Source organism: Manacus vitellinus, unplaced genomic scaffold (genome assembly GCF_001715985.3).
Source record: "Manacus vitellinus isolate BGI_N305 unplaced genomic scaffold, ASM171598v3 scaffold_26_pilon, whole genome shotgun sequence".
Classification (NCBI taxonomy): Eukaryota; Metazoa; Chordata; class Aves; order Passeriformes; family Pipridae; genus Manacus; species Manacus vitellinus.
This window is the reverse complement of record NW_021939960.1, coordinates 9,571,084-9,859,441: the sequence shown is the minus strand read 5'-3', so window position 1 is coordinate 9,859,441 and position 288,358 is coordinate 9,571,084. Positions and strand designations below refer to the sequence as shown.

General features: G+C 42.8%; 7 protein-coding genes across 16 annotated transcripts in view; 6 read left to right on the top strand and 1 right to left on the bottom strand.

The window, feature by feature from the left end:
• Positions 1-1,879, top strand: part of SLC2A10 (solute carrier family 2 member 10) — a 6,566-nt gene extending 4,687 nt beyond the window's left edge. The window contains exons 3-5 of the mRNA XM_029960337.1: positions 1-100; positions 679-814; positions 1,465-1,879. The exon at positions 1-100 is cut by the window's left edge and continues 23 nt beyond it. Of these exons, the coding sequence (XP_029816197.1) occupies positions 1-100; positions 679-814; positions 1,465-1,561 (333 nt within the window). The 3' untranslated portion in view covers positions 1,562-1,879. The remainder of the gene's footprint in view (positions 101-678; positions 815-1,464) is intronic.
• Positions 1,880-85,433: 83,554 nt separating this feature from the next.
• On the top strand, positions 85,434-165,814 carry EYA2 (EYA transcriptional coactivator and phosphatase 2). Of its 5 annotated transcripts, XM_029960313.1 has the most exons (17): positions 86,043-86,069; positions 95,562-95,564; positions 120,025-120,143; positions 123,772-123,820; positions 124,443-124,585; positions 127,432-127,548; positions 140,229-140,296; positions 142,272-142,449; positions 142,994-143,121; positions 143,598-143,681; positions 154,983-155,072; positions 159,668-159,726; positions 160,521-160,681; positions 161,645-161,759; positions 162,370-162,491; positions 163,057-163,157; positions 164,955-165,814. In XM_029960313.1, exons 3-17 carry the CDS (start codon positions 120,035-120,037, stop codon positions 165,033-165,035), a joined length of 1,605 nt encoding a protein of 534 aa, XP_029816173.1. In that variant the 5' UTR covers positions 86,043-86,069; positions 95,562-95,564; positions 120,025-120,034; the 3' UTR covers positions 165,036-165,814. The 5 variants fall into 5 exon arrangements, with proteins under 5 accessions (XP_017929336.1, XP_029816173.1, XP_017929335.1 ...); XM_018073847.2 differs by lacking the exons at positions 86,043-86,069; positions 95,562-95,564 and adding an exon at positions 85,434-85,467; XM_018073846.2 differs by lacking the exons at positions 86,043-86,069; positions 95,562-95,564 and adding an exon at positions 86,273-86,326.
• Positions 165,815-167,259: 1,445 nt separating this feature from the next.
• Positions 167,260-215,321, bottom strand: ZMYND8 (zinc finger MYND-type containing 8). 6 transcript variants are annotated; one of them, XR_001920840.3, is made up of 22 exons: positions 214,954-215,321; positions 204,462-204,532; positions 194,936-195,084; positions 190,305-190,523; positions 189,123-189,236; positions 187,737-187,829; positions 187,022-187,109; positions 186,318-186,373; positions 185,745-185,822; positions 184,654-184,769; positions 183,805-184,286; positions 183,318-183,458; positions 180,808-180,960; positions 179,582-180,085; positions 178,488-178,862; positions 176,938-177,128; positions 175,953-176,033; positions 175,352-175,430; positions 173,593-173,832; positions 173,188-173,345; positions 171,712-172,895; positions 167,260-168,639 (listed from the first exon to the last, which is right to left on the bottom strand). XR_001920840.3 is itself a non-coding variant. In XM_018073907.3 (22 exons), the coding sequence occupies exons 1-22, from the start codon at positions 214,965-214,967 to the stop codon at positions 168,538-168,540; spliced, it is 3,594 nt and encodes a 1,197-aa protein (XP_017929396.1). In that variant the 5' UTR covers positions 214,968-215,321; the 3' UTR covers positions 167,260-168,537. The 6 variants fall into 6 exon arrangements, 4 of the variants coding, with proteins under 4 accessions (XP_017929396.1, XP_017929397.1, XP_017929398.1 ...); XM_018073907.3 differs by having other exon boundaries at positions 171,712-171,801; XM_018073908.3 differs by having other exon boundaries at positions 171,712-171,801; positions 190,305-190,448.
• Positions 215,322-236,310: 20,989 nt separating this feature from the next.
• LOC103754304 (protein-glutamine gamma-glutamyltransferase E) lies at positions 236,311-247,398 on the top strand. The gene is made up of 13 exons (XM_008920105.3): positions 236,311-236,373; positions 238,087-238,254; positions 238,567-238,809; positions 239,349-239,467; positions 239,941-240,069; positions 241,008-241,185; positions 241,344-241,479; positions 242,141-242,244; positions 242,701-242,946; positions 243,897-244,202; positions 245,260-245,417; positions 245,630-245,763; positions 247,116-247,398. Exons 1-13 carry the CDS (start codon positions 236,364-236,366, stop codon positions 247,261-247,263), a joined length of 2,079 nt encoding a protein of 692 aa, XP_008918353.1. The 5' UTR covers positions 236,311-236,363; the 3' UTR covers positions 247,264-247,398.
• A 3,836-nt stretch (positions 247,399-251,234) lies between these two features.
• LOC103754303 (protein-glutamine gamma-glutamyltransferase 6) lies at positions 251,235-264,054 on the top strand. Its single transcript, XM_029960425.1, has 13 exons — positions 251,235-251,241; positions 253,166-253,339; positions 253,548-253,787; positions 257,259-257,377; positions 257,646-257,771; positions 257,927-258,107; positions 258,353-258,488; positions 258,884-258,987; positions 259,075-259,317; positions 260,550-260,867; positions 261,904-262,067; positions 262,734-262,858; positions 263,904-264,054. The coding sequence occupies exons 1-13, from the start codon at positions 251,235-251,237 to the stop codon at positions 264,052-264,054; spliced, it is 2,088 nt and encodes a 695-aa protein (XP_029816285.1).
• Positions 264,055-269,119: 5,065 nt separating this feature from the next.
• LOC103754302 (protein-glutamine gamma-glutamyltransferase 6) lies at positions 269,120-278,333 on the top strand. Its single transcript, XM_029960343.1, has 12 exons — positions 269,120-269,312; positions 270,084-270,323; positions 270,816-270,934; positions 271,916-272,044; positions 273,219-273,396; positions 274,220-274,355; positions 274,988-275,091; positions 275,780-276,022; positions 276,262-276,582; positions 277,133-277,290; positions 277,743-277,876; positions 278,180-278,333. Exons 1-12 carry the CDS (start codon positions 269,120-269,122, stop codon positions 278,331-278,333), a joined length of 2,109 nt encoding a protein of 702 aa, XP_029816203.1.
• Positions 278,334-281,790: 3,457 nt separating this feature from the next.
• Positions 281,791-288,358, top strand: part of LOC103754213 (erythrocyte membrane protein band 4.2) — an 8,794-nt gene continuing 2,226 nt past the window's right edge. Inside the window, exons 1-10 of the mRNA XM_008920005.3 lie at positions 281,791-281,902; positions 282,547-282,732; positions 283,391-283,621; positions 284,227-284,345; positions 284,876-284,998; positions 285,381-285,558; positions 285,942-286,080; positions 286,463-286,566; positions 286,870-287,112; positions 287,935-288,255. Coding sequence (XP_008918253.1) covers positions 281,893-281,902; positions 282,547-282,732; positions 283,391-283,621; positions 284,227-284,345; positions 284,876-284,998; positions 285,381-285,558; positions 285,942-286,080; positions 286,463-286,566; positions 286,870-287,112; positions 287,935-288,255 — 1,654 coding nt within the window. The 5' untranslated portion in view covers positions 281,791-281,892. The remainder of the gene's footprint in view (positions 281,903-282,546; positions 282,733-283,390; positions 283,622-284,226; positions 284,346-284,875; positions 284,999-285,380; positions 285,559-285,941; positions 286,081-286,462; positions 286,567-286,869; positions 287,113-287,934; positions 288,256-288,358) is intronic.

The following is a 288,358-nucleotide window of genomic DNA, read 5'->3' as shown; positions in this document are numbered from 1 at the left end:
ATTTACCCTGCTGGGATAAGAGGAAGAGCCTTTGCCTTCTGTAACAGCTTTAACTGGGCTGCTAATTTACTGATCAGCCTCTCCTTCCTGGACCTTATTGGTAAGTAGGCACTCCCCCTCCCTCCACCTCCCACAGCTGGTTAGGAAAGGATGGCCACCATGAGCCATTTGGAGACGAGGTGGCATTTTGAACCGTGGGGACTTAGGGCTGGAGTAGCTGTGACCCTGCTGCCCCTGAGAGCAGGAAAGCCAGGCACCAGCAGCACTGCTCTGAGCCCTCTGTCAGCTGTTTGTAAAAGTCACCCATTGCCCACTGGGCTGCACTAGAGCACCACAGTATCAGCAAACCACGGAGTTTGCAGCTTCTGTGCCGGCAGCTTTACCACATTTCTTTCTAGCAGAGCCCTCAGTTGAGGCACTCGGTGGGCACTGCTGGCCCTGGAGCTCGGCTGCCTTCCCTTCCCTCTGGTGCTGGCAAAGCCTGGCATGAACCAGCCTTTTCCTTTGCTGATTCCCAGTCCAGGCCTTGCAGATAAGCAGTTTCCCAGATCTATTGAAGGCTTCACAAAATAAGATGCCCATCAGGCACCAGTGACCACCTCACAGTAAATAAACCAGTTTCCCTTGTATCCCATGATGTGACTGACCTCCTACCTTCATGCACTCGAATCTCTGCAGATGCCATTGGATTCTCTTGGATGTTTCTTCTCTATGGACTGATGGGAGTGATGTCTGTTATATTCATTTACCTTTTTGTTCCGGAAACAAAAGGACAGTCCCTAGAGGAGATAGACCAGCAGTTCTCCAGGAAAAGGTGTGTGTGCTGTTGTCCCAGAGTGAGTGCTGGCTTTGGGAGCTCCCCATCAGTGTCTCTTGAGGTCTGTGGCACCAGGCAGCTCAGGGCTGTTACAAAGTCTGGTCAGTGCTACTGAGAAAGTAGAACATCTCAAGTTTGTGGCAGGGTTTTGGGACAAGATGTGAGAGCTGCAGTGCTGTTCATCAGCAAGTCACTGCCCTGAGCCTTGTGGCTGAGCTGTGGGAGGGCACTAGTGGCACTTGGGAGGAAATGGGCTAAAAACCAGGGCTCGTGGCTGAGGAGAGGAAAGCAGGACCACAGCATGGGACAAGCAGGTCAGGACTGGGAGGAGACAGGAGGGGATGATAGTCCTCTTGTTTCAACTTAGAATAGTCTTGGACTGATCCTTCTCCTCCGGGGCAGAGACATCTCCTGGTGAGGCCATGGGCTCTTACCTGGTAGTTTTCCAGACAAAACCTGTAATGGGTTAGGGAAGATCAAAAGGTGCTTGTGCCATCCTGGTTGGGATGGAGGCAGGGCAGGCATTGCTGGAGCAGGGAGAGGCCCAGGGGAGGGAGCACAGACCCCTGGGGGGCAGGAGGGGTAACTGCTGTGAGGCCCTGCCTGTCTCTCTGGGCACAGCACTGACCTTCACCATTGCCCTGCAGGGTTTGGGAAGGAAATGTGTTCAAGCAGAGACGTGGACGAGGAGCGAGCTGCACACACGCCCAGTACCAGAGAGTGGAGCACACCAACAGCCCATGAAACCATCAACGTGCCTGCAGCACCGTGTCTGAGCAGCTTTTCCAGGAGAGGAGCAGGCTGGGCCATCAGGACAGTTCTTTTCCATGGCCTTTAACTGGTGACCTCTGCTCACAGACAGTTCTCCCTGCAGTGCCTTAGCTGTGGGGACATGCAGATAGCTGTCCTTTGGATCCTTGGAGGATCGTTGTCCCCCGCAGGGAGCACATCCTTCCTTTGACGTCTTTAATTCTTCCTCATTTGTACCTCCCATCGTTTAAGAGATTAATTTTTTTTTGTACGCAGGGATTAAAACACAGCTTTTGCCGGCGGTGCTCTCCCATCGGCCAGGTTCGTTTGTGTGTTCGTTCGTTCGTTCGAGGTGTGTTTTATGTTCCGGTTCTTGGAAAAGGATCGGCGCTGCACCGCGCCGGACCCGCCGCCAGTGGGTGCCCCGGCACCGCCGCACCGCCCGGACCCCGGGCTGCGGACAGACCCCCGCCACAGCCCCAAAATCTGAGCCCACCACACCCCTCGGACCCCCCCGCACCCTTCGGACACACACACACACCCTCACTGTGCCTCTGGGCCTGATGGAGCCGGAAAAGAAGGATATGGGAATCCACGGTACCCCTGCGGGGCAGGCGGCGGGAGCTGCGCTGGGACAAGGGGAAGGGGAGAGGATGGGGACACTGGGGTTTTGGGAGGGGTGGAGGGGGCCCAGGGACTGGCTGCTGGGGCAGTGAGCGGGGCTGGATGTGCTGGGAGGACACACGAGAGCTCTGGGGTCAGCAAACAGCGCTGGTGACAGTGCCAGGTGTCGGGGGCGACAGTACGGGAAGATGAGACACAGCTCCTGGTAAGGGGGGATCAGTGAACCCGAGGTAGAGGACTGTCACCTCCATCACGGCAGAGCTGGGCTGCTGGCACTGAAACGAGGAAAAGCCATAAAGGAGTGTTCAAATGAAAAGCTGAGGAAAATTCAGTGGGTGTTGAAATTCAGGCTTGCACCCCTGTGAGAGGACGTGGCCAGTATTCATGGGGAGAGCAGCAGGGAAACCAAATGATGCAGCTGCAGTAAATCAGGTGAATTTGGCCATGTATGGTACCAGCAGAATCACAGGAACATTATGAAGCAACCAAGCAAGGGCAAAACCTGGTTGTGCTTCTGTGCCTATACCAGAAGCTTGAAAAATAAGATAATGCCAGGCTTTCCAATTGCCCTGAATAACAACCCCAGTACCAGCACAGATTTCCTGAGATGGGAAATCATGCATCCCAATTTAAAAAATTTCGAGCCAGGACTGTATAACTGACTCCTGATCAGGATAAATATATAAATATACAAATATAAAATGAGATTAGAGAAGTTAGTCAGCTAAGTGATCCACCAGGAAGGAATAAAAACTGGTTTGGGATACAACAAAGGGTCTCCTGGACTAAGCAGTGCTGGAAGCATGAGAAGGGCTGCTGCTCTGGGTTTGGTGGGGAGCAGAGCACAGGACCTGCTTCACAAGGTGTTTGTGGGAGAGCTGTTCTCTGCTGGTGACCACAAAACAACCTTTAATGCTGTAGTGGGAGAGAGCACACCAAATAAATCCAGCCTGGGGCTCTACAGTTTCAAGAAAGGGAACTATGAAAAAATAAGGTGATTAGTCAATAACAACAAACCCAAAAGGAACAGGCAGAAAGCAAGGAGCCTGCAAGCAGTCTGGCGGCGATTAAAAAATGCTCCATTAAAGCCCAAGGAAAACATGTGCCACAACTCAAAAAGAGCTAAGAGGTCCTAAAAAACACCCTGCCTGACTTGCTGCTAAGGTTAAGGAGGTATCACAGGGAGAAGGTCAGTGTTTGAAAACTGAAAAGGTTTCCCACATGAGGAGAAAAGGAAAACCCCATAAAACACAGCAAGTAAAGTGCAGACAGAAAAGAGAGCTAAAAAGGAGCATGAAGATATTGCAAATATCTTACAAATACCTTTTAAAAATGTTTCCTTAAATATGTCAGAAGAATGAAGCTGGCTAGGGAGCCATTGCTCAATACAAAGGTGCAACAGGGTGCCAGGAAGGATAAGGCATGATGAGGCAGCTTGGGCAGGACTGCGTTGGTCTTCACTGCTGCAGGTATTTGGAAGAACCTCACACCCAGCAAGTGAGAGGAACTGAATCAATGTGACTTTACAAGTGGCTACTGTACCAGAGGGCTGGCAGGTTGTTATTGTAGTTCCCACATAAAAGCCAAGCTCTGGAAGGGGACCCTGGGAGCTGCAGGGGTGAGTGTCACCTCTGTCCCTGCTGGGCTGATGGGGTCTGCAGGCAGACAGGCAGCTGGGAAGGAGCCAGCAGGCAAGGATGCTGAAAAGGGAAAGCTTGCCTTGCCAGCATGCTGGGACTCTAGGAATGTATCAAGTGTTCACACAGATAGGAAGAACCCAACAGACAGAACAGATGGATGTTTTCAAAAAGATTTTGGAAAAATTAGTTTAAAACCATTTACATTGCCAAGGGATTGGAGCAATGGTTCTTTCGTGGATTGGAATCTCTTTAAAGATATTCCTGTCTTGCAGGTAGCAGAGTGCAGGGTTTAACAGATAGCTTTTGAGAATGAATGAGATTCAGCAACTGGGTTGCCCCAGAATCTCTGCTGGGTCTGGTTTTATTCGGCACCTTCAGCTGTTGTGTTGGCAAGGGAGCAGACAGCAAAATCTCCAGGTTTGTGGATGACACTGAGCTCTTTTAGGAACTAGAACATTTTGCCACTGACAAAGGGCTCCATAAAACCCTGGCAAAAGGAAAGGTGTGAGCAAAAAGGGCAGCAGGGAAGGATGTGATAGGGAGCACTGCAGGCTGGTGCCAGAGGCCCCTGAGGGCTGGCTGGGGACAGCATGGATGGGAGGAGTGCTCGGCTGGGTGAGCTGGCTCCCTCCATCATCATCATCTAACTGGACAAATGTGTCCCCACTCCAAATTTGGGACCCATTAACATAGCAACAGGCTGTTTCTCTTTTTCTTTCCCCCGAGGCTGAGACCTCATAAGACCAGAGGATACAGAAATGCTTGAGGCAGTGATAAATCTTCTTTAGTGGGCCTTTATTTCCTTTTCTTTCACAATATTTTCTTTAGTTTCCCAGCCAAATTTTTTCTAAGGAAAGATTTCTGACTTCCTTTGAGCCACAGCTCAACATCTGTCCACATTGGGGGCTGAAGTAATACACTGTTAAGGGGTTTTGATGTCAAGCCCAAAACCCCACCAGGGATTTATGCGGCTCTCCCCTTTCCTCCCTCCTCCCCTTCAAACAGCCTTTCATTTGCTCTCACTAATTGTGCTGTCATGCCTTTCTTTTTGCCCCAGTTGTGCAGACAGCCTTTCATGCAGACAGGTTTGGGTGACGGATGCCTGTGCCATGAGCTTCCCGAGCAGGCGGGTTGTGCTCCGAGCGTGCGCATCGTCCGGGCCCCGCTGAAATGATCCAGGCACACATCCAGCCCAGGGAAGGATTAGGCAGTGGCTGCCCTGCCTCCCCCCCTAGTTGCTGCTGGATAATCACTGCTGCTCAGGGGGAAGCCCCACCGGGCCCAGCCCACCCACAGACACCGCTTGCTCCTCGGAGTGGGCAGGAAAAAATTAGCGGAGCATCTCTTGGAAAACGGAAGAGGAGAGTCTTCAGGAGGATTCAGGCTGGGCAGAAGGACTCTGCAAAGCCTGGTGTCCCAGGGGAGGTGGCTGTCAGGGCAGGCTTTTGAAAAGCACCTACAGGCCACCCCCCCCTTACATGTGTTGCTGTACTGTGCTATAATCAAAATCTGAATGATGTGAAAAATAAGTACAAACCTTGGCTTGTTATTGCTGGTCCAGAGTGACTTCAGGAACCAGCTTGTTCACAGGTGATGTAAAGTTTGAGTGGCAGCATGTACCATCCTTGAGCCCTTGATCTCCAGCTGTGGTAACATGATCTAGGTGATAGACTGAACACCGAGGAAGGTGTGAGTCCCTGCTGCAAATATTCCCACAACTCAGCAGAGAAATGTGGGATATGAATCCATATCCTGCTTGTGCATGTGAAGGCAGCAAGCTCAAGGACTGGATCCTGCTTAGTCTCTGCTCGGGGGGGATACAGAGCTGGATGAAAGGAACCAGAATACATGAAATACGATAACTGGAAAAAATACAAACCAGAAGATGGGCTGTTTAATGCACTGCAGATCCAGTAGAACAACCAGAGCCGAACAAAAAACAGTCCTTGTATGGGAACAAAGATACCAGCTCAGCCCAGGGAGAACCTGGAAGGAGATGGGTGTGTTGAGCTGTGTTTTGTTAGTTTGTGTCTCCAGGCACTGCGTGGATCAGACCTGAGCCTAAAATGTGCCAGGTGCTTCCTCCTTTAACTGCATCTCTCCTCTCCAAAGTGCTGCTTCCAGCATGAGCACCTCCAAGCTCCCCAGGTTTGGTACCCCTTGTTCCTCCTACTCTACCTGGACTTCTTCCTACTGCTCCTCCCTCTGGCCCCAGCTCCCCCAGCCCTGTGGTCTAATAACTCAATAAACAGAGGGAAGAAGGAGAGTTGCTGTCACTTTTAATCATAGGAGTAAAGGAGGGACAGAAAGAAGGTCTCCCTCAACCACCTGAGTGCTAAAGGTTTGCAGAATGAGTTGCTCTGACAGGTCACCCACACAGAAAAGCCTGTTGTCTGTATGGAGAAAGATATCTTGGGCTGGGCTGGAGTGAGACCTCAGCACTGAGCAACACAGAGACCACTGCTTGCCCCTTGGACCTACCAGGCCAAATTCAATTTCTCCATAATCAGGAATCACATAATTCCCTTTACTGGGGATTTTTTCCAGTTGTGTCCAGGTATTTTCAGCCACCCTGACCACTGGGAATCATTTTCCCCTTGCCTCAATGACAGGAGCTGCAAAGAACCATTTCCCCTTGTAAAGGTCCTCTGCAAGGGTCTGGGGCAAAGCATCCTGTTCAGGTGCCATGGTGTCACTGTGACAATCCTGGCACCACACCCGTGACAGTGCCTGTGCTCACTGACAGCTCTTGGGGGTAACAACCATCCTTTTGTTCTCGCTCAAACTCACAGCTGAGTGCTGGTGCACGATGTGACCTCCTGCAGCAACACAAATAAAAATGTCAGTACTACAGCTATTAATAGTGTTTCTATTCCTGCTGCCACTACGATGGCTTTTGCTACTATTAATAATAATATTTACATATGCAAAACCACAGATGCAAAACAGATGGTTTGGTTGGGACCTCCGAAAAAACTTGTCTCTGCCACATATATTTATGACAAAGACGGAGGGTTAACCACACAGAGTGCCATATAGAGAACAAATAGATGGGGAAAAAGAATGAAATAATTCCTTCCATATTCCTAACAGAAGCCAAAACTTATCCATTCCCTCTCTCTGCTTCTCTCCTTTCCAGCATTTGAGACTTTTCCAATACCAGGCCAGGGATGGTTTCCATATTTGTTCAGACTTGTCTAGTTTTATTTTCCAGTGCAGCTATTTTTTCAGATGCAGCTTTTCCTGATGGATGGAAAATACAAAAGGAATCGCTCATCTGCTCCCTGCAAGCTTTTTCCTGACCGCTGGGAAGCTCAGGCACTATTCCAGGCCTGGAGTAAACCTTGCCTTGTGGAGAAAACTTGATCCTTGTTTGCTGAGTTCACACGTCTGGGAATAATTTACGCTAAGGGGAAAAGTAAAAGTGAGAAAGACAATTACTATCCCTGAGCCCACCTCATTCCCTCTGCCATGCAGCCCTGCCTGGGAGAACAGCCATGCACGAGGAACAACCACATCTCCACAGCTGGCCAGTGCTGGAAAGCAAGAGAGTGGCAGCTCGTTGTTTTGGCAGTTTCATTCAAACTTTTTTTGCAGAAACAGAAAATAACAGAGTCTGCCAGCATCGTGGCATCCCCTCTGCTTTCAGCAGTGGCTGCTGTAGGGCTCAGGGCCACAGTCAGAGCAGGGACTGGAGGGGCTTGACTTGGGCAGCCAACTTGCTCTTTGCTCCTGGTTTTCCCAACAGGATGAGGAGAAGCAGAAGAACAAGGCTGACACAAGTACCTCTCTTGAATGTATTGATAAGTAGTTTTGAATTGGGATTATGCACAGCCCCAACAACTTCTCTGTGCTTATGCTTTGGTCTCTCATCCATGTATTCAGAGTTGTGTGAACACCAGACTCTCTCCTGCATCCACGGGTGTCATGTTTGTGGTCAATGGGACAAACACACTCAGGGATGCCCTAACATCCCTGAGCTGCCCCAGGCCTGGCTGCTCCTTCCATGAGCAGGAGGAGGAGGAGGAGGAGGAAGGGTGGATATGCTCTGCAACAACACAGCAATGCTTGAACAGAGAAAGCCACCAGAGAGAACAGTAACGAGAACAGCGCGGCGTCCCCGAGCACTAATGGGTAATAAAGTGCCCCACAAACTAAAAAGCCCCCAAGTGCTACTGAGGACTAAGTAGTCCCTGAATACTCACATCTCTCTCAGGTCAAATTCCACTCTTTAAACCAATCCCCATTACGTTTTACACATTGGGCTGTAGAAGGCCTCGGAGGGGCTGTTAGAGTCTATTGTAGAGGAATAAAGCAAGTGTCAAAAAGACTTTTAATGCCCAGTTAAAAATGGCCAAAATACAGTCTGCAGTTACCTGATAAGCTGCAAGGTCTCTACTGGGAGAAGTATTTTGGTTTTTCAATTGTCTCAACCTTTGCACACTTGCAAGAGGCCGGCCTTTGCTCTGAACTAAAGCTTTGTCAAGTATGTTAAAACATTATTAAAAACCTGGCTTTTGTTTCATAAAGACTTTTAATGCTTGTTGGTTTGGCTTTGGCTTTTTCTTTTTAATGTTTATTACCAGTAATTATTGGAGATACCAGATTGCTGCTGCCTCTGAGGGCTTTGCAGCATCAATACTTTTCCCAGCACAGTGGCTGTCCCATCACTGCCATCCCCACTGTGCTGGTGAGGGAACCAAAGTGCTCAGGAGGATTAACATCTCCAGAGATGCATAACAGGGCAGTGCCAGAGCCAGAGGACAACACCTGAGTCCCATGTCCTGGACTCTGCTCCTTGCAAGAGAAAAAATTCGCAGTCCTTAGTGCAAATACCTTCTTTATAGGGAAACTGGGAAGATTGCACCCACCTACTGCTTCAACTAACCTTTTCATTAACAGCTGCCTAATGCCTAAGGACTGTTCCTTGATGACCATGTTGGTACTTTTTATGTAGGTATTTGGACATTGAAAAGTTAGATATTTGAACATCTAGACGTTTTTCCTAAACAGATCTGTAATTCATTCAAATCAGTCTCAGAATGTCAACAGACAAGAGCTGCCAAGCTTCAAGAGGGTGTTTCTCACCACCCTGTGTTGTTCCTCTGCACTGTAAGGGTGGACCAGCCCCATGGTGCTGTTTTACTGCCGTTGCTGCACTTTGGGAAGGGTGTTTGCGTAGTAGCAAGAGAGGCCAACACACAGAATTAGTGACATTTGAAGTTCAGTGCAAGTCTTGACTGTCAGGAATGCGGCATTAAAAACAAGACTTAAAGCTTCCATATTGCAAAACCTATTAACTGCTTTACCGTTTTTGCAGTCGTGCCAGTTCAGTCATACTGGAGCTTTTACCAAGGCATGACAGCTCATTTGTTTAGCTTGGGCCAGGCTTAAAGTTCTGATGAAGCCTAATCTTGTGACCTGTATTTATTTTGGCTAGGGATGCTTTTTGCACAGACGACTTCCTATCCTCCCTAATCTTTCCCGCAGGAAAGGAGCAGGGAGTTAAGAGTCAGGGGAGGAAGGCAAAGCCAACCAGACATGCAGCAAGAGAGAAACAAGCACTGCACATGTTGGTGAAGTGGGCCAGGTTCAGAGACCCTGTCTGTTAAGGGAAGGAATTAAAGGGGGAGTCAGCACCTCTGCTGTCATCATTTGAGATGCGTCAAATCCATCATCGTTTCTCTGGAATTTTACCCATCTGGAAATATGGCTGGCTGCAACTGCAAAAGGTTCATGGCTTAAGGATGGAAATGTCTCTTCTTGGCTCAAACTCGTCAAACCCTCCACTGAAACAGAGAAGAATTTCGTGGGTATAAACCCCCAGCAACCCCATGGGATGTGTCACAGGTTCCTCACGGCTGCCAGTCCCCCACAGAGTGAACTGGCTCTCAGCAAAGCTCCCATGGAAGGAGCTGCTGCCTCCTAAGTGACAGTAGAGGAAGGATGGACCCTGTGTCAGGCAGCCCAGCTGGATGCCAGCAGTTCCATAACTTGAATTCCCTCACTCCTCAGCTCCACTTCTTCTAAAACTAACTCAGAGAAACATGTGTAAATACCTACCTTGGGCAGCATGATTTTACCAACCCTCTAAAATCTGCCTCCTCACACCCCCTACAACCACAGACCACTTGAACATTATGCTTCCATTTACTGCAAATTCTCTGAAAGACAGGGAAGTTGGAATCAGTTCCACTCTTCACTCTCTGCTTTAACATGCAGGACAACACCAAAGTCTGTGGAGAAACCACATAATGGCACCTTCTGGTGCCATTACAGCTTGAGCTACACCAGAGGACACCCAGCCTTCCCCTTTGCCTCACCTCCAGTTACCCTAAACAGTAGCTGTAAGATTAAAGACAGAGAAAAAAGAGAGAGAAAACCCCAGCACACACACTGGTTGTTTTCCAAGAGAAAGCCAGGACCCTGCAGTGGCACCTCCCCAGCTCCGGAGGCACAAGTCACCTGGGACATGGCATTGTTTTTGCACTGGAAGCCAGATGCTCAAAGTACCAAACTGCTTTCTAAAAATGTCTTTTATATCATGTTTTGAAGCAGTGTGGTGAGCACAAACCTGCCTTTCCAACGCAGCAGAGAGACTCTGTGCACTGTGCTGGCACCAGAAGTGTTGGTGACCTTCAAAAAACCCCTGCTTTATATTGGGAAATAGGCCTCTGAAAGCACAGCCATAACAATGGGGCAGAGGGGTTTTTTTTTGGAGGACAAAAGGCCAGTCAGGTTTGGTTTCTGTCTGATATCTTGAGTTTGACCAATTCCCATGAGCTGAAATAAAAAATTTCTGAGTAGCTGGAAATATTCACCAGTTTCATTCCCACGGAAGAAAAAGTACTTAAAAGCATTCTAAGGTTAATGGGAACGTGATGAAAGAGCCATTTCATAGAGCAGCATTCGGAGTATATGCCTCCTTTAAATGCATTTTTCAAGCATTATAGCAGAAAAATTTGGGATAGAGTTCAAATCTCTCTCAATCTTCTGGAAAGCAAGTGGCGAGGAAACAATCTGTTGCACTGCTGCAGAGATGCTCCAGTTCAGGGCTTGAAGGCTGTGCAGTGGGCAAACTGGGAGTCAGTACCCACTGCTGACTGAGTGGGAAGCAGAGCACTCGTGTGCTCTGATAAAAACCCTGGAATCCAGCACAGCCACAAAAGCTGTGGCACAGTGCCTGCAGGGGTTTGTCCCAGAATGGCATCTTTCCAAGGCTGGCTGACACTTTTTGCTTCACAGGGGAAGTGTCATCCTAAAACTTTTGTAATTAAAAGCAGCTGGGGAGTGTGTGAGCATCCTGCACACCTAATTCCCATCTGACCACCAGGCCAAGAACAGGGATTTGGGAACACAGTGGATTTGATCAGTAAAGGGGGACACTTGCCTCCTGGTGCCAAGCAGCGTGTCCCAGAGGTGCATTGCAAACCCAGAGGGGCTTTACAAACCCAGAGGGGCATGGAAGCAGCGTGGGGTGTCCCACAGCAGCCCAGAACACATTAATTGCTAAAGGAGCAACAGCTCATCAGGTGCTTCCCCTGCCTGTGTCTGCAGTAGCTGTGGCCACATGCAAAGGTTGGTGATGCAATTACACACATATCGTGTTGGTTAATTAGTGCCACCATTTAAACAAAAGAGGAACGCTTTCTAACATCATAAATAGTTTAATAATTATTATTATTTAGTTATTATCATATTTTTTGCTGTTTACAAATATTGATATTGTACCAAAGTGGTTGCAAAGGTTTTGGTAAGAGTGTCAAATCCATGAGCAAGGAGAGAGCCTTAAGAGACCACTGGTTTTTAAACTACTTAAGAGCAGCTTAATGTGCATTGAGTTTAGGTGTATAACAACTGCCTGGCAAGGTTATCCTTCAGCAAAACTGTGATCAGTAACAATAAACATTATAAAAGGGCTTCAGCATCAATATACATTTCAAACCCAAGGGATGTGTTTTGTGCAGAACACAAGCATAAGTCTCGCAGCTGATTTGCTGAATCGGGACCTTAAAAAATAGGAGCTATTTTGTGTCACTGCCTAGTGCTTTTATAAGGCACTGAATTTTAAATGCCCTGCCAAAGAGGAGCACTGGTCTCACCACGGAGGTGCCCTTGTCCCCTGTGCTCCAGTGCCACCCTGCCTGCCTGCATCCCAGCGCAGAGGTGAGGGCAAAGCATTTCAAATCGATTGCACGCTCCCACGTTATGGGTGTTAGCAGACAAGCTCCCCATGACCCCTCACCTTTCTGCCATGGGAAAATGCTGGGAGAGTCACTTCCCCCAAGAACAATCAGCAGCAGTTTTACATCACAGGACAACATTCTGTTCAGGACTGTGTTTCAGCACACGAGCTCACTTTGCAGTGCAGTTAAGCAGTTGTGCAAACCTCCGAGCTACAGGCACAGTTCTCAAGATTCATCGGACTGAGGGAATAAGACAGAAGTTTTGCATTTCTATTGACTTAGTTTTAGTGCCACAGAATGCTCTGGGAAGAAGGACGAAAAGAAAGGCTGTGGGGACAGGCTGATCAGCTGAGTTAGTGAGAAGCAACCAGAGCAGAGCAAAGCAAATAGAGCAGCTGCCTGCGGGCAGCGGGGCTGGGGGGCTGTGCTGGCCTTCCTGTTTGTGTTTACAGGACACAGCTCCTGCCATGAGCTGCATTGTGCTGCGGGCAGCAGCAGTTCCAGTGATGGATGGCTTCTGCAGGGACCCTTTGTACCTGCCAACAGGCTGAGCAATAAACAACCCGAGGCTGCACCCCCTTCATTTCCATCACACGTTAAGTGTGTCATTCCCAGGGCTCAGGCCCTGCACAGGAGCCAGCTCGTGGTTGCACAGTGTGTGTGTGCCCAGTCGGGTACACACCACAAACTTCCTGCAGCTCCTTCCTTCTTCGAAGAGAGGTGACATAAAGCCAAAAGGAGAAGGCAATGGGTGTTTTATCAATGACCTATGGATCACTGTTTGCCTGGAGAAAGACAAGCCTCATCTTGCAGCTTAGCAGCATTCCCAGCACGTGCTTGCATTTAGTTAGGAAGCTGTGTTGATGTTCAGGCACTGGGTCACCCCTAAAGGCCACCAGCCACCCCTGGCTCGTGATGCCAACCCTGAGCACCACTGGTGCTGAAAGAGTTTCCAGGAGATGGGCACCACCTTGCAGCTCCACGTGCCTGTGTCTGAGAAAGGGCAGGAAAAGGATTTAGAGTAGCTGAATTCAAGCATTCATTACCAAACTATCTTGATGCAGGAAAGGGAAGAGGCAACACACCCCTGATCCCAGCAGCCGCCTCTGCCTCCCCTCCGTGACCCTTCTGAGCCCCCACTTTGCCCACTCTGACAAGCAGGCTCTCAACAGCAGGTACCCAGCTGCAGCCAGCATGGTTGGCTCTGTGCACCATCTCTAATTTATCACTGACCTTGACCTGCATAACATCCAGCAGGGAGTACCAGGGTGTGTGACCTCAGCCTGGCCCGATCCCTCGGCCGCCCCAGCCCCAGGGCTCCTGCCCAAGGCAGTGGGAGCTCCCTGCACCGAGCAGCTCCAGCCTCAGCCCCCAGCACTCCAGCTTGCCAGCCTGTTCGCAGAGCAGAGCGTGTCATACTTCTAAAGAGTGACAAATTACCAGGAAGGGCCCCCCCGCACCCCGGCCCTGCTATGCACAGCCCAATTCCCCCGTGCTGCATTAACAGCTAATAAAACAATAGAGCTTTTAGTGGTGGACTTCAAAGGGTTCTCAGGCAGATGAATGAATTTCGCATTTCTTCACTTACTGTCAGCACTGAGGGAGAGAAGGGCAGGCTGAGGTCGAAGGCTTCAGCAGGCAGCGGCAAACAAATACAGCCTGGTATTCAGGCTACTGCAGAAAATGGGGTGGGAAATCAGCTAAGCAGTCAGTAACTACCAGGTTTTTCTTCTGCTCAGTTCATCCACTTCAGCTGCCTTATTTTCCTTTTTGTTTTTTCTGTGCTATATGATCAGTACCAAAAAAAAAAACACTTATAAAAATTAAAAAACATTCCATATTTAGACCTAAACCATAGGCTGAGTCAGCAACAGCTCATTGCAGTGTGGAGAATCTTTAGGCAGCCTGGCCCAAACTCAAAAAATGTAATTATTTTCAGCAACACAAACATATTCAGTGAATGTACCTTGAGGTCCCACATCTAATTCACAGCTATGTGTCCACCTAATTTCTGCAAACCATTAGCTCATTGTCATGCGCAGCCACAATGAGCATCTATATGAATTAAACGATGAATTGTGTGACTAAGAGTGGATTAATATTACTTAAAAGGTAATTCCCTTTTAGAGGATGGAAAAGGAAGTAAAAGAAAGCAGGAAAAGTGGAGAGAGTAATATTTATTTCAGCTAGCATAGCTCAGATCTCAGAATCATAGAACGATTTGGGTTGGAAGGGATCTTAAAGCTCAACTCATTCCCACTCCTCTGCTATGGGCAGGGACACCTTCCACTAGCCCAGGTTGCTCCAAACCCTGTCCAAACTGACCTTGGACACTTCCAGGGATGGGGCAGCCACAGCTTCTCTGGGCAACCTGTGCCAGTGCCTCACCACCCTCACAGTAAGGAATTTCTTCCTAATCTCTAATCTAAATCTACCCATTTTAGTTTAAAACCATTTCCCCATGTCCTATCACTATCTGCTTGCATAGAAATCACACCTCCTTGGCCATGTAGATGGACTCTCCAGCAGCTTTCTCCCACATGGGGCAAGGGAAACCAGGAGCTGAGCTCCATAAATTGCACCTACAACAGAGGTACTTTCTGGTGGAGAAGACAGACAAAGCCTCACAGCTCCCACCAGCAAGACTGTGCCAACCAAACCTTCCCCAGGGAGGGAGCCTACAGGGCAGTTGGGAAGGATTAAGGATGGAAGAGATCTTAAATGAAGCATCATTTCATAAAACTGCCACAAGCAACTTGGCTCAGTTTCTTACATTTCTCCCCTATTTTCTGACTGACTTTTTTTAAGTCACGGCCTTTACTCCCACAGAGTGTCTGAGGAAGAAAAAAATTCTGATTGTTTCTGTGCATGGCTTTTTTTTTTTTTTTTAATCCTTATGTAGTACATGATACCCAAAACAACAGGAATAAATTATCCTAGTTTTCAGAGCTGGCATGTTTCAGCCTCTTGAATACCATCCTGTATATTCTCCATAATTTCCAAGTCCAGCCCAAACGGCTCGTTCTGGAAAACGACTTTAAAGGTTGCAATCATTTATGTCGCGTTCGCGTCTGCTGCCAAACTTACAGAGCATTCTGCGTTTGGCTGTGCTACAAAACACGCCTGCAGAGGACACTTTCCAAGCGCTCCCCGTGGCCCTGCAGTGACAGCGTTCGCAGGCAGGGAGCTCCCGGGGAGCTGCTCAAAAGCAGCCGGCTGGAGGGAGGGAGGGAGGGAGGGACACAGCCTCCTGATAACCGAGCTGACAATTTCTAGGTTCTCTAAAACCAGACCCTTCCAAGAATGCCCTTTGTTCAGCGGTTGCTCCATTCAGTCTCTCTCCCTGTTTGCTTGTAATTTATTCCTTCTAAAAGCCTTGCCCTAGGCTAGCAGAAAATTAAAACAAGGAGCCAGATTTTCCCCCCCTTTTTTTTTTTCTCCTCACTTTTGCTCTTTCATCAAGAACAGTGAAAATTTGGCACAGTCGAATATTTTGTTCAGCTCTTTCTTTCAGTCTTTGAAGTCCCCTAATGCCTTGGTAGGAGTTTGGGCTTCCACTCACATCTGCTTTCCATGAAGCCATTAACCGCACTTTATTTGTGCCATATTAGATTTTTCAGGACAGGGACAGAACTAACGAAGCATTTACATTCCTGGGAAAGTGGCATGTACACAACTACCACATTACTCTGATAGAAACAAACTACAACTGACATATTTCAAGTTCCCAAGTGAGGAGCCGTGTCCTGCTTCGGGCAGCAAAGGGTCCCAAGCTGTTGGGTACCTCTTTTCTTTCTAGTGCTTATTTAATAACAAACACCCCCACTGCAATTTCAGTTTACATAATTACCAAGAGATGCCCTAGTACCTGTAGGAAAATGAAGGCCAACGTTCTATAGGAAGGGGAGCTTAGATGAAAGCTTAATGAAAACAAATTGTGGCTGAACAGAAGCTGCATCAGAGACAGTATCAATGACACAGAGCACTGTCAACAAGATAATGGCATCACGCTGCTAACGAACTGCTAAAGCATTTCTTTTACAAGCAGAAGACTAATCCCCTGACAATGCTCCATTCCAACTAAGTTATTGCTATCAGAGCTGGGAGAGGATGTTGACTGAGCCTCTATCAGAGGGATCCTGGTGAACTGTAAGGGATTATTGATTATCCTGCTGGTTTCTATTTTGCATTTCTCTCTTAAATTACCAAACCCCTCCCCTAAGAAATATTTGTCCACTTTTCATAGAGAATGTTATTGTGATAGTTCTATGTCAGAGGTGATAAAGCAGCAACTGAAAAAAACATGCCTTAGAGGAGGCAACATCAAGAGCCCAGCAAGCTCATCCTTTGAGCACAATCTCCAACGGCCTCCTGGACTTAATGAGGAGGAGCTTGTTAAAAAGCCAACTGGAACTTGGAAAGTTCATCAGAGGATTGCCTATCCAAGCTCAGTCACTGAAGCTCACAGAAGAAACATTTTTGGAATCCAGCCTTTTGCCACCCAGGCAAAGCACCAAACCACAACCAAATGACAAAGCATGAAATGTGCTTAGAGTCAATCAGTGGGTGAAAGTCTTCATAATATTGCTTAACATTACTTAGGGCAGGAATGGCCAAATCAAGCTCTTATATGTGGCTTTGAGTAGGCAAATACCAATTTGGTTGTCTAAACAGACATGAAAACCCCACCCCATGTACAGCTATGAACAGCTGCAAGGAAGGTGATGCCACAGCCTCCTACCTCAGTTTTTGGTTCTCAAACTGGGAGAATAAGGTGACCATAACAAAAGATATTTACTACATCCTGTCACAGAGCTGAATCATGGATACAGGGGAGTTATCCTGGGTTTGATGGAAAGCATGGAGAGGGTGCATATGCCCCATCTTTGTAAAATTCCGTTCAGTCTCCCCCACCTCAAGCTGAGCAGTGCCAGTCCCCTCCCTCCTTTCTTCCTAAGTCTCTGTTTCTTCATTTCTTTCCATGGAAAATGTTTCCAAGGGTGGAGGGTATTGAAATAACCAATGAGACAACCACTGCAGATCCCAGACGATGACCAGCCCCTTGTCTCTCCCATCACAAGAGGTGTCACATTCCTGTAGGACACCCTCACTGCTGCCACGTGTTTTCCTGTTGAATTGCAGATCCCTTACAGAAATACTGAGATACAATTCAGGTGTTTAAAGGATCCCAAAGCCTTCCCCAACCAGGGAAGGGGATCAGGTGCCCCAACACTGTTCAGGTCTCCCTGTCCACAGAGACCTGGCTCTTGCTGGGAGGTGCTTGCAATCACTGGAGCAGGGGCTGTGGTGGATGTCAGGAGGCAGAGGCCCAAGAAAGGGATGCTTTTCCCTGCTGCCCTAGTGATTTGAATTATTTCATGATGGCAGAAAACTGGGAGAGGAAAAAAACCACAGCACTACGTTGAAAAAAGCCAAAACAAAACATGATTTTAAAAAGTGCTGTGCCAGGTAAAACTCGTCTGCTTTGTTATTGTGAGAGTTCCCAGTATTGATAATTTCTCCTAGTTACTGGTTTGTAAGTCACTTCTGAGTAGAAAATTCAATTACATGGGCCAAGTCAACAATAATGTTTTTCCTGGCAACGGTTCATTTTGCCAGTGGAAATATTTTTCCCCCTCTACTTTTCTGGATTCAGCTCTGCAAAGTTGCTAAATTCTTCCAGATCTCTGGTCTGATGTGATCATAAATATCCTGATTGTATTCGACTGATTGACAGACTGGGGATGGATTAAGTGGGGATTACAGCCTGGAATGATCAAAATGTGCTTTCATGGTCAGTAACTCTGCAATAAGTCATAGTTCCAATGTACATTAACTATATAATCTAATTAACATGGCTGTTTATGTATTTAATATTATTCTTAAAACTTTTTAATAAAAGAGGTTTTAAGGAGAATTAATGTTGTTTAAAATATAAGAACCTGGTCCTTGAATGTACAGTAGTTTGGGGTTTGCACTGTCATTAAGACGACTAATAAAACTCTCTCTTACTATTAAAATGAGATTTGAGCAGTAAGATGGGCCTAATTCTGCCCTCACTGATAGGTGGGTAAACCGAGGTTTTCTCTGTTTTATTATAAGTTACTTCAAGTGTAGCAATTCAGGGCAGAATTTAGTTCATTAGGATTAAAAGACTACTTTTTAATCAACTGAGACTATTAAATCCATATAGGTACATAACAAAAAGCACTTGAATTACCCAAACTGCTCAGCACTCACAGGTCTCACAGCTGTCATTATTTACTGAGCAGGAGCAGCAGGAATCAGCCTTATGGGGACAAACCTTGGGTGTTTTACTGCCCAGGTTAACACACAACCCCATCCATACCTAATGATATCAAACCAAATGAAACGATTCATCCAGGCAAAACTCCCAACTACAGCAATGTGTTCAGCAGCTGCACTTGTGACTATAAAAAGAGCTGGCTATTTGATTGCAAGGACAAGGAGTTATAGCAGAGATGTTATGCAGTTGTCCATAAAAAATGAAATGTGAAACCACTAAATATTTTGCAGTATTGTGGATTCTCTGCTGTCTCCAATCCACCAGTCTCAAAGTCAGCATCTCAGAGCTGTGAACCATATTGCTCTGGAGCTCTAAGTCTCCTCCAAGACCCTTTTTGAACTTTCAGAAGATTTTTCATGTTCACTTGCCTTTGTGCCTGCTGGAGCTGCAGCTGAGTGTCCCTGTCCCTGCCCTCCCTGGGCTGGGCTCTGTGTGAATGGGGGATCACAAACCGTGATGGACACAGCTGAGGGCTGCAGGCTCTCCTGGAAGAGTTCAGGGAGGTGTTCAAGCTCTATCAGGTACCTCGGGACTCTGCACTTGGTGGCCCAATGAGAGTCCCCAGGAAGTTTATCGTGGTGTGTAAGCAGTGCTGAGCAAGGGTGAGAGGGAGCCCTTCTGCCCTGCTCTCTCTCACACCCACGTTGGTCTCCTCCCTCCACCACGTGGCCAACCCCTCACAGTCTTTTCCTGACCTGAGGCCTTCTCAAATAAAAAGGAGCTGAAAAGTTTCAGCACGTCCAGCTGTTGGCCTCTGATGTCCCTCCCTGCTGCCCTCCTAACTAGAGAATATGCCCCAGGGACTGCTTGTCCTGGTGCATGGAACCAGGAGCAGGATGGACACCACCTGACCCAGACTTTGGACTTGATCTGGAGATCAGAGGAGGGGTCAGCCCCGTGCTCACCCACACTGGGGTCCTGGCACAGATCACAACTCCCCGGGCTGTCCCCAGGGATGGGTGATGGCTCGCCTTGAGACTGACCTCGTGCACGAGTCAATCCATCATCCCTGGGATGAAACCCACTTCGTGGCACTGCCGGTCCCCCAAGCCACACAGAAAGCTCTGCCCAAAGCCCCTTAAATGAAGCAGGGATGTTTCAATTTAAAGGAATTAAAAGCATTTTTAAAACGTGATGGTTCCCATCATAGGGGTCCCTGCGCAGCGCGCTGCCCGACAAGCCCGATTATTCTCCAGCCAGCCAGGGGCTTAGAAAGTATGTCGAGCACTCAAACCATTTTAGGTCCCTCTGCACTGTACATACCCAGAATTCAAGCAGGGTTCACATTCGAGGGCTTATAAAAACTTGAATATGCTCCAATAACTTAAATCACTCAGTGAGGTTTGCAGTGATTTAAAGCCATTGGAACTCTCCGCGTTCGGTGCGCGAGGGCTCCAGCTTGGAAAGGAATCAAGGCATGTTCCAGCATGGCAGCTCCAGGCATATTGAATCAATTTCAGCATGTAAAAATAATTAACAATGATAAAAATACATTAATAATACTGTAATTATAAGGCCAGACCAAAGTTTCAGCCTGAAGAAAAAAAAAAAAGAAAAGAAGGAGAAAAAAAAAAAAAAGGAGAATTTCAGCAAGGTTTGTGAACGGCTTGGACTGGGGGTAATGAGGGATTTCAGTGACAGGAAAATAAATGGAGGCAAATCAAGGGTAAGGAGCAAAGGAAGATCACATTTGTCAGTAGTTTAAAAAGTTAAACTGGCCTGAGCTGCAGGACTTGCTAAATTCTGCCCTGGAGGTGTGCCAGCACAGCACTGCTGGGCCAAGGGATCAGATACAATCCAAGGTCCAAGTTCTTGCAAGCCATCAGGACAAGGATCAAATGCCATATATCATGGAGCTCACTCATAAATCTCTGCTTTCTAGTAGCATAGAGTAGGGAGGCCAAAAGTAGCACCTGTCTGGAGAGGAGGCCACACTGTCTGAGGGATGCTTTTCCTGAACCAGCCCAGTCCCTGCAGGGTGATATCAAGCCCCCAGGGGACAACAGGGCTTTGGCTACTTCTACATGATCTTTCTGGCACCTGGTACATCAGCTTCCAGCCTGGACCAGCACCAGGAAAGGCCTGAGGCTGCAGGAACAAATATTGCCAGAGATATTAATCACCAAATGGTTTTGTCACATCAAACAACTGATTTGCTTCAGTCAGCAGTCCAGGCTTTGATTCTCCCATCCCACTTGTTCTGTACTCAGCCCTCATGCAGGTGCCTCCTTGAGCCTTTCAGTAGTAACCCAGCAGAAAAGGTTTTAAAATAAAGTAGTAGCACAAAGTCTGTGTGTGTGGGGAAAGTACAATATAACATAATTTCCACTGCACATTGTTTATAGAAAAGGGTTGGGCATAGACAGGTAACGTTCCTTTTTGTAGGTAAAAGACATTAATTGTAATGCCCCTGGCAGGAATGTTTTCTCATTGTTCATGTTAAGTTGAGTTTCTGCCCACAGAAGACAGGGACTCTGCTTCCAGAGCCACCAGTAGAAAAATAAAACCTAATCTTATGTCATTATATCCCCAATTCTACTGTGGTTTTGAAATTAACCTTTTGCTTTGGCACGAATTCCCATCTCATTTTCTGTGAAATACAACAGAGCTCGGGACAACTGCAACCAACAGAGATTTCTATGGGAAAAAAAAAAAAAGGCCTGTAAATCCTTTACTATCTTTAATCATGAAAATAATTCAGTTGCTGCAAACCTGATATTCATGGCTGGGGCCCAAGGACCTTGCAATTCACAAAAGCACTGAAGGGATCCATAAAAAGTGGCTGGCCATGAGGAATTTACACTTGTTTTTTAAAGGGAGTAAAAATGTGGCTATAGCAATTTAGAAGAGTTTATGTATTCAGGCCTTAGAGAGGTTTAAATCACTCAGTTAAGAAAGATGCATTGGTGCATTAGTGAGCCTTCAGGCAATGCAAAAGGCCAGAAGAAATTCTATGGCAGAAGCATTTCTGGGCAGAGAGTGCTCTGAGCTTGCTCTGCCCATAAACGGGTTCCCTGACTCACACCCCACATTCAGAACATCCTCCCAACTCCCCCCAGGTCCCTTCCAGCCCCAGAGCCACCAGTCAGGGCCCTTCACAGGGGTTCATATCCCCCCACTCCCCTTGAGTAGCCCCTCACACCATCCACCCTCTCTCAGCACCAGGGAGGTCCCTTGCCCTGCACAGTTTTTTCCCCTGGGATGACCAGGAGCCTTTGGCCAACAGAAACATCCTGGATGGGGAGGCCCAGGGAGAAAAGTGCTTTCAAAGGGCTCAAGATAAGACGTGGTCTTTGGGAGATAATGACAATCCCCAGCCTCACAGCATGCAAGACTAATTGCAAAGCCCATCTCCCTGACCCGGGTTTCCCACTCTAAGCCCTTCGCTTCTCATATTCACTTGCTAATTCTGTTCAAGCATTTTAATCCCACCTACTGCCAGGACAGAAAAATAAGAACTTGCTGTTTGGAAATAAAGCTAGTAAAAATACAGGAATGCAGCGAGGGAAGAGCTGCTGGTGTGCAGGGGCTGTGATCTCTGGGTTTAGAGGGTCTCAGGGCCCCTGACCTGGATGCCCCACGTTGCCCTCGGGTACCTGGGGGAGATGCTGCCCCTCTCTGCAGCATCTGTAGTGTGGGTTCAACACTACAACTGTTCAAGCTGCCTTCCAGTGTCACACAGCTCTTACAATAAATACTCTCAGATGCTGCTCCCTTTGACAAAGATTTCCTGGAAGACTGCAAGAATTCAGGGCACAACATTTCTGCTGCTTGCAGGGGTGGTCACACAACAGTGCTCCCTGATCCTGCAGCTGCATCATAGACACAGACAAGAGGAACTGAGGGGAAATGTCTGAGGCAAAAGCATTGAACCAGGCACAACACAACAGTGACAAAAGCAGCTGGCTCTCAAGTGGCAAGAGCTTCGCAGCTCAAAGGGCCACAATTCCACCTCTGTGTCTCCCAGAGCTGCCACACCAGGAAAATCCCAGTTGGCTTTACTGTCCAGTCACACCCCAGCCTTGGGAGCAAGCGTGTGGAAAGGCACTTCTCTTATTTAGCTTTGGGTGTGCGTTTTATTTGCCTTGCCTTGGTGCCCTCAGGGTGGTTGTTGGCTGTAGTAGATGGTGGGTTTTGTTTTTCTGGCTTGTTGTACCCCTCTTGAGAGAAGTTGTTACAGTTGTAGTTGTATTTTTCCAGCTTTTCCAAGCTTACCAGCTCCCCAGGGTGCTGTTTGCCTGAGTGGTTTGGTACAGTTTTATTTTTACAATAACTATTACACTTTTAAATTTTATTTTTGTATGTTAATTAAATACTTTTTAATCACAATGCAGACGCAGTTGCAGGGGCCAAGAAAAATACATAAACAAGAAGAGAATCCAAACATATATCTGCCCAGCATGGTACAGAAAAACTTTCCAAACCCAAGTTCAGCCTAGCCCAGTCCTGGATCTCTGCATTAAAAGTTTAACAGCACAACTCAGCCACCAGTAGTCTGCTCTTCAGTTCCTTGGGTTACCAAGCAGGAAGGTAAAATGCCCAGAGAGCAGCCACTGGCACATGAAGAAATGTTGAGTAGTAGCACCAACTCCAGTTTGAAAACAGAGAAAAATATCCTAAATTTCTCTTAAATAGTGTTTGTCAGATCCTGCTGAAGAGATGCTGAAATTGTGCAGCAAACGTGGCTTGTTTCTCACCCCTGAAGCTGGGCACCAGTCAGGTGAGCCAGCTCAGTCAGCTGTCCTATACAGTTTATCCTATTCCAGTGTTTGCTCCTGCCAAATCCACAGGGGATCAGCTTGTCCACCCCTGCACATGAAGCAAAGGGGCCACAGACACCTGGAGAGACACGTCTCTGTCTATGGCACGGCCAAAGCCGCCGCTTTAAAGCGCAAAATTCCTGCCCTGCCCGAGAAATAAAACTTGAGATTTAATTTAAAATGAGAGATATTAGAAGGGCGAGCTGCAAGTGATGAGGTGATGGCATTTCTCTGGCTGGGGGCCAGGAGGGTAGGAAAAGAAAACAAGAGAGATGCATTATATCCCACAGACCTTGGCAGCTCAACGTGGTGACACTCACGCAGGGCTCACGGGCGAGGCAATTAATGGCAGGGAAGTGGCACAAGGAGCACTGTGAGAAATTAGAGCTGAGGTTCAAAAGCACAGGAGGGACAAGGCCAATAAAAAAAATCCAGCAGCAGCATGTATGTGAGAAGTCAGTGTAGTAGGTATGCAATGAAAGGGGAGAAGATATTTCTTCTGAGAACCTGCGTGTGATCCTTGCACACCCGCCAGCCCTTTTTTTTTTTTTTTTTAATGTTTGGCTAAGTGGTGATTTCTTTAATGTCTCCATGAATCTTAGTCATGTAAGTGGTGAACACAGTGGTGCTGGGTTAACAGTTGGACTTAGGGACCTCAGACTTAAGGACCTCACTCCAGCCTTAATGAGTCTATGAAAGGCTGGGAATGGCACAGGATGTAACAGCTAAGTATGAGGACCTCTTGTACTCAAAAACAGGTCTTTTACAATACTCTCAAATTTACCTGATGAAAAGCACAGCAATGGAGTTACCTGGACATGTACAAAAGGTAAACAATATTATTTCAGATATATGCATGCCTCTCTATTGCTACCACCACGTCACCTCCGTGGTGAGTGAACCACACTGGGCACAAGCACTGGGTGACTTCTCCTATTTTGGTTGTGCTGGCAGGAGCAGTGGCTCCCTGGGCTGTGCACCTACAGGCCATGCTCAGCCAGAGGCTTTATGAGGCAATTTTACTGCTCTCCATGTCTGTTGTGGGCCCAAGGACCTTCTCCAACCACTTGGAGAACTTCTGGGGCTGGACCACGTTGGAAGGATGTTTTCCTCCTATTAATTATTGTTACCACCAAAACTACATCTGCTCTTTAGCTTGAAAAGCCAATTCTAACCAATGTGTCCAATCTCTCAATTTAAAGCTGGGAAGAAAAATTAAAAGCAGTTTAACTTCACGAAACGTGTTTTGATCAAAATAGATTGTTTCATGGTGTTACAAAGAATATTTGAAAGACAAGGTTTTCTTGGAAATATCTGCTTTTAGTTGTTTCCCACAATAAAGTTTATTCTAACTTTGTGCTTATTTTCATGGTGGTGGGGAAATACAGCTGTGCTGCCCCTTCAGCAGAAGCCCTGCAGTTATGCCTGGCACATGATGAACTTACTGAATCTTCTGTAAATACTTCTTTTATTTATTTATAGCCACTTGATTAGAGCACTTCTGAACAAGCAGTAGCTCTTCCACTCTTATAATTTGTCCAAAAAAGACAACAAAAAGGTTCAGCTGCTTGGCTGCCAAGCAGAAAGGTCAAATTACTGACCTCTATTTTGGGGTATCAGTTACAGCCACCTCAGCACTCCCCTTTGCCTGCTGCAGTTGTCTTCTAAATATAGCTGCTCTTAGTTGCAGGATATTCTCTCCTTGTGTGCAATGACAATACGGTTCATCACTCCCCAAAAAAGCCCATCACAGGATACTGGCAGTATTTATCATTAAAAGTTACAGGCTCTGTGCTATCTTATTTATCAAGTGTTGACAGACTTTGATGCTGCTGGTACAGCCAAGTAAAGACAGAGCTGTTTGAACAGTTTAAGCTTAAAACAGCAAAGCTGGGCCATATAAGTTGCTCCCAATAAAGCTGGGTGAGTCACTCAACAAAATCTCAAGTCATTTTGCACAGAGAAATTAGGTCCGTAGATATATTCTACAGTAAAGATTATTTTACATTTCTTTCAATTGCAGGAGTACAAGCTGACCTGAAATATATGATTCAGACCAGGCAAAGAAATGGAGGACTGGAAAACAAGATCAAGACAAGTCCCCATGGAAGCAACTCACTTCCCCATGAGCCTCCCTTCCCCTCTAACACAGCAGATAGTGGGGACAAAGCCAACCCTAGAGCTGCATTCTGGCTTGGCCTATTTTTAGACACAAATGTGTAATTCATAAGAAAGTCTTGGGGTGTCTATTGGTTTGGGAAAACACAACACAACAGCAGGAGACTGATCCATCTTTCTTCAGGGAAAACCCACTGGTGTTTGCCAGCATCCCACAGCCTGGGGCAACCAGGGACTGAGCAACACATTCCTCCACAGTGGCCTCCCTTTCTCTCCTGCTACAGCAACACAAATATATAAAACTTCTGCTCCCAGAGGATCTTATCTTTGACTAATAACTAGAGGAATCCCTTAGTACCAACAGTTGTCTACAGAGCTCACCCTGTAAGGATAAACAGCAAGTGGTTTCACTGCCTGTCATCTGGGACAGGAAAGTTGGACTTGGAGGACAAAGATAAAAGTCTCTCAAAATATGCAAGGGATAAGTGAGAAAGTTTGGCTTGCACCAGGCATTTTTGACATTCCCACATCTCAAATGTCCACAGCTTAAACACAAACAAAATCAGTGGAGATTTAAAGAATTTTGACCCTATATTCTTCTTGCCTTTCATTTCAAAAAAGAGAAGCCAAAAGCCCCTCATGTACGTTTGCAGGCACAGGCACTCACCCAGCACCCTGGCTCAGGCCATCTTTCCATCCCTTCCAGGGGGATGAATCTCCCTGCTGGAGCCCAGCCAGGCTGTCCAGGGCATGTTGTGCTTGTTTTCATATCTGCAGTCTCAGCAGAGCAGTGAATAAGTGCTGTCAGGAGTGTTGAACAAACACTGTACTTGACTTTTCACTGGGCTCTTGTGGGCTCAGAACAAAAGCCTGGACCTGACCCCACAGAAACTTTGGGGCATGTCAAATCTGGATCCAGATCTGAAGCTTGTGGCTGGACTTCCATCTCTAGGGTTTCAGTTAGAGTTCAGTTCATAAACACTTCTATCAGGGCCTTTTTCTGCCTTACTCCACCATGAATCAGGAGTTGTTGCCATGAAATTAAGTTAGACCTGACCACAAGTGGGAATAGAATAGAATTTACTCATATCACCAGCCATGCCTTTTTGTTTTTTTATTTCTGGGTGTAATAGTCAGGGCCAGTGGCTTATATGTATGTACATGGTGGACACAGCCCTGGGCTAAAGCACAGTGATGCAATGGCAGGAGGAGCTGAAATTAAGTAGGACAAAGACTCAGCACAAACACACAAAGTGTTCAAAAGGGGATGTAAAAATCCATTTGCCTCCTCTGCCAAATGATCAGCACCAGCAGGGGTACAGGTACAAAGCTCCTGAGCTTTGCTTGTCATTCAGAGCAGGCAGGAGTGACACGTTTGAGACCTCACCAGGCAAAGTGCTGCTGTGCCATCAATGAAATAATAAACACTTGAACACAAATTAAGAAAAGCTGCCTATGGGCTTGTAACAGTAGAACTCCAAACCTGCACACCCTGCTCTGAGCTTATTGCTGTAGGAACCACTAAAGTTTTCCTGCTCCCTTCCCACGGAGGGGAGAATCTGAACTGGAAGATGCTCCCCAGTCTGCCACTAAAGCCCCGTGAAATGGTGAGCCCAGAGAGCCCAGGTTTATTTGGCACAGGTTTCAGGAGGTGATGTTATCACCCTTCCTTCTCCTCCTGGTTTTTTGCTGCTGGTGGTCCCATTCCCACATTATTTCCCAGCTCACTGAGGACTCTGTGACAGAGTCTAACAAGGACTTTATTCTTTGCTGATCATTTTCCTGGCATGATACCTTTTTAATGTTAAAATCTGTTAGGTAGACACTTCCTACAGCTAATGTAACACGCTTATGCCTTTCTTCTAGGATCCAATAGCTTCTCTGCATGCTTTAGTGTGACTGTTAATTACCACAAGTGCAGAGTATTATTTTCTATTCACAGAAGGAAAAGAGAAAATGAGCTGATGGTGGGGGGGAGCAACCACATATAAACCATCATTCAGTTTATCAGCCAACTTTTCACTAACCCTTTGCTTATTCAGTCCTTCAGGGGTTAATGAAGTCTCTTAGAAAGCAAAAGGTTTCCATCTGTAATTGGATCCTTTGTATGTGCTTTCCGCTATAGGAATCAACTTAGCATTGACATCCTCGTAAAAATTTCCATTAGATCGAGGACTGAATGCCCACTAAGGCTCTGTGTGGTTTTGCAATTGATTCACTGAATGAAATCTTATCTAAAATCTTTTTATTTTATGCTATTATGGGCACAAGGGAAAATAGTGATGTAAAAATTTTCACTGCCTAGTTAATGCACAGTGCCTCTTGGAAATGGCCTTCAGGTTGGCTAAAAAGATTGCCATTTCTATTTCCCACTATTTTGTTTCATATTACCAGTAATTGAAAAATGTTTCATTTCTTACTAAGTTACATATTGACACTTTGAATTGAATTCAGGGCCTTTATCTTTAATCTTCTCATTAGATCACTTCAGAGAGTGGCTCATTCTGTCGAGGGCAGGAAGGCACAGTTCATCAGCTGCATCTTTTTCAGCAGGAGAGAATTTTCACCAGGCACATGTAAGACTGTTCTTGTGCTTTAAAGATGTAAAAAGCAGTCTGGCCATGAAGAAGCTACGAATCAGACCTTATATTGCCAATTTCCCTGCAGTGGTGGTGCTCTCCAGAGAAAGGTAGGTCAAAATATTGTTCATGAAACTGTCAAATCTTTTACTTCTTTTAAATGCTGCTCAGTCAAGAACAGGAAGAACTGAAGAGGAGGAACATTTTGTCTTTAAGATCTGCAAGTATATATGTATTAGTTACTACGACATCTCTTCCTCTTTATATGCTGTGAAGAATAATCACCCAAACCAAACTCAGAAGTGCTGAACTGAGGAATTATCTAAATACTTTGCAAATACTTTTTATGTTCTCCCAGCCATGCAGATTTAACATTCCCATCCATCTGCTGGAGCCACAAAGAGAACCAAATACTTACAGCAAGTACTTAGGAGTGCACAGAGCCATTAGCTGGGGCAGAAACACGTGTACAACACCTGCACACTCACACCCTGTGCACAGCCACTCAGACACACTAAATGCAAGCACGTGGCTTGTGCATAAATATCTACACTCAGACACAGCACATGGACATGTGGTCTGCATGTGGTTCCTACCCACACAGTCTGTATCTGAAACAGGCTGATTTTCCTTCTCTCTTTACTGGTTTTACCAGGTTTTGCCTGGGAACATCTCGTGTCCCAAGAGTAGCTGAAGCATCCCTTACTCTGAGCTAGAAGACATTTGGGCCACTAGTGAGACCCTCCTGATTTAAGCAAGAGATCCTCACGGTCTGCTCTTGTGCACATCACAAAGTAGACAGGAATAATAGCAACAAAAATATTAATAAAGTTTGCTTTTGCTTTCCTGCCTCTCATTTCAATTGCTTGAGGTCTTTGCAGTGCACAGAAATGAAAATAAAACAGTCCCTTGCCCTAGTGCTGGAGGGAAAGCAATGGAGCACCAGAGCAACCAGGAGCAGTGTAAGGCTGTGCCAGCCTGGAAAAAACTGCACATCCCAGGGTGTGAAACGTGCCCTGTCCCTCGGACTGGAGGCAGTTAATGGAAAGAGAGCAGCCCCAAGCTGTGTTCATGATGTGTGGAGAGCAGCTCCAAGACACATTTGTGATGTCTGGATGATCCCTGCCTGCCCAAGCTTCTCCACAGGAGGAATCTCCACTTTTCATGCTATATGGTTCTCTACACAACACTTAAAGATAATTGGGAAATACCCTAGTAATGCCATGTTGTCAACTATCCAAGCATTTATTTCAAGCTGAGCTGGCTGGAAATGTTCTAAAATTTTTCTCTGAAAAAGCTGATTTCCTAATATTTTTAGATAACCTCAAATTTTTCTTTTTTTTTTAAATATTTTGGATTTCAAAATTAAAGTGTTGACCTTTTACTTGGAGTGTGATGACTGCTCTCCCTTTCCTCTGCATTCCCTCACCTCCTAAGTGCAAAAACATGAGAAAGTAGAACAAGATAGCAGGAAAGGAAGGATGCAAAACCAAACAAAGTCAGAACCAAAACCATAATTTCAAAATAATTTTTCTTGGGTTTATGTATTTTCTACTGAAGATGCCAAAGCCAGTTCCTTTTCACAAAACAATTTTTAGAGTTATATTAATGAAAATAGTCATTTTTCCTAACAACTCACATCTGGCCTGAGTAATCCTGAAGGCACCTGACATTAGATGAGCCATGGGACCGTTGGCTCAGCAGTGATATTTGTCATTAGTCCAGGAAGAAACCTCAAACTGGCAGAATTTTCATTCTCCGCATACGCGAACACACACAGTGTGACCACAGGCTGGAAACTCCCCAAGACAACAAATGAGCTGAATCCCAGATTTCATTTCAAAGCCAACCTCAGAGTTTCCATGGCGAGCTGAGCCCTCCAGCCTTCCATCCAGAAATCAATGAGGTGACATTGGCAGAGAATAAAAATGATGTAGTGACGAAACAGGGCCCTGAAGTGCTTTGCAATGACATTTTAAAAACTGAATACCATGCAAAAAAAAGAATGAAGTCAAATGCCCCTTAATCTCCATAACTCTGTAGTGGCACAGCCTAATTAAACCCTAGGCCTTCTGCCAAGTGAGGGCCACACCCACTGACAAAGGATGCCCTGTGATAGACATTATAAGGTGACCCCCTCCACCCCAACATCTGTGTTACTGCCCTCAGCTCTAATGAATGCACGTGCTGGAAGAATGACGGGATTTCCTACGAGCTCAAATTCACCCCATAAAGCTCAAAGCATTGCTAATGTTTCTGTCTGTCCCGCTCAAATCCCATCTCTGGATCAGACACGCAGAAGAAATGAGCTGGACCCCTCGACTGAAGCTCTGTGCAGTTCCCTTAATATAAATCTAATGCAGAAATAACAGCAATTTATAACTTGGGCAGCCAGAAAGCAGTGAAATGGAGCAAGCAGCCAGTTAATGGCCTCAACAGTGCTTCTGAGACTGAAATGCAATTTCTAGCCCCAGAGGGTGCTTTTGGGAGAGCAATCCCACCTTGCACACATTCCTACTGCACACCATTCCTGCCCCTGGCACACAGACCTGCTGAGGCTCACATTCCGAGCATGAAGCTCTTCCCTTTGGCTGCGGTCTCTTCCTCATCCACCTGAGCAAACCAGGGGCAAGGAGAGGTGCCATAAGGAAGGGGACCACACTGCTAAAATTCCTGTCTGAGGCAGCAGCTTCACTCAGCACCCTCTGTCCCATCACTGGACTTCTGGGGACATGCCTGTCACACACTTGACAGCATTTCCCTGCTATCCCCACCCCTGCCTCTTGTGCAGCTGAAGAGCTCTGCAATATTACACCTCAAAGATCAGTAATATTAATGAAATTATGACTAAAATGGCCATCTCTCTGCTGAGGAACCCCTTGCCCGTAAGGATTAAATGCCCACCTGGTCTTACTGGGCATGATACCAATAGGAGACAGCTCTGCTTGTTTCAGACAGAAGAGGACATATTTGTCCTTCTCTCATGTATTTACCAGTGAACATTTCTATTACTCTGCATTCTCACTTTCAGATCATAAATGCCCCATATTGTGCTAGACACTGTTCAAATACCTTGCAGAGAAACCTTAGAAAGAATAAACAATAATAAAAATGTGTTAAAACACACCCCTGCTTGCAGTAAAGATCCATAGTCACAGACCACCCCAACACAAAGGTCTCACAATCCAGTCTGAGACATTCCCCAGGTCACACAGCAAGTCAAGAATGGACCAGAGAAGATTCTCCTCCTTCAAGTCAGGGAACACCCCCACCCAGCCAGCCCATGTTGCTGAGAGCTGTCAAAAAGTCAGGCTCTCTGCACCTTTTTGAGGAAGGACCAGTCTGCAGCAAGCAAAGATGAGGGCAACAAGACAGCAAAGAGGAAGCAGGAGGGAAAACTGGCTGGAGGGGTCACACATGCAGACAGGACCATCAGTGGGATCATTCACTGATGGACACACCAAATGCATCCTTATCCTATGAATATTTTGCAGTACAGAGATTTTCAAAGCTGTTTTGGAAGCTTGAGCCCCAAGTATATACCTGAGTTTAGCTCAGTTGGTTAGAGCCTGGTGCATTATTATGCCAGGGCTGTGGGTTTGATGCCTGTCTGGGCCATTCACTTAAGAGCTGGAATCATTGGTCCCCGTGGGTCCCTTCCAACTCAGACTATTCTGTGATCTCTTTCAAAGGTTTTCTTTTAAAGCAAACTTCCTCACCTGGTTTGGCAAAATCAATGTGCTTCACAGGGAGGTGCTCCCAGGCTCCTTCTCTCTGCACCTCTTGGGGGATAGAGGGCACTGGGGGGGCTGCAGAGGAAGGAACAGCCCACAGCACCCAGCCAGGTCGTCTTATTGCCAGGAGTGGGGCCCTGGGGCTGAAAAAGTAGGAACCTGTAGCTGGAAAGCAGTAAAGAGCCGACTTCTGTGCTGGCACCTCTTCAGCAAGAAGAGAACACGTACCCACAGGCCACACTGCTCATGATTTACACCGACGTGAGCGAGATCAGAACCAGGCCCCTGTGCTTTGTCATGACAGCAAACACGACAGGGAGCTTGGCCTCTCCTCCTCGGGGGATGTGCCTTCCCCACGCCTCTGTGGGACCAGCACAATAAATAATGCATTCCTGGTAAAGGAGGTCCAAGGGGCTTTCCATAAACAATTCAGGGTTTCTCCTTTAAAAACCTCTGGAATAGTTTCTTAATGCCCGAGCCATGTAAGTCATTAGGTTTCTGTCAGTGTGCTCAATGCATATGTATGTGCCAGAGACCAGAATCCTGGTGGAGTCTGTACTGTAGGACATCTATAAAAGAAAATTGCAGTTAAAGTGTCCAAAACAATGATCTGTGGGTGGTCCTCTGGTTAGCAGATGGGTTTTTAGAGTGCACATATAGCTATTAGTAACAAACACCTCCTTGGTTTTGTCTTGGTAGCCTTGCATGTGAAGAAAAGTTAGTGCACAGAGGATTCATTGCCTACAGATTAGCAGTTCATGTGTCTTTGTTGGACAGGGTGTGCAATCCTATCTAGGCAGGTCTGAGAGCTCTAACAGCATTCTCACTGGAAATGGAGCTGCTTGTAGACATTTATCAGCATAAAATAACAAATAAAATCTGACACATGTGCTCTCACATGGCATAATGTCTTCCATGTGAAGCCAAACCAGGACAGGTAGGGTGAAAAAGGAAGTTAAAACTCCCTCTTCCTTAGATCCATGGAGATCCATGTTCCCAATCTCCCTCTCTGTCCACTCTTGGGGAAGTGGGCACTGGGAAAGAATAGCCCACAGCACCCAGCCAGGTCATCTTATGGCCAGGAGTGGGGCCCTGGGACACTGCTCTGGGGCTGACAAAGGAACCTGTAGCAGGAAAGCAGCAAAGAGTCAACTTCTGTACTGCCCACATTATGTGCCAGCCCTGCTGTTACTGCCCCACGGACACCTTTACACCAGAAAAAAATCACTGAACAGTACAAAGGGTAACAAAGAGTTTGGAGCTGAAGCTCTGCTATTTCCCCTGAGAAAACACTGCTGTGTTATAGCTCTGACCTAGTAGTGGATGGCTTCATAGATCATCTCTGACCAGCTCATAAAGAGCCAGTCGCCCCCAGACCCAGGAGCTGGCTGTGCCATATCACTTTCTGACCATAATTACACATTAAAGAGAATATAATGAAAGATATTTTGCAAAAGCTTAAGAAATGAAGCAGATGACAGGCTTCTGGAGGAACTGGAGCTGCCTGCCTATGAAGGCTCACACCTGCTGGGGAGAGCCAGGAAGGAGGGAGAAGGGTTTAACCCACACGTGCTCCCAGCTACACGGCTGACAAGTGGCCACAGCATCCCCCAAATCCTCTGCACACCGGGGCACAGCCAGGACTTCCCTGTATGTGATGAGAAGATGGGGCAGATACACCAAGCCCAGTTGTTCTGCATTTTCACGTAGAAACATTGCCTTTCACAGGGCTTTAGAAAATTGAACTGAAATTACCAACCAGCCTCTTGAAATTTTCGTTCCTGCCTCTGTAGTTCTTTGAAGAGTAAAAATTACCTGGGTAAAAATTAACTGATTCCAGTGTAGGGTTCACTGTACAGAAAATCAGAGATTACTTTACCTCTTTTGGCTTTAATCGTTAATTAGGCCACAAGGACCATTGTTGGAATGGGACAATTAGGCCAAAAAAGTACTGAAATTATGAATGTTCTGAAACATTCCCTCCAAAGTGAGTTAGTTCATAAGCACTCCAAGGAACATGATGTTTCATCCTGCAGACCATGTCTTAAATTTTCCATCTTGGTCTAAATCCTAGAAGAAGATGTCACCAGTCAGTTCTGAGAAGTGAGGGTGTCATTAGCATGTTGTTTTAATTGTGTTTTAAATATTATATTAAACAATTTTTTGTACATTTCCTAAGAAGAGTCTTCTTTCATGAGGTGTCCCAAGTCTCATGTCAACTTACTGTGGCTCAGATGTGTACGTGAAATCCAATTAGCACATTCCAAACTTCATTTCCACTGAAACACAATCAATTGTAACTTATTTTTGAATCATGCTGCTTTCTCTAATTGTTAGCTCCAGCCTCTGCTGAATAGGTGGTTAAGCAAATTATTCCATCTCACATATGAAAATTGTGCTATTTATGCTGGCAGCTTTCACAGTTACTGATGAGGTTTCTTGAGCTAATGAAATAATAAAAACACAAAACAGATTTACCTTTCTTAATAAGGAAAAAGATAATGAACTAAAATTAAAATTGAAACTCTCACTATACACAGAGTTACTGTAATATCGTTTCTGTTTTAAATTAATGCCCTTGCTTTTTTATTTTATTTTTTACATGCCAGTGACAAAGCTAGTTAAAAATCCACTTCAACCATGGTAATGTAAGGATGCTGTTACTTTATTGCATTTTTTATAATATTATGGCACATGCAGTTTTGGTGACTTTTCTGTGTGATTAGGCATACACGAAGAAAGGGCAGCACTTTGATTAGACTCTCTGCTGGGCTTCATTGGAGGGCAAAAGGGGGAGGTGGAGGAAAGCAGCTTTTGGTCACCTTTGCAACCCTTCTATCCATGCCTGGATGCTGGGCTCCCGCTTTCCTGGTGCAAATCTGCTGGGATTTGTATTGCTGGAGCCCTGCAACACAAGCCAGGTTCCTCACTCACCCACTGCCCTGCTCTGCTTCCCAGGCCGTGCCTGGGATACGGCTCAGGAGGAAGCTTTGGCAAGGAGAAAGCGCAGCTTAAAAACTCCATCTGCTCACCCCGGGGCCAAAGACGGGAGGGAAACTCCGTGTGCTTGTGTCATCTGCCTGGCAAAGCCTTCTTGCTTCCTCTAGTTTGCACACTCGGGGTTTGAAATGGCCTGGCAGTGCTGCTTCACTCCCTCCTTCGTGGCCCCCACGGGGAGGTCAAGGCCTGGCTCTGTGGGACTCCAGCTAAAGCCAGGCTTGGGCTCTGGGTTGAGCCCAGAAGGAGCCCGGTCGCTGTAACAGGAGATACCTCCTGGCACAGCTTCAGAGCTGGGACACTACAAGTATGCAGTCCCTCTGGTTTTGAAATATGTATTTCCAGAGCTGAGCACCATTGGTTCTCCATGCAGAGAGATCTTGGCTGGGAATACAAAATCTGAGAAATCTGGTATGGGGCAACTGTTGGGACACATCGGTGTTCCTGTCAGATGACCCAGACAGCAGGTCTAGGAGATGCTCCATGCATCCATGCCATGTGGTTGGAGCTTTGCAGGGTTAGCAGCTGGATCCTGAAATCAATCATTCCTCAGACTCTTGTCTGGTAGGAGTTTCTTGAAGGACAGGACAAAGAAGAGGAGCACCAGCAGAGCCCAGTGCCAAGGGACCTGGCTGCCCGAGGGCCCCAGTGCTGGCACATCAGGTCATGCCCTTTCTTTATTGTATTAGTGGGTGGCTGCTAAAACCCCTCAGGCTCCCTCTCCCTCACTGAGCTCTCAGCTCACACATCCCTTCCCATGCTGCAGCACCCTGTTTTCTCCTTAGCATAAAACAATTATACACTTCTGTCAATAAATGCCATGCCATGAATTAGCAGCCCTGCTGGCTCTCTGCCCACTACTGCAGGAGGAAATGGCCTCATAAATATTTGTGCAAGACATCAATAAATTTGAAGTGTTGACTTGAGTACTCAGCTTCCCTATCTGAGACCTGGAGCAGAGCTTCCGGAGTTCATGTGTTTCTGCCGCGAGAGGCCAGAGCTGGAGGCCAGCGATACCCCCAGGATGCTGAAACTGGAGATGGAGAGAGAAACCCCATATAAACTCCTTTTGCAAAGTCCCTTCTTGCTACTGATCCTGGTGGAAAAGGTCCTTGCAATTCAGACAGGGGAGGTTTGGAGAGAAGTAAAGGGTTCCATTGCTGCTCCTCACTTTTTCTGATTCTTTCCATTTCCCAATTTTTACTGGTCCTGACCACAAAAACACCATTGTTGTAGGGATTTACATGGCCAGTGAGCTGGGAAACACTCTCCAGTAAAGGTGTTTTAGGCTGTGCACAAGCACCAGGGGAGGATGGGTCACTCTGAGTTTACTTTGGGCTATAAAGCCTCAGGACACAGGAGCCCCCATGCACTTCTGACATCAGTGCAATTTAATCTGGGCTAAAAATACTTTTTTGACCTACTTAGGAAACCACTTTACAAAGCTTAGTAGATATTGGGAGTGAAGTAAAAAAGATATTTATTAATCCACTCACATATTCAGGTTTGCTAAGGCAATTGCTTTATCTCTTCATATTCTATATGTTAAGACACGGTTGCTGAAACACAGACCTGGAGACACTCCCCACCCCACCATGGGTTAGCAGTGGCACAGCCAGACGTCATTCAAGGCACCATTTGCTGGTGACCAGGGTGGCCCATGGGCCAGCCCACTCTCCACAGGGCCCCATGGCTGGGCCAGCAGCTCGTGCTGGTGCCATTCCCAGCAGCAAACAGCCACTTCTCCTGCCAACAGAGCATTCCTCTGTAACAGGGGCCCTGGTTATGCACTGGCTTTGTGCTCATGGATTATTCCCAGGTTGGTGTTTTCCCCAGTCCAACCTGGCATCCCCAGTTTCTGCACTGGAATTTGCCATTTCACTTCAGCCAGGAGCTCAACATCATATTCCCTCTTCCCTGTTGGGGCTTGGCTGCAGATTATTCTTTTTGTGTTCTTTCCAACACAAGAAAGAGAGCTTTTTCCCACCCACAAAAGAGGAAAACCAGGATGAAGGACAAGAATTTCTCTAAGTTTGGGGAAGTCTTTTTGTTATTTTGCAAGAGGACAAGGGCTGGTATGCAGCAATTGGGCTTGCTCCCCAAGTTCTGCTTCATGAAATGAATGTTTTAGAGAAAAGGCAAAGCACTGTTGGTGAACTGAGACTCTGAAAGGGCTGTAGAACTGCTTTTTGGGTAGATGTGTGTACCTCAGCTGGGTTCACAGCCAAGATTTCCCCATCAGCAACCTCATTCTCAGCATCTCCCCGCCTTCATCAGCAAGAGTTCAACCCCACCAGTCAGTCCTTCTGGATTTAAAACGTGGATATTTATGACCCTCATTCAGATAAATGTTACAACAAATTGGACAGCTACACTGAAATTGCAACTCTAATAAAATCAACCTAATACAATGACTGAAATAGTGGCAGACAACTGAGAACTCCCAAAAATCACGTATCTTAAGTCTGCAAACAGGCATCAAGCATCACCAAACTACTCAGAGAAGAGGGTAAGATGGCATTTGTTTTACCATCTACTTTACCATCAGCTAGGTAGTTACCATCTACTGCCTTCCTTACAGTGGTTTTCTTTACCCTGTTAAATATTTTTATTTTGTTTTCCAAAGAAAAGTGGTGTTGCAGAGCAATAACATTCACGTACTGAGGGAGAACTGCTGACTAAGGGGATTTATGCTGGCAACATTGCACACAAATGTTATTTTTCAGAGGGAAAAAAAAAATGTATGCCACACCTCCTTGGCCATGGGAGATCACTCTCTTGACAGGGAACATGTTCAGCCGAGCTGATGGGACAGACTCTCCCCCAGCTGCTCGGAGGGGTTACTGGCACCGCACCTGCAGCAGCTTCCTGGAGTTCACCACTCGGATCCCGGTGCCAGACCACAGAGAAAGGCAGAAAAGGGCAAGAACAGCCAGATATTATGTCTAACTATCGTGACTCACTGGGGCTCCTATTCTCAATTTGCTGTGACCTTTAGAGTGGTGGAGCTGATACTGAGCAAACAATGCAGCTCCCTGCTCGCTGGGAAGCCCCGGCTCCTGCCCTCTGCCTCTCTCCGAGCTGTTTTCCTGGTCCTGCCAGCCCCACACACCACCCAGCCCGGCTGGAGGAGCAGGGATGACACACCAAGTCATTTTGATTTGTGGCACCTCCCCGAGTAAGATGTGCAAAATAAAGACAGATGGTAATGGATAAACTCCAGCAACTGTGGAGCTGCCATCAGCAGGAGCTCCCACACTGTGCAGAGTGCCCTCAAATGAACCTCCCTGTGGCCCTGAGTCCCTGTAACACAGAGATACTGCAGCCCATCTTTTAGTAACAACTTCTGTGCCTTTTACTGTTTTACCATCTTGGTTTGTTTTCTTTTTTTTTTTTTCCCAGCCTCCTGACCTTCCTCTTAAGAGCCACCACTTTCACACAGCTGTTCTGCAGCCATCACTGTCCGAGTTAGTGGTGGTGCCTTGGCCAAGCAGAGAGGCCTCTCACCTTCAGGATCTTTGTGGGAAATCTCCTTGTGAATCCAGGCTTCAAAAAGCCACGGGAGTTGCCATGTTTTAAGTGTGTTCCCATCACGAAGCACTGAGGTGCTGATTCCTCGACATCATTTTCTCCCAGGACTTTTGCAGTGTCACCAAACCGTGCTGAACCTCAGCAGAAGGGTCCCGGTGATAATCCAGGCACCTTTCTGCTATGGGGCAGTTTGGCTTCTCTTTTCATGTTACCTCTGAGCTCGGATGCCTGAGGTCTGCAGCTGACACGTGTGTTATTTCATCCAAAATAAATGCAGGCACAGCAGTGTTTTCTGATGCCTGTTTCCTTAAACATATCAATAGCAATTGACCACTGATGGACTTTTCCAGCAATGACAATAAGAGGCAAAAATAACCAAAGAGCAAAACCCATTCTGGGGTAAAATTTTTATAAGGTATCGCTGTGGTTTTGGATTCCTGTTATTTTCAAAAGTAATTTTTTCCATCATGGATTCAGGTCAGTTTTGAAGAAGAATCCTTCCTTGCTTATATGCCTTTGCAATTGCTCCCTTCGGCTTTCAAAGGTCATTTCAGCCCCAGGTACACAGGAGGGAGAAAACGGGGAGGGTTTCATGTAAATTATAAAATCTGAGCCTTTTATGAAAAAAAAATATGGAAATGAACAATACAACGAGGACAATAACCTTTGTGGGGTTTTAGTGTGATTATTATCAGTGTGGAGGGCATGACAAAGGAAATCCCACACTTTTTTTCAAAGTCCAGCAGAGAACAACGTGGGTCTCCCCAAGTCAGCTCCCCGGCCCACCTGAGGCTCAGTTAAAGCCCCTGGTAGTCTTAATAGCAGATTTCCAAGCCACTCTGGTGAAAGCAAAGAATTTTCTCATATGTGCAAACATACCTGACGATTGGCATAATCCCAACGAACACACATTAGGTCAGTTAAAATATTCCAGTGTATTGACATTAATTCCACAGCTCAGACCCAAGATCATGTTCTCATTTGTCCAAATAACAGAGCATTTAAATATTTAGTTCAAATATAAAGACTTTTGGCTTATGTATAGAGGAGGTGTGTGGGGGGGGAAATCCAGGGGACAAAAGTTTTCCTTGTAGCATGCACAGTGCTGATTTCCAAACCCTGGCAGCCACGGCACGACACAGCCACTGCAAACGTCTGGCCAAGACAAATCTATAAAATTTGCACTGAACCTACACCCCCCCCATGCATGAAAGTCTAATAAGCCCAGGTACTTTCTGCCTCTCCAAACAGTCGAGCTACAGAGGTTTCCCCACGGATTCTAGCAGGGCCAGGGGCATGGAGACTTTATTATGTAACAACCCACATTATTTAGTGAAAATCTGGAATGTGCTTTATTAGTTGGGCCTTTTGTTTGGTCAGGAAATACCTCCAGACAAATGTGATGACACAGGCATTTTTAATTTGCCACTTCACGTTCAGAGCAAATTAGGTGATTTTGCTTGTTATTCCCTCCATGAGAAGCGACAGGCTGCCAGGTTAGCAGTTCCCCTCAGAAGCTCTTGATGACATTACAGACACACAGAGAAAGCACGAGCACATCAGAACGAATTAAGATCACCTCCCTTGCCTATAATCTGAAACACTCCATGTGGTCTCTCTTAGCATCAGTCCCAAATGCCAATGCACTGGAACAGCATGTGCAAGTGGTTGGAGGTAAGGGGAGGAGAGGTCAAATTCTGTGTGCTTCATATGATCAAATTTGTGGTATTAAACCAACAATTACCAGCGAAGTGGTGAGTGAAAAACAAACGTCCTATCTATTACCCAATTTCAAATGCCAGTGTGATGCCCCCAGGACTCTCAGTCCTCAGTTATTTTTTTGACACATTTGGTAACGTGTCAAGTCTTAATACCTGCTCTCAAATGGAGTTGGGTTTTTCCATTTGTGAGCTCGAAATCATTTTCATTTCAGAGCAGACTCAGAAAAAGGCTAGTTAGACTGCTGCTGAAGTATAACTGGGGGATGTGTTCCTCTGTGGATTACACTTCTGCTTAGGACAAATTGGAAAAAACATAGGAGAAATGATGTTAAGTGCAAAATATTTAATCTTGACTGAATATCACTGAAGCAGCTCAGTGCAGACCCAAGGGGAACACTGGTAAAGAAAGCGGAGAGGGGGTGGAGAGCAATCCTAATTTTCTTACAGTGAGGACTAGGAGCTGAAATGTGGCCAGCATAGGAACATGCACTTTTGCTGGACTTCAAGTCAGATAATAAAAGAAAAAATAGAGATTATGTAGAGCTGGGTAATAAAAGAGGCAGCAGTGGTGAGTCTGCACCGGCAGGTTTTTTGGCTGGCGGTTTAATGACCGAGCCTGAAGATCTGCCAAGAGGAGCCGAGCGGGGCTGACGCAGCTCCTGGGGTTTGCTTAAAGAGGGGGAGCAGCAGTGGAGGTCTGCAGGCTGCAGGCTGGCCGTGCTGAGGGGGTGGGAGCCCTGCACGGGACCTGCTGCTCGATGCATTAGCGGTGTGGGACCCCTCAGTCCTCCCCGGGAGCAGCGAGTGCCGGGTGTTTGTGGGGGCTGGAGGACACCGGGCGAGCCCTCCTCGGCTGCACGGAGCTGTTTTATGGCCAGGCAACGAGGGACGGCTGGGATTTTGAGGAATACCAGGTGTGTGTGTCGGAGAAACCGATTTCCACGTCGGGAAAGCCTCCGGCGCTCGGGCCCCGCTGCCTGGCTGGCCGGGTGGGTGGCCTTTGGCCTGTCACCACCATCCCCAGGAGAGCAGGAGAGCTCCCCTGAGCAGGCACCTGAGCCAAATGCCACCTCCTAATGGGGCTCAGAGCTTGTATATGGCACTTTCCCCCCAAACTGCTCCATAGTTAGGCACCTGAAAGGGTCAGTGAAACTCAGGTTTCGACATGTGAGGAATAATCCAGCTGCTCTCTACACATGTATTGGAGAAGTACTTCCACAGACAGTTTTGGGTGCATTTCTGCCCAGTGGCTTTGTATGCTGTTATCACAAACACCTCAGCGGTGACTGGGTAGAGGTGAAATGTTAGTGATTTTTTTTCCTTCAGGTCAAGCGAATTCAGGCTGTGTTTGTAATCACTACATGCAGTTTTCAGGTGCTGGACGGTCACTGACCCTAAGAAGCAAAATGTCATTTCAGAATTCATCCCAATCCCAAAGAGATAATCCCATCATCTCACTAGCAAGGCACGCTTCCTCAAAAGCCACCTCAGCAGATGAGACACAGGCAGTCTGCAGACACTTTCCTTCAGCTCTCAGACGTGCATGGTCTGCAAGTCAGCAAGCACCTGCTCCTCTTCCTTCTGCTAGACAAGGTTAAAATACAGGAAATTCCATTCTTGGATCTTTTTTTCCCAGGCTTCTGATGAATAACCTTAATTTTAAAGCAAGAAGAAGCACCAGATGTATGTTTGGACATACCTGCCCTGCTGTCACCATGCCACCACCAGTGGGAGGTGAGCACTCGCTGCTGACTTTGTCTGCCCTGATGTGTTTTGAGCCCATGTATAATTGCTGAGAAACCCTCTCTACCAAAGAGTCAGAGGAGACTCTTTCTTTGTGTTTCTTTTTGCTCAGAAGGGGCTGAAGCAGCAATCTTGACTTAAAGGCTGACTCTGATTGGAAAATAAACAACTATAAAGTACAATAAATCCCATTGAAGAGTCCAGTCAAAACATCCCAATGAACAGTTAATGCTCCACTAACCAGCTCCAGATGTCACAGCCTTGTCTGGCAGTAATTGGTTGACGGGAGAGTAAGGAACTGTGTAACCTGAAGGAAATCTCTACTTCTTGCACTTGAGATGAGTTGCTAAGGCAGAAAATGGTTGGGATTTGTTGTGTTTCCTAATTTCCAAACTGCAGAGGAGTCACAGGTACACTGTGACAGGACACTGCCCAATTTTAGGGTCCTTTAGGCACCTCACAAGAAGTTTCTCAAGAGCACGGAGCTGCCTTTGAACATCTGATGTTCCTCCGTTCCCAAACTTTTCTGGGTTTATTTGTTTAACCAGAGGACATGCCCTAGCAGATTGCAGCTAAGTTCTTAGATAAAGGTAGTTGCAAGTTCCAGCTGGAAGTGTCTGAAGCACCAAAATAAAATAAAATAAAAAACACAAAAAAAACCCCCCAACAATATACTCCCCCCAAAAAAACCCAAAAACCCACCGAAGAAAGCAGTTACTTTCAATTATAATAAAAACACATAAAATCAGAAGACTGGAGATGAATTCAGAAGCAGAAAATAGATTTTTAAAATAGGATTAGACTGGTGCACCATAATTCCTACAGGCTGGAAATTCCAGAACTGCCTGCATGACTGCATTGACAGGGGACATACAAAGTGGCTAACCAGGATTTTCCAATTTTTTTTTAGGTATATTTGACAGGATCATGTTATATATTCTGTGTAATACTGCAAAGCAACATGTGTGCCTGAAGATGTCTTCTCCCTTTTACTGGAATACTTCCCAGTTCCATGATTGTTCACACATTTACTTACATCATTTAACTTCAAGCAAAGGTGTCTCTTGGCTTCAGAGGCTTCCATGACATCAAGAATTACTACTCATAATTCATTTTTGGGGTTCTAGTCATATTCTGAGCATGTAGAAGGAGGTGCTGTGAAAGACCTTCCTAGAAAGTTACTTAATAAGATTCTGTTAAAAAAAAAATACTGTTCATATTCCTTAGCATTTTAGATTAGTCTGTACAATAATTTTATCTTTAATAAAAAAATTTCATCAAATGACTTACATTAATTTTAATAAACATTTCCCTTAATGTCACTGACACGTTGTTCATATTTTGTAAGACCATTTTAGAACTATGTAAATTTGCATGCCAAAGTCTGATGCTGAGCTTCTGCTCACTTATATATAACTGATTTCTTTAGTGCTTGTAAATAAAAAACAAACCAAAAAAACCCCCAAACCAACAAAAACCAAGCCTACAATCTGTTTCTCAATTGTCAAAACCATTTTTTCAGTGGAGCATCTGTCTGGACACATTCAGCCATATCTTTCACTCCTGATCTGCAAGGGAATAGCACGGGATTTGAAACACAGTAGACGCTTGTGCAAAGCATGAACAATGAAAATTACATCCAGCCTTTAATCCAGGGGATTCTGGGCTGAGCTCAGCCTCCGTGGATATACATATCCATTCTGCATTTAGTTCCACATATTGGAAGACTGGATGTTTCCCTAGAAGAGTCACATGGGAGCAAAAGTGGGATTAAGTGGCTTTCTCTCCATGTTTGGCTATTAGCATTACACATGTAATATGCAGGCACACAAGCAACTGTGCTGCACAATTGTCAGCACTGAAACCCATTTCTTCCAAGACACCAGAAGGTCTCACGTTTCATGTACTGCCTTTATTTTCTTCATGGCCTTGGGAGAGAATGGGTGGAAAAGAAGCAGGAAGTTAATCACACACATTCAGAACTGGAAAAACTTCAGTAAGTCTTCCTCCTTCAAGCCTGAGTGAAGGACTGTCTCCTGCCAACAGGACTCTGGGTGTAAAACTGCTTCCTTCACCAAACCTCTCCTTTTGTGTTTTTAAAACTGCCAGAAGCTGACCTGGCTTTGGCAATGGGGACACAGTGGAGGGTTTCCCTGGATGCTGAACGTGTACCAACATAAATAAAACCACCCCCTTGCTGGTATGAGGCAGCTCCTGTTTGAAACCTCATAGAGACTGAGGACCAAGCAAGGTCCTCCAAGGACCATCTCCTCTACTTGGTCTATAATTTGGCTCCTTGAAGGTCTCAGGCTGGTGCCTCTCACCAGCAGGGGTTGGATCTGTGACCTCAACACCAACAGGAATTTGTTGAAAAGCATAACGTGTGAAAGTACCAGATTCAAGTAGATGGGTATTGAATTGCTCACTGTGGGGGAAGGGAATCAAATTTTCTGGTCAGTTTTATCTCAAAAGTTCCTACAAAGAAACTGTGGGACATTAGGAAGAAAATGCCTGTGGAAGTTAAATTTCTGTTTCCATTAGTTAATTAGATAAAACTGGATAAATTCTGAAAAAGGTTTGTCATGCAAGTGCAGAGAATCAGTGCTCACTGACATCTATCATTGAATGTCTCTGTTTATCACTAACCACTTTAGAGCACTAAAAAACATCTTTAAAAACCAGCCTTCGACTTTGGCAGCAAAGTTGTCTGTTAAAAGAAACTGTTAACATTCAGTTGAGTGGCATTTGGAAGAGAACTGGCAAAGCAAACTCAAGGGTTAATGAAAGTAAATGAGATAATCCTCATTGATCCCCCATAATCCCCGTGGTCTGAGTGCAACTGTCAATCACTGGGAGAGACTTTTTCCTAATCTATCCCTCTGTGAATAGGTCATTCCAAACTGAATATACTTTATACACAGACACATATTCAAACACACACACAGATGCTGAACATATAAGAAAAAAACCTAGCAGAGTAAATTCCAGAATGAAGAGGAAAATAAAGCGTAGCTAAAAATATGGTGCATAAATTTAAAAAATATAAAGTTTCTTTTACTAGTTAAAATATATTCCAGCTGTCTCTTCTTACTAACTCACTGTTTCCCATGTAAGCTGGTAGCAACTAATGAATCTGTAAAATCCCTCCTCCATAAAGGAGGAAAGACCGTTCCCATAAAATTAAAACTTACTGTTTAACAGATTGACCTAAGCAAAATATGGCCTGGAACATAAGAGAAATTATTTCAGTCTTTTTCAGAAACTACTGACATAGAAATGTATGAAATTCAATGATGCCATATCTGAGGTTCAGAGGACATGTTGCAGGAGGAGCAGGGTGTGTGAGAGAAGGGCACAGAGAGCTGTGCCCACGACGTGTCCTGGCTGCCTTCAGGCACTTCTTTGGCCCTTCCCTGGCAGTGCCAACCCCCCAAAGTTTTCTCTTCTTTTGGGAAGCACATCATTGCAGGGCTGTGGTCACATTCCCATGGTGTCTGGACACAGCACAGAGAGAAAGGGCTACTCTTTGTCTGCAGAGCCCGAGCTCATTTTCTCAGGACCAAGGGCCACACTGATTTCAAAGATGGTCTGAGGCACCAGCCTCTTTCCTAAACTCATTTCACTTTGGTCCTCGACTACTTAGGCAGTGCTGTGCTCCTCCTGCACCAGCACAGCCAGGGAGGGATGCACAAGGACAGGCACCAGATGTGGGGAAGGATCTGGCTCAGGAGGCAGTGTGATCTGGGGAGGTGAACACAGCTGTGTTACAGGGGCATCAGCTCTGGAGTCCAGATTTGCCACAAAAGCTCAGTTGCAAATCTATGCTTGATTTTGTGAGAAGTTCATCTTGTTATTTACAGCACTTACAAGTACCTGCTTATTCTGGGAAATTTCCATCTTATGCTTTGCATCTGGAATTCTTGATAGTGTGGACATGGTACTTAGGGACATGGTTTAGTGGTGGACTTGGCAGTGTTAGGTTTATGGTTGGACTCAGTCTTAAGGGTCTTTTCCAACCTAAATGATTCTACCTTTCTATGTTATAGCAGCCACTTACAGAGAAACTCTTTGACATATAGAAGAAAGCCAATCTTTTTACAGAGCATTCAGACCCACCTGTAATAACCTTACTACATGCTGCAGAGGAAAAGGAAATTGTCTGTCAAAGGTTAGGGACAGAAATGTTTCACACTGCCCAAAGGTACCTCCTGATAACACAGTGCAACAGCCATTTTCCCTCCTGTAAACACTCAGAGCAAACTTTGCTGCCTAAGCCACCACCTCTAACCTGAGGCTGAGTTGGAAATAAATGCCCCACTCTCAGGTTTAAAGAAAAACCAGCTTGGTAGCCATTTGGCCTGCAGCCAGGATTAAAGTGTTAACTCCACGTCTGTCAACCTGTCACTTAAACATTTGCCAAACTACTGACCACTTCTATTAGAAGACCATTAAACCAGGATTAAGCTTTTCCAGGGTTAAGCTGATGTAAAAATGCAAGGAATGTCACACCAAGGGCAGCACATTTTATTTGTATTGTAAACAGGGAGAAATTGGAGGATAAAATGTTACATGTTTATTAAATATAGGGATATACCCCTGCTTTGCATTTTTCCTTCCTTTACCTTCCTAAATGGCATCTGCATTTATTGACTACTATCCTACAAATTTTCAAAATATATATGCCATTGAGCAAGTCTGCCTACATTAATATGACAGAATTGACCATTCCCAAAGAGGGAGGAGCACACATTTAATGAGATTCCTCCCCTTCCCCATAGCCCTCCCCTCCATCTCTAGCCTGTTATCTATATGAAATATAATTTGGCTTTCAGGAAGTATCTATGACACTTCCATCTGAAGCAATGCTTCCAGTATTTACAGATATCAAAGAACTGGTCTTAATTTCATCTGATACTTTAAAAAGCCTTTCATTCTAAAATAAATTATTGAAATGTGGTATTGGTAAAATGGGTTGCTCCAGTAATGGATTTACTGTGATGGTGCAATCAATTGCAGAGATTGGATTTCAGGATAGGAACTATTCATCACCCTCCATGTCAAGGCAGGGTTTACCTTCACACTGCGGTCACCCACTGCAGCCTACAGATACCAAGGGCAGAGGAGGATCCACTGGAGGAAAACTCTTGCTGTTGCTTTTTTTTCCCATTGCTGCTGAGGTCAGAGTTTGGAGTTTGGACAGTTACAGCAGCTCCACAGCAGCACGGTGCCAGCCAGGGAGGAGCAGAGGGACTCACCCCTGTGCAAGACCTGCTGTGCTCAAATTCAGCTGCTCTGCCACGACTCAAATCCAGGCTTTGCTGTGTGAGTTTCCCCATTTCTCTGCCTTATTTCAGGATCAGCAGAGCCTTTCAGTAGGGAAAGGCCTTCAGGGGTAGGGACTACAATGGTTTTAACAGGAATGATGGGGAGAGACATGGAACAACTTTTTCCTACACTATGACAGAGCACTCAGCACAGGAGTGATGCTGATGGGGGAAAGAGGAGAGGAGCTTTGACATTAACCCTCCCCCCTGTCCCCCTGCACTGACCCTCCCTCTCGCACCTGAGGTTTTTCACAAGCTGGAAGCCCCCAAAACTGCAGGTACACCTGTTCTGCCATGGCTGGAAAAGTATCTCTTGGTCCTCTGCAGCAAGGGAGGAGGCTGAGAACAGGAGCAGTTTAGTCCTGGAGGTCAACAAAGACGGGATTATTCTCCACTTATTTTTGCTCCATAGAGGCCTCTGTGCTTCTGTTAGCATAAATACATATTCACAGTCTCATTAGTCCCTCTCTCTCCTTGCTGCCAGCCTGGTAACAGTCTCACAGCCCAGAGAGGCTCTGTGAAGCACCACAAAATACCATTAGCCTGTGGTGTCCTGAGCTATCAGTGGCAGGAACAAATGGCACATCTAAGCCTTGTGACACGAAAAAATGAAAGCTATTTTTCCATCCTCATCTCTAATGAATCTCGTTCTTCGTTTCTAGAAAGCAAAGTCAGCTCCATAAATCAAAAAGTCTGCGGATTTGGGGTTTTACATTAACACCTTCATTCATGTTCTGCTGTGACCTCTTGAATTAGGGTGAACTATTCTACTGTGCTGGGAAGTGGCAGCTCCAGAGCCAAATTTAGCACCTAGAAAATTTCCCTTGGCTCCCAGATGCCATAATTTTAAACCTGACTCCCTCCTTGAAGACAAAGTCACATCTACATTTGATTTCAGGTGTTACATACAATAATTCAAGAAGTTAAATGGAGACCAAACAAGTCTCTGACTATGGTGGGGTTTGGAAAATATTATTTGGAGTCTGAATTGCAGCTTTCTTGGCTATGGTCTGTACTCTGTCTACCAACCTCAGCTCTGCATTTAGTCTTTCAGTGACTTTCTCAAGTACTCCAAATGAGGAAGTTTTGCTCAGTTGGAGAATTACCATTAATAAGTACAGCTGGATTGGAATAACTAATGAAGGGTAAAAAACAGGGCTTGTTACAGCTATTTATAATGCCTCTTAAGACAGTTAAAAGTAACTGAAAAGTCTCTAGAGTTTTAAATCTTTCTTCTCATTCCATTCCACTACTTGCACTCTTTATTTTGCTGTTTTTTCAGATGAAATATGAAGATGAAATCTCTAAGAAGTTTGTTTAAAAAACCAAAACTCTGCAACGGCTAAGACAGAGTGAGCCACAGCAAAAAAGCTACTGCTGATGTCCCTGTGATGCCTGCAAAGGAAGGGGTCCTGGAAGGACAAAACAGCAGTAATTTCAGTGATGAATGAAGAATTGCTTTATTAACAACCCAGCACTTCTCACTGCTCAGATAACATGTAAGGACTCCAAGTACACAAAAGAAAAAAAAGATAATCCATTCCCAAGCCTAACCATCATGTTATAATACCCTGTTCCTGCAATTGTTCTGTCTGTCTTAGTTTAGGAATATCAATGGACAGGAAATGAATTTAACCCAGAATACTCTCTCAGTCTCCTTAATCCACTGTAAAAATGGAAAAGGAAAAAAAAAGGGTACAACCACATCCAGGAATAACCTGTGGAAAGCCTATTTAATGACAGCTGGAGTGCAGGACACCATGAAGTTATCAGTGCTATATCAGATATATCACAGCTAAGCAGAATCAAACATTCTCCAAAGAAGCTCACAGAGCCATGGATCCAAGATTATGATCAGGCTCTGCTGTAGTGCCACAAACACATTCCTTGGGATCTCACAGACGGGTACCTGGTTCATCTCTAAGGAGATGAGATCTCGGATCTTCCCTGGATGAGCCAGCAGTGCCTCCTGCTGTACTCCAGGCTGTATTTATTCCCAGCCTCCCGACTCTCAGGTTTCAGTTACCAAAGAAGCTACAGCTGGCACTGTGAGAGCTGCAATGAGTGATGGAAGATGTGTCTAAGGAGCCTCCACACCTCTGGAAACATCAGCCTGTGTCCCAGGAATGCACCCTGCCCAAACCTGCGTGGGGAGCTCTGCAGCCTGAGATACCCCAGAGATGTTTTGCTCTTAAACCAGATTTAATACATTTCTGAATGTGTTTGAGTGTCACAGCACACCAGGACTAATCTGTGGCACCCAGAGGGTTTCAGCCTTCTCAGTCATGCTCCCCTCCTCTTGCTTTCAACATTTCAGCCCCAAACTGCAGGAAGCCCTGCTGCAGCACCTCGACCTTCTGCTGAACAGCCTTTCACTTGTGCTGACCCATGACAAACTATCACAGTTGGGGAATGCTGACTGTGTCATAGCCCTCGTGAATGCCAAGTCTGGCTTAATCCAAAAACATCAGAAAAAGGAACTCGGGGTCAATCTTACTTGAGGAATGTGCAAAACTTCCTGGAGGTCACAGCAAGAGAACAAGCCCAATGTTTCACCTCTGAAGCTGAGAGAGGTTTTAAATCCTTTTGAGTTATCAGCCTGCAAAGCAAGGTAGACTGACAAAATAAAAGAGGGGCTTGTCTCTGCTTTGGGCTGTAACTGGGAGCCTTTCACTGGAGAGGCTTCTTCCTCCCCCTCGGGGTGGTTTTCTGCATATCAGGTAGAAAATCTCTTTGAAAAACAGCAAGTCAAATCTTTCAAAACATCATTATGATAACAAAGAAGAAGAATAAGGTTAAAGACTGCTCTGCTGCCACAGCTTCCACCCAGAAGGTTTCTGAAGGCTTTGCAGAAGCTGTTTATCAAACCTCAGTGCAGGGCAGCTGCCTCTGGGGAGGAGCAACAACAAGAAGCTCCCCCACAAGTTGGTGTAGTCATTCCTCAGTGGAGTTGGAAGAGCTTTGCAGGTGAAATGGCTCCAACTGGAGGCTCTGGGCTGTTCCCAGAGCGCAGGGACAGGCCACAGGCCACCACCCTTCCCTCCCCAGGGCTCTGCTAATCCCAGGATCATGCTCCCAGTAACTGGCGTCTAATTCACATAATGGTTCTGATGAAAAGGATGTCTGTCTGTCTATCTGTCTGTCTGCCTGTCTGTTCCACCCTCCCACCGTTTGAATCAGTCCTGTTTGCTCACTTCCAGACACTGGGGCCATGGAACATCTGCAGAGCAGCCCGAGATGTTGGATTCAAAGATGCCACGTGTGTGAAGTAAACTCTTCTCATTCCCAGGCAAGTCTTAGACAATCATTAATTTTCACAGCACATCTGGGACTCTTCTACATTTCACATTCAGAGAAACTGAGGCAGGAGGTTATTCAGTTTTTAAAGGTCACCAAATGAAACTGTGGGAGTGCCAGATAACTCTTTAATGACCTGTTCCATTACAAAAATCCTTTTCATATTGATTTTCCATTAATATGCTAAGGCTCCAATATGTGAAAGTAAAGAAGGACAGTTACACCTGAAACAGTTTTAATCAGGGAACACGGTTCCTAAACAACCTTCTTCATGCAAGTCCCAGCTCAGTGACAGGGTAGGAGGGGACACTGAACCTGAAAGCTGTGACACCTCCTTTGCCAGGATTGCCTGTGACTGCAGTGCTCCTGCCAGCCTGGCCCCAGAGGCTTGTGCCAAGCCCAGCTTTGCTGCAGTAATCCCATATCAACAGCGTGGCCAGGAAAAATGTAGTCTGCAAGTTGTGATGCCAACATCACTGGAATGCTGAGCCCTGGGAAGGAGTGCCAGGGCAGCTAAAGACCTAACTGGGCTGTGGTGCAAAGCCATGTGAGGATGGCCTCAGCTGAGGGGAAGATGAAAAAAGCAAGGAGCAAATGGTTTTGAGGCAAGAAGGTACCTCTGAACACTGATAGAGTTACTCCAGGCTTATTCTGGGATGAATGAGGGGAAAGTCTTGATCTTGTACATGCACAGTCAAAAGTGATTGTATGAAAACCTGAGGTATTTCTACTCACCTCTTCCCCCCTATAACCATTTCATATCTCTTTCCTTCTTCTTTATCCCAGAGGAAAAGCCTGATCCAACAGTGGACAGGCAATCTACATATTATTTCAACTCTTCTTGAAACTCTATAAAGAAACGCTTTTCCTTAGAAAATTATCTGCTCCCTCTGCAGACCAAAGAGAGCATCATCTTCTGAGCATCTGTGCAAACAAGCCACCTTCTAAATCGTTGGAAATTCACAACTCACATCTCAAGATGCAGCATAGAACTGAGATATTTCAGTTTTTCACAGCTGTTACTGAATTCTTCGAACACAGCAAGTGCTTCATTTGGGCAGTCATGCAAAAATATTAATTTGCATTGTTAAGACACTTTTCTTTAGCTTCATTGACTGTCTGCTTTCCAAAATTGTCCTTGAGGGTAAGTGGGGTTAATCAGAACAGTAATCCTTCTGACACTAATAGGAATGTGAGCATGTGCCATCCTTTGTGAAATGAAATAGTTGATGCTCGCTGTCAGCCAGAGGAAGGAAGATGCACAGCCTCTGTCTGCATCCTTATCACAGACATTTTGTGCACAGCAGCAAGAAATGCTCAAAGTAGAAGTTTCTACAAGGGAAGAGGAAGAGGCTTCTCTACTACACACACTAGGGTCTGTCAAAGAATATTTGCAGAAAAGAAATTTAGAATTCATTTAGGAAGACCTTAAAAAGGAAATATAATGCTAAAGAGCTCCTCAGAGGCTGAGAGGCTGGTCCTGTGTCAGTGACCCAGTACAAACTCTGCAACTTCACAAATTCATTACTCCCACAGCTGATGGAAGGAACGAGCTTGCATCAGGCTGCTGCAAGACAGTTCAGGGGTATGACTTGGAATATGTTTATTGCTGTTAATTTTGTGATTTGCTTTATCTGTTCCACCATCTTTTTGCTTAATGATTTTTCACTTGCTTATCTGTTGAATTTAAGCATCCCAGTTCTATTTCCCAGGACACCAGTCAAAAGGCCTTACCAGAGTAAGTTCCTTAGTTCTGACCAGTAAGGCAGGACCAGGTGTGATTGCAGAACTCCATTTATCCTGCTCAGCAATTACATCTGATGGACTTTCTGTCTGCCACAAGTCTTCTGGAGCCTCCCCATCTCAGCAGAGCAGCAGCTTCTGTGCTAACCTGAAGAAGTTCCACCGGGCAGTCAGGGACTCAGACTTTGCATATCATATTTTCCAATTTTTTTTTTAGATGAAACAGCCCAGGTTTTGGCTTTCTCTGCAGAAACTAGACCTTCCCTGAGTCTTTTTCTTTCATGCATATTCACAGCTCTGTGCCAGGATCTAGTGAGACCCTGAACCAAAGCTGACACAGTCAGTCTCAGACAGAATAATCTCTTCTCACGGGGCACCTAAGTACTTTTTGGGCTGGTTTCCTTTCTCTCAGACAATTATAGCTGATTTTCAAGAGACAAATGTCAGCTTCCTCCTTTGTCTGACAGCCTTTTTTTTTTCTTACCACTGTCATTTCTGAAGAATAATTAAAACGTTGGCATTTCTGGGGGACTTCCCAAATTTCTGACCATGCTCACCACGGGGCTGCATTCCAGCATAAAACCCCAGTCATTTCTTATTTTTCTGTTGCAACTAGTAAACAAGCACCCCAAAAGATCAGCACATATAGGGAGGAGCTGTGGGTAGACTGCTGGCAAATAACTACAGTTAAGTACAATTTTATATTTATGAAGAACTCTCATGAAAAAAGACAGAGCTATTTTTCCTGCTTACTATACACTTAAGAATGACATCTAGCTGAGCATTTTATTACAGTTCTGATAGCCAGAAATATCCTTGGAGGGATACAATTACCTCTTGCAACCCCTATGAAGTGACTGGCAATTAGAAGCAATTAAGATCCCCGTTAGCCTTTCGTAGCTCCCACCCAGCTGCTTGCTTCAACTTCCTGACCATCTTCACTGGTCTCCCTCCCATTTATTTGTGTCTTGAACTGAGGAGCCCAGAACCAGCCTTTCACTCCAGGAGGGGTCACACTGCTGGGAGTCAGGGAGGAATCACCATTTCCTCCAACCTACTGGCTGTGCTTTCATTAAAACAGCCCCCTGTGCCTTCATCACCTCTGCATTCCTTGTTCCTTCCCTCTCCTTGCTTTCCCTGTGAGGAGATAAACAGATTCCTTCAATCAAAGGTAATTTTAATGGGTTGTTTAATTTTGAACTGTGCAAAAATTAGATTAATAAAAGGAGGTGTTATTGATTTTGCAGTAACCACACAGCTTTTGGAAAAAAAAACTTCAGTCTTAATTTAGCCTACTTTGCAGATACACTCTGAGTGCAGGAAAGCCTGAAGGAATTGAAATGGGGCCCAAAATTGAGGGCTTGAGCAAATGTTAGACAGCTGCATGGATCTTTCTGAAGTAAAACAGATACTGAATGTAGCTGCTTGGAAATGAGGATTTTCTGCTTCTGCTATGCTTGTCATCCTGGGAGTTCTTCTTGTTTTATTTATCAGTTTGGATGCACCTGACCTTGTCTGTTCTGTTCTGAAAACCTCCTTGTGCAGAAACAGCAGCTGGGCATCCATCCCACTCGCAGCCCTGAGCAAAGCAACCAAATGACCAAAAAAGTCTGTCATCTGTTTGTTTCGGATATTTTTTAAGCAAAAAGAGGGAGGGAAAGAATTTAGTGAGCTTCACCAACCTTCACCAGGAGAGATGCAGGAGGAAACCCCCTTGGGCTCTCAGTTCACTGCCACTGCTGTCCTGTGGCTCCCTCTGACCTGGCTGCCCTGTCTCCTTCCTCCCAGATGCCCCCTTGATGGAGCAAAAGACTCATCTGGGTAAAATAAACACCTTGTAGAAGGAAGGAAAAAGTCATGTTTTGTACAAATTTCTGTCCTGATGATGAACATGCCAAATGAAACCATATTTACTCTCCAATCATGGGGTGATGTCAAGCACTCAGTCTCTTCTCCCTGCCCCGCTCCCTGCAGTGCCTGTGGGGTGATTTGGGGAGCTCTCCCACTGACAGAGGCCAAACAATGCAGGAACCTGAGAAAGCTGGAGCTGCACATCCCAGTCCTGCCCTGGAGAGCCTTCTTGCTGCTGCCAAATATTCGCCAGAGGACTCAGTGTCCCTTCAACCTGCCTTCAGGGGTTGAGATGGTATCTTCATTTTCTCTTTCATTGTGATCAAAAAAAGAGCCCCTTGTATCCAGATGCCTCTGAGCTGCTGAGGAGTGCTGGCCTGACTCTTCCTTCTGCTCCTGCTCTCCAGGCTGGTGATACCTGTGAGCTACACCCCGAGTGGGTCTGGTCTTGTGCACTGCCTTCCACGTTTCCTGGTGTGGTGACATCAGCAAGGACCTTCCTTTGTCTGACAGACAAAGAGTCGGTGCCCTGGGCTGGTACAGAGGTCAGTCAAAGGCAGAGGCACCTCTGCCCTCTCAGGATGGAGATCTGGCTGCACTCAAGGCCTCTGGCCTCATCAAGATTGAAAATGGAGATAGGACACCCTCTGGTGCTGCCCTGTCCCCTGGAGCAGGGTGGCTGCTGAGTGATGGACCAGGGTCACCCCAGCCCTGGCCCCATCAGAGGTGCTGGGAGCAGAGCCTGGCCTGAGCCACAGCTCCTGCACTCTGCAGGAACCACAGCTGATATTGTCACCAGTGGGGACACCATTGCTGGGGTCAGTTCTTACCCGCCCTGCCACGAGGGCAGGCTTTTACACTGGAGAAAGTGTCCAAAAAATGCATTTAAAGCAGAATAACAGCAGCCCACATCCACTTTACAATAGGAAAATGAAAATGTGAGCACTGAGGAAGCACAGTGAGCACTGAGGATCAGTCCTCTTGTGCACAGTAAACAACTTCCCCACCTCCAGAATCATTTCTTGGCTCCTCTCTCTTTAAATCATGAGTGTCACAGTGGAAAAACCAGAAGGACGCAGTCCCTTAAAGCTCTTTCCTCTTTTTGCCTGTTGTTTAATTAAATTATCCTATAATGAAATCTTTCCCTAATGAGTCAGTGTTTAATAATTTATTTGCCACTGAAGCCCTGCTTGGAGTCTCATCAATTATGTATCACAGCACCAGGCACTTTCAATCTCTCTTTTTTCATTTCTCATTCACTTCATTAAAAGCCCCAGCCTTGCTGCTTCTGGGTTTCAATTCACTTGCTCAGACATAGAGGTCAGTTCACTGATACTTATTTTGCCCAGTGCTCACCAAGAGATGTGTGTGTGCCTGGCATCTGTGGGCATGTCTGTGCACACGTGTGCCAGGGTATGGGCACCTGCCTTTCTGCCCAGGAGCAACAATGTGCATTTATCTCAGATTCACAGAGACCCTCGCAGAGGTGCACATGCATATCTGTTTGGAGGGTTATCAAATCTGTTAGCACTTGTGCAGCTACATCTCTAAGATTAAATTTGTTCACCTGTCTGTGCAGAAATGTATCAATACCAGCATTCCTGCCCAGGTCTGCATGCCAGCACACTCCTCTAACTGAAGGGAATTAGTTTGTCTTATTCCACTACCTTTTTAATTTTTACTCTCCTTGAAAGGATAGCACAGATAACCTGCAGGAATCAGTCAGGAAATATTACACACGAGCAGTAAAGATATGAGTCTGTATCTACTGAAGGGATTGGGAAGGGACTACCAAGCACACATTGCTGCAGTACTGACTGTCACCCAAGGGGTAATTTGGGGAAGGGAACCTGGCTTTCTGCTTAGAATTCCCATCCCATTCACCATCACCTCTCTGCACTAAGCTTTTATATGGACCAAGCTCCTTTAGATACACACAGGTAATTCTGGAGTCAATAATCTCACAGCCTATTTATCATGGATGAATTTTTCTGTGAAGAGTTGTGTAAAATAGACTGCTACAAAAAAATTGGTCCAGGGAAATTTCTGCAAAGAATGGTTGACCTGGGAAGAGTTATTATAAAAAAACTGCCCTTTTCCTCCGGCTTGTTTCTGGGTTTGTTCAGTTACCAGAAAAACATAATTAGTTTAATCTCCATTTTGGGAGTGGAGAGTCACACTCAGTTGTGTTAATTCCTGCAGTATCCCCAGTAATCCTGGAGTGCTGGAAATCTGGAGGTCTGGGGCAGGAGAAGCCCCTGGCCCCACACACCTGAGCTGGGAGCAGAGCTCAGGGACATTGGCAATAGAAGAGCAGATCTGATGTTTAACTGACACTACCTGGAGAGGAAAAGAGTCCTTTGGTTTCTTTTCCTGAGCAAAGCCTTGCTTAAGCCCGTGCCTGAATTTGAGCACACTGAAGCACCACGGATTTATCACAATGTTTTACAGTCTTTGGGTCAGGATCCTCCAACTGCAGTAGGTCTGCTTTTCTGGTTACAAAATGATGCTCTTCACAGCAGCCAGTTTGAAAAGAAGAGCAGAGAAGCTTGTGGTGCTGGCTGCATTACCCCGGAGTCAAATTCTGACTTTGTCACACGTCCCAGCTATTCCGAGAGAGAAACACAGTCCCAGAGCACATGCACGGGGTCACTGCATGTTCCCAGTGAGCAGATTCTGACTGACCAGGAGGAGCCTAGAGCAGAGGCAATCCCTTCTTCTCCTCTGAACAACCAGCACAACCTGGTGCTGCTCCACCTGACCACTGCCCCTGGTAGATCAGGGCTTGTCCTGTCCCTGGGGATGTGGGGTGGGGACAGTGCTGGTCTGTTCTGCTGCTCCCACTTACCAATGTTCCCAAGGATGGGAAAATCACAATCACTCACATGTACATGCATTTGCATTTTGAATACTTAACTAGACAGCTGTACATGGGAAAGATTTTTTGATCAATTTATACCCCGAAGCACAAAATTTGATTTTCCTCTTAATTATCTTATCAAGCATTTCTAGAAGAGCTGTTAGCTGTAACAATCTCATCAGGCCATTCAAAAAATCTACTAAGAGTCTTTCTTTACCTCAAACTGTTTCTTTCAAAGTGAACACTTCCCCACAACCATAGCAAGAGAATCTGTAACAGACACCAATAAAATGCATTTTACTAATTAAATTATTTAAAATTAAAAAAAAAAAAGAAAAAGGATGCAGCCTTCCAAAACAACCCTGTATTGGTGTCACTGGAACCCTGTGTTGCTCATCAGTAAATATTCTGTGTCAATAGGCCATTAAGTATTAATCCCAGTGCTGGCCATTTGAGAACTTTACATCAACACTCTTGTTATTTTACACATTGCTCCTCATCTTATTAAATGACTTGTGCATATGGACAAGGGCACAGGCTCCCAAATGAGCCCACGTCAATAACACACGGGACAGCACCTCTGATAAGGAGGGGAGAGAATCCCAAGAAAATGAATATGTCTGGGGCTATCACCAGTATTTATTTACACTGAGAAGAAAGGGAACCCGCTCTTGAAGAGCTTATTGTATTACCTAAGCTGAACTTCCAACATATGTTCACTCTCAACCACATCCTGGCTTCATTTTTTTTTTTTTTTATCCGTAAAAGCAAATTTGGTGTTAGTGAAAGATGCCAGACTGACAAGCAGAGTTCCCCTCTCGCCGCTCAGGCTGCTGCCCAAATGTGCTCCTCTCCAGGCTCAGCTCCCTGCTGCTACCTGATGCAGACAGATGATTTCCAGGGTGAGAACTGAGCTCGCTGATCCAGCCCTGTAGTGCTACCAAAGAGTATCACCTCCAGAAACGCCTTCTCCAGAATAAGAGAGACAACGAGGGGAGAGTTGAATAGTTTTGATTCTTACCCTTTTCTTCAACAGCACTGTGCAGCTAAAATGCATTAAAAGCAAAAAGAAGGAGCAACAATTTAATGGTGAAAAAAATGGTGCATCAATAAACGGTGTTTTTTTCAAATTATTTCAATATGCTGAGCATTGTTCCTCCCAACAGATTCTCTCCAGGCTCCTAATTTACGATCTCAAATCAAACCCTGACCTGTTGATTTTAACCTGATTCTTCTGTAAGTCACCCCAGAAATATTTTGATTCCCCAACTGGCTTTTCACTTCCTTCCAAGTAACAGTCATGCAAGCCCACAAAGTTACTCCAAGCAATTATTCAACTGGACAAACTAAGAAATACAATATCCTGTATCCAGCTACTAGAGATGTCCCTGCAGTATTCCTCAGGCTGTTACAGAAGGTGACTGACAAAAGTTTTGAAAAGTCCTATTAGTGACATATGTGGTGAGACTGAAGGGGAAAAAATACTCACTCCTTGTTTTCACTCCAGGAGAGAAACAGAAGTGAGGGGAAAGCGAGGAACAGAGATTTGCAGGAGGTGTCAGGAGCGTGTGGCAACGCGGCCGCCAGACGGACACGCACACACGGACAGGGTTGAATAATATCAACGTGGCAATTGCTGCTCTGTGATTGCATGGCTCCAGTTCCTGGCATTCAGTTGGTCAGAATTCAGCAGGAATCGGTGTGTCTTTGACAGAGCGAAATGATGACAGTGCAACAGCTGCGCTCCCCGGCAAACTGTGTAATGATACTCAGGTTTTATGGCTCTCTGGTTTGATTCCCAATAGCAACTATCCTATTATCCGTGGTCCAGACAGGTTAGCACCTGCTAAAAGCAATTTCTCATAAATTAGTCTGTGTCAGCTCGTGAAGGGCTGACACTCAAGCCAAGGGGGTCTGTGCATCCCGCGCGGCGGCGGCTCCGTGGGGGCAGATGGCTGTGCCCCCGTCCCCACACAGCTGTGCACCCCAGCAGGGCCCACCATGGAACAATCGGGGCAGTGTGAGAGCCCTGCCAGGGTGGGCACGGGGACCCACACCTGTGCTGTGCAGATGGTGCTGGTGCTCCTTCCCTTTGGGGGATTGCAGAGGAGGAGCGTCTGAACCCGGCTATCCCAGCGTTCAGGAGAGGGGTCAGGGGGCCTGGCTCACCACGGGACGCAGAGCCCACACCCTGCACAGGGTCCCTGAGCAGCCTAAGGGAACTGTTTGTGTCTGGCACTGGGAAATGGGGCATCTGTCAGGAGTCAGCAGGTCCATGGCTTGACCAATGCATGAAGTGGGTCTCACCCATCCACACCAGACTCACAGAATCACAGAATACGCTGAGTTGGAAGGGACCCACAAGGATCGTCCAGTCCATCTCCTGGCCCTGCACAAGAGCATCCCCAGGACTCACACCCTGTGTCCCAGAGCATCATCCAAACACTCCTGGAGCTCTGGCAGCCTTGGGGCTGTGCCCACTGCCCTGGGGAGCCTGTTCAGTGCCCAACCAGCCTCCGGAGGAAGAACCTTTTCCTGAGATCCAACCTGACCCTCCCCTGACACAGCTCCAGCCATTCCCTGGGTGCTGTCCCTGGTCCCACCAGAGCAGAGCTCAGGACTTGCCCCTCCTCTGCCCCTGCCCAGGCAGTTGGAACTGCAGTGAGGTCTCCCCTCAGTCTCCTCCAACTGAACACACCAAGTGCCTTCAGTGTCCTCACACGGCTTCAAATCAAGGCCCTTCCCCATCTTGTTGTCCTCCTTTGGTTGCTCTCTAAGAGCTTAATATCTTTCTTATATTGCAGCAACAAAAACTGAACATTAGTTGTTATTTCTACACAACTTATTTCCAGGGATATCCTGGGCCCTCCTTTACCAAATACCTGAGGCCAAACTCAGCTCTGAGTTCGTGCTGCTGTGAGGAGTTAAGAGCATAATTTGAATCATTTGGCCATAGAAATGCAGGTCTGCCCCCAGTTCTCCCTGTCCTTTGGCTGCTTCGTGCTCTCTGCACAGACCCACACGTGTCTATTTGTGCCCACTCCATGGGCAGCTCCAGAGGTGACCCACAAGCAACAGCTCTGCAGGTGGAGCTGCCAACGCTGACCTTGGCATGGATGAGCCGTTTGCAGGACGGGTGGAACACACAGATGGAACATCTCCTTGACACAGACAGACCTTATATTTCACAGAGTCCAGTAGGTCACTGTAAGTGCTTTGGATCAATGAGGCATCTCACGAGAGCCCGTGCAGGCCCCTGGGCTGGGATGAAACCTGATCTCGTGGCTCAATGTGTTAGAACAATTTTTCAACTGCATTGAAAACAAGGGGCTGCAGGGCAAGCAGTCGTCTCTCTGGAGGAAACAGTGAGAAAAGGATGAGGTTTACATGAGGCATGCTAAGGATCACCAAACAAAAATGAACATTTATGAACAGAGGGGAAGAAACAAAACCTGAAGCCAGTTGACTGACAGTGGTCAGAGCATGACACACTTACCAGTTATGGCCATCCCACTGACTTGGCATTGTGGAGCAGCACTTCCTGCAGATCCACAATTAGCACATTGCAGACCATGGATCCTTGTTTCTCTGTGTGCTGCTGGGATCCAGTCCTTCCCTTCCCTTGCACAAGGTCCCATCCCAGGCAGTAACTGCTGCAGGAAGCCAGCACAGCCTGCCTGTGGGAGGTACAGGGCTCCTGGGGAGCACTACCCTTCCCCACCTCCCTTATCACACCTGTTTTTACTCATTTTATAACTCTAGACCTCCTTTTCTACTTCTGACAGGTTTTTTACCACCTTTGTTTTCATTTCCAGTGGATTTTTTTCCCATGTTTTCCTCTGTGTTTGTTCTTCCTACACAGTGCTTTTCTCATTTTTCTTTTCCACTCAGTCCTACCATCTCCTCTGCTCTCAAAACCGTACATTTTCCCAGTTCCTTCTTCTTCTTTATTTGTGGACAGCTTTTATTTTTATCACAGGGATTTCTTTAGCTGTTGGACAATGTACTAAACCCAGAGATTTAGGTTTCCATGCAGAGGGATGCTGAGCAGACCTTTCACCCCTCCTTGGGGGCAGTGATAACATGACACACTTCTCAAGCAAAACATGGATGTAAGCAGTTTCAAATTCACATCAGCTAACAAGTAAATGGGACTGGCACACCTTCATCCACAAAAGGGGTAATGACTCTTGAGAAAAACATTAAATATCGTATTTTACCAGTGGCCATGAAGCAGACCTGAATCCCATTTCAGTGGTGTGGGTGTGCACAGGCAGCCACCCCTCCTGCAAAAGAGCATTTCCAACCCACCCAATTCCAAAATTAGCAAGCAAACAGCGTGGATGCTGCAGAGTTAGTCACAGGGACAGGCACACCCATCACCCAGGGCAGCATTTGCCACATCTCTGAACAACAAAAAGTAAGATGGGAAAGGTGGAAAAAGCCAGGAAAGTCAATAGAAGAAAGTCACGGTCAGCAGGAGCACAAAGACCTCAGTTTACAGCACCAGACGGGGGGAAAAAGCCAAAACCCACCAGAGTCAACTTCATCTGTCATAGCCAAGCTGATTGCAATCAATAGACACTTAATGGCCTCTCAGAGTCCCATCTGGGCAATTAGCAATAGCATTAAGCAAGCAAAGACGTATTGTAAGGCTGTTCCTTCAGTGGAAGTGACAGAGAAGAGAAATAGGAAACCAAATTACATCTTTAGAGCCAAACTCTTCTCTCATTAATACTGCATGAAACCTACTGCCACGGGCAAAAACGGGACAAAACTCAAAGTTTTGGTTTCTTCCCGCAGTTTTCTGGCTCTTTTTTTGTTTGTTTGTTTTAAATTCAAAAAATTCAATCTCAGCTTCGAACTGTAATAAAAGCTATCAAAGTCAGGAGGTAAATATGAGTGCCAGTGAAGGAAAGAGTGGCCTTTGGAGTATTTATTTTACCACCAAATAAATCAAAAATAACGATTTTGAATGCCCAGGCTTCACTGAAATCAAGGAGAAGCATTCATGTTTTCACTTTTTCAACCCTAAAATGCAGCAGGCATCCTCCCAGGCCTTCTGGGGATAGAAAACAGCCCTAGAAATAATTGGAAAGAGTGAAGTTTTCCATACATCTTTTATTTTGTTCATGACAAACATTGAAGAACAACTTACTAAACAGGCAGAAGTACTTAATGTGCTTTCAGTTTTATTAAATATGACACTGTTGCCTTATAAACGACAAAAATATATATCTACAAGTCCTATAACTAAATTACTGTCTCCACTGTGATCTCAGGACACTTTTCCTGAGAAATGGAGCAGATCCAATACCCTGCACAAATTTAGTTGATTGTCCTAATTTTTTCTCTTGCAATTCAGCTGACCTGCTATTGTGCAAATTTTGACCTGTGATTTCATAGAAAATAATGGCTGAGGTTGTTGTTGGATTGGGATAAAACTTTCTATTGTAGGTTGTGCTCTTTTAGTGTCTATCAATACAGATCTTCCAAAAATAACAGAGAAAGTAAATTTTGAGTATGGGAAGTTCTTGTATGAGATGTGCTTAATTAATATTGCACAAGCAAAATGGGAATCTCTGCACACACAGCTGGCAAATTGGGTGCACTCTTGCATTAAAAGTAATTACATGTTTTGTGTGCCACCAGTGAACTTATACAGATGATACAAATTATCATACAGGAGTCAAGTCTATAAAAGAAAAAAAATTAATTTTGAAAGCTTTTTATCAGCTCAAGGCTTTAGAGAGCCCATCAGAGTTGGAGTGTTTGGCAAGTTATTAGCACCTTTCTGTGTCCAAGAAGGGTTTTTGCAGCAGATGCTTTTAACTTAGTCTGTGGAATTTTGCAGGCAAAACAGACAAATGACACAAATGTATGTCAATTTGCCAATGAAAAGTCATATCCTGTCTATTCATAAGTTCTGTTGGGCAATTAAAAAGAACTGGTGAAATATGCATTTGCTCTGTGGCATAGCCATGAACTGAAGATAATAATCTCAAAATGACAGAGCAGGAAAACACCACAGCCCTGGGCATGCTGACCCTGTATTATGGTAACTTAGAGCATCACTTACCGGTGTAACAGAAACTCCTCGGAGCTCAGTGTTGATCCTCTAAGAATCAAATTACATTTTAAACCTGCAGTGCTACTATTTTTCTTATCTTTGACCTACTGTAGGAAGCAACTTTAAATCTGTCCTGGGTGGACCTGTTTTCAACAAACTTTTCAACTATTGCACTGGTGGTGAGCCCTGAACTGCAGAAGCAGCAGCTCACTTGTAAATACTCAGTAAATCACTTTATCTGGAATAGCTGCCCGTGAGATAAAGCCTGTGCTTCACTGCAAAATCTTATCTAAGAAAGGGTTCTTTAATAAATGCTGCAGAAGTGACAGACATAACAACTGAGCCACAACCAGATGCCAGCAGTCTGGCCACGGTAGCAATTATATTTGGCAGGGTAGGTCTCTGAAATGCTTCTAGTCATTGAATTTCTTCTCTCAAACCCCTTCCTTTCTTCTGCCATAATGAGTTTTGCAAACATATATAAAAGATGGCACTGAGACAGCTTGTAACATATTGACTGGGTTAACCAGGTCTGCCTAGGAGGATTTTCAGCAGGAAAGTGATACTGAAAGCAATCCTGGATCCTGGCTGCTCGCTCCTAATTGATTTACATAAATGTTTATGTGGCTCTGATTTCATAAACATTACATGCAACGTTAAGGGATTTGTAGGACAGATTTTTACAGCTTTCCATTTGGTCTCCATTTATCAGCTGAGACAGAGATCAGGCAGAAAAAGGCTAGAAGGAGAGGCAGAGGAGGACCAGGAGATCCAGGGTCAGAGGTACTATCCATCACATTAAGTTTATAATTTCTAATGGGCTGTTATTAAATGCTTCTGGGACTCCCCAGTACAACAGAGACATGGACTTACTGGAGTGAGCCCAGCAAAGAGCAAGAAGGATGATCGAGAGACTGGAGCATCTGACATATCAGGAGGAGGTTCATGCTGGGACTGTTCAGCCTGGAGAAGAGGAGCCCCTTGGGGAACCTTATTAATGTGTGCAAACACCTGATGGGAGCAGGATGAGAAGATGGCTCAGTGATATCCAGTGGCAAGAGAGTGGCAAGAAGAGGCAATGGGCACAAAACCAAACGAAAAATACCACTTAAACCTATTTTATGGTTAGAGTGGTCAGGCACTGGACCAGCCTGCCCAGAGAGGTGGAGATACCCAAAACCTGACTAAGCAACCTGCTCTGGTTGACCCTGAGCTGGGGGCTGGATCTCCAGAGACCCCTTCCACCTTCAGCACTTCTGGGCTTCTGCTGTATGGATGGGATCCAAGCAGCAATAAACAGCCACATCATTCTGACTTATCCCATCTGAAAGGTTGGATCTGTAGCAAGATACTGAAAGAAAAAGTGATTCTTGTTACCATTTGATTCTGTAGACTGATTTAGTGGCACACAAAATATGTTATAATTCATCATTTATTACTGCCAAACACAGTGGCAGCACTGTAGATAATTATTTTTTCTCTGAACACGCTCTGGGTGTCTGTATGCAAATGACAATACCCTGCACCTGGGTGTAATTGTCATTATTAATACTGACGTAAATGAAATGTTAATTCTTGCTAATACATCAAACTGTGAAATGCTTTAAGAGCAGAATTGCTATAATAAAAGCAACTGGGTTGTTTCTTTGTAATTTGATGGCCCACAGAAGTGCAGAAACATGTCTTATGGCTTTACAAATCTGTGATAATTTCCTTCAACTTTTCCTTTTATTGCCTTGTCATTAAATTCACATTGAGTTCTTAAAACAAAAATGTTTAAAACAGATGTGGCTGTTAAAGTTACAATATGAATTTTACAACCTTAAGTTTTATGACACTGAAAGAAATTTCAGCCACCAAAGTGACAAGAATGGAACTAGAAGGCAGCTCTAAGGGCAACAGATTTCCATAATTGCCAAAAACTTAAGCTAACATAATGCATACATTATATTCTAATTGTGTAAGTCAGTGTTCAGAAAGAAAATTATTCAAAATCCCATCAGTTATCAAGATTGAATAGCAAAGAAACAAGGCGGGGGGGAAAAAGGGAAAAAAAGAAAATAAGGAAAAAAATGAAAGAAAAAAATTTCTTCGTTCCACTTCTGTCCTTTATCAGTTTTCTCTGTGGATCTAATTTATGGGACCTAATAGTTCATTTTACAGTGATCCACACAGTGTCCTTCAAGCAATCCTAGGGCAAGGATTCATTCTAAAAAAAAAATAATAATTTTCATGATATTTTAGAGAGGAAATTCAACTTCCATTTAATCTGTCTATAAACCCCCTGATATCTGATTTCACCAGAAGTCTCACTGTGGGTAGACAGACAGACAGAAATGTAGACATGGTCTCTTTATGTCTTAAAATAATTCACAACAAGTGTAGGAGTGACCCCTCACAGTATATTATCCCACACAATATGTTTTCTGATCTTTCATGTGAATTGCTCCATGCTAATTCCTCATTTCCTGGATTTAACTCTGCATGCCACAACCCTTCACCAGTGTGTGCATGTTTCCTTTGCTCCCTTTCAAGAAACATCTTCTCGTGTTGAATATTCTTTCATGTTGGCTGTTCTTCTCAGTCAGCTGCAGCAGGATTCCATCAGGATTATCCTGAGTCAGAAAGGTAAAAATTTGACTTCAGCCTTACTTCTTGTTTTCCCTTTCTCTCAATTTTTATGGCCTTTCCAGTTCTGTGGATCTCTAAAGCTTTGATCCTCCCAGCAACTGTATTTTAGTCTTTTCAAAGCAATCCATATCAATGGTCATTTGCTAAAGTCTACGGATTTCAGATAAGGACTGGCTGACTCTCTTTAAAATAAAACATCCATAACTTGAATTTTAAACCTGCCCTCTTTTTGTTGTTTATTAAGTTCTACACACTTCAGCCTTGTAATCAATTTAAGCAGTTTTTAGTGAGGGTTTAAATCTTAAAATTCCAGCCCAGAATGATCTTTAGTGAGACTGTGCCATCTCCCCGTGTGTTGTGAGAGCAACTGTGAAGTTTTCCTGTTGGGTTTCACTGGGATGTGCATTTAAATAAAGACTGGTATAACCTAATTAACCCATGCAATCAAGAAGCTATGAAGATCGGGGTTTTTACTTATATTCTCCCCAAGTTTAATGGCTCAGTGTTGTCCTTTAACTCCTATGAGCAGCGGTGTCCCCACACCACTCTGCTCCCTATTTCTTCTCTCTAACTCTCCTGCAAGTGAGCTCTGCAGGCTTTTCCCTGTTCCCTAACTCCTTGTTCTTGCTTATATTTTGCAAAGGACAGGGCTGAGGCTTTCCAGCCTTGTGCTGGTCCTTGATTTACTGCTTTTCTTTCCGTGCCCTCCACAGTAACTTCCCTGTGCTCATTGTTCCCATAGTATCAAGCACGTCCTACAAGAGGCAGCTCTGTCACTCAGCCACATGATGACGTACACTTTTGGCTTCAGCAGAGAAAAAACGTTTTCCTCTTCCAGTCAGCCCCAGGTCCAGCTCCTCTTCCCCAGCAGCCCCATTACCTCACGGTGTCGGCAGCCCTGCCTCTGATCTCCCCCTTCTCTCGTGACTGATCTCAGCGCTGGCCAGGTAACTTTCCATATTAGCAGCTAATCTCTCTGCTCCCATATGGCTGGGGTCAGTCAGCATTTCCATGACTTATTTGTTTCAATATCCGTAAAAAGTGAGGAAGTCCTTGGCATCAAGGAGCTTTAAATGATGTCAGGGGTCAACTGTGTCTTTGTTCCAGCACCGTAACTGTTCCTCCGTGCCTGCGCTCACCTCCGAGCACTGCCCTGGAGTCAGCTGGAGGCAACACAGGTGTCCTTCCATCTCATTTAATTTACTGCAGACATTATTATATTCTATCTGTAGCAGTTCAGTTAGAAATGATATGGTCCCTTTTCTATCAGCCAAGTTGTAGGAGCCTGAGAAACGTCTGTTAGGAGGGTAAGTCTGGGGCTTACGGGGAAATCTGATAAAATACTGTCTCCTTTCCAGCATCACCATGTCAGCAAGTCTCAAATCTCTCTCAAAATCTGTATCATTCACGCAAGGTCACAAAGGCAAAAGAGGGGAGAATAGATCTTTAAAAATTATTTTTAAAAATTATTTTAAAAAATTATCTTTAAAAAAGACAGGCATCTGAGTGGCCAGAAAGCAGAAGGTCTAATGCTAGGGGACTATGTGTCTCACTTTGACAGCTGTCAGTCCATTTTGCTCAGGCCTATTAAACTTCATCTAGTTAAAATTATTTTCTTAAAATTCCTCACCTGTTACTGTGTAAAATCTGTTGCACCTATATATGCTTTTACAAGTAAAACATATATATCTGCCAGCATCTTGGCTCCTCTGTCATCCAGACATGTTCAGAGTGGGATTGAATATCTCTTTGATTAATGCTAATGCTTGATTAGTGTGCTAATGCTTGATTAGTGTACTAAGGCTCTCATGGATGGTAATAAGCCACCATATAGGAGAAAGCACTCTGTGAAACATTTAGAGACTGGCATGAGAAGATGATCTAATAGCCCTCTAAACATTTTATTTTATTATTTATTGTAGCTAACTTTTGTGCAACTTGCATGCAATAGTACAGTATTAACATTATTTGAAAAGTCAGAAACCTCTCTGATATTAAGACACCCATGTTCATGTATACTGAAGTTTTTACCCAGCTTCCAGACATTTACAATCTGGCTGTTGCATGTAGCTTCAGAAAAAGGTATTTCTTTGCTGAAAGTATCACCACCAGTTCCCATGCACAAATAGTTTGGACATGATATAATAAAGACAGTGCTTCAGCCCAGGCAGCCCCCAGATTTCACAGATGTGCTGTGTGACTGGCTACCACCCAAGCAGAGATTTGCTCCCATCAGAGCAGTGCAAAGAGATCTCACCCAGACAGTCAGGCCAGCTCCTCCCCTGGACTGCAGAGCGAGGAGTCCAAGCTGTGTTTGTCAGCACTGACCTGTGTGTTTTCAGCAGCAGCAAAAATAGATGGGGCATCATCATCCACAAGTGGAACCAGCTGGAGGGTCCCTCGAGAGAGCACTATTTCCTTTTGTGCTTGGGGAAAAAGAAACACACCAAGGAACGACGGGAATAAATTCCACCTGCTGCTTAAGGACATGTTCAAGAGCTAATTAAGGCTTTTCTAGTCACAAGCCAGAAGGAATCAAACAGGAGGAGGAGCTGAGGGTCTGTGTAAGGTTTTCATCACATTAGGAAGCTCAGAGTGCTGCTATTTAGATCCTGACATCCTGACCCACCTGGGTGATGCCTCTGAAGCTTAGAAATCATGTGAAAATAACAATCTGATGCACATTTCACCGAGAAGTTTTTGCCTCCTCCCTTCTTCTTAGCAAGGGCATGACATTTGGTCGTGTGGGAACCAGTGTGGTGCCTGGATCTTTTGCAGTCCCCCGTGTGACTGCACCTCTGCCTGTGTCTGACTGACTCATGCAGTTCAGAAATGCTGGTCTGCAGATACTCATCAGAGGCTCATGGAAGCCAAGGAGCTGTCTTCTCTACTTAGTTGTAAAAAGGGGCTAGTAATAGGATGGACTGTTGCAGCATTGATGTAAAGGTGAAGTAAATTGATTTTGAGAAGCATTCAGATACGATGGTGACACCACTAGGGAAATGTACACAAGCAAATTAACTTCTACATTATGACAGCATTTGAATAATGAATAATTTGAATACAGAACATCTGAGACTGCATATTAAAAGGGGATCTGGAAGTCCTGAATAGCCAGTTTGGCTCTAAAAACACCATCATGGAGTATTTACTCCTTCTCACTTTGATTTCCATATAAAAATATATGTAATATTAAACTACTGCTTAATAAGAGCTATATTACCAAGACCAAAGCCATGGTTTGTGTGTGTGAGTTCTTTCTGCCCTATACCTTTATCATGCATTATTCTGTAGGTTAAATTAGAGTCTCAGCAATATTCATGGTACCCCACTGCCTTAATGGGTTTAAACAGTTCAGTGAACTTGGATTTGTATAAGTTTGCTGATTCTCCATTGGTCCTGGTTCTTTCAGGCTAACTGAAGTGAAAATCAGTAAAAACTTATTTTTGGCACTAGAGGCAGTGGATCTGACTGAAAACAGAATAACAGGAGATCAGCTGAAATGGTTCCATTATTACATGGTCATTTTGAATGTTGAACTTCACTTCAAGCCAAAGAACATGCTAAAGAAAATAAAGCTTGAATATATTGTTCCCACATTTGCAAACCACTAACATAGGAATATTTTTGAGCATCCTAAATATTCGCCATTTTTGGCTATGACTTTATCTCAGTCACCATCTCCAATGCCAAGTTTATTTTTAAAGAGCAGTCTAGTTCCTGCTCCTTCAGGTTTCTGCAGACAGCTGTTTTGTTTTGCTCTTCCCATGCTATGAAAAATCTGTCATTCAGTATTTAATTCTAGCACCTAACTGGCTCTCTTGAGACAACAGAGGAGCCTCCAACAAATATGAACCCATCAAGATTCCCAAGTAGGATAAAAAACCCCAAAGTGAAGGCTAAAGCAAAACAGCAGGTCAGGAAGCTCAAAGGCTTGTAGCATTGATTTCTTTGGCACAAAAAACACTGGCTTAGTCCAGTGTGTCCTCTGATTTAAAAGGAATTATCCTGAGGTAAAAATAAAGGAATGCAGTGGTGAATCAGGCTCATTGTCTAGATTCAGCATAAAGCTGAGATGAAGGAGCTGGGCTGCGTGTGATGCAAGGTGTAAATGAACAACACGCGTGAGCGAGGCCTGATCCGTTCCTTATGGCACATGTGAAACTCATCTCAGGTATTTGTCTGCACAGCTCCTCAGGCCACATAAGACTCTTCTGTTTTCTAATAAAAATATTGAGCTGATGCACCAAGGCCTTGAAAAACCATTGGAGCCAAATGGTACAGTGAGACTCCATCATTTCTCTGCCAAAATTTAGAAGAGGCCACTTTTAACTGGGGAGTGTTTAAGGGTACAAGCTTGTGATTGTCAAAATATACCTGGGAGAGATTTGCTGTCCTTGATTCTACTCCTTTCCTGTGACTGCCCAACAACTGTACTTGATTTATTCACCCCTTCTGAAGGTTTAAGGGCTGCTCCTGCTGCTGCTCCTTCTCTCCTCCTTGCTATCCAAAGCAATAGGTGTTCCCTGTCCTGAATAACCTGCAGAAAGCAGGGCTTTGGCTGCCCAGTTGCAGAGACTGCAGGTGGGAAGAGGCTGTGGGGAGAAACCAGGCTGGGGAAGAGCAGAGCTCACAAAGTCCTTAACACAGCTTTCAACAAATATTGCTCTGCTGTGCTTTATGTCCCCCAGGAAAGTTGTTGGCAGGTGACTCAGGCTGACTCAGGCTGTTTTAAACTCTGCTCTCTTGTGCATCAGGCACCAGCACAAGTAAGAGGTTCATCAGACCTTCTGTGTGCCCTGGAACAGGACAGTCACATCCTCATGGTAACAAGGCTTGTCAGTTAGACTGGCATTTTAGAGAATTGCCACACACATTGGGCATTTTTTAAGGGGACCCATAAGACAGAGACAACCAGAGAAGCACTCACTGGAATATGCAAAGTTTTTGCCCAAACACTGTTGTGTTTGGAGTCCTCTTTAAAGCATCAGCCCCAGTGGTGTGTTTCTAGATAACGAGATGTGGCTTCATTTTAAATATATGAAGTACATTGAAAATCACAGTTATGAGGACAATCTGAACACTTAAAAGCTCAACGAGCACATCACGATTGCTTTAAGCATCAACTGACCTTTCCTCACACCAGTGAGGGAACTTCCCTGTGATGCTGGAGCTGTGGGATTAGCAGCACTGTCAGACTCACAGGGACCATGACCTGGGTGTACCCGAGACTCCCAGAGAGGCAAGTGACACTTCTTGAAGCAGCTTCCTGCCTTTACCTCTTCTGGAGATTTTCATATCTCACTATAATCTGTCTGAATTTTAAACAGAAACTTAGCTGAAAAGGGGCTTCTCACTGTGTTTCACAATACCTGGCACTGACTGCTCCAACAGTGAGCACAAACGCCCTAAGAAAAACACCAGTTCAGCCATAATTTCCTGTCTTTCTGTTTCTGCTTTTCGGGGTTATGCATACCATTACCTAGAGCTTAGCAGTGTTGTGAAAGACACTAAGCAAGTGTAATGACTTGGGGAATTCAGCTCGCTTTAGAGTTTCCAGAAATTTTTCTCCCCCAAGAAGTTTTTCCAGCTATTTTATGGGCGGCAGAAGGAAAAACAGTTTGCCCAGACAGCAGCGGTGGGAGCTATCTTTGGATCCGTGCTGTCAAATGCAGAAGGCATTTGCTGGGCAACCCTCAAAGTGTGCATACCACAAGATTTAATCAAGGAAACTCAAGTTCATGTCCTATTTTGCAAGAGGTATATTCCCCCAAAAGGACTGGGCATACCTCCAGAGAAAACTCATCACTGCCACGGAGCAGAATTGAGATGGCAAATGCTTTAAGGTTGGAAACATCTGTGTGCTGCTCCTGCCCTGCCTGACGACCCCTGGCCCGCAGAGCTGAGACCACAGACTGTGCCCAGGCATTTGCAAACTGTGGGGCACTGGCACTGCTTTCAGCACTGTGTGCCTGGTAGCAGCCCATTCAAAGCCCCTTGGTGGGTCTGCTAAAAAACTCAAGAAGGTCCCTCAGATTTGCCAAAAGTTGCAACAAATATTCTTAGCTTTTTTCTTTCTTTTGTTAGGCAGATAACTTTGACTTGGAAATGTCTGTTTAGCTAGGAGACAGAGTAATTTGGGAAGCCTGTTCTGTTCCACAAATGACATTAGGGTTATACCAGCCCTGCTAGAAAAATTATCAACAACTGAGAGACAGATTCTGTTGTCTTTTCTCACCTAAACTAGTGCTTCTATAAAAATAACCCCATGGAAGCTGACAGTTATTGAATGAGAAAAAGATCAGTATTAAAATAATATTTAAATAGCACAGTAATCCCTCTTTCATGATGCCAAAAATTAATGGCAAGTGTGATGATGATTGAGACCAACAGGGAGCAAAACATGCTTCTTTTTAAAGGGAAAACATCTGCTCTGCTTTGTTTTTTGCCCTGAACACTGTGAAAATAGTTGGTTTTGCCTCAGGAGGTAGAAAAGGTTTCACTCCTCTAGTAATGCCTTCATTTTTCTTCTGACCCCTTGGATCATTTAATTGGGCTCCTTTTAAAGCCAGTCTGTAGGTAAACTGCATGCAAAATTAGCCAGCTGGGTCCCCTGCCAAGAGTGTGTCATTTGGTATCTGTGAGTGCCAGCAGGGTCAGGCATGACACATGGTGCAGTTCTGAAAAGCAAACAACCTTAAGGTCTTGTCCATAAAACAGGGAACACGTTCAGGGCTGTATCGGGCTCTTTCAGCAGTTTCTCATGCATGACCAGAGGTGTGGATTTTATGTGCAACTCATAAAGAAAACTCTCCAATTTGCACGCCACAAGCACTAGCAGGTGATGGCTCAGGGTAGCAGAGGAGGTGAAAAAACTTTGGCAAAGACATTAAACTGTGTCTGCATGTAAAGAATACTCTTTTCCATTGAGTGCAGGCAGCGGTTGCCATGTGAGGCTTAAGGAGCTAAGCAGCAAGTTAAAAATACTGTTGGGAATCACTTCTTCATATCCCAGCAGGACTAGCTCAGCCCCTTTGGGAGGTGAAATTTTAGGAATCTACTTGTAAGTGCATTTTAATTTTAACGAAATGCTCCAGCAGGACCCACCCTTCTCTCTCAGCTCAAAGGTGGTGCTTCCCAGAGCCAGCAGAGAGTTAATGGTGCCCTGGCCATGCGGTTGCTGGCACAAAATCCTGGGTGGATTTTGCAGAAGGGTGTGTGTAAACGAGCTCCAGGCATCTCTGCAGCCAGTTGGAAAGCCCTTGTAGGAACAGCATTACACTGTGCTGGATGTTATCTGTGGTGGCTGGGTCTGCAGCAATGTGACACGCTGAGATTTATCTGGATCTCAGGAACAGAGAAACAGTTTCCTGACCACAGCAGAGCAATCTCATCATTAATACACCATCACTTCCATCAAGTCAGTCTCACCTGAAATATCTGCCTTGCCTTACATTCATTTCTTTCCAAAATCCAGATGAGACTCATGCATGTGATGAAGTGTTACCTGCCTGCACATGGTGAGGAGCCATCAGACACCATCTCTTTCAAGAGGCTCCTGTTTCCATCAGCTGCCTTTGCTCTTCCCCTGGGTCAGTCGTGACTCTGCCACCACAGAGTTATCCTCTCCTTGAGGGTGTATTGCCAAGTCCTCTGTTCTTAAATAAATGCATTTTTTGATGAGAACTTTCCCACTTCATGTAGGCAACAGAACATGGAAAACGCTCATAAAACCAGTGATTTAGATACAGAGTGACATTTATATCCTGATCAGGACAGACCCAAATTCAAGCCCCAGACGTGGATCCCAGCAGTTCTGTATTCATCAGCCTTCACATTGTACCTCCTCACACCAGCTCTGTAAAACACACACCCAATACCCCCATGCTTCCAAAGGGCCACAGGCAAAGGATGAGCAGGGAATCCTTGCAGGATGCCAGTATATCCCAGGGGCCCACACCACACCTTCCCACTGACACTGCTTTACTGTGGACACTTCACAGGCCATGGCTGTTATTTGCTGAGCTTGCAGGTTCAAAACATAAATATCTTCCAGATCTACAAAATCAAGAACTTTCACTTCGTTGTATTTTGGTATTTGAATCTTTCAGAGTCTCACTTCTGAGCTTTTGTCCACAAGTAGCAATGCTACCAGTTCATCTCTGAGCTTGTTTATGTAAAGTACATGGAAATACTGACAAATTCATTGATTCCAGAAGTTGGAGATTTAAGAAAAACACACAGTATTGTGAGACCCTCAACAGTCATAAGACTTGGATGTTTTGAATGATGGAGTTTCCACCACTTCCACTGGAGATTACTCCAAGGCAGGTCTCTGTATACTCATGTTGCTGTTACTCAGCAGTTTTGTATTTTCACTACAAAACCACTCCTTTCATATCATTCTTGACATCCCATACAGAGGAAATCCAAAGTATGGAGGTTTCTCAAGTCTCCATAACACTTTGGAATATGAGATTAATCCGTTCATGTGGTCCACTTAAGGTTATCACATGATTGTCTCCAGGAAATGAAAGAGGTCAGAGTTTTTACACATTTTTAAGCATATACAAAAATAATTATTTAAAAAAACCAAAACCTCTCAAATCTTCTGATTTAACAAAGAAGATATTGTTCAGAAGATAGAAAATAAATTAATTTTCTACTATGACCTCATTAAGATTGGATTTAAGTTCCAACCCAAAAGAATTTTAGAACAACATTAGTCTCCTGCCCTTAAATCTCCATCTATTGAAGCTGTTCTATTTATTAATTTCCCTGCTGGAGAGCATATTTTGACTGGCCTGCGAGCTGAGCAGACAGTCTCTCCCCAAAAGCTCACACACGAGGGCCATTTCCTTATTCATTTCTTCTCAGTAAAAAGGGTGTTTCCAACCATATCATTTTGAATCAAAGCACTCTTGACTCAGACACAATTGTTCACGTTGATGGACAGATGGGGATTTGATCCAGACCCAAGAAAACAAAAAAGCAGAAAGGGCAGTGCCTCTCTTATCTCCAGTGAATGAACAAGATTAGCCATAACCTGTTCTCTTCTCACCATACAACAAATCCAGTGTGTGCTCCCAGCACAGCCACAGATTCACATCTTGTAATTTTTAATACAAGACATATACAGCCTGAGGGAACAAATTACTCTTCTGTATTCAACATGCTTCAGTGCCTTCAGAGGACTGTGCCTGAGAAATACAGTTACTTTGCTTGGCAGGAAAAACCTTTGAAAACAAAGGAGAGGGCTCTCTGCGATGAAAGTCAAGTTCATCCCAAAAGCAACAAAAGAAAGCACTTTGGGAAGTTGGACGGGCTCTGGCAGAAAATTGTCAAGACACGAGTTCACTTTCTAAGTGGCACTGTGCAGCAAATTGGTTTTCTGTGCAATCCCAAAGCATGACTGTCTTAGCAAAAAAAAACAACCAAAACACAAACCCCGCAGTTGGAAGTGGGCAGGGCTCTGTATCCCAGCTCTCCCGTTGGGAACCTGGAGCTGAGCTGACAGAATGTGGGAGCCCTTCTCTTCCCTCATCCCTCTTCTGTTAAAAGTCTGCTGTTCAAAGCTCAGCTCCTCGGGAGGGGCACTATTTTCTCGTGTTAAAGTGCAGGAGGGAGGGGATCCCACATGCTACTGAAATAAAAATACCAATGGGAGATGAAGAGTGTGTGGGTCTCTATAAATAAGCCCGAGTGGGCTCTGCCTGATACCCCTGGCAGCTGTGCCACCCCTGTGTGCACTAAATCAGTGCTGGGCTCCACACCCAGACCAGCGAGACACACACAAGAACCACGAGGAGATTCTAAAAGTTACGAGGTTCGAGAGATCTTGTTTCATTCAGCGTGAGCGGGTCTGAGGTCTGAGCCTATGAAAGCAATGAAAACTTACTGTCTCAAAAAACCAAAATATTAAAAAGAAAAGAAAGAAAGAAAAGAGATTTGTGTGTAATGGCCTGACTTAAGAAACAAAAACCCACAAACAGTAAATGTATTTTTACCAAGCAAGGGGGGGGGCTTTTTTATATTGAATATTTAACCAATCACATGAGATGCTCTATTTGAATTTCCTTTCCCCCAGGCTTTGCCACATGAAGATTTCTACAGGACTGGAAATGTAAAATACAGAAATTGTTTCTATTTCTCTGCCTGCGATACTCCCTGCTAACTGATCTATAGTACTTCTACTTTTTTTGATTAAAAAAAGGACTCTTCATAAGAAACTTTTTCAAGAAAAATCCAATTACAAACACCCCTGCTCTTCTGTTTTCCAGAACTGTTTTCAAATATGATATAATTCTATTTCCATTTTAAATGGTCCAACTGAAAAATATCAAAATATTACTGCTTTATACTGCATCCGTTCAGAACATAATTTCAGGTTTTGGCAGTTGAATATTTTTGTTTTCCACCTCTGCTGGCAGGGCAGGAGGGTTTCCAATTTCTTAACTTTCTCCCTCTCTACAAAAAAACAATAGAGCTTGTAAGAAGCATGAAAAGAGAAAGAAAAATGTAAAAAAACCCTGAAAGAGTGATATTGCTTTGCCTACGGGATGTAAATTGTATTTATTTACCCCCTTTCTCTCTTTAAATCTTGATAAGATTTAATTAGAGTGCCATTTTCAGATACAGTCTTTTTTTATTATTATCATTGAATTGAGATTTTCTTATGCATTTCAGTCCAACATTCAAGTCCAAACCAGAGCCCCGTTTTCTCTTAAAAATGTAACCTCTCTTCCTATGCAGTTCCATGGGTTTGGGAACAATGAAGGTTGTATTTTCCAGTTTACAAGTAATAAAGTGTAACTTCCAGGAAGGAAACCTGGGATAAAGTATCCTGTCATCTCTCTGTAGAGCAGCTAGTATATTCATCTGCAGAATGAAGTATGCAAAAATATAAATAGACATCAAATGTCATTTTTGTAGAGACACAATTGCAGGGTTAATGACAATACCTTTGTCGTTAGTTTGTGGGTGTGCTTCTCTTTCTCTAAGTGCAACATTTTCCAGTCTACTCTGAAAATCTGAATTCACATACAGACAAATTCTATTGAGTGTCTGTCCTGCTAAAAACTGTCATAACAACAAAGAAAAGGCACACACAAAACTTTATATACATGGTGCCTATTAACATAGACTCAAAAAAAAAATCTTTCAAAAATAGTACATACACTCCCTGCAGTGAATTTGATTTTGTCTGGCCTGTAACTAAAGTCCCTTGATACCCCAGTTTTATGAGGGTGTGATGTAGTGGTAAATCAGGGCCATACTGATGATCTAAATCAGAATAACCAGCATGTTTTTCATTTCAGGAGAAAAAAAAAAAAAAAAAAAAAAAAAAAAAGTTTGTGAGAGAAAGTTTGCCAGCTTCAGCACTTCCTGGCCGCCAAGAACATTTACTGAAAATCAATGGGCTGTCCAAAACCTAATGTGAGCAGGAGTTGGAGTGCAGCTGTTCAGAATCTATACCGCTTCCTAGGCAGGGTTTCTAAGCCCTTTCAGTCCTTTAGAATAATAAAAATGATTAATGGTCTCAAACACTGTGAACCAAGTGTTTTGAAGTGTAACCTGCTACTTGTAATGCACTCAGTATTTCTGATCTGCATTGTGCTGGCATACGGCGCCGCTGGAAGTCCGTGTTGAAACGGGCAGTGTTTGGAATGACTGAAGAGAAGCTCACGATGTCTGATGGCAAAGTCATTTTCTCCCAAACCAAGGTATTATTTTTCATCAGTTCACGAAGGCAAAAAAAGGAAGTGACTGGAAACATGTATAAATATCTATTATTTTCTATAAACACGTTCTAAGGGAGCAATTTGGATACCTCACAACACCTTATCAGCAAAACGATCCATCTCATTCAGTGCTCTAAAGGGACATCAACCTGTTGTGTCGAAAGACAGAGTGTTGTGTTTTGTCAAAGGCTGGGCAGCAGAAAGGGGCTCAAAAACTTCATGGAACAGCTTCCTCCATCTGGGCCTTCCATATTCCTACCCCTGCTGGGCACAGCCCCAGCCATGGGCACAACCCTTAGAGCCAGTTTGATCCAGGCCAAGAGGCGGGAGATCCATGTAAATAATAAACCCCAGTGGAGCAGTGAATGGCTGGTGACCAGCAGACACCCAGGACCTGCTGTGCCATCACACAGGTCCCCGTGGGGCACTTTGCTGGGCACCAAACCCATCTCCAGCCACCACCACACACCTGACCTCCAGCTCTGCTCGCCCCGAGGCTGCAGTTGCACAACCACTTTCCTCTGCAGGACTGGGCTCAAGCCCAAGGTGTCAGCTGGTGCCCCGTTTATCCCGGCTTGTTTGCTCATGCCCTGCACCAAACTCAAGCAAACAAATGGATGGATTTGGAACATGGCTATTTCCAGATACTGTCAGCACCCTGAATGTATTAAGAGGCATTAATTGCCTCACCTGGGACCCTCACCCACAGCCCCTGCCCATGGCCCAGGAGCTCTATTTAAGCTCAGCCTCAGAGCACCCAACCCCAACCTGGGCTTGTATTTCCAGCCTTCATCCTGGGTGAACCTTGGTCCTGTGCTGTGGGTGGTTCATCTCTGGTCTTCTCTTTTCCTCCTACTCCCCCCACTTGAGTGGGCTTCTGGGATGGGCCCTGCACCTGGTTCATTTCCCCTCAAGTCTGGGGCTCTCAAGAAGCCTCATGGTCAGCATCCATCACTGCCTGTGCTGGAATCGCACTTGGGTCACCTTCCCGTAGGAATCTATTGGCATTTGCTGCTCCCTGAAAAGCATAAGCTTTAAAGGAAAAGTCATTAGAGGTGGAAAACCACCTACAAACTACAGTGGAACAGGAGGAAGCTTGACCACTAGATTGGCTCCTCAGGATCCTGGCAACCTGCACTTCCCTGTCTTCTCTTGGGCGCAATGGAAGCTTGGAAGAGCATTATAAGGAACACTCAGTTAACATTTACAGAGAGGTAATGTGCCAAGTTCTTTTATGAAACTTCCAATTCTAGATTTACAGGCCTTATATGCAATATTATTTTGGGGGCAGCATATTGTATTCATTAGATATTTAAAATGGTATAAACAAGGCAGTAGAAGTACTCGAATTGCCACAAGCCAGATGGAGATCTTACCATGATACCTCCCACAATTAGGAATAACTTTTTTTTTCGAAAGCCCCAAGTTATTCTGCTCATAGCCTGGCAGAGGAGTGAATCTCCTGGGTCAGCACTGAGCTGTGCCATGTAGGGCAGGGATTTTCTTGTCCCTTCTATCTGCCAAAGAAGGACAGGAAGCGCTGCCTCCAGCCCAAGCACTAATGCAGAGGGGCAGAAGGTGCATGTAGGCTTAAACAAAAACAAAGTAAAAGAATTAGATCATGCAAAGTCACATTTTTGGAGCATAAGGGAACATTTTAGTCTAATTATCTTCTTGAGCACAGAAAGAAAAGGAAACATTTTACCAGAGTCAGTTTTTAAAAGAATTATCCTAGGTAAATTGATCTGCAGAGAATTGCTCCCTAAACTATAAATCATATTGATTTCCTTGCTTTACACTTCTAAAGGGTGACCAATGAGTTATTGGAAGGGTGCACAGAGCCCTCAGCCTCACAGACTGAGGATGTGGCTTATTCCTGCCTGTAATATGGATTTGCAAGATGCAAATGATCTCTGTCATAATAAACACAAAGGGAATTACTGTGTTCTTGACCAAAAAATTGACAATAGACTATTAGACTTCCTAGCACTACCTGACTAGATCTGATTTTCTTGAATTTCACCATATTTGCGTAGGAGTTAGGAAAGAACATTTATTCTTTTAACTTGGGGTGAACCTTTACAGCTTGTAATCCCATGCAATTATTACATGCAGTAAAAGACATAAAAACATCTCCTTTGGTACTTTCCAGTTCTTCAGCATCTAATGTTCTGCCCTTCCATTAGTTTGTAAAACAAATTTAAAAGTCCAACAACTACTAATGATGGGAAGCTGGCAAAGTGCTCTTATGCAACTATTGTGTTCTTGGGTTGTTTTGAAACACTTAACAGCCACGGTCTGGAGCAATTTTTAAAACACTACGTTAAATTCCCTAATTAAAGTTTTGCGGCAGGCAGATCGACTTATCTGAACAGAGCGATTAGTTTGGCAGAATTGACTCATGGTCATTCTACCTGACAGCATTCCCTTTTGTGGGAATGTAACCCTTACTGTGAAAATGTTGTACTAAGCAAACCTTAGTTCCGCTCGTAAATCAGCCCGATGAAAGGTTTGAAAGCCTGTTTCTATGGTGCAGTTAAATTACACTCAAAGTACAACTGAATTTGTCCCTACTTTTCCATCAAGTATAATGTGACTTAAAGAAACCTTCTCTAAAGGTAGGGAAACAGTTTAGAAAGCCAGATGAGAATTCTTGAAAGAAAGTAGATGGAACTTAGGTAAACATTCTCCAAGTTTAAAATAACAGGCTGAAGCATTTGTCTTTGATTATCAATTTTAATGTACATAATAATGAGACTCATTCCCACCAGGACAGGCACACTAAAAAAGAGTTGTGGAGTGCTTGTGTTCAGATTCCTAAAATCAAACTCCTCCTTGCAGTCAAAATACTGCAATGTAAAGCTGGAAGAAGGATGGCTTTTGATTCATGTGTGAATGAACTTCCCAAATATTTGCAATTCTACAGGATAAATTAAATGGAAGATTTCTGGAAGATTAGTCAGGCTCTCTGTACCAGCAGTGCTGCTGCTGCTGCCCCAGCCAAGGCACTTTGATGCTCTTGTATCAAAGCCCAACCGGTGCCTAATTTGGAGCCCACCCAAAATCCAGCTTTTTTTGGCTTGCTACAACATCAACTACCTGGAGACAGATGCAACTTTATATGGGTCAGAAGCAACTTCAGTGATGGCCCTGAATTACATTTTACCCCATGCACACTGCTCCAGTCATAATGAAACACAGCCAAAAGCTGTAATTCATGGGTAGGTTTGCCAGTCTATGGAATTCATAAGTCTTCCCTGAGGAGGAAGCTGATATCTATAAAATGTTTCACCTGAAGTGTAAAAAAAAGAAAGAAAAAAGCCAAGTACCCATGAGAAAATAACTGTACAAATCCCTTCCGTTTTCCTTCACAGCCACATGAGTGGGCCATGTGTCTTCCTTTTGGACCACAAATACATAGTATTTTCAAAGGGAATGTGCTTTTATTAAAAATTAATACAAGTTTTCTTAATCTGACTTACAATGCACATATTGATTAGAACTGAAAACTGGCCATTTCTGCTGTAGTATAAAAAACCCCCACAATCCTGCACCTCCTCTCCAGATGGATCAATGTCTGAATTCTTCTCAGTGATTTTTTTTTTTCATTGCTGGTAATTGAAATAACATCAAACTTTAACTTTAAAATACTGTTCTTACTCAGTGTCAGGTTTTCAAATCTCTCCTGCAGACCATCATTCCTTCCACCAGCAGAGCCATGGCCATTCCCACATCCAGAGCTGGGTTCATGACTGCATGTGCTGAAGTGAGTCAGCAGGACCCATGTATTTGCATTTAATGCTTCATGCAAAGCTAAGAAAGGCAGCACAACACAAGAATTTTGTTCTCCCATTATGTTACTAATAGAGGTCTTGGAAAAAAAAAAAACAACTCTTAAGAAAAAGATCAAAATGGTCACAAAACTTACTTTTCATATTAATGAATGTTTCATTTCAACACTTTTCCATGCAAACTAATTGTCATGCAGCTGTGCTCACAGGTGAAAATTGGTTTATTCCTATTGTCAGAGATGGCTGCAGTAAGAATGGCAAGATCCCAGCCTGCAACAAATCACAGAATGTCTATACATGGCTGTATTATTTGTGAAATTTCATTGTCTTCATAGTACTAAATATTTTTCTGCTACAGCATGAGGAAGCAGGAAGGATGGAGTAGAGGGATCTTTTGTTTCTACAGGAGAAATTCCAAGCAAAATAGTGGGAGGGTATTTAAAAAAAAAAAAAAAAGTAAAAAAAAAAAGTCCAAAATTCTGGGATTTTTTCATTTCAGGCCAGCAGTGGAATTGATTAATGAAGCCCATCTGCAGCGGGTACAAAGGGCCAAATCTTCGGTTCATATTAAATAGCAAGCTTCTACTTCTGAAAACCAGAAGGAGGAAGGGGACTTAAAACCAAAAAACAAACAGGCATATTTGATCATTTAGTGGTGAATAGATCAGGCGCTCCTCAGTTGCAGGGTTTTATTTTTGTGCATTGTGTCAGCGATTGGAAACCATATGTTTTAAGACCAGCTTCAATAGTATCAGTAGCTACAGTCGTCCTCTCGGATTACTTTTTACTGCCTGCCTAATTTTGAGCTTTAATAGCTAACATGCACTTTGTTTATCAGTTACAAATGTTCTGAATGTTGATGAAATGGGCTAAACAACACACATTGGCTTATCACCAGTGCTAAAGGCTGAGATAAAATGTGTTTAATGCCCTGGCTGTGACTTTGTGAAGGAGGAGTTCCCAGAAGTGAGAAGAACCATCTTAAAATTGATGGCTCTGGTTCTGAATGCTGAATGTGGGATGTTAGCACTTGGATCCCGACATGGCTCTTGATATCCCCAGAAGAATCCATCCTACAAGGTGCTGAGCCTTTTGGCACCAAAAGTGCAACCAAGTACAGCACCATTAAGCCCCCTCAGATGGCACAGCCAGTCCTGTAAGTGCTTTACTGCACTGAGGGCAGTCTGGTGGTATTCAAATTAAACACAAGTTTAAAGTCTTTCCAGAATCAGACTCTTACTACCTTGCAGGCCTGAGCACTCATAGACCAAATAGCTCTTTTTTCAGTAATTCTGTTTAGCTGTACAGCAAAGAAATTAAAAGTAGTCTCTAGCTTGTGTTATTTATCCTCTAATTACTTGAGGACAGAGTACCTCTCCTCTGTTTTAAAACACTGCATAAATTAATGATGTTCTAACAATAACAGCAGCAGCAATTCTGGGCATTTACCAGAGAGGAAGCAACCATTAGCCCTGAGAATGAAATTTCACTGCAGTCCACAAAATAATGTGTTAGGAAATGCTATGGTTGCCAACTTTCGCAATTTTGTTGAAAGTCTTCTAAAATGTGAGGGTTGGGGTGTTTTGGGTTTGTTTTTGTTTTTTTTCCCCACAAAGCCTGAGCTCTGGCATCATGTGAAAACATGAAAATGTGAGATTTTCTGTTATAATTTTAGAAGACAAGTAAGTTACTCAGCATTGTGGTTGCAAAGAGAAATTGAAAACATGAACCCAAGGGCCAGAGAACAATTAGTAAGAGCCCAAAATGCATTGCCTTTAAATTCTTACACTTTGTAAAGCGATTTCTGATTCAGGGTGTTCCGATGCTTGGGGTTAACCATATTCAGTACCCTAATAAATCCTCTATGCCCTTTTTGAGAACTTCTCACCTTGGTTTGGGCCAGACGGTGGCATCACATCTCAACTGTCAGGGTGGATGGTGAAGCTCAGTATTGGCTCATTTCTTGTTTTTAAAAGAGAAACCAGTTGTTTGTACTGATGCAGCTCTGTTCATTTTGATGACGAGGTCAACAGCAGAATACTGGTAATACTTCCTTAAGGGAAATACACTTTCCATAGTAGCTAAAATTTGGGGTCTAGCCTCTCACCTCCTCCTCAGAGAGGCTGTGTGGCTGTAGGCTCTCCCACACTATGGGATAAGCTCTCTGGATCCCATGCTCTGGCAGAAGGTTGTTCCCCACGTGCCCTAAGGAAAAGGTGTGGGCTGGCTGCTCAGGACCCCAGGGCTGCCCAAGAGAACCATTAGCTCCTAAATCTGCCCAGGACACTGTCACCCAACCCCGTGATTTGCAGCACTTCCATTTGGTGAACATGTGGACCTTTCTGCACCATTCCCATTTATTCTTTCACTATGGGAATAAGCACAGAGGAACAAGTCAAGCAAACCCCCTTCTAAACCTGCCTTGGTTTTGGACCAAAAAAATTCCACTGCTCTGAGAAATCCCTGGCATTATATGCCTGCTGATGCCCCAGCTTGATGAAATAGAGACTTTTATCAAGCCAACTACTAGGACTTGCTCTTACTCTCTCATCTTGCAGCCTGTACCCCGTGCACCCCAACACATAATCTCACCAGTGAGGCAGAAACCATTTTCTTACCTCACCTTTCTAAATGGCTTTTAAGATCTGCAGGTATTTTGCTGAATACTAACAATGATGAAAATACTTAAAATTCCTAATTGAAAACATATCCTTTACCTTCCTCTTTGCACCCTTTCCCCACTACGCCCTTATCTGCTTTTCTAAATATTGCATACAATGTTTTCAGTAAATAAAAAGGATATTAGCGTAGACAAATAGTGTTTACTTACCAGCTCAAGAAAGGTGTTTCTGGCACCAATTCACAGCTTACTCACAACTCACAAAAATTACTTATACTGAAAGGGACAAGGAGTGTCTTTTTGTGTGCAGGGTGCTGTACAAACAATGAGGTCCTGGTCCCTGCCTGGCTTGCTGTGGCATTACCACAAACAATACTAATTCTTAAATACCTGCCTGACTTTAAGCACTTAAGTAAATAATTGTATTGATTGTTGTAGGACTATTCACATGCATAAAACTAAGCATATATTCAAATATGTTGTGAAATAAGGGTCGGGTGAATTTTGCAAGCAAGGCATTTTTAGATGATTAGTATATATGAACTTACTTGTTAAGACCAGCTTCAAAAGGAGCTAATGTGGTAATCAGGCTTTTGGGCAGGGCAGCTGGGGGGAAAGGAAAAGATTTATTTTCAAGATGGATCTAAGGACTTTCTTGTGCTTCTGAGACTCCTCACCAGAACCACAATTACAGGTGAGAAAGGAAGCAAGGAAGTCCCCCCAACCACTGATTGCTCAGAGTTTAATGTGAGAGCAGTGTAAACTCAGAACTGCAGATAATCCATGGGGAAATCAGGGGGTTAGTACTGAGAACTGATGGGGAATAACAACTGAAAGAGCTTTGGTTTTTCTAGGCTGGCGGGAGGTAGCTCATGCTAGGAAGCCTGCCAGCTCCAAACTGATGCTGGGAGCTTTGTCTCCTTTGGATTGTAGGAACACACTTTGCAGTCAAACTGATCTGAGAGATTTTGATAGTAAAAACAGCTGTCTCGTTGCAATGATGTTTTTGTTCCATTGTCAAAATTTTGAGTTAAATCCATGAGTGGGCTGCAGCTTGTTCAAACCCTGAACTCAACACCCTTTGTGCTCCTTTGGCTTTTCCACTGCGGTTCATGGGATATCTCCTTCCTGAGGAAAGGGCTAGGTGTAATAAAAGGCGTCAGGGCGAGGACTTGCAGGTCTCCTCCGATGCTTCCCCAGTGCTGGAGAGACAGAACTGGAGAGCTGAGCCCTGCCCCAGGCTGGTGAGAAGGGGGAATGAGGAGGAAGAGCAGTGTGTAGAAATGAAACACTCCAATGCTGCCGTGGCCAGGCTGCATCCCCAGCGAGCAGGTATGCCAGGGGGAGTGGGCAGCTGTGTGGTGCCTGAGTGGGGCTGAGGCTGGCAGGGGCAGGGTGAAGCTGTGTGTGTGTTGCACAGCACAAGGGGATGCCTGGAGGGTGCACGTGGTGGGAGGCCCCAGCCCCATCTCCCCAGCATGAGTCATCTGTTGCCCCTCTCTTGGACGTGTGGACAGGCATTTGACACACCTGAAAAAGGCACCCAGCACACGAGGCAGAAGCAGAAGTCCCCCTCAAGGTTCATAAACCAGAGACTGCCTCTGGTTTTGTGCTGACATGGGAGATGGGGCAGCACCTCTTTATGGCCACAAATCCACTCTGTCTCCCCGGGGGAGATCAGTTATAGGCAGGATCACACAGGGGGCTTTCACCCTCCGGGGAGCCAGGAGCTGTGTGATGCTTTGAGTTTGTGTGCAAAGGGGTGGCTTGAGTGAGTGAAACTGCTCCTGCAGCTCTGCAGAACCTATGGCTCTGTGGTACCGTGTAAGAAAAGCAGACGTCAACAAGAGCCCTTCTTTTAAAACCGACACTTAAAAATTGTCACTAGAGATCCGTAACACGACGACCGTAGCGAGAGCGCCTGTTTTCACGGAAGCAGAGCCAAGAGACGAGCTGGTATTCGCATGGCATTCACGGGGCCAACTTTTACACCGCGAATCTCTTTTAAGGACTCGCAGCTCGACGTGCGCCGGTAGCACCGACACACACACACACACACACACACACAGACACCCATCCCCAGACCCGCAGCTCCGGCGAGCGCGCCCAGCGCGTACCTGCCGCCGGTGCGAAACGCTGCCCCCCGGCCACCGCCCGCCCGCGGCGGCTCCGCTCTGCCCCCGGCCCGGGGGCGCGGGCGGCTCCGCCCAACCCCGGGGGGCTGCCGGGTGCCCGGGGAGCCGTGGGAGGCTCCTCCTCCGCGCCGGCCCCGCGCAGCGCTGCGGGGCGCCGGAGCGCGCCGCGGCCCACGCGTGCGGTAGGTGCGGGGCCGGGCCGGTCCCCCCGACGGCGGCAGCGCCGGGGGGGGCGGGAGAGCGGGTGTTCCGGGCAATCAACAGGTCGGGTGAGCCGCGTAAGAACCGCGTGTGCCGCCGGCCCGGCCGTGGCTGCGCTGCCCGCGGGAGGCGCGGCGGCACCGGGGGGTGGGGTGCGGAGGTGGGTGGGTGGGGTGGGCGCAGCGCGGGCGCGGAGCCGCCGCCCCGCTCCGCTCCCTCCGCGGGCACGCGCGCTCGCCTCGCATGCTGCTCACTGCGCTCGCGGCGGGAGCGCGCCCCGGGCAGCGCCGCGGCTCCGGTGAGTGGCCCGGGGGTGTCACCGCGCCCGCGGCGGGACCGGCGGATGCGCTGGCCGCTGCTCCGCGGCTGCTGCTCCGGAGGTGTGAAAACGCCTCCTCCGCGGGTGGCGGGGGGTGCGCGGAGAGCGGCGCGTTCGCCCCCGGAGCCCGTCGGGGGTCGGCGAGGCTCCGGCGCTCCGCGGGCGCGGAGCGGCTCTGGCGGAGCGCGGCGCCGGGGGTGTCCTGCGTGCGGAGTCGCGACCGAGAACTAGCAGAGGTAGTTCATTGCTGCGCCGCGTGCCGTTTGGTTTTTACCTTAAACCCAGCCTCGCTTATTAATTACTTTAAAAGCCGAAGCGTGCGTTTAAGTAGAATGAGTTACTGCGCTTCCCGCGGCTGCTTCTGCGAGGAAAAACTTGTATGTGATTTATGCAGTTTAAGTAAACTTTTTTGAGTGTTAAATTGTGCTTGAGCCCAGCGAATGGCCTCTGAAGGAAATTATTCATGATATACAGCTACTGTTGTGCAGACATTTCAAATAATGAAATATTCTGTTGTGTGAAGTTGTGATTGCTAAAATACATATGGTGAACCAATAAACAGTTTATTGGTCTATATCAGATATTAACAGAAATTTTGTGCAGCACAGTATCAAATTCACATGTCCCTGAGCGCTGTTAAAGGCAGTGGCAGGAATGGTTTATTGTTTAGTCTGTCTTGTGGACTTCATTAATTTACTGAAATTTCTTATCTCTGCAATGCCATCCATAGAAGGGTTACACCTCCCCCCCTCCAGTTTATTGAGAAAGCATGTCTAAATTTCTTTCTGCCTGTCCCCATCTGTGTGTATTAGAGCAATCTGGTCCACAAAAGATGACATATATTTAAACTAGTGGTTCTGTGTCTAAACTAATGCTCCTTAGATACTTTCATACATTTGGTGTTGCAGTGTTTTGCTATTTGTTGCTACATTCAGGATAAATTCTTTATCCTCACCCTTTTTTTACATGAATGAACTGTTTCTATTCCTAAACAAAGCTGTATTTTTATTTCTACTTTGAAATTCAAGGCATTGTAAGGCCTCAAATGCAACACATGCAAGTAGGAAAGACTTGTGGTACAAATACCTTGAAAATAATCAGTGCTCGTAGCTTTGGAGACATTCCAGAAACTTTTTAAGCATATTCTGAAAATTCACTTGAAATGGCACAGCACCTAATAAGTTGATTTAATTATTCTAACTTAAAATTCTTAATTAAAAAAAAATATCCAAATGCACGGTGTAAAATTGAATTGTGAAGTTGAGTCAAATTGTCCCGCGTAATTCTCGTGCCTCTTCTGCTCACCCACCAACAGGACAAAACATTTGGCTAAATAACAAGCAGTGTACGCTTTTGGTTTTAGGCTCATCGATTTGTTTTGCTTTGCTTTGTTTAGCCCACTCCCCTCAGCTCATTTTCTTTTAAAATACTCCATAAAGGCATGGATTCCCACGACTCGCTAATCTTATCACCATTATTTGGCTGAAATGTTTGAAACGGGGCTCCTGTTTCAAATATCTCCCAACCTCGGCAGTCTTGGATTTCATTAGAAAAGCTTCATTAGGGAGAAATAAAAATGTTGCTGATAATTCCCCCTCCAACAATAAGCCCCATTTTGGACTCCACGGTGTGCGCGGGCACGCCCTGAATTACGAGAAGGAATTAAACTCAGGTATTCCCACAAAGAACTTGATCTCAGTATCGCTTAAAGAGTCTCCTGTGTCGCTGTGTTGTTGTGGGTAGCTGGTTGATGTGCTCTTTTTTTTTCCCCCCCCTGAAAACGTAATAATTTAAGTATTAATCCTGCAAAGATCAGTTGCATGTTTAATTTCCAGCCTGCAAGGCATCGTGGTGGCTGTATTTGTGTGTCAGTGTGTGTATGTACACACTGCTGACAAAGAAAACAATTAGAGACGTTGGTAATTTTCTGCTGTCTTCCCAACTGTTATTTATGATGTGCAGTAGTAAAACAGCTATTCTGAAATCAGCTATAATTCTCTTCAGTAAGATTTGTTTCTTCTGTGCCAAATTTTGCAGTAACCAGATGGTCTTGAGGTGTCTTCAGCCGGAGAACAAGCATGAACAGTGCTGAAGACTAATTATTCCTTGCAGTAAATTCCTTCTGCAATAAATTCACAGGTTGTTAGACCTAATCTGTGGAAATGATTGTTAAGATTACTTAGGCAGTGAAAAATGCTTTTATAAATTCGTGAAAACTAGCAGAAGTTCTTAGGATGCTAAGAAAATATTTTTGAGTTAATTTTGCCTTGCCGGGGTAACTTTTATTCGGGACAAACTGTTAAATGAGGTTGCAAATTCAAATCCTTTTTATAAGCCATGGAACGCTGCAGTTTTAATATGAATATTTTAAATATATCATGTAAGTGGAGGGCTCATTTGGTAGATCAAGTGGGGAAATCACATTCTCTGTTTCCAGTGTGTAGTTAGTTACCCTATACATGTGTATTTTTCACAGCAATAGCAATATAAACTTGATTAGTGCATGGTGGAGTCTCCTGGACTAACAATCAAGTTCTTTTCATTAAATTTCACACTGTACTGCATGGGACAGAAAAATAGTTATACCAGGAAGGAACAGAAAATATATTAAGAGTTATAAACAATGGCATATACAAAAGTAAAGCCATTCAGGCTTTAAATACATCTTACTTCTCAGTGGCTTAATTTGGTAAAAAGTACAAGATTTATTTTTCTTTTTTTAATGTATGTGTGCTTGAAAAAAAAAAGATGTAAGTATTCACTTTGATATGAAGAGGGAGAACTTGTCAAATCTCTTTCCTTCCTTTTTTAAGGCCAGAAGGATCATCCTTGTTGGGACTGTTCATTAAGAGATCTCATCACAAAAGAATTGTTCATGGCAGTCAAATTCTTAAAACAATACTCCATCTTTATTTGCAGATCTTAACTCGAGTAATGATGTTTAACAAACACCTTGTTTTAATCAGGTGAGGATAAGCCCCTCAATTAGGATGCAAATAATTGCTCACCTCGATTGGATCATTTGGGGCCTGGAGGTGCTGCCATTTCTTGGTAGTTTTGGTGCTGCCAGAGGTTTGAAGCAGGAGGGAGGAGAAAGTGGGAATGAGGATTTAGGACTCTGCAGTCTTCGTGCAAAATATTTTTTTTTATCATGACGTTCAAAACCTGATCCAGTTCCCTTCTTCATCAAGCTGTTCAGTTGTTCTTGATTTACTGCTGCAAGAGGTGTGAGAGGAAAATTGGATCCAAAATAGTGTTCACTACAGAGCTGGTTCCAGCGAACGTGTCACAGAGCGAATATTTAATTAAAAATAGCCAAACCTCTTTTCACTCAGTCTGTCTGCTTGGGCTTTAATTATGTATTTGAATTATTTCAAAGGTGTGTAAAATGAGATGAGAAAGATTACATGGGCATAATCCTTCCCATTTAAAATTATTTGTCTGCAGCTGCCTAAGTCCTGGCATTAGGGAGTCACATAATAAACATGTTTATTTAACATCAGCGTTATCTGTTAGATTGTACATGGTTCATTAACATGGAGAGAATACTTTTTGTTTAATAGTGTGTGGGAGCTGCCAGAGGTCAGAAGAGGTTGTTTGCCTGAAGTCGAGATGGCATCTTGGCTTTGCTCTCCTCCTGTTTGTCACCTCCGCTGTGCGCGGGAAACGCTTCATTAGTGCCGGGCTGGGGGGTTTTTCCCTCGTGTTTGCGTAGAGGGGCTCTGTGGAAAGCCAGAAGTCTGCTGCAGGGTTGTGGTAAGGTTTATGGGGAGTTTTTAAGGAAGGTTTGTTGTAACTTGCAGAGGGTCGTTTTAGTTGGGGTTCGATTAGAAAAGGCGGCTTGGAAAGGATGGAGCGGGAGGGGAGCGCGGGACACCACGGGGTGCCCGCAAAGAGTGGGGGTGTCGGGGAGAACTGGGGCATGGGAGGGTCTGAGGGCTTGGGAAATGGAGAGCATTTTGTGTGCCAGGGAAATAACGTTTTGTTGGTGTGGCTGGGTCAGAGTTGGCCTCAGAACAGCTGGACCTGGTGGTGATGCTGGGCTGAGATGGGAGAGGTGGCACCTCGTCTGCAGGATCGGGCCCTTCTTCCTCCGTGAGGCTCGTGGGGTGTTCTCATCCTCCTGTTGATTAGAAATGTGCTTGGATATAAAAAAAAACTATATAAAGGACACTGGAAATACAGAAGTAACCACGGTCTCGAGTTTGAAAAGGCTACTTGAAATGTTTTAATATGATTTGTGTATAGGAGCTAATAGCCACGCACTGCACGCAGTATTGAGAGAGATGTACATCTCTATGCACAATTTTAATTTTTATTTCAGATTTCTGAATGTTTCTGACAAGTCACTGAATTTCTCCAGCCTGATTTGGATGGTGGGGGCTCTTTGGTCTTCTTGTGCCTTTGAGGGAGAAGATAATTTGAATTTTTATTAGAAAAAAAAAATAGAAAATTAACTTCTATGGTTTTTATCAAGCAAGGATGTCAGGCAGATAATAACCAAAAGGTGTTGAATAAATGTTGAGCATTACTGTAGAGTTCAAAGTGCTGTGGCAGATACAATGTGAGTGAAATGTACCACAAATGTGCAGTTTTTTAAAAGCATGACAGTAAAAATAGAAAGGCTTAAAAAAAATAAACTGAACTTCTGTGTTGATTATAAGTTGTAGCCGAAGCCATCTGAAGGCCTGGATATTATTTTTAAAAAGCCAGCAAAACAGCTATTTCTAAAAAAATAGTAGGCTCCCTCAGAAGGGGAGAAAGAGAACAAAAAGAAGTGTTATCTTGGAGGAGGGAATGTCTGGTGTAGGGTTTTTTCCTTTGAATTATTTTCAACAAGTACTTACTCTGTTCTGTATTTTTAAGAAATTATGTGACAGCAATTTTGTTTCTTTACCAAGGCAGTGAAAACACCAAGAATCCTTTTTATAATTTGGAAAGAATGTCAAAAGAATGAAGTAGTTAAACCTAAGTGTATTAGATCATACGCCTTAAATGCATAAATAAGCATAGCTGCAATCACAGAAACCAATGTTAAAACCACCAGGAAAACTCACCCACAAACCGTAATGACTTAAAGGGAATGACCTCAGCCATTGTGAAATTTGTGCCTATTTGTTGACTGACATTTATTTGGTAGAGGCAGGGTGCATGTTTCGTTGGGGTGTGGGATTTTGTTGTTTGTAAGACTGCTGGGGTTTTTTTTTCTGTTGTTGCTGCCAGGTTCGAATACAAAGAGCGAAAATAGGATTGAGGCCGGGAGAGCCTGGATATGATTTGGGCGATTTGAAAAGCAGGTGAAGGGTTTGTTATTGATGCACAGAGACCGGTGGAAACGTACTGAAGTTTGTTGTTCAGATGTTAGAAACTTCCCTGATGATAGCCCACTTCTAACCTATTCCCAGCTGGTTCCCTCTTAAGGAAATGAAGGTTTAAAGTATTTGGTTACAAACCTGAGATTTCTTCACGTCCGTGTCTTTGCGTGAGTGCTGCATGAAATGCTGGTGTCATTCATCTCCCCTCTGCTTTTTGGAGAGGAAATTGATGCTCAGTAGAACCTCGACTTGCCTTTGCTGCAGCACCACTTAATAACTCAGGGAAATGGAAGTCTTGAATTATTTCAACAATAATAAGACTTCTTTGGGAATGTTTTTACATAAACCAGCACTACAAACTGCAAGCTTGGCCAGAGCCACGTCTCTCTGCAAACAGGTTTTCTCTCTGCTGCCTGCTCCTGGCTGCGGGCTCCTGCTCTTTTGGGTTGCAAAATTAAAGAAGTTCCAGATTCAATTGCCCTTTCTTAGATGTGCAGAAAGGTTTAAGAAAATGGGTAAGTTCGTGCTGTTGGTTGGACGCCTGACTCGAGGTGCTCGTTGTTGTCCTGCAGAAATTCTCACTTGCCATCCCTGCTTTTGAGAAGGAAAGCAGCCCAGCTAAATAAATAAATAATCCCAAATAAAAAGAGTTATTTAATACTAGTCAGCCCAGGTAGTAACTGGTTAAACCACAGAGAGTTGATGCCTCTCTCTGTGCTGGGAAGGGCAGACTTCAGGGAGAAACTCAACGAGAGCAGGAAAGTTTGGTACTTCCAAACAAAGACGAGGGGACGTGGGGCGAATTTCTTAAACTCAGCAAATGCCTTAAAAACTAGAAATGCCTCTAGCATTACTCAGGCACCCACAAGAAACAGTGAGGGGAAAGTGGGGCAGGCATCTGAATTGTTTTTGTTTTTTAAATAGGTTGGGTAAGCAAAGCAGTCTGGGGGCCCCAGTTATTTACAGCTCTGTCTGTGCACCACGCAGAGAGGCTCATCAGCTGTGTCTGAAAGACAAGTTTGGCATCTATTGCAAATCGTGGCTTTTGATGGCACATTTCATTCGTCTGTTTGCCCTGTGATTGTCCTGCAGCTACTTGGAAATAACTTTGATCAGTTTTGAATATAGATCTGTATCTGTTTTGATTCCCCCTGGTACTGCTCTTCTGTGCTCAGTTACCATCCTTAGAGTTTATTTGTAACTATCTGACAATTCTTTGATTCTAAATCAAGTCAAAATGTATTTACAAAATACTTTCAGTAAATGTTGACAATGTGTACTTCAGTTTTGTAAATGATGTAAATTTATTATTTTTCTCCATTACTGTGGCTGAAACAACACAAAATCTTGTCTAGAATTGAGCAATACTTTTTATTTGAAAAAGATTGTATTTTTCCACCCTTTAACAAACTAAAAAGCACCATTTTTTTTCTGAAACATGACACGTTTTTAAGTAAAACATATGAATGTTCTATTCACTGTATCCAAATTTTCCCTTTTTTTTTTTTTTGTAGGCTGACTTTATTTTTTGGGGGTATATAAAGCCATGGTTTTTGCTAGCTTACATTTATAAGTGCTATGCTAGTGCTACTCCTCTCCACTGAGATAGTTAGGAGTAAGTCAGCCTTTATGCTCTTCTCCTTCCTTGTGTTTAACTATGGGTTCCAGATAATTTCACTCAAATAAGGGTTGGACCTTTATTGAGTGGGAGCAGTTTTAAATCCTCTGTGCTTGTTGCACAAGTGCATTTTTAGTTTTATTGTTTTTTTGGTTTTCTTTATAAGTCACAGTGTGGTTATGTGCTGCCAGTGCCAGTCCAACTGATTTCTTCAGTGCCTGAGCCTTGCAAAATGGGAGTGGGAGTCAACATCTTTCTGTGCTATCCACGCTCAAAGGCCCGTTTGCAACTCGGGCAGAGGTTTTCAGCAGCAGTTAAAAAAGCTGACAAATCCCAATGGTGTGGGAAGGTCCCTGAGAGGGAGGTACTGCAGCCCCTGCAGTGCCAGGGGATGTAAGTCCTGCACTGGAACCCCTTTGCAGTGGTGTGACTTAGTCCTTGGTCTCACATCTCCTCTGACCTCGTACTCCTGGGTGTGTTGGTGGAGTTCAGTGTGCAGCGGGAAAATAAGGCAGGCACCAATTTTCTTTTTATTTATTGAAATAAAATTAGGGGATCGTCACTCTGTTTAGCCTTAGTAGCCTGTTGTGTAAATATCTATTTTAGAGGAATCTTGGTTTTAATGAAATTCATTTATCTCTGAATAAGAGGCAAACTTAGGTCGCTGACCTAAAATACATAATCATTCAGCAATGCTGTAACCACGTGTAACCCTGGCAGTGTAAGATTATCTTCTGTGTGACCACTTGGACAGACCTTTGCTGTCTCTCCTCAAAATGGCTTTGTCCTCTTCAGTGTCTCTTCACCTGAAAACTCCTGAGTTGTGGTTTGCAGGAAGGCATATTCAGCCTGTTATGTGTGATTTCATTTTGTTTGTTTGGCAACCATCCTTCCCGTTCCCTGCAGCAGATGAATATAATTTGGGGAAGAGAAATGGATGGGGAGGGGGACTAAGGAAGCCAGCTGAGTCTTCTGAAAAATATTTGAGATGCAGCAAAACTTCTGGGCTGTATTAGTTTTGAAACACCACTTATGCACCCCTCTGCAAATTAGGGGTGGGGTGTGGAGACAAATGTTTGATTTCTAATTGGAAGTACTAAAGGATGCTGCTGCTAAAAGTCAGATGCACTGATGCTGAAGCCTGATACTCTCCTTTTTAAAGCCCATTGCTTCTCCTTCCCCCGGTCCCCCCTGCCACAGATCAGGATTATTCAATCACAACAGCGGTTTAACCATCTCTGTGGTGGAGCAGGATGGTTGCTTAACGATGCACAGAAGCATCGTGCCCTGGTTTAGGACAGGAAGTGGAAAATGAATATTGTTTTGAACTTGAACTTTGTAAGCAGACAGAAAGTAATTATCGGGGCCGGAACTCCCCTGGGAGAGGCGGGGGAGTGATGCTCTGGGCTTGTCAGAAACACTGCGGGATCTTAAATATCTAGTAGTGTTTAACGTTCTGGTTTTACATTTCTGCTTTTTAATTGATCTTCTGCTCCTCTCTTTCCTTGGCAAACAGAAGAGGAACCAGTTGGATGTAGACTTCATGTGCTGTATTTATTGATAGACAACCTCCCGCTCTCCCTTTGCTGGTGGGGCAGGACTCTTAAATTTCTGTCTTGATCCTGGTGTTACTTTCAGTTGTAAAATGAACCTTTTTGCTGCTGAGTTACTTAATGGACCTATTATAATATGGAAAATTAACTTAATTGATGACTAAGAGCACTTAATGGTATGTGAAGCCAATTAATCAGAAACTGTAAGCCACTTGTGTAGTATTTAGCTTTAAACTATGGAGGTTTATCTGTCTTGTTAAGTAGAAAGCCCCATTGAAATGACACAAAATCTGCATAGATGTGAAGTTAATATTTTGAGTATCGACTTTTTAATCATATATTACTATTAAAATATTACCACTTTGTAGAAAAAAAAATGAAAAAGGTAAATCTCTGCCTCCACTGAATGTTTTGCTGTATTTGAGTGGCCTGTGACTTCAGTGAGCGGCTTAAGTGGTTTTTTTGGTGGTTTTTCTTTTCTCTATTTTGGCTACTACTTTACAAGTTCTTCAAACAAGAATAGTCAGTGCAAGATTTGACCTTTTCTTACAGGCTATCTGTGGTATCTTCTGTAGATTTTTTAAATGCTGTTCCCTATTAAGATAATTAAACAAAGAAGGGAAAATATTTTTTTGTTGACTTCTACCTTTGGTAGGTACATGGGTTTTGTTCTCAAAAAGGAATAATTCCATATTTTAGAAATACCATTTAAAGTGTGAAAGTAAAACTACATTAATTCTCAAAGTAAAATTAAATACGTGCTATTTATGACAAAATGACCCTGACCATGTTCACGAGACTACTTTAATCTTACATTAATACGGTTGTGGGATACCTTATTCGTGATGAAGTTTTAAAGGTAGTAAAATTAAGTCACTTTAAAAGAAAATTATGTGATGATTTATTGTAGCAGAGTAGGTGAAATTCCTCTAGAGATTTTAATATCTTCCACCTGGTATAGAAATGAAAAGAAAATATTCTTTAGCCGGTGACTAATTTGTCACTAATACCCAGGGGTTCCTTCATTACAATGCAAAGATGTCAGTTTTAAGAGAAACGTACAGTGAAAAAACCAAGTGCAACTTCCTGTTGGAGACAGTTACAAAAAAGGAGGAAAATAAAGGGCTGGAAAGCAGCCGGAGCGGTGAGAAGGAAAGCTCTAAAGCTATCAATCAGGGCAAAGTGCTTGGGGAAGGATTTTACCTGCAGGCTTCAGTGGAATTCATTAGGACACGTTGGAGGAGGAAAGTCACTCGATAGGACTCCAGAGGAGGAGCTCTGACACGCAGCAGTGCCCAGGCTGGCGCTCGGTTCTCCTCTGATCTGCACGTACTGCATCCTGCTGATTGCTGGAGGAGGAACTGTGTGTTTTTTGAAAAAAAAAAAAAGTCACACTCAGCTCACTGATGGCTTTTATACTTGATTACAATGTTAAATGGATTGAATCCGAGACTCACAGCTCAGATGAAGAAGCTTCCAGAGGTTCTCTGCGGCTGCTTGCAGCTCCAACCTGCCAGCAGGGATCACGGTGTCTCTGCCACATCAGGGGCTTGAAGAGTCATTTTTCCCAACAGAAAACTATTCCAGTGTCCAGTTGCTTGTGTGGTGTCATCACTTTGCCTTTTGCTGCAGTAACACAAGTTTGACTCTGCCCCTGTCCTTCCAGTACTGCCATTCCCAACAGCTCGGTGTAAGGAGGGGGAGCAGGAGCCATCACAGTGCCAGAGCAGGGTGGAGGAAGGATTTCTGCCTCCCTTAAGAAACAAGTTGCTGACCCTGCAGCAGCAGAGGTCTTGCTTCTTGAGGGCTTTCTGCTTTACTCTTCCCCTAAGTTTAGTACAACCCCAGAAGCTGCTCAGGAAGTGTGTTCTCAGCAGATGTCTGTGGCAGTGGAGATGATTCCGTGTTAGGAGCGCAGTGATGGTGGAGGTTTGGGAGGGAGAAGTCAGTGCTGCACCAAACAAGGTACATGTTTGGAACAACACGCACAACAGCTTTGTGGTGAAGGGGGTTATGTCTCAGGGGAAGCCCTGGTGTGCCCTGCAGACTCCAGGCCGTGCTAACACAGCTCTGGTTCTTGCTGGCGAGTAAGGTTTGATCTCAGCTGTTCTGTGGTTAATTGGAGAAAAGGAAGATTTTTATGTTCTGTCAAAAACAGGTTATTGGAAAGGAAGTTCATGGGGTTTGCTACATTTCTTTCAGCTTACAGGGTGTTCTTCAATCAGAGCTCTGAGGTGAATAAGAAACACTTTTACAGGTGTGGTGGTTTGACCTTGGCTGGATGGAAACAGCCAGGGCAGCGATCTGGAGTGGTTGCACATCCCATCCAGCAGGAACTGCTGCCAGTTTTAGAACCTTGTATGACAGGGAAGGATAGGGAAGGGTGACACAGAAGGTCAGTCAGCCTTGCTTGTCCTGCCTCCCACCTGAGGCAAGAGACCTGAGAGCTAAAATTAGATCCACTTCTTCAAAAGTCTCTGAGTTGATGGAAAAGGTCTGTTTGGGCATCTTGTGGGCACAAGTGATCCTGGATGAAAAAGTGAACTTGTACTTTACTGATGTCTGAAGACTTGATTTTGGTGGAAAATAATCTAATTGCACTTGTATAGTAACGTGTGGCTACATGTGTTGTCTTTTACGTGAATGCCTGAACCAGGGACACATTTTTTGCATGGTCAGGATCTTACATTTCCTAGGTCTGTTTTGTTAAGAGTGTTTTTTTCATTTTAAGCTACCTGTAAATTTGTAACTGCTCTGAAGATGGGAAAGGCTGCTGTAGGGCACCTGTCCTCCTCCCTGTCTCTCCAGAGGCCAAGTCTCTTATAAGTTTGGGGTTTTTTTGCCTGTATGCTATTAATATTCATATATAAAGTGTAGAAACGGGTGAGATGGTCTTGCCATCAAATGCTGATGAACAGCAGTCAGCTCAGGACAGAGCTCTATGTGAGCATTTTTATGCTTAACCTGACAAGGCAAAGTCTTGCCCCAAAATATTGTTTGCTGCTCTACAAAGAAACTGTCAGTCTTTCATTAATCATTCAGTGGTCTTTTAATTACACAGTAAACAAAACCAACCGAGGCTGCTTGCAGGCAGTTCTCTTTTGCTCAACACCTCATGGAGAACTTGGTTTGAAACCCAATCTAGCGAGGTGCTGCCTCCCCCAGCAGACTCCTATTAATGGCCCAGCTGTCCCCTTAATGAAAGGGTTTTGTTGTGCCAACAAGATGCTCTCTGTCTTTCCTCAAGTGGATGCTCTTTGTGTTGGTGCAAACACCATAACCAGAAGAAGTAGCATGGAACCTGCAATCCTGTGGTCTCTGGAACTCGAAATTCTGTGATCATTCTTGGCATGTACCCTTAAAGGTTAGTGCGTGCTGGGGTTTTTTTCAGCGTCACTGAAAATCAAGCCCCGAGTTGTGTCATGGGGGGTTTTTTTGTAGTGTCTGAAATGGCTGATACACCCTTGTGACCTTTGGAAGCACAGTTTGGTTTGTGTTCTGCAAATTAAACGTTAGTAAAGGAGAAATAGCTGGGATGTGACTTGCTGAGGTGTTTTTCACATGGTCCCATGACAGCGCTTTGATGTTGGTGTATTAGTTCTGCAAAAGGGAAGCTGGAGTTTAGTTGCCAAAATTTGACTTCCTTCGCTTGAGGAGAGCTGACAGAGTATAGGTATGCTTTGCCCTGAAGTCTTACCCTAGAAGTTACACAGCAGTTCCCAACACTGTAAATTTGAAGATTTCCAGGCTCACTTAAGTGCTGTCAACCAAGGCTTGTGTTCAGTCTTAAGCATTTTTCACTTCAGTTACGAGAGCCCAAAATAATCAGCTCTTGGAAAGGAAGCTGTGTTATCCTGACCTGAGTTTAAAAGAAATATTTCTCCCAGATTGCAAATGTCCGAAATACGCCGCTCGAATTTGTTCTGCTGAATGTTAACTCACAGTGGTGAAGGTGACTGTGAAGATAATTTCCATGGTTAGTTGTGTGCATGATTCATGTGTGTTTTATTCTCATTTCAATTTCTTGCCAGCCTTATATTTTTGTATTGCTGTGAATCTGTGAGTGTGTATTTCAAGGCAGCACTTGTGGAGTGATGGCCACCAGCTCTCATCTTTCATGAACATGCTTAAGTGCATTTTTGATCTGAGGATTTTGACTCTCCAGATTCTGGCAGATACAGATTATTTTTTTTTTTATACAAGAGTGATATGATCCAGTTGTCCAGAAAAACCATTGCATGGATGAAAGAACCATTTTAGAGCTTTCTCCAGCTCAAAAATGCTTGCAGGTACCCTGTAGCCAACCATTGTGTTCAGTGATCCTAAACATCAGTGAGCAATCTCCTACCAGTTCCTAAATGCTATTTAATTTTCCAGGTATCTAGTAGAGTTTTTTGGCTGGTTTTAGCTGCAGTAGATGACTGCCAAGGTGTAAGCATGACACGAAGTAAACCCCCAAAGTAGTTTGATACCCCTGCCAATGGGAAAGTGCTGTAAATACCTAAGTAGATATCAAAACTTACAGACTCAAAAGTCTGCACAAGAGTGTAGTTTACGGATTAGGTGAGGTGGACATAGTCCTCAAAGCCATGTTAAAATAATCTGTTTGCCAGTTAACATTAAAATAGTAAAAATGGTGCCAACTTCAACTGTCTTGGATTATTTAATTGTAATCCTGTGTTTACAGGGAAGTACAGGTAGCTGTCACCTAAGCAGGGGAGTAATTTGGGCAGACTGTCTTCCTTGGCATAGAACTGCAGTCACTTCCCTGTGAGAAGTGGGACCCTCCTTAAGCAATTGTGTTGATAGATTGTAGGTGTGGTTTCCAGACTGGATTAATCTGACTGAGGGCTGTGTCCTCCTCAGCCTGGCTGCGTGTTCCTGTCTCCTCCTCTGTTCTGGTGCCTTTGGACGTGCTGCAAACTGGATCAACTCCCTGATCCAACTGAGGGGAAAAAAAAAAAAGGCATGTTGGTCAGGCTTGGAACAGATTTGTGTCACTGCAGGAGCTTTGGCTGGGCAGGGGATGGGGCAGGGCTGCATCTTTGCTCAGCAGTAAACTCTCTGCGTGTTTACAATGGTTAGAAGCAGACCAAATCCTGAGATAAATGATGATGCACTTCTGCCATTACCCTTGATAACTTCCAGGCAACAGTTTGGGAAAGAAGTCAGTCTACAAGGTGTAGTTGTTGAGGATTGATCAGCTTAATACTTTAGGCTTAATACATTTTTTTCATGTTCCTCTTTTATTTATGCACTTAATTTATAAAATTTCAACCCTCACCTGGCTTGAACTTCTGACAAAATGTGCCAAGTCCTGTCCTGCTCCCTCACCTGGTTCCCAAGGGCACTTTTAGGTAGATATTTTTGAAATGTGCATCTTAAGCACATTCCAGGGAGGGTTCAGAGCAAGATGTGGAGTTTACTGCTGGTTTCTTTTATAACAGTCAGAGAAGGTAGAGGAGTGTTGTGGTTATGTACTGAATGATAAGAGTTCTTGCCCTAGTTGTAGGAAGGCCAGGATGGATTTCCTCCAGGTGCATATTATGTGTGACATCCTTAGTGTATAATAGTAACACACTGATGCTGATTTAATTCCCATTTGGAACCTTGTCAGAAGTGACTTGCCCAAAATCTAAAACCATGTTAGTAGGACAGTGATGAAAACCAGGAATCTTTAATTTCTGGGTTTCTGAAGTCATTGGTGCATTACCTACTTAAAGACCTCGCTGAAATGAGCTACAGCAATCCCAGTTTTTTGGTTGCAATTTGGAAATTGTATTTTAAAATAGCCTTAACTCTTCCTTTAAGTGGGGTTGCTGAGATCGACTGACGAACTATTTTAATTACTGAATGTAGATTACATATATACAAGAAAAACTTCTCTCTGACAAAAGCATATTATATCTTGGCTCTCACTACTAACCAGCTCAACTTAAATTTCACAGCTTGCTGCCAACAGCTGCCTTACAATGACACAGTACTCATAATAAATGAAATTTCATGAAAAAGAAAAATGAAAACTTTGTTCCAGCTGGATTGTAAAGGCAGTTGGAGCATTTCTATCCTGCATGTAAAGCTGCCATCCACATAAACATTGCAAATTACTTTTTCATTTTTAATAATCAGGATCAGACCTTTTCTTATTATTGAGGCAAACACGAGGTATTAGAACCATACAATTTCATTCGAAGGCCATTAGTTATTGAACCCTGTCCAGGGTAAAGTGTTTGGAGTGTTTTGGGAGAAACTCACCTTCCAGTTCCAGGTTTTCAGGTTTCTGGCAGCCTCGGCTGAAGACCCCAAGAGGAGCAGCCCCGCTCTGGCCCTGCCTGGTGGTGCTCGGAGGGGCTTTAGTGACATCCTTGGCTCTTGGAGCTGTTGCTGTGTGCTGCTGAAAGCCCTGCAGCTGGTGAGTGCCTGCCCTGGCTACCAACGGGAATCTCAGCTGAATTATCACACCCCCTCCCTGCACATGGAAGAGATTAATTCTCACAGCCACAAGCAGAATGAGTGCTTTGTACTTGGTACCATAATGTAAGTTCATGCTGAAATACAGTGCCAGTAACCAAGTCCTTCACCAATAAATTCACAGTTCTAATAACCATGTGTTTTTACAGCATCCTGATCCCAGAGGATCAAAGAAACATTGATTTATTTAGCTTTGGGTCCCATCCCCTGTTGTTCTCGCTCCTTCCCCCTTGCTCCCCATGAGCTCAAAAGAGCCATGGATGAGATGAAACCCAACTGGTGGTGTGCAGTCCACAGCAGGGAGGGACACTTTGCAAAACCACAGAAAAGAACATTTTAGCCAGTAGAAGTGACAGGCACTGTTGAGGGCAGACAGAACAAAACCACCAAAGCCTGCTTTGGCCAGGGGTCAACAACAACCTGTCTAAACTTCTTTAGAGTTCTTTGTTGATGATAAATGGATTAAAAGTTTAAAAATTCGACGCTTAAGAAAATTACCCTGCGTACAACTTCGCTGCTGTATAGGAAAGTTTATTAAAGACAGAACTGATCTTTCCAAAACCTGGTTGAGGATGCAACCAGCAGTGTTAGTTCAAGACACTGAAGTTGAGAAGTGTTGGCATGAGTTCCTGATGGAGGTATGTATTGCCAGCAGCAAAATGTGTGACCTTTAGTTAGGAAAAGGTGAATAATGCTCTCAAGGAGCATCACTACCCCACACCTGAGCTGTACCTCTGTAAAGGCCCCTTGTCCTGGTGCAAGTGTGTGCTCAGACGTTGTGTAACATCTCTCCCTGGGGGCTGTTGGGATTTTTACCTTGAGGGTTTCCAGAGTTGTAGGACTGGTCGATGTTCTTTATCAAAAGGCAAACTCAACACCAGAAGTTTCCCAAAAACTTAACAAAACTCTTCAGCATGCAGTACTGAAATGACTTTGCAAACAGGAGTTTTATTGTTCAGACAGTATTTGGTGCTTGTTGATTGCAGCAGCAGGTAGAGATCCAAAACCAGTGTGAATGTAGATGTCCTAAAGTGCTTCTTGCCTCAGAATATTTGTTTCTCATGAGCAGAGATAAAACAGTGTTGACACAAGGTACAAATTGACATGATTATTTTGTTACGAAATAAACCAAATGTTTGGGGTTTGCCTCTGAATTATAAAGCCTTAGGAAAGCTTAATAATTCCTAGTGGCTGAATTCTATTTTGAAGCCTACAAATCCTGCTTCTGACTTAAAAAAAAATGTTTAAAAAAGAACCTGCAGCTGAGTAGCTGCATCTTTCACTGTTTAAAATGTTTTTCCATCCCATCTCAGACAACTGCCGTGAAGTAGATTGTGTGCAGGCCTGTGGGTCTGTCAGAACTGACAGTTGTTCAGGGAAAAAGAAATTGATACACTGAACAAAAACCCTGTCAGCAATTGGAGGAAATCCTATTCTGGCGTAATTCTTACTTCCAGATATTTCTCTTGCTGGACAATATTGTCACCTTGAGCTGTGCTTTGTTTGCATGTTTATTGCTGCCTGGGCTCTATAAAGTAGAGATTGCAGCCAGTACTTGAAGCAGCATAAATTTTTGTTAGTAGCAAGAGTCAGAAAGTATTTTGGGAAGGGATGGAGAGATGGCATGTTTTTATGTTCAAGACTGTGTTTCTTAGGAAAGAGAAGGTCCAAAAACATTTGCTGCAAAAACATCTCTACTTTGTGTCTTTGTGGAGGAGAATGGCAGAATTATGTACGTAGGTCTGGTTCTAGAGGGAGAGTAATTGTTGAAAGTATTTAAAAATAGGAATTATTGAATATCTAAAACTGTTCCTGACATACAGTACAAACCTTTTTTTGACATTTGATCTATACTGTTCATAGATCTTTTATATACACAGAGGGATTTACTGCTTTGTGATCAAGCTGCTGAAGAAAAACGTTGTCCTTTTACTCACTGGGGAGGACTGTAACAAATTAAAATGGTTTCCCATTAGCCTCCCCTACTTTGCTGAACCACTTAAAATTACTTTGGACTTTGCCCTTGTCCGACCTCCTCACCTTTGCTCCAGCATTTCTGCTTCCAGGAGTGCAGCAGTGTTGGTCCTGGAGCCTTGCTCCTGTGATTGAAGTTCCAGCTCACTCCAGGCTGGAAGCAGAGAACCAAGGCAGAGCCCAGAGTCAAAAGAAATGTTTAGTTTTAAAAGCCTCGTGCTCAGCAGGTGCTCTCTGCCATCACAGACTGAGGGAGTGCCAGGAGCTAATTGCAGCTTGATTGCATGCATATTTTTCAGTAAGATTGTGTGCATGCAAATGAAGATAGGTTGTTTTAGTTTGGGGTGGGTTTTTTTGGATTTTTTTTTTTTTATTGCTCCTGTGAGGTTTCTGTGGAAATAATGGCTTTACCAGGTTGTGGACAGAACTGCAGAGTTGAAACAACCAAACTTGAGGCTTGTCTGAGCACAGAAGTACGTTTGAATAAGTATATGTAAAGTTCCCTCTTTCTCCTGTTTGTTAAATACAACCAGAGTTACACTGATTTACAAAACAAACTGCAGGCTTGAAACTGCTTTTTTTGGTCATATGTACAAGTGTTGTTTTATGACTGATAGTGCCCTTGTGCTAAATGCACACACATTAATCAGTTATGATCAAGTGAAAAGAAAGCCATGACAGGTATTAGGTGGTAGATATGCAGTGTCATTCTCAGTTATGATAGGAATGGAAGGGCTGCATTTCTTACCAAGTTCCCAAATCTTGTTTCCTCCTGCCTGTTGCTTCTCTTTGTGTTCAGGTTCTAAATTTAGGTGTTATACTTCTTGCTGGCTGGGAATAGTAACTTGGAGGTGATGTGAGATTGTCTTAGTGCAGTATCATAATCTGGAGAGCTTTAGGGAAGATGCCACACTTGGAACAGGGCAGAGAAATACATGGCATTGCTGAGGCAGTTCTTTGAGGTATTTCAGTGACGTAAATGTGCTTAAGGAATGAAGAGAGGAATAGTGATAGGACTGAGGCTTTTTACCAATATAAAAATCACTTGTTTACATGTAGAAATCTGACCAGATTGACTCGTTTCTGTGCCAGGAAAGCATTCAGGGCAGGCACAGAATGACCCCAAGTTTGTGGTGTACATTGTGGTTGAAACATCTGACTCTGGAGGCACTGCAAGTGGAAGATCCCTCTGGCTCACCCTGGGCATGCACACCCTGATAGATGGCTTATTAATGCTTACAAATCAATGCTTTATTTTATAGACAATGAAGCTGGATAGAGCTGCAGTTATTTCTCAGCACAACCATACTGGAGACAAGTAAATGCACTAAGGGAGAGAGTTAACTGCACCCTTTGGGAGCACAGCACCATTGTGGGGAGGTGGCAACAGAAAAACAAATGCAAATGGCAGTCAGCAAAGGTATTTTGCAGTAGCCTGCTTTTATTCAGGAAAAGTTCCCAAACTGTCCTATCAATTCCCACTATTCCAGTTTTGAGGTATTTTTGTTAAGCAAGGGCCAACTTGTCAGAACAACAACAAAAAAACCAAACCCATAAGGGTTCTTGGCTGGTCAGAGTGACGACCTCACATCTGAAATATTTTCAGCTCTCTGTGATTATTCCACATAGGTAAAAACAACTGATAGTCTTCATAAATGTGGAGAATAAGCACAGGGAAACACAGGCTGACTGCAAATGTTGCTTGAAGAAGAAAAACATATCCTTTGTGTCATTGATCAAAGTAATGAAATCATACCTGGGGGCAGTTGGCTATCACTGATGTCTTCTGGTCAAGAGGATGCTGGGACTGGGGTAACTGGGGGGTCATTGTGAGTGTCAGGTGCATTGTACAGCATAGGGAGTGTCTGGCAAAGAAATGAGAAAAACTACTGAAGTTTCTGAGACTATATTTGGAATTCCTACTCATGTATTTTGAGCCATTGGGGTGCCAAGGGCAATATTGTGAGCAGTTGAAAAAGGGAAACATGTTCCCTAGTATTGCAGTTGCTGGTGTGCACTTGCATCCTGGGAGGAAAGCAGACCAAGCAGAGTGTTTGCCCAGTGAGGCTTGTCTCTGTTCCAAAGCACACTCTGGGCTTTTTGCATATGAAAGTATGCAAGAATTCATAATCTGACTCTCTGTATTATTTGTGTGTGTACATAACCTGCAGTTCATTACAGAAATCCATGCTGCAGCTCTGCCTCTGCACTGTCTGGGAGTGAGGTGGGGTTGAGAATGGCCTTAGAAATGGCAAGAGGCTTCATACAAAATCACCAGCTTGAAAGAGCTTATCGCTGGTGAGAGAAGGATCTCTGGCATTTCATAAATCATCAGCAGAACTAACATGCTGTTTGGAGATTTGTATCATTAGCAAATTAATCATGTTCAGGAACACTCCCGTAGCAATGTTGGATGAGACACTGGCTGTGCAACACCTCCCTGCCAAATAAACTGCAGGGAGAGGAGCCTGGGGATGGAATGGGGGGTGGAGAGGAGAAGCCAGGCTCAGCTTTCACATTTACCTCAGTGTTGTCCTTGACAGCAGTCTTTAAAAATGCCAGTCTTTAAAAATATTTCAACAAAATGACAGTGAAAAGCATCTTAGCACCTTGCCTTGCTGTTGGCAGAATACGAGGATGGAGTGATTTTTGGTTCTGATACCTGTAGTTTCTGTCCTCATGAAAAGTATCCCCAGAAGTCTTCTTGGCTGCCTCCCAGGTCTGTACCAGCTCTGCTGTCCTCCAGCCCTGGAGTGCACATGGTCATCAGGCTGCTCTGATGCTGGGGAGAGTGGAGATGGAAGGAGGTGCCACAGGAAAACCCCCTTTTGGAATGAAGTTCCCCTGAAGTTCCACCCACCTGTGTACTGCTCTCAAAAACCATAGAGCTTTTCTTGGCACAGACTCGAAGTTTTGGTGTAACTGAGGGTAATTTTGCCAGCCTTTCTAGAATTTCATTTATATGCTCAGTTATTAATAGATTCATGCGGTATTCACCTAACTCTGTTTTTCCCTTGAATTCACTGAACTTCAGATTTGAATTCTAAACCCAATTAGCAGTATTTGCCATGTGCTGCAGTCTCAAATACTTAGAGATGAGTTTCCATACAGCTAATGATGCTGTTTATACTGCTGCTTCTCTGATGTTATCTCCTCTTCCCCTTAAGAAATAAACATATACCAGGAAACAAAAAAGTCTTGGGCTATTAAGTCTTGCCAGTTTTCAGTTGCTGGTTGTTGCCTGTAAATTCAGTTCCATAGCAATGCAAAAGACCAACAGAACCATTGTGTATCTAGCTATTTGGTAAACTTAGTTGTATATAGCCTTTATTTGGCTTTTTCCTTTGCTCTTTTTTATGAACCAAACTGGAATGCTTCCTCTAGGAAGCAAGGTGACTAACTTCAGCATCCTGGAGTCAGGAGGGTATTTTGAGTGTTGCCATACATTGCATTTGTCTAGAGACCACCATTGTTCATTCAGTGTTCTGCTATAAGTCAGATAACTGTAGTTATACCCACGGTATAAATCTACTGTGCTTCCAGACAGCTGTTAGATTAGTTCTCTCAATTCTTCTGCTGTGCCAGTGGAGGCCAGCAAGTTTCAGATTTAAATGCTTTTTAATGCTTTGTACAGCACTGGACACATTTTATGGAGCTGAGTAGGAGATATGCTATATTGTGCTTAATAAACTACTCTTTAAAATATCCATGATTCAGCTGCTTGCATGGAAAAATGTGTGCTTAGCTCTGAGAAAAATCTTAACTCTTACAGCTCTCAGTGTCAGGCTGGTTTGCTTAAAACCAGGACTTTAGCTTAAGGTATATGTATGTGCTTTTCAAAGTATTTTTCCCCACATATTTACTGGCAAAGTGGTGTGTGACAGGACAAGGAAAAAGTTGCCTTTTTCAATGAGATGTTGTTAACCTTTCCCCAGCAGGCCTGCAACTCAAGTTCTTGGGGGCAGTCCACAAGAATTAGAGGGAAACAGGTGGAGTGTAATTCCAGCAGAAACTTATTTTGTTTGTTTATGAATTGTACCGAACCTTTTTGTGGGGTTTGTTTGTTTGTTTTCTTATCCAGTGCACAGAAAGGAACAGACGTTGTGTTTTTCAGTAGTACTCCATAACATTTCAAAAGGCTTTTCTCAGGCCCCTGTCCCAGGAGCTTTTTACTTCTGTGTCACATGTTCTTCTGATTTTGTGTTATCTTCTCACTGATTTTTGTCTTTCCAAGCTTCCACCCTGCTGACACTTGCACATGGACACTGAGGAAGTCGTTCCTAGACCAGTTTTAGAGGTAGAGGTTCTGGCACAGGTGAATTGCAGTTTGGGATCTTTGCACCCATTTACTCTGCAGCATCTGTTGCTGAAAATGCACCCTATTAACCTTCAGGAACTGTGTTAGAAGGGAAGGATGCAGGATTCTAAGATGTTAGATGATCCCCTGTATTCATTTGTGGAGAGAAGCTGAATTAAGCAAGGCTGGTTCTCTTAATTGCGGCGTTTCAATTCCACACTTATTTGCAGCTGAACTGAGTGAATTCAGTTGCTGGGCTCCCAAAGAATCAGAATCCTCCCAGCAGGCACACAGGCAGTCTTTGTGATGACAGGCTGTAAAACCAGCAGCTGTCCAGGGGTTAGCAGATTGGTTATGCTTCATGTGAACATGTGAGAACAGAGGATGCACGACATACCTGCACCTATTGCTCCAGGGGAGGAACACACCAACTGGGGTGAAGTGACTGGGGTAGGAGAGTTACACAGCCACATGTGAATTAAAGGGAGAATTTAACCATGCAGAAGTTGGGTGTTGGAATGAGGAGAGAGATTATGTGGTCTGGGAGGAAGTAGGAATGTGAGACTTGGGCTTCTGTTCTGTGCTGACAACTGCAGGCAGTGCCTGCTCCCTGCACGGGCACAAGAGCAGAGAGAGGTTGGGAAGTAGCAGAAAAAATCAGAAATAAGTTGCTTTCATTGTTTCATGCTGCTTGTGAGTGAACTGGACGGATCTGTACCATCCTGTAGTAGCTGGAGGGATGAAATTATTTTGATTCTTTTGTCTGTAGTAGAAGTTATTCCGTAAAGGTGTCAGAGAAGTGGCGCTGAAGGCGATGAGCTGAAGTTAATCCAATGTCAGGAGGCACATCCACTGTGGAACCAGGCTGTCAGGCTGCTCTTGTGGGCTGTGAAAGGGTGAGGGCCTTTGAAGTCCCACTTGTTCAAGAGAAATTTGCCTTTAAGCCAGGGAAACTGCAGATCAAATCTGAGTTTGAAGTCTAAGGCAGTCACCTTCTTAACGGCACACGTAGGCTGGCGCTCGAACATCCGAGGAGCTGCAGTTGGCTTTTACTTGCAGCTGGATTTCTTAATCTGTGCAGGTGACAAAACTGTTTTCTTAGATTATTGGGAAGAGCTCTAGGTAGCTGCCATTTTCTGTGGCTGCAGGAGATGGTCTGGAGCTGCCTTGCAGCCCTGTGAGTGAACCAGTCGTGTGTGTGCTGGGTTGGATCCCAGCACTCCAGAGTTTCCAGCACCCCCCAATTTTGGGATTGTGCTCAAGTGGTCGCTGCTGACAGGGGGCCTCAGAGGTGATGAGCTGTGCTGCAGAGTAGCTCCTTGGACTGCTGATCCCAAGGGTAAGTGGTATATAATATGATGGGAGGAAACTGCTCTTCAGTGAAGCAAAGTGGGCCTTAAGATGCTGGTTTTGTCACTGAAGCTGTAAACATCCTCTGGAAAAAGATACCGTGGGTTGTGGTCATTAAAAGTCACCCTCTGTTTTCAGATTTGATTTTTTTTTTCTTGTTTTTGAAGAATTTGAAGCCATCAGGGAAAATATTAGGTCATAGTAATCAGATCAAATGTTTTTCAGTTTGATTTTTGGGGGATGGGGAAAAAAGCCAAGTTTTCGCCTTTAAGCCAATTCTTGTTTTTCATTTATTGCTTGGTAAGCTGAAAAAGGAGGCTGTAACTTCTCTATGGCTCCCCACTCAAACACCATGTTGGATATCCCAATAGAAGTGCTCGTTGGTGCTGTTGATGAAAGTTACTACTGAGGGTCAAATAAATCACTTGAAACCTGCTTTTAATGTTCTTACTTGTTTTAGTGCTAACAAAATTGGCAAAAAGCTGTTACAGCACCACACATGCTTCTGACTTTTGTCTGCCTGGTGAAGGTGCTCCCTTATTTGAGAGTTGATGCTCAAAGAATTTTGAAATTTAAGATGGAATATGGAGTTTTTCTGCTAGGGAAAGAGGGTTTTTTTTTCCAAAAATAAAGTAGCAATTGAAAGATGCTGCAATTACATGGCTGTCGAGTTGTCTGCTGTAATAAGCTGGTGGCATCTGTCCAGTTGCAGGCAGATGTCCACATCACAAATCATCAGACCCTTATATAGAGCATAGAAAATCAGCCCACACTCGTTCAGTTCAAGCCGAGAGGGACACAGTGAGGAAAACTTGCATTTCTTTTCTGTTCCATCTGCCTTGAAAAAAAGAAAAACACACATATGCATCTCTTTCCAAGAGCACTGTTCCAGCATCACTGAATAGGAGCAAATGCCCTCCCGGGAAAGCAGAACTGAAAAGTACTGGAAAGAGAAATTTGTTGAGACAGATGTGTTCTTGTGTGGATCAAGTGTTTTTCTTCGAATAATCCAGTGGAACTTGCAGTTGTGCACAGAGATTCTCCTGGCTGACAGGTAGCTGGCTGGGGTTTTTTTTTAGGCTCAGTTGGGTATGATGGATGTGTGAAAGGCACTGTGATGTTGCAGTTTGGTCCCTGATACTGCCATTAATCTGGATGTGCCAAAACTCTTCACCTTTCACATGTGAGTAGGTGCTGGATTAAGTGGTTACCTAATGGGCATCTTTGTTCCAGTAACAAACTCACGGTCTCTTTCAGCACTTCTCCACTCACTGCCCTGTCTGCTGTTTATGGCAGCAGTGGCAAGCACTACCTCTGCCAAATTTATTTTCAAGACCGTGGTGTTTGGTGCCAGCCCTGATCTCTCTTGGTGCCAAACTTGGCTGCAGCAGTGGTAGCTCTACATTGTTGTTCTTGTGCAACAGTTGCATGACATCACGGTGAAAGGAGGAAAGGGGATTTTAAAAATTCCAGTTATTTAAAATGCAATATTCACAGGGGGGAAAAGCAAGATGGAAAACAAAACTCCTGCAGTTCAAATGTCAGTGTCCCTCTGTACTTCGGTGCGTTGTTTGAGGTCTGGTTAATGTCATAAAATGGCACTTTCAGGAAGTGTTTTTCTTTATCAGATCAGACTTTGCAAAGGAAAACAGGGACGTTTGTGTGCATGGCATTGGGTTGCTGCATTTGTCATTGGGTGTTTCCACTTCCATGCAGTGTAGCAGTGGCTGGATGGGAGGATCTCTGCAAAGGTGCTCTGTAACTCTTCTTTGTTTGATAATATCCTCTGGTTATCTCTGCAAAAATCCCTTCCCTCTGGCTCGAAAATAAACCTAACAACTAACAGCTTTGGGAGCTTGGGCCCAAAGTTAACTTTTGCCTGGGTTTAAAGAAAGAGCTTCAGCCTCCTGTCACACCAAAACTCTTGGGAAATCAGACCTTAGCCCACCTGAACATACAAAGCAAATCACACTGTCCCATTTGTTATTCCCATGTTGTTATTTTAGCCTGGCTCTCAAATATCCACAGAAACAAATTATTAATGGAATTAATATCAGGGAAAACACTGTGAGCATTTGCTCTGAGTAAATTCCTTCTCCCCTTGGCTGTTTCCACACTGTTAATTGGTGTGAGTAACAAATTAAAGTGCTGTTTGCTCAAGCATTGCCTTTGGTGATTGTCCTTTTTTCTCCTAACATTCACAAGATATGCAGCTATTAGGTTGTGTTACTTTGCTCACTGTTGTGCTGGAGCTCTTGAAAATGAGAAATCTGCTCCACTTTTGTTTGTGAACCATCATCACCAGCCAGTCTCCTGATTCAGAGAATCCCTTTTGAACCTTCCAGTTATAGATACAGGAACAAAAAAATTGGCAGCTCATTATTCCTCCTGGTGAAATGACCAACTTTGGTGCAGCACTGGTGTCCCACTGCTGCCACAGACGTGCTCAGTCAGCAATTACTTGGCAATCACAGGTTGTGATTTAGTGATGCTTTAATTAAATCCAAAATGAAAAGAAAAGCCCATCTTCCTCCCCCCCGCCCTGAAAACCCTAACCCAGAAATCTGTAGATGATGAGGAACAATTAGGGAAGCCAACTTTGGGGTGGGTGGCTATGTTATGTGTCAGAGATTTTGTTCTCCCTCTTGTAGGAATGGAATACCACAAAGATTTTTTTTTTATTTTTTTTTTAAATGTGAGGAGCTGCGGGAGGGTTGGGATGCTGCTTAAGTTCCAAACTGTGAAGCCAAGTCAAAGCAATACAGGGTTTCCAAAAACATTGTTAAATCATGTTATACTTCCAGTTTCTTAAAAAAGGGTCTTCAGTTTTAGAGAAGCTACAAACTTTGCCATGTTTCCTTCTGGCTCAACGGGCATCAACTGCATTTAGGACAGCGAGGCCAGCATTTATGTTTTCCCTCATCAAGATACTTCATAAATAGATGACACTGAAGATCTAAAACATGAGGAATTCATTGCTTCTGAATCCTTGAGAATGATCTTTCTTGGTTTATTCCTGCAGAGAGATGGGATAATCTTCCCTTCCCTCCCCTCACTGGGGGCAGGGGAAGAAGAAAGTCCCAGTCAGAGATGTTTTCAAGCTTCTACACATACAACAAACATTTCTCTTTGCTGTCCTCTCTGCTCAGAGAAAGTCTGACTTGGGGGGATTTGAGCAGGGAGAGAGTACGTCATTCTCACTCCAGCCTCACCTGTGCTGTTACACCAGACTTTTCCCTCACATCCAAAGTCCTTTTACTAACTTGCATTTCATAGTTCTTTTCCCATAGCTCTTTTTGAATTATTATTCCCCGAGTGCTACTCCTTTACAGGCTGAGAATGGAGGTGCTGACACAGCCCTGCTGTAAAGGGGCAGCCCTGCCTTTCCCAGTGGGTTGCTGGAGCCATTGCAGGACTCTGACAGGTTTAAGGAGTGTATCAAAAGGGTGAAGAAATTCTCATGGTCTGGGAATGGAGAGCTTTTGGACCAAAAATGAGTGAGAGAACGTGCCCTGAAGGACAGCTCTCGTGCCTCACCTCCTTCTTGGCTGTCTCCTGTTCAGCTTGGTCATTATTCATTGGCATGGATATCAATACTGCAGCAGTGGAACAGATTTCACCTAAAGATTTCAGAGCACTTTCCAGCCCCTAAAAAGAGCTCAATTGGCAATTTATACTGCATTTCCCAGATTTACAGAGGCCTTAATGTAGTCCTGAGAAACTAGCCCGATCTGTTACTGACAGAGCTTGGGAGCAAAACTAGAATTGCAATTCTCAGAAGCAGTTTCTGGATGCTCAGTTCTGCTTATGTGGTTGCTTTATGTTACAGCATGTTGATGCAAATGTTTTACAGAATAAGGCCCTGCAAACACACACACCTGTGGTAACTCCTGAGAATGGGGTTTTTGCTGGTAAGACCAGAATTTTCATGTCCAAACACAAATGCTGCTCTTCCCTCACCATGGCACTTGAGGAGGAAGCAGAAAACCGAGTGTGTGTGTGGGGGGGGAAATCCCTAATTTATATTTAAGTGAATTTTTAGCCCTTGTGATTCTGAAGAGAAGGAGTAAAAAGCAGAGTTCTTCAGCATGGAAAGAGGTGCCTAAGGAGTGACAGGTCTCATGAGGTGGACCCTGAAGTCCCTGGTTTGGGAAGCCCCATCTCTGGAGGCAGTTGTTTTGTATTATGGGTCCCAGTTCTGCAGCTGGAGCTGCCAGAGTGGTTTTCTGCAGTCACTTGCAGCCCTGGCACGCCTGGGGGATCTGAATAGGAAGAGGTGTGATGAAATTAAAAAGCTTGTGAATGTCAAGGAGGAATGTGGAAAGTGAAAGAGATTATTTATGTACATTTGTATATATGTATACACATACAATTTTATTTTTCAAATGACTGGAGGCTATAAGCTCATGCTGCTACTTTACCAACTTAGCCCCTTTTGTGTGGTACTTGCTTGTTCACAGTAAGAGAACCGAGTAATTTTATACTTTGGCAAGTAGTAAGATCTTTTGCAAATGTTGTTCTACTTAGCAGACAGGTTCGATAGACCAGCCAAAGGCATTCTGAAAAATTTGTCTTTCTCATTTTGACTTAGAATAAGTGAAATACTATTGTTGAAATGAGCTTTGAAGGACCCAGTGACTCAAAGCAGTGCCATAATGTATTTCTGCTCGGGCTGCCAGGTTGGAAGTCTGTGTTGTGAACCCCAGCACTTGCTCACCCGAATTTTCAAACTGCCTCTCAGACAAATGGTCAAGATATCTCTCATCTTGTTTGTTTTTCTGTGCACTGAATCCCCTTTGCTTTGGGCTGCTCAGCCAGAAAATGCTGATGCTTCCCCTGGTCCTATCTGCCTTCGATCTCTTCCCGAGTTAATCGCAGGAAGTGCAGGGGGATCACAGCCCCCTCTTTCTTCTCTGTATCCTTTGTGTCTCCAGGAAAAGAGCACCTGGAGAAGGCAGTAGTGAAGCCTTTCTAGGAGGAGGAAAAACATTTATTTATATGAAGACAGCCTGCTTTTTTTTTTTTTTTTCTAAAATCAGCAGATATGAGACAGGAAAGAAACAGCATATTTAAAGAAAAATCATTGAAAAGCAGTCTGGAAAAGCAGGTGATGAAGCCTGGTGAAGCAAGCCAATGCTTCTGGAAATTCAGGACTTCCAGGGAAACAAGGCATGCAATTATTTTTGCTGGTTCCAAGCGCTAAAAAAAAATCTTCAGGCTGACTTTCCTTAAAAAAAAAAAAAAAAAAAAAAGAGTGAATTTGGCTCAAAAAATTCATGAGACAGGAATTTTCATCTGTTTTTTACTGTCTGGTCTATGGGTTAAAGCAAGACAGAAAACTTTCAGTGAAAGTAAAAATTTGATCAAAAAGACTGTCTCGTGTAAAAAAAAAAAAAAGACAAAACACAGAAACCATGTGGGGAAGGATTTTAAAGCTGATGGAATACTTTGGGTGTTTTTAAACAATAGCTGTTTCAGAAGCCTGAAAGAAATGGTCTGTTTTGTTATTTTTCTCAGTTATTTTTCTTCAACTCGTTTAGAATTAACACATTTAAAAAGAGATCTCCGATGTGCTTTGTCTCTTGCCTATCTAACACACAACTTTTTTCTCTTGTTCCTTTGCCTGAGATAGTCTGTGCTGGAGCTCTGTACCCCCACCCCAGATGCTGTGCTACAAGTCCTCTTACTTTTGTGTCTGAAACAGGCTGGGCAATGATAAATCCAGACAAGTAGTGCTGCTTTTATTGTCCAATTACATCAGCCAAAGGCAGCTCTCAGGAGCATAAACAGCCCAAGGCACGTTGCCCTGCAGGTCACCTTGAAAGGATATCTTGTCATCGGGGCTGTACTGTCAGTCTTGTACACGAGCACTTATGCCAGCTCAGGTTTAACTTTATGCCTGTTCAGGCCTTTCCTGCACACATCTATCAGATGTACTTGTGGGTGAACTAGGACTCGTTAGAAAAGAGAAAAGAGCACCGTGGTTTTCACCTGCTGAAGCATTTCTGAGTTCTCGAAATGGAAGGAACAAAGAATCTATTATAGATGGAGAGGAAAAACGTCCAAACAGTGTGAGGAGGAATGTACTGACAGAGGAAATGAAAGTACTTTTGAAATGGATGGAGAGAAGAAGCCAAAATCTTCACTATGGGAGATTCCCTATGATTATACCATCTGGAAGGTGGTTGCAAGATAATGGTGTTTTCCTTGCTTATGAATGATTCCTTTTTTTTTTTTTTGTACAGGAGGAAAGCAAAATAGGGAAGATAATTTTGCAACCAATTAGTCCTGGCAAAGCTGCCTAAGCTCCTCCGCTTCTCCTGGAGTTAAAATAGTAGAAGCCTTAATTCCCAGTGAAAATGAATGAGCCATAGCAGGTGCTTTTGAAAATCTTACCCATATGGGAAAAAAAAAATTACAACTGATCTTGTATTTCCTAGGAATGAAGAAACAAACTTTTTGGGATTGGAGTGGGGTTTGCTTGTTTGTTTTCTTTGAATCAGAGGTTGAGAAAGCCATCTTCATGGTTTTTTTGCATGTGATTTGCTTCTGAAATGAAGTGGGGAATCAGACTGTCTTCTCTTTAATGATGAGTACCACTGGAGTCATAAAGTACTGTGTAGTCATCTGCACCATTTTTTGAGGAGATAAAAGTAGTTGATCAAGTAATTAAAACCAGATAAAGCCATGGAAGCAAGACAAAAATGTTACTCTTGCAATTAGGCTGCAATTTCTGTCGCTACTCCTCCCCTTCAAGGCAAAGCTAAAAGCAGAGGACTTGGCTTGTATCACTCCTGCCTAGGGCTCTGTGTTGGCACACACATATGTTTAGGAGGATCTGGTGGTTTGAGCTTGCATTTGGCCTCCAGCCAGACACAAGTAAAAATTCTTGGGAAGATCATTGCGTGGCGTTGTTGCAGGGAGAGTAATTTCTGGATTTACCTCTGCCCTCATGGACAAACTTTTTTTGCAATTTGTCACTCCCTTAAAGTACTTGTATTTCCCACTGTGGGATCTGGCAGGTTTTTCCCAGGGGAAGGGAGGAGTTCTGTCTTCATTTCTTGCCTGCAGGACTCCTAACTCATCAGTTCCTCCACTGATGGCAGATGTAGAGCTCATTCTCTTTTTTTCTCATACCCATGCCAAAGTTTTATTCCCTCCATACTGTCTTTTACTCCTGAATATCCTTTATGATCTGTACCATCCTGTTGCTGAAACGCCCTCCTGCAGAGTCATTATGGGGCAAAAGCTCTGCTCTTCCTTGCTTGTATTCCCTCTGAAATATCTTAATTGCTTGGCTACTGAGTTTACCCTGGTACCACAGACTACCCAGGTGTCTGATTTACTGAAAATGCCCTGGAAGTTCTCCTTTGAACATTTGTTCCACTACATGTACCTCTTGAAGCCAGAATACTGTCTTCTCACCCCAGACCTGGAGTAGGGACAAGTGAAAAGTGCAGACCCCCAGGACCAAGTCAGCTGTGTCCTCAGTGAGGATGGAATGCCTGTGGTCCCCAGATGATGCCTTTAGTGTGTTGTGACTTGCATGTTAATAACAAGTCAGAGGGACTGAGATGATTTAAGTTATGCCTGAGCAGCAGGGCTCCAAGCTTTGGAAGGAGTCTTCTTCCATCTCTTGCTGGTGCCTTCTGGCTTTTCAGCTGTGCTGGGCAGAGCTGTGGTGGGGTTCCATTTGCCCACAACACCATGGTGGTTTCCTGTTTCATCCTTTCAGATACTATCCATGGATGAAAGAGGATACTTTCTCATCCCTGTCAGCACCCAGAGCTCCTTGCAGTCTCCGTCTGCACACTGGGTCCTGCTTCAGCATTGCACTCACACCCATCTTTGAGTTCTTTGCTGCAGAGAGATGGGGATGGCTCAGTAGTTTGATCTTCAGCACACATTTGGGTGTCTTGAGTTGGGGTCTGGAATCACTACCTTGTAAAAGAATTTGTTTAAAAGAATGATTGTAAAAGAATATGTGATTTGCATGTTGCCTCAACACCTCAGTCAAAAATTTGAACACTTAAAATGGGATTCTCAGCTTCATAATGGCTGAAAAATAGTTTTAGTTCTATTTTTTCCTTCCTAAATGTTAGAAAAGTTTCTGGTCTTGGCAGAGGTTTTGTGGGTCAACTTTCAGGGCAAAACATTGGATTTTGAGGAGGGGATTCTAATGGAAAAACTGAGCACCAAATTCACACAAAGTTCTTCTTAATTACAGAAGCCAAAAGCTCTTCCAGATGTCTGTCAGCCCTGCAGGCTAGATGCTGCCATCACTGATTTTAATAAAAGCTCATATTCAGCAAATTTTATTACTGATTTACTGTACATTACTTAAGCCAGAAAATGTTTTTGCTCTAAAAAGCAAACAAAGCTCTGATATTTTCATCAGTTGCACTCCAGCATGTCATTTACTGTGTTAAATACTAGCCCTGTTCCATTATTTGACTGTTTTCTGTGGCTTGCCATCGTTAAAACTGGAATTTCAGAAACTCTTGTCAAGAGTTTCTCATAAGTGAGAAATGCACATGAATAAATCAGTAAATGGTGCGTGCAGAACAGGCAAAGCCACTAAAAACACACATCATGACATGCACAACCAGACAGGCAGTTCTGTGACAAGTTACCTGTTTGTACATGCAACTAATACTTACTCTAAAGAAAAAAAAAACCAAACCAGGAAAATGTTGTAGAACAAATACAGGAAAATGTAATGTGACTTTGTGAATACAAAAGTGAACAGAACAAAAGCAGCAGAAAAATCATCAGTCAGAGAGTGGCTAATGAAATCTCTGAACAATGATGTAATTAAAGTGCATTAATCATTGTAAAAGATCATTTCCCTTTAAACATCTGCTCCTGTTTGCTTGGCAACAGCCTGGGCAGTGTCATGAGTGATGGGGTTTTGGATTATGCTGAAGGGCATGTGTTATCTGAGAAACAATGCAGAACATCCCCAGCTTGGCAGGGGCTGGGACAGCAGTGCTTTTCCTCAGTTCAGGTACAGCATTAAGGTAATAAGGGGAAAGGAAATGGGCTTTGCATACAGTGGAAAGGAGAACCTGGTGTAAAACTGAACCCTGCCTTCTCAGCCAAGGAGACAAAATTTAATTGGGTGCCACTGGATTTGAATAAAGCAATTCCTCTGGGAAAAGAGCCTGCTGCTGTTCAGAGGGTCTTAAGAGCCATAGCTTTGTAGGAGAGACCTTGTTCTGTCCCCCTGAGAAGCACCACTAAAGTCTTCCTGAGCCCTTTGCAGCAGGGTCGTGCCAGCAAGAGAGTGAGATTGGCCATTTCAGGAGAAAAAACTAGGATAGCTTCCTCCAGTGCTGAGTCAAGTGTCTCATAAGCTGTGTTTTATTTGGGGTTAGGAGAGGAGTTTTGGCTCTGTCATTGGACTGTGTCACTCAGGTAGGATTTTTTACACCTGGGGACTGTTTTTTGTGTCCCTGTAAGCGTCTGAGTCCTTGTTGCATTTCCATGCAGTTGGTGGCACGGACACTGGTTGTGGGCACAGTTGGTGGCCCCTGTGAACCTGCATTTTCAGTCTGTCTGTGTCTGAGGTGGGATGGGGGAGTCAGTCAGTTGTGCTCCTCTCACAGGGACACATCTGAGGGTGGAACGCTCTGAGACCCACTGGCAACGAAGATGCAGCTGCAAAGCAACACTGTTTTTTATGCTGGTCTTGTTTTCCTAGGAAATCTGTAACACAGCAGATGGATCACAGGAGTGTTGGGTTCAGAGCACTGTTATTTCCACTGCACTGGTCATTCACTGCTGACTCAAGGTCTCCAAGGCTCAGGAAGCCTTTACCAGCCCCTGGACTTGAGGCTGTGTTGGTCATGAAGGTGGATATGCCCAGGTGGATTTTCAGGGGAGGTGGACAAATGCCAGATGCCACCTGGAGAAAAGACACTGTACATGGTTATGCCTCTTCATACCCACTTTTGGTAGTTCTGCAAATTCACAGAGGGCTCATGCATGTTCTGCCTGGGCACTGTGCCTTCCCAGCTGTTAGGTGGGGAAGTGAAAATGAGCTCAGCTTTGGTCTTTGCTGTTTGGTTACAGGTGAAATACTTCATGTAGCTTTTGCCTGTTCTTAACAATACTTACCCTCCCTCACAGGGACCTGCAGGCTTTGTAAGAGTGATTATGGGGGGAGAGTGCAGATAAAAATTCTGTGGTTTGTTGTTTTCTGTTTCTCAAAACTGGTGAAGCCATAGGAGTGGTGTTTAAACAGAAAATCAAAACAAGCCTCTTGGCTTCTCCCAGAATGCACAGATTAGCGTTGCAGGAGCCCAGCGTCGAGATTTCAGGTTTATGTGCTGTTATCTGTGACTTCACCACGTTTTAGGTGTGCTGGGGGTTGTTATCAGCCTGTTGGTGCCGTGTCACCTGCTGCCTGTTTAGTCCAGCTCCAGAGGGTCCCAGCCTGGGAGCAGGGATGTGCCAGCCTTGGCAGCAGCATGCTCAGTGCTGAGCCAGGTGCCTTGGATCCACTCACCTCCTGATTCCCTTTCTCCCAGCTGCTGCTGCCAGGGCCCTGCTCTGTCCAAGAACACAATTATGCTTTTCCCTGATAGCCCAAATTCCCCCCAGTGTCAAGTGAGTGTCTTTGGAAGCCACTTCTGAAAAGGTGTATAACTGGAGTTAGGGACATCTATTGAAAACACAAATAGACCTGTTGATGTTGTGCAGAGAGTCTGAAATAACGATTTAGTCCTCTTTTCTGGACTGGTTGTGTAATGCAGAGGTTTTAAGCTTCCATTATAGCACACGTAAACAAATATGTTTTTCTTTGGAGACTGAAGATATGTTGTTAATTTGAAATTTTTGAGGTTATTTCTGTGAAAGGGACTGTCCTTGTGTCACTGCCACCTAATGGCCAGGACATTGTGATTGGGTGCCTGGTTTGGGTGTCCCCTGGAAAACTGATCCTGTCACCAGTACTTTTGATTATCTTAAAATGCTGGATAATGCTGTTCACTTCCCTCAGCTTCATTTGCAACCAGTAGAAGTGTTTTCTGGAGCCTCACTGGACACTGGTGTGTACATTCTTGCTTTGATGGCATATGACAAATCAGGAATTTAGTTTTTGTGTGGCAAAATCCAGGAAGAAAGGGAAAGCATTAATCAGATGGGTGTAATCTCCAAGGAAGCAAGTACTGCATTTTAATTCAGCGTTTCCCTTTGATGAAAACTTTAGTGAATGTTATTATGTGGAATTTATATGAAGCCTGGGTTTAGGTAATCAGCTTTAATATTTATACTCTTAGGGAAAAAAAAAAGAATCATTAGTAAGCATGCATAATTAATGAATAAATTGTATTTTTCCTTTGTTTTCCTTCAGGTATAAGGAAATGCTAGATCTAGTGATATCACCCAGTCTGACTGTAAATAGAGAGTGCCCTGACAGACTGAAGCTTAACCTTTCTCACATTTATGCCACGGCTCCAGATGACATAGAAGGTAGGCTGCTCTTCTGCTTAATGTTTACTGGCTATAACATAACATGTATGTATATATATATGTATAACCAAAGGGGACTGGCCACTGCAAGGCCCCTTCTCCTGACAATTAGTTTTACAATATAGTGAGCAACTGAGATTTTTGGGTATTTTTTGTAGACACTCCAGTGGTGGCTGAATCCTTTAGTTCCACAATGGTTTGAATGCAAGTGGAATAGAAGTATTTCACGTGCAGATATGTATCTCTGTGTGGTCAGTGCCTGCATGTACACACGTGCATGCTGTATATGTTTGTTCCACTGGAAAAATCGCAGGTAGAAAACCTATTTTGTGTAGACCTGGTGGTTTGGGTTTTTTTGGACCCAGTGGTATGAACGTGAGCCCTGGGCTTTGGTGTCTGTGCTGGGGGGAGTGTGGGGGCTCCCAGGCCCAGCAATGTATCAGACAGCCAGAAAACATCTTTCCAAAGCAGCTCTGTGCCCCAGTTTGCATCTCTCTGAGATTCTGATTGCTGCCATCTCCAGAAGGTTAGCCCTGCTGGCCCCTGCTCTGGAGTTTCACATTTGGCAGGTACCAGGGACAAATTCTTTCAGTGGCTGAGGCTCTGATGGAAATTTATCTGCTCTCCTCCTCCTCCCCTCCCGCCCCATCACACTGTTCAAGTGAAGGAAACAGAAGAATGTTAAATCTGCTAAAAAAATTATTGGCAAGTGATGCAGCTGAACTAGTTCTTGCTAGTACAATCCCAGCTATTGTTTGCTGCGGTCAGGATCTGTCAGCCTTCCTGTTAGAGGGGAGTTAGGAAAAGGCACTGGCTATTATGTTTTAGTAGTGTGTTTAACCCTTCATTTATAGGCTCTTAGAAGCCCAGGAGATGTTTTGTTTGGGTGTTTGCTGAGGCATTAGGAATCGCCTGATTCAATCAGGACTGCCTATTTGCAAGAGCAGTAGAAGGAATAACAATCTAAAGAAAACATCCTTTTAAATGTACCTGTTTGTAGAAAAGATTAGAGCTAGAAATGATTTTTAAGTACATCATCTTGTAAACATCTTGGTGCAGGAGCTATTTTTTATAATGTGATATAAATGAGAGCCAACATCGCAGTCATACTGTTGGACACCAGTTTGCCAGTGACAGCTCCTGCTGGTGTGTTTCTTATAGAAACATTATGGTTGCTTTGCTGCAGAATGATCCCTTGTGCTACCAAGATTGTGCTCTTTCCCTTGAAAATAACTTCTTGTTAATTTGAAGAGCAGGGAAATACTTGTGTGTTTGTCGATTCTCAGATTGACGGAGCTCTCAGAGCAATAAATGCACACAAATGTGTGCTCTGTGCTACACCTACAGTTTTAAATTTAGCACGTCTAGTCATAGTGCTTACTCACTGAAATGTCCATGTAGCTGTCTGGCCCTCTCTTTTCATGGATGCTTATCATGAGATGTGCAGTTATGTTGTAAAAATTTTTTAAGTTCACATTTTGCCTGTAGGATTAACTTTGCCTTTTCTTGTCAGTGACAGTAACATGTTGCATATTCACACACAGTAAATTCCTACTTGGCATTCTTGGCAAACTTATTTACTCTGTACTTAGTCTTTCAGAAATAATAAAAAAATTGAAACTGTAGTCTTTTTCAAATAGAAAAGAAATTAAGCTTGTGCTCAAACTGTCTGTTCTGCTCTTTGTCAGTGCATTCCGAATTAAAGGAATGAATACTCTAATGTCTGTTTCTTCAGTGCAATCCTGGCAATTTTGGTATATGAAGGACGGAGAGAAATTGTGTAGCTCTTCTTTTCACAATCTAAAAATCTCAATTTTATAAACTGTTTTCTTTCAGGTAAGTCAAAGCAAATTTTTCATAGGGAGTTTGAAGGGGAGTCAGGTAAGCCTAATTTTGGATTTAAAACCTATCTTTTCTACGTGTGTTTAAGTGACTATATGCATTTCTATAACATATCCTTTGTCAGTTTTTTTAAACTAAAGCTCTCTGCCTATTGCTTGGGAAATAGGTTACTGTAACACATTTTATAGGGGGGTGGGTTTTGCTTTTCTACAGTGCTTGAGGGTTTTAAGAACATGAAGGAGGAGTCCTTATAGTTTTGTTTCTGTCAGTGATTAGGGCTATATAGGTTTTATGGTTAATTATATAAATTAAGATTCAAAAACAAAGAATAATGTCCAGTAATTAATGTTTTCAGTTTGAACTCGTGATGATGCATTTTTTATTGAAATTTAGTCTAAAAAAGTATCAGATGAAATGCCAGTGTTTTTAAAAATAGTTTGGTGTAATTTCCATGTTATAATGAAAAATGATCAAGCCATGTAAAATACTGTTAAAAAAGGGTTGCATGGGAGAGAACATTTTCAAAAGGGATTTAAATCAGGAGGAACAAGCATTTCAGACGTGAGCAAGTTGAATCTTTTGGGGCATTGTGTCCGTGTTTATGGTGTAACAGGCTACCCAAACCCACAGCACTATTTGCTTGTACTTAGACTTTATGTGTGCTTGCATATTTCACTAAATAAATTACGGTTTAAGTGTTGAATTCACCAGCTCGCCCACGGCTGAGCAAGTGAAGGTCTGTGGAGCTCTGTGCTGAAGGTACAAATCCATCTGCAGCTCTGGGGTACAAATCCTCCCTGTCAGCACTGCCTGGGAGCAGCGATGTCCAGGCACTGGGGGCACTGCAGGAATCTCCCTTCCCACCCTGTGCACCTGCAGTTGGGAAATCACCCTCTGCAGAGGCTGAATCAGTTGTGCCCAGTGTCACTAGTGATGACTGTGAGAGTGTTTTGGCATTTATAGTGCTGAAATAACAACCAACAGCTCCAGCCGGGAACTGAGAAGCAAGATTTTGGATGGCACTGTGGAGACAAGCTGCATAATACTCAAGGTGGCATTTGGTATGGTGTTCTCAGTACAACTTGCAGGTTTTAATGTAGACTTTTTTTTTTCTTACTTTCAATTAAGTAAACCTGAATTTGTCTCTGGATAAAGCTGGTGGTGCATTTTTCCTCGGTGGTGTTACAGGACACAGTTTGGTCCATTAGAAGGCATCCTGCACATCTAACTTGTGTGATAGGGTTTTCTACTGGGTTTTTTTGGCTGCTGGCAGGTAAATAAGGTAGTATATAGTTAACTCAAAAGATTCAAATCAAGGAGATTTAGAGTGTTGCATTTTTTTAATATTTATTTTGATTTTATATGTTTTAATGAGCATTAAGGAAAGTGAGTCATGGTCTAGGAAAGTACCAAAAAAAGCAAAAGAGCAAAAAGTGCAGTGAGCTTAAATCACTTCAACCATCATAGTAGTTGCTTTTATAGCCTTGAGCACATGAGTCATCCCTCCAAAGCCCAGCCTCATGATTGATATCACTCCCATGAGAAGAAAAAAATGGTAGTTCAATAAATTGGTTTCACCCTTAGTTAGAAACTAAATCTTTATTTGTTGTTAAGTGGAGAATAACTTTCTTACCTACCTCAGTTTGAGGAGATTCACTAAAAACAAAGTCTAATTCTAATTCCTGTATATTCTTCTCGAACCAGCAACGGTAAAAACAATTGTATCAGCTTGACCATGGAACAGAACCTAATGAAAATCTGAGACCCTTTAATTTTTGTTTTCCAGGCAGCAGCAAAGCAGCACCGCAGTGTCCTCTCCATCTGTACACCACAAAGTGAGTGCTCGTGCCAAGTGCTGTCATTTAAAAGCCGTGTTCTGCTGAACAGCCATTTTGTGCAGACTTCTGTCACCTCAAAAAACATCTGCCTTAAGCCCATCCACCTGTTCCCCCGCACGGCTCTGGCACAACGAAGTAACTGCTCCTTAATCTTCTTAGATATGGAGTGAAATAAGGTTTGAGGTACTGTGCACTGCATTTTCGTGCCCCTGGGAACCCAAACCTTATCAGTTTGAATGTTGTTGTGTTTATGAGTGACCACAGAGGGATATGTCGAAATGTCAGAGGCTTCCCCTCACACTCACTTGTTTGGCCCACTCTAAATGAAATGTGAAAAAGCAGTGTTGATTTTACTTTATTTTTTTTTTTAACTTGCATATGTTTTGCACGGTCTTAAAATCCCCATCCTTCTAGGTGGCTTATTTTGATGGCTCATATCAGGAGCCACACACTGAAAAAACCTTTTGCACCAGTCTAGACAATTCCGAGTTCCTAAAATATTCATCGCAATACTTTGAATGTTATTTTATCAAGATGTCTAGAAGCGTTCCACTTGTGCTCTAGAAGATCATGTGCAGTAACTATTGCCTTAGACCTTCTGTTTTCTTGTTCTGAATAGACATTATCCCCATATAGTGACAGTCCCATCTTTCCCAACCATGGCAACGTACGGACAGACTCAGTACAGCACGGGAATCCAGCAGGCTGCTGCATACACTGCCTACCCTCCTCCAGGGCAGCCCTATGGAATACCCTCCTACAGTGAGTACTCCCATGCTGTGTTACCTTTGAGGGATGTGGCCCTCTTGCTGCCAGCAAAATGGATTGGAAGGTTTAAGCTTTGCAGTGGAATGTCATTTGTGGCGCAGCAACGCTCTCTTTTTAGGCTCGGGGGGAAATCTGACTTGTTTAAAAATGTTGGCTTTGCTTTGAACTACCTGTCAGCTCTTCATATCATGGACTGTGTATTTACAAACTAGGTAAAGTTTGGAGCCAGTCAATGGTAGGGTATGAAAAATTCAGGTTCAGTAGGATGTGCCACTTAAGAGTAGTAGCTGGTGAGTGTTCCCAGGACTCACTGCCAAGACAAAGTCTCTTGCAGTAAATATGATATTTATATTAACTACATTTTGCTTTCCTTGATTCTTCCTGAAGTCTCAATGGTACAAGCTACTTTAAGAAAAACTTTCTGTACATTATTACAGAAGGACCAAGACACAGAGCAGAATAGGGCCTGGGTGAAGTGACACAACGTACTTTGGTCTTGGAAGATGGTCTGTGTTTAAGTGGGCAGTTATGAGCTGTAGGTGCAGTAAATGTTTCTAACCCCAGTCAGCTTTGTTCCCTGCTTTTCTGCCCAGCCTTGCCAGCAGCTGTGGGGAGACAGTGCTGGGCAGGAGCAGCTGGGGATTCACACAGGGAACTAATTAAACCAGCACTCCTGGCAGAGGAATGCCTAGTAAACCGAGCATCAGCAGTGTCCTCAAGCTCTTGAGGGAGCTGAGAAGTTCTTTCCATTCCTAAAGACCAGAGAGATGTTGCTCTTGTTTAGGTACAGCTCTATAATAGAAAGCTTTGGGCTCCTTATTACTGGCTGGTCCCCCGAGTGCTGTGTCTTGCACCATTAAAATGACTTCTTAGTTTTGTTTCTTTTGTGCTCTTAAACACCATAGTTTATTTGGCAAATACAGTATGTCTTCCCAACAAGAAGTTCTTACACAGCCATTGACAAGGCTTTTGCTGAAGGGAGGTTCAGTGCAGCAGTCTGGAGGATCAGGGAAGTGGGCATAGCAGAGCTGGAGCTCTACCAGGATGATGAGAGGAATGTTTTAAGACCCTCTCCTGGAGCTACTTGTGTGTTTGCATCAGCTGGCTGATTTCCAAGGCAAACTCTGAACAGTTGTCCTGTTAGAGCAGGTGAAAGTAGAGCCATTTGCTGCTGCCTAGAGGCTTTAGGGTATGCATGTGTCAGGCCCATATGCTGCTTATAAATCCTGTGGATGACCTCTTAGCATCCTTGAGCAGTGGTTTCCCTCCCCCAGCCCCTACACCCTCTCTAAGATACTCAACACAGCCTATGAAAAACTCCACCTGGCTGGCAACCAAGAACAATGAAGCAGTATTGTTTTTAGGCACAAAAATAAAACTGGGCCAGTTTCTAGACAAAACAGAACATTGTGTGGAAATTAATTTGGTGCTAAGTTATTTCGCTGTCTGACAACAATTTTTAGACTTCCAAAAAGGCCCATTGGTTGAAGATTAATTGTACCCGGGGTAGGTTGAATGCTGGCATGTGGAGTGCTGATGGAATTGAAAAGCATGGGATGTGGGGAAAAGTGGCTTCTGTGTGCACACTTTGCTTCCCCAGCAGGGATGCAGCCAGAGGTTTGCACCAGCACGTGTTCCCTCCCTGTCCAAAGAAACGTCCTGCCTTTCACTGTGCAGCATTATCATCTTCTTGCTGTCTTGGACTCAAACTGCATCACAGCTCCTCTCACCTAAGGCTAAAATAAGTGATTTTTATTAGAGAAAACATGATCTGGGAGGAATTATTCCAACCTGAGCAAACACAGCCTTGATGCTTTTAGGAGTCATTTGGCTGGAAAACAGCATGTTTGGGGAAAGGCACCTGAATTCAACTTGTCTTTTGCCAGGTTTGCCTACAAGTGCTAAAAGATGACAGCAGCCTGGGAAGTGTGTAAATTCAAGCCCCAAACATCAACAGGGTCTTTGTTTGGTCCCATCACTTGGGCAGTGTCCAGTGGCCATTTTTTGTTGTGTGCAAATAGACATGCAGAGGAGGGAAGGATCACGCCCACAGGGTTGGTAATAAGATGCACCTTTGAGCTGTTTATTTTAATAATACAGCTGTACAACCTCGGCAGCATCTCAGAATAAAATATCAACCCCTTTCATTACCAGCAAGGGTTTCATCTTGCAATGTTTAATTCAGCTATTGCTGTTCCCCCCTGTAAATTGTCAGTTTAATTGCCTGGGTTTAGAAATTAAAAGATTTTTGTGGCTTCAGGGCTTACCTATTGTTCCTGAACTGTATGTTATATCTAACTGAATAGATGATAACCCTCCTGTCTGACTTGCCAATAAATGTTTTGATACCAAAGCTGAAAATAATAATGCAAGTAAAAAATAACTCTGTAGAGAACAGAAGTCTTGAGGTTATTTCGCTGAAGATCCTGTTGCTTTGTTAATCTTTGCTTGCATCTGATAACTGTTCAGAAAGTTCATGAGTCAGTGAGTTTGTTTAATTATGAAACAAAACTATTTGTTCAGAAATTGTTTTGGAAAACAATATTCTTCACGGTTGTTTACCTGCCTTAGCAGAAGTGCATTCAGATATGGATACAGGATGTAGCTGACTCAATTATTATTTGTGATTTGTTTGTTTGACTGTTATTTAGGAGACCTGTTTGAGTAATGCATGTAATTAAATATACGTGTATTTAAATATAAATATATAAAAGAAAGTGTAGGAAAGAAGAGTTGTGAAAATGTAGCTGGTAAATTGTTAATTACTGAAATTGCTTTTTTACACCTTTATATGACAAACACTCATGTTTTACTCTTGGTTCCCACTGTATACCCCAAAGGCATTAAAACAGAGGACAGCCTGAGCCATTCCCCAGGACAGAGTGGGTTCCTCAGCTATGGATCCAGTTTTGGTGCCCCAGCAGCAGGACAGGCCCCCTACACGTACCAGATGCACGGTGAGTACAGCTCAGGGCCTGGCAGGAGGAGCTGTGGCTGCTCAGAATCTCACACCCCCACACTGGACCAGTTCTGCTGAAATTACTGTGGAAAGCTTTTAGGTGTAGGCAGCCAGCACAGGGATGGAGGTAAGTCTGTGGCAGATCTGTTTTGCTCATCAAGGCATTGATTTCTGGCTGAGGGACTGGATTAACACTAGTTTACCCCAGAAAAATTTCAAGAAGATCAATATAAGCTTTGTCTTTCTGCAGAAATTGCATTTTCTTTCTTTTAATTAGTTCTGTGGCTGCATACCTGGGATTGTTGTGTTAGTGTGAGTTCCTGCATTCTGAGTGGAAGCAAAACAAAAAGGTGGCTTTACACTTCATGCCAACAGTCCTGTCAGTATTGTACTTCTTTCTGCCTTATGCTGACCTGAACAAACTGCTCCGTGGTTAAATTGCTGTATACTCTCTCCACTAATTCTTTTTTAAAAAGCTGATACTTTGATACTAAAAAAACCCGTGAGTGATTCCACTGGAGGAGGGCGAATGCACGAGGATAAACCTCTCCCTTGCCTTTGTCCTCCCCTTTAGGGATTTTCCAAGGGTTGGAAGACCAAAGCGTGGTTGCATGGCTTTCCCAAGTTGTTGTACAAACTGTGGGAAAGGGAAAGAGATCAAGTCTGTCACTTTGCTTTTTGATATTGTTGGGAATTTTGGGCGAAATGCCCTGTTGTGTCATTGCTGTCCCCCTTGCAAAACTGTCTCTGTCAATTCTCTTAATTCTTCTCAATCCTGAAAGTGAAAGGTGGGCACAAACACTTTGGTGGGCACACATCCACTTTGATTTGAAATCTGAGAGTAACTAAAATCCTAAACAGTTACGCCAACTGGGAAACAAGGTAAAATTCATTTTATTCTAGAAATTATTTAAGAAAGCTGAGGACTAAGAGTTGACCCCCTCTGCTGAGACTGCACACGCTGGTTTTGTCAGAGAATGTATCTCTAACACTAAGCTGGTTTGGGGGGCTTGGAGACCTCATGGCACATGCTGGAGACATCTGGGTTGAATGTGGCACAAAAAGAAATCAAAATGGTAGCCTATGGGTTTGGGGTTTTTTGTCACGGTGACTCCTGCAGGTTTCACCTGTCCCACGTGTGCTCTCTCGTAGCTCACTGAGCTGTTTGAGAAGGCAGACTCTTGGCTTTCTTGGCTCTGAAGTCTTTAAGGTGGCCCCTTTGTTCAGTCAAGAGGTTTAGACAAGCAAATTTTGTGCATCAGCACTCGAAAATATTACACTTGAAAACAATAGTGATGCAGCCACGTGTTGTACCAAAACATGCTGAGAATTATGTGTATGAGTGTGACTGTTCCCTAGGGCCATGCTGTGGTATTTGGTGAAATCACTTCTTTTCAGATATTTCTTCCAGAGAGATCATTCAGCCACTTCACTAAGCCTTTAATGCAAAAGAAAACAGAGGAAAACAGTTTCTGCAAGTGGCAGGGGCTCACTCTGAGGCACAGGGAGCAGGAGTAAATGTGTCTCCCTGTAAACAAGTATTTCCACCCTTCTTCTCCTTGCTCCTGAGAGGACCAGTCTGAAGCTCCCTGACCATATGGTTTATTTACCTTGCTGAGTGCTAGTGAAAGGTTTGAGTGAGAAGTCAGGAGCCTTCCTGTGCTGAGTGCTACCGAGGAATGTGGGCTCAGTGCTTTCCCACGCACAGCACTGGGGGTGGGGAGGGGATCACTCCCAGCTCTGCCTGCCAACCAGCTCCAGGACCACTGAGACTTCTGCCAAGTTCACATCAGCCCTTTTGGTCGCCCTGTTGCTGGTGATGGGCTAAACCAGCTGAAAAGGGCAAATTTTTATTGATATACTTGATCTCAGAGCACAGAATATTCTGTGGGAAGGGACCCACCAGGATTCTCAAGTCCAACTCTTGAGCAAATAGCCCGTGCTGGGATTGAACCTGCAACCTTGGCATTATTGGCATGGTTTTATAAAAACAAATTTTAGGGGGCTTTGAGTGAAGCTCTTAAACCCTCACTTCAGGGAGAAAATGTTTATTGCATCGTGAGGAAAGAGAGCTCATGAGGAGGGTGACGTGCAGGGGTCCAGCAGGGATCGGTGTCTCCAGCAGCGCCCGCTGCTCGGTGCAAGGAAAAAACCTTTTCTTAAGCTCTTCTCTGCTAATATTGTAAGGTGGTAATAGCACAAGCACATGAGCGAAATAACTTTGTACTGTTTGCCTCTGTTGAGGAGCAGCTCCCAGAGCAGGGTAGTGAACTCACCTGCAGGTGGGTGCAGGTGGTCGGATCGTGCAGCCCGAGCGATTCCTCCTCACTGTCCCCTCAGACATGAGTGACACAGTCCAGCAGCGAGTAACTACCCACTGTAGGGGTGTTACACCCATCACCAAGGAATAATTGGCCTCTTGGGTGACAAACCTGTGTCTCACAGGGCTCTAGGACAAATGCTGTCCTTCAGGAAGTGCCAGCATAGCTGGTGCTGGTTTGTCTCCTCTCATGTTTGCTTGGCACCAGCCTCCCCTCCCTGCTGGCTGTGCTCAGTCACCTGGTACTTCTAAACCAAATTCTGCTCCCTGGTAAGGGCTGTTGTTTGCATTACAAACACAGGTGATGCAGCTGTAAAGGGGTAGCATTCAGCTTTTCACCTTGAACTCCAGTTGTATCCTGGTTCTTGAGTGAGAACAGGATCCGCTAAAAAGCGAAACAAGGATAGAACATTCTTTTGGTCATTGAGTGGTAAAGCAAAAGAACTATTTTACAGGCAGCCAGAAGGGGAAATCTATTTTCATGCTTCCCTGGCATGAAAATAAATTAAATGTGGAAGAGTTTGTAAGCCAAATAGCTAATGCAGTGTGTCAAACACATATATAAATATAAAAAGATGAGATTGGCAAGTTCTGTAGCTCATAAAAATGACAGGAAACTATATTGCAAAGGTAATGTAGATTAAAATAATGATTTTAATCACCATGTAACAATGGATATAATAGTATATCATCAGACTTTGTGTAACATTCAGACTGAAATCTTGTATTCACTTATTTGCTCTGAAAGAGTGACTTTTTTTTCTCTCCCTTTTTTTTTTTACCAATGTTGTTTCATGTCAGTATTTATTTAAAAAAATATTAAATTATTTGTTTCGTAATGAAGATATTTGAAATATGCATGTGGCCAGTCTGGGGATAGCAGTTTAGAGTGACAAATCTCGAGAGGAGGTAACAGTTTGCATTAGATTCTTGTCCTCAAAGCAGTGAATTTGTAATGCTGGTAAAAAAATGTTGCTTCAAGGTCCGTGCCACTTCTTAATCAGTCCTCATGCAACTGAGTTACAATTGCAGCACCAAATAGCCAAACACCCTGGGCTTGGTATTAGAAGTATATTGTGATTTTTAGCACATGCTTTTCTAAGTATACATTTTCTGACCATTTAGCTGTTCAGTGATTTCCTCAGACTTCTGGTAAAATTATTATTCAGTGATAGAAATTGAACATGAGACACAAAGATTACATTCCAGTTCTGCCCCTAAAAGCTCACTGTCTTAACTGGCAGTTGAGGAGACTGCTTGTTGCTGAGGGGGGGAGAAATCTTTGGAATATAAGAAACTTAGCATTTAGTGAGCTGTGTAAAACACAAAGAGAAAACTGTGCCAGCATATTCACTAACACAGAAACCCAGCAGTTATGCAGGGAGTGCAATGGCAGCTTATGGAGCATTTCCTGTGGTTGCATGAGCATGTGTTACCCCTTTATTGCACATCAGGCCATCTCTTCTCAGCTTGGCATTAATTCCTAGACAATGCCTTGCTCTTCAGTTATTATTGCTCAAATGACAGCTGGTATGAAACTATGAAGTTGCACAACAGTTAAAAATGGCCAAAGACCACTGTGGATACTGTCATTGGGCAGGAAAACATTGGATTGCTTTTTTTGGTTTTTTTTTTTTAATATCCAAATCTATCTACCCACAAAATACTTTTTACATTACAAAGGAAAATTCGGTTATGTAACTGGGATAACTTTCCTTTGCCAAGGAGTTGCAAAGCAGTATTGAGTTTGGTACAGACATAAATTTGGGACCAAAGACCTATGCAGTGAAATTCTTTGCTACTGCTAAGCATTTATTTTCTTTGTAGAATCCTTCTGATCAGCTGTCAAATAAAGCAGCATTTATTTTGTGCAACACTGATTTAAAATGGACTAATTATATATGTTGCTTATGTTTGTGGAATGAATTGGTTATGGATTGTTCTCCTGGCCTGAGACCAAATAAATTCTGTATAATTAATCAATTTAAATTTTTTTTTTATGCTGGAAACATTTTGACCCTTGTTGATACCTGGATAATCTAGACAGACTTTTTTCCAAGAGATGCCTGAATTTCTTGCAATTGTGTGCCAGTTTGTGTGCTACAAATTTAATATGAGGTCATAAATAGCTATTTGGCATAATTAGTTACCTCTGCCTGCATGAACTTTGCAGAGGAAGTGGATGTTTAATTTTAAGCTTGAGTTTTTAAGTACTTGGTGATGAAAACAGTGGTGGAATTTCAATCTGCACCTGAGGAACGTGGATCCCACTTCAGCATACAGACAGTGAATCCATAAGAAGTCCCATAAAATAAGGGAGAGCGAGGGCATGTTCTCAGCAAACTGTCACTCTCACATGCCTTAGATTCATCAAATTAAAACCTCAGTAGAAAACGATAGCCTCTTTCACAAGGTTCTGCTTCCCAGCTGGTTTGCATTAATTGCAGTCTAATACCATGGCAGTAAAGCTGTGCTCCACTCCGTGGTGAGTTCAACAGGGAGAGGCCTCTCTTCAGGAGGGGTCAGACCTCACTTTTTACAGTGTAAATACGAGGTTCCTTTAGCATAACAGCACAGTCTCCCTTTCAAAGGTTTTTAAACACCAGGGGCTGACTGTGCTCCATTTACTTTGTTTTAAAACGAGCTATCTTCCAGGAGAGGGGAGTCAGGGGGAGAGGCAGAGGTGTTGACAGTGATGCACTGGGAGCTGCAGGGGTCTGTGCTACTGCTGCCCACGGGGAAAGCTCTGCTCTGCCCCTTCCCATGGAATGGAAATCAAATATTAACTGGGACAGTCAAAAATAGGAGTCTCCTCTAAGACAGAGCATTTACTTTGGAGGTATCTTGTGTCTGTTTGAGTTTTGTGTGTCTGACTTTCTTCAGGCTTGCAGGAGATGACACTGGGGAGATGGGACCAGGCAGGACAGTCATGAATGAGAGAGGAGAATAAGGTAGAAGAATAAGAATAATAAAGGGACTGGATAAGGAAAATATAGTTTGTGGTGGGGTATGATGAGGGAGTGGGAGCCAAGAGAGAAGAAAGAAGTGATGTTTCCCTAACCTGCTGCTTGACCATCTTGGGAGCCTTTATGCAGGTCAGATAGGATACTCAAAACATGGGTTAATGAGCAGAATCAGCATAAAAAACACTCCAGAGATGTTTGGATGTCACAGAGATTTCTGTTTGTGATTTTGCTTTCATCACTTCTGTAGGATGTAAAAAAATCCAAAAGCATAGGATGGTAACAGCTTGGGAAATTGTGAACTTGGCCTTGATTATTCAGCTTATAGTGCAGTTGGCAAAGAATATGCTAAAATGTTATAGAAGCTTCACTGAATAATTGATTCAGTATACCTAGTGATGTTTTCTTCAAAATATCTAGAAGGCAATAGAAGAGCTGGTGTAAAATTACACATAAAATTCTGTGTCAGGAAACATCATACCTGCATAGTCAAGCACTTGAAAGTTAGGAAACATCAGACTCATGATGCTGTGCAGTATTGGTGCTGCTTTTGTTGTATCTCGTTTCCAAGCTCTGTGTGAGGTAATGCTCTGGTGGAAAAAATAGAATGTAATTATATGATGAGAGACTGGGATGATGTTTGTGGACAAGCACAGTCTGACCCTGCTTCAGTCAGCACAGGCTGTGCAGCTCAGGAGTTTCTGAACTGCTGTGCTGGCACAGGATAACACTTGTATGGGCCTTTTTATATTTAATTTGGATGCCCTTTCTGTTTATGTTGGCAGGGTTTAAATAGTGACACTACTATGACCTCCAGAACGATGGGAATACCTGCACTGTCTGAAGAAGAGTCCATTGACAGTTATTAAAGATAAAAAGAGGAGGATATAAGCTGAACTTAGAAAGGCTGTGACTGGCAGGTTAATTGAAGCTGACAAGGCAATACCAGGGCAAAGATTACTCTACCGTTGTTTTTCTTACACTTTTCTCTGAGCATCCTCTGTTGGCCACTGTCTGGCTCTTCTCCTGGAGGCCTTGAAGTGCTGGAACAGGGTGTAGAGGGGCTGGAAAAGCCTCGAGGGAAATGCCTGGCTCTGGAGTGTTCAGTTGAGACTTACAGGGATCCTAAGTAGCAGGTCAGAGAGTGGAGATGTGCTGCCCAGTTCCCTCTTTTCCACTGGTATTTAGAGGTTTACTCTGCTCAAGAGGAAGAGAATTGCTAAGTATGTAGCTATGCTGACAGGGCATATTTTTATCCCCAGTTGCATGATAGGAGATGTGATAAGACTTGTTTGATTTTAATGCTGAGCTGGGAACTGGAGTCTTGTGGCCACTACTCAGCACTGGAGGTGGCAAATCCAGCTTTTCTTTATCATGTCTTGTTATCCATCAGACAAGGATTGTGTCCAGGATGAAACTGCATCTGGAGGAATCTTTACTCCTTGGTGTCCATGGAGTCACCCAAATAGTTTGCTGATTGTTTTCTCCAACAAGGAGGATTGCACAGAAACAGTCTGTATCCCGTTGTAAGCATGTTGACATTTTGGCCCAGAACATTCCCTTGTGATTTGTTTTTGAAGAGAGTCCAGAGTGATTTCCTTCTGTAGCTGCAGGATCATTTGATAGAAGTGGCTAAAAACACTTTCCCAAAATACAATAAAATCTAACTGCTTTCCCATGCTTCAGATCCTGAGAGTAACTATAAACCATCCCAGCACTTTCAACACCAATGTTGAGCTGGATTGAGCTATACAGGTGACCAGACTCGAAAGGATGGTAAAAGCCAGGCCCTTAAAACTGCTCTGGTCATCACTTATTAAAGCTCTTTGAGGCTCTGTGGGTTGAGCACTCCCAGGAGCAGCAGCAGGGGAAGAGCTTTGACTGAGAAAAACTGTAGCATGAAATGTGTTTTCTGTCACTATTCAGGGTGCCCTCAAACACCTGGTCAGGCCCACAGGCCTGCCTGGGATAGTGGTGGGAGGCAAATGGACATACTTTGAGTGAGTTGTGTATCTCAGAGTATTATCTGCAGGAGGCTTTCATATCCTTCTGGGAGCAATGTCCTATAACAGACACTGCTGATGTCAAGTGCTGTAACGTTGTAGAATCATGCTTTTCATCTAGGTTAATCTAGTGTGCTCTTCCCTGCACTGTCTGAGCCCTTCCAGACAGAAATACAAGACATTTTGGGGAGGGGTTCATTACGTCTAATGGCAAACAGTTGAGCAATATGCTGCAAAGTACATATGGGTTGAGTTTTTCTTCTCTTTTAACAGGTCAGATAGTCTTGAAATACCTCCACAGCTGACAGCCATGCAGCATTTTATGAGTCTTCTTGCCCAGTAAATGCAGGCAGATGTTGTAGGATTTGGAACCTTACAAGGCACTGGAGTATAGCTGGTGGGAGGTAATTTTGATGAGTGCTTAACCTCTCACTAAAAAAGTAGCAGCTTGGAGAAGGCAGTATTTACTGCAGGAAACATTAGCTTGTCAGAGAGCTGAAGCACTGCAAAGAACCCCTCTGAATGACCATGCAAGTCTTCAGCCAGATGTTCTCCCCAGCACAGAGTGGTGCACGCCCTGCAGGGAGGAGCAGGGAGGCCTTTGCATCACTCACAGGCAGAATTGCTTCCTGGAGGAAAGCAGCTCACTGATGTGAGAGTGCACAAGCCATTCTATGCAGGCTTGTAAAATACCATGGAAATCAGCTGACCCCTGCAGGCATTTATTTTATTAGTCCTAAATGACCAAATAATCCTTTGAGAGAACTCTCTGTGGAACCACTGTGCAATTCATCTGCAAGTGAGAGGAAATGCTTGGATATAAGCTCTGTTATTCTGTATTTTGGGGGGGTTAAACCATGACACAACCATATTGAGAAGTGTCCATGGTAGTCACCCTCAGTGTTCCTGGAGTCACAGTTGCTGCTGGCTGCCCAGAGAGCTGGGATAAACACTGAAACTGTCCTCCTGAGTTGAACCTCCTCCTCTGACTGTTGAGTATTTCACTGAGTGCTGGAAGAGCAAACCATCAGTTTTTCTGAAGATAGCAACTTATTCTAATTTGAGCAGTACAGGAGGCTTGGAGAACACACCCCTGATGTCGGGCCCCTCTGACCTGTGAAAGGTAAGGACACAAACCTGATTTTCAGAGATTGCTGTGGCTTTGATCTAAACTCTACCACAGGCCCATCCTGTCTCCATGATCACCACTCCCTAAGACACCACTGTTCCTATATCATGCTGTGTATTTGTAAAGTGAAAGAAAACTTTCCTTTAGCAGTTCCAGAGCTTAGTTCTGAATATACTGAAAATAATCATGAATATTCCCTTCTTTTCTTTGCTCACTCATACCTGGCAAGGAGGGGAAGAAATGCAGTTATTGCAGTGACTGAAAGACAAATATAGTAACTAAGAGAGTGAGGAGCTGGCACGAAAGTTTTTGCAGGAACCCAGGCCAGATCACGCACCATTGAAATGGTCATTGGCCATGGCATAGATTTTTAAAATGCTTGAATTAAAAAGTGAATGAAGGGGAAATAGCAAATGAAATCCATGTGTAGGAGAGCAGGAATATAACATCAGTCAGCTCACAAAGAGTTTCTCTATACATGTTGCCCTTGGACACTCCTGTAGGGAAGGGCCACATTTTCCTTATCAGGGGAAAATCGTGGCACTGAATGTGCCTGGCACAGGCACACCTTTTATGGGGTGCCTTTCCATGCAAATGTGTTTGGGATATACAGACTTTACAGGAACACTTAAAGGACTGTACATCTGAAGGGCTGTTCTACTTTAGAGTCCAGATTGTTTTATTATGAGCTAAATGTTCTTTAAGCTACCTGTGAATGAGGGCATTGTGACATTTAGCAACTGGCTTGATTGAACACAGATGTGAGCCATATTCCATGTGGAGAAGATCCAAAGGGAGAGATCCTAGGCTTGTTTCTGATTTGCAAGGAGGAGTTTGAATGCAATTACTTGACATTGAGTTACCAAGATAGATGGAAACAAATCTCTTGCTCACACATCTGCAGTACTGGAAATGTAAAATTGGTCTGAGTTTGAGATCGTGGGCTGCCTTCAGATGTCAGGCAAACAAAGCTGCTGTATGTGAAAGCTGAAGTCCTGTGGAAATGGGCAGTATCCACCCAGAAATGGGAGGGGGCCAGACATTTCTGTACATTGCTTACCAAGAGGCTTCCTACACAGCACTGCTCTCTGATGTCTTCCAGTCTGTGTCTGAATATTAGAAAAAGTGCTATTCCCTGGGAAAACATTTGGGGGGAAAAAAAGTGGTTGCATGAGGAACAGGGCTGAATTGATAGCATGCAATGTCTGTTGATAATTTTCCAGTTTCTTGAGTGTAAAATTTACTGATGCAAAACTGAAATTGCTCAAGGCAGAGTTCATTTTGTTGTGGAAGTGTTTATTTCTTATCAACAACTTAAAGAAGGAAAACAAACATTTGGGGTCATTTCTGATGCTGAATTCTACAAAACTGCTCACAGAAAATGTCACTAGCAGGCTTCATTCTCTGCTCCTGGAGTGAGAGGGTTTATCTTTGTCTTCATTGCTTGTGGCACTTGTTTGTTCTCCTGGCATTTGAACTGAGGGTGCAACATTGAAAACAGTCTCTCCAGTCTGCCCTGTGAAGTGGAACAGGGACTGAGCTACAGCAGTCCCCAAGATAAAGGTTGATGTTGGAATGAAATATTGCTGAACCTGAATCTTTTAAGAACTTTTTTTTCCCATGCGGATAATTGATTCTATTTATTTTTTTTTTCTCCCAGCTTTGCATCCTTGTTCAGCTGGGAAGAAATTCCAAGTGTTTACTAACTTTGGTTGTTTGGTTGTCTGGAGTGCCCTTATCTGTAATTGTTCTGCTGTAACAACACTGAGCTGCCAAGATACGGTGAGCTTAGCAGCTCTCAAGGTGTACCCTGGGGAGAGGTTTCCATTCTTTGAATGTGGTGCTGTAGGGCAAGAAAAAGAGTTGTGTTTGATCTCAGTTTAGACAAACTATGCTCAAGTGATACTCCTTCAGGATACAATGACAGGAACAGAGAAGAGAAAAAACCTGAGTTGCCAGGCTTGTTGAACTTCAGTTTATAGGAAATACCAGTCTTAAGCACTCTGGCAAAGTATTTAAGTGTACAGGTAAAAAAAAATCAGGAAGTTTAAGTTTCTGTCTCTGTACCACAGTCCTTCCTTGGAAAATCCCCTGGGCTGAGGGAGCCTGTAGGGACACCTGAGCTTGGGTAGCTCAGCTAAAATGACAAAAATATATTTTACAAAACCACAGTGCAAAATCCACCACGCTGGGTCTAGTCACTGTGGGAAGCTGTGGAGCAAGAATCATTCCCCATCCTCTCACCCCTGCATTTCCACCCTCTTCTCCCTGCTCACTCACCTGCCCTGGGTGTGCATGGACACACTCGCTCTGCACAGCTGGTGCAAAGTTCTGATTAAGTTAATTCCAACTGTGCAAATCTCTCCTTTTTCTAATTCTCTCTGATTGTTTGGAAACCAGGAAGCTGCAGTATCATGTGCAGGTAGCACAGCAATAAACATGTTCTCAATCACAATTTACACATAAAGCGTGAGTCCCTCGAGGTAACTCATCCCCCTCTTGACAGCTTTAATAAAGGATGATGGATTGTTTCTAAATGACAGTTTAGGAAAATCAAAAATTCCCCCCTGTATTGTTTTGAGCTCTGGTGTACAAGAGCTGTTTTGTCTTCTGTGGAAGTTGTTTTTGCCTGTAAGCACTGGGGCTCTATTACTCTCCTTCACAGTGGTGAGAAATGCTCAGTTACCACAGGAGTGTATTCATCCTGCTGCATATCCGTGACTTTCTGAAAAGCTGCAGGAGCCAAGCGTGGGTGGGAAGTGGGGAAGTGCCAAGAGCTGGATGTGTTGCTGTCTTCGGGATGCTGCTCTGGGCAGTCTCCTGGTGTGGGCTGTGGGAAGGAGGAGGAATTGGACACTGATCCACCCAGAGCTGCCTCCGAGGCAAGAATACCAGGAGGGGGCATCACCTGAGCCCACCTGTGCTGGCTCAGCTCCCCAGCCAGGATGTGCAGGGGGCTTGGGCAAACCCAGACCTCCAGGTACCTGGCAGTCACCTGCACTCTGCTTTCCTCCACTCCACTCTTTTCTTTTTAAAGACCACATGTGTCAACAAATTAGTTGTGGAGGGCAGAGTCCTCTCTCTCTCTCTCTCTCTCTCTCTCTTTCTCTCTCTCTTTCTCTCTCTCTCTCGTTACTTTTTGGCTTGAGATTTATTTCCCGGTGCATGTGCTTTGTAGCTGCACTTGGCAGAGTGGAGTTTGTTCAGCTGTCCATTCCCCAGCTAATCTGGTGTCCTAAAATAAAAACAAGCAAGTGGATCTTTGGGGAATGGTTGCCCCATGAAGACATGCAGCCCTGCTCAGAGTCATTTACATGGTGAGAAGCCAGAAAAGAAAAAAAACAAAGGCTGAGGGACTCAGCAGGGCTCAGTCTGGTGGGACATTGAGGTGATGGAATGGAGCCCAGACAAGAACCCACTGCAGCCATGAAGCACCAAAGTCTTTCCCATATCATGTGAAATGAGAAATTTTGAAATCACAACCAGCAGAGAGTGGAGTTAAATCAAGGCTAGAACTTGCCATGGGGGCCGGATCCAGGGGATTGGGAAGCTTGCAGCTTGTAGCTCTCCTGCAGCTCTCTTGGTGGGAGGCAAAGAAAGACTATTCCTGGACATCTCATCTGAACCTTTACTTTTCCCCACGTAAAAACTTTGTGGTAATGCATCCTCTAGCTAAGAAGGCCTGGCTGGACATCAGCTGCTTTGTTTGAGACAAAACAAGGTCCATCCTTTCTCTTCCTGATATCCCAGGATGAAGCAACGTGTTTGCTCCCTGCTGTCCCAGAAATCTCAGCAGTATTGTTCTTATGTTTGGAATATCAGCACCGGGGAACAAACGTTTCTTCTGAAAATTCCTGGGAACCTGGTCCATAAGGACAGGTGCCAGGACATACCTGTGCATGAAAGAGCACATGTGAGAGGTTCTGTACATAATCTGAGGGGTTTTCCTACAGGAGATGATGATGATAAAAAATATTGTTCTGTTAGTTATTGGAAAAAGAAGTAACTGAATTTTAAATCTGGGCTCAATCCTTGTGTCCCAGCTTTGTTTCCCAGCCCAATAAGCAATGTTTTATTGTATGTAATGAATGCCTTTCAATCAGCAAACCCCAGAAGAGTCCAAAGTCTTTACAGCCTGAGATTTGTGCCATACTTCTTTCTAGTGATCTGATACTTAGCTTCCTGTTGGAAATTATTTGTATTAATACATGCTGTTGCTTTAATTGCTGCTGTGTTTTATGACTGTGGTATTCTTTCCCTTAGGCACAACAGGGATTTACCAGGGAGCCAATGGCCTGACAAATTCTGCAGGATTCAGTGCTGTGCATCAGGTATGGTTCAGCATCCATTACTGGCAACCTCCACACTTATTTTAAACACCTGGAAAATTTGCAGAGCAGAGAGATTATTCCAGTGCTCAGATACATTTAAGGAAGGTGTTGTTGTGTATTTTGCTGAAAACCATTCTGCTCTGCTCCCGTGGCCTGTCTGTTTGCTGGACCTGTAGATCTCTTGATTAATTGGAAGATGTGTCTCAGTGCACACAGAGTGCAGCCCATGCAGGAGGAGGATGCCCCAGTGGCCTCTGCTGTGCTGCTGTAGCAGTGCCAAGAGTTTCATCATCATTCTGCCATCTTACAACTTCCAGATATGTTGTCCATCCTATCCAGGGAGAACTGTTTCTGCAGTCCTGTCGTCTGCTGTCTTGGCACTGTGCAGTAAATACAACAGTTTGAAAGAGGCTTTGGCAAGTCCTGATGAATATTGAGCCATCTGAGCTGTCTGTGCACTCCCTCCTTTGAGAACACACCTGTCTGTGGCTTCATGCCTCAGATACCTTGATAAATGTGTGGGTATAAATAAACAGCACGCACGTATACACAAGGCAGATGTTTTCCAGTAGCAAATGGCTCTTCTTGTTTGGCCCAAACAAATGAGTCCACTGTCCCAGAAGATGTGTTTTGGTTGGCCAGTAATTTCAGTTCCTTGTTTGTAAGGTGATTGTTGACTTGTATTTTCAATGGCAACAGTGGGCAATTTCTTTATTGCTTCAGTTTGGCTAAAAACATCAGTATTTGCTGATAAGAGTGCATGTGATGGAAGCATGGAGGTTACCTAAAAAGGGAAAAAATAATTGGGCTGTTTTCATTATTTTGTGATATTCTGCAAGAGAAAACAATGAAATTAACTCATTTCTTTTGCAGTCTAATTGTTCTTGTGATAACTTGAGTCTTTGTTCTTGAAAGCTCCCTGGTGACTGAAAGTTAATGAAATAGCTGTGTCACAGATAAAGATGTAAGCTGTTAAAGGAGGAAAGTGCTTTTAGTCTTTCTACAGACCGTTTATTATTTAATTTTATTTAATACCAGAGGCTAATTACGATTTCTGAGGAAATAAAAACCTTTTGCTGAAAGACAATGCTCAGAGCATGAACACAGGTTTCTATCTGGAAAAGCAAATCAGTGGACAAGGGCAGGAGTTGCAATTAAAATGAAAAGAAAGAAATTAACTCTTTTATGCTTTAACTCTCCACAGATAAATTTTATAGTCTATTCCAGTGTCCTGCTTCTCACAGAAAAAAAAAAAAAAGAAAAGCTACGAAGGTAATGGGTGTGGAGTTTTTTTGGAAGCCTTAAAATCAAGACAAAAGGGGTTTGTGATACCTCAGCTTCCTAAGGTCACTCATACCTTGTATTTTTTGTTCATTTTTCTGTAGGTAGGGAAGATGATTCAGGCATTTAGTTATTGCTGAGATAGTTGGACAGACTGTTGTGAGCATTGTTGCAAAACAGTTGCTACTTTCTCTTCATTTCTTTTCTTTAACAGCTGATCAGAAAATGTTGCTGATCAGGGGAAAATGCAGCTTGTTTTGCTCCTTCTCTCACCCAGTTATTCGTTCTGTTCTTGCAGTTTCTTTGGTATTTTGTTGTTTACAGAGATTATTATTATACAGAGATTATGTATTCCAGCATGGAATTCAAAAAGCCACCCTACTTCCCTCTTATATAAAATTGCTAAACTCTATAACACAAAATGTGTCAGCACTGATAACTAAAACCCTCTGAAAAAAAGGAGACCTTGCGAGATTTCTGACCTCCTGTTGATTGGTTGATCACAATAAAATAGGAGTACATTTGGGAGAAGCAGAAGTGTAATTCTTTAAGTGAGTGAGATACGGTCCTTTAGTGAAATATTCCTGAGCTGTGACTCTCTGAGTCCGTAAGTAACCCTGCTTTCGTGGTGCCTGACTTGTTTGAAAGATAAAAACACACGTGTGCCAGTTGGATGTTTCTTTTTTCCTCAAAGGAATATTCATCCTATCCAAGCTTTCCTCAGAGCCAGTACTCCCAGTATTACAGCTCGTCCTACAACTCTCCCTACGTGTCTGCAAACAGCATCAGCCCCTCGGCCATCCCGACCTCCACCTACTCCCTGCAGGAATCCTCCCACAACATCACCAGTCAGAGCACAGAGTCCCTCTCTGGTAAGAGCATCCCTTGTGTCTCCAGGCTGGCAGTCTCAGCCACCTGGAGGCATAAACACTATAATCTTGTTGGTGGAGTTTTTTAAAATAGGTGTATTTATGTGGGTAACTCAGATTTCCTGGCACTTCACAGTTCTGCTTGCACAGGGGTTTGGGAAGAGATTCGAACATCCAGGCTCTCTAAAACCATCCTGTGTTGTTTTCATGAGTGTGCAGGGTTTGATCTCCTCTAAAGGTGGTACAGAAAGATAAAACAATTACCTAGAAACCCCAGATCAGTACTGAGGGCTAGCATGGATAGCAGTGAATTCAAACCAAACAGCCATGCTCTGAAAAAGCCCCAGTTTCCTGAATGTCTGATGACTTTTCAGCCCATATGTCTGTCAAGGTTCATATTCACCTCTTGCAACAAGTAATTTGTGCATTGTGCATTCTCTTGATGTTGTCACAGTGTTTCTGTTGCTCTCCTTTGAAAGATTTCATGCTTTAGTTATAATGATGTGCAAAAATTTAAGTTTACAATGGAATTTCTTTTTCCCAATAGGGGAATATTCAACAACACCAGCAAAAGATGTAGAAACAGAGAGACATCACAGAGGGTCAGATGGCAAAGTACGAGCCCGGTCAAAAAGAAGCAATGATCCTTCCCCTACTGCTGACAGTGAGATCGAGGTAAGAACTTGAATTTATATTCCCTTAGTAAATCCAGCAAAGAGAAACAGTTGCATCTCATAGCAAATCCCAGAGACAGAATAAAATCCTATAACTGAAACCTGCAGACATAGGTAGTCAAAACAATTGCTTAATTTCCATGTTATCAGCATCTCAAACTGTTCTTCCTGTGTACACTTCCTTTGGGCTTTTTCTGAGCCTGCTGTTTTGTTCCCCTAACTTGATGTGCAACGAGGGATTCGAGTGGTTGTTAGGAGAGCAGGCTCTCAGGATGAGCAGCACACACATAGTTCCAAAATTCCTGATGTTTCCCTCTGCCTGCTTTCACAGAGCATCTACAGTCAGCGCTCCAAATGGGCTCGAGATCTTAAAAAGCTCAGCAGTCCAACAGGACATATTTGCTGACTGAAACCTATTCCTGCAGTTGCTTAATGTGTAACTATATTTCTTTTTTTCCACCCCATCTGTCATCGCAGCGTGTGTTTGTGTGGGATTTGGATGAGACGATAATTATTTTTCACTCCTTACTCACGGGAACCTTCGCGTCCAGATACGGGAAGGTAAAATTCAATTTTTTTGGCATTACTGCTTGTCCAGCCAAATTGCATCGGGAACTGTGGGGGCAGCTGACGAGGCAGCTTCTCAAACAGGTGCTGCCTCTTTTATTCAGACATGTTTGTGTAAATGTGTCCTGTGGTATTTCCTCCCAACATGTGAGAATTTAATTTACCTCCCTTTTCACGTTGCAAGCAGCCCCTCGTTTTTCAAAAAGCTCAGCTGCTGCTGCTGGATGGGGATGGTCTTTCAGTGTCTGTCTTCTGCAAGAAAGAGCATCAGGCAGCCAGACAGCCTGAACTTTAGCCTGAATGAGGTAACACATTTTTTGGTAGACCAGTGTTTTCTTATGAATCTCAGACAACTTCGTAAGAGTGATTTTGTGTTTGTCAGTCTAGGTTGCCATGAAGAACGCTGGCTCTGCTTCCCACATAGCTGCTGAAGCTCACATTTTTAAGGGGATTTAGGAACCATACCTAGCTGTGCTTATTTAGATACTCCCCCTTGAAATGCAGGCAATTCCATTTTTTTGGTAACTCACTCTGTGGCTGAACAGACTGAACTTGGCTGCTGAAGAGAAAACCTCTGGCTTTTGGATTTAGTACCAGGTGCTTCAGTTTCTTCTAAGGCAGCTTTTTATGATAAACACTCAAGTCACTTTGAATTACGGAATGTCAAACACTTTTAAACGGGTGGGAAAAAAGACAATATCATTACCTAATTAGAAGTGGATGACCTAGTTGGCAGCTGTTTCTACACATGGCTTTGAACAGTCAGCTTCATCAGGAGACTGGAAAATAGCCCTGCTTCTCTCAAGAAGGCAGAAATATGATTTGACATCATTTCATGGCTTTACCAGCTGTACTTTTTTACGATGGTTGTAACGAGCTGAACGTGTAATTAGTGAGATAGATTTATTGTTCGCTGTTAGATGTGCACAGTTGTAAAGGATATAAAATGGTGTTTGTGGTGTGGAAGTCTACTGCAGCACTTGGAATGCTGCTAACACTTCTAACAGCACCCTCTGAAAACCAAGCACGTTGTTTCCAGGCAGGGATTTATTCCGATGGGGCGACTGAAGCGGTTGCTTTTCCCAGGGAATGTGGTGAAGGAGGTGTACCTGTGTAAGCTCAAACCTGCTGCCTGCAGAAACCAGAAAGAATTAGGCAGGATCAGGAAACAATTGTCTGCTTCGGAAAACCTCTGTATAAATCTATAAAATGACAAAACTTCCATTGGCTGTTTCTTTTATGCCAATTTAAGGAATGATACAAACAGGAATATTTTCTTTTGAGTGAATGAATGAATCACCTTTTACTATTAAGTTACAACAGGCTCCTTGAGAAACTTCTTCAGAAGGATTTTTTTTTTTTGCAGTTCTTCATTTGTTTCTTCACTATTAATTCCTCAGGGCTTTCCTGTAAGGGAAATGATTGTGTTATAAAAGTATTATAGTCTGGTGGCTTGATCCAAAGACAACCAGAAGCTTTGGTGGGCTTTGGAACAGACCTTAAACCAAGAGGGAAATACAGCACATTCAGACAGGCTGCCCTGGGAAGTGTTAAACAGTAACACAATTCAAAACTATCAGGTACAAGTGAAACAGAGAGTCAGAGGTTAATAATTTCATAATCTCTTACTTCAGTAGCATAGGAAGTGCTAATCTTGAAGTAAATTAAGTGTCAAGACCTAAATTCTTATTTTTTTTTGTCCATAACTGATCACAAAATAGTCATGTGCCTGTAATTAGGCATGCACATGCTTATAATTAAACCTCACACGTGGAGATCTTGGTTCAGTATGTCTTCCTACAGGAAACATGTCAGTTTATAGGATCTTGACCATTCCCCTGACCAACATTTATGTCCCAGTGTCATCCTGTAGAGCTGCTGTGCAGATGCTCAGAGAATTAGTCTATAAAGTTGTTCAAGCTGAAGAATAACACCTCTTTCTGGGGTGATTTTTTTGGGAAGATGGGAGGAGGAACATCAACCACAACTTCAGAGTTTTGGGTCTAAACTCCTTTGTTCTTTAGTGTTGCCTCTTCCTTGCTGATGGCAGCAAGAAGGAGCTGTCCAAAAATAATAAAAAAAAAAGAAAAAGGAGGGGGCAGAATTCACAAAGAGGATTATCAGTTGTAGTCAAGTATTAACTGTTAATGCATCAGTGTATGTTTTCTGACCGGATTTCCTGCGAAAATTCTCTTTTCTTTGGTTTCTGAGGGAAACCACTGTGGTTCTTGCTGTAGATGTGGGCTCCTCAGAGCACTGAGGGTTAATCTCAGGTGTTTAGAAAATGCTTTGCCCACAGCATCAGTAGCAGTTAAAACACAAAGCTTACTCAAGATTGAAGTGTGAATGAAGAGCCCAGCCTGGGCTGCTCTGCCCAGACTCTTTACTCTGGCCCATGGATTGCACAATCCTCTGACATTGGGTCTTAATGTCTTTGCCAGATGGTCCCTGCTGTATAACCTCTGTAGTGGCAGTCAGAGCCTGCACATTCACATCTCCTTTTGCTTCTTCCTTGCCCACAGCTGAGTGGGGGCATCCCTGCCCCACCATGGTCCAAGGGATGGGGGCACAAAGCTCTCAAACCCAAGGACATCTCTGCACCCTTGGCTTCTCAGCAGGAAGCCTTCTGACAAGAAAAAGCAAACCCCCCCAAAAGCTCCAGAGGCAGTTAACCCTGGGTGTTATGTTCAGGAGGGTTTATAAGACCTCTTCTGCAGGGCTCTGATCCCACCATGACTGCAGAATATTTACCATGTGCTCAGAGACCACAGCAGGTGTAGACCATTATAGATTACCCTGCTGTCCTTCCAGACTTTTTAATCCCTTCAGGTGTGTAGAATAGAGCTCCTCAGGGAGGTGGCTGCAGTCTTTACTGTGTCTGCAGGGATCTGCCCCCCAAATCACTTACTAAACATAGTGGGAGGAAATGGCTCAAAATCCATAACAGGCTGCTGGGCTTTTCCACAAGTTGGGTAAAACTCAAGGGACTTGTTTGAAGCAGGTAGGTGAACACAGAAAGATTCTCTTGGTGGTATTAATTCAGAAAAAATACAAAGAGATTGCATGCTCTCCTGAGCCAAAGTCATGAGTCTGTTCCTCTTTCCCTGAGATATTTGCAAGTTTATTCCATAATCTATGTTGTCTAAGCCATAAAAAACTTCTGCATCTCTTTCAGTCTGAGAAATTTAAAGTATTAAGTTGGATTCATTCTCACACTTTTTGAGGGACTAGCATCCTTGAAAAGGGGACACAGGGTGTGTTGCATTCCCTAACTGGGAGGTGTGTGTGAAGGTAATACCTTTCCTTAGTATTTTGTGTTGTTCCCAGAACATGTTCTGCTGTGGCTGTGTGTTGGTATACACTTCTTGGGATTGTAGTGTCCAAATGAATTGTGAGTAAAATAAAATCTGGAGTTAAAATTCATCCTTACGTGCAAGAAAGATACTCTGAAATCCTGGAACCAAATCACAAGGATTTTATCTTGGCCTGGACTTACAGAACTGAATGCATAGGACAGTGTAAATTCTTGATTTGTGTTGGATCTTCATCAGTACTTTGGCAATGTCTTCTGATATCTGGGAGTTCAGATCTATAAAATTCCCTTTAAGAACCATAGCAATTTCTGAGATGCCCAGTTGAGGACAGGACATAAACATGATTTTCTAACATTTAAGCAAATGCCATAGCTGCTCTGTGCTGGCTGTCTGTGAACTGGCCTGTCTTGTTATGATTTTATGGATCTAGGAAACCTTATTCCTCAGCAGTTTCACTGGCAGCTGTATGTTCTTAAAAAAAGTTTTCCTTTAAATGAATTATAATTTCCAATTAAAAAAAAAAAAAGTCATTGAAAAGTTCCTCCTTGGCTCTACTGGAGATCCTTGTAAAACCCTAGGTTTGATTTTTTAATTTCATCTTTTTTCCCCTGCTTTCACTGAATCCCTCAAGTAGCTTGTGCTTTTCCCTGCTTTGTTCTCTCACAGGACCCTAAAGCCAGGACCTGAGTGAAACACCGTGGGGATTTAATCAAATCTGATGGTGATTCATGCTTCTAATGGCCGAGTCTGTCCTTTACTACTTTACAAACTGAGAAGGAATAAAACCCCATTTTATTGCTCGGCTGTTAAAAACTATTTGTAGAAGTTGCTAAGGTTCAAATCAAAAGGGGCCTCCCTTGAGAACTATTAGTTAATTCTAAGTGCCATGGAGTCGCTTTTTTCCTTCTTCTCTCGCTTGAGATGTGGCCTTATATCATGACTGCTGTTCAAACATCTGAGAGTTTTCCATTCCTTTGACAAACATGAGCCAAAGTGCTTAAGGACATCTGTTTATTTTATTTCTTTAATGAGAAAACCTTCCAATTTCTTACTGGCTCAGCTGTGTTTATTTACATTTTGTTAGTCATATGTGTGGGGCACCTTGGGACGTTAAAAACCTGCAGAGGCCTATGCTGAGGGCTGCTCGCAGGCATCCTGGTCAGAAAGGCAGAATAAGCCCTTCCTAAGGAAAACACGGTCCTTGGAACTCCATAAAATAGATTTTCAAAACAAATAGAGCCTAATTCACTCAGTAGATCATGGATTAAGTCAAGATGAATACAATTTGGAAAGGATTTTCTGAGGAAGTCGGAGATTTTTTTACCCACTGGAGGCTAAACCTTGTGTTTAATGCCTTTTTAAGTTAAATTAAAAAAGCATTCAATCACTGCAGGTAATAAAGAAGTCTGTTACTTTAGACATGCTGCTATATCAATTATTTAGCTCATTATTGGAGAGGAGGGAGGGGGGGTTAATAATTCCAGCCATCTGATTGTTTCAAAGGTGTATTTCAGGAGCAGGGGGCTGTGTTTGTCATCTGTGCTGGCTGATGAGAAGCAGCAGCAGGAACATCCCCAGCAGGTTGGGGGGTGGGCATGGGAGGTGCTGGGAGCTCCTGGGGATGGAACCTCTTGTTCTGCAGCTTAGGAGAGCTGGGGGGGTGTGTTTCTGAGCAAAGTGCACATGTGGCATTTGGAACCATTAAAGGATCATTTTGAACATAAAATAACATGTCAGAAACAATGCTGGGTTATTAAACAAGCAGGAGGAAAGGCAACCTGCTTTCCAATTGGGGAAAAAGAGTTTAAAAAAAAAACCAAAACAAAGGGAACTGACTTGTTTTAGGAAGTTGCATGAGCCAAATGTGCCATTGTGCTGAGGGTTCCACTCCAGGAGGTGTTTCTCCACCAAGCTTTCCAGGAGTTTTGGGGTTTTCACAGAGCTATCAGGGACTTTCATATCGAAATGCAGTGATTTTCCTGTGTGGAGGGGAAGGAAATGAAGATCAGTTTGGTTTAAATTCCACTCCCTCTTCTGAAACTTATGCCATGTATAGTGCAAAGGAATTATTTTTGGTCATGAACCTTTTGCTGCCATTTATCCTCAAACATCATGGCCCAGCTTTTAACCTGTATTTAAGTACAATACTACCATGGGACTGGAATCCATTTTGGATTTTATGAGTTCAGACATGGGATAAATCATTGTAATTGTTGCTGCCTGTCCCTAAGTGTGGTTCCTGTAGAGAAGGAGGGGAACCTTTTCAATCTCCATGTGCTCTTGAATGGGAGGGTTTAGTGACCCACCTGCCCATTTGCTTATTGGAATAATTTCCAAGGTGAATTCCCCACCCATATGTGAACAGATACATGACAGTAAAGAGAGTCTTTCAATAAATATTGGAAGCACTCCTTAAATCACAGTAAGGGTGAATAGGAGAAGGTGTCTGAAGAAAAGGGGTTAAATTATATTTGCTCTCCATCTAGCACGGACTTTTCACATACCTGTGGATACTATTAATTTAAATTCAGTAGGTTGTCTAATAAACCTGGATATATCAGTATTTGGGGAACAGTGTCTTCATTTTGAGAGGGAAAATTTTGGGCCGTGAAAAGCTGAGTGATTCTGTTTGAAAAGGGGTGATCCTTTTTTAAAGAAACCTGAAGTGTAGTCCCTTAGGTAAATCACTTCTGAAAATGGGTTTTAGCTCCTGAGCTACTTTCATTACTTAAAACAACTTCTCTCACAAATACCCACTCCCTTGCTGGAAAAGCTCTGAGAGGCTCAGTCTGGCTCTGTGTTATTAAAAAGATAAAATTGCAAGCTAAGCTACTTAAGGGTAGTTAGTGAAAGAACTAAATGTGTTTTCTTCCTCAAAAAGACATGGATACTTGAACTAGAACTGATACACATGGTTAATATCCCATTATTATGGGAAGGTCTTGTTCATGCCTCAGGCTTTGATCAAGGTGTAAAATGTTACAGCAAAAGAATGGTTATTCTCACAGACCCTTTTTTGTTCAAACATGTGGCCCTGGTATTGGTATCTTTGCTTTTTTGATTATTATTATCATTTTTATACTACAACCAAGCTGGTCCACTTTCCAGGAGTTCCCAAGTAATTAAACCCAATTAAAACTATTAAATTCTTTCTTTTGGTGACAACATTATTAACAGCTAACCACAAGGAGGAGATTTAACTTGGAAAGCCCTTGATTGTGTACTAATCCGTCTCTCACCTCTGGCTGACACCTGTGGCAGGTAAACCCTATAGAATAGGAGTCTGATGAATACTTTTAATTAATACTTTCTTCCTTGTAGAAAAGTAATTATTTGCTCACGGCATAAATAGGTATTTGGCAAGGATTTAAAAGGAGTGATTAGTTGAAAATACCAGGGCTTTATTTTGGTGGGGTTTTTTTGAGGGAAGTGATGGTGTCTGAATCCAAGATCCACGCTCAGAATGACTTTGTCCTGACAATTTGAATGTCGAGTTAATTGTCACGTTGCTGAATGGAGGCAGAGCCAGACAACAGGCTGAGTTGTTCTCCATCTCAGAGGAGCCAGTTTTGCCCCTTTGCTAATGGCCTGCAAGTCTGAACAGGGTACCTGCAGGGCAGAGGCTTGGAATGGGCTTTGGATCCAGGATTGGAGGCAGGAGTGACTTGCACTTGAGAGATTGCCAGAGATAAGATGCTTCCCTCTTCCTTCCCAAATTACAGTGTGCAGGAGGGGAGCACTGGCTGTGGACAGGCAGCCAACTGGATTAGTGGTGGCTGCAGGTGTTAACAAGTACATGCCTTTTTAATGCATATTCTAGGGCAAGTACAAGCAGTTTGTGAAGTCTCTGTGTTGCAGGAGATCAGTGGGAAGAATGTTTTAAGAGGGAGCCTTTTGGGAGGGTGCTGGTGCTGCAGTCTGAGGTGTGACTGCAGCAGTGCAGGCTTCTGGGCAGGTAGCTCCTGGAAAAGGATCTAGAGACCAACACTGTCCATTTTGGCAGCTATTTGTACCCTAATTTGGGTGTGCATGCACATCCTGCATCCCCTTTGCTCTGCTAGAATACAGGCCAGTCAGAGTTTCTTGTGGTGAAACTTTCCCCACTTGCTGTCATGGGGGAATATTTGTTCTCTGCTCACCTCTAGTTTTTGTGGAAATCATGTTTAAGCACAGACAAACTGAAGGCTTTTCAGCAAGCTCCTTTTAGACATCTTCTGTCATATTGTTACTTGAAATGAGGGGTCAAAATGAAAACGGAAACAGAAATTAATTTTGGGTGAGGTGTTGTCAGCTCAGAGGACATACTTGAATTCAAATTGTAATTTTTAAAAAAGCTCACTTCACGTGCACAGAACTAGTTCAAGGATTAGAAACAGTGCATGCAGCTGGCCAGCTTAAAAACAACATTGGGAGCAAATGTGTCAGCTTGTGCCATTGGGATGTGAAAGAAAAAAATCCCTCTTGGTGAATTGGATACTTTTTTCTTCCTTCACATCATGTACCACAGGCTTCTGTTGCCCATGTTTTCCTCTAGTAGGACTATGTGCTGAATAGGCAGCAAAATTACCCCAAAACAAGCAGAAATTACCCTGCTCACAAGGTGTGGCCACTGGCAGCAATAGGCAGTAGCCCATCAGGCCTCGGGTGAAAGTCACAGGCAAGAGAGAAACAGCAGAGATGTGTCCAAGGATGCTCTTCAGGGCAAACATTTTTTATGGAAGATGTTGAAAAAGGACTTACCTTGCTCTTTGCACGTTTTGATCCTTCGTTGTTTATAAAGGAGTAGCAGGGATTGGAGGCTTTTTAGCTCTGAGTTCCCTCAAGATGTGCCCTAAGGAGAAAGGGGCAGCTGTGAGACTGTGACTCCTGTTCTGTAGAAGGGAAGGGTGCATTGAGAAGGGGGGATGTGATGAGTCTCTTCAAGGATGAATAGTCCAGAGTGAGCACTGGTGCTTATCCCCCCCCACCAGTGGGGAGAAGCTGTTCCAGCTGTGCACTGGAGGGTCAGGAATGCCTGGTCATGTCTGAGCACCAGAGGTTCACACTAAAAGTTTGAAGCTGTTTAATTTTGACCCCGAGGGAAGCCCCAACATTGGTGCCTGGCAGAGGTGAGGCAAGTGGGGATACACTGTGCTGCTGCAGGTTTTATTTACAGAAGGAGTTTATTGCCTGTTTTCCATCCCTGCCTCTCATTGTCCCTGTTTGTGAGAGCATGACTCGTGGATTAGCAGAGGGAGAGCCTCGCTCTTCTAGAGTTACTAAACAAGCACTGGGGGGGGAGTTTTTAGATTAATCTGTTTTCACTGTAAAAAGTGGTTCCTGGAGGAGATTTGGTTTCAAGCTGTCTGTGGTCCTTGGGCTTCACATGCATCAGGAAACACTGGCTGGATCTGTTAGCCAGGAAGCTTGTTCCCAGAGCTCCAGGGCATACTTTTCCTACGGAAGGGCATGTTAGCAGGGACCACTGGTACAAGTGTGGCAACTTTAGGCTGCTCTGCTGAACTCACACTGCTCCAGCATGGGCAGTAGCATCCCCAGCAGCACAGAGATGTCCTTCAGTGGCACAGGATTTCTGTGCCTGGCAAGAGCTCTCTGTCAACACCTTCAGGCAAATTTCATAATTCTCTTTCAGGTTATTTTACACATTGTACAGAGAATTTGGACAACACATTGATTGAGACACCCGTCTCACTTTGGTGCTCTCCTGTCAGTCTGATTTTCCTGTTTATTTGTAGTTGAATTGACAGCTACAGCAACCCTGTCTTTACTCAGTGATGGTACAACCTGTGCCACAGTGGGGTCCAAGTCTGGGCCTGGTGCTTCTAGGTGCTGCAGTAATGCAAATAAATAATGGCTTGAGGAACCCTGGCCTGGTGCCTCTGGACACCTCTGTCATACTGGGAGTGCTGATTGGCCTTTTAACTTTATCAGCCTCTTTAAGACTTGGAAGCCTGCCTTGCTGGGGAGGAAATGTCCATACTGTGAGAGCAGTGATGCCAAATCATTTCCCCAGATGACTTCCCCTCTGGGTGGTAAAATGCATTTTTCTGTTTTGTTTTCATTCCATCATATTCTGTATCTCAAGAGAAAGATTCCCCCCTCCCCCCATCTACAGTTTGGTTTCCATATTGTTTAGTTTAAGAGAAGGTAACTTCATACACTGTGGAAATGTTTCCCACTCCCCATTAGTGATTAATACCAATAAAGCTAAAGACAAAGCTTAGAGGATAAATGACAGGTACCAACCAATGAGATTTCCTGAAAGAGTTTTAAAGGCTTAATGATCCTTGAAATGTATAGAAATAAATTGCTTCATTAAAAACTATTTTACAAAATAATTTCTTCCTAGCAGTGTATTTTCTTCAGAACAGTTCCCTGGTGTAACTACACCTGGGTAGTAAAATTTGATTCAGTGCTGTTTGCATGGGGCCACAGTGAGATTCCCTGGTTACTCCTGTGTCCCTGTGCCTTGTCAGGGGAGCAGCTTTGGGGCTTAAAATTAGAGACACGTTCAAGGCAAGTCTGTTGAATTTTTTTACTTTTTTTACCCAGAGGAGACAGTGCCCTTCTTTCTGGGGCAGCAACAGGCATGTTCAAACGTGAGTGACAGAGCTTTTCTTTAATGGGCACAGTGCTTGTGAGTCACACACATGGCTAAAACCACAGCCATTCTGCTCTAATTAAAGAGAACTACACCAGGAATGCGTAATAATTAGGTTAGTGTGTAATACACCCTCCATGTCAACAGCCTCTGCCACAAAGGTTGATTGAAATGTGCTCAGCCTCCCAACATTGTGCTCCCTGTTAGAGCTCCTCAGTTAATTCATTACTGTCCTGTCATACAATAACAGGACTCCACAGAAATCTGCAGAAAATTAGAGACACAGAAATCTGCCCTGCTTTAGCATGGCTTGTGACTTCAGTAGAGAAAAACCACCCACTTGAACGTAAAGATGAGAGATCCCCAACCTAATGAAGAAGAATTAACAAAAAAACCCTGTTGTGGCAATGCCTTTTTTTTTCCAAGTTGTCTGTTGTTGTTTAGCTGGAACAGGCACATGCTTTTGAGCTATGAGTGTTTATCAAATTGACCACAGACTAGTTTTGCTCATGTTTTTGAAGTATTTAACGAATAAGAAAATGTGCTGCTGGTAACCTTGTTTGCATCAGTGTGTTTCTGTGCTCTTGGTGTGGGTTTGGAAGAAGGTCAGTTGTTTGGGGGCAGGAAAATGGCAGAGTGAGTAAACAGGCAGAGTCAGGAGCATTGGGTGCAGTGCCATTTCTAACACTGGCTGGAAGGACAGATGAACCCATCCTGCATTTTCATGTGCTGTATCTTGTCTTTTTTTACTATTTCTGAGCAATGCAGTTATTTGGGTGTAACTGCCATTACCTCTGCAGTGGTGGCTCTGCAGGCTTGCTGTCCTGAGCACCAATAGTCATATTGGACAAGGATTTTATTGTGTTATAATTGGGTTTGCATGGTAGGATGGGGTTGTTGTGGCTCTGCTGATGCTGTTTAATAAGTAGGCAGCTTCAGTGGGGATGAAATGACTGGTTTGAAGGACAGTGCAGGAAAGGGTCACCCTCTGTGCACCCTGTTGCTTGTAACTATCCCCAAACCATTCACTAATGATGGAAACCAATTTTTTTGTCTAGCCTACTGAAGCATTCTTATATACTATTCTTATATAGTTTCAGCTGTTTAAAGGATCTTTATATCATCTGAAGGATGTGGGCTGTTATTGGTCAGGGTGAGTTATAGACATCCTTCAAAGAACAGGATTTGTTTATCTAAGGAGAGCAAAAGAAAGAAAGAATGTGAAAATCATGTTAATGTTAAGATACACTTGGGAAATCAAATTATTTTAATGAATGTGTCTTCAGAAACAGGAATATGTTTGCTTTAAGATCTCCCACCCCCATCCCCAAAAAGAGAAAATCAAAGTGAGTGGAAAAACCCCTGATTTCCCCCCACCAGGACACCACGACGTCGGTGCGGATTGGTCTCATGATGGAAGAAATGATCTTCAACCTTGCAGATACACATCTGTTCTTTAATGACCTGGAGGTATGTAGCTGCTTATTTTATTTAACATATCTCTGTCTCTCTAATCATTTGCATGTGGTCTACAAACTTGGGGTTTTTTGGCCAAGAAGTTTTTATTTTTGACCCTGAAGAAATGGGCCTTGGGTGGCTTGTTGGAAGCATTCTCACTGGGTCCCTTTGACATCTTCGGTCTGTTAAGGAATTTTTTGCTAAATACACACTAGCAGTGATGGCTTTTGGCAGGTTTACTAAATCTAATAGTGAGGACGTTGCTGCTGCTTCTCCTGAAATTTGCTATTTAATAATTTTTTTTAAGGTAAATTAGCATCGATCCTATGGGGCAGGTAGCAATTAGCTGTGAGCCAATGCAGAGGTTTTAAAAATGGTCCTGTTCTTGGGGAAGCTCTGTTGCACACACAGGCAGAGCAGGAGGTCTGCTCAAGCTCAGGCACACTGCAGGATGAAACTGGGGGAGTTGCAACATAAAAGACTGAGAGAAGAATCCTTACATCTGACTGTCTGTTATACGAAGCAGAAATCCTTTTGAATGTGTTGTAAAATTCAAGCAAAGTGATGGTTGCAGAGTTGTGCCACCAGCTGAGAAGCAGCTGTAGAGCAGTGATGAAAATCTGTTCACATTTGCAGTCAGTAGAGCCTGAATGGGTCAGTACAGAGCGAGGTGGGGTCTGTGCTGGGCACCTTGGAGTCACAATTCTGCTTGGAGGCATTTGGGGGGGGAAAAAAAATCTGGCACCCCTGGGCAGACTTCTGTGGTCTTCTTTTTTTTTTTTTCACTTGAAAAAGGAAGAATTTGTTGCTGTGCCAGATGAAAGGAGAGAACTTTTTCTTTGCCTGATGAGTTCAGCAAGAATTTCTGGTTCCTTCACTTCTTAATTGCACTGTGGTCCTCTGTGTTATGGGAGGTACAACCTTTCCTGCCACCTGGCTCCTCACAGTCCTGAGGTTTCACTTGCTGAGAATTTTTATTTCCTTTCAAAGACAAGTAGTGGGCAGCACCTGAACTGACATGACAGATTTTTCCTCTTTCAGCTTTTTTCAGAGAGGGAGTTTGTGATGAGGGCACAGCAAGTACAAAGTGAAAAAAAATCCTTCTCTTAGGGAGAAAGAAAAGAGAGTTTCTCTTTAGGAGTCCAGGGCACTAATATAAGTATGATAATACTTAATTTACAACCACCACCCATCAGATCTCAACATGTGATGCAACAAAGCTCCATGTCCTGCACAGAACCACCCTCCAGAAACCCATTGCCTATCCAGACTTTTGCAAGAATTACCAGTTTTAAGACAACTTTTCTTCACTTACTGCTCTAAAACTTTAAATGAAGCAGCAAATTGTCTGGCCTCAGTCAAGTTGTGCCCATTTATCAGGCAGTTACAGCTTTGGGCACTGGTGGTTTGGTTTTAGCTGAGCCTTTTCAATAAAAAAATTGAGGGATGACAGAGAATTCAAGAGAAGTAAATGTTCCTTACAGAATTTCACTTTTTCAAAAAAAGCCATTTCAGTTTGGAAGAATTTGCAGTGACAGAGTCATCCAGAGTTACTCACCCTACTCCTTCAGTCAGGATGATGAATAAAAGTTAGGTTTGGGTGTTCCCAAAGTGATAGTTAAGAATGATACATCACTGAGTCCTAGGCTTAAAAAGAGTGCAGTGAATGATATTCTTAAAAACAAACAAAAAAAAAGAATTGGTAAAAACCAGCACAGGAGCAGATTCAGTTGAAGACCCCCAAGCATTACCATATACATTAGCACCATCATGTGGTGTAATTCTGGCCTGTACCAGACAAAACAAGCTAAAACTGCCCAGGGCTGAAACCATTTCTGACCATCTTCTGTGCTGGGACAGAGTGAAAGAGGCTGTGACTGAGGAAGCAGCAGGAGAGCTGCCCATTCAAGACCAGAGCAAGAGTTCTTTTACCAGGCAACAGTAAACATAGTGAACACACAAACCCAGAGCCAGGGTTGGGATAACTTGGGGGTCCAGCAGTTTTAACTAACCAGAGCATGGCTGGCCTTGGTCCTGACTTGGAACGAGGGGAAGAAGTGGAGGAGATGCTGCCCATTCCCTCCAGAGAGTGCTGGTAAATCACAGAGAAGTTAAAATGCAAACTCTGGGCTTTCCAGGGTTGTGCTCTTTCTCCCAGATGCCTTTTGTTCACAGTATGTTGATGGCTAAAGAATAGCACCTTCCACCCCCAATCCCTCTGGAGATATTATTGACTGACACTCTGGGAAACAGGTATTAAGGACAGGAGGACTGACAAGGGGATGTGGAATTAACAGAGAAGGGGATTAGTGTGTTTACAATTACTGCCTTCCAGAGTCATCCCTGGAGGTTTTGTGTTGTGGGAGCTGTTACACCCCACACACACCTAATGAGGGGTGAAAGCTCCACTGATCAGTGAATCCCTGAGGTGTTTCAAAATCTCTGGCACAGTCCTGATACACAAATAGAACCCGTGTGTGCTCATTAGTTGTTTTCATATGTGCATGAGACATACCTTGAGAGTATTCAGAGGGAGTGTGAGGGAGAACAGAAGCAGCTCCTCCATGTATCCTCAGGAACAGCCTGTGTTTCACAAGGAGGCAGCAGAGGCTCTCTCCAAGCCAGCAGTGCCATTTCCAAGCTGAATTAGCTCAGGCTCCTTTACATGTGGGTAGGAGGGTCTGGTCCCACCTGCAGGCAGGTTGTGCAGCACCCAAAGATATCCCAGCAGTCAGAACAGTTCAGTGCCCAGAGCTGGGAGGGTTGACTGAGGTCTTGCACGTGTGACTCAGTTATAGAACATCAGTGGATGTGCAAACTGGGATGTGTCCCATCAGAGACCTCCACTGGAACAATCTGCACCTTCCCTTCAGCAGCCCAGACACCCTGCCTTGACTCTCTGCTCACCAAGATTTCAAGGAAATTCTGCAAGAATGAAAAATTGGTCTTGTAACCAAGTAGTAAAACATGGTGCACATTCTTGCTGCAGCCAGTTCCCTGAGTTCCCCCCAGGAACAGGAGAGGCTCAGCCAGAGGACTATGAGGTAGTGTCTCACCGAGTGTCATGGTATTTTATTAAGTTAGAAATGTGATAGCTACTGTTGTCACACTTCAGTGTACAGAACAATTCATTCACAAATGAGAAAAACAGATCCCTCCACAAATACCTTTCCCCTGACTTAATGCCCTGCATTGTACAAGCGAGGTGGAGTGGGCTGCATCACTATTATCCCAGTGTGGTTCACAGCAGCTATTGGGAGGGGGGCTTAAAAATTTAGGGGGGTTGGAAAAGAGAGAGAGGGAGAGAGAGAGGTGCCAGCAGAGATCTGCTGTTCAACTGCTTGGCTCCAGTTATGTACAGAAAGATACACTCCAGTGATAGGTTGATAAGAGGGCTGATGAGATGAGAACAAGATAGAATTGTGTGTCTTTTTGAGAATTATCTAAAATAAATGGTGCAGAAAATCTTATCATTATGGACAAGAACTATCTGTCATGTTTTGCCACTGGTAGCAAGTTTGGTTACTTGTTTGGGGATTTATTCTTTTTTTGAAAGGGGCTGGTTTAAAGTAATTCATCAAACTCACAATTGTTTAAGGAAGGTAAAACAAATTCTGTGGTTTACAGAACACTGAAGTGGTGAAGAATTACTGTACCTTGGTTAGGTGCAGTTGTTCTGATTTCAGAGTCCTGTTGTACCAAGTGCAACACAAAAGATGGTGTTCATCAGCTTGCAGGCTTTGTGTTGTGTTCTCACCTCCGAGGGTCTTGGAGAGAGGAGAGTTAAGGTGGTGGGGGAACCTTCATGATTTTTCTCTTTCTGATCTTAATGCTAAGACTAGGAAATAAACCAAAGGAATAACATTTCTTACATTTTTGAGGCAGGGCCTCCGCCATTCAAACAGTGAAGAATTTGGGGAGATAAGATCAGAGTACAAACTCCATGCAGGCTGAGCTCCAAGTGTATGTTCTGGTTGAATACCCTGTGCCCAGATTCCTTCATTGCTGACACACAGTATTCCTGAAACGTGTCTGTGGCTGGGGCAGTGAAAGGATGCTGCCTCCAGTGCTTCAGCCCAGCTTCCCTTGCACATCAGAGGAAGCTCAGCCCCCTCAGAACAACCTGGGAAAACACTGGCGGGACAGGACAGGCGGCTCTGGAAGTTTCTCTGGGACGGATCTTCTCCCCCTGTAATTATGTGGGCACACACCTCCTGTCTGAGGCAGTATTCTCACGGGGGGAAAGGCTGCCAAATTTCTGCCTTATCATGCACACAGAGTTGAAAAAAACCACAACTTTCCTGGCTGAAACACAAGCATCTCTCTCCCTCCTGCCTGCATAGGAAGGAGTTCCGCTTGCTGTGTTTTTCAGGAGCCGTTGTGCCCTTAGATAACAGCAGATCTCTCACACACGTTCTCTGTCTGTTCATATTTTGTGCTATGTGATGCTTGTCCCTAACAGTTAACTGGCTAGACTATGCCAGACAGTACTAGCAACGTGTAAGATTTTATCTCCTTAATATTAAAGTAGTTTTGCATTATGTTATTTCACTTTTCTTTTTCAAAACATTTACTCACTGCCGTATTTATTTTCATACTCTTCTCAGGACTGTGACCAGATCCACATAGATGATGTGTCCTCAGATGATAACGGTCAGGATCTAAGGTATGGGATCTCTGGGCTGGAAGCTGCAGGTCTGGTAGACCCCAGCTGTTTGCAAGTAGTGGGGGGCTGGTCAGTGATTCTCAGACATGCACTCTCATCCCCTCCCTGGCCCCGTGCTGTCTGCCTTTATCAAGCCCACAGAAGCACAGAGTCCCCTTTCTCTCATTATTGTGCCTGTGCTTTCTGACTATCCTGAGCTTTGAACCACTCTGGGAAATATATCTGAATTAGGGTAGGTTGAACACCACACCAGTTTCTGGTATGGTTTGACCAGACAGGTGTCACAGAGGTGGCCAGAGTGCATCAAAGCCAGATTGAAAGGTTTCCCACTGCCCAATCTGCAGTGAACGGAATTAGCAGTGAGGAGTTGGACTTTGCTGTGCCAGAGAGTTTCACTGGTAGGAACTCGTACCAAACCTGCACCAGACATTACTGTTATCTGTGTAAGTCAGGCTATCCTGTTCACAGAAACTGCTTCTGTACAATTCCATGTACCTTTCCCAAAGTGTTGCCTCCAGAGTCGTGGGACAAGAATGAAATGTGCAGAACTCACATGGAGCCTTGTCATTTGTGGGTTTATGGACAGTTTATTGTGAGAAACAGGTGCAGAAAAAGAACATTTTTTTAGATCTGTGCTATTAATTGTGCCAAAGATGAACTTCAGTTCTGTACAGCATGTCCTGTGTGTGTCTCTGCTGCCACTTGTCTCCACTTTTCAGTTGTTTCCCCTCCCTGCTGGCGCTGTACAGCCTGTAATTACACTGACCTCTCCCCTTCCCTCCTCCCTCTCCCAGCACGTATAACTTCTCTGCAGATGGCTTCCACAGCTCCACTGCCAGTGCAAACCTGTGCCTGGGCTCGGGAGTCCACGGGGGAGTTGACTGGATGAGGAAATTGGCCTTTCGCTACCGTCGGGTGAAAGAGATGTACAACACCTACAAAAACAACGTGGGGGGTGAGTGGCTGTGGCCTGCCTTTCATCTCCCCAAAAACTTGTGACCCCGTAGGGACATCTGTGGAGGAGGTGTAGGGAGCCTCACAATAAAAATGCTTCACGGGGAGCCGAGGAAGTGTTTCCTCAGTCATCCTTTAATCCGGTTCTGTGCTGGGTCTGCAGGAGACACACTAAAATACCCGGTTTGGTGGTGTGAGAAGGACTCAAGTCACAAGTGTGGGGCTTTATTTTGTGATTTATTTGGCAGGAAAAGCAACCTTCTCTGATTTTCCAGAATGTTTAGTAAGCAAGCAAACAGTTAAAAACTAAATATGCTTGTTTTTCCACAGAGCACATGGCTGGTCTCTGTCTCAAGCATTCTTGTATCAAAACTGTGTGTTTGTTTGTAACTCCCCCCCAGAACAATACCACCAGGTATCAGGATACCCTGGGTTCCTTCATCTCACCTAGTCCCAGACAGCTGTTCCAAGAGCCTGCTCTGATTCTCTTTCAGAACATCAGTGCAGGTCTCTGACTAGAAGGAGAAAGAAGCAAAACTCAGAGTATCACCAGCCTGTTTTTTGGTTGGAGGAGAAGCCTACCCACATGTACTGGTAATGGGACGTGGCTTTTCAGGAGAATCCAAACCATCCTGGCCTCAGGTGTCTCTCTGCCCAGCTCACTGCCCACATTACACAGTCCTTCCACCCTCTTGTTCACTTCCCATAGAAGCTTTATGCTCACTCCAAGGAAGGTGTTCCAGGGAGGTCCTGCAGCCTTGGTTGGCTGAACCCCTCCCCAGAGAGGGAGGAAGCTGAGCTGCTGCAGCCTGGGAATGTGTGGCAGGGCACAGAGGGAAGCAGCCGGCACCGGGAGCAAGGGATGGGCACTGGGAGAGTTCTGAGCACAGACTTTGGCATTCTCCTTACAAATCCATGCAGTTCCCTTTCTGTGCTTCTGCAAAGACGCTTTCCCTGCCCACAGGTTTAATAGGAGCTCCTAAGAGGGAAACCTGGCTGCAGTTGAGAGCAGAACTGGAGGCGCTGACTGATCTCTGGCTCACACACGCTCTGAAGGCGCTGAACTTGATACATTCCCGGTAAGAGCAGCTCAAAGAATTGCCTGCAGGTTTGATCCAGGACCTCCTCTTGCTTCCCTTGTTTTCCCCCTCTAAACAAATCGGGACACATTTGTAGGACTTCGCCGGCCAAGCCCGTGGGAGGCCAGACTGCACACATTTGCCAGGCTGGAATTGTCAGGGGTCAGGGTGAGCTTGGGATGATGAACTGAGCAAAAGAAAAACAGTCCTTTTCCTTGCCTTTTCATTGGCTCTCTCATCTGTGGCACCATTTTTGTGTGAGCAGATGTACAAAGGAGGAAAGGGAGAAAAGAGCCCTTCTGTCCCTGAACCCCTTCACTCAAAGAACCCAGCTCAGACATTACTACTTGGTGTCTGATTTCCCACCAGATAGACCCTGGCAAGTGTTCAGTAAGGCTGCATCACTGCTGCTGGTTTGGTTTATGTTTTTTTGTTCTGCTAAGCTGATCAAAAGGCATTTCTGGTACTCACATTATCTGCCTCTGGCTGCATAATCCCCCATTGGCTTGGGAACTTCCAGTGGCAGGAAAGGTTTGCTTCCTACCATCTTTCAATCCAGAGTGAAAGAGAGAAACACAGATTGCCACTTCTAATAACTTTTGTTTTCCAGGCCCAACTGTGTGAATGTGTTGGTCACCACAACTCAGCTTATACCAGCTCTTGCTAAAGTGCTTCTCTATGGACTGGGCACTGTCTTCCCCATTGAAAACATTTACAGTGCAACAAAAACAGGTAAGAGTAAACTGACTTAGACCTCACCAAAGACAGGTTGAAATTTTGTCCCTAAGCCAGGCACAGCCACCCAACCTGATCACAGCTAGCAATGTGTGAGGTTTAGTTTCAGCTCCATATTTACAGGTGTCAAATTCACATCCTGACTCCTACACTTAGGCTAGTACAGACTGGAAAAAAAAATAATTCCAGGTGTCTCCATGGAGGAGTGAGCCTGATATATAGATACACACCCACCCTATGGAGCATTGACTGCATGTGGGATGTTCAGCTGCACCCAGCTCGAAGGACAGACAGAAACAGTCTGGATCCTCTTACATCAAAGTCACAAAGTTCATGGAAAACTGGCAGCACTTGGAAGTGCTTGGCTGATAAAGAACATGCAAGTTAACTGTCATGACATGGAGAGAGTCCACCTCAGGTGGAGATTCAGCTACATTCCAATTTCAAAAGAAAACATGGAATGTAGCAGTTAGGTCACAACTCCAGGTCCAGCTCCTGAATGTTAGCTCTGCCTGCAGTATGTGTGCAGATCAAAAAATGTGTCTTCTCTTGTGTTGCTTAGGGAAAGAGAGCTGCTTTGAAAGGATAATGCAGAGGTTCGGAAGGAAAGCCGTGTACATTGTAATAGGAGATGGTGTTGAAGAGGAACAAGGAGCAAAAAAGGTACAGTCTGTGAATGCCACTTATTTGGCTTTACAGGGACAGGAACACAATTTGTTAATGGCAGACGTTATTTGCAAGATGTCTTTGTGCATCCTGGGTCCTGTGCTCCTGAAATGTGATAGAGCTGTGTTTGCTTTGGGAGCATTGCATGAGAGCTGGGATGCAGGAACTGACTGGATGCAGGAACTGAGCCCCATCTTCAGCAAACTAGTTGATTTTTAATGGTGTAGCTCACGTGATGTGCAAAATATTATAGGAACTCAGCTTATACAGCTGAACCTTGTCCTGGAGGACCTGGTATCACATTCTGACTGAAGATCCTGCAAAGGCTTTCCAAGCAAATTTGAGCTTTTTTGTTGCATAAAGCCCAGGAACAAAGGGATCCCAGCAAATAAGGTGATGGGCACATGTTCTATCCCCAGGTTGCCTCCAATGCAGCAGAAACCCTGTTTTTCATAGTGTATTTCCCCTGGCCAATGGAAGCAACAATATCTGGAGCCACCATGGAAAACTGCCTAAAATTGCAGGTGGTTCTGTAGTTCATGAAGGGTTAAGGAGCTGTCAGGGGAGAGTCCAAAATGCACTACTGGGCTGAAGTGATAATGGCCTGCTGCTTGTGACAGCTCAGTGCCACACTTCAAAGGCAGTGGGTCAGTGAGCAGGACTCCATCAAAGCCTGCAGGGGCTCTCTGCCTCCATGGGGAAATGGAAGGTTCACCAGTCTCCCGTGCCAGGATTCCAAGAGCCTCTTGCTCCTGTCTCCTGGCTAAGCAGCTCTCCCATTAGTAGAGCTCATTCTTTGCTGGGCTGTCTCCTCCTTTGATTGATGACACTCATTAATCAAAGCTTCTACACACCTGAGTTTTATACAGGGAAAAAAAAAAAACAAACAAGGAAGGGAGGGGACAGGCAGAGGCCTTTCCCTGTTTTGCCAGCACTGATAATATCTCCACTTTTGTGGGTCATTTTACTTCACCTGTCTGATGAGTGATAAATCTGTAATTGCTGGACAACAGGAGTGGCTGGGAGGCCAAGTTTTCTTCTGGTTTAAGAAAGAAAAATAGATAATTTAATGGAAGGAGCTTAATAGCAACCAGGGGATAACTTTTCCCCTTAAAGTAAAATTGCAGAGCAGTGGATTTCAGTCACTTCAGCTGTCTGGGTTTGCTTGCTCTCTCTAAACACGCTGATAAATAGCTTGAAGGAAACATTTGTTTACTGATACCAACATACCAGAGGGAAGCTTATTTAAACATTAGAGGAGGGTAAATAGACCCTCTGTAACATAAACATCTGGAACCATTGGAGGTTTTTTTTGTACACAGGTAGGTACAATTGGAAAAGGAGCATCTCCATCAGTCATCTATCTAGGAAGTATATGTTCTCTGAAGCTTTGTGGAAGCTGTTTATCCAGAAGCAGTGTGGTTACAGGTGAATTCTTAGTGCTGAAAGACTCTTAGGAGTGTTATTCCCATGTTGAAAGGGACTAAGTGCTGTCAGAACATTCAGAAAGTGAGCCCACATCCTCCATCATTTGTGAGGCAGGAGACTCCTAAATTGTGAATATGTCCTGTCTGCAGAGGAGACACAGCTCAGCAAAGAGACACTTCCCACTCCCTCCCTCTGTCCCTTCCCTCCCCTCTCAGATGAGCCCCCTTGCCTGTGGCGCCGTGACAGCCTGGTGGCCAAGCACAAAGCTCTGTTCCTGAAGGTGCAAACTAAGAAAGTTGTTTTCATCTCAGTATTATACAAAAACAAAACAAAACAAAAAATTCCCCTCTTTTGGTTTCACTCTAGCACAACATGCCATTCTGGAGAATCTCTTGTCACGCTGACCTGGAAGCTCTTCGGCACGCCTTGGAACTTGAATATTTGTAGCAGAGCCCAACATCTTAGCACTGGGAGGGCTTCACTCAGACTCTTGCAGCGGTTCCACCTATTCCTCATCATTTTCTCAGTAAAAAAAAAAAAAAATCCCACAGCAACTGCAGTTTTTCTTTTTTTTGAAGGAGAACCCTTTCAGTGGAAGCCTTTAAGAACTTGCAGCCAAAGAACATTGTCTCAAGTCCTCCTTCCTTTGGACAGAGGAAAAACCTGATCAGTCGCTGGGATGCTGCAGTTGCTGGCTAAGTTGGAGACACAGAGCTCTAATGGCCTTTTTGCCATCAACAACAAATGCTACAAGTCTGGGTGTCCCTGTCAGCTTTCTTGGTTTTGAAAGGGGAAGAGGACACAGCAAGGAGTCTCTGCACAGTCCATCACATCACACAGGACCTTCTGAAAATAAGAGTGAAACTGTTGATTTTTTTTTTTTTTTGCTATTTTTTTAATTTATGAACTAATCTCATTACTCTGGTATTAAGCTCTGTACCTGTGTTTTTAATCTGGCTTTTGGGGTGGGTGGGTGGGGAAAGTCTTACTGTTCTAAATTAATAGTTCATTTCTCCAGAACAAACTCTGGGGAAGAATCATATTGTGTACATGAGTAGTCAGGACACATGGTACTGTTGGTAAGAACTGTAGCTGTGTTTTTGAACCTTGCCCAGATGGTATGAGGACTGTGCACGTTTCTACACGGTGCCTTATACTGCTGTCTGGGGGTTGGGGGAAAAGTACCTTGTGCTGAGTGAAAGGCATTAAATAAAAACATGTTTACATTTTGGGGGACTAGATGACCTGCCTTTTCTGCCACCACTGCTGGATCTAGAGGTATGTGTGGAATATGTACTCCCCCTTTCAAGGCTGGGCTGTTAATCTTGCTGCCAAAACATTTAAATTCTCTGGGCCTGGATGACTCTCTCATTCACTTTGAAAACTGCTGCTTCTTGCTCACTGTGGCACCAGACAACCTCGGAAGGATCAAAGCCACCCTGGAACCAGGTGGTAGAGATGTAGCAAGTGCTACAATGCCCTCATCTAATAAGATCAAATGAGTTACAGATATGACACAAGTGCTACACAAGCCTGAGGGATACTCCTAATCTCTACAAACATTCAGAGAAAACAGTGCTGGATCTGAGAGGGGATTTTCTGCCAAACTAAAGCAGAAAATCTGATCTTAAATTAATCCAGTCTCAGTCTTTGGCTCAGAAGGCAGCAGCCACATGGCAGCTGTGACACGTCAGCCCCGTGTGTCGACAGCCACACGACCAAACCCCTCTACCTGCTTTGGGGGATTTGTAAAGAGCACAACTCCATCCAAAATGTGACTTTTCTAGCAGAGGTGTTCCTGCTCTCAGGGCCTGCTGAGCAGCAAATGTGGTGAAATTTTTTTCCTCATGGTTTTCCTGCTGTAAGAAAGACTGTCACAAATAGGGAGGTGTCAGAAAGCAGTGGGGTTTCCTACAGCAATTTATGTCTTGTTCATCTCTTTCCTTTTCCTCCTTGCACAAGGGCTCATTTCAGTGATACCAGCATCCAAATTCCACAGGGGAGGCCAAAACATCATTTCAAGATCTGTGCCATTCTGTAAACACAGTAGCACTGGGAACATTAACTTTGGCTGCTTCACAAATGCCTGGAACAAGGTTAACTACAGGAGTAGGAACTTCAGACAATATTCTTAGTAAGATTTTAGTCAGCTCTTTTACAGCTCCCTGTTTCTTCTAATTAAGACACACACACAGAAGTCTTGCCCAATTCCTGCCCTGTGAGAGGGCTACAACAATCCCCATTTCTAACCCACAAATCCACCCAACAATGACGTGTTATCAGTCCAGCCCCAGTCCAGCCAGGGAAGAAATGCTACTCAACAAGTGATGGACCTTTGCTGCTGTTAAAACTGAGAGAAAACATCTCCTGCTGAGTTTTACACATAAATGGCTTCTTATTTACAGAAGGTCAACGCTGCTTTGTTTTATCTCAAATTTGGCAGGTGTTCTGAGACAGAAGATGCTAATGTAAGTGAAGTTACCTGTGATCTGGAGACTGTGCAGAAGTGAACATTCCTCCAGATTGAACCAAAACTGGAAATCCAGGAACACAGAGCATTTTTCTAAAACAGTTTAATAAAAAAATTGTGAAGTTTCTTGAAAAATTGGAGAAACCCAAAGCATATCGTGTGTGTCACCTGTCTTAGTCACAAAGAAACACAATTGTCAAAAAAGATATTTAAGTTTAATACAAATTTTATACAAAGAAAATGTGAAAAAATACTTCCATATGCTAAAAGCAATTATGCTTCACAAATAAGGCCAGCTAGGCTAGTTTTGACACAACTGCAATTAATGAATATTCTGTTCTTGCCTTTTTTTTTTTCCTTCTAATACTTTTTTCCCTCTAATCTGGGGACTAGCTGGAGACTGTACAAACCGCATTCTTATATAAACAATGGGAGAAATCAACATGACTAAAATGTACAACAGAATGTACTGGAATGATATCATACAGTTAATTTTCTCATATACATACATCACCTTTGCTTTGTTCAATGCTTTCGTTTTACACAACATACAAAATGGGACTACAGTCTCAGTGTAACAGACAGCATCTGCAGGGGGAGCTCCTCTCGTACTGCACTGCTTCATGCTTACAGAAAAACAGAAATTCCATCATATAAATAACACATGCTCTGGCCCAGCATCAAAAGTCCTTTGCCCGTGTTTCCTGATCCGTGTTTTTCTCCACACCTAATTCTTGTTCAAAGTCCTTTGGGTGAATTTTGAAAAAATAAGAAGCACAGGAACAAATTTTACTTTCCTCAGTCTTCGATATCAGTGATCAGAAACCGTTCTACAACCAGCTGCTGTTACGCTTTCCAACTTTTCTGATCTTAGACTAAATGAAATTTTTGTTAGTCTGGTCATTATGAAAAAAAACAACGTAAATCTTTGTGTTTCAGATCCACAGATTGGAAATGTCATAATTTGCCTGATGCAATCAACTGAAAAAAGGTATCCTTCATCACTTGGTTGTTCAAAGAAACCCTACAAGAGTTTCAAAGTGCAGAATTTTTTTTCAATCCAAATGCAAAGACAGATGTTCAGATTCTTAGTATTATTTGATGCATAACTGCAGTTTCCCAAGACCAGTTTTCAGCATTAGGTTGTGATAAGGCTGTTTTAAACCTTCCTTTTCCAACTTCAAACACTCTTTATAAGTTAAAGTCAATACAAATATAAAAAGGAGATGGTACTCTAATGACATCCACAAATTGTACATTATTTACAAAAGAAGCATAGATTTAATATGGATCTTACCTGTCCTCAGCTTTTCTAAGCCAGCACTAATGCTTTACATTAATGTAGTGTAATTAATGCTTTGTACACATACACAAAGCTAAAGTCTGAACCTTTGAGGTTAATCCAAAGAACTGTGTTTATTTTTCACATTTCTATTAGACTTATTTATTCCAACAATTGTATGGACTTCTTGTTAGCAGTTAGACTCTTCGTACTTGGACTGGCATTGTGGTCTGAACATACTGAACTCCAGTTCTCATTGCCACTGTCCCAGCAGAAGGACTTACCACTACAGGAATGGTCTGTGGATTAAAACCAAGAGAAACAGATTGTTATGTTAAAGGTCACATAAACATGACCACAGAAATAGAGATTTATCTTCCAGGGGAAATCCAGAACAAGTGCCAATTTTGTGCAGGAACTAATACCTTTATAACCGCAGTATTACCTCGTTCCAGGGGACAAAGTAGTGTTTTAACTTCCCTATAGCCAAGAGTTTTTGTGTGTTCTCGTTACTGCTATAGAATTACAGGGACAGGAGGTGCTACAGGGACTGTACACACTGTCTGTGCTTGGAGAGTGAGGGTCTCAGAATTACATCCAGTTACGTATTTTCTGCAAACTAATACATGGGAAGAGGAAAAAGGGCTAAGAAAATCCTTTGTCATTTGAAAAAGTTTTTGACAAATCAAACTGGAGTACAAAAATACCCTTGTTTATAAGTATATTCTTGTTACACATTACTTAAATCTTTTTCCCCAAAAGGAACTATTTCCCCCATGCATTCAGTCTACACAGAAGAGAACAAAGAACATCCATCTGAACAAAAAAAGTACTTAAGTTAACTTTTGCACAAATCAATAGCAAAAACATCAGCATTACTGGGAACTGTCTTACACACCCTGTAAAAATATTAATATAGAATAAACTTTTCACTTCCATCATACAGATCATGATTTATACATCTCGACAAATGGAGTTTCAGGACATCTCTATAGGTGGTAATTGATTCTACAGATGCAGAGACAAAGGCACAAGAATGTTAAACAATCTGGTCAAGGTCACATCACTCTGGAAGATCTGTAAAAGGATTTATTGAACCTTAAGTCTGTATCTTAACCTTCCTCCAAAAACGTGAAAAAGTCTAGAAATGTCTCTACCATACAAACTGCAAGGATGTTTCCAATACAATTCCAGTGATGCACAACTGGTGATCAAACAAACGCATCCATTTCAGTTCACAACATCTTGTGGAAGAGACAGGGAGTGAGACTTTGAGGAACCTGAAAGGGATGCACAGATCTTCCCCCAGTGGTAGTGTGACATTCCATAGAGAACACGGAAGAAGAAATACAAGTTCAGTGAAGCCCAATGTTTCCCCACACTGATTCAAGAAACCACACGAGTGTCTTAATAGTATTCCACAAAGACAGAGTCTGTGCCTTCCAGAAGCCTACTCGTTCCATCCCCTGGAATGCAAAGATGATGGATTCATATTTTTACATTATTTTAACTGCAGGAAGAATCAAAACCAAACATGGAACCAATTTTCTGAATGAATTCCAGATTACTGCCATTTTGTAATGATTTCAGATGCGTGTACAGGGTTCCATGGAAATGGTACCCAGAAGATACACTGGGAGTTGTTCAGAGGAAGGAATTCCTAGTTGGACACAAAGTGCAAACTGAACCCTAAAGAAGCCATTATGTAAGTCACTGTCAGTACTAGAGGTGGGGAAATTAAGGTTGCCACAGTCGCCTTTTAAATATACACACTTACACACATGAAAATAATTAAGTTTCAGTTCTTAGCACGATCGGAATATGGAATGTGCGAGACTCCTTAAATGTGTTAAGATCATTCCCTGAGAGGTAAATTTTCCACCTCTGCCAGTTTTACACATATGTACATTTTGCATACATATTAAACATGCACTAGGGTTTAAAATCATTTAAATTGCACGTGCAGTCATTAGAATACAGAGGTGTCTGTAGCTGTGCAAGACTAATGCAAATGTGTACAAAGTTATAAACATGCACAAATAAAGTTGGAAACCTTTCAGACCTTCCAATTCTGCTTTACATAACTTCAGTACACTTTGTGTTACAGAAAACCTATGAAAGTAACTGCCATTTTTCTGATTACACAAAACCACCTTAGGATCTTACAGCCTCACAGCTCTTCACAAAAAAAAAGCCTAACGCCTTTGATGTCTGCTGTTGGATTTTTAAACACATATGAAACCTTGTTGTTAATGGTAACTCAGTCCAAGCAACTCAGGGCCAATGCTGCAAAGGTGCACAGTGCTCTCAGTTGAGACCAAGGGAGTGGAGTTAAAATGCTGTGAGGAATGTGGGATGTGATGATCCCCACTAAGAGCACAATCCCCACTAAGTTTGTGTGGAATATGATGGCTGTGAAACACTCTCTGTCCTCGTGCATGTGGTGTATTCACTGACACACACACGGGTGTGTCCTGCAGCTGGTGGGGGGGTGCACAAGGAGAGAGACAAGATAGAGGGACTTGGACAGCACATCAGGCCTCCCAGTCACAGTGTGGTTAGGGTACACTGTTAAAACAGTACATAGTTATTGTTATAAATTATCTGATTGAAGTCAGAAATGAACTGAAGTTACCCACACGTGGGCTCCCCTGCTGAACCCCACCTGAGGCAGCACTGGGACCAGGGCAGTGCCAGCTCAGGGGCCACACTGACTGATGTGAGCCCTGCAGAGCACAACCAGCTGAAATAACGGGCTCTTATGGTGCATTAAATACAAAAATCAAACTTACTTCTGTCCCATCTCCTTTGACTGACACTAGGGAATTCAGCTGTCCTTAAGCCTTTGATGGGAAAAAAAAAAAGGTCTGATTCCAATGCAATTTCTCATCATTCTGTAACACTAATGTGCAAGACTCCATGGCAGAGACACTGCTGACAAATGCATATTCTCTTTTATAGGTACTGAGATGTCACAGGAATATCAAGCATAGCTCAGAAATAATTAAATCTCTTTAGGATACCATAGACAAAAAGATATTTAAAAGATATTTAAAATGAATTCTATATATTTACATTGATGTTGTGGTCAAGTATATACATGAAATGAACCAATAATGTGAAATGGCATCTGCCTGTCCTCAGTGCCTTCACTAGACTTAACAACTTCTGGATCCTTGCAATCATGAATGGAATGAAGGGGTGGAATGTTGCACAGCAAAAGAAGACATTTTGCACTGCAAGTCGAGACTCTACCAGTGAATTCATCCCTTGATAGAAGAGCAGACAGAGACAACCCCCCAGAGATACTGAGCAGTTTTAGTGCCAGGCACGGCGCTGCTGCAGACTTTAAATTATGATGTTGTACTTACAATTGTGGGTTGAGTAGTTGGAATATAGGTGGTGGTCTGTGGTACCTGGACCAGTTTTATAGGCTGGTTGCTTGTCACACCTGTTGCTATCTGCAGAGACAGCACGGGCAACCTCAGTAGAAGCCTCAGCTTTTACATAAATTCCACCTAGTTGTTGTTACTACGATAGGAAATTTATGTTGGATGTTTTCTTTGTGTCAAAAATCTGCATCTCAATGAATTCACAGGTTACTTCTTTGTTAATAAAACAAAATTCAAATTGTGAACATGATCCATGTATACAGCATGATGTTTCAGGTAGAACACCTATGTGAAATTCCAGATTTGTATAACTGGAATATTCCCTGGCAAGCTTTAGGTCTCACATTCCCTATTTCCCCAGTAATATAAAGCTTGTGCCACCAGAACAATGCATACAAACATCAACTGAATGAGCCAGAGTTTAACCAACTTCATCAAAGTATTCAAGTGGAACAGCACATCCTTTTTCCCCCTCTTCAAATCTGTTTCCCCAAGTTACTCCCTTAGGTGACATGTCAAGCCCAGAGATCTTACACCAGACAGTAGCAAAAATGAACACAGCTCTCTAGATTACTACGCTTCCCAATTCTACAGGACTATCTCAATGAGACATCATGCTGGAATCACAATACTACAAAATTAGTTTGCCTTTAATATTTTAAAATACAACAAGGCTCCTACTGATGTGCAGGATCACGTGTAAGGGTTTGAAGGATCAGCCCCCCCTCCCCACTAAAATTTTTCATTTAATAAATCTTGCAAGGGGAGAAAAAAAAAATGATGCCGAAATTGCTAATAGTCAAGCCCTACCTATAAAGCAGAATCTTCTCTATAAACATTTTCTATATATGCAATGTTAAGTCCCTTTTATTAGAGCATTTGCCCATCCTTGCCTACTGAATACTATCAGAGTAGATGCTATGGAGGATTTCGGAACTGCTCCGTTAACCGTAGATCCAGGTGAACTGTTGTATCAGTGTTATGGAACATTGTGGTACCCTAATGACAGTCTGTGGTGATAAAGTAAGTTGATTTGAATGCAGGTCTTGAGCTTGGCCTCTGAACCCCCAGGCAAGAAGGGCTTGGAAGTGCTGCAGTCAGTATTGCTTATCAGAAGGCAACTTGTATCGAAAGATCCAGACCAGAAGCTACACTGATGGATCCTGGAGAGAGAGAGAGAAAGAGGTCCAGTCCCCTTTGGCTGGAAGGATGAGTCAAGCCAACACAAGGTTTTACTGGGAATAAGTGAAGGGGAAAGGGTGTTCTCAGAGGACAGGAGATTTTTTTTTTTTTTGACAAGACGAAGAATAAAAACCACAACTCTCTATGATTCCCCAAACACAATCTTTGAAATATGCAAATGGTCATAAAATCCTGGCTTATCCAGGGAAGCCTTCAGGGGGAGGTTTCAGAGAAATCTTACACATTATTTTTGTTTGAAGTGATGATACTCACTGTAACACTCTCTTTGCTTTTATCAGCTGAACCTTCCTTTTCCTTAGGGGTGCTGGCTGTTTCTGTGGGTGTAGACTGCACACTTGAACTGGGCTGGGATGATTTATTTAGTGTTTCTGTGCTAATTTCAGTATCTGTTTCTTGCTGTGTCGCAGTAGCTAAAATAAAGGGGGAAAAAAAAGAGAAAGTAGCCACAACTCCTGTGAACCAGTCCAGTCCCTCCTCACAGAAAAAAGAGAAAGTAGCCACAACTCCTGTGAACCAGTCCAGTCCCTCCTCACAGGCACATCTGCACATGAAGAAAAGGGTCCCTGTGTACCCACCCACCCACCCAAACCCCTCAGGTGGGACACAGGCAGCCCAGAACCCCTCAGGTGGGACACAGGCAGCCCAGAGCACCGTTACCTGACTGTGTGCACGATTTCATGTGCTCAGGCCAGTGAGCTTGTTGGCAGGGGTAGTCACAGTAGCTGGTATTCCAACAGCAGTAGAAGATGGCCTCTTTCTTGCAGTTGGCACACCACTGCTTCTTCTTGGTTTCATCCACTGCTTGTTGCTTTTCCAGTTCCAGCTGCTTCTTCACCTCAGCAATCAAACGATCTCGTTCCTGCTCCAGGCTCTGACGCATTTCAGCCATTGTCAGTTCTGCTCCAAATCCAGAGAAAGGTGGGTTTGCATTTTGCACCCCACAACAGCAAGGTGCAAACCAGTAATATTCATGAATTTAAACACAACATGAAATTACAACTGATAATCAAAATATGCAGCTGCTAACATACTTTGTCTTTACAAGCCTGGACTTGTTCTGCTCCGATATTCAGAAAATTATATTTATTCTCCTGTCTCATATGGTCATTATATCTTGATTCTTTACAAAAAGATGTGAAAGTTCCAAGAGGGACACCAACAAAGATGTAAAATCTCATGGCTACATGAATAAAGTGGTAAATTTGAGCCTTACTTCAGGATTGCTCTGAGAGCCACCCACTACTGATGCAGTTATAAATTGATATCTCAGTCACTGTGGGAGACTTGGAGTGAAATGCCTTAACAGAATCCTCAAGAAAGCAGGCAAATACAAATAAAGCATTCCAGTTCCAGCCACCTGGACTCAGGGTGAATCTTGGAGTCTTCTGAAAAACTCTCCAGTTGACATACTTTCCAAACACCAGTAAAGTTTTTTACTTAAATCAGTAGCTTCAGACTGGTGGCAAAGTGTTTCAAGAATTTTCCTTTTATTTCTGAGCACACTTAGACATTCAGCTCTGTGAACAGCAGGTGAGTTGTTGCCATACCCAAGTGAGTCTGAAGAATGTTATCACTGGACTGCAGCAGTGGAAAAACTGGTCTACCCTGATTTGAAAGAGCAAAATGTTACTAATGAACCAGAGACACGAGTCTGAGTATGGAGTTAATCAACCCTTAATGCACTTCCAGATGTGCTCTGCAAAAGGAGACTCTAAAAGTGGATGAGGACACTAAGGCTGCTTGGACTGTGTGTAGGTTAAACGAGACTTCATCACACAACTGCAACCTTCTTCCCACTGTCAGTGCATTGAAAAAGATAATTTAAGAAGAATCACATTTTAATCAGAGTTTCATTTCCTGCCAATATGGCTGAGTGAATGTAGAGATGAAAATCCCCCTCCTAGAAGGAATATTCTTTTATCTGTTTAAGGGAGCATTTTGACCTCATTCCACTGACAGTCTGGCACCAAGACTGAATCAGGGTTGTCTGTTCACTTTAAATAAATAAAGCCCTTACACCAACAGCTGATAGGAAAAAAAATGCCAGCTACAGTCTATAAATTGGCTATATTAAGAGAATCTGGTTCCTATGAGAATTAGTACAAAATAACCAGTATACAATATCTCAAGAAGAGGGATTATCCACTGATGCATAAAATAGTCATTCTGCCCATCAACAGCTTAGCCTGAATTTGTCTCAGAGGGCTGAACAGCTGTTCCTGCTCATGCACAGATAAAGTCACTTTGGGTTCAGACTCCAAAAGTGTGCACTAACATCAGCACAGAACAATACAAATGGTTTTCTGTTCTGTCAACAATTTGTAGCATCATGTGATGAAGGTAATACATAGTTCAAGCATTTCCACTTTCTGTGTAGGACAAAACCTGACACTGTTTTGGACTGTCATTTCCATACCTAGGTTATGCTTCATTTCTGAGAGTTCCTGTTGATGTAGCCATTGAAGTTTTTCTATCTCGATCCTCAAACGCCGAATCTAAACATTAAAAATTTAAGTCAGTAGTGATAAAGAGGGTGTATAATAATTACACAATAATAATAATTATACAAATAATTATACAAAAACCCATGCCCAAAAAAATGAGCCTGATCATCATTTATATCAAGGTTCCTTCATATTAACATGAGGACAAGACCATAATAAGCCCCAAACAAAAGTCTGAAGTATTCTGAATATTTATCTGTTAGATTTGCTTATCATGAAGAGCACAGGATTGTTTGAAAACAAAAAGAACTTCTATTAAACTTGCTCTTGCTTCCTCTGAAACTGCCAAGTTTTAAATTTCTGACTGGAATCTGGTATTTTTTCAGTGTCTTTCTCTACCACTCTAATCAGCACTTCTAAAACATCACAGAAATTAGGATCTCTTGCCAGTCTCCATATATAACATTTTGTAGATATAGTTATGTGGTACTTTTATTTATATCTATAAATAAAAATACTAATTTGCAACTTTCAAAAGTTAAAATGCAAACTTTTTTTTAATGTTACACTAACCTCAGCTATTGTACTTCCAGTAGTATTTTTTGAGAGATCATTATATATTTCAGTCATTGTTCCTTTGATGGCATCCATCATCTGAAAGATAAAAGGAAAAAAATAATTCTTTGATATATATTTTTAATAGATTCCCACTTTCACTTCCTTTCAACCACTCTAATGTGAGCTTATATTGCTATCAATAATGTATTATCTTTATATATATATATATTTATCTGGTCTACTTTTAGAGGACTATGTAAAAGGTAAAACACAATATTTTTGATCAGGACTCTGATTTCTAATCCTAAACCAGTGAACTGCTTGACTTTCTACTTTTCTAAGAAATTGCTACTGATATAATTTATGAATAAAAAATATATAACCATGAATTGGGGAAAGAAATGCAATGTAAAAATACACAGTATTCACATTGATTTTTTTTTAATTTAAAGATCTAAGAGACTATATGGAAAGCCAGTGTCTCTTCCCTCACTGTCACTGTCATGACACAAGTACTACACCACCCCTTCTCTTTAACACTTAGTGTCTGTTTTAATGCATGGACATACATTTATGACAAGTTACCAACTGATGAAGTTATACAGTGTTTTAAAAGAAAAGTACAACTCTCTTTATGTTCTGCTGAACACAGATGACAAAATACTGTTTGCTGTAAATATGATGTTGGGGGAACATCTACACCTTTAGGAGAAAACACAGAAAATGCTCCAAACCACAATGTAACATGAATAAGAAGCAGCAGAACATGGGAAAGAGAGGGTCTGAAGTGCCTGAGCAGCTGAAGCCCCTCTCACACCCTCTGGCTTGGAATGGCAGCATTAAGACAGGTCTAAATATGTGGTTCTGCACTCTCACCAAAATCTGGCTGTTCCTACCTAGTAGGATGAATTTGCAACATATGACAACCTGAAAATAAAGTTATTTCAGAATTAGTTCACTTCAAAATCAAATTTCAAGGAAGCCTTACTGAGGAACTTACTTTGCTGGTATATTTAGCAATATCTGCAGCCACATCAGCTGAAGCTGTTGCAATGGGCAGGTCTGTGTTTAGTGAGGAAGAAAGTGTACTTGCAGATCCAGAACTGGTAACCATAGAAATAGGCTGAGTGCTTGTGACTAAGGTTATAGTGGACGTGGAAGTGCTCTGGGTGATCTCTTTTTGCTGCACAGCTAAAAAAAAAAGAGAACATTGAGTGGATCAATCACGTAAGAAATTATGAAAATAAACGGGCAAACTTCTAACTTGGATATCAAACTTAACTGTGTGCACATAACCATTGCAGACTTGCATTACTTATACAGTGGTGCCACCTAATGATTAATTATACAGTGCCCAGCCACGGAACTTGTACATAATTGCAAAGCTTGAAGGTAATAAAGCAAATGTAACTTTGAAACTTATGATTTCAGACTGGCCAGTGCAAAAGTCTTCCTCAGTTCTGTATTCCTCCCATCTTGGGACTTTTCTATCCCACTTCCTTATGAAGCCCCTCCCTAACTTCTCAATCTGGAAAACTCCCTACTAATAGCACACATATAAGTCAGACCTCAACATTTCCATATTATTAAGGTGTGAATGAAAGTATGATTCTATTAAAAATAAGACTTCACCAAGTTTCACATTTCTTTTTCCTCACTGAATATTTTCTGTATCAAATTTGTGCAGTCTGCAAGTAGGAAGATACCATTTCCTCAACCCTGCTTAAATGGCAGGCACAGAAGGGACCAGAGAAATGAGCCTCTGATAAACATCTGTATGTGAGCCATTACCTAAACCTCTCTTCTCTATGAAATCACCAGCATGCCAGTGGTTTTAGCAGAGGGGAGAACGTCTATTCATCAGGCACAGCAGTAAACATTTCAGTTTATTAACTTGAAATTACAAGGGAAGCTAATTTACATAAAGTTGCTGTTCTGTGAAGTGAAGCAACAGCAGCCTGGGCTTGTATTACCCTGTGCCTGCTATTAGTGAAACCTCAGGCAAAGGGGTGGTAAGAAAACAGTTGAGAAAACAGTCTAAATTTCCAGGGCTGTTTGTTCAGTAAACTACCATCAAAGTCTTGTTAAACAACAGGGATTTCAAAGACAAACAGAGCCTGGGTAATTTCATTGTTGTCAAATTATACTCTGAAAAACCATTCAGATCAGCTTCTTGTCAGATAAAACTGGAAGCAATTTGTACATACTGAGTGGTAAACATGCAAGTGGAACAGTTAATGGTTTTATCTTACAGTCCAGAATTTAATTCAGTTCACTCTTCCAAATCTCTGATGGCTAAGAATAGCAAAAAATATTTACACAGACACACACACAAGTTTTCTCTCATTAAAAAAGAGAGACATGACTCTAAATACACACCAGAAAGAGCAGGTGAGTAAGTTGCTGTATTTTAAAGTAACTTATCAGAGTAGAACCACACTGTGAGATTTTGTTAATATGGAAGAAGTCCTGGTTGGGCAGCCTTGGAGCACTGAGATCACTGCTGGGGAATTAAGACACCACAGGCACATTGGGTTAGAAAGTGTGTACCTTTAACTGCTTGTCTTGTCTGGTATCTCGTCCCTTGAGAGGACTGAGGTTGCTGTGACTGAGCCTGCTGGCTCTGCTGCTGTTGCTGCTGCCTCTGTACCTTCTGCATGTGCCATTTCTGAGAAGATGTCTGGAATTTATTGGAAGAATTCCACACCACCCGCTGCACAGCAGGGGCAGTTTCCTTGGGCAGCAAAGGCCTCTGCTTTTTCACAGGGCTCCCTGTGGCTGCAGAAGGAGCACTGGCAGTGGAAGCAGCACTCGTGGTTGCTGTCACACCAGCTGGGGGGGTCTGGGCTGCAGAACGGGTGAGGACTGGAGTTTCTGGTAGAGGTTGAGTGCTTGCACTGGAGGAGGGTGGAGTTTTACCTACAACTAAACAAACATAAAATGTTACACCAGCTTTTCACAAACACATCTGATTCATGGTTCTCCATCTTCTTTTTGGAAGAGCCATATATACCTTAAAGTCTGGTTTGGAATTAATTTCCTCAAAAGTCGTTGATACACTACAAGCAAAGTCATTTCAGCCTAGCTGAAGGTGGTGGCAGTTCAGGTGCATCAGTAACTAAGCAAAGCAAAACAAAAAGTACAAAACCCAGAAAAACCAGTCTGACCTCCTCTGAATTTATGTGAGAGTTTAGCACTTGATAGGATGTTTCTGGGTTACCATTTACACCTGTCATCCCAATTTCTATCAGGAGAAAAATACATTCTAAAGTATCAATGACTGAACAGTAAGTGAAGGAATAGGGCACTAAAAACTTTCTCAACAATGGTGAACTGGCACTGACAACCAAATGCAGATGACACCAAGTTGGGTGGGAATGTTGATGTGCTTGAGGATAGGAAGGCTCTGCAGAGAGAGCTTGACAGACTGGACTGAGGGGCTGAGGACAACAGCATGAGGTTCAGTAAGGCCAAGTGACGGGTCCTGTCCTTTTTTCACAGTCACAAAGAATGAAAAATCATTCCTGAAAATTGTTTTAGTACAGATTTTTATCTTAATGCAAAAATAAAGGTAACAATTCTGTCTTAGGTAACAGCCCTACAGAACAGGAGGAAAAAAAAGGAAGGAAAGAATTTCATCCTACCATCTTGTTTGGGAGAAGGTTCTTTAGATTCTTTCTTGTTTTTCCTTCCTTCACGAGCACAATGATCATCTCCTAGATCGATGACAAGTTCACTCTCAGAATCAGAGTCCAGTCCTAGATGCACAGTTGGAGAGTCTGTTTCATCTTTACCTTTCAGCTTTTCTTTTGCAGGATGCTGTAAACTTTTTCCCTTTTCGGAAAATTCTTTTTCAGTGTCTGAAATGGACTTTTCCTTGACCGGTTCTTCTGTTTTCTCCACTTCTGGACTTGTGCTTTTAAGTTCCTCCTTGTCTTCATTCTGTGCTGGGGGCTTAGGTTTTTTTTTCAAGCTCAATGATTCTTTGTCACTTCTTGTACCTTCCTTGTCCTCACCATCTTCTTGATCATTCTTTGATTTCTGATCCTCATCACTATATTCACTGTCACTGGTGTCAGATTTTTCAGAATCTTCAGAGTCACTGTGTTCTACTGCAGTATAAACAGCTTCAGATATTTCATTTATTCCTAATTGTGGGAAGGAAAGTACATTCCATGCTGACATCAGACTGACTGAAATTACCAAAAAAAAAAAAATACTCCATATGCTGGAACAAAGTGTGCACATACCATTATCTTAACTCTCAGTCCTTAAGCTACAAACTTAGTGCCCTGTCTCAGTACCCCAATGTGTAAGAATCAATCTCCACATACTCCAATTAATATTTGTATTTCATTCAATAGCCCTCCTTTCACTGCTTTTTTCCACCACCTGCAAGCTCTTTTGTTCAACTCAGGACCCAATGCTGGCAAATGCAAAGAGGACTTATTTTTTTATCCACAAGAAACCACCTTAAAAATCACTAATACCATTTACCTGATGACAGTTACTTACTTACATCCTAATTTGTGCAGCTGACAGAATTTGGGTACAATTCTCCAATTTTTCAGTTTACAAAGCAAATAGTAAGAGTATAATCCTGTCATGCTACCTACATCAGAATGGTACAAAAACAGATTAAAAGATGAAAGCTTGCTGCCAAGAATCTGAAACATCAGGTCTCACTGTGTTTTAAACTAGTTCAGTGCACTCTACTTGCCTCAAAAATTTCACTTCTCATCTACTCTTCTTTTAACACATAAAATATTTAAGGTTTAACTAGTCCAAAACTTATTTTAACCTCCATTTCAGGATTTTTTTTCAAGTGTATCCTTCAGATGCCCACTGTGTTCTTGAGAGACACACTTACCAAGTTGTGCTTTGCAGCTCTCTATTGTCTTGTCCAGGTTCAGCTGGAACCTGCTCCGGATCTGTCGTTTGGGGGAGATGAGCTGCACAGGAGTGCTCTGCTGCTGGACTGACTCACTCAGCTCTTTCAGATCCATCTCAGCTTTGCTACGGTCTAGAAAAAGAAACAGAAACTGAGAAGAAAGATTTTACAAAAGGAACAGAGATCACTGTCCAGATAAGGCAAATTTCACCGAGGATGACCTGAAATGTATTTTGCTTTTTCTAAAATTATGGGCTAAATAATAATTCTAAAATGACTTTACTAAAAACAACAGATTCTTCCTCTCTGACACAAAATGTGAGCATCAATTACATGGAGATTTTCTCCATCAACGTGAAATTATCAAGAAATCACCATTCAGGTCTGTAAGCTGTCGGACAGCACCCCTGCTAAACTACTGCTGCTATTTACTATTAGTAGCAGTATTTTCAGAGAAAATTAAATAGAAATAAAAATCCTTACAGTCACCATTTAAAATCCAAAAGTTAAGTTGTGAGAATACATATAAAAATCGTTACACTGGATAGATTAATAAATTAAAGATAAAATAATACAGTTTTCAATATATGTCAGCAAAATCTTGAGTTTTCATCTACAAGTAGAGAATTTTCACTCTGGAACACACATAACTGTGTGCAAAGAGCACATACTAGAGGGCTAAAGCTAAAACTGTCTTAGCAACTAAGTCTCATGTTTTTGCTTCAATTTTTCCATTTCAGAGACTGTATCCCTGTGGCATAGTCCTATATTTTACTCTTTGCCAAGAGTGCTGACACTCCATCAGTGCTCAGGGCACTAAACCAGCTGGAGTTAGTTGGTGGAAGAGGAAGGGCACATGAAGAAGGGGGAAGGAACGAAGAGAAGAATTACATTTGGCGAGTTTAACTCCTTGAACTGGCTCATGGTAGGATGAAAAGAGCCAGTGCCATATGCTGGGAAAGGCCAGAGGCCATGGAGAAGACAAAAGGTAACACTGGCACAATGTGCATTTGTGCTTTGTTTAAAGTTTCATTCCAGAGCAGGTAAATGTGGCACAGTATTGCCTAATTTTACTTTTAAAAAAATATATATTTACAAGACATAATCTGTTGATGTACAAGTCAGTGACATAAATATGAAGGGCGGAGCCAATGATTCCTCTGACCAGATATCCTTTACAAGTTTGAACTGCAGGATCCCAGAGTCCTCCCAGCACTCTGCTCAAGACACAAAGAGTCTTTGTTTTCTGGACTTTCACTTCTGTTTTTGCAGAGAGAAACCACGTTCACATTACACAGGAAGTGAGACACAATAATTAAATCACAGAATCATTAGATTCACACAAGAATCCAAGTCTGGCACAGCTGACACAAATGAAGAGGGGTTGCCATTTTCATTCCTATCACCAGAGTATATTTAGCAAAGGAAATTCCCCAAAGCTGAAAACATAACTCTACTTGAAAGCATTCAAGCAGTTCTTTTACGATATTGCTCATGGACCATAACATTTTACTCAAAATGTTATATGCTCCAGCTGATGTCTCCCACCTGTGGCTCAAACAACTGCAGCACTACAGATTTCCTGATGTTTTTCCAAATGCAATGTCACCCCAGATGAGACAACAAACAGCTGCAGTGCAGCAGGAGAAATTAATTCTATGATTATGTCCACACAGACAAATTAACATGCTGAAAAACAGACTTGTGGGCTTGTATCTGGAATCAGAATATCTGTAAGGCAGTGAAGACATAATTCATCATTTGAACTCAAGCCTTCCTGAAATATCTGGCCAATCCTGAGGGGCAGAATCTCGTTTCTCTGGGTAATATCATGTGGAGGCAAAAAGCAGCCAGAACTGAATCAGAACACTCACAGGAACAAAGCACAGCTGAGGACACTGAGTTACACCTGTTTGGCTTTCAAAACTATTTTACCAACTTAGAACTTACCTACTCCATCTTTCAAAATTCCACAATCCCAAACTTTACTTCTAGGGAGTTTCAAGACATCAAGAAACATTGCTAATTGCCTTTATCCATCTATCTCCCTAGAGAGGGATGGTCAGTGAGGGGGTGATGTGAAGGCAGCAAGACCGAAGAAGCTTTAGTAAATCCCAAATCCCAAAGATCATAAGAAAACCTTGCCAGCAATTCACTTGAGAAACTGATGGGTGAAGAGTAATTACAACCTTTAGAAACTTACCTACTGTTTAGAAACATTCATTTGTACAGTTCAGCAAAAAAACCCAAACATTCTTCAACTACTTCTTATCAACACAAAGTAACAATAACAGAAATTCCCTTTAATAAAACAAAACAAAACCACCCCCAGCAAATTTGATGAAACAACAATTACAAATGTGCCTCATTTAAAGACCCCTGTTCATTTAAAGCCACATACCAGTCAGTTTGTTCATATTACGTTGCACTGACACCACCACAATTTGTTCAGCTATAAGAGTATTAGGTTTTCAAAGGTCAAGACTAACCAAGATTAAGATTCAGAATGCTTCCTGGAGTGGAGGTTCTTTCTTGCTTAGAAGAAATTGGTGTTGATGCTTGAGGAGAGAAAGGTTTGGGGCTGCCTGACAAGCTCCCTGCTTGCCCTGTTCTCGTTGGTGCTGGAGAAGCTGAAAAAGTAGAAAATTAATAAAGACAGATCTAAAACTAGAATACCTCCTAATCGTGACAATTCTAACTCTTTCTGTATTTACTTCCACTCTCCATTCATTTTGATAATTACAACTATTTTCTGCTACTTAAACTGAAGGGGTTTGGTCACTTTTCAAGATTATTTATTAATTCTCAACCTGACAGAGAAAATTGATGTTTCTTATCTGCGATACTGGAAGTTAAACACCTTTTTTTCTAAAATTTCTTCATAACCCAAGTCATAATGCAGCCTGTCTTTAAAAAGTACATGGAATAGAACTAGTGCATTACCAAGTCCTGTATCCCACTTTTTTTTTTTTTTACCTGTATTTTTCTCAATAAAGTCCATGGATTCTTCACTGGCACTAAAATGACTGGAAGTTGCTTTTTTCTCTGCATCCTGTTCAACATCAGAGCCAGTGTGAACTGAGGAGTTTGTACTCATTGGTGACCGTGGCATATCTGTCAATGAAATCCTACGGCCTGTGCTGCTGCTCAGCATAGACTTGCTCATCAGAATCTTGGGTGATGCTGTCATATCAAAGTTCAGTTTGATTTTCTCTTGTTTGTCTGTCTTTGCAGTTCCAGCAGTCGGGTTTGCAGGGTCTAACAACATTTGGTATTGATTGTTGGGAGTATATGGTGTCCGGAAAGGTGCGTAATTAAATACTCCAAATTTTCTACGAATGTTATCAACATAAACCTCCATTTCTTGCATTGCACTATTGAAGATGCTTTTAGTCTTTTTCACAGAAAAAGGAATTTCTTTAGACATGAGGTAGCAATTATTTATTGGAACCCAGGCCCTATATATAAAACAGAAAAATAAAATATATTTCACACTGTGGATTGACATTGGCAACTTCTGTGTACATACTAATTTATTTTAGCCTGATCATAAAGATCATTTCAAAGAACCTACAGTTCTCCACAGCACACCACAGACACAGGAATTAACCTGCATACTCACCAGATTATGTATGTACCAATCTTACAAACACAGCTCACATTCTACAGACATCATGTAAGGAACTAAAATTGTGTATGTTACATTATTACAGAGTTTGTTAGGGTCAAGGTTCAAAAGACAGGATACAAAAACTCTTAAGTGCACAAAATTACCACAGGAATTTTTTAAGCACAGCCAAAGGCATCCTCTGGTTAAACTCCCACCTGTCATGTTGGCCAAAGAAACGGGCATCGACTTGCCCGTCTTTATCCCTCAGTGCTTTAGCAGGCCAGAATGGAAAGCCTTTGAGTTTAGCCCAGACCAAAGGGTGGGGATTGCTCTAGAGGAAGAGGCAAAACACACAGTCAGAAAATGCAAGTAGTACTACCTTCAAATCTGATAATAAACATGATTTTTTTTTAATTGTACACGTTACTTAGGTTCAATAAAGATCCAACATGCTCAAGGCACTTGCCAAATACAAGACTCCATTTTACTATATACATATAAATCCTGAGAGAACAAAATGATAAAATTATATTTAAAAAAAAAAAAACCAACATAAAACCTTACATGTCTCAACTAAACTCAATGCAATTGCACTTCTTTATACATTTATTTTTGATTAGTCCCCTCCAAACGTGTAAGTTAGGCTAGGGCCAATCTTTGAAATGTTCTTAATTTTCATTTAAGTCTGTGTCCTGGCAGAGCATGAGACATTGAAGAGTCCTTGACTTCAGGTAAGCACTACTTAGCAACAACCAAAACATCAGTGTGTTATCAACGTTATTCTCATACTAAATCCAAAACACAGCACTGTGCCAGCTACTAAGAAGAAAATGAACTCTATTCCAGCTGAAACCAGGATAGTCCAAGAAAGAACTTGATGAATTATACACTTCTATTAAACAGAAAAGAGGTCACAGAAGAAAAATTGAGTCTAAATTCTCACACACCTGCAGAAAGAGACACTCACACTTCAGAAACCCTCCCGGAGTGCTGGCACCACGGGCAAGCACAAATGGCACAGGAGCATTTATCTTATATTTGAGGACAGATAACTTGAGTACTGAACTGGCTGCTGACACCCTTTACAGTTATTTCTGATGGAACCAATCCTTTTGTGAAAACATCTTGAGACAGTCTGACTCCACAACGAACACGCTGCACAAGCACAAGCTATTTGGTGAACTACAGCAGCTTCCCTCAACTTAGTAACCACCACAGGTTTAAAACAAAGAGGGGATAACAGCAACAGTGAAATGAGAACAACTGGTTCGTTATAGTAGCCAGACTACCATAATCCTCAACTTACACAAGGCTCACAAAACCAATTTTCTCGTTTTTGGCAAGCAGCTAAATAACATTCCGGACAAACTTCGATTTCATTCATCTGAAAACAAAAAGCAAAGTTATTGGAGAGATTAAAGAGTCCTAAGTACTACTATGTTAGCCTGTCTAGTTTGCTAGCACCATTTTTCCACAAATTTATGGGTATAAATCCCCATTTCCCAGGTGGCCAAGAAGGCCAATGGCACCTGGCTTGTATCAGCAGTATTGAGGCCAGCAGGACCAGGGCACTGACCCTGCCCCTGTGCTGGGCACTGCTGAAGCATCTCAAATCCTGTCTTTGTGCAGAATTCATATATCCACTGTCTTCTCTTCCCTCCCCTCCCCTTCCCAGAATTTTTAATTATAAATAGTGAATATCCTAATGGAAGACACATTAGCAATGCCCTTGCCAGACACCATTCTCTGGGCCGTGGATAAGAAAGCCTAAAACATTATGGTTCTGCAATACACACATAAGAAAACACACATTATTTCACTCAAGAATACATGAGATTGAACACTTTAAAAACACAGAACAGTTAATTGAGGCACTCACCTCATGCTCACAGATTTTGATGATGACTTTTGCTGTCTGTGTCAATTTGTGATTTCCTGAGGAAACAATAAAATGCTTTAACCAAGAAAATTGTTATGCTAGCATTATGATAAAAATCAACGTTTTTCAGATTTAAAAGTTAGTGATAAAACCAAAAGAGAACATCTAAAAATGATGTAAAAACCTATGTATAAACTACACACTTGCAAAAGCAGGACAGGAGCACTTTTCTTCTCAACGAAACATTGTAATAATCTTTAAATGCTCCTTTTGGAAGCCTTCCCCCCAACAAGGCACTCTTTCAGTAAGGGATGTGCTGTATGACCTTCTCAGTTAGGTCTTAATTAAGTGTTGCACAATGCAAAATGCTACAGCAACTTGGGAGTTGGAACCCAGTGATCTTTAAGGTCTGTTCCTACCCAAACCATTCAATGATTCTATGGACCCAAACCATCTGTGATTTTAACTTATGTGATTTTTTTTTTCCTAAGGTGGAATAAGCAAGTAACAGCACAGGTTATATTTGGCCCTACAGTTTTATGTATGCCAATTGTTTAAAAAAAAAAAATCTGTTATGTTTAGGCATTCTGTTCATTAACAAAGATACTTTCAGCACTTACCAACTAGAAGTCTACAAATGGCTCCACAACTTTAACCATTTAAAAGTTTCATATTTGAGGACATAAGTACATATCAATACTTACCCCCATTGTAAATAATGCAGTTGTGCAAAATCCATTTGGCATCAGCCAAAAATGCTTCAGTGCAACCGTACATTTTCTTTTTAACATTCTGTAAAGAAGAAATTAAGAATGTATCAGGAAACAGAAATGAGTAAAAAGTGACAGCTTCTTCCTCAACACTGTTTCCTATCAGTTAGACAATTAATAAAACTGACTCCTGGAACTGTTCAAGCCAGGCTGGACAATGCAAGTTCCATTATTCACCTCTGGACTGTTTCTTTTTTCTTCTACACCTCAGTGCAGTGGAGATCACAGTAAAATGAGTCTGGAATGACCCCTGGATATACACCAAATGGTCCCAGATTAATGAACCAGTGATCCATAAACAGCTTACAAACATGATGATCAAATGCAAACCCTGGTTAAAGGAGTCTCTCCTGGAGATCATTCCTGGAATTAGATGAATTTAACTGGAGGAAGTCAGCAGTGTAAGCTTGTCTTTTTCATACTGTTTTTCCTGAGCATTTGCTACCAGTTCAGACAAAACAGTGAACTTATTGAGTTGGCATATGATTTAGCTGCAACTGAATTCACTTTTATAGTAACAAAAAAAACTCATAAAAATTATTTCAAGTAACTTCTCCAGCTTCTCTCCCCCGCCATCAAACACTTCAGAAATGTTACAGATAGTAAAGATCAAAGTCAAGGAACCTTCCTCTGTTAGCTTCATACAAACCTTCTCTAATGTACAAAGGTCCATTGGATGAAAGATATATTCTGCATAATCTGGGTGTTGATCCAGTGAAACTGGCTTTTGAAATGGCTCTGTCTGTTAGGGGAAATAATAAACCACACTGCTTACTAATAGGAAACAGTTACAGCAATGACACAATACTCACTCGTTTTCTAACACTGCTTCCAACTGTGTTATCAGAGAAAATCCTTCAAAGGTAATTATAAAATGTTGTGAGGAAGTAAATTATTAGCAGAACAACAGGAACTAAAAGGTCTCATTTGACTGATTTTTCATATGCTGGACACAATGAATTGCAAAAATTAAAGGTTTCATAAAAGGTACTGTTATGATTTGCAGTTGGGGTTTTTTTGTGTGGAGTATTAGATGAGGCTCAGCAGAGCATTTTTAGAAGAATAAAGACACTAAATTTGCAATTCACAACTCACAAATACTTTTTTCCTGACTCTCATTAGAATCACAACTTTCAAAACAATGAGGGCTTGGTAATGCAAACACAATCAAACTTTTTTCAGAGGGACTCCACACTATATCTGCCAATGTGGAGGGACTGCAATTCTTGGACCAAACCAATTAAAGGACTTGATACCAACAAAACAGGTTACTAGTAAAATGCATGAAGGGCAAAACATCCCAAAAGCCATACATGTGAGGACCAGGCACAGCCTGCATGGCAAAGAACAAGTGACAAGAATTGTTAAAACTTAGAAGCAAGAATGAGTGACTGGAATAGCTGAAACTTGGAGGCATGGTGATTTTCAGGAGTCTGAGACAGATGCATGGAGACAGGTACAAGCTGGAGGAAATCCAGTTCTACCTCCATGATTCAGAGGACAGCAGCCTCATGTTGCATGAAAGTTAATGGCACAGGCACTAAAATTTCTTCAGCATTTTAGAAGTATATGATACAACTAACTTTTGTGGCAAGAACCATTTCTACTAACAGAAGCTGTGTTTTTAACAGGTATAATCACTAATGTAAGTGTCTGGGCCTAGGGCTCCTGGCCATACAACTGAATTGGTAAGAGACTGTGTCTCCTCATTCCCCTTGTATCTCTGAGACATCACTGTCCATTTTCAGAGAGAGAAACCACATTCCACTGGAAAACCACACTGTATTTTCACTACACTTACTGAAAATACATCCAGAAGTTACACCAAGAACTGCATTTTATATGCACTCCAAAACAGTCTCTAGAAGCCAAGCTAATCTGCCCATGCAGGGCAGGTGGCAGGCACCACAGAAGCTGTCACACACAATCTGATAAACTAAACTAGGTTCATCATCCACTAAAGGAAGCAAAACCCAGGAATACAACAAATATATGACCCAAGTATTTAAAGAAAAAACAAGGAAAATTTCCTTACCCCTGGCTGTTTCATTTTCTGTAGTGCAAACTTCAGTAGATATGATAGCTGTTCGATGGTGAGCATTGTCATTGCTTTACTCTGTGTTTCTATGCATTCTGCCACTGTGATTTTCTACAGATTCAGATTAAAAAAAAAATTTTGTCAGCAAATATTTCTAGGTAATTCCTTCTCCACTGAAACATTCTAGTATTCAAATGGAATATAATAGGTGTTTATTACCAAAAAAAGTCCTTTCTCATGGTGCAGTATAAGTACTTCAGATGCTTATTTTACTTGGTTTTTGTTCTTGGTATGTTCATTAAAAAAAAAAGGAAAAGACCAGAAAATTATCTATCATCTTCAAGATCAAGCAAAGTGAATGGGTGAATACATAAAATTCCCAAATACCATGTGGGTTCACAGCAATGTGAACAAGTGAGAAGGTCACCTGGGCTCTAATATAATAAGTGATCAAAAAAAAAAAAACATGCAATGAACAAATTTGCTTTCATTATAGATACTTGGATGCTAAGTATCCTCTCCCCAGAAATCTTAGAAGAGGAATGATTGAATTCCTCCTCAGCCCTGCAGAAAAAAAAATGTAATAAAATACCCACTTATTTATGGGTATTTTTTTATATAGGCCATCCTATGCCTTTCTTGAAATTTGGGGAGGGTTAGAGGGACAAAGTTCATCCTGCTGCCTTCCACAAATTTTGTCAAGTCTAATAAGAAATTTGTTTGATTAAAAGCTACATTTTAAAATTAATTGATGAAGCTGTAAGGTTGAGTGGTGACACAAACCTGCTATCTAATCAAGGCATTTTTTTCTGCACTGTTGAAAAGCTGATCAGCCCACTAGGAGAAGCACAAGTTAAACTAGTGGAAAACTGCAGAGTGTTTTCAGAATTAGTGGTGCCTGATGAAGAGATCACTCTTTGAAATGGTGCTTTTCTAGAGCTGGAAACACAAAGGAAGTTGAAGACTCGTGGCAAGAAGGCAAACACAACCCAGGCACACCTGGAGAACAGGTGGTGAAGCAGAGCCACGGATGGCTCCTCTCCTGTACAAATTTTTCTGGTCCCTTTACCAAGAGGTAATACGGGACTAAACCAGCAACGTTTCAGAACACAGAAAAAGCCAAATCTCTCCAAAATCTCTCCAAAACAAGCAAGAAACTCATCCTTACATCCAACTAACCTCACATTCGGGGCAAAACCAATCCCCCTCTGGCTCGGCTGTCAGTTTCAGACACTTAGCATGATAAACCCGAGGGCAGAGCTCGCAGCAGAGGACTTGGCCTTCCCGATGACAAACCCAGCAATAGAAATCATTCCGTCCATCCTGCGGTACAACATCAACAGGGTCTGTGGTGAGTGGCTGCTTCATATAGTAAAACGGACCATGTCTTAGTTCTGACTGAAATGTAGGCAAGAAAAACAGGTTTGGTTTCAAAACAAATTTGCATTTTTTTTTTCAAATCGTCACAGTCATCACATATATAAGCAAACAGCAATTAACAGAGTTTGATTAACATTTATGCAAGCACAGTATCTTAGTCATTGCATGAAATCATTCATAAAGAAGTTTACTTCTTATTCAGATGTCGAATGACAGTTTGCACTCAAGACCAGAAACAATTTTTTTGTGGCAAGTGAGGGCATCGAGTGCAAGACATGCAATCCAACAAGAGAGAGCAGACACTTTAAGCTTCAAGAAAGAAGTATTGCTACAGAAGCCATTAGCTCTTCTGAACTCAGAATTCCATGGGGCTGTGCAAGCTAAATACTGAGATATTTAGCGGTGGCTAAACCTGGGACAACTGAAGAAGTTAGTCCTGAAACAAGGAGTAGAACACCATGCAAATCTGGGCTAGGTTGCAGCAGTTCACAGCTTTGCACCATGAAGCAAGCCAGTGCCAATTCTGATTAATAAGGCAAACTGTGGAGAAGGATGACAAAGGAGCAAATTCCCATCCTGAGCAGCCACCTCCGCTACAGGAGCAGGAACACTGGGAGAGATTTCATTCATCATCTAAATGCATATGAAAATTTGAGACTCACAATCTCCAGTGGTTTGCCTGCCCTAGAAAACAGTGTTAAATTTGTAACCTGCATGAGCTGCTCTTCCACTTGAGCCCGACAGCTCAAAGATGACACAGCTGATGCCAAAGCACAAGAAGTGAAGAGCCTGGGAGGGCTTAAGTGGGTCCACAGATACCTAAAGTTTGTTATATCAGCTTTGAAGAGCTGCTAACATGTATTGGGAAACTACATTCTATTTATTAATGACAAGGGAACTTCAATTCTCTGTTTGGTATTAATTACAGGGGTGGTTTGCTGAGGAGGGCACAGGGAGAAACAATCTTGAGATTTTAGGCAGTTTGTCTGATGTCAAATCGCTTGCTCACGACATCACTCAAGCATCCAAATGCTTGTAGTCTGCAAAACCATTTTGTTTGGTTCTCAGGTCATTTTGCATGGGTCCTACATTTACACATCTGGAAGTTCTGAGATCCCTGAGCTGTCACATGCCTGTGTGATTCTCCACCTTTGGGGCATGCTGTACAAAATCAGTCACATGGGGCATAAATAATGTCACCAAACACAACCCACATTCTACTTCGAACCATAAAATTTCTAAATATCTGAAGTTAGAAAGGATGAGATCTAATTATTTGCATGAATAAAGGACCTTTAAGGTAGAAGTGTTATATCTCAAAAAAATACCCAGAAGAGGTATCATCTGCAATTATCTAACATTGTATAATATTTTAGGCAAAGAAAGGATGTTACCCATAAACATCCTGGCATCTAAAATTTCACATGAATTTCTTTCAGTTTTGGTGGTTTTCATTTTCTATTCTACAGATGATAAAGCCTCAAAAGACACTTTGTTCCCACCACAGAAATGGGCAAAATGATACTTCTGTACTTTCTATATATATATATATATTTAATTCTATAATATGACAAGACTTTCAGAAGGAAGGTTCTATGAGACCTTGAGGAATAAGTGGGACAGCATAAGAGTTTAACTCCATTTCAGTGTACTGCTACCACAATCATTCAAACAGATACAAAGGCATCAGGAAACATGGAGTGAGAAAGGGAAAGTTGTGATTTCCAGTGCAGAAACATGTTCTGTTTGCAGCTTTATGTACCACAGCTGTGAGACCACAATCTTAATCTTGTACACATGGAGATGCAGCTATGGGGCATTTCCTCCACTGCAGACAAAGGAAATCACCAGAAGAATTTAATACATATTCTGACTTGGAAGTAGATATAAGTAGTATGTGCACACTTTGCAAGATTCAAAGATTCAGCTTTAAGAAAAACATAAAACCTGTGAAACTATCCCACAGAAATCGGCTCAGAACATCCAAACTGAAGAGAAGTCCATTTTGGCTGAAGCATGAGAAGAATTAGTTTTCTGTTCAAGGATGCTTATACCATTTAGACATCTATCTCCTTATTTTGCCTAAGCCAAGTTTAAGAAACAAAACAAAAAAAAGGTTCAGAGACTCAAAAGAGACCCAAAGAACAAAACTAAAGGACTGAAAATGAATGATTCAACTGCATCAAAGGACCTTTTCACTTGTCGTAATCAGAGTAATGTTTTAAGAGTTAAATTTTTAACAGTTGGCAAAGTTCAAGCTCAAATAGGTGGCAGCTTGTTTTAAAGTCTTTATTAAAGTTATTAAGACCTGTAGAACGACACAGAAAACTGAAGAAAAAAACAACAGTATCGTAGTGCTGTTCTGGGGAGAAAAAGATCACTATTTATATTCAGTTTTAATGAATACTGAAGCTAGGAGCAAAACAAGCTGACAACTTCTATTACATTGTAACTGATCAACAAAGTGTCATAAGTCTCTGATTTTTAACCTGTCTTAGCTACATTCTACAATTCCATAATTCTTTGCCTGTATTTCAGCACTTTAAGTGCCTCTTGGCACCATTCTGAAGATCTGCTACTGCATCCACAACATGTAATACAAAGCTTCATGCAACTGTAACTTCAGCAATGGTATCTTGGAATACTCAAATACTACAAAGCACTTTGTAATGCAGAATATTAAGTTGGAGGTTTCCAGGGATGTTGTGGTACCTCAAAACAGATTTATCAGCCAATCAGAACCACAGCTATCAGCTACATTATACTTGAAACTTAACCTGAGAGTAAAACTAGTACCTGTATGCTTCACTCACATCTGCTCAGCAGTAAAAAGATCTCTAACAACTGCTACCACACAGAGCAGAATTTGCACCTACTTTAAACACAACAGGCCCACTTCAAATTTGACATGCAAGACAATATTAAAAACAACTTGTGAAAGCTGAACAAAACTCAACAGATTATATTTTCTTGCTAACTTGTAATAAACACAGCAAAATAAGCAAGTCTGATTGGTTTTCTTCATTATTTATTCTATCCTGTACATTGCAGGTCTGAGATACCTGGAAAACAGAAAAGGATTTACCGAGGGGAATGTATCACGTTCAACAACTGCAACTGTGTTTTCACATGTATTTCTAAATGCAGGAAGAAAAAGTGGAAATTAATACCCTAGGATTCAATTCCACTGTTTGTAAAATTATCTCTACACTGCACAGTGAAGCTCAGACTTCAGTGGGGCAACATCTCCCCAGAAAACTTCCAGGATGTAGAGTAAATCCAGCCTGAAGTGAAGCTCAGCAAAAGCCAAACTGACCCCAGTGCACTACTGCAAGCACATCTCCACATGCTACTGTCACACCTCCCAGTTATCCTGAAATAAAATACGGTTGACACTGGGTTTTAAGGCCTGATTTATTCACAGGCATTGTTGCAGGACAACTGCAGTGATTAGGAATTTCATTTTCTTTCTTCATCAGTGCAATTGTACCAGGGTAATATCTAATGTGGATGTTGTTATGCCAGGAAAAAGTGCTTTAAATGCTCACAACTTAATCCCGTGTTCATATGATCCTGGCAAAACAAAAAACAGTGACACACAAAAGAACTTTGAAAAATACACAGGTATGTCATTATTACATCAGACATGAAATAATTTCAGTAAAGGTGAAGACTGCTTTCATGTATTCTCCTCTAAGATCATGCAGGTGCTTTACAGCATTTGCTATTCAATACATATAATTCTTGCACATGCATCATACAATGGATCAGAAATTGCCAAAGTCTTCCAGAGTCGAGTTCTTCCAAGAACTACAACAAATGCCATCAATTCAGTATTCACAAGTCACTAAAAATGAGGCTTCAAGCATGAAGGCTGAAAAGTCAGTGTGACCCATTGATTCAACTCCCATTGGCAGGAGTGTACGTTGCCCAGAAGTTTTAAGGAAGGGGAGGGAATCTGCAGAGCACCAAGGATGGAGCTGACTTTTGTTAATAATTCGCAGTAGGACGGGACTGAAAGCAGATGAGGAACTTCCACTGACATTATGAGATCTTTCTCATCTTAGATATCACACCACTGAGCATTTCCTTTTAATGGTTTTAATTAATAACAGCTGTTGTTGGTTTTTTAATTGTTTTTACATTTCTTCATAATAATTCTGTTCAAAATTACGTTTATTGATTATACATCTTATTAGCTTTGTGAAATCAATAAGCAGGACACAGGTGGTCTTTCTCAACAACAATAAAAGAGCATTCAAACCCAAATGATAATGCCAATTCCTACCCCCAGTGCAGTCAAAAATTAATAACCACTTCTTAAAAGTACAAGAATGGAGCTTCCTGAAGAGGAGTGAGCTCCTGATCAGCTGTCTCTACATCCTTTACTGTTTCATATTCTAGCATCAAAAAAACATGACTTCTCTTACCTGCTCTTTATTATTACTGTTCAATAGACCAGGTTTCTTTTTCTTTTTTATAGGACTTGTTGATGCATCTTGTGGTGAGTGGCCATTAGAGGAATGTGGAGGGCTGGGAAATTTCCTTTTTTGTGCTGTGCGTTCAGCAGAGCCAGGATCTAGAACAGATACAAACAACATAGTTGAAGAGTGCAGAGTGATGAAAAACACTCCAACAAGGTTATGGTTTGTCATCCACACCGTGCAAAGATTTTAAATTCATCTTTTTAAAGTAGGAACATTTGCAACTTTATTCTCTCAGAACAAAATTTAAATGATTTCTAATGAATCAGCTCAACTATAAAGAACTTACTGATATTTTTCAAAAGAAACAGGTGTGTAAGGAGCTGTAAAGGACAATCATAGAACAGTGACATGATCTTGACAAAATAGAAGTGAAAGTTCATCAGAGTTGGGTTGACATGTTTCGTTTTTCCCTAAGCTTTTAATGCATGCAACAAACAGAACTTTAGTTAAAACCATAAGGATCAGAAGTCATCAATATGACAGAGAAATAACTGAACCACCCCCAAAACACAGAACTGCACAGGAAAACAAAAGAACTCAAAACTGTGGTTTTGACCCCTTTCTGCACAATTTTTATGGAAATTATGGAGCTACCTGGTGACTTCTAACTGGCCAAAAGCTTGGGAACTTGTGTCAAGATAACGTTTAAGGGAACCATGAGTAAATATGAAAAATATATTAGAATATAGATTGAAGATTATATAACTGAAAGAGGGAGAATAAACGTAGTAGCGTTTGCCCATCCTGAGTTTCATGAATCTAGAACAGCTGCACCAGCCTAACAACACAGGTCATTTCAACAATTTTAGGAAAAGTGTCTGCCACTAGTTCTATAGGCACAGCTACATCAGCAGTGCTGCCCAGCAGAAATGTCATGTCAGCTCTCAGGGAAACTTTTATGTTGACATAAGTTACAAATCTTTGGCAAAACATAGTTAAGTTCATTTAAATAAACAAACAAAAAGTTTTCATGTTTTGAGTTCTGACACTAGGAGGTGACTTTTTTTCCTTCCCACACACCCCTCCCCTTTCATACTTGTAGACAGCATTTAGGACCAGTTATCTCCTGACACACCTAGGCTGGATTCAATCAATACAATGTGTCTGAGGCCATGACTGTTACTGGATGTGTTTTGATTCAAGCAAACCTGCATTTAGCCCAAAATTTGGATTGATTTGACATTACAGGGAACTGCCAGATAAGGTATGTCACCTGTATGTGTGAAAAGTAGAGTGTCTGCTTCCTTCCCTCCTTGAGCAATTATGACAGTAAAAATTCTAACACAGTACAACTCTGCTGACAGGAGACTCAGTGGGTTTGTCAGTTTAGCTGATTATGCACAGAAGGTGGCAGAAGAACTCCTTGGGCTGGGATATGCTTCACATATCCCAAGGGAGCTTCGCCAACCCAGCTATGCTGGAAGAAACACTGCAGCATCAGTGTCAGCTAAGCCAAAGCCCACAACTAAACCAAAGTGATCAAACCTAAAACCAAAAAAAGCTCTGAGTTCTATTTTTTTTCCATGAAAGTAGAACAGAGCTTATTCAGCATGGGAACTGTTTGCACTCAGTGATCTGCAAAACCACCATATCTTTTCTCATCCTCCTGTCACCACATTAAGTCTTTGTTTCTTTATTACAAATTGCAGTTCCCAACAGTCTTTCCACATGTTACTAAAGACAGTCATAAGAAAACTTCTCTCACTGTGAAGTGCTGATCATGCCTTACTCTTGTTTTCTCAATGCAGGGAGATGTGAGAATTGTCTCTCTCTACACCAAACAACATCCCCAAAGGACTTGCAAGGATGTCTGAGCCAGAATTTCTCACCAGCAAATAAAGCCATCACTGTAACTCCCTCAAGAGACTCAGCTTTTATTCCAAGACTGTACCTATGCAGGGACAGCTTAAACCAGGGGGGTAAAAGGACAGCATAGTTTTCTGCCCTTTGGTTTCCATTTCTTACTTCCAGGCACAAAACTGCCACCAGTGAAGCACAACAGTTTCCTTTCAGCTCCTCAGCCTCAGATTGTGGGGATTACAAAGAAGCTGACTGTGACTCTGCACATTGTGACTCAGCTTCAAGTATGAAAAAGAAAATCAGCTGTAAAGTTCCTGCCCCCCATGATGTAATGCTTTTCACTTTTAAATGCTGTATTTTCCTAAATTAACTGATTCAGGGTCAGGAAAAGGGTTAAACTGGTATTAGCTAAACCAGAACTGAATTACAATTCAGTCACAGTCAAATCCAAACTACACCTCAGCAGAGAAGGTAAAATGTAACTGGAAAAATTAAGGACTAGACAGGAAAACAGCAATGCACAGGCATCTTCTTCCAGATTTAGCTGTGCTACTGGAATAGACCAGTTTCTTTAACTATCACAGCGTGTTGCCAATCTACCAATCTGTGAGGGACCTAATAACATGAACAATCTTTTAATTCAGTTTAAGTAACAAAAGAATGGTAGCACCTACTTAAATTGCTTGAGCTTTATCTTCCAATTCTAATCCAGATAAAAAAAATGCTAAAGTTGCATTTTGTGTGAATTTCTTTCAACAGGAGTGCCCCATTCAGCACAAGCTGCTGCTTCTCCCTGCCTGGCTCTTCCAGCTGTGTGGCTGAGCTGTGAACCACATCAAGAAACTGCTCCCTGTTAAAACAACCTGTCAGGAGAAAAGTTACTTTTTAATCTGAATCATTTCCCGGGTGTAGTGTTACCTGAACAAAGTGAAACTAAGCTGAGAGGACTGGTCTCTTTTGTTCTAATTTAAACTCTACAGCAACTTGGTGACTCTGTTACTTCAGAGCTGGATTCAAGTTTCTGCACATTCCATTGATAAACCAGTTGTACCAACAAATTCATTTCCCAAATTAATTTGCCAAATTTACTAAAAAATTAAGTTCCCCAAGCAAGATTAAGTCTTATTTCTTGATTTCTTGTGTGATTTTGCTTTCTTAGCAAAATTTTAAAATTCTGCTTCCAGCTTAAGTGAAGAAATAGACACCTGAAATAAATTTTTAAACTCTCATTAAAAGGTACCTAGCTTTACATCACAAGGTTAGTATTAATTGGTGTGTGATGTTACTGAGGTTGACACTAAGCTCTATGAGTGCTCTTGCAAACCATCCATTGGGGAACAACAAGCTCACCTGAGCTTCACCTGAAAGTTAAAAATCTTTGTTTTAGTATGCCATCATGTGACTAAGGGATTAGTAACTAATGCTCCCAGGAGACAGACTAAAGCATACTTAAGCCCTAAAGCAACTTAATTTCACACTTTATGACTACTTTAGGAGTGCAGTTTTTATGTGATGGCAATGCAGTTTTTGAGCAGATAACCACGACAATGGTTTAATACATTTCAGCTTAGAAAAAACTAAAAAAAACCAAACAAAAGTATATTATTTATATCAGGGATCTTATCTGGCTGCAGCATATGGAGCACAGACCACGACCAGATCCTTTTATGCTCTAAACATTGCCAAGTGCTGCACTGTAAACACTGCACAGCAGCCATTCCTGACATCTCACTGAGAAGTCTCGTTTTTCTCAATGGAAGCAGGTGCCAACTCAGAAAATGTCTAAAAGTAGGCTGTTGTTTTCCTTGCTTTTCCTGTGATCTTCAAATGTAATTCTTCTTGAAAACAAGCAACATCAACATGCTTTACTGTCAGAACACAACACAAACTACTCAGTACCAAAGAGTAACTGACACTGATGTCTCTTATTCCCTTCTTTCCATACACCTTTTTTGTTGTTTTTTTTTTTAATTTAAAAACTTATGCTAAATGCAATCAAAGTAATTCCAGACTAAAACCATAATGAAATCACGTCTACATATGTATTTCTAGGCATCTGTTATATTGCATTAGTTTCCCTACCAATAAGGCCTTAATGAGAGCTGAAATCTAAGTTAAAGCTTCTCAGGACCCTCCTACAGATAGAAAAAGGGAACAAATCTGTTGTTTGTTCACCCAGGAAGCAAGATGGTTTGGAAAACTTATATGGACTCAAAAAAAAAAAAAAAAGGCACTTAAAAATTGTTTTCAGCTGGATGAGCACAGCAACAAGTCCCAAAGCTGATATTGCCAGAATAAAGGAAAAGGATGGAAATGTGGCTGACAGGAAGGAGGATGCCAGCGTGGCAGGTCTGACTTGGATCACAATATATTGCCTTAGTGTTGTATCCTCAACACAGGACAGCACGCCAAATAAGAAAAGCCTGAGTAAATCAGAATTACAATACACCATGATTTTAAAATTCAACCTCACAAAAAGTTAGACAATCAAAACAAAAGCCTTCCCCAAAAGTGTGGAAATTGCAGGATAAAAGCTTTTACTGTCAGCAAAAGAATTACCCTTCTTTGAGGCAGGGTATACCTCGTGGATGGGAAGAAAATTTTTGCATTTCAAAATAAAATACAGACAATCAAAAACCTGTCTTAACTGCATTAGGTTTCCTATACTTTCATGAAGAGTATTAGTTATTCAAATTCTGTACTTGACTTTCTCCTATTTTAGACACTAATTCTATGAAAAATGAGCTCTTTACTGCTTGTAGAGCAGAACTTCTCTGTTCTGGCAATTTTCAGACAGTGACAAGAGGTAAACTCAGAAACGCATTTGTTTAAACAGTAACAAAAAAAAATTTAAAAAAGCTTTTCAATATGATTAGTGACAAAGATGGTAAGATCAGCAGTCATTTTGGTTTTCCAGGAGCCAGAAACAGGAATGTATTTTTTCAGCAAAAGCATTATTTTAGTCTCCCAGGAGATATCAGTAAACTGAGACACAGTTACACCAATGAATTTTCTGTAAGTAGGTTTTTGATATCTCAATGCAAGTGGGTCAAACATGCAAAATTCTGAATAATGTTTCCAACTAGAAACACAGTCAACTGTTCCACATAAGTCAAACACTCAACAGAAGTGTCACTTAAAACAGAGTCAGCCCAAGGCTACTTCTGTTAACATTAATTCCCAATGCCACATTATGCCTTTTATTATGACACCAAGAGCTCTGCCAACATTTGGTGAACCAAATCAAGGAGTTAAATTTGATGAAATGGAACAAAAGAATGAAAATTTACTGAACATGAAGAATTCATTTGATGGCTGTAAGAAACAGCTGGGTTAGCTTAAAAAAAAAGGCAGTGTGAGAGAAGGTATGAGAAAACAAAGGTGACTGAAGACTTCTTAAGCTGCCATTACCCCATAGAAATGTGTATCTATGCCTTCAGAAGGAACAAGAACAAAACCAGAAAAGTTACTTCCGCCTAGATTGTCACTTCTACTTCTCAAAATCTCTGAATGTCTATAATTTAAAATAGTATGAAGAGTAAACAATTAAGAAATCTGTAAGAAAACATACCAATACTAACTCCAGTTCAATTTGACAGAGTAGGTTTCAATTAATAATTGATATGAATTCCTGAATTGTGAAGTCTCACAGTTAAATTTATTATCCTGAATGATTCTTAACAGATTTACAATTTTTAAATCAGTTACCTGTAATACTATAGCAAGGTTAATTATCTTCAAAACACCTTAACAAAATCATGGATAAATCTGTCAGAACTTACACTCAACTCTGAGCCATTTCAATCTTCTGCCAGAATTCTGAAACATGATGCAACTGCAATCAGCCACCAGAGCCCTGTTTACATTCCAGAAACACCAACCGATGTAAATTAACCCAATCCAGTTGCTTAATGTCATAAATAACCAGAGGTCAGCCATGGTTGTGTAAATTCTGCTCAACTCCTACTACCTTACAGTTTTACACAAGTATGAAGAGACACTGCTACTTGTTTCTTTCACTGTAGGGCTCTGGAAGATGAAAAAGAAACACTTTCCAACAACTTGCAAGGTAAGGAGCTGTGAGGTGTGGATAAACTGGAGCCTGGCTCTGGGGGAATTGCTGCCCCAAGGCACTCCAAGGACCTGGAGCTGACTCCTGATAACAAGGGGCTCTTGCACTAGAGACAAAGGCCCTGGGGCTGGTGCCTGTTCACTGGAGGAGTCTCAGATTTGGGTTCAGGTTGCAGTTAAGAATCTCCATCTCTGTGTATCTCTGCAAAGAAAGCTGATACACGATGTGCTGTGATGAAACTGTTGCAAAATGTACAATGCATTCTGGGAAGTCCATTTAACTAGTCATTTTGTATTCATATTCATGATGGCTGAACAGTTTACCCCTGGGACCAAAGCCTTCAACATAAACCTGCTGCAGTGCAAAAGCTGTAGGAGTCAGAATCCTCACCATTAAGCAGTACATGATTTTATGCCAGGCTAAGACCATCTAATGACCAGCTCCCAGCCATGTCCATCATCTGTTCAACTCCCCAGTAATCTGGTTCAGGGAGACAAGTAGGTAGAAAACTACCTCTACACCCAAGTCCTGGGTGTAGAACCCAAGTTCTCCAGAAGAGAACTGGCTAAGAGCCAGCATAGATGTAAAGGCAATGGAAGAGATGTGTGACTGATGATGGGAAGAAGAGGGTTTAAAAGCTCCTTTTGACTGGGCACTAAACAGGGAATGGTTCCAGTACTAGGTTGAAATGCATGAAAACCTACATGGAAGTCAAAGCTCAGTGGAGAGTTCATTCTGTCCAAAGAGAAGAGGTACAAGTGAAGACAGAACTGTACCAAACAATTAAGTTTGTTATGCTGCTCTGGAACCACAACCTGGAAATGCTTAGGCATTTATCCAGAAACCTTGCAAGCCCCATCTTGAAATATTTAATAAACAAGGTTAAAAAGTACTCCATAGTGCTGGAACAGAAATATAGCAAGATGTTAATGTATCATAAGCAGAGGACAAAATATTATAATAATCTCATCCACAACCTCTCTCCTTTATTAAACAGCAATCCTCTGTTGACTCCATTTTATGTTTCTGGGCTCTCTGCATCCTCTTAAAGCTGTCATTTCCCATTTCCAGTTCTCAGGTTCCTTACACCTTCCTGTTCTCATCAAGAGAGCAGCGCATTTTAAAACCTTGTCTTTAGCAAAGCTGCACATGCACAGCTTATAAGCAGAGCTAAATTATAACTGCTACAGTAACTCTACTCCTCTTCCCTTTCCCCCCCTCATCTGTCCCCATCACTTTTTGCAGACAGGCACTTTTGTGTATTAGTAGGGTTAATGAGTTCATGATTCAGGCAAAACTGGTACTACAAAAAATGATCAGTTTTCTGCCAGATCAGCTGCTTGATACAGCTGATTGTGCAACAGCAGAAGCCCGAGGAGAAGAGAAATGCAGCTGAAGATAAACACAGGGCTGCACAGCCCTGACCCCAGCTACACACTCACTCTTGTATGTCACATTATAAAGTAATAAGTGTAAGCTTTAAGCTCTGGTTTCATGACAGCCTAACCCCATTTAAGTGCTTGCTAACAAAGCTCTGCACTTCCTGCACCCGACTGGTGTATTCCTGCCCTCTCTCTAACCAGTTCTGGCAGTCTACCAAGCTGTTTCAGCACACTAAGCTAGTAGAAAACTGTTCATGTTTTATGGTTCAGTTAGTTTCCTGCCAGCTTAGGTATGGAAGGAAGTGGACAAAACTGCTGCACTGAGCAGTCTGACCAGCTTAGGCTGCTTTGAAACCACCACGTTACTTAGACCAATTCAAAGGCTGTGTTAACACCCGTGTCACAGATTAAACAATGCATGGTTTAGTTTAGCTTAAACTCAACTGGAATTGATTTATAGCAATTAAACTGCTTGTACCAAAACAAGAATGTTCATGAGGAGGTCTGCATCAGGCTAATTGGTTTTAAAGCAATTAAATGTATTTTCCTACAGCTTTCTTTAGACACAGCCTCACATGAGCTGCACAAACTGCAGCAGGGCAAGTCAGGTTACAGACTTGCAGCACATCCGCTTCTCTAGGCCAAGTGTGAAGTTACACAATAACATGGATTGATCTCCTGCACAGGCTTCTCACACCAACAAAAAACCCAAACAAAGCACAAAGAGCTGTGTGCTGCCCTTCAGGTTTGTCTATAGAGTCAACTTCCTCATCTACATCCTTTCTAAAACACACAAAGCAAAACTCTGCACAAGATAATTGCTACGAGTGGAGACACTGCTGCCACTATCCCACTAGTTCAGAACTTTGTGGGCCAAAGTCTTTCTAAAGAGAAATAAAGGTGAGATTTCATAGGCAGCCAAAGCATCTAATAACCCCCATTGCCTCTTATACCAAAGTCTGTATTATCAAACTCTTTCACAAACAAACTGGTCACTACAACAGTAGAAAAATGCTTCAGTTTTTAAGTTGGTTAGAGAGTCCAGGTGGCTGGGATGTGATAGGTACCCCAGAGGAAGTGAGTGGTGGGAGTGCAGAGCTGGGAGCTTACCCCACTCAGTAGCAACCATTAAAGCAACAAAAACATTTACTTTCTGCTGGCTTAGAAAACTGAAATACAGAGAGAAGTAAACACCAGAAGCAGTCCAGTGATAGAGGCTAACATGCAAGACCAGAAGGACAGAAGGGAGAAAAGGACAAGACAAAGGGACAAAAGGAGGAACTGAATCTTTTGAGGTGCCGGATCATACCTACCATCTCATATAACTGTACCATGAGAACTGAAACCAGAAAATTTACTGTCTGTTTGGGCAAATAAGACCTGAATTCAATTTTATAACCACGATATCTACCCAGGCTACCCCATTAAAAAAAACAAAGGAATGCAGATGATCTGTGCCACACTGTCAAGACAATTCCCTCTGCATATTTGGAGTTAACTCGACTTATGGTCCCTGTTTTAGAAATGTTAAGAGTAAGTGGGTTAAGTGCCAGAATTTTAAAAGTATGGTAGTAGCTATTGCTGCTGTTTTACAGAAATGGTTTCCAATTAAACTCAGCTGCAAGTACAGAAGGAGATGGACAGTGAATTACAGTGAACCAGAGTAAACAATTCCATGTGAGTGTTCCAACTGAAGGACTTTTCCATCTCCCCCTTCCAAATGACAGTGGGAATATTTACACGTATAGAGATGGTTACAAATTTAGCTTTCTTTATACTGAGAGATAAAACTTCATTTGCCTGTAGTAACTCATTCATAGGAAAAGCACCAGAAACCAGGACAGAAATTATTACCTTGTTATTTTTGCTGCTGCTACTGCTAGTACTTTTTTCTCCTGCATAGAGAATCTAAAAGTACTTTAAAGGAAGCCATGATAAGTGAGATAATACAAGAGGTTGATGGTTTTTCATAGTTTAACCTTAGTTATTCATAAATCTGAAATTACACTGAAATATGTGTGTGTGTAGGTTTGATGTATAATGAAAACCAAGTAAAAAGTGAAACACTTTCTAACATACAACAGTCATTGTAAAAAATACAATGAATCTTCAGCTTTCACTCAAGAGCAGCTTCATGGCAGATGACACAGTCTCGGTATTCTGGTTTACAAACAGTTGTGTTGTAGAACCAAGATGAAATACTCCTCTTACTCACCTTTGGATCGAGTGGAGATGTCCATCCCCTCCACCACCTCCTGCTCTGCCTTTATTTCCTCTTCAGCCAAGCTGCAGGATTCAAAAAGCTGAATTAGAATACTCAGAGACTGTACTGTTCTCATGTCTAACTTCCATCCATGAAGGTCAATGTAACACTGTCAAACACAACTATATGAAAGGCCTGTTTGCCAAAGTATACACTGATCCAAACATGTTGAGAAACAACCCAGGTACATGTATACAACTGCAAGTTACCAATCACAAAAGTAACATTTTCATACTAATGACAGTCTTGTAACACATAGTGAAGATTATGGCACTGTATGTATAAATTGCATGTGTGTGACAGAAAAAAGAGGAATTCTGCTCCTTGGAGCTCCTAACCTAGGATAAACTATGTGGACAGATGCCTGTCAACATTTAAATGTTCATCAGCACTTATGAACAGATTAGCTGAAGTAACAGACTTAGCAACAGAGAACAACTTGCAAAATTAGAAGTTAAAGTGCAATTTTAAACACTATTTCATAAATAATTTTAAGGATTTTGAAACCAGACTACATAACAGAAAACTGAATATTTATAATTTATTTGCAATACAATTCCACTAATTATTAACCATAACAAAGAGTAAACAGTACAGAGTTGTTACCACTCAACCTTAACACAGTCAGTGTTTATTTGCTCCGGGCAGGATTGAATTATTACAAACTACATCTCACATTCTGATGTTCTATTTTTATAGTGATGCCATATAAAAAGGCAACTCAACGAATTTGACTAGTTAAGTCACTCTGGGGAAAGAAAGTGGAAGGGAGAGGAAAAGTGAATTAGAATGAAGATTGATTTACACACCAGTTTTGGAGATCTGACTATTGCAGATGTGAGGTAAAAGAAAACATACAATGTTGAAGCAAACCCAAATTCAAAATGATACACAAACGAGGTTCTGGTGCCTCAAGCAGGTATCGCAGTGTCCACCAGAGCACAACAGCCATGGGAGATGCAGATCCTCTCCTCTACAGTGACAATTTACTGCTCAGCCTGCCCATGGAAGTTGCTGCCCTTTTTGCACTGATATGGCAGGTTATCCATTTCTGCTGCTATGGAGTGGACTGAGGTTCCATTCAGCCATCCCAGCTCCAGGGACAGAGGCCAAGAGGACAGCCAGAGACCTTGGCTTTAGCCACTGTGTATAAGTGTGCCTGGATCAGCTCATCAGAGCTCAGAAACAACAGTGAGGACTTGGTTATATTTACATCAGAGAAACTCTTCAGCCTGACAAACAGTTTATATTAGCAGGAGTTTTGTTAGGGGTATAAGTTAAAAGATATTCCTAAACAAAGTAAAACTTAATAACAGAAGGACTTTTTAATCTGGTATTTGACAAAACTACTTCTAATTAACTATTAGCTACTGGGGGGTTGGGTTGCAATTCCTTTCTCACTTCTAAAACGACACAGTTATGTCAGCAAAAATTTTAAATACAAATTAACCAAGCTCAATGTATGAAAATCCCAAAGCTCAGAAGATCCATGAATTCCAGAAATCATTACTCTCTACTTGTCATTTGTGCAGGGAAATAATTTACAAAGTCACAACACACTGAAGGGAGGTTCTATTCTACCAGCATCCACCTCCCATCTCATGGACTGCTCTGATCATTTCAGGAGCAAGGAAAGGCACCCATATGACCAGAATGAGGGTAAATGTGTAGCACAGTTGACTGTAGCACAATGCTTCTCAGATTTATTTTGCATGGGCAGATTAAATGCATAACATAGCTGATGTACTACAATGCTCACCCATTTACTATGCATGGGCAGATCAATTATCCTGCACATTTGTTACACCCTTTCCCAGGGGCCTCCAGCAAAGAAGAGCTGGCAGTGGGCTACAGACACCAAAACATTTCATGCACCACTTGCCTCTGCCCAGTCCTCTCCTAAGCAATGGGAAGGGATGGGCTCATGGGATGAGTTCATTGTTCTCTCCCAACGCTGCATCGGTTTTTTTTTTCTTCCCCTTCCTCTTTATAAAATCCTATTTCAATATCACCAAACTGTAACAAACTCCCTATTTTTAAAACATCATGTATATATGATCAATAATGCATACAGGCAAACATGTACACAGGAATTCTGTCAAGAGTGAAGTAATTTGGCAGTGCACATTACCTGCTTCTAAAATACAGATCCAGTTTCAGACCCAGACTAGGACATACAAGTCTTTACAAGACTCAGGTTGGAGACTTATGATCATTTTACACTGGCTACTACTAAAAGGAATGGTTTGCCCAACCCTTAACTTCATGTTTCAAGAAATCCCATCTATTTTACCTGAGTCAGTTCTGTGATGTAGCTCACTGTGCAGCCGGACATGTGGGAAATGGGAGAGTACCACACATGAGGATGGGAGAAAAGAGCAACATCCTTTTAGCAGCAGCTGACATTTAAGCTACATTAAAGCAATCATATTATTCCAGACTCATCCAAATCCATCGAGCACATTTTGTTCAAATCACAACCTCAGGGGAACATGGTACAACAACAAAGATGCAGTAGTTGCTCCAAGTCAGTATTAAAATACACAGAGTTGTGCATGAATCCTGGATGAGAAATGGGAGTGGTGGATCAACACAGCAACACCAGAGCAGGAACTGTTCCTGCTTCCCTGATCAAAGTACCAGGGGAACTTACAGCCTGACTGAGGATGTTCTGTGCCCTGGGCCCAAACCCAGCCCTTCAGGGGTTACAGGGCAGGACTCCTACATATTAGTTACAGCACGAGAGGGGTTTTCAGCTCTGTCTCTCCCCATATAACCAGCCTAATCTAGGAACCTGAGCCATCACCATTTTGAGTGTTCTTGCAATAGATCTACAGAGGCAAGAAAATTATTCCTCATACACAGTTTCAAGATGAACAAAGTATCTTAACCACATCTCTGATACAATGAATCATAGAAAGACAGAATGGTTTGGGTTGGAAGGGACCTTAAAGATCACCCGGTTCCAACTCCCCTGCCATGGTCAGGGATGCAAACATCACATCAAAGGTGCCTCAAGACGAGCCTTCCCAAAGACCTGAAGTTTAAATCAACACTTGAAGCATTCACCACTTGACACCAAGGGTCCCCATTTTCCTTAGCAATGGAGGAGCACATTCCCTACACACACGTGTGCACCCTGTGTATCATCCACAACTCACACCAAATTGCCTCCTGCACCACGAAAACTGAGCCTCGGAGGAACAGATGCATCTCCATATTCTCTGCTATAATTAATCTTTTAAGGGCACTAACATTTAAGCGCATAAGAAAATCACTGAGATTGTTCTGAAAAAAAAATAATCAAAAAGTTGGGGAGGAACGGTGAAATAAGTGTGTTAGACATAGCTGTAAAAGATACTTCCCATTCACAGCTCTTCAAAAGCCTCTCCCATTGTTTTATTTGCTGTAATGTGTAATGACTTGCACAACATGACATTGTTTGAATGGTGGCAGTGATGACTGTAGTGGTCATCTTTGAAACTCAAGTTTGTAAATACATTATAAAGTTTACAGTAACTTTTCTAAACCCGACGGATCTTTTCACCTTTGCACCTTACAAAGCACAAACCTTCCAATGCAGATGTTTCATTAGCAAAAGATTTCCAATTAAATAATTCCAGAAAAACAGGTCCTTAATCAGAGGTACCTTACTATTACACACAACAAAATAAAAGGAAAATTAAGACCAGCAGCAAAATAATTATGAACAAACATATGGCTCTATGGAAACACTAACTGTGTAGACTCTTCTGGAGAGTTTTATTTTGAGAATTCATTTTTGCAGGGCTCAGAGCAGTTATTTCAGCCAGCATGCATTACTGTCATGCAAGTATGAATGTGATGGTCTGAGGCTGCAGACCAGAAATGATACTGGAATACACTCCATTAAGTACCCAGATGAATACAATAAATTCCTTAAGTCATTCTGAAAGCTACTCTTAATTTCTAATTAAGATGAATGAACACAGAGGAACATGTTTTAAGAACACAACTGAAATTTAAGCTTTGCCAGTTTTCCTGTCAATTGAACAGAACACCAATTAATCATTTAAAACTTCCCTACTCATATTGACAAAACTTACAACAACAACAACAAAATTGTTTTCTACAATGTTAAACTAATTTGTTCCATACAAATTAGTTTAACATGCCTGAATGAGGGTAGAAGGGGTGGAGGTTATTCCTTTGGGGAGAGTTGGGCACAGAAAGAAAAAAAAATAAGGATTGCAAACATACAAGACTTATTGATACTTACGTAAAAATGGAAAAATAACTTAGCTGCCTAACTTTTAAATATGTTCTCTACTAAACTGAAGAGAGGGTGGAGGTTTTTTATATAAAATTCAGTTTTTCAAATTTCACACCACTAAACAAAATACTGACTTCTCTGTTTAGGAAAATCATTCCTTTACTAACAGTAGTACTTACCTGAAAAAATGTCCATATGCAAGAATATTTAAAGCTGCTCTAACCTATATTAACTACAAAGAGCAATTAAAAGTTGCAGATGAACTACTGCACCTTGACATTTAACCAAGAAAAACTGACAGATATGGAAAACCACTCGAAACAGCTAATGCCCATATACACAATCCAGATCTACATCAGGGAATAACACATTAATTTCAAATCAAGAACTATGTATTTATGGAATTAATTTTCTTTTAATGAACAGAAAACAAAACAAAAAAAAAAAAAAAAAACTGATTTAATACCATAAGCACTAAAACTGAATTTCATCCTTAAGATAATTCCTGCCTCTCCTACATCACATCTGTGAGCAGCAATTCTAACTAATGATTTCAAAAAAAAAAAAAAACTTGCATTCAATAAAAATTTGAGAGAAAAAAAAAAAAGAATATATATTAGCATGCCATTGCTGAATAAATAGCAGCTTTGTATAAGCACTCACCTATAACAGTCTCTTACTCATCGGTAGCTATGCTATTTATGCAGGGTTCTTAAAATGGCGTCTGCCAGCACTGCACTGCCTCACTCCTGGACTGGAGCTAAAATGGGAGCACTTTGTTCAATACCAGTAGCTCCTGTTTACACAGCAGGGCAATATTCAAAGCGAGCATCTAAATATCAGAAATGGTAAAGAACGACAAAAGGACACCTGACATCCGAGCGTTTAACTAAAAAAAGGCACAGGAGAGGGAGATTTGTGAAGTCACAGGTTACTAAGGAAATCACTCGATTTTTAGCTTCACTCTCCAGTTTGAGCACCTCGTGTTTTACATCTCCTTCTGTAGAATTCCCTGCAAAACGCTCCATTTGTTATTTGTAAGCAAATAACATTTTGTATTAAGCAATTAACATAGGCAAAAGGCTTGTTCACATATCTGTGCACAGCAATGTTTAAGCTATTTACCTCTGATAACAAGCAGATAAATCTATTTCTCATTTAAAGAACATACAGGTTCTTTTTAAAACCTTACTCTAATTCAGTGTCCATTCAAAATAGCTGCACAAAAGAGAAAAATCGGGGGAGGGAGGGAGGGAGATCCTTGGTGTCACACAGTCATCTTTAAGACTATAAACCAAACAGCTGAGGCCCAAGCAAGGCAACCAAATAGCTACAAGATTTCAGACGCTAAAAATATAATTTGAGAACAATCATGTTTGAAAGTAAAGGGTTATGCTGGCTAAATTAAGAGTGTTAACATCCTGTTAGAGCATGGTTTTAATCTCACAGTGTGAAACACAGATGCTATGGCAACAGGCAGTAAAGGGTTAACATAATGACAGACAACTATCAAATAAAAGAAACTCAGTTCCTATGAAGCTGTTGCTAAATTAGACTTTAACCCATGAATACAAGGCGTTTTTATTAATAACTATATTTAAAATACTTTCTGCATACAATTTAAAGGGCCAAGCTTGATGGCCTACTATGATGGTTTCCAGTCTACAGACCCCTCCAAGCCAGTGTACTCCCACTAAGGGGTTTGCAGACAATAACTAAGTAAATCAAACCTGGTCTAACAGGCTTAAATTCACTCTAATGGGATTCATGTGCCCATGGGAAAAATACTGGGGGGATCCACAAACAACAAAATTTGAAAATTGCCATCTACTGTATTCTACATGAGCAGAGGTTATGTTCAAATTTCAAGATATTTAGGAAATCCAAATTAATACCCTGAATCCCATACAGAGAAGAGGAGAGCTTTTACTCAGATTTATAACCCTTTAACCAATTATGCTGGAGTGGTACCATTACTATGGAAAACTGACCATGACCTATCACTTTTCAGCTACTGGATCCACACTGCCAGTAGCTGAAAAGTGATCCAGTACAATACACTTGAAAACAAAGCAAAAAGAAAAAAAAAAGAAATAAAAACACCCCACAAAACAACAACAAAACAAAAACTCAAGCAAAAGTGATATCACAAAATGGAAGACGGCTCAGGAAGATGAGCCAACTGAAGTTTATGGACACTGATCCAAAGGGCTAAATTTGTAATGTAATCTACCTACTTATGAATTTTGAGCATGAAGTTCCTTCTATTTCATGCTTTCTCAGCAGCCACGTAGGTCTTCTGCTATGTTTCAGTACTCCTACCTAATGTGGGGGGGGGAATGTCACATTTGGAGTGGTTTATACTCTGCATTTTCTTCATTCCCAGTATGTTAAGTAGTGTCATTTGTTTAAAGAAATTACTCAGCTTTTCCCTAGCACTATTTAGCTTCCAACTAAAACAGTTTGCTTGCAAAGAATGTAGCCTGCAAAAGGCATGTAGCTTTTAAAAAGCTACTTTTTTCACCATGATTTATAATCCAGATCACTCCTTTGTTTTCCTCCACTGCATTCTTTGTCCAGTTAATTACAAAAGTAACTGGATGTTGGCACTAAATAATAATGGCTAATCATATTCATCCTGGGCAATTCAAATTACTCTTTAGTAGCCAGAAAACTTACAGTGCAATTATATGATTAACTGCTAGTTATATTAGAATAATGGCCATTTGCTACAAGCTGAATAAACCTCAGCTACATTGCTTCATACATGCCCTGTCTAATTGTGATATTAACAAGATCCAGTCCAGCCAAATCTTGGGGAGAAAGCATACGTGCTTTTTCCCTGTGTCTGTCACTTGAACAAAACCCCACATTCCACTTCTGTCCCGAACAGCAAAAAAATCAGCAGAGTGCTGCTTATTATGCAACCTAGGAAAGTGAGTGATAACACCACACCTTGACAAAGCACCAAAAAATACATGAAATTCTTCAGTTTGGCTGAATTTGCTTTACTTAGATGGAACAAAGATGGCAGAAATTTCCAGAAGGCCTTTCTCAGCCCTGCCACTGCAATTGTCAGTCTGTAACCTGCCTGCTGCAGCAATTGGCTCCGGCGCTGGCGGAGCGGCACGATTGGGCTGAGCTGAAACACAGCGCTGCTGCCCCTACCTTGCCTCAGACATCTTGCTGCAATGCAGACATTTGTTTTTTGTGAACTATAAAAGAATTGCATCCGAGTGATTAAAAATAGTGAACTTTTAACAGGCCGGCGACGCTCCGGTCCGTTACACGCGCGAGGGCAGCTCAGACAAATGTGCTTCACTGTCAGCGGCGTGTCTGGAGGTGCAGATTTGAAACAGATCCTGGTTTAACAAAACCTGGGGGAGCCATTTTAACACAGGCTTTCTGATTGCAGATCACTCGCTCCTGCTTCCTCATATTAAACGAGTATTACGTTGTTCACTCTTCGAGACTGAAAGTAAACTGCTAAACGTGTACAAACTGCTGTCAGGGAAATTACGTCCAAATGTAATTTTTGGTCATTGGGCAAGGGAAGAACAAAAACCAGAATAACTTCTTAGCTGTGTCAGCACTTTTGAGTATGCTGAAAAATGCACTAAAATCGCACACAAAAATGCTCTCACATGAAATCCATTGGTACCCCAGCAGTGTTTCAGGTTGCAAACTGAACAAGACATTTTTATAATCTAATCCTGGGGGACGGGAGAAGGGGGCAGTGGGAGGAGGAGGGGGGAAGCTGTTAATCAAAGTAAGACAGTCAAAGTAAAATACTCATACTGGTAAACAAGCAATTTGCTATGTTATAGAATGTTATCAAATCCATGGCAAGGGTCTAGGAAAGTCAGCATGTACTGTGGCTCAGTGCAGTCATCTGCAAAGCTAGCCTAGCTCTCAGCTCTTCCCTAAAATCATGGATGTGTGTGTGGACTGCTAAAACAAGTGCAAAAATCACATTAAAAGCACAAAAGCGCATCCTTCCTCTGCTTTTGTAACAGCCCTGGTGATCACTGAAAAACAGCTTGCTCAAACAAGCATGCAAGCGTTACAATTAAATTCTTCAAAAAGGGCACAAAATGTTCTAAATTAGCTATAAATCGAGCAAGTTTGTCTGAGATTACACTTCGTATAGTATCAGAAACATATGCTCATTAAGCATTATTTACTTTACTTCATAAGGTCACTTCATTGCTGAGCACTAGCACTTTCATCACACTGAAAAGCCCAAGGAACGGCGAAAATGCGCTTTACCCTGCAAACATGGTAATTAATGATCTATGACCAAACAGCAAGTACAATATTTTTCACTGGCCTGAGGTAAACAGGAAGTAAAAGCTTCAAAATTTAGAGACAAATTATTAAAAAACCAGTGCATTCAAATTGAAGAGCTTACATGTACAAGTCCCTTAAAATGGATGCTAAGCAAATCTGATTTTTTATAAGACTAACCACTAACGTTACTTCATCTACTGCACTAACTGACCCAGTAAAAACAAAATGTTTGGAAAACTATTAAAAATGTTCAGAGAGTAGCATGCTGCTTACTTACCAACTGTTCAAGCACTCATCTCATTTTTCCAGTTAAGAAGATACAACAGGCTGGCAGATTTGAGAATTGATCAAAAAGGCATTTCTTGAAACAATTACGTAGCATTAAACCAAAAGTTTAAAAAAAAAAAGAAAAAGGAAAAAAAAAACCAAGAAAGAACAACATGTACTACTGTCATGAACCACACATGATTTTATATCTTCTGGACTCCACAACACAGAACTGTGGCTGACACAATATAAAACAAAAAGGCACAGATAAAAGGTACATTAGTTTATTTGAACTATGTAAAACGAGAAGGCTAACAGTTCAAAAGCATTTTCCATAAAGCATCAGATTTGTAAACAGATGCACTGCTGCATTTTACTGAGCAGCACCCCATTCCCAAAATCTGCAGCATAAAAACTCCCTTTTAAAGGAACAAAATATTAACCATACATTGTCCTTCTGAAAGAGAAACGCGTTGCATTAATTACTCCTGCAAGAGAAAAGGTTCAATAATCATTTTAAGTTAAGATAAGCTGCATAAAAAACATGATGCAACAGCACACCACCACCTAGGCCCAATATCTACAATCTGCCATTAGCACTTTTTGCTGATGTCTAGGTTTTCAAAAATCCCATATTTTCTCAGAGATAACTTATCTTAGCTGTTCCATTCACTGTTTAGAAAGGTAAACTTGCCTGTTCTTCTGTCTGCCATTATCCCTGCTTGACTCCCTGTAGGGCAGTTAAATGCATCTGCTCCCTAGCTTCCATTTTCTCTCCAGCAGGCATGTGACACAACAGACAATAGTGCTGGCAAACTGCTCAGAGACAGAAAGCTCCTTTGGAATACCAGGATCTTGATAAACTCTAAAAACACCATCCTCCTGTGAAGAACTAGGTATGCCAAGGCTTTGCCAGACTGTAAAACAAAGCTGTGGCTAATGGCTACTAACCATGTGACCCAAGAAAGCAAAAATTTTAAACAGTTCCAACTCAATATAAGTGCCTGTGGTGTGAGTTTTGCACGAGAAATCACAGAGAACCACGCTCTCAACCCACAACTCATAGGCCTTAGAGAAAAAGCAAGGTAAAAAGCAAGGCTTACCTCTGTGGATGCATTGTTAACACAGTGTTATGTCAATACTTATAAAACATGGAGGACAGGCTCTCAGTACTCGGGCAGGGAGGGCTTGGCACTCCGGCTTGATCATCTGTCTGCCGCATGAGAGCCGCGCCCGGATTGGCCGCCGCGGCGAATCCGAATGTAAAGCGGCGGGGGATTGGCCGAGACACTTCCTGAGCGATTATCTTTGTGCGGCTCCCGGAGCAGGAGCCATCCCGGGCGCGGGGCAAGGCCGGCGCGCTAGGCCCGGCCCGGCACAGCCGCCAGAGCCGGGCCGCCCTCCCCGCGCCGCCACACCGGCTGCCCGGCACGGCGAGCGGGCACACTGCCTGCCCCGGCAGATGTGCCTCAAACACGCCGTTACTTTGAAGGCGTTCTAAACCTGGAGGAGGGAAAGAGTTCGCCCCGGCTCGCCAAAAGAAGGAAAAAAAAAAAAAAAAAAAAAAAAAAAGCCGCCCTTTTGTTCGGCGCTGAGTTCGCTTTGCTGGTGCCCTCACGTCAGAGCAACACTTACCCGAAAGTGAACATGCTCAGCGGGGACTGAAATTAATGGGCTCGGAATTCAGAGAAGAGTTCTCCTGTTCCAGAATTTAAATATATTAACATGTGCCGCTGCGACCGCGTACCTACACTCTGTGATTTCTCTAGATAAGCTGAGCCTTGGTGGGGGGAAAACGAGCCCTCAGACAGGAAAAATTCACGTCTCGTTTCCCCCCCAGAAAAGCTGCTGTGGAATAGAAATCGCTTTGTCACGGAGGAGCTGCTGCCACTCGGCGCGTGCCCTTCCCCGTGTTTGAAACGCTGCGGAGCCAAAACCAAAAATATCGATGTCAGCCCAGACACCGAGACCCCCCGGCCCCCTCCGGCCCGCTCCAGGCTGTTACACAAAAACTGACTTCCTTAGGAGCGGCTGCAACCGCAGTTTCCTGTCCGTTAACCCTCTAGGACTTGGTGGCTTTTTAAGGTTCCACGCAGGCCCTAAAAACAGAGATTTCTCTGCGTGGCAGCTTATCCGTCTGCCCCCACAGAAACACGGCGTTTCAGGTGGTTTTGCCCTGCCTTTTTACCTTCTACTAAAATGCTGCAAATGAAACGGAGTGAGAAAACAGCGTGTAAGCCACCGGTTTGATCTTGGGCCAATTCCCAAGCTTTTCATCAAAAAGTGTGATTCTGTTCTCTTCCCTGATGCAGTGAAAGTGAGAGGATTTATCACTATGCCAGAAAGGTAGAAACTCTTAACTCCAGATGAAGATTTTAAAGGTTAAATCTTTAGAAAGGGCCTTCACATTATTCTTCAGTATTTTGCATCTGTATTATATAGCTCAGTATTATCATTCTATAGCCATGAACAGATTACAGTGGAAACCACAGATGAAAAGGTGATTCTGAAGCATATTGAGTATCATCAAAGGGTTATTTATTAAACAAAAACCAAAAAACAAATGAAGTTGTAGAGGGAGAAGCTTAATATTGGAACAATAATTATTAAATAATGAGCTAAAATAACCAAAGCAAAATAAACATTCTTCCAACACAGCATGCAGGATTGTGCAAAACCGACTATAGAAAACTCTCTTACATAAATCTACAACAAGACTGCAGACAGAATGTGCACTTTGCTCTGCTTTTAATCCAGTGCTAATGATCCCAGAAACAATCGCTGCAAATAAAACTAATGCCCTCCCTTACCTCCGTACAGCACCTTTCATGATAAAACTACTTTACCACACAAACCTCTCTGCTTGAGAGCCAACATGACTCACAACTGTGCCACTCAGTAAAATTAATCATCCTGCTCTGCATTGTCCCATAGTGCATTCAGATTATTTCTTGAGATAGCATTGTCACAGGGAAACTGCCAAACCAGCCTATCCCTGTGCTTACAGCTTTTGTGTTTCTGCATTTTAGGCTGCAACAGCAGATTAACAGCCCAGAGTATAAATTATCATCTCATAAGTAATTCTGGAGTCCCTGCTGGAAGCATTTTCTCTTTTTAGATTTGGCAACGCTTTTCAGGGCAGGGAGCAGGAAGCCTCATGGATTACACTGGCCGTTTGTTCTGATTTAGGAATGTAGCAGAAACTAGGGAGAGTGCTGCTATAAAGGGAGTCATACAGCCCACTACAGCAGCAGGAACACACTGCAAATTCATGACATTCAGTGAATACTTGCATCAGTTTTAATAGTTCAAACCATTCAAGACAGGTTTCTTTTTAATTGCACACCTAAAGGCCTGTGCTGCTTGGAGTTATCACCCCCAACACACAAACATCCACATTTGATTCCTCCTGGCAGTAATTGTGAGGATTGTCAGTCATTAACATTTATGCTCATTGTTTGACTGCTCTATTCTAACATTATTCTATTAAAAAAAAAAAAAAATCCTAATCCCTATGAAGTTCAGGACGAGAACAAAACTAAATACACAGAATTTGTCAATGCTTTGTTGCTAACCCAGCCCCGACTCCGGGAATGCTGTAATGCTGATGGTGCCTGGGAACGCTGCCAAGCTGACACACTTGGGCCTATCAGGCAGAATGAGCACACAGCAGAGAGGGAGAGGCAGCAGCAGCCTTAGGAAAGGCCTAAGGTCCCCAGTCCTCTTGATTCGAGGAAATGGTGGCCCAAGTACAAAAGAAAAATTTACAAACCTTCAGTCATTAGCAAGAACAAAACGCCAGAAAGCACATCGGGCATATAGAGCATGTGTATTCAGCCACTCAGCTGCTCTGCTAAAATAGACAAAAGAATTCTGTCAGCAGTCAAAGGGGAAGCTTGAAATTCTGTTTATTCTCTTGTCCACACGCTTATTTTGCAGCGGGAGGTACAACCGGAAAATACAGATTTTTGTGTTAAGTCACCATGATTGCATGTCCTGCTGCAGCTTGACCAATTCTTTTACGTAGGAGTAGTGAAGGGAAAGAAAGGTAGAGATAACAGAAAAGAGAGAGAGGTGAAGCTAAAAGCTTTATTAAAGCAGAAGAGAGGGTATAGATTACATTAGCTTCTATTTATTCTTTTCAGTGCTTTGGAGATGTTAAGGGAAAACAGGGCTGTGAGGCAGGGGAAAAAAAGGCTAAAAAGAGAAACCAAAGGAAAGACAGAAAGCACAAATTCAGTCAGAAGGAAATTAAAACACAGCAATGTGAAAAGTACTACCCACTATATTTAGAGTTCTTTGGAAAGAACTCTGCCTGCTGTGCAGCATTTCCAGAAAGCACACACACACTTCAAGCACCACAGTGTCAGAGGGGACTGTACTACAGAATATATACTGAAAGCCTCCAAAATTAAACAAATGCCAGTAAGGAAGAGGTCTGGCTCTATGACAGAAATGAGGGGTTGATATGTACCCCTCCCTGCAGGGGGTGAATCATCACTGAGAGAGGGAACAGAAGGTGATGGACAAAAGACAGAGCATTTTGAATAGATACACAAAAGGAAATGGGAAACGTCATACTTTCCGAGGATAAAAATAAATAAATAAAAACAGGGGAAAGAAGCTGCGTTAAGTGTTTGTAGCTTGCTCATGAATTTCCAAGTCACTGGCTGATAACCCTAATTTCTAGAGTAAGAACATGAAATACTGTGATTCAGTGTCTTCCAAGAGCTTTTTTCTATTTTCCCCCTTTTATCCTGAATCAGATACAGTATCAGTAACTGCTTAAAGACCAGAAAACTGATGTCTGGCACAGAATGCAACAATAAATTTCTATAAAGACAGCTCCTGAATTTTTAAGAGTCGCCTGGATGCTAAAATTAGTGACCTGTCAAAGAAGATTGGTAATTTTGTAAGTTATCAGAAACTACTGGAAAAGGTGCCTATGCACAGCAGGCAGCTGATTTGCCCATGAGCTTAAAAGACTTCATAGCCACATGCATGCACTGGTCCTTCTGAACAGGAGCCTTGAGTACTTCTTGGTTGACATTACTTGTTCTGGGTTGCAATGGTACTCATTGTCTGCAGATTACAAGCTGATTTGGTTTGTGCTGTACAAACTGAATGTCTGGTACCTTATGAAAGTTTCTCTTGCCAGCCATTTTTAGCGTGCTGTGCGATTGCCTCGTGTAGGTTTCCTTCTAAAGGAAATCTCCATTCATGTTCAATCATCTGCCAAAAATACCTGGGGGGGGGGGAAAAAAAGGAAAGCATCTTTGAGCCCTTTAACAGCTGCAGCTTTTTAAAAGAGGTGCTACAGCTGATGTTATCCTAAGGCACGAGCCCCCGTATTTCATCGCTTTCCCCCCCACTTTGAACCAGCCTCTCCAGGATTAAACAGCTGGGCTGTTGAATATCCTGTACAAAACAGGATTTTCGTTATTATATATCTAAATTATACGTTCTGTATTACAGGCCTAGCAGATCTAATTTCTTTCATGTTTCATGTGCAGGCAAATACTTTTTCAGTTCCCCAGAAAGCAGCTGTGAGGCACATGCAGACATTCTGCACGTCAGGCCTAAAGGACACACACCATGCAGGTGAACAGCACCTGTGTAGCAAGTGGATTTATCAGCCCTACTCTGTGAGGACACGAGTCCAGCTCACTGCTCATGGAAGGCCTGTGGCCATGAGAATGTAAATATCCTGCACCAGACCAGGGTACAGAATCCTGAGAGAAGTCTGTGCTTCACCAAGGGATTCTAATGCCCAAGTGTGAGACATCTCATATATAGCACTTACTGTGGCATAGGATCCTTCCCAAGGAAACAAAAGAAAGTCACTTCTGTTAGAGAGGAATTATTTAGGACTAGGCCCAGATAATGCTAAACTCTTATCCTACTACTACGATTTCTTTTTCTCTTCCAATATTTTCACATTCAGGAATTGGTTAACAGTAATCAGGTACATGACTTTTTTTTCTTGTTTTGGTTTGTCGTCACTGTTTGTTTTTTTAATAAAATCTGATGATCTCCCAGAAGGCTTCCTCAGCTAAAGGTCATGCTAAATATGTGAAGTGATGGAGTTACAAAAATAAAGTTACGCATGCATGTAAAAATAAAGTTATTGCAGTAATTTTTCCTCTCCTAGGCTTCTATCTTATCACAATCCACTGCAAATTCAGACTGTCACTCTCACTTTTAATGTCTTTCATGCTCCTCTACACGCTAAATTTGCAGTTTGGCTTCAGCTTTAACGCCGTGCGTACTCACACCTTTCTCGCCCTTATCTGCTACTCCAACTGCTATTTCACCTCATTTTTGTGGTTTGCCTCTCACCTCTTTCTTTTTCCACCACAAGTGTGCAGTGCAATCACTTTCAAAAAGACTTCACCCATAGTTTCACCAACTTGTTGGGTTTTTTTTAGTTTTCAGTCAGATGTACTGGCTTAAGCACCTCACCCTTCCTTCCAGCCACAGCTCTCAGCTCAGTCCACTTCTACCAGAACTATCTGTATGGTGACATGGAGAACAGGGTCAGGGAATCAAAGATTTACTGTGATAACTTTAACCAGGAAAGGCTCCAGTTCACACTTGTTCACAATCCTGCTGCAGTAACAGTTGTAGTGGCACGACTGAGAGCAGGCACGAGCAGCTCCAGGTGATTTAAACAATCACTACCACCACAAGAAGTTTCTGTGAAATTATGTGGTCAAACACTGCAACCACATTTTCATCACATTTGTGTTAACTAGCTTTTCCTCCTGTCCAAATGGCAGTGTAGATCTGTCCTTGTCTCTTCAACCTTCTGAAAGGACAGGAAAAAAAAAAAAAGTCTTTGAAAGAGAATCAGGTCCCTGAAAAGAAGCAACAGTTTTCCAGCTTCCAGCTTTGGAAGGCCTTGCCTTCCAAAGCCAGGTGACAGCCTGGCCTGTAATCAGCACACTTCACTCACATTAGGTAATATTTGCATAAACTGTTGAATTCATTTTAGCACCTTTACAGATTGTTATTTTCCATGCACTGTTTCACTTAGAGCCGATGTTTACTAAGTTCCCCTTATCAGGTGACAATGAGGGCACTCCTGAGTTAATGCCACCATAAAGTTGTTTCCAACAGTTGTTTTACTTTGCTTACTGTAAAGAAATCAACACTCACATCAAAAACACGTAATTCTGAAAGAGCAGAACAAATCATGCTGTATCTCTCCTACTTGCCATTAACGAAATCAAATCCAAGTGTTAAGTAAGTACACAAATTATTCTTTTGGACTGGTCACATAGTTATTACATGAACTTCAATACTTCTTTTAAAGCCACAATATCCTCATTTGAGATTAGAGTGGACAGATGTCACAGACAGGGGAATCAAAAGTGAAGCTCTGTGCAACATTTCAACCACACTAACAGCAACAGAACTAAAGTACAGGCAAATAGATTTTCAGGTAATTAGTTCTTTGCATTCCTGTGAGCAAAACGAACCTTTCAGCACTTGCCCTGTTCTTCTTTTCTGTGTGAGAGTCTATGTTAAAACCAAGCCAAAACCATAAAACACAAACCCCACAGTATATCTGCAGCAAACACTTGGGTTTATTTACACATGTATGCATTTGTATAGGAAAACTTGATGGGCAGAGAGCATTTCAAATTACACCCAAAAAATTATCTTGATCTTTTTCTGATGGAAAAAAACCAAAGGGATTGTACAACAATCAAATGCTGTGCAGTGATCTCAAGAACTGAGCAGCCCTAAGGCAGGGCTCTCAGCAGAAACTTGAAATGCAGATGTCTGTATAATTTAACATATAAAAACCTGGTCCTGTTTAACTCATGTACAATAATTAAAATTCTCTTTAACATTACTTCTATTTGCAAACATTTGTAAAGCAAATGCTGTAACAGGTAATTTTTAAGTAGCAATTCTTTGAAAGGTAAGGTTGTCATTCCTGCTGCTTCCTAGTTTGTTTTTTTAATTGAAAAAACTTATGTATATCCACTTTTACGTTATTTTGTTCTTCACGTTAAAAGGTGATGAAAGTTTACATAATTGTCAAACATTTAAATATTTCAGCTTTGTATAGTTTTTATAAGCACTTGAAAACAATGTAAATTATTTAAAAGAAAAACAAGTTCTAGTGCAGAACAACCAGCTTTGCTCTGTAACAAATTTCAAACCTGCAAGTTGTTCCATGTTTGTTGTCAAAGGGCAGTTTCTACAGTTTGAGCCCTGCACTAAAGATCTCTGTAGCTTTGTCTATAGTGTATCTGAACTATTCCTCACTTACTTCTGCATGTAATCTATTGAACTGATCTTGACTTGGATGTTTCTATTTGATAGATATTTAAAAATAAACCTCTTTGCACCCACACAGTAAGGACATTTATACTTAGGTCATAAGGACATTTTCCCCAGACATTTAGTAAAGAATTAAAAAATTATCTATTTCTACTCCCTTGAATATCCTCCAATAAAATACCCTTATTGCATCGAATGACCAAAAGCTGCTTTCCCTACTCTGCACAGAAAGAAACGGTAATAATCCCGCAACTGCGGTGGTTTTCTCCTCGCCAGGAGTCGGGAAATTGGGTAGGATTGTAGCACCCCGCAGCGGTCATTTGTGGGATGTGACACTGCCCCCAAAAAGCCACTTTTTTAGCGAGGTCGCCATGGAACATCTGTCCTAAGATTTGATGGGGAAGAGGAGCTTCCTAGGGCATGATCCTCCTCCATTCCACATCAAACACCTCCCGCGTAAATTTAATTCTGTGAAGAAACCAAACAGATGCAAAGAGTTTGAAATCCTTGCTGAGTGTCAGTCCAGAGGGGGTTTTGCCATGTTAGTTAGTTAAACAAATCTTAGTCAACAGGGCTAAAAAGACACAGGCTGGAAGAAAACCAGTAATTGTGTGGTTCAGCAGCACCCAGAAAATCCTGAAGCAACTGGGACTCCTGCTGGACTGCACAAGGCCCCAGGGACACTCACATAACCCCAAAAATTACACACTAAAAAGAGCTCAACATAGCCATGGCAACACTTTGAGAAAACACTCTGAGGAAAGGCCCTCAAAACGCACCTCTAAATTCATAATAAATTATGACCAGATTTCTTCAGAGTTCTGTCAACACCCAGTGACACTCAGAATGAATCATCTTGCACAAAGCACACGTGATTTTTTCTTTTGAGCTTTCATACGTCAGGCTGAAACTCAGTTTGCTGTCAAGCTCACTAAAATCAGGCATATCTGACTGAGGTTTTGGAGCTACATTTTTATTTACATTGAAAGTGAGCACATGTAACCAAAATGTCATTCATTCTGAGCTCAATACCTTATACCTTATAAAATGCCGGCTCTGCAGGTCCCGAGCCCTTTGTCAGGCAAAGGGTGGGCACCCATTCCCAACTCCTGCCTGGGGCTCCAGGTGTTTTCCACCATCCAAGGCACAACCTGCAGCTTGCACTGGTATCTTGCACACCCAGCTATCTGAGCTGGGGGTATTTCTCAGCATGGGCACAGGGAAAGGCTCTCCTTACATCTGCACACACTCCTAACAAAAAAGGGGGTCATTAAGCATCCCAAACAAAGGTAATCTGCTAGGAACCAAACCACAGCCTATTTTAATGCAATTCCTGTCTGTGCTGGCAGGCCAAGGCTACATCTCCGAAAAAATACTAGAAATAAATCACAAAAAGCTCCACTCAAATTAAACAAACCATTGTAAACATGAATTAATCAGGTGTGAAGGGCCAACAAAGACTGCCCTGAAGTTTCCCTCCTCGCGCAAAGCGAAGCAGAAGAGCCAGCTTCTTCTTCCATTCCTGTCAGCGCTACATTGATTGGTTTTGCTCGGGAAAAACACGCGAGGGAAATTTTACACCGAAAGAAGTCGAGAAGGATGAGGAGGAGGGGAAGGAAAAGCTCCTGGAATGCACCGGCGAGGGCACCTGCAGTACCGCGCTGGGCCGGGAGGCGGCAGCACCGCGGCGCCGGCCGGGGCACCCCCAGGGGAACCCGAGACGGGGTTTGGGGTCGGGGGGAGCTCCGAGACGGGGTTGCGGGGTCGGGGGGAGCTCCGAGACGGGGTTTGGGGTCGGGGGGAGCTCCGAGACGGGGTTTGGGGTCGGGGGGAGCTCCGAAGACGGGGTTTGGGGTCCGGGGGAGCTCCGAGACGGGTTTGGGGTCCGGGGGAGCTCCGAGGGGGTCGGGGGAGCTCGAGACGGGGTATTGGGGTCCGGGGGAGCTCCGAGACGGGGTTTGGGCAGCGTGTGGGTGCTTTGGGGCAGGGTTGGATGAGCCTGGGCGCCGCTGAGAAGTTCTGAGTTGCGGCTCAAAGCTCTGAGCGCCACCGTGCAGGGGTTTGTCCGCACCCTCCTGGCTGCTCAGGCGTTTGGGATGATGCTTGCAAAGGTCCGCGGGCACGAACCTGTAGCTGTTCGTGGCAGTGCGTGGTCATTCCCCGGTGTTCTAGGGTTAATTCCCGAAGCGAGCCTACAAGAGAGATGGAGAGGGACTATTTACAAAAGCACATAGCAACAGGACAAGGGGGGATTGTTTTAAACTGAAAAATAATAAGTTTAGATTATATATTAGGAAGGAAATCTTTACTGTGAGGGTAGTGAGGCACTGGCACAGGTTGCCCAGAGAAGCTGTGGCTGCTCCATTCCTGGAAGTGTCCAAGGCCAGGTTGGACAGGGCTTGGAGCAACTTGGTCTAGTGGAAGGTGTCCCTACCCATGGCAGGGGGGTGGATCAAGAAGAGCTTTAAGGTTAAAACCAGGCTAAAAATTTCTGCAAGTGCTATAAACCTGTCAGTCACACACTGCTGGGAACTGCTCCAAAGCAGAGTTCTTAGTTTGTCAGCCAACACTTCTTGATGAAAGTTTAGAAAATCTGTCACCGTAAAGAAACACAAAGGAAGCAAAGAAAAACCCCAATGTTCTGCAGAAAAACATGGAAAAAATAAAGTTAGTATATAAGCATATAGGCCAATCTAGCAGGCACAAGCAAGGTGAATGAGAATGTACAAGTCAGAAATACACCTCCCACTAGTCCCCTTCTAGGGGCACAATAGGATGATATATGGACTTCTTGTGGGACAGAAAGAGAGACAGATAAGTTAGAGTAAGAAGCCTTTTGTGGTTGATTTTCCTGGAAGTTTGAGTCCCCATTCTGGACATACCTGTGCTTTGCCCATTGTTCACTTAATGGACAAGTGAGATGATCCAGCCCTTGTAATATCAGTAGAGGAATCTCCATCTGTTAAAATTAGTGCCTGCTATGCCACCCGTGTGGTGGTACTCTGCTGTCTCCTCCTTTCCCTGGAACAGGGAACTCCAGGAGGCTCCAGGCAGACTGGACTGCAACCAGGCTATCAGGGGTGAAAGACTGCTACGGTCCAGGCTGCTGCTAAACACTCAGGGGGGTGAAGGTTTGATCCAACCTCAAAGCACTTCAATTCCAATGCTACTGGAACTTGCTTTCACTCACTTCTGCTTTGTAACAGTCATTCTCCCACAGTACCAATGAATGTGAAAATCCTTATTATAAAGATATTTCCTTGTCTCAGGAATTTTAAGGTAAAAGTTTTTACAACTGCATTTTAATTCAGTGAAAGCTGCAGCATATTCCTAGTTCCAGCTCCATTACAATCCTTTCCAGTAACTTTCATTGCAGTTTGCTGATACCAGCAAAGTTATCTTGCACTGCTGTGAAAACTTAAATTCCCCTAAAGCTGCTTTACATTGGAGTTGAAGAGGCAACTTTTAATCCACATAGAGCTTTAATCTTTCTTCCATCTATCTGTCTTCCCATTTCCCCACTCACAATTCCTGGGGTAGCACTAATTGAGCCTTACTGCAGTTGTTCTCTCAGCTTTATAATTTGGACAGTTCTCCCACTTCCTCTTCCGTAGCCTTGGTCACTTGACAACCACCTACCAAGGATAATAACTTGTTGCCTTGTAGCTTTTAAAGGATAATGCCCCATCACACACAAATATACGTGTTTATGCATCAGACTTTGTGTTACATACACGGACTTGGCAGTACACCTTGGTGAGATACTCTCCTGATCAGCAGAAGAAACTTGGTTTCTCCTGTTTGGAGATGGAAGCAGCTTCCTGTTGGATCTATTTGATTTGATGACTTTAGTTTGATTATGTTTGTCTGGTGTCTTAACTCCAGCCACAACAATCTAAAAGCCAAGCAGGGTGTCTTTCTGTTTTAACAGGTTAAGATTACAAACAGAATCATCTGAAGGAAGGCCAAGCAAGATACAGGTAACAAGAATGACAGGGGGAAAGTGGGAGACAGAAATAATGAACAATTATTCTCTGTAGTTATCAGAGTTAACCAGGTTGGAACACCTCCTTGGGTAGGAGATTCTGCTGATAACAGGGTTCCCCTAAACAGGTCCACAGATCTTCTGTCTGTTATCTTTTAACATTTGCTGTCATTGGCTGCATCTCTATAACAAACAAACTTTACATTTCATTTTAACTGAGGTGCTGTTAAATTTATGTATGTGCTTTTTTTTTTTCTTTAGCATGATGGTGAGGTTTTTTCTGTTTTGTTTTGTTTCCCTCAAAGGAAATATCCTAATACATCATTAACCATCATGCACTACAGGGTTAAAATTTTGGAAACATTAAACACAGCTGTTAATCTTTGGTTATTAGACAGGTAGGAGCGTCATCTTACACTCATCTGCAACATCTTCCATAAAAGATTGGTTTTATTCTTGTTCAATATTATTCTACTATTTGCTATTCTCTCTCAAACCCTCAGATAAACATTCCTGACACCCAGCACTCTCAGTCTTTAACTGACTACAACCTGGGTGACATTTAATGAGCTTCCAGGAACTGTAGGCCATTATTCAACCAAAACCAGATCTGTAGGTGAAAGAGGAATGTAGACCCCCTCAAGCAAAGCTATCAGGACCTAAATTCAGAAACTCCTCTTACAAAAGCACTGTTGTTATTATTGGGTAATACTATATGAAAGAGCACTGATATATTTACAGTCACTCCAGAGGGTTCATCTCACTGTCCCCCTTCCAAAAGTGTCCACAGCACTGAGTTTGGTGACTAAAAAGCCACCAAAAACCCCAAGTACCCTTCATGCTTTAACCAGGGGGTGAGCTGGTTTACACTGATGGGTTTCCATTGGGAATGAGGGTTGTTCTGTCAGAATGAACAGCACAGAAGTCCCTCCAAGTGCAATTTCAGTGTGACAGGTACAGTCCTCAGCCTGGGATCCTCTCTGTATCTTGTCACCTCATCTGTGTGTCCTTGTGTACTTTCAGAATGCAGGGATTTGTAGTAGAAACATTAAGCATGACAGTAATGGACTACGTGTAGAAACATATGTGTGAAAGCACCACAGGAAACGACAAGAAAAGAAGGGAGAAAAGAACAGTGTGACTGGACAGCAACAGCAGGTCATTGAGATCATGGCCAGAGTCCTGAATCACAGACTGGGAAAACACAGGACAACCTAAAATTAAAGACAGGAGACAAAGGGACAGGCTGTCAATCAACAACATTGCTTAATGACTCACAGACCTGGTCCCTGAAGGGTACAAAAGGCACTTCCAAAGTGAGCACATGGTCACCCAGCAAAAGGAACCCAGGAAACCCAATGACTCCAAAACTGGAATCCTTTGTCCCCTGTTGAACCACAAATAATCCTGTTGGACCAGCCAAACACACACCTTAGTCCTTGTGAAAATGTGGGTATAGAAAACAAGTACGAAAGACTGACTGAATGAAATCTGTAGGAGAATAAGTGTGAGTGACTGAAATCAGTTTTGTTTAAAATAAAATCACCTACCCCTTTTATATAGTCTCACATTCAGCTTTGCTACATTCCTTTTACATCAGCGGCTGCTTGCAGCTGATTGTTTAAGAATTTCAATAAAACCTAATAGCATGTGCTTACAGAAGAATGCCAAAGGAGAGAGCTATTTAGGGAAGTGAGGGCACAGCAAGCTTGAAATGGCTTGTCTTTTTGAGGCAATACTTTTTCCCCCTTTTGCCCAAAGGAAGGGACATGGCACACTTACAATTTCTGCTGTTACACCAATAACTTATTTCACAGTTCACAAAGAAGAAATAACTGATAAAACAAGTTGGTTTCTCAAAACTAGCCCCGAGTATGAAATTACAGGAAATGTCCTAAACGTTTTTGTGCAGTGACACACGCACAGCTGTGCTAACAGGAGCAACCTGAACAGAGGGAGAGCCAGGAAAAGGAGTATTTCTCTTTACCTGAATACACCAGGCTTAGAAACCCAATTTCAAATACAAAACACAAATTGCAGCACTTAAAACCCTGCAGATTTCATGGCTTCTCAGAATGCTACTGAGTGTTTCCAATCAATGGAAAGCAAAAGGCCGGAATTATTTACAATAGTCGATGTTGTTACTGTTATTACCAACAGCAGCAGTTTAAAGTTGTGGGGATTTGGTACCAGTAACCTGTTCTTTCCCTGTGTAGCCAATGGTTATACTGCCAAACACAAAGGATAAACTATTGCAGTATCATTTGTTAAGAAGTTATTTGCTAAAAATATTCCAAAGGGAAACACCTTCTTTATAGGACAAAAAGTCTGACTGTGATGTAGCAGGATGGGACTTACAAGAGCACATTACTTACAGTGTCAAGTCACAGCACCTACCTTACTGAATGAGTCTAGTTTGAGACCTAAGTGGATTGTACTTTATTTTAGCCATAGTCATGCATTCCACACCAACCAAATGCTTTAGTGCTGGAGGAACTCAAAACAAGCACAGCATGGCCTCAGTGCTAAGTAAGATGTCACAGAGGTGGCCAGGAATGTCTTCAGCCTGATCTGCAATAAAGCAAAGTTGTGTGGCTGTGAGTAAAGATGAGCTACAGAGGCAGCACTGGGGTACAGTGCTGGGTTCTGCAGAACAGGTTTGGGTGCTTCAGGTTAATTCTATGCCAGTGACTGGGGTGAAAGCCTTCCCAAAACCATGACACAGTGTTTGCAGCCCAGTAGACCTGTTCCTTGGCACTCAGATATTCCAAAGAATTCTCTTTCAGAGTCAGCATCAAGCACAATTATCCACTGTGGAATACACAATGAACTCTAACCTATCCAGTTACAGCCCTTCTAAACCTGTGAGTGCTTGTCTGGCTGTCTCTGCTGCAAGAGAACAGAATAAGGAAAGGGACAGAGGTGCAGGATAGAGCTGTGGGGAGTGCCCAGGAGGAAAGGGAAAACTGGTGTAACAGAGGTGTGGATGGCAACCACTGCTTCAGGAAAAGGCATCCCCTTGGCAGCAGGAACAACTGTCGGGACTTTCCAGCGCTGTGACGCCAAAAAACAGACGTCATTTTGATGCCTCTCCTTGGCAGCCTCCCCCCTCCTGCTTTGCAGAGTGCAGTCTCACCACTCCACTGCCAAAAGGTCTAGAGAATTGTGGAACATCACCTAAAACATCCTAGCTATGCACAGCCACAGCCTGTAGTGCAGTACGATTTCCTGCTAAAAGGAGAAACTGCCTACCTTTGAGTCGAAGGGTGTGTGGACAGAGATGGGAGCACTTGGTCCCAGGGGAAGTCCTGCTTTAAATTCTCAGCACAAATTCAGTGCTGTCAAAACACCAAAGCTGTTCTAGCAGTGCTGTAGCTGCAATGGTCCAAGGTCACACAACAAGCCAGGTTTGCAGGGATAAACAGTCGCTTACTACGCCAGCAGCTGCAACTGGAAAACAGGGAAGAGCTATGACATGTGTGATTTCTTCCACAAGCCCCTCATAGCTCTGTTTTAGAGAGCACCTTGGATTTCAGTACAGTCACTGAAATACAGTATTTATATATATGCTGATTGTGTATTTTTTTTTACTATCTTCTCACTTTTCTTCCTTGATTTGGGCTTTGATTCTTTTAAAGCTTCCACTGCTTTGTCCCAGATCCTTTTTCTCTCTCTCTTACTCATATCCCTGCCAACTATCCCAGGTTAGGGATTCCCCCAGTATCTCCTCCTGATGACATTTCCTCAAACTTCATTCTTCTCTTCTTCAGTTTTACTCTTCTTCTACTCTAATAAATACCAAACCACCATTCTGGTTCAGTTTTCTCCATCTTTGACTCACTCCTGGTTTCCTTAATTTCTGTGATCATTTTCTCCTGAGTGGAGTATTTCTTCCATGAAAAAAATATCTGAATGTGTGGTTTTCTTCTGCCCCTTAACTGTACTCCTACCTAACTTTCCACCTTTATTTTCTCTATTTCTCTTTTGTCTCAAATGCATCAATTTTTCATCTCCCTCTTCACTTCCTGCTGTGCTCTATCCCAATTCCTGATCTCCTTAATTCTGCCCCTTAGTCCTTCACAATTGTTTGGCTTCTCTCTAACAACAATATTTTCTTCCCTCTCAAACAATTCATTCCCTTGCTTTTACAGCTATTGCAGCATTTTCCTTGCTCCCTGAGCACACTATTTACAAATCCTGTGCCAGTTCATTTCATACACTCCAGTCCTCTCCTTTTGCATTATGGATTTCACACATCAGCTTGTTGTGCAGCCTCTCTTCACACAATTTCCAGTACCCCTGTTTTTATCCATCCACACAGTTAAACATCGTGTCCAGGGTCTCGTTATTTTAAATCTTATTCTGACACCATTACTTTGTATGGGATGAACAAATACAATCTTTTGGGCTGAGCTGAGCAAACGCTGAACTAACAAATATAAACAAAAATGCCATTAATAAAAAAATAGATCAGGAAATACTAAAAACCATTGTCACCAATTGATTAATAGTGTCTTTTTCCTGCAGCATCATGTCCAGTCCTTTTCCTTTATATCAAAAAGCATATAGAAGAAACTGAACGAGTTGACATATTCAAACTGGGGTATCAGCACAAAAAGAGACCGAAAAATCTGATTTTAGGTAATTTGGAGCATTATAATATCATAAGACATGATATTAGAGAGAAATAAAAGCACTGAATAATAAATAAATAAAGTGAAGCAAAGCCTTGGGTGCCTATTAGCCCTGACAATGTAAGAACTAGTGGATCTTAAAGGAAGAAAGGGAATGTTTAGAACATTATTTACACAACTCATAGTTACCATGTGAAACACATTGCTCTAAGGTAGAAAAAAACCAATGAACTGAAACGGATTCTGAAGAAGAAGTGGATTTTCTCTGCACACCAAAAAGATGTGGCTGTTTTCAGGTCACTTCTGTAAATTCCCTCTTTCAGAGAACAAGTGACTGAAGGTGGGACAGACTTTCCCTTCACAAGACAATTGAGAAAGGCTCTTGTGGGGCTTCCAGGTGATGTTTGGAAGGGGCTTACACTGGCAGAAAGAGGAATCTCAATGGATGCAACACTGGACAGACACAGTGCTAACCCTACTCTGGTTTTACACGGAACATTTTACTGCTCCTTTGAAACGAGCAGTTCTTAACCTGGATGTGACACGCAAAAAGTCTGCAGGCTCGTGGGTCACATCAGTGAGGAACTGGGTAACTCTTGACCACAGGACACAATGTGAAGCTGATTCACAGTGGGCAGGTCAGTCACAGCAGTAAAGCAAAAGCAAAGCAAATGAGGCTGAATCAAGAGTGGAGGCAGAAGCTCCATCTCCCCACTGAGGCGCTCCCGACATCGTGCGGTTCAAGAGTAAGCCAAGAATAAGTAACAGGGGGGAAAAGTGTCACTGTCACAGCTCTGACATCAAAATAAATGCCCCAAGGGCAGCTCTACTGCACACATATATTATCCCTGACAAATGTGTGTCTTAATCTATTAAGTCTATATAGTCTAAGATCTATTAATCTAAGTCTATTCTTAATCTCCATGGAAAAAAGTTAACGTTTTTACAACCTGCCCAGAGGGTCCAGCTTAAACACTTTCTTTCCCTGGCAACATTTTTATTTTATGTTTCACTTCAGTGTCTTTTGTTAAAGAATAAAGTTTTTAAGGTCATGACTCCTCAACTGGCCTCCTCTTTTCTATAACCACTTTTCATCTTTTTAAAAAAGTCATCATCATATCTCTGCAGTTGCCTCTGTTTTAGACTGATCCAAACTTGATATCCTTCTAATTTTTTTCAGCTCTCCGTTCTCTGTATTCTTGACATTATCCAGCTGAGGTTAGCCCTGGGCTAGCATAGTGCTTCAGCTGAATAGCATTAACAACAAAGAGCATATTTAAAATGTCACAGCTCCAAGGCAGCTTTTAGTGGCACTTCAGCCACTATGCCCTTCCAGTCTGATGGTAAACCATTGAAACAGCAGCATTTGTTTTTTTAACAACAAGTTATGCAGTTAACTAATAGAAATCTTGTGTAATCAGTGTTTCCAAAGTCTGCTTATGAAAATACCCTGTGGTATCTTGTTGCAAATCAAAGTCGGCATGTGGTGATAGATGACACTTCTTACTTCTCCTCTGGTGTAGTGATGGGCTTGGCTGACTTCTTGGCAACTCTGTTCTAGCTGTTAATCATCTAGAGGCTAAGAAGTTTATTTATTTAAGTGTTTTCCAGGAATTTTCATCAAACTAGTCGATGTCAACTGTAATTTCTCAGCTCTTTCTTGTGCCTCTTGCCCCATTTCATGCTCAGACTGTGCTTGCCCATTTCTGATCTTATGAAATTTCCGCCCTTCAAGTTCTTCCAGGTAAGCACTAACATTCCTGGGATTGCCTCAGTCTCTTCTCATCACTGCAGATAAGTGAGATGAAGTAATAATAAAGAGACAAAATACCTTATTCAAATCTGTGTAAGCATAAGGAAATGGAAGTTCCTGTATGTGGAGGGAGGAAAAGAGAGAGAGAGATCCACAATCAATTTGCTACAGGACTGATATGAAAAATTAGCCTGAAAAACAGAATTATTGTGAGGCCATGCTGATAAATTAATTTTCTCTGTATCTGTAAAATGCCCCATATGTGCCAGTGGAAATATTTTTACATTTATTGTTCTCTCTCTATAGTCAGAAACTAGATGAGTAACCACCATCGAAGCACAAATTACAGTCATAATTTGTACTTGCTACAAAATGAGTGTTTTATTTTATGAGGATGAAGTTTCTCTCTGTGCAGGGAGAGTTTCCACTTGAGATCCACTCATCAAAGTTATTCAGTGTTTAGTGGTTTGTCAGGTTACTAGTAGCTTACATTACATTTACAGCATTCATACCATCAGTATAATTCACAAAGGCTCTAAGGAGGGGCTGACACAAAGGCATTGCTGTGGTGATCCCCAAAAAAGGACTGACAAGGCAAATGAAAAGTTCAGGGGTTTTTTTTCCAGACTTATAAGTATACACTCATAGGGAGGGAACCATATGAATTTTATTATGAATGTATACTTTTATTGCATGAATACTCAACTTTGGATCATACTGGGAAGAGATTTTAATTTATACTGACTCAAAAAACATCCCTTCCTGAGTGATGCATCATTGCATGCGAAATCCTGGATTCCAGGTATGCAATTAAATGCTCTGCTTTTCTAAGCATCTCGTCAACCTTCTGGATAAATGGTCTGAATTGCATAAGTGCAGTGTCTTAAAACCTGTGAGCTAATATATGGTTACTAGGAAGTTTACATGACCACTGGTATGACTTACCTGCCTCACTCACCTAATGTGAATTCTAATTGGTTTGAACATAAGGAGAGGCCTAAAGTTTTCCCTATAAATGCTGCCACGCAGCCAGAGCTTGAAGTTTTATCATATAGGTCTACAGTTGCTCACAGAAATACAAAGTCCAAGGCACAGAGGAGCAAAGAAGCATGGCTGGTAAGTTAAGAAAAAAATAAAAGTCTCTTTGTTCGTATGCAATGGGAAAGTGAATAATGTACCATGTGTTAGCTTTCTCTGTGGGGATCTGTTTTGTAAAGGGCTCTGAATTGTTGGACTACACTACATTTTGAGATTATGCATAGGTTGTTTCAGCATTTTTCTTTCCTGGATTTTCCATTAGACACAAACAAGCAAAAGAAGATAATACATCCATTACCATAATGGAGTTAAATATTATAAATACTGTAAAACTGCAAACAGAACAGAAGACGTTATGACAACTGCAAACTCGCTTCTAGCATGGAATTTCATGAATTGGAGTATAGGTCAGGTGGAATGAATTTTGTACTAGTAGGAATACTTATGCAAAGAACAGACTATGGGCTAGATTTCTTCCTGTAGATCTAGAGTCAGCAATGCCCTTTTAACTGTTTGTTATAATTACTGTGAAAGGTAAAGGCACTTTAAAATACAAACAAAGCAAACAGAAGTCCAGCAGTGAAGTCTTAGGAGACAAGGTCTTAAATCAGTATCCTTTAGTAGGGTTGGACATGTACTCACTTAGGCCTGACTTATTGTAAAAATGGATGGAATCATAGAATAGTTTGAGTTGGAAGGGACCTTTTAAAGGCCATTTATTCCACCCCTCCTGCAATGAGCAGGGACATCAGCAACTAGACCAGGTTGCTGTGCTGGCTTTATGTGACATAGGTTTGAAAAGCTCAGGAAATTAATGGAAAGCAACCATGGCCAGAGCAGATTCTGAGTGCAGAATTGGCACACTTTGCTTTCCCTCCTGCAGCTTAAGAGAGGCACAGCTACCCCCTTCTCACAGTTTTGGGACAACTGATTCCACAAACTCTTAGGACACGAGTGTTTGTCCATATATTATTATTTTAAATAATTCATGTTATTGTCCTGACCTTGTGCCAGCATCCCTCCACAGCATGATGGTGCTCAGTCAATGACTATCTCAGTGCAGCTGCTGGGTGTGATACCATCTACATGTGTACCTGTTTTAAGAGCAGAACTTAGGCTGGGAGGGAACTGGGTCCATACAGTGGGCATAAGGCTATTAATGCCCTCATAAATCTCCATTGAGCAGAGCTGAAATAAATAGTGAAACAAATTTTGATAGGTGAAGCTGAAATATTAGACTGAAGAGAAAAATTCTTTTTTTAACCAAAGAACTATGCAGTAAAGTGGACAGTTAAAATCTTTACCTACAGCAATGGGGAAAAAAAACCCAACAAACCAATTGTTTCTGCACTGTAACACTTCCTTTTAAGCAATGATTTGCCAATAGCTTAGCCAGAACGTTTTGGCAAGGTGATCTCTAAAAGCTTCCTCTTTGAATTTCAGACAGCAGCCTATCCTTCTTAACGACGATTTTCCTGTCACACAAAATGCAAGAAGCAACAGCAGCATTTAACTGGTATTTGCTGATCACCATCAGCACTTGCTTGTGCAATGCCCAGGGTCCAAGAAACACCCAAGTTCAGTTGGAGACACCAAAATTGCACGGGGATGCTCCTCATATTGCCAGGCACAATTTTTATGTAAAAAAACTGAGGGTTTTTGTGCAGGTGTGTGTGTGCACAGAGCTGTTTTCACTCCTCCTCTCTTTCTCCTTACTCCTCCCACCCCCTGACACACATCCTGCAGACAGACACACTTTCTTTTTTTCCCCAAAATTTCTCTGCATCTGTGGGCCAATCTGCAATGGACTTGCTTTAACAGAATCCAGAAGTCTGTGCACAAAGAAAAGGGAAAAGCACCTAAAAAGATCCTAAAAATTTGATAGCATGATTTTTTTTAAGGGTTTTGATAGTCTGCAGCACCACTACTGCCACTAAGGATTTGTTTCACAGCCTCACACTCAGAATAATTATCTCAGCTTCTGTCTCTCACTTTTAAGCTTCAGTGTCATTACAATTAAGGTGTGAGTTACACCTGCAAGCATCTTGTTTGGGCATTAGCATTAAGAGTGGCTGTGCACAGAATGGGACAACCTGCTGGATTCTTGGAAGAAGTGACCAGAGCAGGGTAGTGATGGGAGCCTGAAAAGAGTGTTCTTTGATGATGAGTGTGCAGCAGTAGCTGGAAGTTAAAACTTACAAATAATATCTTTACTCAATTCCCATGGAAGGGGTGTGTACATAAGTGGAAGAGGTAGGGAAATAAATTTAAATATAATGGGCTATAAATAACAGGTGGTGTGTGACTGGGAGCTGCCTGGGGAGCCCAGCAGAGGTTCATCCCAGTCTGTGCACTGCCAGTTTGGTTTATTCCTGTGTCCTGGTCCCGTGGGAGCTTTTGAAGTTCACATATTAGTGCATGTCACAACTATGCCACTGCCAGTCTCCCACCTGAAATGACCTGGAATGAGAACTTCAGGAACAATCAGGAACTTCAGGAAGGCTTCAGGCTGCAGAAGGCTGAAGGCTTCCCTTCAAAATGCCCCTGCTATTTAGGGCCTTGTGAACAAAAGAACTTGGTGTACAGGAAGCTGCCTGGGTCAGATGCATTCTGCTTGACGAGTGTTCTGACTACTGTTAATATTTCTCATTAATTTAGCCCTCGTTCTCAACCTTTGCCCATAATCTTTAATCCAAAGGTCTGGTATGCATCATTCACCTGTTTTACAAACAAAGCACAACATAGGCCTGCAAGGCAGTTTAGCCAAAGCTGGGAATAAACACCAGGAGCTGACACAACAGCCACAACTTGTTCTTCCTGACGTACTGTCTGCCAGCATAAACGGACTGCTGGGGTTTTTCTTTCAACATAACTAACCTTTCTATCAAAGAAAAACAATTTGCTGAGTATCCAAGGAAAGGTTGAAACCCTAAATTATTATTATTATTATTATTATTGTTAGGAGTTATGCTATTCCTATAATTTTACCATTATAACAGAAAGCGACTAAATGTTGAATTTCTTCTAGCTTTAAATACATTAAGAAACTCTTAACAAGTGGCCAGACTGTTAGGAATAAGTACTGTCCAAGCTTCAGATATTAAGTTGCAAGGAAACAAGGTCAGGCTGTGAGGGCTGAGAGAGTGAAAAATGAATGGAAAATGAATCCTCGAGCCCCGCTGGTCAGACCAGGGCTGGGGGCAAAGGCTCCACCCCCACAGGAAATATTGAAATATTGCAAACAAACCTTAAAAAAGTGAAAGGTACCAGCCATTCCTTGAGCCAGCAGAAGTAGAGGAGGCCACTCCGAAGCTGCTCACAGAGGACGTGCTGCTCAGATATGGGCCAAGGTGAGCGAGGGCAAAGCCCCTTCTGTGGTGCTGCTTGTTCTTTCCTCACACCCACACATCTGGACACTGAAAGGTCGCTGCTGCTCTAGGGAGCTTTGACCCGAGAAAGAAGAGGAGGAGAAAATTGTTCCATCCAGAGTTAGGAGGAGGATTTTCACAGGAACTGCAGTTTTTTTCCCTGCAATTCTCCCAGTGAGAGCTGGGAAAACAGGTATATTAACGGATATAACAAGGTTGCATTCTGCAAATAGGAAGGAGGGGAAAGTCTGCAGCTGTTTGAAGTTGTCAGACACGTGCAAATGAAGCAGAACTTCAAGAAGGTATCATTGCAAAGGCTGAGGAAGGCTACAATGAGAAGGCTGAAGAGTATAGTTAAGACAGACAGGATGCAAAAGTTTAGGGGATTTTTGCTTTGTGGTTGGATTGTTGCAGTGGTGGGGTATTTTTTTCTCACATGCTAATATTTCTACATATGCAAACTGACCAGTTTATTATTATAAACGGCCCCATGTTGCTTTTCCAACTCCTGCCTTTCTAAAGGCAAATCTCTCTGAGCCCTCAGCTGGTTCTACAATAGATGTGCTTCATTGCTAAGTTTCTGAAGATTTATTTTTTTTTTTAAGTAGGTGTGTTCCTGGAAAAATTGAAGTATGTGCTGCTTGTGTCAATATTGTAAAAAAATGTGTTCTTCCCCATTTGAACTGTGACTACATTGCTAAGACAACTAATGGAGTTATTTCAAGGCTTGTCTAAGCTTGATAAACTTATGATCCTGCTGTAAAAAATTCCTTACACTAATAAATCTGGTTGAACACAGGATAATGATTTTTTTTACTCAATAATGGCACAGGATAACTATGTTTCACTACTAAGGACCACACTCTTTCCTATTCTCCCTCTTTGCAGGGGGAGAAGAAATGAAGAATAATAAAAATAATGAAAAGTAAGAAAAAATATTTTTTAAAAAGCACACAATGCCTTTAGGGGGAAAAAAAAAAAATCAATCTTTTTCCTCTTTTCTTCTGCATTTCAATGAAACCATCAGTCTACTAGAGAACCCTCCATGGGCTCTGATGATGCCAGAGCCAAACCAATCTCAGATGTTTAATCTCTTTGGCCTCTGAAGCCACAGTTCACATGCAAGAGCTTTCTACAACACTATTAGCAGTGTTCTCTCTCCAATTCTGCCAAACAGTGACAGCCCAGTGTCCACCAACACATTCTCATTAGGTGCTTCCAACAGTAGCAACTGTGTGAGGCTCAAATGGAGCTGCAGATCATGTCATGGCTGAAAATACACAAGAAGTGTTTCTCAGCTCAGTCAGGTTTCCCTGTTTCTCATTCAGAGTCAGCAAGGCTGTGCCTCTGTCAGTATAACACCATGTCAGAATGAATGACATCTTGAGAGACTTCAGCCAGAATTTTATCCAAGTAACTCACAAATATTCAATTCTCTCTGGTTTCTCTACTCTTTAGACGCCTTTCTGATTTTTCTTTAGTACCAGATAATCTCTAGCAACCTAAGCAAAATGGACTCTCTTCCAAACAAACAAAAAAAAAAGCTCACATATAAATTATTTCTGGATTTGGTGGAAACCTCACACGGGCACCAATTACCTGTAGAAAGTAATAGGCAATTCTTCAGTGTGTGTTTGTGCTTCTTCCTCTTTGGATGGACCCTCAAGTTTTCTTGCTCTTCTCACTTCTCCACAGCTGCAACGCAGCCAAGCACCGACTGGCACCTGAAAGAAAATGCAAGAGAACACCACACAAGTAAATTTTCTGGTGATGAACTGGTTGTGAGGAGAGGACAGGCCTTCACTGTCACCTTCAATGGAACAGAACAGCCTGAGCAAAACTTAATATTCATTGCAGAAACAGGTATGGCTCCCAGCTTCCTTCACAGAGAGATTAATTCTGCCTCAGGACATTCTTTTGGCCTGATACACACTGCAGAGCAGCAAGATCATCCCTCAGAGACAACGTGCTGGTTCACAGAGTCGTGGAACTGTTTGAGGTGTTTGTTGTGTTACCTCTAACTCAGTGAGCAGTCACAGCTTCCTTCACTTTCCAATATATGGCACAAATTCACCTGAGGGGAGGGTTACATCCCTGCTGAGTTTGGTGATGATTAAATCTCTGTTTCAGTAAAGTGGGGGGGGAAAAAAATGTTGGTTTTTTTTTCCTTAACAGGTCCAAAACCGTCAAAGGCAACTAAGACTCTGGCCACATTTGGGATCTCCAGCACAGCAAGCACAGAGGGCTGGAGTGCAGTTCTACAGTCCAGCAGTTCCAACTCTGTGAGCATCTCCATTTCCAGCCCCCATAACGCTGTCATTGGACGTTACAGGCTGAGTGTTCAAAGTACTGCAAGTGGCAGCCCCTCAACAGCAAGACTTGGCACTTTTGTTCTGCTTTTTAACCCCTGGTCTTCAGGTATGAACGTGTCAAATTTCCCCTGAAAGAATTAAGTTTCTTGCAGCTTCATTAACATTTGCAGCATTTGATCTATGGTTTAATACAGGGGCTGAACATTGACCACATAGAGTATTAATGACAAAAAAAAAAAAAAGGGTTTAACAGTTTCCTAGAACTTTCTGGTGCATAAAATCATTTCCATTCACGTACTTACTGGACAGCTCCTTGCCCTAAAAGATTAAGTTCTGCTTTTGACAGAGCTTCCCTACTTCTGCACAAGTTTAGAATAGTGTGTCTGGCCTCTGTAGAACCAAGGAAATAATCATATTTACCATCTTGTCACAGATTTGACAGTGTCATACCTCTGTCTTCCCTCCGACACCACCCACCTTTTTCTCTGGTTGTAGAAAATCATGAGTTTCATGATCTCTTTATAACACCCAGAATATCAAAGGGTGGATATCTGCAAGCATCCTTACAGATGGAGGCCAAGGCTCCTGAAGTTTTGTTTTATTCTGCCTGCTGTGGTTGTACCTCCCTCTGTGTTGGTTTTTCAGGTGATGATGTGTTCCTGCCTAGCCAGGCCGAGTGTGAGGAATACGTGCTGGAAGAATTTGGCATCATTTTTGCAGGCAATAAAGATCACATCAGCGGCTTTGGATGGAACTTTGGGCAGGTAAATGCAGTGCAGGAACACCAGGCATTGGTTTGTGCTCTGGTTTTTGCATGAACTGGGCCGTTTGCCTTTTCCAGTTCGTCGCACACCTCTCTGAAGAGCAGGAGCCTGGTGTCGAAATCAGAACTTGTTAACACAGTGATTAATGAGGATCTGTGATTGATTCATCAGTGTTCTGCCTTGGAGGTGCAGCCAGCAGAAACCCTTGTGTCTTCATTAAGACACTAAGTAGCATTACAGCAATAAAATACTGTAGGAGAGGCAAAGCTCACAGATTCTGAGCTCTGTGAGTTCTTTCTGACCTTCACAGTTTGTTGTGGCCACGTTTTTATAGAGTAATTCCTGGCTGAGCTACAGCACTTCATCTGGTGATTAAAAAAAAGCCAACCCAACATTCAATGCTTATGTGGCTCTCTGCACCCTGAATTTAGTAATCTGTGCTTCCAAACCACTAATTTATTTCTGTACCACAGTTTCAAGGGGATATCCTCGACATTTGCCTTTCCATAATGGATCGAAGCTTGTACTACCGTCAGGACCCTGTCACTGATGTGTCTCACCGACATGACCCCAGATATCTGGGCCGTGTCCTCAGTGCAATGGTAAGGAACGTGTTCTGAAAGTCCAAACCACCAACTGCCCTTTTGAAGTAGTTGTGAAAGTAAAGATAAAGACATTTCTCAGAGAATTTTAGGCCACTGTCTGTATGCACCAGACAGTGTGGGTGGTGAAATATGGGCCAGAGACACACCTAGGTGGTCATCTGATGTGAGCCTGCTGGATTTATCTCACCTGGGGTATTTCTGTTACGTACGACTTTGATGTCCAGTGGTCAAACCTAAAATACAAGACATGGGGTGGTGTGTTGAGAGACCCTGAAGGGCTTTAGTCCAGTTGCCCATTTGAAGTGGAATTACAGTGGTCCTAGGCCAGCTCAGCCATGGACTTGTGAGGCTGCTTTGAAAATCCCTGAGGAAGGAGGTTTCCTGGCCTCTCTGGGTGACCAGTCCAGAGCTGCACTACTCTCTTAGTGAGGAATTTTTCTCTTATGTCAAACATGATTCTCCCAAGCCACAACCTTCTGCTGTTGCCTCTGTTATATAACAGAGAAAGATTAGTAAGAACACACATTCAGTGTGTTCCATTCAAGTATCTGCAAGCTGTTTTTATATTCCCCCTATCCTCTTAACCAGACTGAACCAGCCTAGTGCTCTCAACTTCCTGTAGATTTTGTGTTCCAGGTCCCCTGACCACCTTGGTAACCCTCCCTCCTGGGCCCTTTTCAGTGTCTCAACATCCCATTGAACTCAGGGACCTGAAACTAGAGACAGGATTCCTGGCACAGCCTCACCAGGGGTAATTAAAGGGTGTTAACAGCTTCCCTCACCCTCCTGGTGACACTTTTCCCAATGCAGCCCAGCATGGGCTTTCCCTTTATGATGAGGGAGCACTGGCATTTTGGTGTAACTCCCAGGCCCCTTTCAGACAGGCTGTAAACTCTTAATTTACCTCACCATAAATACAGTGAATATCTTTTCAGGTCAACGCCAATGATGACCAAGGGGTGGTGCTGGGAAACTGGAGTGGAACTTATGAGGGTGGGAAAAATCCCACCAGCTGGACTGGAAGTGGTGAAATCCTGCAAAGCTGGAAGAAATCAGGATTCAAACCTGTTAGATACGGACAGTGTTGGGTTTTTGCAGCAGTACTGACCACAGGTATGTTTTATGTCACGCACTTAACTGACATGGCACAGATTCCACTGAGATAAGGACCAGTAACACTTCCTGCAGGGAATTATTTCAAAGCATTACTGTGTTATATGAAATTTCCAGAAATACTGACTTCTGACTGAGGTTTCCTATTCACTCTTCAGTGCTCAGGTGTCTGGGGATTCCCACTCGGACAATCACAAACTTCAGCTCTGCCCACGATGCAGATGGAAACCTGCGTGTGGATGAGTTTTATGATGCAGAGGGAAATCATCTGGAGAGGGGAGCTGACAGCATATGGTAAGGCTCAATATTTAATAGTAGGGCTTATCCAATGCCTATAGTGTCTTCAGGTGCAGAGTAGAGATTCTAATGATCAGTGTTTTATCTTCTTCTTAAAAATTGCCTTAAAAACAACTACACATATGCACAGGATCAACTAAAAAACTACAAAATAGTACTACAAAACTTGGTGGTTTCACTCTTTCTCAGTTAAACAGAGAATTGTGACATGAATTGCAACAGCTAATTGAAGCCAGAGCAGGCAAAGTTACAGTTATGATGGCACAGATGACTGCAATATTGCACTGGAAATATCAGTGGGGACTTGACTTAATTTGAAACTATTCTTCAAAAACAGTTCATGTTAAACTGTAAAAGCTCAACAGAACCAGCTTTGCTGCCTTTTTTTTTTCTTCCACTGACATAATTTCATGTGAAAAATAATTTAGCTGCTGCTGCTATTAAGCATCAAATGCAGTTCAAACAGGCTTGCATTCAGCAAAGAGCAGAAGTCACCTAGTTAATATAGGCAGGGTCAGAGTGGAAGTGCTGAGCCCAAGATAAGAACCTGTGCAAATTGAGGCATTTAATCCATTTAACTAAGATGGCTGATTAAAGGATATGAAGAGGAATTCATAAACACATGCTAGCAGCTTACTTTGTTCATTTTTGCACGTAGGAATTTCCATGTCTGGAATGAAAGCTGGTTTACACGCAATGACTTGGGCCCCTCATACAGTGGATGGCAAATTCTGGATGCAACTCCCCAAGAACAAAGTGGAGGTACACAAATTTTATTTCAGGAATAATGTTAAAAAATTACAAAGTCACTTTCGGTGACAAGAAAAAAAAATTAAGTAAAAGAATTGTAAAAGCAGTTTCTCATCCTGCTCAGAAACAGTTGCAGAAGAGAATCCTTTATCTATTGCATTAGAAAAGCTTCAGATCACCTGTGGATGCCAAGAAAGAAACCAAGCTTCTAAGAGCAGTTTTTCCACATCAATTTCCATATTCCCAATATAGGTATCAAGAGCTATTGAAAACTAAAGGGGTAATATAACATAAATCAATGTACATTCAGGATAAATACATTGATGGCATGAGGGTCTGTGTGGATAAAAGGGCTTGAATGGGACAGCAGCACTGGCAATTCAGGAATCACTGATAAACATCTGCCTAGCAATCTGTTTACTGCCAAAGGCTTGGTTATTCCTAAATTATTTTTTCATGATGCTGTAGGAATTTATCAGTGTGGTCCTGCCTCACGGAATGCTGTCAAAGAAGGAGAAGTAGACCTGGACTATGACTGCCCATTCGTGTTTGCAGAAGTGAATGCAGACTGCATGTACTGGAATTATGACTCAGCAACTGGAAAGAAAACATTAATATTGTCTAAGTCTACTGAAATTGGTGCATCCATCAGCACCAAGGCAGTCGGTAGGGATGACCGTGTAGATGTCACCAGGGATTATAAATATGAAGAAGGTAAATAAAAACACTGGTTCTTCTGTTTACGCAGTTGCTTCATCCCCCAAAGCTTATAAACTTTGGGTTAGGAGCCTCTCAGTGGGCATTTTTGTGTATCTATAAGGTGGGAGCAAAATATATACTCTGTTTCTTAAGTTGTAACAGAAAAGGGAAGTGAAGGTAAAGAGCAAAAAATACTGCCTTGCCCATTCTGATGTAGAGCTGCTTTATGGGGCTTCAATAAGGCAAGTCCAAGTATCTCCAAATAAAACATTCACTGCTCCATCTGCCTATTGCTGACATGCACTGCCTGCCTCTGATTAGTGAGAATTAGGCTACAACCCAGTTATTTGTCTGCAGGATGAAAGGCCTGTTACAGAAACCTAAGCTAAAACAGTGCTTTGGCCCATGAAAAACAACTCTTTCAAAAGATCAAACAGCTTGACAACTTGCCAGACCTTTGGGTCTGATCATGCTGATGTGGGGTCATGAATGTATCCCTCTTTTTCCTTGTTCATGCACAGTTTTTCTTTCCCTGTTAAACTGTCATTACCTCAACCCCTGAGTCTTCTTCCCTCCCTTCTGTTTTCTCCCCTCCTGTGGAAATGGGGAGTGAGGTGCTGGGTGGATGTTTGGCTGCCAGCCAGAGACAACCCACCACACGGTACCATCAGCCTTCCCTTACTTTAGGGACCTTTTCTGTATCAACAAATGAGAATTCACATTTCTAAACGTCACAGCCATAAAAAGGGACTGAAAAGGGGAGAGTGAGAAACTTTGGGCTCAAGATTTTGTGTTCCAAAAAACCACTATTATAGGGACAGTGACACTTCTGACTGCAGATCCAGGAAATGAGGTAGGGCTGTGGAAAACAGAAGGCCTGTTTCTAAGTAGAGATACCATGTTCTTCTAGCTTGTCTCTAGCAGCCATGAGTGTTAAGGATAATTTTCATGGTTCTTTCTGACAGGCTCTACAAAAGAAAGAGATATTTTTAAAAAAGCCCGTAAGAAGCTGGGACTGGAGGATAAATTTGATCCCACAGCACCAACACCAGAGGAGATCGAGCAGAAGCCTGACATCTCAGGGAAATTCAAGGTGGCTGGCTCTCTGGAAGTTGGCAAAGATCTCCACCTGCTTCTGGTTCTTGCAAATTTACAGCCTTATCCTAAGACTGTTGATGTAAAAATGACTGCCTGGAGCACTCTGTACACCAGAAGACCAGTTCGTGAGATCTGGAAGGACTCCATTTCTGTCACTCTGTCTCCTAAGGAAGGTAATTTTTCAAACAAATTTCAATCATAATTGTTTTATCAGTAAATGGGCATTGGAAGCTGGTCAACTTGGGGGAAAGAGCACTAAGAAACCACAATCTTAAATCTGTATGTAGAAAAGGCTGACAAAAAATATTATATTGCACTTACATTAACAAGGCATGTCATGTCCCTAAGTACTTTTCATATTTTGGAAAAAGTATCTTAAGAGTGAAAAGAAGACAGTGAGTAATCATGAAGTTTCATCTAACAAAATCTGCATTTTGAAAAAAAAGTTATGGGCAACAAAATTAATATAAACTCCAACTAAATGTGTTCTGATAAGTTATGAGGGACTTCACTGAAAGGTTACAGGACACGGCTAACAGCAGAAACAAGGAACACAGTCCATTAGCACATTGAAATTGAAGTGTGAGGAATAGAAACAGCTGAAATAGCTCACTAAGCTCTACAGAAAAGAAAGTTTCTATTGAAGAACTGGTGTGGAGTAAAAGACCTCTCTGCAGTTTTTCTGAACTTGGTGTTTATTGTACAAGCAGCCAAAAATGTGGAATTGCCTGGATTCAGTAACAAAGGAGACCCCTTACCATTCTTTAGTTTGAATTACAGCATTGAAAATGCTGTAAAAACACATGATAATAAAAAGCAGAAAAGGCCAGCAAAGATAAAAGCAATGGAAAGATGTCATTCAGCTCATCTCAGGATATCCTGAGCAAACAGGACTGATGAGCCCTATCCCAGCATGTCCCATAACAAATGGAGAGGCACTGGTAAAACTCCTTAAACTCCAGCTCCTGCATCTTTCAGAGCAATTGGGAAGAAAACAAGCCAAGCAATACAAGAATAGTGAATGGAGAAGGGATAACATTGAATAAATCACTGCCTCTCTAGAGCAAACTGATAGATTTGCAGGAATTGAGTTTGGCAGTGATGGCTGAAGGCCCTCCTAGTTCCAGACACAGCACAAAAGGGAAATAATGATGTTAGGTATGAGATTCCGTGGGCTTATAAAAGTGTGTATCACTTCCTTTTGTTTTTCTTTTTTTTTTTCCCTTCCAGAAAAACAATTTCCCATTAGGATAAAATATAATGAATACCAGCAGCAGTTAACTACAGACAAAACCATCCAGGTCACAGCCATATGTCACGTAGAAGATGGGATTCAAGTGCTCGTGCAAAGAAACATCGCCCTGGACAACCCTGCCATCAATGTACAGGTGAATTCCTGTCCCTTTGCTCCAACTGCAGTGGCACAGGAAAGGGAAAATGAGCTCTTAGGAGCACCTTCTTCCCTGAAAGAGATGTTCTGCTCACGTTCTGCCATGGTTCATCACAGCATCTCTTAGTGTCTCCTCCTCTGATGCCTGAGGGGGCTTTGGATGGAAAAGAACACAGGGAACCTGGCCTGACAAGCATTTTCTTTGCACAGGTGCTGGGTGAAGCGAAAGTGAATAAAGAAGTGGATGTGGAAGTGGTATTTACCAATCCTATCGATACAGAGGTGATGGACTGTGTGCTGCAGGTCGAAGGCAGTGACCTGCTCACAGGAATCCTTGAGTTACGGTGAGTACAAGAAATGCCTCCTTCCTGCCATTAAAGACACATGAGCAAGAATTTAGGCATGGATGACTTGGAACCAAACAGTGGGATGAGACATCCTCCTCTTCTTGCTGCAACCTGGGAGGCCAGACAGTGTAACATCTCTTAATGAACCACACAGGGATGAACCAGCTCTTCATCTAAGCCGGGCTTTGGCTCCATAGTTTGGGAAGTCAAATAATTACTGCCATAATTGGACAGAACTTGTTTTCCTGCCTATCTAGCAGGTCAACAGTTCCAGAAAAAAAAAAAAACAAACAAACCAAACAAATAGGCTTATCCAAGCTGTAAATTTTGCTGAGGCTGTCTATGCTGCTACAGGCCAGACAGCTTGAACCTTCTTGTTCTGATCCAAGGGAAACTATTTGATGATGTTGAGATAGTGTTGAGAAGACTGGAATAAAATAGGTTCCTTCTACTGTAGACCCCAGGTTCCTATTTTTATGCTTTGGTGACTTTGCATCTTGCCCTGCACTTTTTTCCTTCAGTATTTCACAACTTAAACAGAAAGGTTAAATTTTCAGACTGTTCCTCATTTTGTACAAACACAAAATTCCACACAAATTTCAACATATCCTCACAAATGCAGTTATTTCTGAAAAAATACCTGGGATATGGGAGCGTGCTGTTTAAATGAATACACAGACAAACAAACAAACAAACACAGCAACATAACATTGCCGTTGGCACATGACCAATTAGGAATGGTCCATCCCATAATTTATCTTCTCCTGAGGGAATTTAGTAACCTCATGTTGTCTATCCCATCCAATTTCATCCTCAGGCAAAACAAGGCAATAGGAGAGGGTAAGGGAAAAACAAACAAGAGCTTCCAAGAATTACAAATTACACCAGTGTAAAACACTTTAACTTCCATTCAGAATTTCCTGCTCTGTAAACACTGAGGTTTTCTTGGTGCTCTAATCTATTCTAATTCAGGAGTTGGCATTAACATTCTTCAGTCTCAGATTATTCTGTTTCAATAATTCAGTGATGTGTGTTACACCCACTGTTCTGCATGGAGTCTTATCTCATAGGATATTATTATGTCCCCTTTTGTGGGCTTATCTGGGTCGCTGCATAATGAATTTATGAAAGACCTTAATGCCTGGATTTGAGGATTTAAACACTCATCAGATAGCCAAGTCCTGTGTGGTCTCTCCATGGCCATCTTTCATTGAGCTGACAGGAATTCTTACTTAAGGTGAAAGATGGTTAGTCATCAGAAGTTAGTCCTTGTTCCAGGAAGAACAAGGAAGAAACTCAAGCATGATGCACAAGCTTGTTTTCAGCTTATATTTTTCCCTTTTTTTTAGCATACCACCACTGAAAGCCAGTGAGAAATCCAGCACCAAGTTTAAACTCCTCCCTTCTGAGGCGGGTCCCAAACATCTACTTGTTAATTTCTCCTGTGACAAATTCACAGATATCAAGACCTTTAAGATGGTAAATGTGACTAATTAATGTGAAGATATTCAAGGAACAGTCTGTGTGTGTATAAACTGAACAAAACGTGATAAGAAATCTTGGATAGATAACAATGAGATAATCAGCAAAACAGATCCTCACTTCCTGTGATAAGGGGGTTGCCAAGATCATATCATTGCAATTTTACACTGTAATTTCAAATAAACTGAGGAATGGTTGATTCTTCATTTGCTGTTGTGAGTGTCCATGTTACTAAAAACAACATTTTACCTTCTGTTTGGAGACTGTTTGACTTTTGTCTGGCTTTCTTTGTAAATAATTCCTCCTGGCTCCAGATGTCTCTGCACAAACATTCATAAACTCATTTTTACACATTGAAAGCCTCATACAGTGGAGTTCCAAGGCAGTGTTTCTCCTTATTGCAACTGTGATACCAGAACACAGTGAGGATGAGCTGCCCAATTTATGTCATTTAGTTTTGTTTTCTTTGCTACAGAGTCTGTCCTGACATTTTCCCCTTTTTTTGTAAATCACAGTGACTAAATGAAGCATAGGAAATGTTCAACAAGAATTTGGGTGGTGTCCAATTTGACAAACACATTGGGATAATTGCCCAGCTCAACATACATATTTTAGCATGTTGATATTTTGCACTTGCTGAAAGTCTTCTTCAGGAATCAAAAGGAGGGTAATCTTAAATCTAAGAGTATTTTAACTTGAGCAGAGTTAGGAATTCTTCACTATAGATTATGTGCCAGGAAGTCATCTTTTAGAGTTCAAGTTTAGTAAAACTAATTAAGCCCTCTATGGAAGGATTGGTACAGGCCAAAAGACGGGTTCCAGGAGCAAGTGAACCAGGTGTAGCCCAGTGAGAGACCTGGTTTGTGGCCAATAATTGTACAGCATTAAATCAATCTCTGACTGAAAATGATCTGTGTGGATGAAGGGGATGGGAAGTCAAGCCACTGCTCTACTGCACTCTGGACTGTTGGGCCAGGAAGCAGCAAAACCTTCACAAGTGCCCTAAGCCAGCTCTGTGCCCCAACTTCCACCACACAACACAGGGACCCCTCACTGCTGAGGAGCCCAAGTTCAGACTGCCTATAAAGTTCTCTTGCTCTTGCAGCCTGCAAAATTGCTCTGCAAGGGCACCTGCAGCCCCCCACGTTCCCTGCTGCCCATCACACGAGGTCAGTGTGAGCCCACACTGGGCATGGGATGAGCTACAGACAGGCTGTGCAAGGAGCCCACAGTGGTGCCCTCTCTCTTCTCCTGGTGCTCTTCAAGGCTCATCAGAGCCAAGAGGTCTCATGGTGTAAATCAGATTCACAGAATGGTTTGGGTTGGAAGGGGCCTCAAAGACAATTCAGTTCCAGCCCCCTGCCGTGGGCAGGGACACCTTCCACTATCCCAGGTTGCTCAGAGCCCCATCCAACCTGGTCTTGAACACTTCCAGGGGTGGGGCATCCTCAGCTTTCTCTGGGCAACCTGTGCCACTGCATCACCACCCTCACAGTAAAGAATTTCTTCTTAATATCTAATCTAAACCTACTCTCTTTCAGTTTGAAATCATTCATTCCCCCTTGTCCTGTCACTCCAGGCCCTTGTAAATAGTCTCTCCCCATCTTTCTTGTTACCTTTTAGGTACTGGGAGGATGCAATTAGGCCACCCCAAAGCCTCTGCTTTTTGAGGCTGAACAATCCCAGCTCTCTCAGCCTTTTCTCACAGGAGAGGTTCTCCATCCCTCTAATCACCTTGGTGGCCTCCTCTTGGCTACTGTAAACCACCTTAGAAGTTCAAGCTGCAGCACAATCTCAGATTTAGAATGTGAATATACACTTAATGACTTCTTTTTACATCTTAGGTGTGAGAAAACACCCAGGCTGTGCTAAAATCAAATGAATTGCACCAACAGAAAGGACAGAAGCCTTTAAATCAAACCTCTGGGGGAGTTAAAAGGAAGGCAACACCCTTTCCCTGCAACACTCCAGGTGCACATAAATTAATGTGTCAGATTAAAAGTGGGACAACTTGGACACAGACTGACAGAACACATTCTGCAACTTTGTGGAAGTTATGCTGCTCCCCCCTTTCTAGAATAAGGTAGCAATAACACAAGGGTAAGGTGCAATTTGGTTACCCTGGGGGTATGAAGAGTAGACAAAATTCTTCAGGAGATGACTGAAATCAAAGAATTTGTTTTCCCCCTGAAAGTTAGCAAACTGCACTGCAATTTCAAGACTCTGATACGGGGGAAAAGGAGAAACAAAGTACTTTGAACCATTTTGAGGAGGAACAAAGTATTTTGAACCATTTTGGATGATGGGCGGGGGGAACTGAGGTAGGAAAACACCTGTGGCAACATTCAGTCATTAGTCACTCAGGAACCATGACTGCAGCATTCCAAAGGGATTACAACAGCAGCTTTGCTGTGGTGAAGGCACCGACCAGCAGGTGCCAGTTTGGGATGTAGGCCAGTCTGAGAGAGGTTCTGGTGGCTTGGTGAACGCGGCTGTGGGCGTGCCTTGCAGAGGTAAAGGAGGTGGTTGCAGCCAAGACAGAAAAAGTGTTCTGAGATTTAATTACGCATGTGAGTAGCAAGGAAGAAGAAAGGAAACAGCCAAGTGCCAGTGGGAGCAATGTGTAACATCTGAGGCAATCCCTGTAAGTACCGAGCCCTGGACTTAAGAACTGGTCGATGCGGTTTGTCACTAGGGCTGCGTGTGAAGACCGGGGAACATCAGAGGCTTGTGGCTCTTATGGTTTCCAAGGAATATGAATTAAGGAAAAGAGAAAAAAGACCAACTAAAGAAGCTTTGAAGAGCAATCAAACCCATTTGAGGTGATTCTTGGAACAAGTCCTGACTGCTCAAACATCCCGGAAACTTCCCAGAGGAGGAAGCGCCACTGAGCTATAATGTAAGTGGAGGCACTCTGTGCCAGGTACACTGCTGCCTAGTGGGGAAATTTCAGTGGGTTTTTTTGGGGGTAAGGCTAGCATGACTGGTCATATTAGTAAGTACTCTCTTAGTCTTTGGTATGAAAACAAAGTTTCTCAAAAAGGTGCAAGAACGCAACTTTCTTGTAAAAATCAGCCTTAGAAACAGCTTAACTTCTGCTTCCTCAGTTTGTTTTTCTTTCTCTGTAACTTGAAATGCAGATTCATTCATTTTTAAGTCTTTACTGAGTGCTAGAACATGATCAGTGGAGCTGCAGAATCTTAAGCAAATAATCCTCCTCAAAACAATGTCACTTTACTATCTGTACTCTTTTAAGTGATGGTACGAAACCAAAAAGAAATATATTCATTGTTGTTAAAATAGACAGCCTTAGAGTTTGTGCTGATAAAAACTACTCATATTTAATATTTTGGGAGTTCTGTTTGAAATAAAACAACTGGGCAATAGTAGTATGGAGCTAACATAACAGGTAAACAGACATTTGTTTCTGGTGGAGTTCATAATTTCATATAAGTCAGAGGGTATTGGAGATAATGTGAGACTAAAAAAAAAAAAAAGCCTCTAAAACCAACCCACAGCTATTGGACACAAACAGAAGTGATATTAACCAACATGGAAGTTAAGTCATCAGGAAATGCTCCTTTTTCCTTCAGATGGCTTTTATGTCCCACCGCACTCCCCATTTCCTCACCCTTAAAGATAACTCATTCATGGCACACCTATTATCTTTGTAGGAAGTTCTTTCTGTCTTGGGATTCGGGAGCATGCATTTCCTCTGAGTAAATAATTTTGGTATCTCCTCCCATAATTACACCCACATTGAGTAGGACCTTTGGCATTAGACATCTACATATTATAGGAACCAGTTAATTCGTTTGACAAGCCTACAGGTATTAATAACAACGGCTAAGTACCTCTCCCATCTCTCAAATTTCAGCTGACAGCACAAAAAGATTGCTGGGCTTTCTTCTTTTTATGATTGATGTGACTTGGACAACCTTGAAGGCCAAAGCAGAAGCTGTATGCAATTCTCATAAGCTGAGGGAATGGCAGGTGAGTTCTGCGAGTCATTTGCTTCCCTTCAGCAGGTACTTTCCTCAGGACTGTTTCCTCAATATACATGCCCTGTAGGTATCTGCTCAGATTTCTTATCTGAAGGAAATTCTATATTGTAATTTGTTCTTGCACTTCATTTTCCGAAGTTTTATTGTTGTTATTGTTAAGACCTGTTTGAGAATAGTTTTTAAGCTAAACAGAGAATACTAGGGGCAGGGAGGAGAAAAGAAATTCCCATTATTTCAAAAGGCACCATTTTTTAAATGCTGTGTCAGAAATGTGCTATGCTTTGTATTAACAAGATCTGTGTAATCCACCCTAATGGAGCTGTGAGCATGGAGCCCATAGATGGGAATTCAAATATGCATTAAAACCCTACCAAAGGAAAACAACAATGACAGTATCTCTGCTTTTTAAAGTTTAAGATGACTGTTGAACTGGGAAATTGCAAAGCAAGGTTCTCTCTCATTTAATGATGGAACAAACATTTACAAATCAGTTTGTAAAATGTTGCTTTGCATGGAAAGCAGCACTAACTGCAGTTCACTGTTGTTCCAGATACTCATGCTAAAGATTCTCCTTTTCAGCCCATCAGTGCTTACTCACTTAACTTCTTTATGGTCTTAGACCAGAAAAAAAAAATCCTTGAATTTAACTATGGCACTTTTTTTGCATAAGTTAGTTTTTACTTTTACCTCTTCTTCAAAGATTAGATATAAATTGTAGTTTAATTTGCAGCTGTATTGTTTCAGATCTGACTTGGTATTTCATTGCTAAGCTCTATGGTACGAGATAGACCTGGAAGCTTGTTTGAAGATTCCTGCAATAACAGCATAGGCCTTAATTCATCCTTTCCATCCTATTCTTTTTGTTGTTATTACTTTTTTCTTTTGACTTCCCTTTAAAATGGTGGTGGTTGTGTTCCCCCCATTCTGTCCCTCCACCCCCAACCTCATTTCTTTTATGACATTGATATTAATAAGAGTGACTTGGAAAAATCTTCACTGAGGTGCTTGCTCTGAGCATTTGCCAAAACTTTCTACACAATGCTCCAGGTGTACTTGGGAGAGTCTCCCAGGGCAGACAGAAACACAGAAAGTGCTTCTCTGCCCTCCCAAAGACAGTAAAACTGCTCAGGTTTGAGCATGGCAACAAAACATGAGCTATAGGAGGGAAAACAATCATTCAAGGAAGATCATATAAATACCTGCTTGCCGAAAAGGTAGTTTAGCATTTGAGGTGGCAAGAACCACTTGATGGGTTTTAAACCACAGACCATAATAACAGCAAATGTGCAGGAGGACGTGATATTGGAGAACTCCAGGCAAACTGCAAGTCATCAGAATTCCTCTAGGACATGAAACTAGTGCCTACTAGAACAGGAATTACAGTGGTTCAGCTGTCACTTTGAACAGAGCTAGATTCAGACAGAGTGATTTCTTTGTCAAAAGCTCCAATATGTCTGGAAACACCTCTTCTTCATCCATCTCTCACTATGCATTTTTCCTTTGCACCTAGGCCAAATGGCATCAGGGTTTAAGCAGGAAAAGTAAGATGTCCTAAGTGCCACTCCCAGGATCCTAAAAATATGTATGTTTAAAATATAGAGGGGTTACAGGCCACTTTATTTGCTGTTGATAATGAAATTACACCAATTTGCCCCTGTAAATTTTTTTTCTAAGCCCAGTAGTAAAACAGCATCCAGCAGTGTATAGGAAGTATGTAAGTCCCAGTGTATGACAGCCCTGTAACAAAACCCAAGCAAAACTTTCTGTTATTGACCACTAAACTTAATTTAATGGCTCATGTGCTTTTTAGCTGTACTTCCTCCCGCAGAAGGTAATTGCTCTTAGCAGCCTCATCATGCCACTAAACAGCTTCTTTCCCTGCTGGCTGCTTCTTCATGACTTCTGTTTTACAGACCTGACCCCCACACACATCAGCTGGCAGCCATCAGTGAACGCAGCCAACCACCACACTGACAGATATGCCAACACCGAGCTGACCGTGAGGAGAGGACAAGCCTTCATCATCACCCTGTACTTCAACAGGCCAAGGCAGAATGGGGAGAGCCTGGCATTTGTCACTGAGATAGGTAACACTCCCTTAGCTCAACCCATGTTCACATCTCTTCTCCTTGTACTTCTCTCCCTATTCTATTTAAAGATGCAATTTGCCTTTGTGTGTTTTTAATGCTTTTAAATGCTTGCAGTTTCAGTGGTTTTCCTCCATAGTTTCAAATGGGAGGTTAATACTGAAATCCCACTCTGGAATGGAAACCAATCCCCCCTTCTTTCTGGCAGGGCCATACCCCTCGGAATCCCATCGCACCAGGGCTGTGTTTAAGCTCTCTGAGGCCGGGCCCAGTGGCTGGAGTGCTGCCCAAGGACCCAGCGAGGCCACAGCCACCAACTTTGTGATAACCAGCCCAGCCAACGCTGTCATCGGGCGATACAACCTCACCCTCCTGGTAACCTCAGGGAACAAGATCTCCTCCAGATACCTGGGGCAGTTTGTGTTACTCTTCAACCCTTGGTGCACAGGTAGGTGCCAACACCTTTGTTCTTGAACGTAGCTGACCCTGTTGCTTCATATCTGCCCAGAGAGCTGCTCCCTCAAGCTGTCTCTCTCTGGGTCATCAGTGGCTGCAATCTCAGTGCTCAGAGATCTGCTTTTAATACATTAAAAAGCTGCTGCCACCCCCCTCCCTTTTATCCTAGCAAAGTGTGCTATATGGGGTTTTATCACGGACTCTTTAGAACTGAGCAGATCACTTTGTCTGCAGACAAAGGCTGACAGGCTTTTGTAAATCCATGTACTTCTCAGAACTCAGAACAAGGATACAGTAACATCCTTGACTTGCACCTAAATCAGAGCAAGACTGTCCTTGTAGATGTTAACTGCAAGGACAACAGCTCAACTAACTTCATAAAAACTGGGAGGGCTAAATGTGAAGATTGGCAATTCACAGAATGGTTTGGGTTGGAAGGGACCTTAAAGACCATCTCACTTCAACCTCCCACTATGGGCACAGATGACACCCACCAGGTCAGGCTGTGCAGGGCCCCACCCAACCTGGCCTTGGACACTTCCAGGGATGGGGCAGCCACAGCAGCTCTGGACAGCCTGTGTCAGTGCCTCACCACCCTCACAGTAAAGAATTGCTTCCTAATCTCTAATCTGAGTCTCTCCTTTTTTAGTTCATAACCATTCCCCCTTGTCCTATGACTCTCTGCCCGTGTAAAAGGTCACTCTGCCTCCTTTCTAAAAGCCTCCTTGAAGTACTGGAAGGCCACAAGGAGGTCTCCACAGAGCCTTCTCTTCTCCAGGCTGAACACCCCCACATGTCTCAGCCCACCTCCATAGCAGATTTTTTGCAAATATGCCCTAAAACATGATATTCTAGAGTTAAGAGAGCTCTTAGCCATCCCAGTGAGTAAACAGCTTATCAAAGAAAAGCAACCACAATCATCCACTATTTTCTTCTGTGACCAAATATTAGTCAAGGGCCACTAAGAAATATGTTAAGAGCCAAGATGAAAAAAAAAAATGTTAATTAGCTCAGCAAGTCTTGGAAGTCAGAAATAATTACAGAAGTATGTTCAGGAAACTCAAGACTGTCTCTGCATAGACAGTCCTGAGAGAAAAACTTCCCCAGAACCCCCTGAAAGATCATTTGTGTGTAACTTGTAATTAATGGAAACCACACTGCTGGGACAGCAATATTTGACAGCTCCTGAACTGGAACACCAGAGGTACTCCTGAGACCAGACAAACTCCTCTGAGATGAAAACAGGAAAATTAAGCTGCACCATTACAATTTAAAACTAGTAATGCTGCAGAAGAGCCCTCCAGATTTACCAGATGATGCAATGGCTACTGACAGATAAAAGGGAGTATCCTTGAAGGAGGATGCTGGTGAAGTTCTATAGAGTGGAAAAGCTCCCTGATCCTGAAAAACAGGAACAAATTCAGTTTGATTGTATGTTACCACTATGGTAAGTGTCATAGCAGAAAGGAAATAGAACATTTATTTTCTCAGCTAAGGATAAATGGCAGATCTGGCCTGTAGATATGGTTCCAGATGTGAGATTATTCTTTAAACAGGAATTAATTCATCAACTGGAATATCAGTAAAGAACCACTTAGAAGAAAACAGTCAGGACTAGAGACAAAAGGAAAAGCACTGGGTTGGAGAAAAGCTACTAATGGATCCTTAAGTGTCATCTGAAAAAAACACTCTGATCAAGTAGTTCATCACTGACTTTGACATGCTGACATCAAGCAACATTGTCCATGCACAGGTGGGCTGGGACAACACATAGAAACAAGTGGCTGACCTTAGAGACTGGGGTAGGTCAGAAGGAATAAGATACAATAAGACAAAATAAAAGATCGCACGTTTAGGGAGAAATAACAATAATTTCAATGGCAGACTTATCACCTGCAAGTCATGAAGAATGTGGAAACACTTGTTAATCAAAGAACAAGAACCAAAGTGAAGTGGCCCTGAAAAAGGCAAATCAATCTTAAACTGTATAACAGAAAGCAGTCAGATTTAAATATTAATGCCATTGTATGAGGTGATGAAATCTCATCATTTGGAATTTTCTTTCAGCTGATCTTTCTTGAACAGGAATTATTAATTAGAACATGTTCATGGACCAGAAAAAAAAATCTGGTTCAGCAAGCCATAAAAATTTATCCCCTTTGGAAGAAGGGGCAGAGAACTAGCTCACAGGGCTAGAAGGATCCTAGAAAGTTGTCTAGTCCCACACCATCCTCAAGGCAGGTCCTGTTCAGCACTTATGTCATTCCTGACAGGTTTTGAATTCCTTCCTAATGATCAGCCATTAGGGAAGCTCCAGTACCTCCCCTGGAAATTCCCTCCAATAAAACACCAGCCTTTCTAATAGAAGTACTTCCTATTAACAAACAAATCTTTCTTGCTTCCATTTCAGCATATAATTTCTCATCCTACATATGATAGACACCAAGAATAGATTTCCTTCCCCCTGCCCCATCCTGTTCACAAGAATTTCTGGAATTGACTGCCATGCTTGGCCCATTCCTCACCCCCATTTTTTTCCTACCTTAAATAATTCTGAGTTAATTCATAACTTAGGTTTTCAGGATTGCTCAGCATTCCCAGTGCTCCTCCCACTCTTTCCAACTGGTCCAGAGCTGGAACTGCACACAGGTTTCCAGGCTCATGCCACCCCAAAAGCTTAGCAATCAACAATAATGACATTATTTTTAAAAAACATGGACAGTAACCACAAAAATAGATTTATATCACATGATATAATTTTTAAAATAAATTGCAATCTTTTTATTTGCAGGAAGGGAAGGATGGGAAGTTCCTATAGGAAGGTAAAGAAGTTGACTCAATAAAATAGAAAAGCTGATTTTTTTTTTTTATGTATTTCCTGAAATCCTGGAGCTTTCAGAAGGTATTTTTAAACAGTATGGAATTAAACACAGAGCTGAGCAGATATTGCTACTTAAAGAACGATGAAAACAATCTAAACCTCTGTGGGAAGCCAATGCTTTCAGAGCAGCTACATACTGTGCTTGGAAAACCAATGAGGAACAATGAAACCCAAGTGAATGGTTGAGCAGGCTTTCCTAATAACTGGAAAACATAAAAATGTTATCTGTGTGTTTCTTTTCAAATGTCTGTTCTACTTCTTAACTACCCTGAGAAGACAGAAAAAAATCTGTGAACCTGGACTTTTCTCACAGAAACACAACGTTTAGGGGACATTTAAATCATACACAAGGGCTACACTAAAAGTAGGGGATAAAAGTTAAGTAATATAATAAGGATCTTTTGGGTCCCTGTCCCCCCAGGACATTTACAATAACAGACATTATCACTGAACTCTACATGTTCACGGAGCTGTAAAGATGTGTTTTGCAAATAGTAGTTTTCCCCTTGCTAAATCAAGACAACAGTGTTTTTGAAAGGTTGCTAGTGTTGCAGCTTTAAGCCTGCCCAACTTGGTTTTCAGGTGATGATGTCTTCATAGCCAATGAAAATGAGAGGCAAGAATATGTTCTGAATGAAAATGGAATCATCTTTGTGGGCAACGCAAGGTACATTGAAGCAAGAGCATGGTATTATGGACAGGTAAGCCATAAGGAATTTATTTGGACTCTCATTCTGTCCCAAATAGCATTTCTCTTACATTATTTGCCTCTCCAATAGGCCTGTTCATATGAAAACTGCACAACCCTGGGTAGCCTTACTTTGCTCACAGTGTGTCTAACAGTGTCCCTCACTGTCCCTGTCACCTCTGGCCTGGAATATCTCAGAAAGGAGGAACCGCAGTAAAATCTCCTTTAATTCTGTTTGGAAGCCATCTAATTTCTTAAAAATGTATCTTATCTGATCACAGTTTCAAGACCTTCTAAACATCTGCCTCACCATGCTGGATCTGAGCCTGTACTACCGCCAGGACCCAGGCATGGACGTGTCACGAAGGGGAGATCCCAAATATGTGGGCCGAGTTATCAGTTCTATGGTAAGAAATGGGCAACTTCACCCACAAAACTGAGCAGAAAGCATCAGTTACACCAGGGAGACTCAGCCACCTGCATCTTATGCAACACAATTAAATGAATGGGGTGCATTATGCACAGCTCATTTTGTGCATTCTGTCCACTGGCCTCTTTTTAGATCAATGGAAATGATAATGACAACGGAGTTCTCCTGGGAAAGTGGCAAGGAAGCTTCCACTCTCATGAGAATCCCTCCAGGTGGGATGGCAGCGTGGTCATCCTCAAGAAGTGGCGCCAGGACAACTACAGGCCCGTTCAGTACGGCCAGTGCTGGGTGTTTGCAGGCGTGATGTGCACAGGTAAGCCCTGGGAACACAGGACTCTGCTGAGAAGGGGGCACTTGTGACCTCTGGACTAATCAAAAAACCACAAAGCAATAAACTCCACAAGAGGAACAGTGCTGTAAAGAACCCAAATGCTGAAGAACCACAAAATATTTAGACCCCTAACTTTGTTTCTCAGATGTTTGTATAATCATTGAGCTGCGTGGGTTTTGTTGTATTTGTTGCTCGTTTGTTTTGGTTTCTTTTAAAATATATTTCAGTTCTGAGGTGCTTGGGGATTCCAACCCGCTTGGTTTCCAATTTTAACTCTGCCCATGACGTGGATAGAAACCTGAGTATTGACAAGTACTATGACAGCTCTGGAAGGAGTCTTAATATCAGCAAGGATTCCACATGGTAAATATAATTTCTTGCATCTCACTAATAACTAGGGAGGGGATTTAGGAGACTTAAAAACACGAACACCAGTGGTACAAAAGCAACTGAGTGGACACAATGTAATACAACTATCTAAATTAATACTGTAGACATCCATTTGGAAAAAAAAAAGAAGAGAAGAAAAAAACCCAAACAACATACTTCATGGTTGTTTCCCTCCCTGCCCTGAGGTCTAGACCTCAAAAACAGGCATTAAATCTGTCCTTTGAAAGAGGCAGTGAGTTAATATAATGAGACAGCCTGTATCTCAGTTTGGAGAACCTTTAAAAGCCAAAATTCACTACTCTTTTCAAACTGGAAGCCTGTATGACTCTATATGACCGTGCTTTCTAGACACTGTTCTTTGTCTCCAGGGATTATCACGTCTGGAATGAAAGCTGGTTCGTTCGCCCAGACCTGGGAAGGTCGTACAACGGGTGGCAGGTTTTAGATGCGACCCCGCAAGAACAAAGCAAAGGTAACAGTATAAATTACCAGTGTTTAACAGTGGCTTCTCCCAACTGAGCACAGCTAACAGAGTTTGACCTCCTTTCTCACATTTCAGGGATTTTTCAGTGTGGCCCTGCCTCCGTCGTAGCCATCAAAGAAGGTGAGGTGGACTTGGATTACGACACCTTGTTCGTGTACACGGAGGTGAACGCCGACTGCAACAGGTGGATCGTGTACAACGATGGCACCAAGAAAAGGGTTTATTGTGATACTGAAATCATTGGCAGGTTCATCAGCACCAAAGCCCTGGGCAGCAACGCCCGGGTGGATATCACCGCTAACTACAAATATCCGGAAGGTAAAGGGATTGTCACGTTATCTCCTTGTTATCACAACTGCTTCCTGCTGAGTTCTTGGTGCTGGGAGGCAGGATGAGCAACCTGCTTTGTTTGAGCATCTCTCCGCTTTCCTTCAGAAAATATTTCCACCAGTGTTCTCAGATTACTTCCTAAATGCAAGGGGTATTACCTTTCTGGCTTTGTGCATTTAACAGTTTCCTTCTTAGGGCACAACACAAACTACACTTTAGTCCCTTACACAGAAATATAAAATTTAATACATTCAGAAAACAGGGCTATAAAATACACCTTACTACCCAAGGCAGACCAAAACCCTCAGGGTGTCATACCAAAACATCCTGAAACTGGGTCCATTGTGTATCATGAACTGTGCACATGTCTGTAGTATAGGACGCTGAGGTCACTAAGTACCAGTTTTCCAACCTATCTGGCAGAGGGAGTGGGGCAACAATCAAACCACTAACCCAAAACTTAAGCTCCAGTCCTCTGCATTATCTCCCACATAGCAATCACCTACCCAGCCACTCAGTGTTTGCACTGTCAGTGGACTCTGTCTCCACATCATTGGATTCTGGAATCAAAACTACTAAGAAAGAGTAAAGGGACTAAGTGTCATTCAACTGTATTTAGGAAAACAAAGCAGCAAAGGGTTAAGAGCTGCAGAGCCATTTGCTTGCAGGAATTTTTTTTTTTATCTTCCCTCAGAAACTTGGTACTCAGATCTTTCCATTTTGTTTGTTTGTTTGTTTAATTTAGGGTTACAGATTTCTCTTAATAGTGTGCTTAATGTTTGTGGCTCAAAGTATTAAAAAAAAAATAAAATAAAATATGTATTTCACTTGTTTTAAAATTTGCCATTTGGAATCAGTGGCCATATTTCAGTATTTCACTCTTCAGTGTTTTAGTGCAACTGTATTTAATACAGAGGCTGTCTGTCACCAGATCAGCAAAGTAAGACTTATCACACTGCTGCAAGTTCTGACCAGAGAAAGAGAAATCTTGCTTCTTTAACAAATACATTATATTTCATTTCAGTGATTTATTCACCTTATAACAGTGCATTTATTACTTCCCTGTGGAAAAACCTGAACAGAGGATTAATGGAGATATGGGGAACTTTCAGGTGTTGCATATGCAGAGCTGACACCCTGTACCACTCTGAAAGCCTTTACCCAGAGGAGGTGCATTTGCAACAGAAGCAGGATTTTACTTGGTTCTCTCCTTCCCCCAGGCTCTTCCGAGGAAAGACGTGTTTACAAAAAGGCCTTGGCCAAGATATTGGGAACGAGTGTCACAGAAGGACGCACAGAATCCGCGGATGGGAGACCCTCAGAGACAGTCAGAAACCCTGGCATTGCTGGGAAGTTCAAGCTGGCTGAGCCTCCAGTTTTTGGCAAAGACATTAATCTAATCTTAGTTCTCAACAACCTCTCCTCTGACCGCAAGGCCGTGAGGGTGGACATGAGTGCATCCACCATCCTGTACACCAGGAGAACAGTGGCAGAGATCCTGAAGGCAACCACTTCTGCGGAGCTTGGTCCTAAACAAGGTAACTTTTAATGGTCCCAAGGAGCCAGTCTAGCCCTCTTGCTAGCCACAGCAAGGCAACTGGGAGGAAGAAACATCAGTCTCATACCTAGATCAGCCTCATAGTGCATCCATTCCTACCATCTCTTAATAGCATTGTGATTAAATTTTACATGATTTTTTCCCCCACTGAAAACTTTCACTACTTCAAGAATGAATTGAAGGTCTCATCAAGTGTTACATAGAAGGCTACATTTATGTTACAGCTCCAGAAGCAACACTATACATATGTGTGTGTGTGGCAAGATCTATATATCTATATATATATGTGTGTGTGTGTGGTAACTATTACATGTACATAGGAACATATCTTACTATAAACAAATAAAAGAAGTCTGATGTGTGCTTTCTGGCACCCAACAGGCAACACTTTAAAAGAAATCAACTAGGACAAAGTTTAAAAGTTACAGTGAAACTCTGTTTTGAAGAGTCACAGCTACTGAAATTATTATAGAGATCTTTTTCATCTCCAGGGGCTACAAAGATATACATTTTTCCCCATACACAGCAGGAAAGTTGTAGGACTACAGTGAGCAGCTGACCAGGTCACTTGAAAAGGATCTCTGTGAAACTTGACCCAAACTTTCTTCTTGACTGAGGTAAAACAAAGAGGATACAAGGAGGGAATAGATAAAAATAGTTATACCTCTAATTGTAAGAAATACAAAGGGCCAGGAATCCAGTGAAATGCAGAGGAGAAGACTCCCTCAGTTTCAGACCAAAAATCCTCTATTCAAAACTGTAAGGGTCAAATGAGTTAAAGTGGAAAATGATCACCACAAGAGGGAAATACACAACCAGTCTCACAAGAAGGAAATATAAACAGACTCCAGCTGTCTTATCTTTTTTTCTCTTCAATAATTAAAAAAAAAAAAACCAAAACAAACAAACAAAAACAAAACAAAACAAAAAACCCCCAAACAAACCTTGCTGTAACTCTCTTTTCTTTAGCTTTCTTTGAAAATGTAATAGTTCCTAAACATATGTCTGTATTCCAGGGAAGCATATCCGGGTAAAGATCCCTTATGCTCATTATGGAAAATATCTGACTACTGACAAAAGGATCCAAGTCACTGCTCTGTGTGAAGTCATGCGCTCGCACGGGCTGAAGCTGCTGGTGGAGAAGACAATCATTTTAGAGGACACAAACATCATCATTAAGGTAAACAATTCTCCCCCTGATGTCCCAAACGGACACTAAAGGGTCTTTCTGGAGGTCAGATCTTAAGATGAGAATTTGGGGATAAATGAATTCATTTAGGCTGCCATTTCAGACCTTGCTCCAAAATCCTGCTGCTTAAATTGAGAAGGCAAGGATGGGAGAGGCCAGTTCTGAACCTTGGCCTGAACCTGACCCTGTTCTTCAGAACATTTCTGTTTCTTTCTTTCCCAGTCACATGCCACAGCTTTCTGTTCACAGCACTCGTTCTCATTGCAGGTGTTCTAGTTACTGGCAAGTGCTTGTGTTGCCTTTAAACAACTTTGCCTGCTACCAGAATAGAGGTTTAAACCCTTAATTCCAGTCATTGCTAGGGCCAGTTCTTATTGTTATGACACTTCAGTTCTCATCAGTGATGTGCCAGAAAAGAAAAACAAAAGCCACTGAGCACCCCAAGGATCAGGCAGGTGTCAGGGACGTGTCTGTGCAGTCAGGGCTCTGTTCCACTGAAATCACACACAAAATATTGCAGACAGCTCCACAGCACGGCTCAGCTAAGCCAAGTCCAGCTTCAAACACCAGGAAAGTGTGGCTAAATGCCACAGCTGAGTTCTGACTCCAGAAGAGAGTAAACCAGTGAGTGATCAGAAACGTGCCTTTGTCCCACAGCTTCCCCGGAGGATTGTGGTGAACAGAGCTGCCACTCTGGAGATCTCCTACGCCAACCCCCTCCCCGAGCCCGTGAGCCGCTGCGTCCTCCTGGTGACTCTGATGAACCAGCAGGTCAAGATAAAGTAAGTGAAAGCTGCAGCATGTACTCGGTGCTTCCAACGCCACCAACAGCACGTCTGGTGTCTCAAAAAGGAAAAACAAAAACCCAAACACGCTCTAATCGTCTATTTCATATTTTCTATTTATGAAACAAAAATGCCACCAAGTATATATTGGGATGTTATTGTTTCTTAATCACACACTGTTTGTTCCACTTAGGAACATCTTCCACAACTGAAAACTATTAACATTCTCCTTCCCTGGGAAAGCAAACGTGCATGTGGAATTCTTTTGTCTCTCTGAAGTTTACAGCTTGGCTTCATGTTTCTATTTTTATGCACAATGCCCTAATACCACAGGTATAACTGAGCTAACAAGTCAGACACTGCCATAGCTCCCCTTGCTTCAGCCCAAACAAGAAGTTGCTCCTTTAAAGCAGGAGAAGAATATGCCTTTTCAAAATATAAAACCCATGATTTTCTATTTTTCTTTTCCTTTGGACTCTGCTGCTTTATGCATTAACTCACTGTTGAGTAGCAGTTCGTATTTCCTAGAGCTTCCTTTTATTATTATAAAAAAATGTGACTTGCTGTGGGTCTGGAACTCTTTGGACAAGAGAATCCATAAAAATATGAAGAACATTATTCCAGTTGAAGACTAAGCCAATTTAGGCCAAAAAAAAGGTAAAAAACAAAGCAGAATGGCCATTGGAAAAATCATGTTATTGCCAAAATGGATATGAACCGAGCAGGTATTGGACAGATCTTTGACTTCAGAGTTTTCCTATTCTGAGTTTGTGTTGACTGTCCAAATTTGCAGTCAGCCCTAAGGCCTGACGTGGCACTTCTCATTTCCATAAGTCTATTCAAGAGTAAATGAAGATGGCACTGTCTCATTTCTTAGTCTACACAAAGCCTCAAACCTTAAGTAATTCTCAAAACCCAAGGCTGGGGCACAAGTAACTGTTGAGTCCCTTGCTCTCATGCACTCCTATTTCTTGGCAATCTCATAAAAAGACAATGTAAACCTGAATTAATTGATTTTTTCCTTTTTTTTTTTTTTCTCCAGTTTGGCACGACTGGCACCAAGGGAGAGATCAAAAATTTATTTTGAATTCACACCTCGGAGGAGTGGGCCCTTGCAGCTGCAAGTAGACTTCTCTTGTGACAAATTTTCACACGTTAAGGGATTTGTAACCATTGCAGTAGCACCTTCATAATTGGATGGAATCAAACTCCTATTTCAGCAGTAACATGACAAGACATCCTCCCCTGGATAGGAAAAGTGATGACAGAAAGGAACTTTCCACAAAAATTGGTGACCTCTTACATTGCAATAGAATCAAGTCTCCTACTTTCACAGTGCTTAATTTAGTCTCTAATTGTATTTCTTCCTTTTTTTCCTCCCTCTTGAATTCTTTGTAGAAATAGTTCCACTGTTTTATCAAATCTCATTCTGTTCAGCTCCCAGTTTTGACTTTGCCATCAGGCAAACAATACAGTCTCTTTTTGACCTCATTCTAATTGTCAGCAATAAATAAAAATCATTCATCACTGTATTGTTTTGTAATGAATTTTACATTCCATGGACATTATTACAAGAAGTCACAAGATTGAGGAAAGTTCTTTTTTCTTCATTTCACAAGCCTCTAGCCTAAAAGAATAGAACATTTCCCTCCACTGTTCACCTAATTTCTGTATTTTGTGACACATATAGCTCTGTGAATGGGGAGGAAAAAAGCCTGTGAAGGGGGGGAAAGTGATGTGTGGGGTCCATGACAGTATTTCTGTGGGCACAGGCCTGGCACAGAGTGGAGAACACATGGACATATTCAAAACAGTAACTTAATTCTTATGTAGCCTGACAGAGCCTGGCATTAATGTGACAGCCCAGCAGCACAAGGTCACCAACACTTTTTGCCCACCAGTGTAAGGTCACTGGAGACAAGGAACACATTTGTCTTCACACCTTCCCCACGTGGCTCCCCCATGGGCAGCCCCAGCTCCACCCCTGACAGAGTTTGCTGACAGATCCCTCTTCTGTGGGTTCCCAACCCCAACATTCCCAGGTGCCAGGTCTCAGCTGGAACACACTTTCAGGCAGCTGTAAGGATTCCCTGTTCCAGCCTCTGCTGTGACAGGTAAGGACTGACCAGGCACGGGAGCCTCCAGGTCACACTCCAGGGTGTGGGGCAGTCACAGTGTGCAAACAGCTCTGCCAAGCCTCAAGATTTACATTTGCTGTACAACTGGCAGAAAGATCAAAGCTGAATTAATAAGGCCAAAATTCTGAACCACAGAGCTGTAAGGAGTTATAGATATGAAAACCTTTTTCTGATAGTATTTCAGAGTCTGAGGCATCCAGATATGATCACAAACTCCTACTGAAAAAAAAAAAACCACACACACAAGAAACCATAACAGAACTCCAGATTCCTTTTTTAAAAAAATACACTTAAACTTCAGGCAATTAACTTGCCTTTTTGGTTCCTGGCAATCTTGATATGAATTGGAAACAACAAATATGAAGTGGAAACAAAACAGAAAACAGAACAAAAAGGCAGTGCAGAAGCGTGAAGGTGAGGAAGATGAGGGATCATCCCTTCTCCCCTGACAGCCCTTACTCCTCATCACAGTCCATTCAAGGTTCAGATCAGTGTTCAAGCTACTCTGGGCACAGATTGGCAGGGGATGTTTGTAGATAAGCTGTGACACAGGACGAGGGAGGAGACAACGCGAGGGAGCTGCAGGAGCTGAGGGCGCCTGTAATTAGAGTGGGCAGGGCTCGCACCAGCGGAGCAGCTCTGCAGCTTCCTCCGGGGCCGGACTCACAGTGCCATGCCAAAGAGCTACAGAGAAACTTTGTACATGCATTATGAACCCCGAACTATAAAGAAAAAATTATTATTAAAAGCAGAGGCAGCCATTTAAACACTTCTCTTTACTTAACAGAAGTCTCTGATCACAGCTGACTGCATAACAATGCCCTCTCGGGGGGATGTGCTGCTTCACACAGAAGAAATGCAGATTACAGGTAACCATGTCAGGAACAGATAGTGAGAATGCACATGTCTGTATTGCAAGAAAGAATGAATTACATGCAGTTATGTGAAAGATCTTCAGGCAGACCTGCCTTTAAAAAAAACAGAGTGAAAAAACTCCAAACTACTGAGTGACAGTAACACTGATTATTACAAATTTACTCAGATCACTCCATGTCCCAACAGCCAAGCTGTACAACAGGTATATTTGTCTACGCTTGCCCTCTGTACATACAGTCTCCAAAAACCTAAACTGACACAAACCAAACTATCCAAAATTATTTTTTTTGTGTCTGCTTAAGATTATATTTCCTTCATTAGATCCAATTTGGGATGTTTTCCCCTCTAAGACACCAGAATACTGATTATCATCTTTCTTCAGTCATTCACCAGTTTTAAATAAGCATAATTGGATTCAAGATTGTGCAATTAAAGCAGTCATCAGTGGATGCTCACGTAGGATATCACTACAAAAACAGTAACTACCAACCACAGGTCACACCCAGCTTGTATAAACTCCAGCCTGTGTAGCCAAGTCCAGTCCTGAGCCTTTCAGTATTTGTGCTGGTGGAAGAAGATTTAGGATGTTCTTGCACACTTTCGTGTCCATAACCTGAACCACACACAAGTGAGGAAAAGAAGAAAGAAACCTCATGGCAGGTAAGTTCATCCTGATGGCTCCAGACATCACTCCTCCTATCCAGCTGAGTGAGATTTGCTGAGGAAACAAGATAAATTACATCTAGCTGTTCTCTCAGCAGCTTAGCCCTCTTTAGGTTTAATGTATTTATGGGTTATTCTACTGGAACTGATTTTCTTTTTACTATCATGGGTCTTGAACATATTCTTTTTTTTCCTGTAACACAGAAAAGTAGATTAAGAAGATATTTTTTCTATCATATCAATTAACTACTCTATTCAGTGCTTCTGCAGCCACCTAATCAACACTGTTGGCTACTGACTGGGGCATCCTACTGCCCCATGGAAATCCCAGGCTCTGATATCAAATGATGTCTGGCCTCAGACAGGTCACTTGGTGGCCTCTGGACTCCCACATTCCCCTCCCTACAGAGGGGCCATGGCAGCTGGTCTGTGTGGTGTTGCACTGACTCTCACTGTCCTCGTGACTGGAGAGATCTCTAGTTAGACAGGTGTGTCATGGAATGCACACACACACAGAGTCCACCTACAGTTTAGTTTAAAGATGTTTTTCTGTTACAGCTTCAGCTTTCAGTCAAAGGCAAAAAGAACCCTGTCACATGATCAGCATTTTCAGCAGTGAGCACCAATTCTGCAGGCTTTTGCTTCTGAGCTTGCTCCCAGTGTCTGTCCACTACAGGATAGACACCCAAAGAGATTTTTAGAAGTTTGTCCAATTGCACGCTGACAGAATTATTGAAAATGTGTTTTTCTAACAGACACCAAAAGAAGAAAAAAAATTATAAGATTTAAATTAAAACTGTGAGGATCAAAACAAGGGTAAATTTGAGTCCACATGGACAAAAGACTGGTATCAGGTTTTATTGTGCTCTTACCCCATATAAAAACCAACTTTTTGCTGATCTCCTGCACATGATCACTGGAAATGCCTGCACGAGCAGGGACTTTGCAAGGCAAATCAAACTATTAATGCAGGAAATTCTTGGAGCTAACCACTGCTAGCCACTGCCTTCTTTATCTTTCCAACCGCTCCACACATCCCCTTTTACTCTGTTGGACAACTTCTTTGCCTGTGACAGCCTCTGACGTGCCCCCTGCCCTGCAGAGCCTGGACACTGAACTCGCACAGGGTGAAGTGCAGCAAGACTAAACAACTTCTTTTCAAACCCTGAGGCCCTGCAGAAACACGTTCTAAGTCACTCTTAAATTAGAGGACTTGATGTTGGGGATGATGCTTTCTGTGGGTCCCTTTCAATTACAGATATTTGAGTCAGGAACACAAAGCGATGACGCAAGTGAGACACTTTCCAGGCATTTTGCACCCCGGGGCACAGACACAACTCTCCTGTCAGTGGAATTTTTGTCTCTAGGTGACACACATGGAGCAAGACCCTCAGCTGAAAGTGTTTAAACACACTCACAGACTAGAGGAAAGCCACCCTCACTGCAGCCTCAGAAATGCACGTGCACATTCACATTTCTTCCAAAAAGCTGAGGAATGAGGACAGTTCTGACTTTGTGAAGACTTCACAGAATATAACTCTCTGCTGCAAACACAGCAGAAAACTCAGATCTCACCCTCTCTATTCCTACAGCAGAGCCCTGTGGGTTCCCTCAGATATGAGCCTCTCTCCAAGTGATTCAAGGCAGTGCTAAACCAAGTCCTGTGTTCAGTGAAATGATGGAAGTGTTGCTTTAGTCTGCAAAGGGTTAATGCGCTTGAGTCACAGCAGGAAATTTTCTTCAAGGGAAACTCCTCTGAAATGCACAGGGAGAGGCCACTTCACAAACACATATTTTCATAGAGGGATCTGTATTTTTTCTGCTTTTTTCACTTGTTACTGCCGGTTTTTAATTCCTCAAGGGACAAAAAAAGTTTGACAGCTTTTGTAATGTGTGCTTCAGTGCCCCATTTTCAACAGTGACAACCCATCACAATACAAAAGAGCAACAATAGCACTGCCTCAAGATATGCCACTCCTAGTGCCATCATCTGTCCTCTGCTGGTTATCTTTTTCCAACAGAGTGTGAAATAACACCCAGCTTCAGGCAACAGGACTGCAAATTAACTGAGATACAAGATACATGAGAAGATAATGTACAAGTTCCACAATGAAGACACCAACCTTCTGACATCTGTCAGAAAGTGCTTCCAGAGCCAGGCTTGCACTCGCTCATGAGAGTTTTAATACTTCTTTCTGTACATCTGTAAAGCTCTCTGTGAACCAGAGATCCCCACAGGACCTCACAAGAGCAGGAACATGGGGAACAGAACAGACACTTCAAACTTTAACAAAGTCTTATCTAAATAGAGCAGGTTTTTATTTTTGTTTTTTGTTTGTTTTTTTTTTTTTAAATCAAAGATGAATTCTCTGAATGGGTGTTTTTTCTCTTTCAGAAAGTTGCCTGCAGAAAAGATGCTTTAACTGTTCCTCTACACTGGCATTTTTGCAATTCTTAATAACAGTGGATTTTTCTTTCTCCTAGAGCACATAACACCAGCTATATATAAGTATAATAAAATTACTACATTAGACACGATGAAAAGGTGTTCAAGCTTGAAGGAAAACCTTTTTTAATGAACATGCCTTGTGTCTTTCTAGCCCTGAAGATAACAAAAGTCAATTGGCAATCCAAACTAAATAAAGCTGCCCACCACACCTCTGATTACAGCAGCACAGAAGCAATCTTCAGGAGAGGGCAGCCCTTCAACATCTCTCTGAACATCAAAACAACAGTGCAATCTTGGGACAACTTCACCTTTATTGCAAGCACAGGTAATTTCCCCATGTCACTCACCTCATATCTGAGTTATTCCACCTCCAAAATACAGATCTGTGTGGTCCATTCCTGAATCATCAAGCTGTGTCCTGTATCATGTAGGATTCATTGTCCTTTTAGGCTTAGGAGTTCCTATTTTTAAGTTTGATCTGCAGTTTAAGGAAATATAGAGAGTAAAGGTAACAATTAATAGGAAGGTAGGTGCCATTCTCATTCTAAAACCAAGCCTGTACCTCTGCTCCTGAGGACCTACCTGGAACTGCAATTTATCTCCATTCTGGTCCCTGAGCATGTTACAGCTCTACCTCTCACAAACCACCATCCCCAATTCATCTCCTCTCCTCCCTTACTTCACCCCTTTTAGAATCCCCTTGATTAACTTCACCCCTTTTAAAATCCCCTTGATTAACTTCATGTGCCCCCTATTACTAGAACAGCCCACATGACCCAATTCATAAGAACTCCCACCTACATCTTGCCAAAAGTCTCCTCCAAAAAATCCTCCAGGCAGCTACTAAGTCTTCATGACACATGTGTTAAAATGTGTGGCTCATCCCGCTCACATATTTTTGAACTGTCAAGTTTTCAGGACAACAGACTTGCCCTCTCACTTGCCTGGAGTAATTATGGGTGTGCTCACCTCTGGAGTGAGTTTACATTGAATAAACACTTAATCTGACAACCCACAGCCTTTCCACGTGGGTTTCCCTGACCCCAAGTTTGTCACAGCTGCCACTCAGAATTGCTGTTCCTGTTCTCTCTGGCAGGACCATCTCCAGCAGAATCACAGCAGACCAAGGTCGTATTTACCCTCTCAGAGGAGGGTGCCAGTGGCTGGAGTGCAGCCCAGGAGCCCAGCGAGCCTGGCTGCCTCAGCTTCACCATCCTCAGCCCAGCCAGCGCCGTCATCGGGCGATACAAACTCAGACTCCAGGTCCTTTCTGGGAACAAGGTCTTTTCAAAAGTCCTGGGCCAGTTTGTGCTACTCTTCAACCCTTGGTGTCCAGGTATGCTTTGATGCATCATGTCCTTCAAATATCTCATTGTCTCAGCCAGGAATTCTGGGGGTCACAGTAAAGTCTGAACCTGACAGTCACAGCTACGCAAAGTGGGGGTTTTTTGCTCAACATCAAGGATCAAGGTTTTGCCCCTTCTTCAGTGCTTCAAGCTATCAAAGACCCCAGACTTTTGCTTGTAGGATAAAAGATAAGAGGCAGGAAATATTCCAAACATTTATTCTAGAATTTTTTTCCCTCTGATTCTTGCATTCAGCTGTAAACCAGCCTACATCTACCAGTAAGACACACAGTGAGATTAGTGAAGTTCCCCTCAAAGGAATTTCATGTCGATTTTCTTCACTCTCTGAATGATTAGAGAGGTGTAGCAGGGAGTCCTAAGCCTGAATGCAGGGGCAGCCTGACCTGCTCCCTAGATCTCCCCTCTCTGTGAGATTTTCAAAATAATTTCCTTTCAGCCATCGTGTCTCATTCTGCTCTTAGATGATGATGTCTACATGGCTAATGAGAGGGAGCGACAGGAGTATGTCCTGAATGACAGTGGAATCATATTTCAGGGACTGGAAAAAGATATCCAGCAAGAAGCTTGGAACTATGGACAGGTAAAAAACATCACCTATTCCAGAACTTTCAAAATAAGCACAGTGGGTAAACAGGCTGTTCAGGAGAGAGAATCATTGTCTCAGAGTATGAGAGCTCAGTATTCCTTGCTGAGTATTCCTCACTTCAGATTTTCTTACAGATATATGTCTCACTTATCAATACATTACAGCAGCATCAGGATCATTTCTGCAGTCTGGCATGTGCTAAGACAGAAATAAAAGAAACAAAGCACAATTTCATTTTTCTTTTGCTTGTTACTCAAACTGGTGAAATTGCACTTCATTTTTTGACCCTTGTAAAGGGCAAAGAAAGCCACCAGGCATTGCAAAGCTGGTACATCTAAATATTTACATAGTAAATATACATAGTGATGTATTACAACTAGTAATTATTTACATAGTTAATACATAGTAAATATTTACATAAATATTTACGTGCTCACTAACAGACACTAAAAGGATATCCCAGGTCGGGGGGGCACCCTTGCCTGGTCACCTCCATAGAGCAGAGCACTTGGGCATTCTCTGGGCCCAGCACAGCATCCCTGTGACCCTAATCCACAATAATTGTGTCTGTGGGTTTCTTTCAGTTCAGGTGATCTGCTGACACCAGGTGCAGGCAGCCCATGGGAGCAAAGCTTTCGTAACAGAAGGGTTCCTGTGGGGGCACGGCAGGATGTGGGAGGGTGGGAATCCTGCTCAGCCCGACCTGCAGGGGTCCTGTCTGTTCCACCAGGACACGTAGTGGCTTTGTGGATGCCAGTGGCCATGGCCCCACACCATGCTCACAGACATCTTGTCTTTAAAATCCCACGGAGAGCCAGCAGCCTGGTGCTCGTGTTTTCTACTTGGCCCTATATCCTTTAACAATACAGATAATGCCTCTATTACCAACGTTATGCTGTTGTGCCAGGAGCAGGAAAATGGATGGGGAGTTTATCCTGGGGTTTACTTATGAAATTAGCCTTGTTTTGATTTCAGTTTGAAGAAGATATCCTTGATATCTCTCTGGCTATACTGGATCGGAGCCTGAACCACCGAGAAGATCCAGCTGTTGATGTGTCCAACCGAAACAACCCTGTCTATGTGAGCAGGGTGGTCAGTGCTATGGTAAAATGATCCATCACTTACAGCTCTACATGCACTTACTAACAAAACCCCAACACCTGAGTGTGAATGCCTCAATGTTTTATAGGTGTAGATAACAATTCTGCAACACAATAGCTACAAAAGAGGTAAAATACCCCCAAAGTTTAATTTACCTTCTTCCCAAGAGTTTGCTCATAACTGAAGGAATGTTTCCAAGAACTTCTGGGGAACAGTGAATCTCAGATGTATTTCCCTAACAGATTTCCAGTCCATTAGATCTTCTCACTAATTTGGAAAGCCTGAAATCACTTGCTAAGTTTTTCAAATACCAAGAGAAGCATGAAATATTTTGGAAAACCAGTGCTGTTATGGCCACATTTAATGTGTGGATTTAGTATTCTTCACTTAAGGGATATTTGTTCAGTGAGGCCTTTATGCATTTCCTGCAACCAATACTTGCACAGCACCCACACAAGCTCACAAGCACATAAATGCACAACCAGGCAACTGAAAAGTTTTCCATTTTATAAATAATACATGCCTTCCCACTTTCTTTAGCTGAGATTCCTCCTTTACAGCTGTGATACTTTTCAGCCTTTTAGACAGTACTCACTTTAGGCAATTTCAGCTTCAACATGAGGTAAATAACTCCTCTTAGATGTACAAAATTACTAAAAGTATGAATACTTAGGAAAAAATAAATAAATAAGAACTCACTGCTTTCTGTACCACCATGTGACACTTAGGGCTCTACAATGGATGTGCACAAATATATGCAACCACATCTAACAAGTTTGAGCAAGCTATAAGTACTATATGCACACTTGCAACAAATGCACATTCAGAGAAAATATTGACTTCTCAAGCCTTCCACGTAAATCACCCGAGAACCTGAAACAATACTGAATGCACAGTATAACAACACACAAAGAGGTGAAATCCATCAGTGAAACAGAGAAAATGTAAACAGAAAATATAAACTGAAAACAAGGCAGTTTTGAATCGTCAGACTCTACAGTCTGATCTGGGTTTGGTCCAATATTGCACTGGAACAGACAAAATTCTAAGGCTCAGATGTTCTGTCCCACCCCCCAGCCCATGAGAACAGTGGCACCCACAGGCTCACTTCTGCCTCTTTCCCTCCCTCTCTTCTTCTGTAAATATTTTAATTCTCTCACGAGAAGGACTCTTTCAGGTCAACAGCAACGACGAGAAGGGAGTAGTGGAAGGGAAGTGGACCGGGAAGTACCGCTCCGGGACAAACCCCCTGCAGTGGAGTGGGAGCGTGACCATCCTTCGGAAGTGGCACAGGGGGAGGTACAGACCCGTCCGGTATGGCCAGTGCTGGGTCTTTGCAGGAGTCACCTGCACAGGTATGAAGGGATGAAGAACGAGACCAGAATGATACCAGGAAGGAAGCTCACTAGAATTGCTGTAGTTTTAACTTTCTGACAATATTGTTGAAGTTGTTCCAACTGTGGCAGAGAGAGCGAAGAACCTCCGCTCCCCACGGGTGAAGGGTCTATTTTAAACAGCCACAGGTTGCACCCCAAACAAAATTCAAAGTGGTTTGCCAGGCTGGGCTGGTGAAAAGAGCAAGGCTTCCTGTTTCACAGCTAGGATTCAAAGAATACCAGTGATCTTTTAAGCCCATCTCCTCACAATCCCATTTTCTACTGCTGTGTCTTACCTACCTACTGCTGACACAAAACCAAGTCACAATTCTAAGGACCTGTAAAAGGAGCTGCAAGTCAGGAAAAGAATTTCTTACTAGCACTTTCCATTCAGAGCTCCTCTGAGACACAAGAGCTTCCTTGGGGAAAGTACAGAGGAAAAATAATGCAATTGAAAGGTATATCTCAGAAAGTAAGAGGAAAAAGAAGCAAGTAACAGAGGAACAAATAGAGGGAAAATGGGAAAGAGAACAGGAGGAAGAATCAAAGATTAAAATAAATGGGTGAATCTCACTCTTGTTAAAAGGACATGGCAGCTAAGAATGTCACATGAGTGGAAGTGTCTTCTGAGCAATTGTGCACAATGAGTGTGACTTGTATCATATCTGGAGGAAAATTACTGGGGATTTGTTTCCTCACTGAAAACATACAATAGACTGTTTTGCCAAGAAAAAAAAGAAAAATACTTTCTAAATGTGTGTAAAATAGGTTTACAGAACTTTTATGATATTCTATATTGCAGTACTGAGATGCTTGGGAATACCTACTCGTGTTATTACCAACTTCAACTCTGCCCATGACACCAATATAAATCTGAGTATTGATAAGTACATTGACATTTCTGGAAAGACCCTGCACTTGACTGAAGACAGTGTGTGGTAAATATACATATTTTTAAATTATTTCTTCCATTACATTCCCCACTAATTAAAAGAATCATGCTCCTGAAAAACTACTCCAACCTCATGCTGCCAGTGCTATAAAACCCCACACCAAAGAATCCACAGAGCGTTCAGAAATTCAATAAGTAGTCAACTTCATGATTTTGAAGAGTCAACAAAGGAGATGCTGTTTCACCTCAGAGAAGCTGTTAAAAATTGTTCTTTTGACAAACAAGTGCCCACAAATTATCACACTGCACAGGTGTGTTGTACTGCAGCATCAGTGCCTCAGTCACCAAGCACAACACGCCATCTGGACTGAATGGGACAATGGTGACATGAAGTAGAAAGAAACTGTGAGTTAAATACCAACAGATAGCAAAGTGCACAGGAGACCTTTGGCTGTTTGTTCTGGAATGTCCAGAATTGAACTCTTGACTCTGTGATGAATTATTTTCCTTTTAACATTTCTTTTTCATAATGTCTCAACATTTCTGAGAGATCTGAACACAAAAATCTGGCACAAAAGGGGAAAGAGGCACTCATGTAACGAGCCAGCAGCTGCTCTCTCCAGTTTTCATTCACTCAGGATTATTAATCAGGTATTCCATATTCTGCCTCCCTTACAGGAATTTCCACGTCTGGAATGAAAGCTGGTTCACTAGAAGAGATCTTGGTTCTTTTTATGATGGATGGCAGGTTCTGGATGCAACACCCCAGGAAAAAAGCAAAGGTAGCACTGTTGTAAACATAAAAAAATCCCCACAGATAGTGTTATTCTGAAAGATTGCCACTGAAATTTCAGGACAACTCTCTTCTATACATTCCCTGTAGACATAGCATTACTTTTGGTGCACAAGAAAAGCAATATCCACATCAATCTCCAGTAGGCAGCTTTTCTGTCAGCCTCTGGATCACTTACCAGCACGTCAATTCTTCCTTTTTTTTTCATTTTGATTCTCTGCCTCCACAACAGCCAGCACATTTGAAGTTCACTTATCCTGCCCTTGCTTGTCTCAGCTCCTAACACCACACAGTCTGATTCCCCAATACAAAGTTTAACAAATTTAGTTTCTTGGATCTTCTCAGTGCATTGTTGACTCCCATCCCTTAGGTCTGACTGCATTTCTGACCTGGCTCACACCCTCTCCCCTCCTTTCACCTGACAGCTTTGCTGGCAGCCCTGCAGCCTTTGCAGGGTGAAACATTTCACACAGCACACATCATAAGAAGCTTTAGCTCTCCCTAACAGCCTCCCACCTTTTGACAGAAAAGGCATGTGAGTCTCTGGGCATTCTGTTACCATAATACACAGACACACAAACAGTGCACTTCACCCAAATGCATCTTTGGAGTGACTGCCAGCGTGAGGATTTATGTTCTTTTGCAAGAGGCAGTTAACTTCTCCCTCTCCAATACAGGCATCTATCAGTGTGGTCCTGCCTCCATCAGAGCCATCAAAGAAGGGGATGTGAACCTGGATTATGACAGCCCATTTGTGTTTGCAGCAGTGAATGCTGACTGTGTCACCTGGATTCGCCACAGCAAGAAAAGAAAGGAGAGGATTTATTCTAACACCAGGAAGATTGGGAAATGTATCAGCACCAAAGCAGTGGGCACCAACTCCCGTGTGGATGTCACTGCTAATTACAAATATCCAGAAGGTAAATTCTTTATTATTGTTGTCTTACCACTGATGATCAGAAGTGAAAAGAATTTAGGCCTTTGTTGGACTGACTTAATTTCTTTACTTCTTCTAGAGCAAAGTAGCTGTGTTAGATCTCACTTTCTCCTCTTGAGTATCTTTGCCCTTCTCAGCCTTCCTAAATTTCTGAGAACAATCCTGGCTCCACTGCACTGCATCCAGTAGACACAAGATCTCTGACCATGTTATCTTTCCAAGCAGGATCTTCGAAAGAAAGGCAGGTGTACAAAAAAGCACTGAAGCTGCTTGGTGTGAGAAGAACCGGAAAAAAACCCAAAATTAGAAAACCTAAAAGGCGATTTTCAAGGGCACAAACCCCCAGTATCTCAGGGAAGCTGATCCTCGACGCATCTCCTGTGATTGGCCAGGACATCCTCCTTACCTTGTCACTCAGAAACCTGATCTCAGATTTCAAGACCATAAAAGTTAAATTGAAGGCTTCAGCCATTCTCTACACAAGAAGACCAAAGGCAGAGATTTTAGAGCTGTATAGGTCTATTAAACTCGGATCAGAAGAAGGTAATTTTAATTTTATTACACTTTTTATTACAGGAGAAGACATAGTTTTGGTTTGTGGTCAAATCACATGGAAATAAAGAATGGCTCGAGAAGTGTATGACCTGCAATCAGCTGGAGGTCAAGGCTATTCAGGGGAAGAGAAACATTCATATTTCCCTGTCTTAAGCATTTGCTTTTGGGCACTGTCAGAAAAGATACTGAGCAAGGTGACCTTTTGTCTGACCAAGCAGGGCCACTGTTGGTGCTACATTATGACCTTTTTTGCTAAGAGAGAGCAACTAAGAGACATACACTGGACACTAGGGAGCTACCCACATATACCCACCCTCAGATCTGTCCAGCCACCAAACTGTACCTGATAATTCAGTGTTTTATGTGAATGTAAGTAGAAGTCACTTATGAGCATCATTCCTGTCTGTGGGTGTCAACACCCACAAATGTGCAGCCCCAGGGTGATGGTGTACATGCTCCTTAAAATACAGGTACCTTACAGATAGTAGGGACTTAGAAAAAGGAAGAGAGGGAAATTTTGTTTCCATTTCCATTCCAGTGAAGGAGTTTTCATTTGGGATCCCCTATTCCCAATACAAAAACTCTCTGATGGACGACAGGAAGATCCTGGTGACTGCTGTGTGCCAAATCAAAAAGGGAGCCTCGCTTCTGGTTGAGAAGGACATTGTCCTTCAGGATCCTTTTCTCACCATCAAGGTAAAAACAAGTCCCCTCTGTGACCCTTGAGAGACATGTTCAGAAAAAGCAACTAGAATTCCCACTCCTCACAGAAAGAGTGTGGGAAGTGAAATCAAGGTGACTGGATCTTGTTGCTCTGGTAATGGGCCATATGACACAAGTGAAATGAAGTACACTGAGGAAAAGCAAACCTTTCCATGGCATAGCTGTGGTATTCTTGCCACAAGTCTCAGTGTTACAAGAGTTACAAGGCAAGCTTATCTACAGAGAGACAGGACAGAGGGGGACAGAGAAATCTGGGCTGTATTTAGTCCTCCGCTTTTGTTAAGGGAGTCTGATCAATCTCTTCCAGTTTATTTAGGAAGACTGACTTTAGGAAGACTGATTTTTGAAATGGGAATGAAAAGAGAAAAGCACAAGAAATAGGTGAGAATAACACTGTGGCTGAGCAAGATGTTTTCTCTCTGTAGGTCCTTGGTCCAACAGTGGTACACCAGGCTGTTAATGTGGAGGTCACATTTACCAACCCACTGTCTGATGAGGTGACAGACTGTGTACTGAGAGCTGAAGGTAGTGGCCTGCTCAAAGAGCAACTCAGAATCAGGTATGTAAATGCTGCTGGCTGAAAACTCACTCACTTTGGGGGGAAATCTGGAATACTGGTGGGTTTTTAAAAGTATTCTGTCAAGCTCATGACTTTTGTTGGCACCAACCTTGTACAAAATACTATCATGTCAGTACTCTCCATGTACCAGCTGGAGTTTTTTACACCTCTTTCACCAATTTTTGAATTACAGGATGCTCAGGGGGTGAAGAGATGTCATACTGTCTTAGATTTGGGGATCTGAAGAATACATAGCAAGGAATTTTCAGCTGCTTGACCTTACAAATGCATTCTCTCTTTTAGTGTGGCAAGAATGGCCCCCATGGAGAGTTCAACAGTCCAGTTTGAAATCACTCCCTACAGGAGTGGCACCAGGCAGCTTCAGGTGGACTTGGTTTGCATCCATTTTTCAGACATTAAGGGATTTGTGACACTTAATGTGGCTCCTGCTCAGTGATATAACCTGTACATCAGTTCAGTTGTGCCTGTTTATGAGGCTGGTGAACTGTCCATACATTATTATGACTGGGAGCACAGAAATGCAGATTACTCAGCCAAAGCAAAGCGATGTAATATGAGTGGAAACTAATAAAAAGGTACCACACACATTGTACTGTAAAGACAGCGTCGCCTTTTTCAATCCCTAACCTGTTTTATGGACCTTCACACATACAATTACTAGTGGAAATTATTATATAATTTAAATTGAAGGAGAGGATCAAGTGTGATGGTTTTCAGCATTAGAGCCTGTAGCAGTAATAGCAGCTGGATTTCCAAGGAACATAATTTAAAATCACTGGTTTCATAAGCTTCACAGAATGTAATTTAATCATCACAGAATCACAGAATGGTTTGGTTGGAAGGGACCTTAAAGCTCATCTCGTTCCAACCTTCCTGCCATGGTCAGAAACTTCTCACTTTACTATCAGGAAAAATTGGCCAAATTGACAAAAAGCACCCTATTTTTGTTTTGTACTGGAACCACCTTCAAGGTTGTTGTTTGCCAGTGGCTGCTGCCACTCAGTACAGCCCTTTCTGTCTCTTACAAAACCACTGGATCTACCCTTCTAAATTATGTTAGAGGAATTCCTTTCATGCAGGTATGACAAAGCAGACAAGAAAAAAAAAAGATTTCTCTGTTTGCAGAGGCAGATACTTTTCACTACCAGAAGTGCTCAGAAAGCACAGGCTGGGAAGAAAAGGTGCAGGACAATACAATCAGAAGGATGTATGAAAATTCACATTTAACAATCCCATATCCTTATTCTGCAAAGCTGCTTAAAGCAGATCATCATTCATGAGGAACACACTGAGCCACCCGTATCTAAATCCCTAAATGTGTCCATTCATTCCTTGCAAAGTTAACAAGCCAAAATAGCAAAGATATGAATGTTCCTAAGAGACAATTTGACTTTTTCCACTTGACACCAAGTACTGTCCAGCAATGCAGACCCAGAAAGAATGTTCCATGAGCACAAACTGACCCTGTGACACAGATTAAACTGAGGTCTCATTTAAATTTCTTTGATTTAAAGCCAACAAAATCTCCAAAACATGTAAACTCCTGTTTTATTACATCAATTACACTGTTTTGCCACCCCCACACACACTTACAGGGGATGCGGAAGCTGGTTAAAACAAGTCAGCCCAGAGAGACTGGAATGAAGGTTGAAAAGGACACACACACATACACACAGGAATTCAGATTTCTCCAGGCAAAGAAGAGGGGAATAGGCAGCTTTGCACCTATCAATTAAGTCTTGCAGGATCTTGGAAAGTCAGGATATAGGATCCTCACCAGCCTCAGAGAAGGCCTTGAGGTAGTGATGGTATTTCACAAAATCTCATTAAATCTTGCAAGAATGCAGACTGTCATTACATTTAATACACAATGCAGCCAAACCATTCCAATTCCTTCCAGTATTCCTTCTTAAACACAATCCAGGCAATTATTTCAGACAGTGTTTGTCACAGGAGCTTGGAGTGACCTCATCCTAATTATCTGCAAAGGAAGCCTGCTGTTCAAAGGGAAATCAGCTGTAAAGCCTCTGCCAAGTTCCAAGCTTTGCAACACTCGTTGGGTTTTCACAGTGTCAGCATTTTCATCTGCCCTCAGCAACCACACCCAGCTCAGTTTGAGTGTGAAAATGCAGATCTGGCCAGTGCCATGCATGAGAAACACATTCTTCCTGCATGAGACATAAGACAACTGTACAATTAAACTAATGACTATTATAGAGAAAAACATGCAAGCGCCCGAGGAAGGATTTAAATAGCTTTTGTCAAACCTACAATCTTTACACAGCCCTCGGTCAGAAGTCACTGGGAGTCAGTGGAGTAAAATATGGCTAATTGTCAGTATTTTTCTTTATAAATGCACAGTTTAAACGTGAGCATGCCCAAGAGGCTGACCCAGCCAGCCCTCATTCCAGTTTGATCACTCAAAAAAATAATCCAGTGAGCACTGGCTGATATGACACATGCTTCCCATAAATTGATCTTGAAAGACATTAAAATCAGCCTCCAGGGTGGTGAATGTTTCTCCCCACCATCCTGTTCTTCTGATCTAAGTTTCTAGAGCCTTGATTCAGGCAGTCGATGAAATTACTACTATTTTACAGATTAAAAGAGATCAACCAGAAATAGCCAAAGTTGGTGGTTTCAAATCACTTTGTTCTGCCACCAAAGCTGCACTGCTTTCCCACTCGGTCCATGTGCTGAATGTGGAGGGCACTGCTCACTATAAAAGACAAACCCAAAGGCACAGTGTAAGCATTTCTTGTAGCTCTAAAGAAACAAGAAATTCCCTCCAAAAGGAAAATTCCTGTCTAATTTGTGCACATGCCACTGTCAGAGCTGGAAATGCAGACACCTTCAAAGGGATGCAACAAATCTTCCTTGCAGTTGCCAGTTTGACCAAGAGATGGTACTGTGGGAATACACAGCCATTACAAGGCAGTGCTGATGGGATAAATACCTGCTTGGATCTAAACCACTCTGATTTAGAGGTTCATAAACACATACTTATATTGCAAAGGTGCATTTAAGAACACCTCTGAGATCCCTTCCAACCTCAACCACTCTGCAATTCTGTGAAAGTGAATCTGTACAATCAAGGCTGTGCTGTAAAAGGACTAAAACACAGGGAGTTTTTATTTAGCCTAAATGATGCATATAAGCAAGAGATTGTAAAGTCTAATATGGACATACTAAGAAAAACACCAAGTTCTCTGGTGTAATATTGTGTGATTGGCTTCTCAAATTACTCTTGAATTTGTGGAAGATCATAGGTTTCTGCAAAACTATTGGTGACTCACTCCACAGTGAAAGGTGTTCATTTCTGATATCTTATTTCCTATCTTTTGACCAATCATTTATCAATCCAGTGGTGTCCTTTTAATATTACAGCAACTTAAAAAATGTGCTTAGCCCAACTCTGCAGTGCAAAACTTTTAAATAGTCTGCATTATTCCACTTTTTTTAGTTGCTGCCTTTGGCACATTTCCTCATTTTGAAGAGGTTTCACTTTTTTGAATTAGGCACAAGAGCAACGGATGTACTGACTCATATTTTTTTAACTCCTTGAAGAGTTTAGGATCTAAGTAGCTTGGGGTCAATGCCGTAGAGCAGCTCTCCAACACTTACATTTGAAGTGCATTCTGTGCTTTGTTTAGAGCCATATTGAGATTTGCATTTCCTACTCTGGAGTTCCCAGTGCACAGCTTCTTGAAGGAATTGTCCCTGTCTGTCTCTAAATGCTTCACATCCCGCTGTGGAATTTGACCTCATCTGTTGGGTGTCTTCAGTGTGGCCTGAGAGATAAAAGAGCCCTTGACATCTGCACACCAGGCCAGCAAGATAAGCTGGAAAGGTGGCAACATCACGTCCCACCCTGTATAAAGAAATCAAGCAACCAACTTTGCAAGAGGACAGTTTTTACAGACAGCTGGAGGAAGGATCTGTTGCCCAGCAGAGTGAGCAGGAGCTGAAGACTTTCATGGTACAGGGAACCAGCCATGGGCCAAGGTAAGCAAAAATCACTTTGGTTAGTTCCAAGCATTTGCAAGCTGTGTGTCAGGGAAAAACAACTGTTCTTGCTCCAAGACAGTGTTCACAAGGCTTTAGAAGAGCTGAGCTTACAGGGCAGGAGCCAAGACTGTGCTCTAAAAGCTGAGGGAGTTGGGTTTGCATGGCAGACTGCACAAAAAGGCACAGCAAACAAAAGCTGGTATCAGTGTCTAAGAGGAGCTTGAGAAGCAGCAAGAAGCAGCTAAGGCAGACAGGTGAGAGTCTGGAAGCAAAGGTAAGTGAGGTATCCTCGACAGAGGGAATGGAAGGCAGGGGTGGTGGGAGGTAACCCAGACTATAAAACTGAAGCAGAGAGATGATGAAGTGTTTTAACCACGGAGCAGAAAGAGGGTCCAGGTTCCAAGCAACCTTGAAGAAAGTGACAGCAAAAAAGGCAGCTCAGTAGCCACTTGACAGCAGAACAACCAAGCTCAGAGTGAAGGCTCCCACAGTTACTGGTCAGAAAGTCTCAAAGGCAGGGAGGGAATGTCTGAGTGGAGAAAACACTTGGTCAGCTGTTTGTGTGTCTCAGAATGTGGCTCTGGGCCAGACTGCAGGCAGTTCACAGCCCCAAACTCATTCTGTATCTTCTCACACTACAGGTCTGAGCTTCAAAAAATGCGATTTCAAGGTCCCCATGAACAACAGTAACCACCACACAGAAGAAATCAGCACTGAAAGGCTGATTGTGAGGCGGGGGCAGCCATTCACCATCACTGTGAACTTCTCAGCTCCAGTACACAACTACCTGCAGCAGATGAAGAGGACCTTCCTCATTGCACAGACAGGTAACACCACTACCAAACCTATCAGAACTCCACACTCCTCAAGAACAGAGCTGGTGGCAAAGCCATCTCCAGAGCTGGACAGAGGTGCCCACATTTAGACATGGGGCAGTGGACTGTTTATCTAAGGCAAAGTAGAGTCTCCTGCTGCTGCAGGGTCACAACCAGATCCCTTTCCAGAAGAGACACTGCAGCACAATAAGCAATACAGGTTCACTACTCCATGATTTGAAAGTACTCACAAGATCTCTCCTGGCTTTTGATTTAGGAATGTTCAAACTTAGGTAGCCTTAAGGACTGTTTTCTAGTGAGACCCCTGAGAAGGGAAGTAACATTCAGCCCCAGCCTGTTTTACCAAAACTTGAGCATTTGGCTGTGACTCTTGTTCTAAGACTGAATTCCAGGAGCAGCAGGTCTGCACCATTCTGGCAGTGAATACACTGGTTTCTACAAATCTATGAAATGCACATCTCACTTTCAAATGTGGCCTGAGTGCAGCAGTAACCTTAGGAAGGTTCACAAGGCATCAAGCTGCTAAAGGGTTTAGACTCTCTCATGAGCAGAGCTGTGGCTCCCAAACAGACAAGGTCCCTGCAGTCTGCACAGGTGAGGAATAAACACAATGTTTGGAATAAACACAACCAGATCTCTTTGGCTACAGGACGACATCCTTCCAAAGGAGATGAAATCCAGACTGAATTTCCCATCTCCAGCCTGGGAGACCAGAAGCAGTGGAGTGCAGCACTGGAAGAACAGGACCTGTGCTCCTGGACCCTCACTGTGAACACCCCTGCCAATGCTCCCATTGGCCAGTACACTCTGCTTCTACGTGCTTCCCAAACTTCCCACGACCTGGGAGAATTCACCCTTCTCTTTAACCCTTGGTGCCAAGGTATGTGGTCAGAAATGGAGAGGCAGGCTGGGATCAGTCACTTCACAAAAACAGCTTTTGAGCTCTGGCACTTTGCCCTCCTGGAGGCTGAGGCTGACCCACCCAGTGCTCCCTGCCCCTCCTGCCCTGCTCCTCACAGCACCTGAGGAGAGAGGAAGGGGCTAAGAAAGCTCAGAGTTGCCTACCTCAGCACTTCTGTCCCATTGCTGGAGTACTCCACTGCCAGAGCCCTGCCCTTCTGCTAAGGAAAAATGTTTGATGAAGTGTTTCCTATAGTAAAGATTTTAAGATGAGTCAAGATTGTTACTAGTCTGATTAAGGCCACTGTATCTTTCTTAGTATTAGAGAAGTTATCAGCCAGGAGAGTAGCAGAGCCAGCAAGTGCAACTGCCTAGGTCTGGAGGAACTTTTTGAACAAGGAACAGAGATTACAATGAAATTCTTTTTTCCTGTCTGATTCACAAACTGTGATATTTTTCAAGGCAGGATGCCAGGGACTGCTGAAGTCCCTGGAGTGCAGTGGAGTCTGCTGATGTCAGAGAGATGCAAGTGCATCTGAGACCAGGAATGCTTTCTTCCTGATGCTTTTTTTCCCTCTGATCTAGATGATGAGGTGTTCTTGCCCAACGAGGCACAGCGGCAGGAGTACATTTTAAACCAGGAGGGTGTCATCTACTGGGGGACTGAAAATGCAGCTGTAGCACAACCCTGGGACTTCAGTCAGGTAAGCCAGAGTTCCAACATGCCCTCTCACAGCCACCAGCAGAGAAGAGTACATATACCTTGTGTATACAGGATGCTGATAGCCTTACCCATCTCTGTGCTGTGGCTCTGATGAAAGACCTTGCTCTCTGCACTCACTGTCTTTGTCTAAGCCTGTGCAGGAGAACAGGGACCTCTGCATGAAATCATATAACCCCCTATATGTCATTTTAGCTACCTTCTCAGGCTGTCCTATATAAAGATATGCATTGATCTATATCCCAGCTTTGTGTGCCTTCCTTTCCAAAACAGGTATAAAAGCATTTAACAGAACTTAGTAATACTGTCTCTGTATTACAGGTAAAGTGAGGACAAGTAGATCTTTCAATTTGCCCAAGGCCACCTGACACAGCCAGTGATTAGAACAGGACAGATTCTATAAGACAATCAGCAGAAAGGGAGAAATAACCTGCACAGTTCCAAACCCTCGTAGGGACTCAAGAGAACAAAAACTCAGGCCGGATTTCCTGAAATGATGTGTTCTTGTTTCAGTTTGAGCAGGGCATTGTTGACATCTGCTTCACACTGCTGTGCATGGGTGAACACCATCAAGGAGAGAAGGATCCCACCCAGCGCAGGAGCCCTGTCCACGTCTGCCGAGCAGTGGCTGCCATGGTAAGGAGAGCAGGCAGCAGCCCTGGCACTAGCAGGGTGCATCTTCTCAATCCCAGCTCAGGGCAACCCACTGACCAAAGAGGAAGCCTGCCCAGGGCTGTTCCAAACCCGACCTCCTGCCCACCTCCAGCCTATCCTGATATTCTCGCAGCAGACAAGTAGTGCTGCAGGAGTTTCTTAGCAGTGACTTTATTCACTTACTGAATAAATCTCAGAGGACATTGCTGTGCTTGTTCTGCTCAGCCACAACCTTCATGCTTTGCACCAAAAAAAATCCTCTTGGTTTCATCTGCCTTGGGAATGGCTTCATCAAATAGGATTGGGTTGACCTAGCAAAGAGAGGCAATTCCTTAATACAACTTTCTCTCCTCCTTCCCTGCAGCTGAACTGCAATGAGCTTAAAGGAATCCTGACAGAGTGTGAGGCTGGGAAATACCGTAATGGGACACCCCCTTCCAAGTGGCTGGGAAGCAGCCCCATCCTCTGGCAGTGGATGGCATCGAAACGCCAGCCTGTCCGCTACGGGCACTGCTGGGTGTTTGCTGCAGTCATGTGTTCAGGTACCTCAAAGTGATGCTTCAAAGACCTTCATGCTGAGCAAAGCCTTATTTGGTCTGCAGGACCTCTATCATATGCCTAAATTCCTGGATTAACACAGATCCTAGTAACACAACCTTTAATCTTTAGGTGAGAGGCAGATCCCCAGAGTTTCCTCGTCAGCACTGAGCATCACTAGCTTTGAGATAAAAGAGTATCAGTACATCCATTCTCTGAAGGCACTTATGAGATCTTATTTCCTGAAGGGGCAAGGACTCTTGCAAAGTCCAGACAGCAGGCCTGTGCCATTCCTAACAGTCCTAGCACCAAAAAGCTCTGCACCCATCAGCAGAGGCACCCTTAGGGCAGGATGCACAACTGATTCACGGCTCTCTCTTCTGCACAGTTCTGAGGTGCCTGGGAATCCCTACCAGGGTGGTCACTGGCTTTACGTGGGCTCACAACACTAAGAGCAGCCTGAGTGTGGATGAGTATTATGATGAAGATGGGACACTGCTCACTCAGGACAAGCGTGCTCGTGTCTGGTAAGGAAACATGGCAGGGCCCAAGCAAGAATTTGAGACAATACCTGGATGTAGGAAGTGATAGAGGGGGGAGAACAAAGAGGTGAAAGAGCTGCGGGGAGGTGGATAGGAGACAGCTCGGCTGAGATCCTGTCTACATGACCTGTCCTTGATAAAGTGGGCAACCCAAACTGAAGAGTGCTTTATTACTAAGGCCCACAAAGGAAGAATGATAGCCCAGTCCAGCCAGAGAAACTCCACTTGTATCAAAAAACATGGTCTCTGCTCTCCTCAACATGCACTGAACTCTTTCAAAGGAGCATTGACCGGCTGTGGTTTGGCTAAAAATTTACTGTACCTCAGGGCCCAGTCCCTTGGTATAAGCTCGTGATGTCTCCTGCAGGACCTTCCACGTTTGGAACGAATGCTGGATGGCTCGGGCTGATCTGCCACCCCAGTACAGCGGGTGGCAGGCACTGGATGCCACCTGCCAGGAAAAAAGCGAAGGTAAGATACCAGAGATGGGCTTGAGAAAGGGGGGAAGAGGAGCAGTTCAGCATTCCTCCCTTCCCCAACTTCCAGTGGAAAGATGCAACAGGACAGGGACTCACCCTGTTGACTTTAGGCCCAAAATCATTATTTATCTGTTTGGTTTCTGCAGCTTATGTAGCTTTAAGAGCTCTATCACAGCACTGCTTCCTAATGTCTTCCTGAACTAGATACTTCACTAATCCCAGTGTAGGTCTAAACTAGGGATGGCTTTAGCTGGTAAAGCATCTGAATCTTAACTAGGCCACGTTTTCTCTTCAGGTCGATCCTTCTGTGGGCCAGCCCCTGTCCACGCCATCAAGGAAGGGGACACAGAAGTCAATTATGATGTTTGCTACTTCTTTGCTGCCATCAATGCCAAGTGTCAGGTCTGGATACAAAGAGCAGATGACACCCTTAAGCCAGCTTTCGGTGGCACAAAATACACTGGTAACAACATCAGCACCAAGAGTGTTGGCAGTGAACGCTGTGAGGACATCACACACAACTACAAATATCCTGAAGGTATGGGGTTGGCCAGTGGCTGAGCACCTTCCTTGGCAGTGTTGCAAGTGAAGAGGAAAAGGCTAGAGAGCAGAGACAAACCAAAACACCAGGGTCATCCAATTCTCATAACTTTCCCTTCTTCAATGGCACGAGAACACCCAACTCTGTCTACAGAACCAAAGCCTAAATTTCATCTGCTTAATTGCATTAACCAGGTCTGTGGATGGCTGGGTGTTTCTTTACCAGGCACTTCCACATCTGGAAAAACTTTTCTGGTTCCTGTTGCCTCTACTCTCTGCACATTCACCTCCCATTACCTCTGTAATAGATAGACAGACAGATAGATAGAACTATTTCAGACCCCAGCTTTCTGAAAAGGACTGTTACGCTCTCAGATATTGCCTAAATCTCTCCCTCAAAAAGTAGCTTCAGAATGTGAGTGCTGTTTCCCTGACCCAACCCTGCCATCTCATCTTAGGCTGTGGCATGTTGTCTCCTTGGCTGCAGTCCATCACATGAGAGCACAGCCCTGTGCCTCAGCTACAGCAACAGTTAAAGAGGCCACTGCCTCCTTTACTCTGACAGATGTTAGCACCAAGGTGCTTTAAAAGCTATGACAACTCTTCCCAAGTAGAATCTGTCAGGTACATCCAATGAATATCCTGTCAGCTGAAATTCTTGAACTGCTCCAACCAGAAGCTCAAAAGGATATCTCTCTATGCTCTTAGAAACAGTTATCTACAGTAGTGCCAGGATAAATCAATGCCATTCTCCTGCACTTGCTGCTTCACACTAGTAAACTGGAAAGGATACTAAAATATGTGTTTCTTTTTGTGACAGGCTCTCTTAAGGAAAAAGGAGTACTTGACAAAGCCTACAGAAGTATAAGGAAACTTGAGACAACCACCAGCAGCAGCTCAACACTGTTTAGCTCCATTCCTATTGCCCTCGAAGAGCCAGTTAACCTTTCCCTCCACCTCCAGTCGAGTAGTTCTCTGCAACCAGGACAAGATATTCCACTTTCCATTGAAATGTCTAACCACAGTGGTGAAGAAAAGGCTACTCAGCTGGTAGTTGGGGTCCAGTCTCTACATTATAATGGTGTGCCTATTACCCAGCTTTGGAAGGAAGAGTTTAATTTTAACCTCCAAAGCAATGAAGGTAAGGACTCTGCTGAGTGCCTGGCTAGAAAAGTGTATCTAGTTCTCACTTCAGAAAAAATGCTCTTAGCCATAAGTTTACAAAAGGTTGTCTGAATAGTTGA

Bases quoted from the DNA above. Each gene is read 5' to 3' on its own strand.
- LOC103754302 (XM_029960343.1), top strand. From the start codon at position 269,120: ATGCCTTGTGTCTTTCTAGCCCTGAAGATAACAAAAGTCAATTGGCAA. The intron at 270,324-270,815 runs GTATGCTTTGAT...TTCTGCTCTTAG, and splicing joins CTTCAACCCTTGGTGTCCAG to ATGATGATGTCTACATGGCT. The intron at 270,935-271,915 runs GTAAAAAACATC...TTTTGATTTCAG, and splicing joins AAGCTTGGAACTATGGACAG to TTTGAAGAAGATATCCTTGA.
- ZMYND8 (XM_018073907.3), bottom strand. The intron at 189,237-190,304 runs GTTAGTTGGATG...CTGAATCTGTAG, and splicing joins GGTTTTGCCCCGAATGTGAG to AAAATCACAGTGGCAGAATG. The intron at 175,431-175,952 runs GTTAGTGTAACA...TTTAATGTTTAG, and splicing joins CTGGAAGTACAATAGCTGAG to ATTCGGCGTTTGAGGATCGA.
- LOC103754303 (XM_029960425.1), top strand. The intron at 253,788-257,258 runs GTAGGTGCCAAC...CTTGGTTTTCAG, and splicing joins CTTCAACCCTTGGTGCACAG to GTGATGATGTCTTCATAGCC. The intron at 260,868-261,903 runs GTAACTTTTAAT...TCTGTATTCCAG, and splicing joins GGAGCTTGGTCCTAAACAAG to GGAAGCATATCCGGGTAAAG.
- LOC103754304 (XM_008920105.3), top strand. The intron at 240,070-241,007 runs GTAAGGAACGTG...ATATCTTTTCAG, and splicing joins GCCGTGTCCTCAGTGCAATG to GTCAACGCCAATGATGACCA. The intron at 241,480-242,140 runs GTAAGGCTCAAT...TTTTGCACGTAG, and splicing joins AGGGGAGCTGACAGCATATG to GAATTTCCATGTCTGGAATG.
- EYA2 (XM_018073847.2), top strand. From the start codon at position 120,035: ATGCTAGATCTAGTGATATCACCCAGTCTGACTGTAAATAGAGAGTGC. The intron at 127,549-140,228 runs GTGAGTACAGCT...TCTTTCCCTTAG, and splicing joins CTACACGTACCAGATGCACG to GCACAACAGGGATTTACCAG. The intron at 142,450-142,993 runs GTAAGAGCATCC...TTTTCCCAATAG, and splicing joins GAGCACAGAGTCCCTCTCTG to GGGAATATTCAACAACACCA.